This window comes from Bemisia tabaci, chromosome 9, assembly GCF_918797505.1.
Source record: "Bemisia tabaci chromosome 9, PGI_BMITA_v3".
In the NCBI taxonomy this organism is placed as follows: Eukaryota; Metazoa; Arthropoda; class Insecta; order Hemiptera; family Aleyrodidae; genus Bemisia; species Bemisia tabaci.
Genome location: NC_092801.1, coordinates 25,852,190 through 26,140,547, shown reverse-complemented (window position 1 = coordinate 26,140,547; position 288,358 = coordinate 25,852,190). Strand labels below are relative to the sequence as shown.

At 38.3% G+C, this 288,358-nt stretch overlaps 7 protein-coding genes and 1 long non-coding RNA gene across 15 annotated transcripts; 3 read left to right on the top strand and 5 right to left on the bottom strand.

The window, feature by feature from the left end:
- Nucleotides 1-5,057: 5,057 nt before the first annotated feature.
- Nucleotides 5,058-20,508, top strand: wfs1 (wolframin ER transmembrane glycoprotein wfs1). Its single transcript, XM_019052439.2, has 12 exons — nt 5,058-5,271; nt 5,920-6,027; nt 7,181-7,300; nt 8,465-8,561; nt 9,395-9,525; nt 10,723-11,378; nt 12,129-12,294; nt 13,200-13,367; nt 13,810-14,045; nt 14,540-14,809; nt 15,596-15,711; nt 17,121-20,508. Exons 1-12 carry the CDS (start codon nt 5,211-5,213, stop codon nt 17,461-17,463), a joined length of 2,472 nt encoding a protein of 823 aa, XP_018907984.2. The 5' UTR covers nt 5,058-5,210; the 3' UTR covers nt 17,464-20,508.
- A 1,409-nt stretch (nt 20,509-21,917) lies between these two features.
- Pdhb (Pyruvate dehydrogenase E1 beta subunit) lies at nt 21,918-34,238 on the bottom strand. The gene is made up of 8 exons (XM_019052441.2): nt 34,036-34,238; nt 33,879-33,941; nt 32,411-32,617; nt 29,206-29,313; nt 28,101-28,208; nt 26,882-27,062; nt 25,899-26,132; nt 21,918-24,946 (listed from the first exon to the last, which is right to left on the bottom strand). The coding sequence occupies exons 1-8, from the start codon at nt 34,045-34,047 to the stop codon at nt 24,798-24,800; spliced, it is 1,062 nt and encodes a 353-aa protein (XP_018907986.2). The 5' UTR covers nt 34,048-34,238; the 3' UTR covers nt 21,918-24,797.
- A 1,280-nt stretch (nt 34,239-35,518) lies between these two features.
- On the bottom strand, nt 35,519-38,405 carry LOC140225357 (uncharacterized). Its single transcript, XR_011900477.1, has 2 exons — nt 38,004-38,405; nt 35,519-37,182 (listed from the first exon to the last, which is right to left on the bottom strand). It is a non-coding gene; the product is annotated as an uncharacterized lncRNA (long non-coding RNA).
- A 1,017-nt stretch (nt 38,406-39,422) lies between these two features.
- LOC109037664 (protein phosphatase 1 regulatory subunit 21) lies at nt 39,423-48,135 on the top strand. 2 transcript variants are annotated; one of them, XM_019052433.2, is made up of 6 exons: nt 39,423-39,600; nt 40,209-41,418; nt 42,244-42,401; nt 43,111-43,581; nt 44,879-45,106; nt 46,685-48,135. In XM_019052433.2, exons 2-6 carry the CDS (start codon nt 40,209-40,211, stop codon nt 46,703-46,705), a joined length of 2,088 nt encoding a protein of 695 aa, XP_018907978.2. In that variant the 5' UTR covers nt 39,423-39,600; the 3' UTR covers nt 46,706-48,135. The 2 variants fall into 2 exon arrangements, with proteins under 2 accessions (XP_018907978.2, XP_018907979.2); XM_019052434.2 differs by having other exon boundaries at nt 39,424-39,587.
- A 391-nt stretch (nt 48,136-48,526) lies between these two features.
- LOC109037665 (iron-sulfur cluster assembly 2 homolog, mitochondrial) lies at nt 48,527-50,365 on the bottom strand. 3 transcript variants are annotated; one of them, XM_019052438.2, is made up of 3 exons: nt 50,219-50,365; nt 49,334-49,531; nt 48,527-48,848 (listed from the first exon to the last, which is right to left on the bottom strand). In XM_019052438.2, exons 1-3 carry the CDS (start codon nt 50,263-50,265, stop codon nt 48,674-48,676), a joined length of 420 nt encoding a protein of 139 aa, XP_018907983.2. In that variant the 5' UTR covers nt 50,266-50,365; the 3' UTR covers nt 48,527-48,673. The 3 variants fall into 3 exon arrangements, with proteins under 3 accessions (XP_018907983.2, XP_018907980.2, XP_018907982.2); XM_019052435.2 differs by lacking the exon at nt 50,219-50,365 and adding an exon at nt 50,061-50,176; XM_019052437.2 differs by lacking the exon at nt 50,219-50,365 and adding an exon at nt 49,821-50,012.
- Nucleotides 50,366-50,540: 175 nt separating this feature from the next.
- Nucleotides 50,541-81,585, top strand: Pkc98E (Protein kinase C). Of its 3 annotated transcripts, XR_011900537.1 has the most exons (17): nt 50,541-51,097; nt 52,237-52,297; nt 53,566-53,731; nt 54,244-54,275; nt 55,520-55,590; nt 57,184-57,249; nt 57,775-57,919; nt 58,365-58,471; nt 58,893-59,082; nt 61,149-61,285; nt 62,436-62,561; nt 63,254-63,408; nt 64,770-64,908; nt 65,796-65,984; nt 66,823-66,969; nt 68,915-73,158; nt 73,516-81,585. XR_011900537.1 is itself a non-coding variant. In XM_019052431.2 (16 exons), the coding sequence occupies exons 1-16, from the start codon at nt 50,753-50,755 to the stop codon at nt 69,086-69,088; spliced, it is 2,250 nt and encodes a 749-aa protein (XP_018907976.1). In that variant the 5' UTR covers nt 50,541-50,752; the 3' UTR covers nt 69,089-81,585. The 3 variants fall into 3 exon arrangements, 2 of the variants coding, with proteins under 2 accessions (XP_018907976.1, XP_018907977.1); XM_019052431.2 differs by having other exon boundaries at nt 68,915-81,585; XM_019052432.2 differs by lacking the exon at nt 57,184-57,249 and having other exon boundaries at nt 68,915-81,585.
- Nucleotides 81,586-83,767: 2,182 nt separating this feature from the next.
- LOC109037769 (tsukushi) lies at nt 83,768-96,182 on the bottom strand. Of its 2 annotated transcripts, none has more exons than XM_019052599.2 (5): nt 95,699-96,182; nt 92,663-93,154; nt 89,791-90,101; nt 87,057-87,290; nt 83,768-85,116 (listed from the first exon to the last, which is right to left on the bottom strand). In XM_019052599.2, the coding sequence occupies exons 2-5, from the start codon at nt 93,077-93,079 to the stop codon at nt 84,870-84,872; spliced, it is 1,209 nt and encodes a 402-aa protein (XP_018908144.2). In that variant the 5' UTR covers nt 93,080-93,154; nt 95,699-96,182; the 3' UTR covers nt 83,768-84,869. The 2 variants fall into 2 exon arrangements, with proteins under 2 accessions (XP_018908144.2, XP_018908142.2); XM_019052597.2 differs by having other exon boundaries at nt 95,594-96,181.
- Nucleotides 96,183-104,054: 7,872 nt separating this feature from the next.
- sNPF (short neuropeptide F precursor) lies at nt 104,055-282,846 on the bottom strand. Of its 2 annotated transcripts, none has more exons than XM_019052600.2 (5): nt 282,618-282,846; nt 124,820-124,938; nt 111,753-111,901; nt 109,430-109,489; nt 104,055-104,304 (listed from the first exon to the last, which is right to left on the bottom strand). In XM_019052600.2, the coding sequence occupies exons 2-5, from the start codon at nt 124,920-124,922 to the stop codon at nt 104,254-104,256; spliced, it is 363 nt and encodes a 120-aa protein (XP_018908145.1). In that variant the 5' UTR covers nt 124,923-124,938; nt 282,618-282,846; the 3' UTR covers nt 104,055-104,253. The 2 variants fall into 2 exon arrangements, with proteins under 2 accessions (XP_018908145.1, XP_018908146.1); XM_019052601.2 differs by having other exon boundaries at nt 111,753-111,898.
- Between the last annotated feature and the right edge of the window lie 5,512 nt (nt 282,847-288,358).

The following is a 288,358-nucleotide window of genomic DNA, read 5'->3' as shown; positions in this document are numbered from 1 at the left end:
AACCCTTGGTTTCCTCCAATTTGCTTTCATCCGAGTTTCACGCATGTTTCAATTTTGTTTCACGTTGAGTAAACAGTGAAATTGTGTGTCAGCCTGAAAAATGAAAGCAAGGCGGAAGAAAGCAAGGGTGTCACTATAGTAGTGACACCCAAGCGGTATCCAAAGCGGTCCCGCTTTGGATCACGTCATCAACCGGATTTTTCAAAGTTGGATATCTTGGTTAGGTAATATTGAACGAAGAAAGCTTTTGTTCGTACAAATCGTTTTGTATTTAGCTGATCCACAAGAATCAAATGTCAAAACACGATTCTGTAACCAGCGCAACTGACTCATTGAAATTGATCGCTAAAAGGTCAATGTGTTTAGAATCCTTCCCAACAACGAATCTGGGAACTCCAAAAAGTTCACGTAGTAGAGTTTCTTCGGACTTTCAATTTTTAGGATCCGGAATCAATTTTTTAGTTTTTCAAATCCGGTTGATGACGTGATCCAAAGCGGGACCGCTTTGGATACCGCTTGGGTGTCACTACTATAGTGACACCCTTGCTTTCTTCCGCCTTGCTTTCATTTTTCAGGCTGACACACAATTTCACTGTTTACTCAACGTGAAACAAAATTGAAACATGCGTGAAACTCGGATGAAAGCAAATTGGAGGAAACCAAGGGTTTCACTTCCTCGGTGGGTAACGGCATGAATCGAATTTTTCAAAGCACGATATCTCGGTTAACATTGAACTTTCAGAGTTGCTGTTGGAACAGATCCTACTATTTTTAGCTGCTTTACAAGATTCAAGCATCAGAACACGTTTCTGTGACCAGCTCGACTGATCTAAGCAAGAAATTTGTATACCTAAACCATAGCTAATATCCCACGAGAATGCCGATAATCGCCGTTTTATCCCCACTTAAAATCGAGATACATTACATGATGAATCAAGTTTGTTGCGGTTTATCATTCATATCATATCTACCAGCGTAATTTAAGAAAACCGATATCCGCCCCTGCGCCTGCTAAGAAAACCTTTATTTACCGCCAAAAATAGAGGCGCCATGCAGGTAGGTATATTTTTCCAGGGCTTGAAAACAGGCATCTGGAAGTGCCTTTGAGGACGAAAGAGGGAAAAACGCCGCTGTTGCATCGGAAAAGTTTTCCACGTGCACTATGCACTTGGTTGTAGGGAAGGATTCTAAGCCCGCTGATCATTTTGCGATCAATTTTAATTAAATAGTAGAGTTCACCTCTAAGGGAGAAAATTGTAGAAATCGTTCCTAAAATTCCATGAGAATGCTGATTATCGGCAATATATCGTCGTTTAAAAGTGTAATGAATCAAATAAAGAATCAAATTTGTTGCGGTTTCATCCATCTCCGCATCTCATAAAAACTTGAGGAATAGTAATTAGTTCGTTATACATTTTTTCATATTTATCATGTTAACCAGAGTATTTATTTTTTTATTATAGGTATTCACTTCGTCTCAAGAGGGTATGAAAGGATTTTCCAAAATTAACAATTTTCATGAAAATTTTGCGATGAATGATCAAAAAACAGCGAATATTCCAGTTCTGTAGCGCATGAACGCGGGCCGACGCGAGGTTGCACGGCGCATAAGTGGCGAACCTCTACCCGAGCGCGCGACCAAAACCGTCCTCACGCGTTTTCTATTCGTCACAAAAAAAAGGTTTTGGTATCGTTTTGAAGGTCAGAAAATCTTCTATCCACCTCAAGAAAATAAAGGGCTCTAATTGCGTCCAGAAACAAAAAATCAACGGCTGTTAAGATGATCGAAATTGAAAAATTCACGTATTTTTTCATAATATGGCAAATTATTTAAAGGTAAATGTAAAAATGCACATTATTTGAAAAGGTTCTTATAGTAGCTTTCAAACGAGACCAAAAGTTTGAAAATCGAACGAACGGTTGGAGAGATACAGCGCCTTTTACACGTGTGAAGCGCGCCCGTGGCCATGAACGCGGGGTGGAAATCGCGCGCCGCGGCCGATCGCGCGATACTTAAATGGCTCTCGCGGGCTAACTACTCGTAGCACAAAAATGGTTTTGGTATCAAATTAAACGCGAGATCAAGACCCATCTCTTTTACTGGAAAGAAAATATCAATTTTCCCGCTCAGTTAAAAGTTATTTTGCTTTGAAATTTTAGGAATTTTCAAGGAAAAAATTTTTTGTAAAATTTTGGACAAATTGTTGGCCAAATTGAATTTGTTATAATTTATTCATATTTTAGGCCCTTTTAGCTCTCACTTAAAAAAAAGAAAATCAAAATCGGACAATTAGCAACAGAGATATAGCACTTCAAAAAAGCGCTTGGCCGCCATCTTTAACGGCCGCCATCTTGGATCCTGCACGGATTTGAAAGTGGTTCTACGGACAAAAACTTTTATTTTTTCATCTAGTATGACCTCCCGAAGTGGCAATTTCCAATCAAAAAATCGTCGATTTTGATCGTACCCACCGTACTATCTGACTGTAGGAATATGTCACATTTTGTGCGACCGGGGGTTCGAATCTCGCAGGGCAAGGCGGATAAAGAATGGTGGTCGCATTTCGATTTTGGCTGCCATCTTGAAGCGTTGTGACGTCAGGAGGGTACGGGTTTTGCCGTGCAATCCGAGGTTGAGTCGGCCCCCCCGGCCTCGGCCAGCCCATGTACCCGAATGTACCCGATACCGTGTGACGTCCAGAGGGTACGAAATGCGACCACCATTCTTTATCCGCCTTGCTCGCAGGGGACAGTTAATTTTTACTGGTTGTATTGAATGTTTTAGACCAATCATCAAACAATAATTAATACTTGGCAACTTAGGAAGCACATAGGTCCCCTATGATGCGTATTCAGGCATATGTGTAGAGTAAAAATATCATACGTAGGGTGTCCCAAAAGTACCGGGACTGGTTCTGTAACTTCAAAAGTAAGATAGATACAGACATGATTTTGGTCTCATTTTAAAGATCAACTCAATACCTATCGATTAAAACCAAGATCAGCTCAATCGGATAAAAATTGACCGAGTTATGACAATTTGAATTAGTGAGGAAAGTTTACCCCTACGGTTTTTAGGAAGATTGTTCGCTTACCAGGATTCAAAAAGTTAACATTCGTATCCACTTTCCTTCGAATCTTCCATAACTTCCTTTTGCTTTTCAAAGTACCGTCCATAAAACCGGATGCACTTTTTCATGCGCTCTTGCCCCTTATCCAACATTGTTTTCCTGAATTCTTCCTCTGGGATGGCGTTGAAAAAGTTTTGAATTGCATTCTGGATTTCGGTCTTCGATTCGAATCTTCGTCCGCGAAGCTCCTTTTTAAGCGTAGGAAACATCCAAAAATCACATGGAGCCAAGTCAGGGCTGTAAGGGGGATGAGGGATTGTTTCAACTCCATTTTTACTCATAAATTCACGTGTTAAGCTCGATGTGTGAGGCCGCGCTTGTCTTGATGGAGTATCCACGAAGCTTTTAAGTCCGACCGTTTCCGGGAAATGTGCATTCTCGACTCCTTTAGCACTTTGCAATAATACGCACTGTCAACTGTTATGTTTGGTGGTACAAAATGTTGATAAATGACACCTCGAAAATGAAAAAAACACAATAAGCATCACTTTATAGGCCGACTTTTCGATTTACGGCGATGAAGAATCTTCCTTAAAAACCGTAGGCGTAAACTTTCCTCGCTGATTTCAAATTGCCATAACTTGGTCAATTTTTATTTGATTGAGCTGATCTTGGTTTTAATCGATAGGTATTGAGTTGATCTTTAAAATGAAATCAAAATCATGTCTGTATCTATCTTACTTTCGAAGTTACAGAACAAGTCCCGGTGCTTTTGGGACACCTTATGTATACTTTACGCCGAATAAGCGAACCTGAAACTTAAATGCGTTAACTTCGCAGAGTTGCTTGAAGATTGGCTCGATCTTTTTCAAAAACATATGAGATTGGATGAAACAAATCAATCCAATATTTCAGAGGAAGATGGTAGGAAAACTGGTTGGAGGAATAAGGGCTTGTAAAATTCCTCCCCTCCCTGACTTTCTCTTCAATTACGGTCTCTGCATAAACGTATGAATAGCAAAAGAAAAGAAAAGAAAGATAGAAAAAAGAAAGAAAAAAAGAAAGAAAAAAAGAAAGATAGAAAAAACATGCTATGAAAAAAGTAATTTTAGGGTGAATTATTATTCTAGTATTATCTACTATGAATCGTAGGTAGGTACTCGAATGGAAAAACGAAGCCAGCATCAAAATTGTCGAACGGGCTTTTGAAATAATTCACTGCGAAACAATATTTGCTGGCACATCAGACACAAATCCTTGAATAGATAACTATTTAACCACAGAGGATGTTTTCTGGCCTATCTCGAAAATTGAAGGCAAAAAAGCAATGTCTGCAACGCGTCATACTCTATTGAGGATTCCGCCCTTTGGCCGATAATGAAAAAAAAAAAAAAAAAAAAAAAAAAACAGTAAGAGCCCGCAAAATATTGATCTTGACTTTTAATAACGACGTTATAAAATCCTCGCTGTTATGAATTTTTTGGTTTGAAAAAAGTATAAAATAAATAGGAATAAAAAAACGGACAGAGATTGTATTCCCCAAACTTGCGAAAAATTACGATAAAGATGGTTTGAAAATTTCGCTATCGAAAGGAATGAAAAGGTTCCCACTTTACGCGATCGATTAAAGGCTCAATAATAGGGCTTGCGCGAACTCATCAGTTCCATATATGAAACAGAATTTTCTTCAATATACTATCGCATCCTCTTTTAAACGTGGAGTATAGGACTTTTGTCGATGAAAACTTGCTTTAAAAATCAAAAGAAATTGCTTTAAAGGTTAAAATAGTTTGCGCTAAAAGCCCGTCAAATTGAATTTGGCGGGGATATTTTAAATTACCGCCATAATTTTCCCGCGCATTTTTCGCGCCATGATTTTAACCAATAACCGCCCCGTTTCCGGCAGATGGCGTTTCCGGTCAGGTTATCACGCCCACCGTCAATAAAAACATTTGACATTAGTTAGTGATAAGATAACATAACCTCAAAAGTTTACTCACCTCGTTTGCCTCTCAGTTTGGGGCCCCAAAACTGTGAAAGACTCTTTATCATTGGGAACCCTCGTAAGATGTGAACGTTCGAGCATAATCATTAAAAGTTTCTCGCTTTGTGTCATACATCAAAATAGCTCTCAACAGAATGGCCGGTTTTGTTCCCTTGCCCGTCAAAACATCTGCACGAAAGCAATGGACCCTGCATGGTGAGATTTAACCTAAATTCTTCCTTCTACTTTCTGCTCCGATGTAACAGGTATCAGCAACAACCTTTCAAAATCTCTGCTCTTTAAAGTTTCTGGATTTTGAAATTCCGGAATCCGGAGGAGCAACTTTGCATCATGGGGACATTTATGTTCACTGCATGTTCTTCGTCTTTTTATCGAATTGTTGTCATTTTGATTGCGAGTGAAAAATGTAGGTCTGTACTAGCCTAGGGCATTAAAACGGATTTGAATTTTTGAATGCCAATCAGTATTATGTTCCTAATGAACAGGTAAGCAAGGCAGATTGATTAAATACATTGATTTAAGTTAAACCTGAGCGTTGAATGTCACTATCGAATCCTCATTGTGTACATCTGAGTCTTGATACCTTTAAGCACTTTGCTCCAATATCATGAATTGTCATGTTGCACCTGAAGCTCTCTTCTGTAGTTACATCTTTCAGACTGTCAGACGCAATGATTGTAATTGTGAGAAGAGTGCTCTAGCAGGCTGGGTTTTGGAAACTATGTCGGCAAAGCAAAACAAGACCTAGCACTATACTAACCATGCAATGTATCGCAATTCAATGTCTTATGGGGCTGCTTTGAACTTACAATAAACTTTTTCTCTCTAATTTCCTCTTTTCAGATAACCGTCCCGGTGGGAGATTCAAACGTCTTGGAAGTTATTTATCTGAGAATGGATGTCCAGACTCGCAAGTGGACCTCGGGAAACAACTTTTGAAGGAAAATGGTGGTGAGTCAAAAAGAACTGTAATTCTTTTAAGTACCCAAGAGCCGCTTTCACAGTACTCTCTAGCGCTCTGTAACAGCTAGCCGCCAAAGTCCCCCATCCACTCTCAGCCTATCAGGGAGTTGGCATTCCTCATTTCTTGCAAAACCCCCCGTCGATATCTTTGTAATATCCCCTTTGTCTCTTCCATGGAGGAACCCAATTAAGCATCTTCATCGGCGGTCTTTTTTTTGTTATCCTGTTGACATGCTTATACCAGACTAGCTGTTTTGCGATGATGTAGGATACAATGTCACTTTCGACTGCCATGATCTGCCACACTATCATTCCGCACCTGATCTCCTCCAGAAATTGTCCTGTCAACCTCCTCTCTTCCATCTCCATTGCTCCTAGCATATCCTGTGTCGGTTTCTTTGGTTGCCAAACTTCACATCCACACATTAATATATTTTTAACAACCGACAGCATCTGAATTCTTCAAAATTCAGTTTCTGCTTGATGCATTTGTTAACCAACAGTCCCAAATCTAAACAAGAACTTGATGCAACTTGACACTACCGATATAATTCAAAAGTGTCCACGCAAACTGAACCTCAGCTGTTTGTTTGTCACCTTACTCTTTCAGTTTGGAGTTTGGATTGTAGCCGAGTGCGAGAAATAATGTAAAATTTCTTTAAAAAACTTACATTTTATTAACAAATTTAGACCGAAGCTTTTCGAAGCGAACGCTTCATTGTCAGGGTCACAAAATCAATATCACAAAGGCCATAATTTAAATTTCAAACAAGGTAACAGATTTCATTGATGGTAACAATTGATAACAAGCTATTAGATCAAATCACTCTTAATAATCGGTCTTAAGCTTTGGTCTAAATTTGTTAATAAAATGTAAGTTTTTTAAAGAAATTTTACATTATTTCTAGCACTCGGCTACAATCCAAACTCCAATATATTCAGTGCTACTACCTTCAGACATTGCATTACAATGTTCGCTGATTTTTTTTTTTTTCTTTCAGTTTATTCTAATTTTTATCAGTTACCGTTGTATCTGTCATGGTTAATCTTGTTTTATGTTTGCTCCTTTATAAACTTAATGTCTAAGATTTTTTAGTATGCATCAGAGGTTATCATATTAACGTCATTTCATCTACTTCAGATACAGACGGAGATCCTGATGAGAAAGCTCGACTTGGAGTGTACTGGTTGATCAAAGCATCTGAGCAAGGGCATGTTGAAGCCACCGAGCTATTGAAACAATGTTTACAGACAGGAAAAGGTAACCCAGTACTTTTACCTGAATTTTGCTGCTATAAATCTTTCCTCTGTACAGAATGAAGATACTTTATACAAATAACTCAAAAGTCTTCTTCTTTTAATTTACTGGCTTATATTCCAGTTGTGGAACCTACAGCCATCTATAGACAAAATTTCAAACTTGGTACTAATGAAAATGTATGGGTAAGGAAATGATTAGAAGGTAAGGTATTTTGTTTATTCTAGCCATCACCATTTTCACGCTTAGAGACCCTTCTAAGCGACTTCTTATACTGGGGAATATTGGGTCATGGATAACATTCAAAGTGAACATACAGTGGATTTAGGATTTATAATATTTTTTTTTTGGTGTTTTAAGATTTAGGATGATAAGGATATTAACTACGAGTCTAAGGAAGAGGATATCGGATAGTTCATTAAAGCATATAGCCAAGAAATAAGGTTGTTATAGTCTTCCTGTAAATAGTTAAAAACATTCCTAAGCAACCACTATCCGCAGAACTCAAAAGTCTTTATTTCACTTATCAAAGAAAATGAGGAGGCAGGGATGCCGAAAGATCTTAGCCTCTCTATCTCTTAAAGTGGCCTCCCTATTTCAAAAACTCTTTTTACTTCCAGAAGTTGTGAATGATGACCTTTTTCCCTCTTCATTACGTGTTTTGCGAAACATACATGATTCTCACCAGGGTTTTGCAAAGCAGGCAATTCTCACCATGATTTCACAGAAAGTATAGAAGTTTCGGGTTGGTCCTCCTATTTTTAATGCCCGTTGTCCATTTCCATTTTTGCTCACAAGCGATTCGCTATTTGCCGATCGCATGGTTGAGAAGTTTTTACTCCTTGTGAGGGAGGCTCAGCTATTGGTTGAAGAGGCAATTTGTACAGATACCCAATTTCAATTGAATATTGAACAAGAAAAGATTGAAACTGTTTGGTGAGTTTAAAAATGCAGATACATTTTTTGAAGATGGTCTTAATATAGTATTCACAATGAAATTTGAAAAATGTACATCTTGACAAGAGAAGCAGAAGGTTTCTCCCCAAATTTTTTCAAGTAACATCTAGTTTTAGGAGAGCCATAATTTCCATTTTTGCTTCTCTTTAATCAGTTCTTTGACCTAACTTTGTTTTCTGCCATAACCTACAATAATAATTTTCATTTCAGGAATTACGGAACAGAATTATTTAGATGTCAAAGCTTGTCTTGAAATGACCACAGAAGAAAAGGTTGCTCGCACAGCAGCGCGAACCATGTTTGCCTGGTAAGTTCTACGTCTTTAAGTCATTCAAGCCCATCTCTGACATGTGACAGTCTGAAAGAAAAGTCGTCTCATATCCTTTCAAATTAATAACTGAGGTATTGGTTCTTACCACCACTTACAAGATTGTTTTGTAGACACTTTAATGCAAAATACGACAGAAACTGTTGTGAGTAATACACCAGACCTGTGATCCTTTGCAGTTTGCAGTATATATAAATTGTGGTTTTGAAAGAAGGCTACATGGGTTTCTAAGCTAAAATTATCAGATTTTACTTGAAAGTTTTGGATTCACTCTTTCTTGGCTTCAAAAACACGAAACCGCAATGCTATTCATTCTCTTAGGCACCGCAGAGTATTTACTGCCAAAAATTCAAATCATAATATTTCACCCTTACTTCGATAAAAATCGATCTCCTGGAAAAATTACGTTCATGCATCCAGATCCATGTTCTCGTGTGTTGTTATACATGTTCAACAAGTTAGAAGATACTAATATCCGGCCATTTTGCAAAAAGTAGATTACTCGATCAATATCTCGAAATTTTAAGTTGAATTTCCTTCAAAAACATGTCATTTAGTCAACCAAAGATATTCAATGTGTGTATGAGTAGGTATCTAGAAAATATAGAAAATTCTTCCACGGTTCATTTCCTCGTGTATTTTAAAGTATTTGAAAACACTGCAAGAAACTTAAAATTATTAGAAGTAGCAGTTTTTGTCTTCTCACTTAGAATTATTTCACCAAATCTTTTTACATATTCCTTTGCAATCATGTAGTTTTCAATATTTTCGTATTTCTTATAACTTACACTGTAACGTACTGTTGTCACTAGTCTGTCTGCTGGCAAGGATTTTATTACCTCAGAACAACTATCTCAACAAATGGGAAGGCTTGAACTGCCTTCTACCTCCGCATCAAATGGTGGACCAGTTCCCAATGAAGATTCAGAAGAACCTGCACCAGGTAAATGATGCTATTTTCTTATTTTGTCAAAAAGTTTGATCTTATCAGAATCTTTTAAACGTTTATGTGCTTCTTAGATAGACATTTGAAGAAATGCCATATCTTCAGTTAAGTTCCCCAAGCCTCAGAAAGCTCTCCCAAGTACCTGTTCTTGAATATGAGACAATGAACAATGAAACAATAATTTTTAATTCAATGTGATTAAACTAGTCATGTAGAACACTTCATTTTCTTTTAACAGAAGACAAGAGTTCCAGAATTTCTGGCCTCCATATCCTCGTAAATTTAATTCATGTAGATAGATACAAGGCACACAGTTCTTTTAGTAGTTACGATATTTTAAATTTTGTTTACATTAAAAAAAAGAGAGAAAATATCAATTAGGTATTGAATTTTTGACAAGAAGAACGTGCACTTGGTTCACAGAAATTTTCCTGGATTATTTTAGCAACAAGTACTATCCAACAAAAAACAACTTGAAGGTTTCTTGTTGGTCATTGGCGTCCTGAAAAATCCAGGAAAATTCCTGTGGACAAAATCCTCTACTTTTTTTAATGCGCAAGAATTAAAAATCACTCAACAAGCTCATTGCCTCAAGGCATCTATGTGGGAGCCTTTGAATATGGCAACATCTTATGTTTTGGGTTTGTGTCTTTTTCAGAAGACCAACTCTTTTTTTCTTTTCTTCTCTCCCTTCTTTTTTTTTTTTAAAAAAAATGTCATCATTAGTCAAGCAGCAAATACAAGTGTGAAAAATGCAACTTCTATTTTCAAAGCATTCTCTAAGACCTCAAAAATGTGTTGCAAGTCCTAGAAAAATAATTCATTCATCAAGAAATCGTCAGGTGCCCTTGATTTTGATTTCAGAAAGCTGTCATGAATCACTCTGCTGTGCTAGGAAAAAACGTTGTACGAACATTCGAGAGTTGCTAATTTTCTTCCAATAATATGTTTACTTTTGCGGAATTTTATGAATATTCTCTCTTGAAATTTCCATGTAATTTTGATCTGATTGCACCTAAAATTTTCTGAGGAATCTGAAGAGAAATATTCACAAATTTCCGTGAAAATTAATATTTTATTGAAGGAAATTCGGAAGTGTCGGAGGCATTCTTCCTTAGCATGGCAGCACTGCAGTATTTCTTCATCTTAGTCACTGTAAAAACTACGATTCTGAAACGAACTTTTATTTTTCAGACTGGCGGTCACGTCTCGTGAGTGGAGGCGAAAAACTATCTGAAGACATGCTCGTTCTAGCTGCTAGTCACTACGCCCAAGGCGAACTACCTATTGTCCAGCGAGTCCTAACTCTGAAACAGAGTCAAGAAGAAAGTCATCGGCGATGGAATGTTCGTTATCTCAAGCACAGTCTGACGCACCCTCTAGAAGCCCTCGAATCAGCATGTTTCTCGTTCATAGAATACTTCGGCAGATACCAATTTTTCCGAAAACTTTTAAACTTCTCTCTTCTACACGTACAAATCGTCGCAATCCTAGCACTCTACTCCATCATCGGCTACGATGATGTCGTTGCAAAGTTACCGTTAACTCTTTATGCAGTGTCATTTGCTATTTTGATTGTTTCTACCTGTAAAATATTGTTCAGCAAAAGAGACTTCCACCAGTTTCGGCGGTGGTCAAACTTGTTTATTGCGTATTCAAACGAAAACTTATCGCCTCAAGAGGCTGAGTTATTGTACTTAAAGAACAATCTTCGGCCATATATTATATTTTTCCTAGTGTTACTCGTGAATCTAAGCTTATACCCGTTTGTGGCAGATGAACTAAAATTTTACTCGGAACTAACTGTGATATCTTTTTGTGCTACTTTTTTTTCCCTTCAATCATTTTCGGTAAGTATTCTTCAATCTATCCGGATCACCCTAATAAATTAGTTCAGTTAACCCTGATATTGCTTCCAAGGCCAGTACCTACCTGATCAGTAATATGATTGTTTAAGATTTCGTATCATCGTAAAATTCACTCAGAGTTTTTAAAATAAAAAATCTGTATTAAAAAACCTCTTGTACAGTCATTTTAGAAGATCGAGGTCTCTAATATTGTTTCTTTATTTATTGATAAATGTATGGGCTGCAAATCCAATATTATAGCAAAAAAACTATGTAACAATCGATCAGGAATGCCGAATCACAACAGCTCAATCAACTTGACAGGAAAAAAATAAAAATCAGAGACTAACTTAATTTAAACAAATGAATTAAATAAATAAGAGAGAATGATATCTAAGAGATCAGGAGAAAAACAATTCAAGGGTGAAAATATTGACGAATAGCCAGATCTCTCGCAACCCGATCAAACATTAAGAAAAGTTCATTGCCAAATGACATTTAGAACGATTGCTTGGTTTTTTGTAATCAAGACGAAAGGTTAACACAATTTTCAAGAGGGCAAAACTTTTTTTCAAGAACATCATCTCTTCTCTTGGTGCCTGTTTTGCCTCAAATTATGTGTTATTCAAGTAATAAATTGCGCTACCTACCATTAAATGAGAAAATAAATACAAATTTATATTATGGAATAATTGTTTATATAATGGAATTTTCGATCCATCTTTAATCATTATGCTTTTTTGTTCTTCTCAGTTTCGGTCTCAAAGCATCAGCAGTCCAAAATCATTTGACTGGCTAGCTTTGTTCTCGTTTGGTGTGCATGTCTTGGCAAAATACCCGTATGAAACGGACACGGTGGTGAGTCAAGGATGGCGTTATCTGGATGTTCAAGTCCCCACTTTTGCTTCCTATGTTGTCGGTGAGTTTGTGGATTGTCAAATAGTTAGAAGCTATATTTTGGAAGATTTGATCCGTTATGTTAAATTATCATAGCAAATTCTTTACTTATCTCTCTTTAGTGTTTTTGATTTAGCCCAACAGATTCGATCATTATCTCTTGTGGACGAAACCCTTTTATTTGAACCGCATTTTGAACTGTTCTCAAGAAAATCCTTCCAAATGTTTTAATTAGGTCTTGATCAGAATTTTTTAATCTTCAAAATACTGAATTCTTCAACATTTCTCTGAAAATGTTCTTTATGTATACACCCCTTACATGACCACCCTCTCTCCTATTCTGATTTCAAGTTATTCACATTTTTATCTTTGAATACCGCTGTGGAACATCCTACTACTCCATCTTTCACAGGGTGTCTACCATCAGTAAAAACCGAAAATATCTGGAAATTTGATGTCATCAAGAAAAATCTGGAAAATATCAGGAACTAAAGCAGTCATGTAACAGAAAATCTCGAGTGCGTCGAACATTTTTCAACAACGTGAAGTTTAGTATATACAAAAGTGCAACATTTGATTTAATTCATTAAATCCGTTGGTTTGTAAAATCTAACAAGGTTCAATGTATATGTACAAAAAATCAGAAAATCTCACGTAAAATATCAGGAATCATCAGAAGAATATCAGGAATATCCGAAATCAAATTTTGCTAGACTTCCTGTTTCAGATGTAGTATTCACTACTCTAGTGTTGGTCGTTTTCAGTCCATTATGCAGCATGTTTCCCATGGTGCTTAGAATGAAATGCCACATCCCACTCAATTTTCGATTTTTTGGCTCTTCGCCTATGGATGACTAGCCTAGGCCTCATGATGAGACTTCAAATGTTATTCTTGCTGATTTTGTAATTTTTCTTCGTATTTTTCAGGTAATGGTATAGAATTCTGTCTCAATTTCCGTGCCCTTTTTTACTTGCTGATTCCGGCTGTTTTTGTGAGAATGGCTTCCCGTGACAAGTGGAGGGGGATCTATAAATCTTTTATCCCACATTGCGTATCTCTTGCCTGGTGGCAGTTAACCCTTATCCTAGCACAAGGTGAGATTTTTTCTCCTGTTCAATTCTTTTTGCAAAAGTGTCAACTTTTTTCACTGTAGGAATTGATTGAAAACTCTCCTATTAATACTGTCAAATAATAAGTACTAAATTCGTAGGTTTTGATAGCGTGTCTAATAATAAAAGTCTGATGAAAGAAAAGATATGTGTTGTACATCATGTCAATATTTAAATTCAGAACAAAAGGGTAAATTGTACTTTGTCAAACTTGAGATAACACTATTAAGAGGAGATTTCAAGTCGAAATGTAAGAATTTTATGGGGTTTTATTTCTGTCATTTGAATGATTCAAAAGAATATTCTTGCGTTGACTTTAAATGTATTTAACCATTGGCCTTCGCCATGAAAGGCTTTTCATCATTTTTGGGTGTGTCGAAAAATGGACCTTTAACTTTACCTTTATCAGATTTTTTATCATTTTCAGGAGCTACATGGTATGGACTTCTACGATGTACCCTAGCACTGGTTGGTTTCGTTCTCTTCTTGCCATTGGCAACATTTGCCTCAATTCTGCTACCTGTTGTTGCAGCTGGTAAACTTCTGGCAGATTACGATACCTTCATAAGAGTAATCACCACTATAATCGTTGCGTCATCTCCGATCATCCTTTCCATTATTTTCTCCAGGTGGAATGCTGCGCGGTATTTTGTATGGATTCAGGTTGGTACCATGTTACTTTTGTAAGGTACATATTGATGATGAAAGTCCAAAGTTGACACTACAGAATTAGTGTTTTATTTTATTAATGATGTTTCCGGCGCAGCATTTAGGGATGGTAAAAAGGAAAGCAGATTGTGAAGTAAGGAAGTGTCTGCAGTCTTTTCCAGTACTCTCATCCAAATTATTATGCTATTTCTTTCTAGTAATAATTGTTGCTCTCGCTTTCACCAAAATTTGCAACAGACCCAATACACAAGTAGGTTCAAACTTAATTGCATATTACTCTAGTATTATGATGTAAACTCTATGAGTTTCTTTGAGTCCATGAGTTAAAGTCAGACAAAAACATTAGCAACATTGCCTCTAACGCATAATTTTATAAAGGTGTACTTGGTTAAATCACGAGTACTCCATTCTTGCACGAACTCCTTATCAAAACCGTATTAAGGGCTCTATTCATCTATTGAGATTAATTTTTATTTTTTGCCTGACAGTTCATAATGTCCTTGATGGCTGCAATGATCCTCTTTGCAACCTGGGACCAACCACCTGCTACGTCTGTTTCTGCTAAATTGACCACAAAACAGTCACTGTCCTTGGCCGAGTTTCAAGACTACTGCCAACAGGATGGGTCAAGTATTGATGCTAAAGCAAAGTGCTTACAGCTCATCGGCCAATCTGTCACTTGGGACGGGACTGTGCAGTCCGTCAGAATCACTAATGTTGATAATCCTGCATTAAGCATCATCAATAAGTTACCTTTTGTAAGTTTTTTTAGATTCATTTGTATCGAAGAATTAATTTTTTCTTAAATTTTTCATTCATCAACTCAGGGTTGCCACAGTCAGGGAATACCGGGAAAACCTGGGAATGTCAGGCAAAATGACAAAAGTCTTAGGGAAAAAGTGTCAAGTCATCTGCTTTCTAGAATGAGTTTGGCGTTTCAAACAACACATTTTGCATGAAAACCATATCAAATAATGTCTCTTTAACCATCTAGGCATACCCTTAATTGGTCACCAAACCTGGTGTTTTTTATTTAATATTCTGAAAGTACCAGGAGAGTAGAATGTGTCTTGATTTATTGCGTGATTTTGGAACCAAAATACCTACCAAGCCTGCGTTTAAAAAGTCCAAAGACTCCAATGGTCTCACCTCATCAACTGTCAGCTTTTGATTTTTCAGATTTTGATTAGCCTTTTCTTTTCTCAGAAATGATTTTCGAAATTCTTGGTTTTTTAAGACTAGGTATACCACAACCTTGAAAAAAATGTTTGCTGCCGCTCTATTGGAAAAATGCTTGAAATTTAAATATATAAGACCAAGACTGCACAAATGTGAGAAGCAATCAGGGAACCAGCAATTTTTTTTCAAGTTATCTGGCGCTTTATTCATTTAACATTTTTAAAAGAATATGCAGTTCTAGATATTTTTCTATTTTCGTCAAGTATAAGTTGCTGTGCACGAAGTGTATCCGTTCTGATTTCAAAACCAGGTACCTTCCCTTGATATGTATGAGCTCTTTTTTAAATTCTCTTTTTATTTTACAGAGGTTGAGATCATCTGCTGCGTGTCTGTTTGGTGAGAAATTTCCTATGGATGCTTTGAAAAACAATGAACTCGAGGAGAAACTTTCTAATGAATGCCATGTTTCAAACTGGAATAGGTAAGTCATTAGTCATGCAACATTTATTAGTAATAATTGTGAAGCTATTCATTTCTTCAAAGTTTTAACATCGCACTTTATTTCACGGAAAATCATCTATCTGCGAAATAATCTTGCAGTGGCAATAATGCAACTTTGATCTGCGTATTACTTCTGCATAATCTAGTTTTCTTTGAAATTTCGACTAGGTATTTCTGTTATTTTCAAGATTTTCATAGGTGTAGAAATTAGAAATAAGTCTTTTATTGTGCAATTTTTGCTATTTTCTATATCTAACATTTCTGTAATGAAAGCTAATTATTTCAATCTGTAGAATTACTGCATGAGTCTCAGGTGTCTTAAAATATTTGAAGTTACTGGTTTGTACCAAGGTAATGAGGCTGTCGCAAGAAAAAATAATTTAAAAAAGCTCAAAACAGCTTTTTTGATGGAAAAAAAGAGGCTGTTTCCGTACTGCCCTTGATGGAGTCTATTATTTTGAACACAATGAGTCAGTTGCGGTAGCCACAGAATCATGTTATGATTGTTCAAGCTTGCAGATTCCAAATTTCTACATCCAATATTAATGGAGATACCGCTTATTATTACAAAACACGTCGTATGATGTACTCAATCACGGTTGTGTACATCATGGTTTCTCCTACCTTGGTTTCATTAATCAGTACCACACATATTTGCACTGATCGCTTAATGTAAAAAATGGATGCAACCAAGGTGGAAGAAACCATGGCATGCTCTACTGCATTGGATGGCAACTCTCTCCATGTTTTTTCAATGAGTGGTATCTCCATTAACATTGGACGTAGAAACTTGGCGTTTGATCAGATTTTATTATTTCTTGCCAGTCTATAAGCTCAAACTATCAAAACAAAATTCTTTAAGCAGCACAACTGACCCATTGTACTTTTGAGTTAATAGGAATTCTCATTTCCAACCCAAAAGAAACAGGGCAGTACGTCTGATGTACGATCCCATTTTGGTAGCTTATTGGCCATTGCCCGATCAAGTTTTTGCTCGATTTACTTTGAGTAACGGCGCGAGGCAAGCTTTTCCTGGGCCGGACTTTTGGGCTGGAGATTCAGTCTTGGCCATGGAACGCTTCATCTGATGCCTTAAAACTGTGGAGCAATCGAACGGCCGAGGTCTGATGTGTAGCTGGAGGCCTGCAGTCCTACACATGAGTAGTTAAGAGTTGAAGCTCAGTAAAAGTGAAGTTTTAGTGTAGAAGTATAGTGACGAATGTAGCGTGAAGCTGCATTGTAAGCAAGAACTGAGGGTTTCCAGTCTCAATATTTTGTCGCTCCATACTAGTTGTTGTCTCGTTCCTCAGCTCAACCACCCTTACCATCTGAGTAACCCCCCCCCCCACTTAGTACACATGGCCAGATATTAATTTTCTCTGTTTACAGGTACACTCTAAATATCAGCGCTCAAATTTCGATGAACGCTTGGCAACCTCCCACACGCGTGTCTCTCCTCGCCGGCAACGCTTTCTACAACTTCACACGCCTGCTGAAAGAGGGTGATACGATATTGTTCACTGGCATCCTTACTCCGGAGGAGTCCGGTCTCCTGTCGCCAAGTGAACCCAGTCTCCTTCTCCAGGCAATTGGATGCATAACGTGCCATGACACTTCCCTCGATAACCAAACAATTGTCTCGTCAACATCAGTGATCAACTTGAGTAGCCTCTACATGTGCTTGAAGTTCATTTTGAACTTTGTTTTCAATCCGATCGTGATTTTTCGGTAGAGGAATCTTTGCTGATCACACCTCGACCAGTCTAATTTGACAATACTGAACAGATCCTATCCTGTAACTTAATTTTTAAGAAAAACTCGTATTTTTTATTTTGATGGCAGTTCTACATATTTTTTTGTCCCTTTCTTTTTTTTCCTTTGACAGAATGAAGTACTTGAAGATGAGCTTAGACTGTAAATTATGTTACAGAGCAGATGTAATCTGTTTCATCTAGGGAGCTCATCATCTACAGCTGTCGTGTTACCAGAAAAAAGGAAGTTACTCTTCCTGAGGGCAAAATCATGGTCTCGTTTTTAAGCATCATACAACAGTATTTCCTCCTCCCTTTCTCCCTTAATTTAATTATCTTCTACATTATTAAGCCATTAAGTTTATTTTAGTAGTTGATAGTTTTTGAATTTGGTTTTCAGTAATCTATCGAAGATCCAAGAGGACGATTTTTCAAAATCGCAGCAGTTACAAAGAACCTAGGAATTTTAAGTCTGCACTTGTAAATTTATTATTATTTTTGCGTCTTCTTGATGACAGGAGTATGAAATTCATGTTATCATAATTTCTTCAGATACGTTTGAGACTGCGACAAAGAGGCGTTGTTCAAAATATCTCACCATTTTGCTAGGAGTATTTTTTTGTGTACTCTCAATTTTATAGGGGTAATTTTTACTGTAAGCAAATGCAGTCCATCATGTATGAAGTAAAATAGCAGTGGTTTAAAGAAATGCATTTGAATCTTATTTTGCAATAAGGAACTACTGTTCTTGACTGTAAATACGACATATGTGCTATTAGTTCCCCTATGCGGTTATGTGCTTTTACACATAAGTCAAAAGTGGTAGTTCTTAATTGCAATATGTAGTCTATTCGATTATCTAATAATCCAGTGATAATTTGGTATTTGTTAAGCCTACCATCATCTGTCCTACCTTTCATGGTGTGTTTTTTTTATCATTAAAAATTAAATCTACTATCAAAAATACTATTTAAGCCTATGAACCCAATATTTGGTATGTACCAATATTTCTATTACCAGTTTATGCGTGAAATTATCTTAGTTTTTACAAGAATAAAAAGTTGCCTGTCATTCTTCCGAATGATTCTTTATCTTTTACACTTCAGCAGGATTGCTTGACTGTACTATATTGTAAATACAAGTAGACTTTTCGTATGATTAATGTTAATTTATTACTAGAGTTTATGTCCATTAAGGTGGCGGACTTTAGAATGCAGCTGGAGGTGTGTTGGTTTCATTTCCCATTGTAAAGCTCGATGTTAGAATCAATATGACAGAATTTCCACCTCTTTCTGAAAGTCGGCTATCTTATTGGTATGAACGCATTTCAGCTACTTGATAGTTTTTTAACAAATAACTTAAACTTACCATTCTTTTTTTTTTGCCAAGGAATTGTACATACATAGTCAGATAAGTAATTAAAATGAAACTCGAGGTCTTGTCGTAAGATGTTCCTTATTTTTACCATTTATCGTAACTATAGGTGCCCGAATCTCCAGCTGAAGTCTCATGTGAACGAGTGTATGTAGTTTTAAGAAAAAGAATGCTTCCAACTCGAAATCTCAAATGTTTACCTGGTTCTAATATTTTCTCTTTTTTGTGCGGAAAATAATTTATTGCTCATCTTACCTGCTCATAATGATTTCTGTTAACTTTAATTATTATATCGAAATCTTGCACGGTTGAGTTAATATTTTTAGTTCCGACATCAATTTTTCTATTTTTTTTCACTTAATGATTTATGTGCATCTCTGAACTGTAGTCTGCCAAATCGTCTCATTTTTCTCATGAAATGCTGAAAGAGAGAAAGTCACCAAAACTTTTATCAACAATAAAATCACCTTTTTTCCCCCTTTTTTTTTTGTTTTTTTGTTGTAACAAAAATCATAATGGATATCGTCTAGTCTTTTTCAGTGTCAGGAGCCTGTAACTTTTGTTGGCTTGAATCAGTAGATATTGCATTTAAGTATTATCAAAATGTATCGAACTTCATAATAACTAGAAACTAGATTTGATCGATGTTTGCGCAGCTATCGTATTTTCAATCGCTTTTTGTTTTCTGTTTAGGCTGGATATTTTCGTACTACATAGTTCTTTTTATTAATCATTTGCATAATACCAGACAAATCACTTCTATACCTTCAATTTCTGCACCTTGCTTTAAAAATTCAACGTTTTCATGTGTAGCAATAGTGTTTTTAAGACACCAGTCTACTTAGTATTCAGTTTGTAAAAAGTATTTCATGAAAATATGAAGGCGAAAATATTCAACCTTGCTGTGGAATGAAATTTTTTCTGATAGATTTTTTGTTTCCTCTCCTTTTCTCAATTTTTTTAAAGTAATAATTATTTTTAAATCTCTGCAGTTTTTCTGCGTTTAACGAAATAAGTAAACATTTATCTTAAGTTATTTTTGAAATTGTAACAATTTTAGGTGAATGATTCAAGCATCATACTCTAATCTTCCGGTTTAACACAATAATCACTCTTTGTAAATTGTAGACTAATTATTACTTAATGGACTCTAACCAATTTTAGAGATAGAACTGATTAGTTAAGTATCTAAAGGTAAATTTTTCCTAAATTATTTTGCGACAAGCAAGATTTTTTAATCGCTTTGAGAAAAATAAAACCACATGAATCAGGCAAAATTATGACAATTGCCTCATCCAGAAATAGTCTTATCTGACCAGTATTCAAAGTAATAGTGAGGCAATTAAGGGAAGGATTTATTATGAAGAAGTAAATGTCTTTCTGTAATTTTTCCCATAATTAGCACCTACAGCATGTAAGCAGTCTTTTCAAATTTTTGCGTCTTACGTAAAAGAATATTTCTTTTCATCCATATGAACTTGATCACAACCACATTTAAGCTTGTAATTCTTCAATAGTATTTAGGGAATCTGTAATTTTTTCATTTCCTCTACCATTTAATTTCAATTCTTGTGTTGTTATATTCGTTCAGTTCCAAGATTATGTTTTGTGCCAGTTTATTTTTGAACAGTAAACGGTGTTCTATTTTGTAATCCTTAAAGTTCTTTTTTTCATCTCTCCTCTCCTTGTGAAAGTATGTCATTGCTTCACTGACCCTAAAATTTCATCAGACCACTGATGTCCTAAAATCATACTTTAATAATTAGATCTTGCAGATTATCAAAAAGTGATGGGATATGAAAGCATTTTCAGCCAAAATATTTTACGGATGTGCTTATATCTGCTTAGAGAAAGAAGACTGTGCACCCTTAAGCTGAAGAAGTGAGGAGTTATCATCCAAACCCTTCTTGCACAGCAGTTGAGTCCAAGACCCAGCACGACACAAGAACTTATTTTCGTCCTTTTCATTTATTCCTTCAAAAAAAAACCATGTTGAAGGACCCATAAGTAGTGTGCTCCGTAAGGGATTTCAAGATTGCTATCATGTTATTGATCTGAATCAATCGGAGAACCTTACGAGGGAAAATCCCTCTTCCCAGATTCCAAATAAAAAATTTTGTGTCCAATAATTGGCAGCGTTCTTAACTAAGTATTTTAGAAAATTAAAATTAAACTCACTTCATGCAAATTACGAGTAAAAGGGAGCAATGCTTTGAAATCGCTTAACATGATAACACTTTCCGGCAGAGACTAGGAGCAACAGATAGGCTTCACTATTCTTGAGGGAAGTTTCTCTAAGGGCTCAAACGCAGAGCTAGCATCACTTTACAAAGGCAGTCAGGCCAGCTGGAACATCAGGAAGGATTGCAGTGGACCATTTGGATCGCATTTAGCAAAAAAGAACCAGCGCAATTACAGTATTGTAAAAATGTTGCTTCTTCATAATTATCTAAAAAGTCTCCTTGAGTAGCAAATAGTTTTAGCTTCCCACCGAAAAATTGTTACTTTTAAAGGAAAATAACTGAATAAATTTTAATACTGTACATATGTTGATATTTTTTCAAAAAAAGAACAAGTTGCACGATTTTGAAAATACTTTAATTGCTCTGGTTCCTTTCCTAAATGCAATCAATTTTGGCCCTATTAAGGAAAAACTCTAGTGTGTGCATTCAGTTATTGTAAAATTTTTTCTGATAAAATAGGACTTTCCCAGAGGACATGCGAATATTCTCCTTAGAATTTTTCAGTAAATTCAAAATGCAGTTTAATGTAAAAGATCTTAACATTAGAATGTTCATGCAGCGTTTTTCCTTAGCACGGTAGGATTGAAATTTGGGGCAATTTATTGGAACCAATCTGTCTCCTTCAGACAGCTAAAAACGACTGAAAAGGTCAAAGCACTGATGAGCTGGTATTTTGGGTCATTACTTCCGTCCCAGTCAACCTCTGTTACTTTGGATGCGCGGCTTTATGGGAAAAATTTCAATTCCGGTCAAGAAAACCTGGCTGTGGTTCCTGGTCTCTGCTTCCCAGGACATTAAAATGAATTGCTAGTATAGTATTGCTGTGAAAGTTATTTTCAAATTGTAAATTACAAAGGAATGTATACAGCATTGCTCAAAAATTGAGCCATGGAAAACAAAATTATTTTTTCCAAAAGGAATTAATCATTAATTTAACTCTTTTAAGTAGTACATCATTTTTAGCTTGCTGCTATTGAATTCTAAATCCAATTTAAAATCCTCATTTAAAGAGAGAAAGTAAACCTTTAAGAGACTGTAACAATAGAAACAACTCAATGCAGCAAAACAAGTTTCTAGGCAAGACGTTTTTCAAATGAAAGATCAACAGATTCTTTTCAGAATTTCAAATTATTTTTCCTAAAATAAACATGAATCGTGTTTCATAACAATGCTGAAAAATGTAAGAAATAGGAATCTTCTTAAATATCATATTACACAACAATTTTTAATGATTCAAAACTTTTCATGGAAAAACATGATTCCTCTTACAAAATGAAGGTACGCTCATCCACATTTTATAATGAACAAAGAGTTCCATTTTTTGTAACAGTCTTGTTGGAAATTAAAATTTTTTGTTCTCAGCTGGTTTTCGAAACAAAATATTTACGAATGAAATTAGTACGCAAAAAAAAAAGAAAAATCACCAAGTGCCGGTCTTCAATTTTATATGTTTTGTCTACGTTTGGCAAGCTTAGATCTAGACTATAAAAAGAAAAAAACAACTTTCAGTATAATACCAAACTCAACAGCTTTATAGAGCGTACTCTATAATTATGTAACAACTAATGTACAAATATACATTACAACGTAGATGGCAAAGTAAATATTGCTAATTCACCGTTCAAACAAAAACAAGCAAAGCGTAGTATGTATTGAGAATTTGAGAGAATCCTTTGAGAAGTCGAACAAACTCCTTTGAGGGTTTACGACCGCGTTTATAACACTGAGTATAGAACGAAGCATACAATGCTTAGTTAAAGGGAGGAAAAAACAAGAAATATAATTTTCAACTTGCATTATATCATTGTTTCCTGCAGGAAGAAATTTATCTTGCCTGCACTGTTTCACTATTCATACAAACATGCTATTTTTTTGGGCACAAAATTTTCATGTTTTTTCTCGCAAGTGTGAAGAAAAATTGCTGAAGATTTCAAGCAAACTCACGTGACAATTCTCCTATAAAAATAAAATGTCAGTAAAGAATGATAAAAAAGTGCAATCAAGATACGATCCTTTGTGCCGGAGGCAACAATATGAAAAAGTTCCTCCAAATTGAACTATAATGCAGAAACTTTTGGGAGAATCCCAATATACATAAAGAAACATTCTGCGAAAGGTTCTGAATTTGTGCACTTTTTTTGTCCCTACATTCTGAACTCATATTTACTGTTCTTACACCTGCGATGGCACAAAATTATCAATTTTCATGAATTTTTGGATGAAGCATAATTTAGCTTATAGAATCGGACATTCAGACGCAACTACTAACAACAAAAGACAGAACATCAACAGTAAAAGGAACGTCAGCAACTCTAGTTTGAGGATTATTATAGAAGAATTTTGAGCGCTTCTTAAAATTTTGGAAAAAAAGTGTAAAAAAAAAAACAGACAAAACAGAGCATCATATGCCTTACACAAACATTGAATGGTAAATATAAGCAAACCCACTGCGGGATGCATTCAGTTAACACATGTAAACTAAAATTACACCTGAGACTAGGTTGAATAAATTAAGAAACAATAAATTGAATGGGCGAAGTTACGACAAAAATAAAATTTGTGACAATAGTGGTTATAGAAAGCCCTACTTCCAAAATCCATGCTTTGTTGCGAACGGCTCCTACGATCAAAGCTTGTTTCCTTTAATTAGAGATCTAAATATTTTCCACTTTTTTATTGTCGAAAAACAATGAACTGCTTCTTTTAAAGAGCATGATAGGTTGGCATTGGAGGCCTTGCTTGAAGTAAATTTTTTGAAAAATTGCTATCCAATGAAAGCTATCGTCCGAAAGTTACAAAATCGAAAAGCTTATTATCCAGATCCCTACAGTGTGTGCTGCTACGCTTACATAATTTTGAACACTTTTCTATTCTCTTTAAAAGAATACACGAAGGAAAACTCCAATCAATGAATCAGCTGTGTAAGGCATGTATAATGTCTTTATCATTTTGTGTCTAACACAGCTGACCTATTGTTCATTACACAACTGTGACCAGGTTGTGGAAAGGGATGACATATTCCCAGAGAACTTTTTCCTTAACTTTTTGCTAGTACATGGAGGAGGAAAATCTGGAAATTTTTGCCTGAATATGACCCTATAATCTCAAAAATTGAAAGAGATACTGAAGTCTAGTGACAAAAATTCTTAGGTTGTAGAAAAGTAAGGTTTAAGTTTACGAACGTTAAGGAAAATTTTCTCCCAGAAGATACAGCCCCTCTCAGCAGATCCGGTTCAGATATATTAGGCAGTACTAAGTCTTTAATAAGGACTTTGAACTCATTCAAAGAGAAATGAAGCTGCAATATGGTGGAAATCAGTCATCATAAAAAGACATTTGAAGCCTGCCATGAATGAAGAAGATGAGTAAATTTTTTGTGGTTGCAAAAAAAAATTAGTAGGAGATAAGGAGCACTGAGACTTAAAGACCCAGTTAAAATCTATTTTATGGAACTGAAAATTTCGTTTCTGAGGTCCATTTTGTGCGAAGTTTACTTTGAAACAGGTTTTGCGTTAGACCACTGATATCTCAATTTTTCCGGAGACATTACTTACCTCCTCCATTCATTAGAGACTCCAACATTAGGTATTCAGTTATTGCTCTTCCACTTGGTTATTAATTGATAGCAATTTAAAAAGGAGCACGATGCCATTTCATTAACTTAAACTTATTTATGTAAGGTTCCGCGTTCAAGCTCATCATTTCACACTCAAGACCTTTTGGACAACAGTTACAACATCATCTGCTTGCGGAAGGGCAGCAATTTCTAGGCTCTTTGTGTAGGGCATAGGAATATCGGCACCGGTGACTCGGATTAACGGTGAATCTAAATGATAGAAAGCCTCACCTGCAAAGTAAGTAAATGCGTTAATAAAGAGAGGTGGTACAGTCTTGATCTGAGTTGCTTATTGGGCAGTTTAGAAATCTCAAGAATTTAACAGAGGAGAAGATGGGTTCTGATGTTGATCGAAAGATTGAATGGTGCTGGTAGTAAAAATTGCGTATGATGATGTAAAGTAAGCGGTCGTTCATAAAATATGTATCACTCTCAGGGAAGGGGGGATGAAGTGTCGACTGTTATCATTTTGCTTTTACATGTCAGAGAATAGGAACTTATCCTGTGCCGGGATCTAGGATGGGACCTACATAAAAAAATAAAGGATATGAAATTGAGATGTTATGAGACCTTTTTCTTACCGATTTTTGGAAAAATCGGTAAGAAAAGGGTTTCACAACATCTTGATAGATATGATCGATAAAGTTAATAAAATAAGAGATATGAAATTAAACTTCACATATTATAAACGGCCCATGGGCACCGTTGATCATGTAAAATAACTCAAATTGTTAATTAACTTTGACTGTTCAAGATTTTTTACTTTTTTTAAAGGGGGAAAGGATTACTTTTGAGCATATTTGATGAAATTTTGAACAAAAATTTTCTGTCAGTTATGTTTTCTTGAGTGATAAGACTCAACAACCTAGAGCAAAACTTTTGGATCACAGTCACGGTGATAGTCAATGCCATTGAGATCATAGTTTTTGTACTTCATGAGATTTTCTAAAAGTGAGGACAGGAAACACAAACCTGCTAAGCGCATAACTTTTTGTGAAGGAAACTGTGTGACATGCTCTCTTATGCAAAAGAACTAGTGAAAACGCAAATCTCATAGGGACAGCATCGTGAGGGTAACCTCAAAAAATGTGTAGGAGAAAAACTTTCTGCACCCCTGCCATTTAAAAAAAAAAAAAAAAAAAAAAAAACACCATTCAAAATGCCTTTGTGAAGTTACACTTACTTTCCATTATCCTAGCTGAAATTTCTGCTCCGATACCACACTGAGGCCACCCTTGTTCAACGCTAATGATGTGATTCGTTTTCACCACAGATTTCAAAATGGTCTCTTCATCTAGGGGTCGCAGAGATCGTAGATTTATGACTTCAGCTTCAATTCCTTTTCCTGCTAGTGTCTGAGCAGCTTCAAGAGAAGTTTCGACAGCCTTTGAGTGAGCAACAATTGTGATATGTTGACCTTGAAAAGAAGATACAAAGATATTCATCAAGTTATAGTAAATAAGGTTACTGTGTATGTATTGCTTACCATTAGATGTTCCTCTCTCAGACAAAAGAACGTAACTAGGTTTCAACTTTGCAAAATTTTGACTTGCAAATAAGGCTTTTCTTAAAAGACTGTTAGGCATTTCTATTGAAAGATACACACATTTTTTCTTGATCATGCACAGGAATTTAAATAATTTTGAAAAATGGACCGTCTTTCATAAAAAAGTTGAATTGTATGAGTCAAGTTTCAACCTGGGAATGAAGTTACACTCCTTTGCTCAGAAAACGATGAATTATGATATTAAAAGACAAAGTACATTTTTAAATAAGGTCACATGACAAAATATAAACAGAAAAAAATTAAATATAGATAAAAACTGATTCAGATCAATTTTTGGTCTTCGTAGAACATCATATTTTGTTGTCTTTATCAACGTTGAGGTGTCCCAATGCCAAGACAGGGAATTAAAAACAAAGCCAAATGCTAGAAGATTTCTACAAGATGAATGCACAATTATCTGACCACAGGGTATGAGTTATTTTTATGCAAAGATCAGACACATTGAAATGGAATTAAGAAAATTATTCATTAAAAATTGGCTTCAAAATGAATCTAATGGAGAATATTATCTAATACATATTGACAGCCTTCTTGCTTAGAAATCTAATGTCGAAATACTGCTATTCTTCTGCAATTTTTAAGGCTGTGGTTTTATATACCTGGTCTCTCAATTTTAGCTTTGCCGATGGGTAGAACGAAGTCTTTCGATAGAGCTTCGTCAGAAATAGGATATTGTGAACCGTACAAAAGTTCATTTTCTAGGAACACAACAGGATCAGGGTCCCTGATGGCAGCTTTCAATAGGCCTTTACAATCTTCAGAGTTGTAAGGAGAGATGACCTGCAAAGAGAAGAAAATGGTTTAAAAAAACAGAGAGAAAATGAATCTTAAAAAGAGAGTAGTGGAAGAGAGAGTCACAAGGCAAGTATTCTGAAGAAAACAAGCAGAACTTAAAACCCTAAAAAAATGTTTCCTCCTTTCCGCATTTTTTTGGTCATTCCACATTTTGACACTGCTGGCGATGCTCGCAGGCTTGTGATTAGGAATTCACTGCACCTTTGATGAATTGTGGTTTTTTGAAAATGATAAAAGAAAAATATTGGAAAAATGTCTTTGGTTAAACAATATTTGGACGTATTTCTGTCAAACGGAACTAAGCGCCAATTAGAGTTCCTTTCGAGGAATTTAGAATGCCGGATAGCGCGTTCTGTCAAACGGAACTAAGCGCCATGAAAAAGCATTGCGAGTATAGGACGGAATGAGCCCGACGTCCGATTCTGCCACCAATCCAAGCCCCCCTCTACCTTCCTCCTCCGATGGCGCTTAGTTCCGTTTGACAGAAATACGTCCATTTGATGGATATATATAAAAAATACCTTGATTCTCCTTAGGTTTGGGGCAATGGGTCAGTTGCGCTGGTAACAGAATCGTTTTTGGATGCTATATTCTTTTTAGATTGGCTAAAAACAATAAGATCGGGCAAAAAAGCAACTTTAAACGTACAATATTAACGGAGACATCCTTCAGAAAAGTCGAGTTTTTGACGTCATCCACCGCGGTAGTGACACCCTTTGTTTCTTCCACATTACTTTCATCAGTCAGTGTGACATACATTTGCATTGATTACTCAACGTGAAACTCGGATGAAAGCAAGGTGGAAGAAACCAATGGTGTCACTACCGCTGTGGATCTCGTCAAAAACGTGATTTTTCAAAGGGCAATATCTCGGTCAATATTGAACAAAAGGAGTTGCTGTTTGGACAGATGTTATTAGTTTTAGCTAATCTACAAGAATCAAACATCAAAACACAATTCTGCAACCAGCACAACTGATCTATTATACTTAAAGGTAGGTTTATGAGCTGTAGGGTTTTTTACCTTGAGTCCTGGACAATGGCTGTACCATGCACCAAAACACTGGGAATGTTGTGCTGCTACACCAGCTGCTGCACCATTTGGACCACGGAACACAATTGGTACATTAATCTGGAAGCAGAAAGAATAACTTCAATCAAAAAAGAAAAAAAAACCTCTACCTCTCCTCCCTAAATCACTAGTTTTAGGACCTGTTTTCGAGGGACATGCAAGGCACAGCAACTTTGTGAAAATAATTAGATGGTGCACTCTCCTGAATGCGTCAAGGTGGCTAAGCTAGTTGCTATGCTTGCAGTGGCATTTGAACAGCTGATTTTTCAGAAATTTTAACAAACCCTTCATTTTCTGATTTTAGGGTCTTACTGTTGGGCATTTATCGAAAATGCTGAATAAGATGGAGGCTAATGGGTCATTAGCAAGAATTTTCTTTCCAATTCATTTTAAAAGAGAGGAGCCCTTCATTTGTTCTAACATGATGTTTTGACATTTTTTTGACAGATGGAGCATTAAAAAAAGTGGATTAAAAAGGTTTAAAAATCGTCATGACACTCTATGTTTAAGGGTATGCTGCTACTGAATCAATCACAGGTTGTCATCTACCAGCCGTTGACAGACTATGTAATAATAGCTTCTTACTTTTAAAACAAGGTTCAGTCCATAAACGGCAAAAATCCTGTGCTTTTAGATAGGAAATTGCTGCTTACCAGATTCATTTTGATGGTTATGAGAAGCTCTTTTGGAAAGAGAACCACCCTAGGGTTTATGCACAAGACTCAGGCTCATCAAAAATCCAATTTCGATTTTTATAAGATGGCTGTTGAAAATAGCTGCCGAGCGTTTTCCCAACATACAAGAACTCTGAGACAATTTTTCGAATTTGGTTTTTTTTTAACTCGTATTTTAACAGTATAATAATCTCAAGAAGGAATAGCTTTCAAGTTTTTTCAGTTTAAAATTTTTGTGTTGGTCGCCCAAATCGAAATGCCACCATAAATAGATACAAATACACAACAAACAGCTGTGGAAAATGCTGAAGAACTCTTTCCTGGGTTATTTATGCAAAGGTTTTTTCACTGCAATACTAAAAATTAAATTGTTAAATTCATACCAATCCTGCGGACATGTAAAAAGTTTTGGCTGCAGAATTGATGACATGGTCGATAGCTTGCATCGAGAAATTGAAGGTCATGAACTCGCAAATGGGTCTTAGTCCAGCCTAAAATGAGAAATAAAATAACTTGGGTTATTGAATTGAAGAAACACACAAAATAAAAAACAAAAATAAAGATAATAAACATTTAGAAAAAAAGAACAGAAATGTTTGATTTGACTTATTTCTAGACAAGACATATTTTTACTTCTTTCCTCAAAACATCCAACTTCAACTCAAATCCATTTACTTAAAGGGTTGGAAACTGATCAAGAAATGGTTGAAACATGACTGCACTTTACTCCTGGAAAAAGTATGGTGGAACAGTGTTGACTTCACACTATTCCAAGGGGAAAACAAGTTGGATTTTGCAATCGCTAGCGATAGCAATATTCGTCATGGGAACGTTAGCTTCTGGGATATGAAAATGTTAAGGTACAGTTCGTTTGTAGTATCTTCTGAATTGAAGGGGCTATGTAATTTTGTGTTGACATCTCTTTTTTAACATTTTTAATTATTTTCTTTGCATACAAGAAAGCTGTTATGTACCAATTATTTATTTTCGTTGGATTATTTATGGTTTTCGGAAGTTAACGCATTTAAGTTTCAGGTTCGCTTTTTCGGCGTAAAGTGTACATAAGGTGTCCCAAAAGCACCGGGACTTGTTCTGTAACTTCGAAAGTAAGATAGATACAGACATGATCTTGATTTCATTTTAAAGATCAACTCAATACCTATCGATTAAAACCAAGATCAGCTCAATCGGATAAAAATTGACCGAGTTATGGCAATTTGAAATCAGCGAGGAAAGTTTACGCCTACGGTTTTTAAGGAAGATTCTTCATCGCCGTAAATCGAAAAGTCGGCCGATAAAGTGATGCTTATTGTGTTTTTTTTATTTTCGAGGTGTCATTTATCAACATTTTGTACCATCAAACACAACAGTTGACAGTGCGTATTATTGCAAAGTACTAAAGGAGTTGAGAATGCACATTTCCCGGAAACGGTCGGACTTGAAAGCTTCGTGGATACTCCATCAAGACAATGCGCGGCCTCACACATCGAGCTTAACACGTGAATTTATGAGTAAAAATGGAGTTGAAACAATCCCTCATCCCCCTTATAGCCCTGACTTGGCTCCATGTGATTTTTGGATGTTTCCTGCGCTTAAAAAGGAGCTTCGCGGACGAAGATTCGTATCGAAGACAAAAATCCAGAATGCAATTCAAAACTTCTTCAACTCCATCCCAGAGGAAGAATTCAGGAAAACAATGTTGGATAAGTGGCAAGAGCGCATGAAAAAGTGCATCCGGTTTGATGGACGGTACTTTGAAAAGCAAAAGGAAGTTATGGAAGATTCGGAGGAAAGTGGATACGAATATTAACTTTTTGAATCCTGGTAAGCGAAAAATCTTCCTAAAAACCGTAGGGGTAAACTTTCCTCACTAATTTCAAATTGTCATAACTCGGTCAATTTTTATTCGATTGAGCTGATCTTGGTTTTAATCGATAGGTATTGAGTTGATCTTTAAAATGAGACCAAAATCATGTCTGCATCTATCTTACTTTTGAAGTTACAGAACCAGTCCCGGTACTTTTGGGACACCCTACGTATGATATTTTTACTCTACACATATGCCCAAATACGCATCATAAGGGACCTATGTGCTTCCTAAGTTGCCAAGTATTAATTATTGTTAGATTATTGGTCTAAAACATTCAATACAACCAGTAAAAATTAACTGTCCTCTACGAGATTCGAACCCCCGCTCCCACAAAAAGTGACACTCTCCCAGAAGCAGAACGGTGTTGTAGTTAACTGAGCTATCTCACCGCTCGGAAATGGAGGAGAAAAAGAGAACAGTTAAGTGATCTCGGACGCTGAGCGGGGCTTCACAAAAGACGTCCTTGAGATTTCAACGGTTCGGCCACTGGCGTGATAAGAGACAAATGGATCAAGCGCATTACTCTGTGAGACATTGTTTACCTATGCGGTCATGTGTCACAAGGTTCATCTCAGTATGCATTTGCGATCGCGGCAGTAAGCTGAGGCAATATTTCTGTATTCATGGATTAAATCCATCAATCGAGTTCTGATTTTGGCTCATATATCCGTAACGGGTCCTCCAGAGCAATTTTCCACCTTGTACGATGGTTATTATTTCTTTACATCTATGTTTAAAATTTGAGGTGGGATAATGGCGGCTTCTCAAGAGCAACGAGGTAGGCGATCTTTTGCACCAACGAACAGAAAACTGATGGCGAAAAATAGCCAATGAAAACCTCCCAAAAAAAAGAATTTGCCTAAAAACGGAACTTCGTGGTTCTGCGCAGATTTACCAGTCAGACACGACATCTCAAGGTGGAAAAAAACTCGCTGAAAGCGAATTTTAGAAATCAACACAACTTGACGTAGAGACATGATTGGCTAAAAAATACAACGGTTTTTGATACATCGGAAAATCAACCAAAAATCGGAGACTGGGCGAAACGCTCAAGGTCGCAGAGGTATAGGGAATCCCATTGCGAAAGCAACGGAACGATTGTAATATCATGGGGAACTCCGTTCCCATGACAATATGCAGAGAAAAACCAAAAATCAAGATTAGGTAACATTACAAAATGAGCTTGGATAAGTCCAGAGACAAGAGTCTCAAGCAAGATTGAAAGGGGGAGGGGGGATAATTTACAGTTAATTTATTAGCCTGTTACTTAATTGTTAAAACTGCTAACTTTACTTCCTATATTCCTGCACTGATTCAGCTGGCAGTTAGAACTTCCTTGGCCACTCTCATTTTGATTGACTCCTCTAGCTTCAATCTTTCATGCTGTTGAAATTGATGCAAGGAACAACACAAAAGACATAAAGTCACATAACTCAAGGCCTAGATTGATTATATTTGCCAAAATCTGAGTTAAGTAAATGTAAATTTTTCAAAGGGCCTTGGCACTTCTGAGCTTCAGTTACCTGTATCCATCATAACTTCCAACTAGTTTTGGCACCTGTCTTGATTCTGATTAGTTCTAGTTGAAGATGCCTCCTCGTCATGAAAGTGATTTTTTTTAATCTGTGTAAGACTTGGTTACTTACCAAACAAAAATCAAAGCATAGTCGAATAGGAGTCTTACAACCTCTACATTATTAATATCAAAGAAGAATTACCATGGCAGCACCAACTGCGATACCAGCGAAACCAATTTCTGTGATAGGGGTGTCAATGACACGCTTGTCTCCGTACTTCTTCCACAAGCCTCGGGATACTTTGTATGCTCCATCATACTGGGCGACTTCTTCTCCGAGTAAGAAAACTCTCTCATCACGCTCCATTTCCTCATCTAAAGCTGAGTTCAGGGCGTCTCGAACAGTCATCTGAAGCATGAGAGACAAGGAAGTATTATTTGAAATTGAATAGGATTTTTTTCAGAACTGTCATCTTGGTGCACTTATTTTACTTCCAACTAAGTGTGTTGGAAATTTTGTTACGTGAAAAATACCAAAATATTCACTTTTCAGACCCTCTTTTCTTAGGATTGAAATAAGAAAAGTTTGACTTTCACGGCTCATTTCGCTCAGGAGGTCATGAGGAACATCATACAAAAAATATTGAAATTTAGCCGGTGCCAAATTTCTTAATCCTCTTGTGTAGGCATAAATCCTATTGATCAATATGAAACCAGTCCAGTCTCTGGTTTTTTAGTTTTTAAGAAAGTATTATATTTATCGTGAAAGGATAAGATTGAAGAGTCAATGCAATTTAAAATTAGTGTAAAGTGATTGGAGCAATCGCAAACAGGGGTGCTGAAAGTACATCACTGTACGCTTTTACCAGCAAAACGCAAATTTTCCCTTCCCACTGTTACGCTGCGCCGTCTAAGTAGATTCGACAAAAGTTTAGCGTGATTGAAGTAATTTTAACAAAATTCAGCGTAATCAAGTAAATCTGATAAAAATCAGCGTGCCTACTGCCAGAGTAAACACTGTGTTTTGGAGTTTACACCATTCACCCGCAAAATACAGATTGCCAGTTAGTGAACATTCTGCACGCCAAATTGCCAACTCTCGAACTTTATTTTTTGAAAATTTCAGAGATAAATTAACCCATTAAAGGTAGGAGTAGGATGATGTAATTTAAGTTAAAACTTGTTCAAAAAACAATTGATTTCTGATAATTATTTAAAGCAGCAACTGTAATGTAATGAGGTTCCATCGAGCAAAGTTTCAAGTTTTGACTTTAAAATGATGAAATGCGCTCTCAGCACTATCCTAACCTTAAAAATTTCATGATCATGTGGGCAAATTCCCGTAAGCTCGCTAAATTTCAATAGTGTGAGGAAAACCAAACTTTCATAAACTGAGATAGATACTTGAAAAAATGGGTCCAACGATTCAAGTCAATTGGATTACAATAAAATGATTTATAATCATATTTGCCCTTGACTTGACATCCCCGGAGGCACATGTGTTTATACTCGAATGTTGACACCTTCTGTCAAAGTAACTTTGACAGGAGACGACTAACCAAGGAGCCTATGACAAACAACCCAAATTCCAATTACGTTTGGACGATTGGGGGTGGAGTTCTTATCAATTCAACTGATAAGACAAGGAGGAAATGCCGTCCAAAACTTACCAACTGTGCAGGGGCTGTCCGAGAGGTGCTGAAAGACCTCCTTCCCACGAGCAATAAAGACTTCTGAAAAGAGAAAAAACCAAGGAATTAGTGAAGAATAATCGACGAATATTGGAGGAAAAAGGACGGAATTTAAGGAAAATTGTGGGCTACTTACAGGAAGAATCATGGTGCTGCCTCACGAGATACAAGACCCTGCAAATCGAAATCTCGATCAAAAAACACGCGAACGGTCAACTGACGGTCACAAATCTCACGAAACCTGTTTGTTGAGCGATTTTTGCTTGTCAAGGTCCTTCTCCTTCACCAATTGTCGACCTCCGAACGTGGCACAACTCTGCTAAAAGCTCGAAGTTTATTTTTATCACTTATCAGTAGTAAGTTAGTGCTGCCGTTCTCGCTCAGCCCAAGATTCCGTGATTCGGAACTATTTTATTCCGATTATTTTCAAATATTCCGGGAAAAAGTTCCGAGATCGGCCCGGAATTAATTCCGATTCCTGACGCGGGCTTTTCAAATGGTTTACCCGTTTTATAAGACAGCCGCCCCTTAAAATCACTGTCAGGGCGTCATGAATATTAAATAAACAGTTCTCAACTGGTTTGGACGTAATTATGACGCCCTGACAGTGATTTTAAGGGGCGGCTGTCCTATAAAACAGTTAAATCGTTTGAAAAGCCCGCATTAAGGAATGGGAATTAATTGTAATTAATAATTAATTAATTGACATAATTGACCATCTCCCCGGAATGAATTCCCAGTTAGCAAGATCGAGCTCCATCGCGGATTCTAGCGGTGGACGGTGCCAAAGCGGAATCGCTTATCCACATAGAGGAGCGGCAGTGTAGCTAGAGATATTCACCCGTTTGAATGTGGATACCCCTCGTCGGACTCGGAGTCCAGGCGCCGCTACTCGCGGCATCCGGAGCGGCTTTGTAGCACTGACGCAAGCGGCCCACGCGCGGCGTCACGCAGCGCGTTCCTAGCGGCAGTTCTGACTGATAATGAAATTTATTCGGGGTTTTTGTTTCTTTTACAAAACATCGGATCTTCAGGAAATAGATCTATATCTCAAGAGAATATAATTAAATTTTGAGGCTAAAAAGCTCAAAAATAAAATGTCAAAAATACCTCTGAAAGAATTTCACAATCCATGAAATTTTTTCTTGTATATTTTTCACTTTATTCCTCAGTTTTTTAGCTTCAAAATTTCAGAAATCAGGCACTCTAGAGATGTAGATGTACTTCCTGTGGATCCGATTTTTTTAAAAGTAATCCCAAAAGAAAACTTAATTTTTTTAAAAGAAAACTTATAGTAAAGACCTATACTTATAATGTACTTATATCAAAGTGTTTTCGATAGGTACACAAAATACCAAGTCAAAGTTATTAACTAAAGTTATTTTCCATATTACCTCGAAAATCTATTTTTCTAGGAGACAAATTGCCTCTTGGATGAATTCGATATGTCGCTAATAAAACTTTTTATATTGAAATACTAATTATATGTGATTGCAGGAACGTTAACAGAAATTCTCATAATTATTTCCCCTATGGCTAACTAGATTTATTCTCAACAATGTAACAAAGGAGAACATTTAAAGTCAAGAAAAAAAGAAGAAAAGAAAAAAACTCAGATGTATACCAACAAAGATATTTTATTACCATTATATCATTCCAAATAGACTCGTTTCTAAATTTAAGATGTACATTGATGATGTACAAGATGATCTTTTCTCTAGGGCAAACTAGAGATTTAAGAGAAAATTTTATTACCTAGTTCAGTTTTTCCATTAATTAAAAAAGTTGATGTATGGAACACATTGCACAAGTAATAAGCATAATTTGTATGAAAATAAGAAATTCTGGAGACTAGCCATATCTTAAAACATTGGTTTTGATAACTTATTATTCTTCTACAACCCTGTTGATAAGAGTCTCCTCTCGGAATCGGCACTATTAAGTAGATGTAAGAATTATTATCGATAAAATTGGAAAGCTGACGAAAGAACAGTATTAATGACTTTAGCCGTATTTGATGGAGCCTCAACATACGTCCAGAATAGGATGCTGCAAATACTTTCTATCAAATCTCATCGAAGCTGACAATGAATCTTCACCACTTTCTCAAGGAAAATATAACTTTTGCCACTTTATCATCAGATGTCGTTCCAAGGGTATATCCTTCATTCCTCACAAAAACATTGAAAGACATTCAACTCCATATATTGTTGAAAATCCTGACATTGAAGGATGCATGTCATTGAAAATCCTAAAACATGTCGTTAGGAATTCTAGGATGATGAATGACATTAAACGGCGCATGTCATTGGTCATCCTACGATTATGGATGACACATGTCATTGAAAATCCTAGGATAATCAATGACACTGAAAGACACATGTAGCTGGTAGCACAAAGGGAGCATGTTTACCATAGAGAACCCTGCAAAGATGAATGAAGTTTGATGTAGAAAATGTATACTAAGGTATTGATTGATGCGCCACATCTAGTCCGAATAACGCTTACTCCAGTAACTCTTCATTAGTCACCGGTGTAAAGTATCGTGAGATTTTGACTGCGAGACCCTCAGTTTTGGGGGGATGGAGTTACACAATGTCTATAATTTAAGCTTAATAAGTTATAATGATAAATCATGACATTCAGATCCACTTAAATGATGCCGACAAATACAGCTAGATCACTAAAAAGTATGACAGAAAATATTCAAGGCTTTGAACTACATAAAATCAAAATTTTCAGGTAATATACAGCACAAATATGTAACTCAAACTTGAGAGGGCATCAAACTTGCTGAGATGATGTTTCATGATGAGCATCAAAAGAAACTGCTTTCTACAGTTTATCAAAGTCCTTCTGTGTTGAAAGAGTATGCGTTAAGAAATTATATAAAAAAAGACTCACCAAATATAAAGTTCTTCTTTAAAACTTAAATTCAGAACACTTTGGTTTGACCTACTGATTCAGATATTTAGGCATTTCCAACACTGAACTTAAGTACACTTTTCTTCTTCGTTTGAAAAAATTAATATCTGGACAAATCAAACTTTGAAAGTCACTTTTTATGATTATTTAAGTTGCCTACACTAAATCTTCCTTGATATCAATGTTGTTTGAAGCACTAAATGATGAATTTTGAGGTGATTTGATTTTGCTGCTAACTCTCTACCAATGATTGCTCAGATACAGGATGGGCAATCAGATCATAGAATATTAGCCGCTTGGAAATTCCAGAATACTTGGAAATAAATCTGAGTGCAGATGCTCGTCTGGAGTGAGGCCACTGAAAAATAGATGAAGAAAATGACATTACACATTAGCTTCACACCTAATAAACCCAACTTATGTTTAGTTCTTATACATTTACTCTGTAAAAAGAATCAGCGATTGTTATCATTTAAATATTGAATACTTCAGAACTAACGCATAAAAGTTCTGTGAAAATCACCATTTCATTTCCGTTGACTTCTGAGAGACTCCGCAACCCCTTGAGGTATGTTATTGTGAACAAATACTCCACACCTAACAAGGAGCACCCAGCAGGTGAAACCAAAATCAATTACTCATTGAGTTCAGCTTATCTCATCCGAGATAGGTTACAATGGACAAGGACAATTCCAACCCTGAGCACAGATGAAAGTACTTAGCGGAGAAGAAGTGAGATGCAGTCTGAAACTCATTGATTAAGTATATACGTCGACAACTCATAAGCAAGCTCACTGCTCGAGTGCTTACACGAGTCTACAAGATATAAGCCAGTGGTACCTTGCATTAGCCAAGTAAGATTCGAATAGACTACAATCACGAGAATTTTGGCTTATTAAGCTGAATTGTGTTCTTGCCGAATTAGTAATTCAACGTCTGGAGGACAACTGAGGATCAGCTGTCCTGCACTTTCGCAAGGAAATATGTTGAATTCAAACAAACAGAGCATGGTACAAAGTGGTAGGGAGGTTAGCTCTGAAAAGGAAAACTAACTTTCGTCCCTCAGCGAAATAACTAACTAAGAGATAAATACTTCGGCTTTGTTTCTTGCACGAGCGGCAGAATTAAACACCGGTAAAGAAAATGAAAACGCAATAAAAACATGGGGAAAATACTTACTTTAACAAGTGGACTTTACAATCAATTCCATAAGCGCTCACGACTCAAATCACAACAACTTGCCTGTTGAAGGACGCGCGGCGCGCGCATCCAGACTCCTGCATTTCTCCGCAACTCCAAACGCACTACACACGCGGCTAGATGCGCTCGCCTGGACTCGTACCCGACTCATTTTCGTTCAACCGCTAGAGACGGTGGATGAACACCGTCAGAAGCGCGCTTATCAACTCAGTCTCCAATCTGCCGCTAGAGACTGTGGACGGAGACTGTAAGGAGCGCGCTTAGCAATGCCATCTTCAATCTACTGCTACATTTTGTGGATAACGCGAGTATTGGAGCGAGCTCCTGTACGGGCTAATGGATCCAAATGACGGAGCTCAATCTTGCTAACTGGGTTAAAACTCTGCAAATTATTTTAATTTTATATAAATTGAAGATTAAACATTAGAGATGTAAAAATGACACATTTAAATGGATCAGTCCATTTACTTGAAGCTTTCCTTTTTTAGGAACATAGGTTTTCCTCGCTTTACAGGTAGGTACTCTAGGTTTTCCCAGCAGCAAAATATTTGCTGCTTAATAAATTTTCAGAGCACTTTTTTTTTTTCATTTATGCTACATCAACTTTTGAAATTTTTAGCTTTGAACTTGTTTTCTTCAGAGTCACTGCAATGGATGTGTAGTGTGTAGTATAGAGGCGCGACTGACACATCCGTTTAGGAAAGGAATTTTTTGGTTTTAATGCATAAATTGGCTTTTATTTTCTGATAATTTATTTTCTTACTTGAAAATAACAAACAAATATAGAAAAAGGACAAGGAGAAAAATAAGTACGGCTTGGACAAAAATAGACACGAAATCACTGATAATTAACTATTTACTAAAAAAAAAACTACTTGGTAACAAGCACCAAAACATGATGTGAACAGTTGTTCAGTTCATTTCATTATTTTCATATTTTGATTTTCTTTCTTGAGGTTATAGGTTTGGTAGGAAACCGCGGGAAGATGGATACGACACTCGAGAAAATTCTGGAAAACAGAATCCCCATTTCCAAAATGATCATTGCGAGAAAATGTCCAGTTTAATCTCAATACCTCCGATGAAAATATAAACAATTCCTTAAAAAAATGGCTTAAATTCCGGGAAAAATCCGAAAAAAGGCAAAAATTCCAGGAAAAATCCGAAAAAAGGCAAAAACTCCGGGAAAAATCCGAAAAAACGCAAAAATTCCGGGATATTCCGGGAATTACAAAGATTCCGGGAAAAATTCCGAGAAACTTCAAAAGTTCCGAAATTCGGAATTAGTTCCGGGAAACGGCAGCACTGTAAGTTACAATCACTGACGACTGTCAACAGCCATCGAACACCTGCAACGTTGGCGTATTTTGATTACTGATTAAAAGTCCTCCCCCCCCCCCCCCTGCCACCATTCGTTTTATCCCTTCGGTATTCATTTTAGCAATTCGTAAACAAGGTGGCATTTTTACCTGAGGGTTTGTGACTGTGATAAGATTTTCCTTAATTATTTCTTTTTTGCTCAGAAAGTATGCATCATTAGCTTTGATATTCATCATCTGTAATGTAAGTCAGAAGGGTGAGTCGATTTTACACACCTTATCAGTTCAGTGCAACAGCACTCTACCTGGCTGAAAGAAATTTATCTTATCAGCAATAGGAGGAAATTTATGATCTAGCTTTTAAATTAGTCAGCAGGATACGTTGCTTGCTATCACCAGTAACACCCTCCTGTTGATATACCTTTGTTCACGATGGCAGCTTGAGGGTGCTACGTTAGTGTTTTTTAATAGATAAGGGCTGACCTGCGTATACATCCCCGCAGAAGAATTCAATGAACCAAATTCCCCAAAATTGAGAGACCTCGTTTTCTTAGCGCATTATTAGATTATTTTCATTCGAAGTCTACAACCACAGTTCATACTGAAATCAGGCTGTTGCTTTATTAGCTGTGTTTCTAGAACGTTTTGGTGTGGACTCTAGAAACACAGATTTAGTGGTTGAAGTGGAGTGATTTGCATTGCCCCTTTTACTAATACTTTTAGACACTCCATCTCCATCTCCATCTCTAATGGATGATAAGAAAAACATTGTAAAATATTATCAAAGATTGTGGCGTTTGACTTCATTTTAATTTAAATCAACTGAAGACCCAAGTTAACCCTTGAAAATTGTTTTAATTTTCAGATGTCAGAATTTAGCGACTCCTCTGTGAATCGGACATCCCCTATTCCAGGTGGAGATCTCCAGGTCAAATATCAGAGAGTAGCTGCAGAGTACTCAAAAATTCGTGCTCAAGCAACTGTGCTGAAAAAAGCTGTTGTGGAAGAGCAAGGAAAAAATGCTGAGCTTCAAGAACGTCTACGGGAAAAAGAACAGAGCCTACGAAAGACAGATCAAGAAATAGAATCGCTAACATTCCGCAATCAACAGCTTACAAAAAGGGTAGCATTCCTGCAGGATGAGCTTGACAGTTGTCAAAACAAGAAAGTGACCAAGAAGTCGTCCGTTCAGAAGCCAAATGAACAAAGTAGTAGCAATGTCTTGGACCTGGAGTTCAAGAAAATGGTTGAGGAAAATGCTCAGCTGTTGTCGAAGATGTACGACTCGGAAGAAGAGCATAAACAAGAAATCAGCCTGCTCAATGAACAAATAGATAAGTTTCAAAAAGAGATAGATCAGTACAGCAAAGTGAACTCAGTCGCGGAGGAAAAATTCAAAGCAACAATCCTAAAGCTAGAACGTGAAAAGGGTGAATTATATGAAACAATAAAACTTCATGAGCAGCATTTGAAGTCCTTAACTGAAGAACTAGTCAATCTCAATAAATTTAAGCTTGAAACTGTCCCGCACTTGGAGGCTGCGCTTCTGATCATCGCTACTTACTTGCCATTTATTGACACCTCCTCCCCGAAACTAGAATGTAACATCTCTAAAGAGCTAACAGCCAAGAGAGAAGTAGAAAACCTAACGCTTTATTTTACACTATTTTTCTCAAGCTTGAAAAAAAGACTGCATTTACTGCACCCTTCTGTAATGAAAGATGTGCCTGCAAGTGAATTCAACACATCGTTAGCTTGCGATGTGGTGAGTGACCGGTCCACAAACTTGGCAAATTTCCTCTCGCCATTGTTTTTTAAATTTAGCAAACACTCTAAATCGCTTCTTCCATTATTTCTGCAAAGTCTCAGTGAAGAAGAAAAAGCACCGTGGTGCAATCCAGAGCTGCGAAAGATTAACCAGGATTTGTCAAGAGCTGTACTACAACTCATGCAGTTTTTCATGAAAACTTCATCTTTGCTTGAAAGTTGTGTGGGGCAAACAACTATGCAAGAGACAGGTGGCGTTAATGCAGCGTTGATCAGACTCCTCTTTACGGCAACACGGTCCCTTGAAGGTACTTTTTACGTTTAAGACCTCTATTCTCGTCAGAATTGGATCGCATGTAGTGAAATGAAACTAATGCAATTATAGTGTTTTCTGAATCATACAATTTTTTCTTCAACTCAGAAAATACCAAATATATGCACAGTAGGTAATACAATTTAAAGAATTGTTTTCCTTTAAAATCAGCAATTTCGGTAGTTCAACGAACAAAAACTATCGGCTACTCTAGGAATTTTTCAGATAAAGAGGCTCAATTTTTACACCACTGTAATTGCGCCAGTTTCTTTCTACTAATTGCAATCCAATTAAGGCATTTTTAGGTATAATTTATTTTTTCTCATCAAAATTGCATGCCGAATAAGTTAAAGTTGTTTAATTAGTCCTGAACTAGCTTCTAAGTGAGAAATGTTTTATGACTTACATTAAAATAAGTAGGTATTTTAAACTTCCTCAAGGCAAAAAAAAAAAAAAAAAAAAAAAAAAAAAAATATTACTTACTGAGCAATGAGCAAATTCGTTATTGAAAACAAACTTGCACTGAAAGGTAATAAATAGAATTAATTTCACCCTTTCCTTCCTTTTTGACGAGTGCATGGTAATTTTAAAGTTTCTCATGAAAATTTAGCATTCTGAAAATCATGACATCATAGAGAAGCATTAAAAGTAATTTAGTGCCTGATTGAACCAAAGTAGGCCTTGGTTTTTCTAGTAAACCGGAAATTCAGTGCACTCTTAGTCGTTCATTTTATGTAGTAATTATTCCAAAAACCGCAAAAACAGTTATTTTTTCTGATTACTCGATCAATTACTTACCTTTTCTCTCTCATTTTTACAGAAGTCAGATCAACTTTTTCCACGAAAGAAAAAGTGGAGAAGGATATTCTTTTAGACAACAAAATGAACTTCGAACTTTTAAATGTGCAGTCAGATTTACAAACCACAAATATTAATTGTGTTCATTTGCTCGCCAGTTTATCTGCGTCATTACAGTCGGTAAGTCACATAGTGTAGTTTTAATTTTTTTCTGGTTTGTTTTAGGTAATTGAAGATTCTATTTCAGAGTCTGCTACAAGCATGGCACTTTTATAATCGTTTTTCGTCCATGTTGATGTTGTATTCATCAATTTGATTATTTTGACAAGGTTTAAAATTCATCACAATGTCAGCCTCGCTCTGTTAACATGCCAAATGGTCTCTTTATGTACATAAAGTGGCGTAGCAGAAGTCTGTTAATGATATTTTCAGGTCTGTGGGTAACATTATCGGTGAAGTCGTTGATGATATCTTGAGTGAAGCTATTGGTGATAGGTACATTAACTGAAATTCAATGGAGTTGACAAAGCATATAGCTCAATGAAGTTAAGTGAAGTTGTTTGTTGAGATTGTAACTTCAAAGATTTTTGGTAATGATAGTTTCTTAAAACTATAAGTTTTATGTTCAGGTACTTCTCTGCAAAATATTGCAAACCCTCTTTAAGTCTTAATAAATTATGAATTCTCTAGTACCAGTGGAAAAATGAAAAATTGCTTCTAAAAAAACGGAAAATAGTAATACATAGGTATGACGAAGTAAGTTTCTGGTTGGGAGAGGGAGGTTGTACATATTTCAAATCTACCAGCAACAATCTTTTGTTCCAATCTTTCATTCCTCTTTATTCAACCTCCCCACTTGTTAATTTTATCGTGTCATTGATTTTTTCAGTTACTAAGTCTTCTGTTAGAATTGAATTCCTCCGACATTCCAGAAGATCTAGCAACTCAGCTCAAAAACCAACTCAACAACAAAGAAGCGAAATTGGAACTTGAGGCGAATGTTGCTTCTCTGAGAAATGTAGTCAAGACTGAGGATGATGCTGTGTGGAAAACACAGTTGTTGAAGCAATTGGAAGAAGCACAGGGCACCATAGTTGAGCTTGAAAAAGAACTGATAAAATTCAGAAATGAATTCAACATATTGAAGATGAAAGGAGAGCCAGTACCTAGTCCACCTGAACAAGATCCAAAACATTTCTCCGATCCAAATTTGATGGGAAAGATCGATCCACCAATATGCTTACCAGCCGAGGTCGTGGAACGAGAGGAGCAGTTGAAAAAGTACTTCTCCGAACAGATGAACAGCATGGTCGTTAAAAATCAAGAAGCACTTGCCAAAGCTAATAATTTTTCACTTGAGGTAATGGCTACACTCTTTCATCAAGTTCCAGTTTTTATTTTAAGCTGTAAACCATTTAGTTTTCCCAACGTTTCTGTTCTTAAATATTTTTTTAAACTTTGATGATGAAACTGCGCAAATGTGTAACCCAGTTGTGGTGTTTTAAAATCCACGCTCCTATACTAATTGTTAAAAGGAGACTAACGCAACTCTAAAGCTTGAAATTTTCATACCTAGAATATTCTTTACATAGGGAAGAAAAGTCGCAGAAGTTTTGAGTATGTAACTATTTGCTTGTCGTGTAGGAAATAAAGTATGACTGGAAATCTGTAATGTTACAAACTGAGATGCGCATTTCTGCAATATGACTGTCGATTTGTGATTGCTGATGGGTCTAAGAACCCCAGCTTAAAACTTCAAATTGAGTCACATGAGCATTTGGCTCAAAAAACACCTTTAAATGTCTTTTTAAATTGGAATGATGATATTTTGAAATTTTCAGTTTGCAAAATTTACCTCCAAAAAAATTGTGTCACCAGTTTTATCTGCCAGTTGTTGGCCTCTCAAAATTATTGGTCAGAGTAAAATTCCACTCTACAGTTTATTGAACTACATTTAATAGAAGGGAACCAATGGGATTGCTGTGTTTTTTAAATGGTACAACTTCTTGTTTCCTTAAAAAAATTCGTAAGTACGTACAGTGATAAAATTCATGTCATCGGCCTCCTTTAAAATTAACAATTCTTTGGTGGATAAACATAAACTGTTCGCTGTTTTAGGAAATTTTTCAGTTAAAAATGCACAATTTTTACAACACTGTAATTGAATTGGTTTCCCTTTAATAAATGCTCTGCACTCTATAGACACAAAAAATGAGAAAATAGCCTGCAAATTATTCTGTAGGATACTAGAGTCGTTGATTTTGATGTATAATACTCAATTTTTTACGAAACTCAACAAAAACTGTACCTTTGAAACATTAGCATTTAGGAACTGATGTCCCTTTTTCAAAAGACAATATCATTTACGATTGCTCAATCAGTGTACATGACAAATTTAAAACCAAAAACATGCTAAAGCTCTGAATTTTTTATTTTTTGAAAGTGTTCATCTAGATTATTTTTTACCTTTGAACAGTTTCCCCTCTTCCCACAAACAATTGTCCTTTCTTTTTATATTGTTTTTCAAAGTCATTTCAATTTTAACAAAGTATCGCCAATGGAAGAAAATTATTTGCTTGTTTAAAACAACACTCTATTTGGGCAGGTAACATGTCGCAAAGATATTTAGAAAGACTAATTTTTTTATTCTATTTCAGATGCACGCATTACAGAGGCATTTGGAGATAAGCAGCGAAGCGCGGAGAGAGAGCGAAAAGAAATTGAATGAATGTAATGACAAAGTATTAGAGCTCAATGAAAAGCTACAGCTGACAAAGCAGAGTTATGAAACGCAGCTTTCAACAATGTCAGATCATCTGGCAAACCTCAATGACAAGCTTGCAGGACAGACAGACCAGCTAGAGCAGTTTAAAATACAGTTAAACGTAAGTTTTTTTTTTTTTTTTTTTTTTTTTCTCCTGAATGCATGGCAGATTGAAGCTTTTTTCTCCCAATAAAAGGCAGCATTGAAGTGGGCATGTTCTGTCTGCCAAAAATTTTAAGAAAACAATAAAGTATCTACTAAACGGAATGTAATAAAAAAAACGGAACCCAAGGTAACAAGCTGTGGGCTATTAAATGAAATAAAAAAAAAAAAAAAAAAACCGGAATTAAAAAACTCAAACCTACAAAAAATAAAATTAAACCACCGATGCTTTTAGGCTGCCTAATGGCTCTAGGGGGCCCCGAAATGCATTGGTGATTTAATTTTATATTTTGTGAGTTTGAGTTTTTTAATTCCGGTTTTCTTTATTTCAATCAAGTATCTCTCCGAGGGAGTACTTCTCACTGATTTATTGATTGGATTGTGAAAGTAAATTAATTAGGTTTTTTTCCTATACTTTAATGCACATACAGGGTGTTGATAAGACAAAAAAACTGGGGAAATCTAGGGAGAGAGAAGGAGAAAGGAAAAAAATGAAAAAACGGAAGGGTAAGCAGGGAATTTCATGAAAAGCAATTGAATTTTGTTCAATTTTTGCAAGTAAATTATCGCCGAAGAGGTCTCCATTTAAGGCATATTTTAGCTCTGGGTTGGGCAGAGTAGAACTCCAACATGGCAAATTTTGTCCTCGTGATTTTTTAGGAATATGGATGGTATTCGTAACATTGGGTACAACAAAATTCAAGCAGGCAGTCAAATTTAGTTGTGCTAGATGCTTCAGATATGATCAGCATAAAATTAACTTTTGATTGAACAGATTGCTATCATAGAGTTCAATTCCACCTGCAGGTTGATAATTGAATCGCCTTCAAATCATTGAATTTGATTAAATAAGTGTTAAAATCTGTAGATTTACGTTATTGAAGCAAAATGCGTGGGATCAAAGGCAAATTAAATCACAGTCTCAGTTATTCTAGCATTTATGAGTTTCCAAAGGGCACCATTTTTGGGTGTTGAGAGCTCCAAGAAAACCCAAGATGGAGGAGCAAATATAGAACAGCCGCCTCATGGCGATACTCTCTAAGCGAATTTTATTTAAAGTTCCAAACCTCTTTGGGAAGTTCTGTGCTGGTTTGTCTCATCAATCACCAACACCAGTAGACACCGTTGTTACCAGATTCAACCAATCAGATCCGTTGGTTTTCGATAGGTTGAACCTTTTTTAGAACCACCTTGCGAGATGGTACCAAAATCAGTGCGATTCGTAAGTTACCGAATAAGAAGTTCCGAACTTGAGTAGAATGGCAGCTCGGAGGTTCAGGCACACATTTAGTAGGTACCAAACCTCTAAATAAAATTTGCTTTCTTTCTGTAAAGATACTTTAACTCTACATTCGGAAGCTAATGGAAATGGTCAGTTGAGGATTACAATTCACTCAATATCCTTACCCAGTCTAGAGCTTGTCCACTGTCCAGTGTTGTGAAGTTTGTCCACCAATACTTGACTATGGAACTTTTGCATGTGGTTTTTAATAACATTTCTGTCATTTGTTTTACAATGAGTTTCCTTTTTTTTCAGAATGCCAGAAGAAAAAAGTAGCATTTCGTCCTCAGTCCTCAGGAGTCAGTTTCGCAAGCATTTACCTGTGATAAAGGATATTTCCAAGTATGGATCAACTTCGAATTTTTTAATGTATACTGCTAATCGTGATCCGGTTCTAGCAAGTATTATAATTTTCCCAAGTGGGGAAAAAAAGTAGAACTGTCAGAACTATTGTTTCAATTTTTTTCTCTTGTTTTTTTAAGAATGACGTTAGGAAAGTGCATCATCAGGATTTGTTACTGACAAATCAGTGACTAAAGCTTGAAAATTTAGCCTCAAGCGTTCTTTCAACCACTGTCACTCTTGTTTCATAGCTTTATTTTTTTAGCAAATTTTTGAAGGAAGGTTTTCAGGCCATTTTAGAGATTTCTCTAAGTTCCTCTTTCTTAGAATGATTTCATTCCGTTCGCAAGGCAGAGGTGCCTATACGTTTTAAGTATTGTGAAAATTATTTTTATTTTAGCTTTTGTTTTAAAAGCAATTTAATTTTTTATTTTGGTAATTGATAGCTACTTCTGAAAATTTATCCTTCAATTTTTGATGGGCCAGCAATGTTTGGACTTTGTAAGTGTTGGGAAATTGTAACTATTTGCGTTACCTACTTATTTTCCTCAGGAAGCACTCAATGATCCCCACTACTTTTGATTTTTCTATTTTAAACAGGCGGAGTAACAACAAAACCACTCTGAATTTCCTTAACTTTATGATTTTTGCATCATGATTTGGTCTTTTCTCGGGTCTAATTATTCAAGAAGTAAGTAAGTATATAAAAAAATCCACATTTTTTGCAATAAGCGGCCTTCAGACCCATGTATAGACCAGTGTTAGACTCTTAACAGACAGGAAATTTCCAAATATGTGATGCATTATATAAAATATAGATTTTCAATGAGCAAAAAAGCATTAAATTACTGAAATTCAGCTAGGGTTGGCCAAAACACAGCCCGTCTCGATACTCTCCCAATAATTTTTGTTGTTGAGATAATTGACTGTGTATTTGACCCCCTTAAAATCTTACTTTTTGAGAAAAAGTTGAAAACTTTCGCAAAAGATTGCAATTCAAATGCTCTCCTCATCTCGCTGCCACTCCTCAAGTAAAGTTTTAATTACATATTTTCATGCCAAATACATTCATATGATTTTTTTCAATTCAATTCTTTTCAAAGTGTTTGGTTTAAAATAAATGATTATCATTATTTGATATCCTGTTTCCATAGAATGCAAAAACTAAACCAACACCTAACCGAGAGTTAACATTACTAGAAACCCGTGTATTCATGTATCATTGTATTTTTTAAATCATAACATGTAGTTAATAACTTTTCTGTCTCTACACAAAAAAAGACACGCCTATACAGAAACGATATTGTTATTCTGTAATCTGTTATAAACGAATTTGAAATTAAAGAAAAATTTGTTACACTTCATGTATCACTTCTTTTTGCTTATTTTTCAAAACTTATTAACACGAATCAATCTCTAATCCGCCATAAGAGCTTCTTTTTGCAAGCCCTAGTATCGACGCTAAAATTAGAAAGGCTTGTATTTTAATTGCGTTATTACAAAACCTTCGCTCTATTTTTATTTTTCAAAAGAGAACTTATGAGAACAATTATTGACAAACATCTTTTGGTTGCCTAGAAAAAATCATAAAAAATCTCACACGTAATTCACGGCGGTACTCCTACATTAAAGTTTAATGTGCAACAAAACGCAAAATGAAAAAAAAAGAGAAATGCATTGCTCCAGTCTCCGTTGCACCTTTTTAAGGTTTTTTAAAAAAAAAGAAAAAAAAGAGGCTTCAAAAAAGAACAAACATTTTTGGAAAAAACAAGATGATTCTTAAATAAGTAACAAACGGTAGGTATTTACAACTTTTCAGACAAAAATTAAATATTTACAACTAACTACAAGACAAAGATGAGGCGAAAATTCACTCATACAAAATGACTCAAAAACATATTTTCACACTTTTATTGAAAAAGAGGCACCGCAGGAACAGCCTTGGTCTGCCAGAGGGTTGTTAACGATCCTGAATGCCGAGCGAATCAGCTCTACTTGATAGTCTATCGTCGAACCTTTAACGTAGTTCAAAGAAACTTCGTCAATTACAACTGTGGCACCATCTTTTTGAAATATTCTGAAAATTTAGAGAAACAAGTGATAAATTAGCAGGCTTATATGCTTAGCTCAAGAATCCGTACAAATAGGTGATAAGAAGAACCTCTGTCACATTCGGGGTGATCCACAAGCCTTGCACCAATGGCACCAGGTATCGTTCTTGTAACTTCTGAGCAAATTGAGATATATACTTGAAATTTTATGAGTGCTCCTGGGACATTTGGGATCTCCCGAAATGTTGGAAAATAAAGCAATTCTTCTGTGACATAATTGACACTTTCGTAACGATAGTGGCTCTCAAGGGTGAAAAGTATGAAAAAGAACTTTTTGATTCATTCTTCTGAGGTTAACACATTGAGGAAAAAATTTCCTTCATTTCACCGTATGATAAATGATTGCCCTTGACTTTAATTGGTTTTTTAGTTTGATTCTAAGCAAACTTAAGTTGTTTGACACTAGATGAGTTCTGTTGTGAAATTTTCAAATACAGAAGTGCTAACATACCTATCTTCATTTGTAAAATTTTTCGGGTCCTCGAGGTCAAATTTGTACTGGAAACCTGAGCAACCACCTCCTTCAATGATTACTCTGAGAGCACTGCCATCTTTGGCGATTTCTTGTAATCTTTTCACGCAACTATCGCTTATGAGCAATTCAGACTTGGTTTCAGCTTTTGGAGCAACGCTGCTGAGGAATCTCAACCTGAGAAACAAAAAATTTTGGTTATTGGCTTGGTATTTTAAGTTTAAAACTGCAATATTATTATTTCTTAAGACGTTGACTAGTTTCTTTTCAATCTGAAAAATCTGAGCAATAATATTCATTGGTTTTCCTTTACGACATTAAAACCAAAGCGGAGATATTGAAACATCGCAGTTAAGATATATGTCATGCAACTTTCAAGAGCGTTATGTTGCTGAGGTGCAATGCAATTATAGAAATACCATGATGTCCAGGGCATTATTTTAAAAAAAATATTGAGAATACTTGCCGAGTGAACGGCCCATAGACGAGGCGCGAAGTGGGTAATAATGAAAAAATCATGCTGATGGGCAAATTAATAGAATGATGCAATACACAGAAATGATAGGGTAAATTTGGATGACATTCGCAAAGATCGATCGATGAGGGATGATACTGATCTGATGAATCAATAATAATAATTGGACTGTATCACTCATTCACTCAAGGGTAGGTAAGGGGTAAAAAGAGCATGATAATATCTGCTCACAACATTGGTGATAAGAGATTGGCAGGGCAGGTGCTCGGTTTACAGAGGGAAGATAGACCCATAGCGAAACTGTCACTCGAAAATTAGTGAATCAGACCGTGTGTGGTATGAATTTAAGAGCACCTCATTAAAATAATTAAAGTAAGAGATATATTTACCCTGTAAATAGAGATTTGCGCAGAAACATCGCTCTGATAACAGACATGATGTCTGCCACCTCTGGAATGACGAAACATGTAAACAAACTTGGGAAACTCACTTTGAACAATGCCGACCCGATGTTTTTGATTGATGACGACACAAATAGACTTTTAAAAATTCATTCTAATTTTTCATGTCTGCATTAAAAGAATTTTATCCAATTAAAGAAAGTTCACCTTCTAAAAGCGAATATATTGGCAAAAGTTAAGCCGCCTTATCACAACAATTTTGTTCAACAGTTTACCAATTTGGAAATAAAGCTCGTCAACAATGCATTGTGGGTCTTCGTATTCTTGTGTGTATCATTCTCTGCACTGACAGATACTTATCCGAATAACTAGATCGACCTTATTTCAGTAATTTTAGTGATATCCATTCTTTTAGTGCGAATATTTTAAGTCTAGTGCATTTTTCACGTCATGGCAACCCTAGCGTACAAAGTTTTGGTGCTTTCAAGTAATTTTTGCTAAGTGTTTCGGTTAATTTCGCCAATGTTTACTGGAACGGTACGATTAAAAATATGCGAGGCTTGTGGGTTGAGGCCTACAGATTTTCAAAAGCGTCACTCCATCAGCTTTGGGAAGACCGAGGAACAGTTGATCGACCCGTATGTAGCCATCAACGTAGACGAGACCTATTTGGATCGAACCACGATCAAAACCAAAACGTTCGACCCCGTTTGGAATGAGTTATTCGTGCATGAAGTCCACAAAGCCAAGACCATAGGGTTGACAGTGTTCCATGATGCTGCCATCCCACCAGATGATTTCGTCGCCAATTGCGCTATTTCCTTCGCTAAACTCGGAGATATGGTCAAGGAAACTCCTGATTTTTGGGTAGGTTCACTCTATCACCTCTCTCCATCCACCCCTGATAAGTTCCCTCGATCCGAAGCCCCAAGTCCTGACCAAGTTTTGTCTCCGTTAAATCTTTCTCTACCCGAGGAATCATCCACAAACATAAGTAATGTGGGTCACTTTGACTTAAAAAACATGACGTTCTCAATTTCTGTTCTGGATTCCTTATGATCTCTCGCTTCGTGGAGACTGTCGACTGTGTTCTGAAATGTCATCCAATCAGCTGATCAAAGCAATTTTACTTGAATGCACTCTAATGGATCGTAAAGTATTGATATATCAGACTTGTTTTGAATTAATTGTTTACTCACAATTTCGTCATTAAGTTGAATGTCAGGTAACGTACTCTATTTGGAATGTTTTGAGAGGTCTCCGGTAGTTGACCTATTTCTGCTCCTTACTGGGGCAAGTGCATTAGACTTGCGACAAACCTCTCATGCATCTTTTCCTTTACTGAGTAGAGCTTTTTAAGCTTTGATATTTGTCTATTGACTCTTGAACCTTGCCCTAAGTATTACTTTTCACCTCATAGGAAGGCTGTCTCAGTATCTCATGATTACTTCCGCCTTTTGTATCTATCTAATGAGCGCAATGTTTTACTTGCGATTGTTTACAATTACTTATGCCTACCTCAGGCGAATCCTATTATGTGGCGGCAGTAAAACTTGAAAATCTTAAATCTTGCTTCATGGCAATGCAAAATTTCCTTTTAATTTCAAGGGGAAACAGGCATTTTTATTTCTTAATTTCCCGTGATTTTTCTTCCTCTTACTTATGTAAGTTGTGCGTAAAACTTCCTTTAAAAACAAAGACAAAAAGAAAAAAAGTAATGGAGTTTTCAGATTTTTCAATTCCCACCCTCAGTAATGCTATCGTTACAGCTAAAGATTTTCAATGTTTGGTAATCGTTTTTCAAAACAGAGAACACTCAGGATGAAACTTGTGAAGTCATGCAGCAGAAGAAAGATTCAATTTTCAAAAAACCAAAAAATGCATCGGTACAAATATGTAACATCATGCCACAGAGAGTTAAGTTGTTATTGTAATCATGTTGCCAAATCTGCTCTCATGTAAATGGAAAAGAAAGAAAAATATTAAACTTTCTCTTGTATTTTTAGGTTGATCTTGAACCTCATGGTAGGATACATTTGGTTGTGGATCTGCTTCACGAAACGGAAGGTAAGCATCTTGTAAATTTGCTGATGTTTTGTTCTTTTTTTGGTTGTGGGGAAGGGGGGAGGGAAGAGGGTTCATTGCATGTTTCAAATAAAATATCATTCCACTCCAGGTAAGATTAGAAATTAACAAATCTCCTAATACACATAAGTAAGTAATGTGAAATGTAATTCATTTGGTCTCAAGGTGTCTGTAATCCCTAGTAGCACAAAACATACAATTTAGAAAACAGTACATCGTATATAAAACCTCTTAAAAAAGTTGTTAAACAGACCAAAAAAGAAATGCATACTTAATATGGAAAAGAGAAGTAGCAAAATAGACCAAAAGAAATATATATATACATATGCAGAGAGATGCAGTATCTTTTACAAGAACAATGCATAATAATTATGAATTACCTGTTTTTATATCTATGATCATACTTTGTTTACGTAAAATTCTTGAACTCGGACTATTTACAACTTCTTCACAAGATCTTTTACTTACTACAACTTTCAAACTCGTTTGAAATACCAGCTTTACTTTTTCTTTCAGAGTTATTTTATGAGGTCTGCTACCAGGTATTATGAAAGTTAGAAGAAGATTTTAAAGTAATTTGAAAAGTAAGCACAACACAATATCAGCTGTGTGCTCATTCTGTAATTTTTATTTGAGAGGCACTAATTAGACACGAAAATCGATTTGAAAACTCGTTTTGTTCAAGAGAGCACTTGAGATTTTGTCTCATCATCCTCTCTTATGTAGGCACTTCACTCAAGTTCCTCTTTCTTTTTTTTAGCCAAATTACGTACAATAAAATCCGAATCAATCACATGTTATCCTTCATTCGCAAGAGTTGTTCGTTTTGATTCAATGTGTACAGTTTTCCAGTCTCCTCTCAGCTATTATTCAATCTCTTTTCATCTCTTTTAATAAATAAGTACCTAGATAAGAACATAATTTAATGAAGTATCATGTTTGAAATGGATGTCTACTACTGCTGGAAATAATTTTAAAGAGAGCATCATAGTATCTGATTTTTTTCATTTTTCATTTCATGTAGATTTGAAATAGGTAGTCATACAAATTGTCAAGTTCTGCCAATAAGTGAGAAATTATTTTTTTACTAGTTTGTGAAATACATGATCTCCTCTTGTTAGTCGAATTGCAACTAATTAATATCATTGTTACAAGGGCTGTGTCCCAATAAAAATAAAAGACCTGCCTAGTCCTTGTTTTTGCTCTGCTGAGGGAAGTAGCTCCATCTGATTGACGTTTTTCTTTTTCAGAAAATCGAGACCAGCGCAAGCCTAAGGAGTTCAAAGAACGTAATCAAGGCTTCAGGAGAGGTCGTGGTGCCATGCGTAGAAAGGTGCATCAAGTCAACGGCCACAAGTTCATGGCTTTGTTCCTACCCCAACCAACATTCTGCTCTCACTGTCGTTTCTTTATTTGGTATGTATTCCTTCTTTACTGTTCACCCATTCTAAAGTTACCCTAGAATGAATCCGTTACGCCTATGAGATACAAGAAATTGAAAGGACTTTTTAAAAGCATATTGGGCACATCATAAGTCTAAAATCCATTCTGTGATGTACAACTTGAGTAGTCTGTATTACACATTTTCTAGAACCCTTTGTCCAAGCATACTCTTTCCTCAGTCCCTGGTGACCAAGTTTTCCAGGAGTGAGTTACAAAAATATTTTACCTAATCACTGCTCTGCTGAGAAAGCGCATGTCGCATGGGATGTAAAGTTTCAGCTTCCCCTTTTACAAAACCTGTTAGCACTTCTAATAAAACGAGCTCTTTATCATGTCTGTTTTTAAGTGATTGATACTTTCACTTTATGTTTGGCAGTGAACAAGTTAAAAGCTGGTAACTGCTGTTATTTCAACAATTTTTATCGTAAATATAACCATTTTCTGTCTTTATGTTTCTAATTTTTTGTCTGTTTCATTTTTCACAGGGGTATAGGTAAACAAGGTTACCAGTGCCAAGGTGAGTCCAATTCACATTGTCATTTTGAATTTTTTATGAATATTCAATAAACCATGATCTCAGAATCAATTTCCATGATAATTAGGTATAAATTTTTAAATTCAAAGAAGAAAAAAAAATACTAACTATCAGCAAATAATTTTACTTAGGTACCCAAGAAAATCAAGAAGAATATTTTTCCTCTAGATTTTTGACCACTTCACTTTCCATATCAATAAAACAAAAGTCCCAAAATACAATACTGCAATGATAGAAAGCAAATATCAAATGTGAAGTGGCTTTTTCATTCAACTCGCATTTTTCTGTCAGAAAATTATACTTGGGCTTATCACTTAGTACTTTTTATATCTTCCAGAACTCATCCTGAATTTTTTACTGCTCTTTTTCATCCGATTTTTTGCTCATTGAAGGTAACTCTGAAATTGAATCCTCAGACTCATATTCAAGACAGCAGTATCTGTGTTATTTACCTACCTTGGTACATTCCTGAGACATAAATGAACGATTGCATTTAGTTTTTTGAAGGATGGCTTGAAAAAAAGATTATCGTATGAAACAAATAAAAACAAATTGAATAAGACCTCAGCCAACATCTTGTTTCAAAATGTTCTTCGGATGAATCTTCAGCGATTTGTAGTGAGCGATTTCTCCATGCAAGGGCCAGCACTGCCAAGTTATGATTTTTGTGATTATGTTGATAGAGTTTTTTACAGCGTACCATGAGTTCTCAAGTTGGTGCGAGAATTAAGAAGAGTTCTTCCAAAATTGAAATGTCATAAATTGTAGCTAAAACATTTTTCTTCCCATCAAGATCATAATGAATAAGATGTATAATTTCTAAAGATCTGAAACTTGATCTCAAAATAAAAATAGGGTCAGGTGAAATAACCCTGATAGGACCAACACATAGTAATCACTCTCAGCAGTTGCAGATATCCCTTTTACACAGCAATCCATCTCTCTCGCTTTGATAGGTATTCCAAAAACGGAACTGGGATAAATTTTCAAGATTTTACTATTGATTTTACAAATCTCGTTTTTATTTTTACTTATTTTAGACTTGTGCTACTAGAACTTATGAGTCTTAGAATATCTTGAATCTTATGTGTTTTCAAAATAATCGCTTATTTTGGAGCTAGATTTCAGCAGTGCAACATGGTGATTTTTTTTTATGCTGAAGATTCACCGCACACTACACTTAGATTCAAAATAGGGTGCCAATTCAATGTTTTTCTCTTTTACAGTTTGTACTCTAGTAACTCACAAACGTTGTCATGAGTCTGTCCTAACCAAGTGTCCAGGAATGAAAGATGAGGTATGAAGTAATCTCTGAACTTTTTATTTGTGCGCAATGAGAATTTCTCTGTTCTACTTTTCCATCTTTCCTCTCATTTTTATTATTTCTTTATTTTTTTTTCAGTAATGGCTTTTTGTGTGTCAATATTCCTTTTGAAATATGGTCTATACATTTGAACTCACGTCTTTTGCACAAAGACTCGTCAATAGCATTCATCACAGGTGTTTCAGGCATATTAATGGAAGAGTTTGAAAGAGAATGTAGCAAATCAGGGTTGAAAATAGTTTTCAGTTCGAAAGTTCTGAAATGTTACAATTTTACTCAGAATCTCTCTGTTTAGGGAAGTTGCTTGTGTTGCAGACCCTTAGTCCAATAGATTGAAGGACTATTTTGATCACTCGACTCTGCCTTTTTTCATTACATGGGCCATTGCATGAACTACTTTGAGAATGGTTTGAGAAAAAATCTTATTCAAGCAATAGAGAATTTGCACAACATACTTGTATTGGATGTCCTTACAAGGGGAACTTCCCAAGCTGCCGCCTCCAATAGGGCTGAAAAAATTCTAATTGAAGAAGTTATTGATCATTTATTAATTTGTTTTTGGTGATGGAATTGATGTTTTAAGTTCCAACGTCTTAAATGTGATTTGATGTGAAGTGCTGTTGCTGAAAATGTGTAACAATATAAAATTTGATAGTAAAAAGTAGTCACCTTGTCCGGGGACCGAACCCGGGACCGCCCGCTTATGAGGCAAGCGCTCTACCGCAGAGCCACCGCCCGATGTAGGAAGAGTGCTGCTACGCACGGGTCCAATGGATTCATCCGAAGAGTTAGTACAAATTTTCTCAGCCCGATCGGAGGCGGCAGCTTGGGAAGTTTCCGTTGTTTGTGAGCTACGCTTGCATTATTTTTCATAATTTTTCATGTCATGGAGAATTAAAGAAAAATAGATTTAAAATTGAGAAAATGTACCCCCTTGCAACGTCATTAGACAGCATCTCCCATCTAACACATGTATTTTAGCAGATTAGGTCATTTCATCATATCTTCTCCAAGAATTGTTAGATTTAGAGACCAAGGGAATTCTTGTGTTCAGTCCACGCTGTATTTTCCACTTAATTTCGGTCCCCTGTAAACTCTGTCTTATCTTCTAAGTTGGAAAAAAAAGAAGAAAAGAAAAACATGATAATAGTGGAACGCACTTTAGTTAATCAAGCAATCCTCGAGGCAAGCGCAAACAGATTCCATGTCAAAGCATTCTTCATTTTAATAAAATGCATACTTTTACAACCAAAAATGTGATCTTTTGGATGGAACAGATATTAAGAATAATTCTGTTCATAACCTCCACAGGTCATACCTCATAGTGTCAGTATTTATTTATTTCAACATGACGTCTAAAGTCTAATTACTCCATAGATTTTGTATCTTGTCAATACTCTCAGCTCCTGTTTAAAAAAAACGAACCGAGAGGTTAAAAAATTGCTCCTTTGATTTTAAAGCTTCCTGTTCAGTTGTTTTATTTTTCATTTTTGCCTGTTCACCGTTTCTTTGGTTTGTGCCTCTGTTTGTTTCATTTCATTTTTGTTTTTTTGATTTTTTCCCAAGACCCCGAAGATAATTGGAGGGCGAAAATCACTCCATAGGCAATTACCAGAACCCCCTGTCCTTAAGGTTAGAAGAGTTTTAAAGATAATTAACTTGGGGCTATTATTTTCACTGGTGTCGGAGGTGCTGGATCTCTATTTTCACTTTTTTTATGTAAACTCTTACTTTTTTGTTCTGTTTTTGTGCTTTATTTTCCATGCCTAAGTTTTCTTTTTATTTTTGTCTTCTAATTTCGTGTAATACAATTTCTTGCACTTTTAAGCACAGTTCCTGTCAGTGAAATATTATGATGAAATCATCAGTTTTCATTTTACTTCCTTGAAATACGAAATTTTGGCGTTCAGAGTCTATCATTTATAGAGACGCACATAGAAAGCTTTTTCTCCCCTTAGAAATGCTCTCTTGAACTTTTTAATAGACTTTTTCGTTTTGTAACAAATTTTTTCACCCGATAAACGACACGACAAAACCCTGCAAAAATTCCTTGCTACTGCCCCATTATGGCCATCTCTAGGTTTTTGGATCATTCGATCAAATTTGATTGCTTTTTATCATTTTTACCTTTATTTTATAATTTGGGTAATTTTTCAGTCTTCTCAATCAGCGGCCTCCTCCCAGAGATTTGGCGTTAATGTTCCACACATGTTTGAAAGTCATACCTACAAGCTGCTAACATTTTGTGATCATTGTGGTTCGTTGCTCTACGGATTTTATAAGCAAGGACTTCAGTGTACAGGTAATGCTATCTCTCATGTACCTGTAGGTACCATATGCTAAGTTGAAATGATGAGTTGGTCGTTGATAAAAAATAAACCATAACCATAAATCACCTAGGAGAAAAAATGTAAAATATTTTTGAACCTCCTCATGTTGTATTTTAAGGTTTATTTTCTTCCTAGTAGTAGGAGTCTTGGTTAATGAACTTTTGAAGGTTAGAAGTTTTTTGCTTCTTCAGGTTCAAAATGATCTCAATTTCCAATATCAATGATCTCAATTGCTCAATTTCCCGTGCACTAAAAGTCTTGAGCTTCATGTGTGTCAATATTCATTGTTTTTTCAAGGAAGCTCATCAACATCGCTGTTTTGCAAAGAACAGATTTTCCAGAGAGATATATTTGATTGTAGAATTTTCTTTTAATATTATTAGTATTGCTAACATTGTCGTTTTTTTTATTTTTCAGTTTGTAAATTTAACGTTCACCGACGATGTCAAAAAAACGTAGCAAATAACTGTGGTATAAATTCTAAAGAGCTGGCTGAAGCCTTGTCTAATCTTGGAGTTTTAAAGGTAAAGTGTTTTGTTTTTCCAAGAAAGTACCATAAATCTGATTTTAGAAAATTACTTAATCAGTGCATCCCACTGGGGTGACAAGAGTTCTTAAAAACCAGGAATTGTAAGAGTTATTCATCAGGTCAGAGAAAGAAGAGAAAAGTTAGGGAATTTATGAAAAAGACCGGAAATTAGAAAAATCTTGAAACTTGAACTCTGTTAAAGATCAGCAATATCCTCACAATCAAACTGAGTCTCAGTTAGAAAAATAATTGTATAAAAATAGCATTTTACTTGAAATTTTGATGAGAAAATGTATTTCGATACTTAAATTAGCACCTTTTCCAGAGGTCCATTACTCCTTAAATTCTAAATTTGATGCGCTTCCTGCTGTAAATATTTATTACTTACAATTCATCTCCTTTTTTTCTGCCCCTAGGTCTCCGGTGGTGGCGGAGTGGCGAATACTTCTGCCCTGAACTTCCAGGGAGGGGCAAGTGGACCTGCAGGCGCCGGAGCTGTTCCTGTAGGATCATCAAGCTCAGCTGCTTCGGGCGATGGTGAGGCAGGTAGTGATTCTGAACCATTGAAGCCTTCCGACGATAAGAAGAAAGGTGATTCAGACCGAGGTAAAGAAAACTCACATCGATTTTTATTTCCTAATTTTTTTTTTACAAATCATGTCACTAACCCAAGAAGCAGTGATCGAAAAAATAGAGATTTTATCAGGATTATATCGGTGACAATTTATTGCGATATTATCGAATAAAAAATTGCGATTTATGGCAATTAAATTTATATGTATCGCAATTTTTTGTTCGATAAAATTGTGATCAATTTTTTTCCATAAAATCTAAATTAAATCGCCATATATCGCGATTTATGTTTTGATAATATCGTGATAAATTGCCGGGCGATAATACCGCGATTTTATTGCAACAAGATCGAGGATAATCGCTCAGATGTTGATGATCCTAGCAATCTAAACAGATTTTCTCCTGTTCAAATAGAATCATGCATAAACTGAGTGAAGATGCATCGTGAGCAGACATTTTTAAGGATACAATCTTATAATGATCCCAGTTTTCACATTTTTGAGTTTAATAATGAAGTATTTTAACAGTAAAGATATGTTATTAAAAAATAAAGACGTGCACAATTGGACGTATTTCTATCAAACGGACCTAAACGCCATAGGATGAGAAAGGTAGAGGGGGGCTTGGATTGGTGGCGGAATCTGATGTCCGGCTTATTCCGTCCTACACTCGCAATGCTTTTCCATGGCGCTTAGGTCTGTTTGACAGAACGTGCTATCTGACATTCTAAATTCCTCAAAAGGAACTCAAATTGGCGCTTAGTTCCGTTTGATAGAAATACGTCCAATTATAATGCCAGGAACATAGAAGAAGTGAGAAAAATAGGCAGAAAAGAAAGCAAAAAGAATTCCATTATGGCAGAAGGTCAAAAAAATTTCAAGAAATTACCAAAGGAAATCAAAGAAACAGCCAACTGCAAAGTTTTTTGCAAGTCAGTTCCAAAACATTTGATTGTCCAAGTAATTTATTCACCAGGTGGATTCTGAAATAGGTCTCCATCAACATTTTCAATTTATTGTTATATTCTATTGTTATTTCCTATGATTTATGAGAGATCCTGTACAAGCCCTATCTGGGATGTCTATGTGTACAACGAAATGAATAAATAAATAATGTCAATACTCATTTGCGTGCAAATTGATATTGATATTGTGGATGCATTTTCCTGGCTCGACTCTCCAGCATCCTCAACAGGACTCAAACAGTGGCTCTGAGGATGTCAAAGAGTAGAACCAGCAAAACGCGTCCTCAAACTTGATATCAATTTACGTTCACGTAGGTATTCATGTTGGTTTTGAACTTTTCCTTGTGCAGTTCTCCATAATCTGTTTACTGACTAAACTTTTGTCTCCGTAGACCCAGAGTTTCAAGCTACCTGCGGACTTTTCTATTGGGGGTAAAATTGAAAAAAAAATGAAAAATACCCACCATAACCACAGGCAGTTGTAGCCTTTTTAGGCTGGGTCAATAATTTGACTGGAGTAGAATTTTTTTTACTTTGTTCTTATTACACGACAGCTAAGGAAAAGGCAAAAGTTGGACTTGTGTAGAAATCTTATTTTTAGAGCATTTAAATTAGAAACCTCCACTGAATTCGATGACATCAAATCGACATCATTGCTGTAGAAAGTAGCTTTTATCGTGAAGTGGACGTATTTTTGCCAAACGGAACGAAAGATGAGTGAGAAAGATGGGGTGTGCTCTAGAAAGCTACATAAGAAACAATGTTCAATTGTACATGATTCCCTTTAGAGACTTGGAAAAGTGAGATTGCACATTCTGTCAAATGGAACTGTATGCCAACTGAATGCTGCACTCATGAGCCATGGGCATGGAAAAGAGCGTTTTGAACAGGGCTCATGAGTTAATGCCAACCAAGGGCAACAACAAAGATGTCTTCAGTGCTGCTGACGTCACACAATTCCCATTCATTCTCATGTCCCTGGACTAACGAGCACACCCCTTCTTTCCCTTCTATCTCTTGTTCCGTTTGGCAGAAATACGTCCAAATGTAAAGTTCTCTTCATTATCTGTAGCTGTAAATTGAAACAAGTGTTTTATGTCTTATTTTATCTCTTGTTTTTCCTAATAACTTTCAGGTAAAGGTCCAGACAGAGATAGGGAAAAGAAATTTGGCTTGGAAGACTTCCATTTCCTAAAAGTTCTCGGTAAAGGTAGTTTTGGCAAAGTAATGCTAGCAGAGAAGAAAACTAGTGGAGAAGTATTTGCTGTTAAGGTAAGTTTCAACCAATTGTATTCATGTTAATTGCCTTTATTTTACATCCTCTCACTTAATCAATGTGAGACATCAGCGGCTCTTTCTCTGTGCTGTTTAGTTTTTCTAAACATTTGTGAAAACATACTAAAGTCTGTGAACAATTACTGGAAAATGTGAGAAACACATCAATACATACCTGGGGGTATTTTGACCCGAGAATAACGAATTCAACGTTAGATTTTTAAACAAACCCTAATTTTTCAAAATGGCCGCCGATTAAAGTTCAAAATGGTCAACAATTGGCAACCTCGACTTTTTGCCGATAGATTCGCCTCAAACTCGGTGTTTGAGGGTATCTGGGTGGGAAACAAACGAATTCGACGTTATTTCACCGAGTTTCAGGCGAATATATCGGCAAAAAGTCGAGGTTGCCAATTGTTGACCATTTTGAACTTTAATCGGCGGCCATTTTGAAAAATTAGGGTTTGTTTAAAAATCTAACGTTGAATTCGTTATTCTCGGGTCAAAATACCCCCAGATACCGAATTTCAGGTGAATCCATTGGCAAAAAAATCGAGTTTGTCAAATTTTCGGCCTTTTTGAGCCTAAACGGGTCGCCATTTTGAAAAATTAGGGTTTTTTTTGAAAATCTAACGTTAAATTCGTTTTTCTCGTGCCAAAATACCCCCAGATACCGAGTTTCAAGCAAATCCATGTGCAAATAACAGAGGTGCCAATTTTCGGCCATTTGGAACTTTGACCGGCCGCCATTTTGAAACGGTTTGAGATAATGACTTCCGGTTTGCGCGAAAAATTTTCTTTTTTTATGCTCTTTCGAACGAGGTATCACAAAAGGGGTCTTCTCATTTGAAAATTAAAAGTTAGGGTCCGTAACCCCCCCAAAATGGGGCCCCCAAAATTTTGGGGAGGGGTCAAAAAGTAGCTCCCTTTGATCTAGGAACACCCTCCAAGTTTCAAATCTCTACCTCAATTAGGTCAAAAGTTAGAGGGGGGGGAGGGGACTTTACGAACACCCTGTACATATTCTGGAATTTTTATGTTCACATTTCTGATGTTTTGAAAGTATACCTATTTTGAGTAAGTTCTGTTGTCCAGAATGTTGAATGGCAAATCTTATTGAAATTTTCATCTTATTTTTCTGTTACAGGTGCTAAAGAAAGATGTGATAATTCAAGATGAAGATGTAGATTGTACCATGACTGAAAAACGTATTTTGGCATTAGCTGCCAATCATCCGTTCCTGACTGCCCTCCATTCTTGTTTTCAAACAGAGGTAGGTTTTATTTATTTTATAGCTAGCCGCCCACCATCAATTTGCTCCAAGATATCCATTTGAAAAAAGGATCTTTTGAGTCTTGAAAGCTCTTCTAAAGAATTTACTTGTTGAATCCCCTCCCGAGCACATGATTTGCAATTTAAACAAACCTCCATAAAGTTTTGTCAGAAATACAACATAGCGTCTGTGGGCTGATTATTGACATCTGTGGATAATGCTATAGACAAAGTTAAGTCAAAGATAGTCAAAGAAGACACGGGGAGTATGGAACAGTCCTATTTGTTGAAATGGGTGGTTCCCATAGGCTAAGGGAGGAAATTATTGACTAACTAAAGGGTCTTTAGTGGGATGCCATTAGCAAGTCCACTAGATCTACTTTGTCCATTGCCCACCCGCTTCCACCTATAGAATCCCTCCATATCCCTTTTGTCTTCTTTGTCTAAAGCTTTGTCTATTTTTTTCAATAATCGGTCTGCTGCTCTGGCCTAAAATCGAGTTTAAAGCAGACTCAAGGCTTTCAAAACCTTCTAATTACTGGAGGGTCATAATCGCTCTCCTGCAAAATTGTCCTTTTTCTTCTAAGTTTCTATTTCTAGGAATGGTAATCATGGTGATTTTCACAGCTCAAAAATAAGGAACTAAAAATCCCTCATTTCCCCTTTTTTACATGCTCTAATTTTTCTTCTCAGGATCGGCTGTTTTTCGTTATGGAATATGTCAATGGTGGTGATTTAATGTTTCAAATTCAACGGGCCCGCAAGTTTGATGAACCTCGAGCTCGGTTTTACGCAGCAGAAGTTACCTTAGCTTTACAATTTTTACATGGTCATGGCGTAATTTACAGGTAAGAATTCATTCTGTCTAACTTCAAATTAGAAGCGAACCCTTCAAAGAGTCTGTTTCTTGTGAGAGATACAGCCTTGTGAACAATCAGGTACAATGAACCACTAGACAAGGTACGGAATAAAGGATTCTGACACATGTTCCTTAACCAAAATTTCACGCAGAAAACGATTCACGCAATGAAAATGACTGAAACCAATTCCTAACGAAGATATTAACGTTTTTATTTCACATTGGTTACAAGGAATTTGATCTGCCCGCTCACAAGAAACTCAAAGCTCTACTTGAGTCAAATCGCGCACTACAACGATTTCAGCAATCTTCTCAATCAAGCAATGTTCATTTCCCACCATGTGTTTTTCAAACTATAAGCAATTTGCTATAGCTGAGCCAAAGCGTCAAGATTGAGGTTGCCAGATTTTTATATCGCAGAGACTGTTATGATAAACGTTTAGCGTGCGATGTGAATCACGTAGAGCATTGAGTTTTCATGAGTGGGTGGTTTGAATTCACGAATCAAAAATTATTGAATATCTTCGTAAGGAATTGATTTTGGTAATTTTCGTTGTGCGCATTGTGTTCTACTTGAAATTTTGGTTAAGAAGCATTTATCAGAATGCTGAAATTCGTACCTTGTCTAGTGGTTCATTGTGTAAATAGCACAAAGGGCTCATCAAAAAAGTTTGAAATAAACTCCTTTGTGCGTAATCTGTATAGTTTTTAAGATGTTGTTTCGAATTGTCTGTGTTTGCGGGCAGTTTTTTTAGTGGCTGAAAATCAAGTTTTCCCAGAGAGAGACGCAAGCAAAGGTAACCTAAATAAACAATGGTCTTGCAAACTTCTCATCAAGTATGATTTCAATCGTTTTCAAGCATTTGTATCTTTTTCCATTACTTTGTGTCGCAAAAACAGTAGCTTTAATTCAATGAAAAAATTCGAAACAAGGAAAGTTTGTAGCAATTTGCAAGATTATTGGTTTATTTACATTAGATTAAGTCTTCTCACATGTCTCTCTGGGCAAATTTGAATGTTTGCCACTAAGAAAAACTACCTGTAGACGCAGGAAATTTGATAAAGAGTGATACAAGCTATTTAAATTGTTTGCTATGCAGCGGATTTCAGACTTCTCTGATGTGCTCATCACGAGTTTTCAGCAACTTTTTATTTGAAGATAGTCTGTTTACTTGGCTGTGCCCTCTGCCCAAATATAAGTCCAAATCCTCTCGTGCAATTTTTTTTTTCTTTTTTTGTTAGTACATAGCCAAATTTTGAATCACTAGTTCCTAATCTTTGACCAGGCTTTAAAGAGTCTCTCACATGTTGCTTCTATTTTATACCATTCTGTATTTTGATTTTTCACAGGGATCTGAAATTAGACAACATTTTACTGGATAACGAGGGTCATTGTAAGCTAGCTGATTTTGGAATGTGCAAAGAAGGCATCTGTAATGGCGTTTTAACAACCACATTTTGCGGAACGCCCGATTACATAGCTCCTGAAGTGAGTTTAGCTCTTTTCGTTGGCTTCAATGGTTCCTTCTCTCATGATTCTCTGTCATAGATACCTAAATGGGTGACTTTCAACTAATTTGTCTCTAATTTTCAACTGGTTTGCATGATAAATGAACCTGTCAGTGCACATAAACAAAAAAAAGAAAAATTGATTTTATGGGCCAAGGTATGACAAGGTATGAGTTAAAGTACCACATAACATGTTTCTTCATCAAAACTTCATGACGACAACGAATTGTACAATTAGAGCCCGGGGAATCACCTCCTAAACAAGATACAGATGTTCACAATTAATAGTTGTTAAATAGCAAACATGTAAATGACGTCTCATTTGTATGATCCAACTTCCATTTGATCTGTGTTGGAAACACTTGTTAATATTTTGTTCAGGAGTTGGTTTTCGAACTTCCCATGTATGTGAAAAGTTCTCTACTTAAGATTTTGAAGAGGATAAATTTGACAATATCTTCCACTGCAGATCTTGGCTGGTTGCCTATTGTTTTATTAATCCATAGAAAAATCAGCAGAATTCAAAATTCCATCGAAAATGACTGACACAGTGACACCATATCTTACAACAATTTACAATACTGATTTAAATAATTTGGAGTGATTCATATTGACAGTGAAACTACAGAAATGCAAACCACAGTTTGAAGTATTGCAGATTTCCCGTCATAGGTACTGCATTTTACTTTTGAGAAAAGTACTTATAAAGGTGAAAGGAATTTCGTAGCACTGAAACTGAGAAGTATTTTTTTCACACCTAAGTCCTCAATGCAAAGAGTTCTGACTCAGTTAAGAATTTTCAACAACCTTGAAATCTTTATTGACTAAAGATTGTCTTCTAACAATTTTTCATTTATTTTTGTTCAGATATTGCAAGAACTCGAATATGGACCGAGCGTGGACTGGTGGGCGTTGGGTGTCCTCATGTATGAAATGATGGCAGGCCAACCGCCATTTGAAGCTGATAATGAGGATGATTTATTCGATTCAATCCTTCGTGATGATGTTCTGTACCCAGTGTGGTTGTCCAAGGAAGCCATTTCAATTCTTAAAGGGGTATGTAACTCATTTACTACTTATTTGGATCATAACTGAACGGTCTTGATCTCAAAGGGTGTTGCAACAGATAGTATGGAAGGTCAGAGGCCTGACTTAATGCCAAGATATTGAAACAGAGGCCCTTGCTCGCTGGCAACATACGCAACTACTATTTTCTATTGTTTTCCAGTGACTAGTGGCAGGTATGGTGCTGTCGGACCACCTCCTTGCAGGCAATTTTTCATACATCGTCTGTCTGCAACTGTTGCTTAGCTAATGAGTGCAGTAGTATGGGGAATCCCGCTTGCCGCACACTTTCGCACTAACATACGCAACTTTTTGCTTACGGCTTCTTTTCTGTTTCAATTCTTCCTTATCCAGTCGGGCCTCTAACCTTCTACACTCTCTGTGTTGCAATGAAATGTTATCTACTAAATGGCTAAAGATTCTTTCTTATTTTTTGGATCGCCTTTTCTAGATAAAAGATGACCTGATTAGAAATGCAGATACTATAAGAATTTATTCTTTTGGCTCTAATGAAACTTTTATGCCGTACATCATTTTTTCCCTTCTACCATTTTAAGGAGCAGGCCTCTCTAAGTTTAATGAGAAAAATAACAATTTTTAAGTATTCGTAACGCTTATCAATGATCAGATATCAGTTATTAATAATCTAATTCTTTAAAAGCTGTCCTCTGGCAGTAAGATCTCAAATGGCACAGTGGTGGAATAGCAGAAATTCTATCCTGAATTCTAACCGGCCTGAATTTTTAGGTCTTTCAAAATTTTGAAGTCCTCGACTCTTTTTGACTTGTGCTGTCATTAACTTGAATGCCATTTCTGTTTTTTTGTTCAGTTTATGACAAAGAATCCAGCTAAGCGTCTCGGTTGTGTCGCATCTGAAGGAGGTGATGCTGCCATTAGAAATCATCCATTTTTCAAAGATGTTGATTGGGAGGCTCTAGAAAATAGAAACGTTAAACCTCCATTCAAGCCAAAAATTGTAAGTTTAATATTCTTTCACGGTGCACCTTTTTTCTACCTCTGCCGTTTGTAATTTTACAAGGGAATGGTCCCAAATCCACTTCTCAAAAGTGACCATACGTGTTCTTACAGGAGAAGCTAATAGTTAATTTTCTGGTAGCTATTATTCTTTGCTATATCATAGTTGATAACTTTTACCGCAATTTTTCGACGACTCATTGTTGGGACTTAAAGATTTCGCTGGTTTTACTTTTGTTGCAAAGATTGTAAGATGAAAGGAAGCGTTTTATAAAAATTTCGATCATTTTACTAAAAAAAGAAGTGTGTCTTCCTGTATGCACTAAAACATCCAGCTTCTCACCAAGTCAAGGTTTTATTAACTTTATAAGTTTTCTATGTGATAGATCAAGAAATAACGTTTCTTAACTTACAATCATCACAAAGGTATTATATTGTTGAAGGCTCCCGAGAGAGCAATCAAGTTTGCAAGTTTTTTGTTTTTGTTTTTATCCTTGATCAGAGGGCTTTCATGGATGTGCATGATTACCACAATTCAAAGGAAATTTCAGAAGTTGCATTTAGAAAGGACTACTCACAGAATACTAAGAAATTTGGCGCCGGCTAAATTTCGATATTTTTTACATGATGTTGCATATGGCTACTAAGTTTGATTTTAAGAGCTAATCGTGCTCAGAAGGCCATAAGGAATGTCATAATGTCACACAAAAAAAGCCTGTGCCGAATTTCTTTCTATTCCGCACGTAGACTTTTTCACACATGAAACACTATGTACAATTCACATGAAATTACTACGTAGGATAATGCAGCGTGTCTACAGGTCTGAAAAACCAGGTATTGTCGGGGAATTTTATTAAGTTAAGGTAATCAGGGAAAAGTCTAGGAATTTCATGAAAACAACAGGAGAATTAACAAATCTTGGAATTTGAAATCATAAATCATTATACTCTCAAACGTATCCTCAGTCTGATTTGAGGCTCAGTGCTCTGCAATACTGCCTGGAAAATGAGCAGAAAAATAAATTTCTGCAAGGAATTTCAATTTTAATTAACTGAGCACTTACCTACCTGAAGAAGGAAGGTGAAAAGTTCATAATTTTCTATTCGGAGCTTCTATTCTATCCCATTTCTAGCGAAATAAAGTTAATGCCACACCCTGTTTATTTTCAGTTTCATGCGTTAAAATTGACAGTTTAAAAAATCAGTAGACCTGTGCGATTATGGATTTTTCAATTCGATTTTAATCGTGATTACGATTCAAATCCTAATCGGGAAAAAACCGAAAAAGTTAAACAGAGCGCGATAATTTTTTTTTTCTTCTTCTTTTTTGTGACAAAAACGAAGTTATTTTTTGGTTTTCGTGACCATGAACTCGCCAACTATTTAATTTTGTTTTTTATTTGATGCCCTGCCAACCTCTTTAATCAAAAGTATTCGAAGAACCTTTATCATCGACGTGAAATCGCGGCACAAGCCCGATGGGGATATTTTCGCAGGGATTTCACCATTTTTTTTCAGTGCGAGTTTTTACCGCTAGGGGTTAGCAGCGTGCTACCGTAGACGTGAAGCAAATTCAAACAAGTGGCAGAAATTTCAAATTCAAAATGCGGCGCGAAACTGGACATTTCATCAAGTCAAATTAATCGAGTCAATCACAATTAATTTCTCAAACTGATAATGATTACGATGAAAAAAATTAATTGCGATTACGATTAACGTTTGATTAATCGCACAGGTCTAAAGATCAGGGAATTTTCATCATTTTGATCCGCGAAAGCCTGGAAGTCTCAAAATTTTATCTCCTAGGTCTGTAGATACTCTGAAACGTGTATCGTGGTAGCACCCAGTGAGTATTTTACCCTGTCCGGCAGTCCATTTTTAAAATTACGTCACACTCTTGTTTCTTTTGCACTAGAAGTTAATCGTAACAATTTGTTTAACTTTCAGAAAAGTAAGAAAGACGTGCTAAACTTTGATTCTGAATTCACCAAAGAGGAGCCCACATTAACCCCAGTGAAACAAGAAGTGCTCATCTCGATCAACCAAGACGAGTTCCGAGGGTTCTCTTTCGTCAACCCCGACTTCGATCCTGGACGTTTCCATCCTGAATTTTCCAAGTAACTATTTCAACAGACTAGCAGTTGTCATTCTAAAAAAAACAGCTGATCACATCTTACCTCATATTTAGCGCGGCGTAGCAAACATTTTCAAAAGCAGTATTCTAATTTGTCATTCCTCCATTGGTACCTATAGATAGACTGAAAACTTTTGTGTCTCCGATCGCGAACATGGCACCAACTACGTAAGTGCAGTTTAGGTGCAAGTCAGGCAGGAAATTCCATTCAATGCTGACGAAAAAAATTGCGCAACCTAAAAATCGTAGACAATACTGCTGTCATTATCTGCAGTTTTCAGCTGAAGTGTTGTAACTCCATTCTGGCCGTCGAACATTTTTCGTTCATCAAGGTGTTCGGTTTTGATGAGACCTCTACACCTATGTAATTAAAATTTGTATCATTACTTTGCTTCATTAAGGCAAACCTAGAAGTAAAGTTTGTTCGTTTTCGTGCTGTTGAATTTTTAGGTGAGAAAAGATGAAATCTGGAATGCAGTTACGACTCTGCTAAACATGGCACTAATAATCAAATTATCTGTAAGGATTAATTGTCTAGGCGTCATATGCCTAAAATTCAAGCGTCTCTCAGAGACGTAAGTGTAAACATTCAATGATTAAGCAAATGGTCGGTCAGTTGTCTCTTTTTTAGGCTCGTTAGCCGCAATTGAAGAAGTCTCCTCGTGCGGTATGATGGAGAGCATTTTTTAGCAAATCGCTGAAATTACTTTCGTGCCTCAAAGCTTGCTCAAGACGAATCTTCAGAAGAATGGTCATACTATTAAAGTGTTACCTTGAAGTACTGTCTCTGTTCTCTTCAAAGAAAAGCAGGTTTATTCTGCGAAAAGATGCATCAGAGTTGTCTATTTAAAGAAAATAAGAATTGAATGCAAAATACTGCATTCTGCTTTATCAGAATGAATTTATTAAGATGATTGTTGACGTATCTATTCACTGGAGACTAGCCTAATATAACAGGTTTCTAAGCGAGATGAACGGTAGGAACCAGACATAAAACTTTGATTTAGTTTTTAAATTGAGCCAATTTATCAATGCCTCTATGACTTTTAAACTTCTGTGAGGTTTTAGGGTATCTGATAACTTAAATTAAGGCGTTTCCTCACCCAGCGAACATTGTTAAAAAATGCAATCCAACCAGCCGATCAGCAACTCCGTTGCTTTGCTCTTTTCGTCTTGCCAAGTCAGGAGCAACAGCCTTCTACGAAAGGACCTCTGCCTTGTAATTTCTCATTTTTAGGGAATCATTCGCTCCTAGTTGGGGAAGACTTTTCTATAATCCAACCGGAATTATTTGTAAAATAAGCTCGCATATTCTACCTGCTAATGTATCATAAACTTTCTTTCAATACAGCAGTACAAATTATTGTATTATTAGCTGTATAGTTAGCAGCCTAAGCTCTAATGTTCTGTCTCAGCTGTTTTGTACGTTTGTTGTCTTTTCGTAGAACTTGGCGATAGGCTTGAAATAGTTATGTCCAACGGCTTAACTTTGATTAAGCTTTGTTTTCTAGGCTTGATCGTCAGTCGTTGGACCTTCTAAAAGTTGGAACTGTTGATCTAAGTTAAGAAAAATCTACACCGTACTAGAAAAAGTTAAAGCCGTTAAATTTTTCTAGTGCACTCTTGGAATAGCCTCCTTTAATTCAACCAAAAGTAAGTGCTTCGCTGTCTAAGTCTATGCACAATGAAATGTCAGGTTCTGACTCAAACGACCATTTATCTTTACTTAATTTTTATTTGTTTTTCTTTTTTTTTGTTGCTCATCGTTCAAGTTTCATTTAAAGACTTTCTTTGTCCGTAGAAACTTTTAATTACTTAACGCGCACAGTTCAGTTGGGAGCTTAAAGGCAGCTTTACAGTATTAAAGTATGATTTTTATGGGATCAAAGCTTCAAAAGTAGATCCCCCAGAATCCATTGCAATTCGATTTTGGCCAATTTTTGGCTGTATCCGCCGTGTCAGACACTACTTTTTCCTCTGTTTTTTTCGTCTTTACTGCTACAGTATTAAGGTTGTCATCAACAATTTATGCTGAACCAAACATAACATGGTGGATACCTTTGGCATTTAGCAACAATATAAGAAATAAGCCACTGCTATTTATCAGCATCCTATTACAGCCTGGATTTTTGCTGTTGTTTTTACTTATTTATTTTTTTTACTTTGTTTTATATTTTTTCAATCAAGATTTGTCGTTAACGAGCGTGTCAAAGTTAACTTTAATATAAATCAAAACTTTTTAAAAAGATTTGTATCGGCCACAGCAACGCAAGTTGCTTCAATGCTTTCTTCTTTTGTGTTTTTCTTTGCCAAACTCTTTCGATTTTACTTAGGGCATCCACAATTTGATTCTGAAAATGCTGTTATCTTGTCATTGTTTGAAAAGAATATCATTGTTTGAGCAATGATCAAAAGTAAAAGTAACCAAAAATTTAAAGGTTGTAGCCAACTATGCACAAGTTAAGGAACATAAATGGAAAGGGTATTTTGTTACGTGTATATTTCGTTGTTGGTTCATTTTTACGATGTTCATTTGAATGTGAAGGCTTTAGTTCATCCATCAAAAAAATATGTGTTAGGTGAATTTTGTTTTCCATGATACAACTGGCCCAATTTGACAGTAATAGATTCAAAGATTTATTTCATTTATAATCATGGTATCTGTTATTGCATACAAGTTTCTTTTAGCCCAGCTTTTCTCAACATTGGCACAAAAAAAGTGCATACGATTTCAAAGCCCATTTTGCTCAGGAGGTCGGAAGGAACATCATGTAAAATAATATTGAAATATGGCTATCGTCGAATTTCTTGGTATCATGTCTGAATACTTTGACGCTTAAACCAATCTTATCATCACCACTGAATTGCAAACTGCTAAAATCAAAATGTAACTCTATACTGTTCGCAATTAACTCATTTCAAAAGTTGCTGTGGCTCCATTTATTCCTAAAAATTTTCCCTTTCTTTTTCTCTCTTCCCTCATTCTGATAGCATAATAGATCATGGTTAAGATGCATAACAGTCGAACAAATTTGCATTTGAATCTAGTCATTTCAACATTATTAATGTAGGATTTTACTCTTTTACTTTTATGATCTGTGTTTCTGTAATTGTACGATAAATTCAGTAAAGGTTTGATTTTTTATTCGACCATCGGGCATGTCAACAGGGAATTTTTGTATGAAAATCGTGTGCTTTTAAATTCTGTCAGCCCTCTCCCACCGGTTTTTCTGTGGCGTGCACAAACTTAAACTTCTGAAAATCAAAATTTTACTACTCAGGGTATACTCCAACTTTGAAGTATATACTTTCAACAGGTTGCTCTCATGAGAAAACTTATCGAAAATAATTGTATACAGTTTTTAAGCGTGAAAGACGGATACTGCTCGATTAAGCATTTTTGTTAAAAGCCTGAATTATTAAACAGCGGGCTGATTATTGAAATTGATAGATAAAGCGATGAACAAAAAATACAAAGGCAAAATGGAGAGATCTTATTGGTTGAAATGGGTGGCTGTAATAGACCAAAGAGGAACATGATAGACTATTCATAAGATCTCTTGTGGGTTGCCATTCATTAGCCTATTACATACCTCCTTCGTCCACCATTTTGCTTACCCTTTGTCTTCTTTGTCAATTACTTTGTCTATCGCTTCGTCTATCAATTTCAATAATCAGCTTGCAGGTAAAGTAAGCTGTGTTTTGTTATTTTAAGAAACTGAGGTTTTCGATGTGCTCAGTGGTGAATCTAGGTACTTTCTCTTCTGTGCGGAAGGAAATTCTTCAAAATCTTGCACTCTCAGACCACATCAAGTCGAATTAAAGCAAACTTTTACTGAGGTAACCTGTGTGCTGTGCTCAAAAGAACAAAAATTCTCGCATCATTCATGTTTTACCAGAGGAAAAAAAAATCCTGTTTCAATTCCAGTTTTACATCACTATACACAAGTAGGGGTCATTCCTTCATTTGTATTGTCATACATCACTATATAAACCTGTCACACCATACCAAATCTTTCAAACATTTTTACAAAATCTACTCACAATGCAAATCTGGGTGAAAAATCGCGAAAATAAAAAATTTTAAAAATATATATGAATGCCCTAGGTGAAAAAAAGCATATCTGTGATTGCAAAGTTGCAATTTGCTGATCATGTTAAACATTTTTAAAAGAAAATTAACGATTATTCTACTTTGAAATTTTCCCGAATTATCTTCTCTGACTCTGAAATAATCACAAAAAATGTCAAGGGGAAATTTTTGGCTATGATTTATGACACAAAAAGAGACGGCTGAGAGACGGAGCTAGTGACTGGCTTGAAGTACTGTTCGAGGGTTGAAACACAGGTGTATTGGGTTTTTCTAAAGATTTTGGCTTACTGAAGACACTAAAGCTGTAAATAATAGATCAAGCTACTTACCTGACTCTTCCGCTCAGCTGCCACTGTTTGTACCGCAGACTAAAGTTATTTTTGAAAAAAAAAAGGAAACATGATCAGAGATTTTGAAATGTAGCAATCGAGGTACGCATTTTTTACTTTAGCTAGTGACATTCAATATTTTCTGGGCTGACAGCACATGTGCATCAGACAACCGTCTATGACTAAAGAAATCACTCCCATACAAAAAGGTATACTTTTTCGAGCAGAAATGATTTTCTCTCTCAAGTATCTAAAATTTGTGCTAAACATCCACCCATGAATGAGGTCCCCTCAATCATGTGTCCCCTTTACTATCGCTTATTTCGCTCATCACTGAACTTCCTCAGGGTAGTCTCTAGTCAAATCACACTTCTAATGCCCATCCTTTAAGGATTTAGTGCATCCCACTGTAAGCGCACTTATATTTTTCTCTAGTATTTTCTTTTTTATTATCAAAATATTATGTCATTAACGTTGTATTTCAAAGATCAATCCATTCTCAGATCGATAGACAAATTGATTTTCTGCTTGCAAACCCCCTATAGTTTGATAAATGGCCGGGGTGTAATTACTACTTCATTGATATTCCTCCGCAAACCAGTTATATCAACTCGGGTTTTTAAAGATTTTCTTCCGTCAGACAGTATTAGCATAGCTTGTATGTAACATTTTTCATTTCATCTAGGTTTGTCCCGATAAGTTTAACTTAGCTTGCATTTGAAGGAAATCTAAATGTCAGAGTTTAGACTTGATAAGGAGATTCAATTGGCCCATTTTCACAGACACTGAGCCTGTAGCGCACAATAGATACAGCTAACTTTTTGAGTTTTTCTCCTTTACCATCAAAACTCATAATTTTGTTACAATTCATGGCGCATAATCTGTCCAACTCCTTGACAATTACTGCTCCATCAGTAGAGGGTGCATTTCTTTTACTCATCCTTCCTCCCTCTTCTTTTAATGTCATTCTCAAAGAAGCCCTTTAGATAGGTTGTTTTTGTAACCATTCTGTTGCCCCAACAAGTTCCATACATTTTAAACATTTCTTGAGGTGAAGTATCTCTCCAATAGCTGAGGAATTCAGTCTTTCTCCTTACCGTTAGTGTTACTTAATGGGCATTCTAAATGACTGTTCTTGTGATCCATCAATATGAAATTCAAATTTTATTGAGTTTGACTCGTAACTAACCTGATTTTGTTCCTTTCTCAGTATATTACGCCAACTTCATAACATCAGTATTTTATTTTTGGTTGAAGCGGTCATTTGTTTTCCTGACATGAATTCAAAGCTGATCAGACCCTCTCCATCAAAAATTAATATGTTTCTCAATGCCAAGTACTTGTCATGTCTCTGGTATTTTGATGAACAGTAAGCTAGGTTTCAGTATTCTGTCTCTCCTTTTGAAAAATTCTCTCTGTAATCAAATATTTGATGTTCAGTTTCAAAATTTTCGATCTCTCACTTCATTTGGTAGTATTTTTCAAAAAATCCCATGCTCTCCGAGAGAGTGTTCAAGTATTTCATAGTTCTTTCAAAGGGGATAAGTAGACTAAGTTTTTCAAAGTATAACGCGGTGCGTTTCTGTCGAACTAAGCTCGAACTGCAATATTACGCACCATTCAAAAGAGTGTAAATTTTTGGAGGAGCAATTAGTTGTGGACAATATTTTGTTGGAAAGTCCACGAAAAATGAAGAGTCTCTACTCTGCATCACAGCCAATTTATAAAATGGAGCCGTATCAAAAAATAAGGAGCGCTTTCAATCGCCCTCCTCAAGTATCATAGCTGTGTCATCAAATAAATTTTGTACAGAGACCTTAGGGAGGACTGCAGGGTTGCCACAGCCAGGGAATGCCGGGAAATGTTAGGGAATCTTGAAAAGGAAACCTGGAAATGTCAGGGAAGACGACGAAATAGTGAGGGGAAAATTGTCAAGTTTTTACTTGCTTTCTAAAAATGGGTTTGACGTTTCAAGCAACAAATTTTGCCTGAAAACTATTTCTAATCATGTCTTTTTAACCATTTGGCAAATCTTTAATTGTCAGGGAATTTTACCAAAATTTATCAGGGAAATTAAGGAATTGTCAGGGCAATTAATTCTCTAAATTCTGTGGTAACCCTGGAAGTGATGTAATTATCTACAAATTCGTAACTTTAGGTCTTATTGAGACTCGTAATCCTCCGATTTTACTTCTAGACTAATCACCTGCCAATCCCCTCTCGACTTGCTTCCTCGAATTTTCAATGCCTGTCCCAAGTATTTCTTAGACTTGAAATGTCAGATCGTGTCGCTTGCTTGTCTTGTGCAAAACCTTTGAGAGTAAGCTTAAATCATGAAACCATGTTAGTCGTGTCTTTTAATTAATTTATAAACTGATTTATAGTCTTTAGATACTTGTTAAATTTTGAATAAATTTTATAAAATTTAGATATTTTAACCCTTAGAGTAGAACAAGTGTTATCTAATTATGATTCAATGCCAATTTCTAGTCAATGTTTTTTTAGTTTAAAGGAAAAAATTATTTGTTAAGTGTATTTGAATAACTGATTAGTCAGTATTCACCGTCAGTCATTGCTGACTTAGTCACTAATATGTTATTGAAACCTATTGACTTTGCTTCATCTTCCTGTTTTCTGTACCAGGGGGCCATGCCTCCTGACCGCTTTGCGGTCCAACCCCCTGAAACGCTTCGCGCCTCAGGTGTTATGCGTTACTCTTATGATTTTATATTAGAGAGTAAGATTTGACGAGACAGTCGACATTCTAGTATCACCTTTTTTTGATTTGCAAACTTACGACAGTTCGTAAACTGTTGTTGTGATCTGTTCCAATGGAATCAATTTTTACTTCGAAAACATCAAGACCTAAGCTCGATGTAGGCTGAGGAATGAAAAATATTCCTTCACTTCAAAGCTTTTAAACCTAAAGTTAAGCGTTAGATGAGAGTTATGAATTGAATTCTTTTCTTTAACAAATGACAGACTTTTCTCAGCTTCCAAAATCGTTCACAGAAAGAGGGACCTTAGAAGTGAAGAACCTAAAATTTGTTTAATTATATCATTGTAGAGAGGAGTGTTACATGAACACAATTGCTTAAAATATTTTAAACGAAACTAGGGTTCAATGCTTCGAATTTATTCGCAAAAAATCTTAAATTTGTGAAAAAGCGATTTAACATTTTAGTCTGTTATGTCGAGGGCTCCAAGTTGTTCGCCCATAATGCACCTCTAAGCTTTTTTTTGGTACACAAATGAATTCAACTGAGGACTACTTATTATTGCTGGTTAAAAACTCAAATATTACGGCCCGTTAAAAGTTGCTCTCGCAGTAAATCTTCCTCTGTGTGTTCCCAGAGGTCCCTTTTTCCCCGAATAGTCATACATTTTATATTGTCAGACATGATGAGTGGAAAGTTTTTGTAAGGCTGAGGCGCTCCTCAAGTGAACTGGAATTCAACTGGAAATTATGTAATGAACCAAGGAAGTCTCTCATCAAAAAGCATACTACAGACTGTTTTTCAGGGCCCAAATTCTGCTTCTTGATTTTTGTGAGATGCTACCTGTTTGTTAATTTGTAGTAAGCTCTCATGTCAGTTGATTCCGCTAATGTTTAGATTATTCTGCATGATTTGCAAGCAGCTACAATCAGCAAGATTTTGGCTGAGGAGTGTATCTAATTGAATTTAACATGTTGACTGCCATGGCATTTTTTGCCTTCAATTTCGCCACGGCTAGAAAGGAATCTTATCTTGTGTGCTGTGAAGATGGCTAGCCCTTCAGATTTTTCTCTTTTTCTACAAAAAAAAGAGAGATAAATTGAAACGTTAAGTCAGCATTGGTAGTTTCTATTGTGGTAGTCAGTGTGTTAACTGTAGTTGTAAGCGGAAAATTCTTATTTCTGTCTGGATGCTCTAAGCACTGGACTGCAGTCTATTTTGAATCTATAAAACTGTTGGAAGACTGATTTCAATCTGCTAGGCATAGTCCCTGGAATCTTTAAGGTTACTTTATAAAGTAGTACAAGAGCCTCCATTCAATTTAAAAGGGGTGGACAAAAAAATTGAACTTTTTTGAAACCTGTGAACACTAATCGTCCTCTCTCATTAGTTGGATTTGTTAACTGTACCGCTACGTGTACTTTAAAATCTGTTCAATTGTAATCTGAATGAACAGGATTACTAATTCTGCGTAATTGTTCTCATAAGGTTTTCATCACCCTTTGTAATTTTCTCTTCTCTTTACAAATGAATGTCACCTATGTTTTTTATTTTCTTTAATTTTTCAAATGGCCAATGAACTCTTCCGTAAGACTTTCAGTAAGTGTGCCCATTTATACGTGGAGCTTAAAATTATAGAACGCACAGAAAATCCTGCTGGCGGTACTTGTTTATTAAGAAATTGTAAAAACTCCTCATAGAATTAAAAAAAAAGAGGAGTAAATATAGGAGGAGTTTAGTTTTACATTTTAAAAAAAAAAAAAACTGTAAGTTTTTACAAATTGAGAAACTCTTTTTTCAAAAACGGAAGACTTTTATTGGTTTGTATAAGTGAATTTTTCCAAATATTCAAATGAAGAAGATATGTAGTATCCTTCTCAGTATACGTATCATAAAATTTATCAGAGAATTACATAAATTTGCATGTGAAGTTAAATGATTTTGTACTTGAATATCCACTAAATTTCAATGCAAATTATAGTTTATGTTATGTGAAAAATAATATGTAATAATTGTAAACAAATTACGGAAAATTCAATTATTTTTACTCGTAAAAATGAATTGAAAAAGAGTTCTTTTTAAATTTGTAAACATTGACAGTTCCTTTTTAAAGCTAATTCCTCCTCAACTTTATCCTTTTTTCCGCCTTTTATGAAAAGGTGGAAGTCACTACTATTAGGGAAGTTTCTATTTCTATTTGGATTTTTCACAGTTTTGGAAGTTTGTCAAATATAAAACCCATTTCTCTTTTGTTGCGTTGATAGGATCATTGTGAAAAGCTTAAGACTTGGTTAGGGATTAAATACAATAGATCATTTGAATAAATAGTGAACATATAAAACTCGTCATTTCACTCGAAGGCCTCGGCTGATAAAATGCTACAGTGACGGCCTAGCTGCCGATGACTGACCTTCCTCAAGTTTTCATTTTCTTGTGTACTTCTTTTTTGTGTGTGTCCGTGTGTATGTGTTTTGATTGTACGCGTGTGTCAAGATATCTCAGTGAGCTCTCCTGATATTGAATTGTCTTTAAGACTTTTCTTAACAGTTCCTTATTACTGCTTCATCAGTAACCAATATTTTAATCACAACTTCCTCGTCGATTTAAGGACTAGACCTTGCAGTTTTCTGATATTTAGACATTGATAATTATATTTAATTTTTATCTTCATGTTTTCTCCTATTTCTGTTCTGCAACATACCTTCTGATTCAGGTGCATTTGTTTCTCGTCCTTCAGAGCATTATTTAAAGCTGTGATTTGATGTTTCAGACATTAAATCGGACGTTTCGCACTTCGTTGGACTCCTGTGTAATCATTCGTTTTTAACCAAGCAATTTATTTGAATCTACAAATTTAGGCCCCCAAAATAAATTTCAAGTTTGTTTATTTATAATATGTTTTTAGTTGAGGGCACATGGAATTTTATTTTTGACAGGGCGCCATATTAGTAGCTCTCTCATAACTCATTTTTGAAGATCCAGCCTCATTTCACAGTTAACTGTAAATTAATTATCTAAAAATAAGAAGATGGAAGAGATTTCTTTGTCTTTCTTTAATTTTGTGTCTGCTAGTGAGGTGGAATTGGATAAAATTTTGTGAGTTTTTGTTAATTCATCTGTCAGTGTTATATTGTGCCTACCTGTATTAATTTCAAGTTTGGCCTAATAACTCCTAATTAAAATATTCACCGTAAAAAAGTGATTCTCCTGGAGGCAACTCCTGGATGCCTCCAAATTTTTGTTGTTATTATTTTTATTTTGTCTTCTTCGTTTTTGTAATGAGCCTCTAAAAAAGTATGTATACTCTGACTCTAGAATAATTGTTTTTTGAAGATCTCTATTTTCTTTTTCTCCCTTCGTGTATTGTAACTGTCTGTTTGAATCATTGTTCTATTTGCCTACCGATTCTATTCAAGAAGTGATTACGGAGATAGTAGTTACCAGGGAAACCTGGCACAACAATTTCTTGTAAAGCAAAGTTTTACTCCCGAGTATTTTTAGTGACTTTTTGCTGTATTCAGTGAAAAACTAAGTCAATCCACCAATAGCAAATTGTTTTTGCATCATTGATTTCAAATCAAAATCTTGCTCTACAAGTTTTGTTTCGTCCGGTTTTTCCTGATTCTCTGTAATAGTTAAGCTTTTTATTATGATGCATTTATAAGGTACCCGCATTTTGAATGCAAAAAAGGTTTTAACATTGAAAATGTTCTTTTCTAAGTCTTTTAGTTTTTTTAGTACCCTCTAAGTTGATCTTTTCATAATTCAGTGTCCATTTAATATTCAACAAATTTTAGCGTAACTTGTTTTACGGGATTGTAAATAACGCACATATGAACTCTTACATATTATATCAAAAATATGTTAATTATTAAAAAGCGTATTCATTGTTATTTCCATGTTAATTTATTTATATTTTAATAGTCCTCCTTTCAAGGATGTAAATTTTTTAGTGGATTTCAGTGTATGAGTTATTCCAAAAAACAAGGCTCTCAAAATTGACACTGGTGAGCCATGGACCGCAGATAAGCATGCTGATACCTACACCTTTTTTAACATGAATTTCTTGCAGAACATGATTTGCTCATAGAAAATTACTGAAATTAACTCCCACCAAAATATTTAATGTTTCTTGATGTGTGAATCCAAAACTCCCACTCATAAAAACACAATGGTCAACGCGTGTCAAATCGCGCACCAAACCTTTATTTTTATTTTACAAAGCATACGTAAAGCCACCAAAAGGGGCTATGTAATAGTCAGAAGTAATTACACATGGAAAATCACAGACATTTCTAGGGCTAGAAAGATTTAAAAAGTTCAAATATAGTGGAAGAAAAGACAGCAAGTATAGCAAATTAGATGACAGAGACTGAAAGCAGTGAACTATCGACACTTTTAAGAAATGAAAGAACACTAAGCAAATAAGTTAAACAAAGGGGATAAAGTCAGAGAGATCACGAAAGGCTTCAGCCAAAAGAAAGGATTTCCATGTTGCTGCAACAGTCTCTGCGGTTTGAAAATATGGCAACCTCTATTTTAGTACTTTGGCTCAGCTGTTGCTTGCTGTTAACACTTTAAACAACAGATGGAAGAGAGGGAAAATTGCTCGATTGAGAGGCTTGCCAAAACTGTTGTTGGGCGAGTTTTGACTCACGTATGCGTAGAGCATTGCGTCTCTTGTGACCGGGCTATTCCCTGCAACCAACGTAAAACAAAAACGCTAATATCTTAGTTGGACGTATTTCTGTCAAACGAAACTATGCGCATTACCTATGACGTGAGCCCTGTTATGCATATATTCTTATGGGTCTTAGGGCTCATGTCTAAATGTACATGGTTCTGTTTGGCAGAAGTACGTCCAGTTTGGAGTTGATTCTAGTAATTATCAATGCAAGAATCATGTTTTACGTGAAATCCTGGTTAAGAAACATGTATCAGAATGCTTAATTCGTACCTTGTCTACTGGTCCATTCTAAAAAAAGGAAACTCAGTAAATGGATTACTGTCAGCCTCCGAACTGGTTTAACACTTTGAAAACCAAAAAGATTCCGGGATAAAAGAAAATATTACTGAAATAACTCGCATTGTATGGAGATATGACGAAAAATAATATTTTAATGTCTCTTTCAAGTCTATTCCGACGGTGAAACTACCCAGAACACGTATCTCGTTTACCTCTCGTTATTCTACCTCTCCTTCTCTATTGCTAATGATTAATATATATATTATTCTACCTCTCCTTCTCTATTGCTAATGATTAATATATATATTATTCTACCTCTCCTTCTCTATTGCTAATGATTAATATATATATTATTCTACCTCTCCTTCTCTATTGCTAATGATATTGATTGACTTAAGCCCGAGATACGCGAAAAAAGCTCTACGGTTTCAGAGACTTCCCGATTTTTTTCGTTTATAGTCTCTTGCTGGCAGATAGACGACATTTCAAGCAACATGTTCATGAAGCTAACTCAAAACCGTCAAAAATCGAGATACGCACTTCTGCACTCCCTGGTAAAAATTGGCAGTAGCTAGAATGTGTGTTCCAAAATACTATAAACCTAAAGCCGGCTGTAAGATTTCCAATAGCTTCTGTAGCCGGCTGTACAATTTCTTATAACCTTTTATAGCCGATGGCAATTAAGCAACAGCCAGACGATAAAGTTTATGCTGAACGTTACTAAGTACGGATACTAGGACTTCGATAGTTTTTGGACTACCGCTCTCTTTTTGTGCCGTAGTATCTTGATTTATTTTGCGAGGAAAGCTTCGTACTTTTGAAGGATGCCTGTCATTCTTAATATGTTGGAGCGCCTTCAATTTCTTATGATACTGTGCAATACCTCTGGTGTGAAATAGTTGCTTCAGACGCCGTGGCACGCTGCGGCGCGGCTGGCGCCTACAAACCTAACAGGGATACTTCACGCATTGCGCAATGCGTGAAGTATCCCTGTTAGGTTTCTAGGCGCCAGTGCGTCACCGCTCTGCTATATGTTAGGCTGAAATATTTAATCTCGCAGAGTCGGCGGAGTCAGCGTTTTTGAACTCATGATTTTGAAATGTTTGCACACTCTGTATGGACTATTCTCATTTTAATTGATGAAAAAAAAAATATGTTTTAAACGAAAATGTAATGTGTGTTTTGTAAATATTAAGGTAGTTCCATATCAAACTTAATCATTTCCAAAGCACACGAATTTCTACACAATTTCTTGTAGCCTTTATAGCCAATGGCGACAAAGTGTAAAGCCCGGCAATAGGAACGATAGCCCGACTGTATACTTGTTTATAGCTTCGTATAGCATAACTGTATGGTTTGCTCCGCTTTCTACAGCCAGCCATATGATTTTCAATAGCCTTCTTTAGTCGGCTATAAGAACTTCTATGGTATTTTGAAACGCAGCTCCTATCGCCAATTTTTACCAGGGCTTTCACAATTGGTCTATATGGACGAAAAGAACTCAAATTTGTTCATCTTCAAAACTGAAGATAACTAAGGGAAGTTTTCACCCCCGCCCATGGAGAAACTTAGGAGCAATTCTCGATTGCTTCGATTTGAAATTTTCGGTAGGACTTCAAATTCCTGTAGGAAACCTGTTAAAATTTCTATAATCAGCCCGCATATTCGTTAAGTATCTTAATATTCGTAACGACGCCAAAAAACCATGCAGAAAGGGGTGCCATATCGATGGCTGAAGTGCAAAACCGCGTATTTCTATTGCGATGTTTCAAAATGTCCGCTCCTGTTTAATTTTTTTCAAAGAGAGACAGGCCAACGCTTTAACTTGAAATTTGTTCGGAATATTCTGTTAATAGAGAAGAAAATTAAGGAAGTTTTCAAGAAATTAAGTTGACCAGTTTTCTGAAGAGATAATATAGTATGTCAGGAATTCTGCAACGTCTTAAACGGAGATATGCGGTTTCGCACTTTGGCCATTGATTTGAATTTGTGACCACGCAAAAAAAGTCAGCAAGGGGTGTCGGTGTCGTATGCTGCCGTGCTAAGGAAGAACGTCGTATGAACATTCGAGAGTTGCCAAATTTACTTCGATAAAATGTTTATTTTTGAGGGAAAGTTATGAATATTTATCCTTCAAAATTTCAGAATCTTTAGATGAAACTGCGAACAAAGTTATCTGATAAAATTGGGAGGAAAATATTCATAAGTTTAACAGAAAATTCGCGTATGAAAGGAAATTTGGCAACGCCTGAAGGTTTATACGGAGTTTTCTCCAGCACTGCCGTGCTAAAGCAAGAACGCCGTATGAATCTTCAGGCGTTGCCAAATTTCCTTTGATGAAACACGAATTTCCTGGTAAATTTATGAATATTTTTCTTCCATTTTTTCAGATAATTTTGCTCGCAATTTCACCTAGAGTCCCTGACAATATCAAGGAAAAGTATTCATATCTTTTCTCAAAAATAAAAATTTTATTGAAGGAAATTTGGCAACTCTCGAATGTTCATACGGCGTTCTTCCTTAGCACGGCAGTATAGGTGCCTGTGTTGCGTAACACAAAATAAAAAAATCAATAATTTTTATTGTACAAATTACAATATTTAAAATTTCTCAATTCTCAGACTTTCGAGCGACAACTCATCAAAGATTGCCCGATGACTGGTCGAAAATTTTACCAAAAACAGGATTCAATACATCTTTTCGCTCGCGGCCAACCTGGGTCCATTTTCTCAAAAGTTCATCTTTGCATTTTCTACTCCCTTCCGTATAACATGGCAGCGATGTGAAGCAGCCAGTTGGACATCATATAGCCATCAGGGACCACAATTTCCGCCTCAGTTCAGAGATAGTGTATGTAGCATCAGTTTCTCCATGCTCAAAAAAGGGTTTTTATCAAGGAGTCAGAAATTATAGTTCCAAATTGCGAAATGCAGTCCAATTGACTCGTATTGCGTACATCGTCACTTTCCGGCCAAAGTATCAAAAACGCCATGCATCGTTTAATAATTTCAGCCGCCATTTTATTTTTTTATAGAGCAATAAATTGTTGGTTGAATCTGTTTGAAAATCTCACTGAATTTTATCGGCAGCTTAAAGAAAATTCAGTGGAATTTTCGGACAGTTTCGTTGAACAATTTCTCTTTAAAAAAATAAATGGCGGCTGAAATTCTTAAACGCCTTAGTAAAAATGAGTCAGCCTGATGTCAGGCCTGCCGTGCTAAGGAAGAACGCCGTATGAACATTCGAGAGTTGCCAAAATTTCCTTGATGAAACGTGTATTTTTTACGCAATTTAAGTATACTTTTCCTTGAAATTTTCAGTTATTTTAGATTAAATTGCGTACAAAATTGTCTTAAACTTTTGGGGGAAAATATTTACAATTTTCCCAGTAAATGCGGTTTTTTTCGAGGGAAATTCGGCAACGTCTGAAGGCTCATCAGGCGTTTTTCCTAAACGGCAGAGGCTATGTTTCATAAGCTACCCTGGGTCAGACTGATGTCAGACTGCTATCAGACCGATGTCAGACTGATGTCAGCCTGAATCAGTCTGACTCGGGGTAGTTTATGAAACATAGCCTGACGTGAGGCTGACTCACTTTTACAAGAGCGTCGCATGGCGTTCGTGATGCTTTGGCCGGAAGGTGACGACACCCTGTTGCACGGATCAGTAGACGTTATCGGAGCTTTCATTGAGCCTGCTGTAGTGGCGGACGCTGTACTTGGCGGTGTCAACATTGAGCTTGATTCTATTGAGGCGTCGCTTGATCATGTAGACGGCCACCGCTGCGGCGCCGATGAGGATGGTGAGCCACACTCCTGCCAACATCTTGGAGTGCACCGAGTGGAGATGAACTCGGGTCGCCAGGAAATTCGACGATCCCATATTCCGCAGTCCCGGCGGATTCACACAACTGCAACAAAAAATTCCCGCCTATCATTAATCTGCGGACGTATACTTTGTTTACGATGGGCTGTGGGTGACCACTAGATCAACAGGGTTGTCACTGTTAGGGTATACCGGGGAAACCTGGAAATGTCAGGGGAAATGACGGAACTGTCAGTATAAAATTTTAAGTCGCCTTTATTTGATAACTAGCCGTGATTAGCTCGCTCTGCGAGCTGTCACGCCTAGCCGCGGACAGAGGCGGATTGGCCATGGGGGCGGGGAGACGATCGCCTCCTAACAATACGCCCTGAGGGCTCTGGAGGGGCCTCCGTGGAGATTGGTTTTTCGAGTCATCGTTTTTTCCCCGTAATGTTGTAATTTTCGAATCCTTTTCAGTCACCACAAGACCCCAAAATCCTTGAAAATGTGTCACTAAGAAATATAAAAGGCCACCTACAGCTCATGATGCATGATATATAGGGAAATGTAGTGGGCTCCTGGGGTCCCAGACGTGATGAAGGGACCCCCGAAGAATCCTTAGAATGGGTTATTTTGAAGTTCAGATACCTACTCTTGAGTTTGACTCCAAAAAATGCTTAAAATTGCGTTTGAAAAGGGCGAAATATTCACAATTTTCGGGGAGAGGGGCCCCCTGAACAACAGGAGGGGCCCCCAAATGTAGGTCGCCTCCTAATTTTTTTCCTGCGACTCGCTCCGCGAGCCGCCCTTCATAGCTTAAGTTTAATGCAAAGACAACATCTCCGTCTCCATCCTCTTATTCACCGATTTGCACAAAAATCGATGAAGCAGGAGCCGAGAAAGAATTTGAAGCGACGCTCGCCATCTTAGATTTCGAGATTTTGAAATTTTAACAAAAATTTGAGTTTCCCGTCGAAAAATATTCCCTCACTCCGAGCTTTAACGACGCGATTGCTGACGGAGGTAAAAAATCCTTCAAATAAGACGAATACCACTTTAAATACGAAGAAGTATTAAAAATTGTAGCACGTCTAGTTGAAGGCGCTTTACGTCTAGTCGCAGTGCCAGTATGTATGAGGTAGGCAATAGACTAACTAACGGCAACTCACAAGAAATCCTACATATAGTTAGTCCATCATTGTATCTCTTAGTCTATAGGAACCACCCATTTCAACCAAAAGGGTTGCTCCATACTCCCTATGTCTTCTTTGTCCTTGCCTATCAATTTCAATAATCAGCCCACAGAGCTGCACCGAAAAAAAATTACCAAGGTCCGTTGGTACCTTTATCATCTCACTTTTTGTACCAATTATTGGTCATTTCACCAAGACAGACTGGTAAACTTACCTAAAAACCGGTATTTTTACTGTTTTTCTAGGTAAGAATACCACTTTTATTGGTAATCGATTCCCGGTAACTTTGCCATTTTATCTCGGTAATTCTACCATAGTCGATAAAAAATATTGGCGTTTTTACTAAGGTCCAGTAAAATTACCGAGATTGTTCAATAATTTTACCGAGATTTCTCGGTAAAAATACCAATTCCTTAAATGGCAATTTTACCAAGAAAAAACTGGGATTAAATCTGCCGTGCTAATGGAAGAACGCCGTATGAACATTCGAGAGTTGCCAAATTTCCCTTCATAAAACATGAATTTTTGACGACATTTACGCACATTTTTCTTTGAAATCTTCAGATATTTTAGATCAAATTGCGTTCAAAATAGTCTGAAAATTTTGGAAAAAAATATGCACAATTTTCTCAGTAAATTCGGGTTTTATCGAAGGGAACTTGGCAACGCCTGAAGGCTCATACGGCGTTCTTCCTTTGCACGGCAGAAATAGAACCCTGAATTCTTGGTAATTTTACCCTTTTCTCAGTAAATACGCCGGTATTTTTTTTCAGTGTGCCACCGTCAACTCTCAGTCTAAAGAAACCCTACACGTAAATCTCTGTGGGTGAAAAGTGATTGGTGAAAAACGCACCGAAATTCGGGGACGGTGAGGGCGGGTGCCAGATGGAGTCTCCACATCCAGTGGATGCGTCTGTCGCAGCTCCACGGGTTCCCCCGCAAATCCAACCACTGCAATCTCAGTAAGACCGGCTCCAACTTCTTCGGCAAGGTCGTCAGGGCGCAGTGCGAGAGGTCCACCCATCGCAGCTTCCTGTTCCCCCGCGAGAACGTGTCCTCGTCAAGCCTCACCAAATTCCTGCAGCTCCTGCAATCAATTCCAATATATTTACCGAAGTAGCATTGTCATCTACTTTCTAGGTGGTGCTCATCAAGAAAATGTCTACTTTCTAGGTAGAACAATTTTTTGAAAGAAAATAGGTATAAAGTAGATCTAGAAAATAGACACAAGAAAAAAGAAAGAAAATACATTTTTTCCTTGCATTTTCTTAAAAGAATAACATTAAGAAATTGGCTAGAAAATGTACGCTCATAACGCGTTCCGGAGAGTACAAATAGTTATAATTGCGCCTTAGCAATGCGATGGAAGATTGATATTAAATCAGCCTCCACACTGCGGACTGGTCAGTTTCCCTTTACTGCTGTTGCAGTTTTGACCGCAAAGTTTTGGTGTGATCAAGTTATGCTTGTATTTAGTGAAAAGATAATATTTGAGAAGAATTAAAAGTAAACAAGCTCAGGAAGAAATAGAACTAAATAATATGAACTCAATTTAACGATCACCTTAAAAGGCATCGAAAAAGTACTGCATTCTTTCTGCTTTGGAGGTACTGAATTTTTAGTAAATGTCCTGAAGAAGGGCTGCAAAAGTGCTTAAAATTTGCCGGCCAGTGTTTGTTGACGCCCATCTATGTAACGGAAGGTTCCTGATTCGGAAAGTTGTTAGTTTCGAAAACGCCTTCAAATTGGCGTGATACCTTACGCGTTCCGGAGAGTGCGAATAGTTGTATCATTGCGCCTTAGGAATGCGATGAAAGATTGATATTAAATCAGCCTCCACGCTGCGGCCTAGTCAATTTTCCTTTAATGCTGTTGCAGTTTCGACCGCAAAGTTTAAGTGTGATCAAGGTACGCTTGTATTTAGTGAAAAGATAATATTTGAGAAGAATTAAAAGTAAACAAGCTCAGGAAGAAATAGAACTAAATAGTATGAACTCAATTTAACGATCACCTTAAAAGGCATCGAAAAAGTACTGCATTCTTTCTGCTTTGGAGGTACTGAATTTTTAGTAAATGTACCAAAGAAGGGCTGCAAAAGTGCGTAATATTTGCCGGCCAGTGTTTGTTGACGCCTATCTATGCAACGCAATTATCCTGATTCGGAAAGTTGTTAGTTTCGAAAACGCCTTCAAATTGGCGTGATACCTTACGCGTTCCGGAGAGTACAAATAGTTGTATCATTGCGCCTTACCAATGCGATGGAAGATTGATATTAAATCAGACTCCACGCTGCGGCCTGGTCAGTTTTCTTTTACTGCTGTTAGTGCCATGGAAAAGCATTGCGGGTATAGGACGGAACGAGCCCGGCGCCCGTTTCTGCCGCCAATCCAGGCCCCCCTCTACCTTCTTCCCCCTTTGGCACTTATCTTTCCGTTTTATAGAAATACGTCCATTTGAAGAAAGCTACGTGTATTTTTCCTTGAAATGTTCTGATATTTTAGATTATACCGCAAACAAATTCGTCTGCAAAATTTAAAGAAAAATATTCTTAATTTTCCCCGTAAATTCGCTTTTTATCAGAGGAAATTGAGCAACGCCTGACGGTTCATACGACGTTTTTCCTTAGCTAACCACTCGGGCCCATGTTTTCAATTTTTCAGTGCAGTTTGAGATTGACGAGTGGATCACTCTTTTTTACCAGGGATAGTGGCGTGGCGTGCTTCCCGAAATATCGTTTGATTCGTCTTTAAACCTACTGGGAAGGATCGATAAATATGTTCACAACGAACACCTTAATAATCAGTTCTTTACCATAGCTTCAAATGGGAACATATCAATACCTAACCGATCATTAACGCCTCGCTACTGAACAGGACAACATTTTCGGCTCCAGCAAATCGGCAACATCGTCTATTCTCCATTTAAACCTATGGAAATATATCGATTCTTGGAGGGGCCAGGTCCTCCGAAAAGAATGGAGATGTTGCATGCGTGAGGGATTTGCGATTTGACCATCGATTCTTATGTAAAAGTTCGTGAGAAACACGATGGTGCCACTACTGGTTTTCTCTGAAATCATCTCCCAAGCTCAAAAAAGCTCTCAATGTGAGGCCAAAATGGAGGGAATATCCCATATCCCACCCTGCCCTGAGAGTCCACCTCTACATCAAAACAAACTCTCCATGCAAAGATAGGGAGCCAATACAACATTGACAGGGCTGCCACTTCATTTGGGGACTCCAAAACTGAAAACACGGCAACCCTGCTAATGTATTTGCTCCCTATCTTTGCATGGAGAGTTTGTTTTGATGTAGAGGTGGACTTTCAGGGTAGGGTGGGATATCCCCTCCATTTTGGTCTCAACTTGAGAGCTTTCTTTTAGCTTGGGAGTTGATTTTCAGAGAAAACTAGTAGCACCATCGTTTTTCTCGCGAACTTTTACATAAGAATGAATGGTCAAATCGCAAATTCCTCACACATGCAACATCTCCATTGATTATTTGGTATAGGTTTAGATGGAAGAAATCCGGTGTTGCCAAATTGCTGGATCCGCCTCTGGCCCTGGGGAATTATGAAAGTGAACTCACCTGAAGGAGACCTCTTCCAAATTCTCCAGCTCGCCGAAGGTCCGCTTGAGGGTCTCGTTCAAGTTGGGCATGCGATCGAGCTTCAAATAAACCAAGTTGTTGAAAGCGCTGAGCCGCGTCAGTTCCTGGGGCGTCGCCTCCGTGCCCGAGAGGTCCAGATCCCGCACCCCGATCGGGACGTTCTCGATGCAGCGCAGCGGGTTATGAGAGATGAGCAACTTCTCCAGGGCCACCTTCTCCGGGGCTGGTGGAGGTGAGATCGCTCCGATCAGGTTGTTCGAAACGTCCAGGATCTTCAGTCCCGGCACGTTCTGTACGAAATTAAAACTTCCAAGTCACCAACAGAAAAATGGACGGAGTTAAACAGTGGCGTGGCGTGCTTTGCGATATATCGATTGATTTGTCATTTGAACCCATGGAAAAGGATCGATTAACAGGGTGTTCGCAGCGAACACCTTAATAATCGATTATTTACCACGGATTCAAATGGGGAAATATCGATAATCGATCACTCACGCCACGCCACTGGAGTTAAACAGAAAGGAACCAAGCTACATCGGGATCGAACCGAGTAAAAGAGGTTTAAAGTTTGGCTCCTGCATAAGACTCAATGCAAACGATAAACTTCAAGTTCAATTCCTGCAAAATTTGCTCCAACAAAAACTTTGAATTTTTGGCCATAGATAGTAGAGCAGTGGTTGAGTTCAAAACCATTCATAATTCAATTTTTTCCAAAATGTGGGGTGGTTCCTTTCTGCTTAACTCAGTCCACATAAGAAACGAAAAACGGCGGAAACAAGGCTAAAAACATGTGAAAATTATCTCGGGACGTTTCGATGTCTTACGACACCACCACTAACCGCTAAAAAATACAATGAAAATAAAACAGAAATTAAAAAACTGGCTGAATTTCATTCTAACGCCTGGATGCAACTTTTTGAGCTTCGCAGATATCCGTGTTGCATAAGCACAGAGGTTAAGGCGTTTTCACTCTGCAGGCACTCACCGCACTTTACTCGTGGCGTGGCGGGAACGAATTTGCTCCCCATCTTTGCATGGAGAGTTTGTCTGGATGTGGAGGTGGACTCTCAGGATAGTGTGGGATATCCTCTCCATTTTGGCTTCAACTTGAGAGCTAATTTTGAGCTTGGGAGTTAATTTCAGAGAAAACCAGAGGCACCATCGTGTTTCTCGCGAACTTTTATATAAGAATCAACAGTCAAATCGCAAATTCCTCACGCATGCAACATCTCCATTGTCCATAAAGAACTGTTGAATCCCTGAAAGTACACTGGAAAAAAAAAAAAAAAAACACATTGGATCTAGAGTCCAGACTCTTGAAAACATTGACAAGGAAAAGGACTCTTGATTCAATCAGATTTAAAGCTTAAATCAAAAGGAAATTCGCTCAAATTAAGAGGCTTGGTTCTTGGTTTAAGCAAAAATCCGATTGAATCAAGAGTATTTTTTCTCGTCGATGTTTTTAAGAGTCTGGACTCTACATCTAATGGGCCTGTTGCATGCAAGAGATACAGCCGTGCAAATAGACTTTTGAGAGGTTAAATGACACGAAAATTACGATGGTCACATTAAAAAAGTCTGAAATACACTCCTTACTGCGCAATTTGTGTTGTTAGGAACGCGCTTTTTCAAATTTCCCGCGTCTGGGGGCAGTTTTCTAACGGAAATAATTAACGGCAACTCGCGGCTATTTCCGGTCAACTAAAACTGACAACATAACCTAAAAATCGGAGTTCGTGACATCGTGAAATGAAATGTAGAAGGATTGCGTTGGATATTTAAAAGTTGATCGATTTGGTTACCGCATAAAGCGTATATGGACCACTATAAGAGATCACGTTGGGTTTGTAAACAAACTGAAGGAAAAAATAACAACAACAACAATGACTCGGCATCTTCCGGAAATCACCGAGCCCGCCGTTTGCTCGTTTCCGGTGATTAGAAAACTGCCCCCAGACGCGGGAAATTTGAAAAAGCGCGTTCCTAACAACGCAAATTGCGCAGATAAGGAGTGTATTTCAGACTTGTTTAATGTGACCATCGCAAAGACATAAAGACGGAGGGCTAAAAGCAAAAAATGAAGCTTCTTTTCAACCACCTCTACTATTGGCTAGAGGATTGGCGGCGAAATCGGGACAAGTTTGAATTCAAATATAGGGCGGGAACTGAATAAAATAATTGCGGAAACAAAGTATTTTAGGTTGATTTTTGCCCAAATTCAGGTACAAACTCATATTTTTTTAACTCTAGGTTAGTTTCCGTCGGTCGTCGACAGATTAATTTCATTTGGGAGTAACGTTGATCTAGAACTGTAACGGCCTGTTTGAACCTGCAGAACCACCATAAGCAGAAGAAAAACTAACTTTATCTGAGATTACTGCCTGTTACCGAGCAAAAGTAGGTGTATTATGTTAGGACGCAGAACAAACTTTCTTAGTATATTCGTTTTAGGAATTTAAAATACGTTTCGAAGAAGAAATATGCAAAAATCAAGAGGACAAGTTCAAATCAAATTTCCGTTTGCCGCCATGGATTCCCGCGCTCATTTACACACTCACACAAGCGCGCAGCGCCGAACCTAGCTTCACTTTTTCCCCGTGCTTTTAGATACGAGCGCTCCGTCTTTATGTCTTTGGACCATCGTAATTTTCGTGTCATTTAACCTCTTAAAAGTCTATTCGCGCGGCTGTATCTCTTGCATGCAACAGGCCCATTTGTTTTTTTTTTCCAGTGTAATAAAGCTGACGCCAAGAGGCCAGTGGAGGGTCTCTCGTCTCTGCTTCTACCATTGCCAACTTAGCAATGGAGGGTCTCTTGTCTCTGAAATAAAGCGCCCTGGACGGGATCCTACCTGAAGGAAGCCCCAGCTCAGGTGCTCGAGCTTGTTGAAGCTGAGGTCGAGGACTTGGAGGCGGGCGAGGCTGCGGAGGCCGAAGTGGAGGGCCCTCGTGTCGTTGAGCCGGTTCCTGGACAGGATGAGGATGTTGAGGCCCGCGAAGTCCGAGAGGGCCCGCTCGCTCACCACCGAGATCTCGTTGTCGGAGACGTCCAGCATGTAGACGACGCGCTTGAGCCCCGCGTCGTGGCCGCTCACGTTGAGCCTCCGCATGTGCGTGTGCGCGCAGTTCAGGAGCACCTTGTTCTCCTCGTAGGTCTCCGTGAAGCAGCTCGGTGAACCGGTCGCGCTAGTCGTCGACAGGGTGGCCACGCTGAGCCAGGCCAGGAGAATGAGGCGATTCGCGATGGGCATCGTCCTGGAGATCACCATTCATCGCCGGAAATAGGGAAAAATCAGGGAGTTTTCACCAAGGCCAATCATTCCCCTCCTTTCTTTACGCCTCCTCTGAAAATTGAAAATGAAAAAAATATAATAATAAAAAAAAAACTTAGTTTTTCCAGTACGATACTCGATGAGGTCACCCCATGCGTAATACAAATTCCTGAAAAGCTGGAAATAGCTGAAAATTCCGGGGATTCAGGAGATTCCGGGAAAAGTTCCGATTATTTGAAAAGTTCCGAATTCCGGAATTAATTCCGGGAAATGGTAGAACTGAACACAAAAAACACAAACGTTGGCACATGGCATTTGCGCATTGGCATTGGTACATTGGCGGATCTGGCAATTTGGCAACACCGGATTTCCTTCATTCAAACCCATGCTGAATAATCGATTCGTGTGAGAGCACCTGGCCCCTCCAAGAATCGATATATTTCATTATCATTAGGTTTGAATGAAGGAAAGACAATGTCGCCAATTTGCTAGATCCGCCAATGCAATGTGCCAATGCCAATGCGCCAATGCCATGCGCCAATGCCATGCGCCAATGTGTGTGTGTGTTCTGCCATTTCCCGGCCCTGGTAAAAATTGGCGATAGGAGCTGCGTTGCAAAAGACCACAGGAGTTCTTATAGCCGACTGAAGAAGGCGATAGAAAATCAAATAGCTGGCTGTATAGAAAGTGGAAAAAATCATACGGCCGGGCTACACGAAGCGATAAAAAATTATACAGCCGGGCTATAGTTCCTATCGCCGGGCTTTACACTTTTTCGCCTGGCTGTTGCTTTTTCGCCATCGGCTATAAAAGGCTATAAGAAATTGTGTAGAAATTCGTGTGTTTTGTAAATCCTTAAGTTTGTACGGAATCACCTTAATATTTACAAAACGCACATTATATTTTCCTTTACTACATATTTTTTTTCATCAGATAAAATGAGAATAATCCATACAGAGTGTGCAAACATTTCATAGTCATAAGTTGAAAAACGCTGACTCGAGATTAAATAAGAGAGCCTAACTCAAAGCGGAGCGGCGGCGCACTGGCGCCTACAAACCTAACAGGGATACTTCACGCATTGCAAGTATCCCTGTTAGGTTTGTAGGCGCCAATGCGCGTTTCTCGCTGGCTGCCCGCCTGCCGCGCCGCGCCGCGCCGCAGCATACCACGGCGCTTGAAGCAACTATTTCACACCAGAGGTATTGCACAGTATCATAAGAAATTGAAAGCGCTCCAACATATTAGGAATGGCAGGCATCCTTCAAAAGTACGCAGAGCTGCGCGTTCGCGTTGGCTGCCCGCCCGCCGCGCCGCGCCGCAGCGTTCCACGGCGTCTGAAGCAACTATTTCACACCAAAGGTATTGCACAGTATCATAAGAAATTGAAAGCGCTCCAACATATTAGGAATGGCAGGCATCCTTCAAAAGTACAGAGCTTTCCTCGCAAAATAAATCAAGATACTACGGTCCAAAAAGAGAGCGGTAGTCCAAAAACTCACTAAGTTCTAGCATCCGTAATTAGTCCACTTTATCACCAGGCTATTGCTTAATCGCCATCGGCTATAAAAGGCTATAAGAAATTGTGTTGCCGGCTGTAGAAGCTATTGGAAATCGTACAGCCGGCTCTAGGTCCATGGTGTTTTGGAACACAGATTCTACTGCCAATTTTTACCAGGGGGAATTAATTCCGAAATTCCGAACTTTTCAAATAATCGAAACTTTTCCCGCAATCATCTGAATCCCCGGAATTTTCAGCTATTTTCGTAAATTCCTCGGAATTTGCGGTATTTTGCCAATTTGACCATTTATTTGATCAAATTTCGGGACTTTTTGATCAAATTTGACGATCCTTGGAACTAAATCGACCGGGCATATTTCGGAATGTTTCCCCGGAATTTTTCTCGGAACTTTGGCAAATCGGAATATGTTTCCGGAAATCGGAATTAATTCGAAATCTTTTGATATAGTAAAATGGCAGCACTGCGTAGTTCCGTTTGGGAAAATCCGGAAGCCGTACGATTCACATGGCAGAGAAGAAAAAGTTTCAGCACGAAACAGAGGAAGGAATAAGGAAGAAGATAGTACGGTGGGTACGATCACAATGGACGATTTTTTTATTGGAAATTGCCATCGGGAGGTTATACTAGATGTTAAGGTAGTTTTTTTTTTGCCCGTAGAACCACCTTCAAATTCGTGCAGGATCCAAGATGGCGGCCAATCTTTTTTTTTAAGTGCTATATCTTTGTTGCCAATTGTCCGATATTGATGTTCTTTTTTTCAAGTAGAAGCCAAAAGAGTCCATAATAAAAATAAATTATAAAATTTACGACAAAACCAATAGTTTTTCCAAATGGTTTTAAAAAAACCAAAATTTTAAAGTGAAAATTAAAACAATGAGCAAATCACAAACTTGTTATTTTTCGGGAATTGTAGATTATTAGCGAATTTAAATTGATTCTCCTAGGTCTAACGAAGTACGTTAGTAATTTGTCAGTTCATACTACTTACTCCTGAATCTCCGGAAGTAAGGATATAAGCTCAAAAAGCACAAATATACAATTGTTTTTGTAGGTATGGCTCTAATTGGACCCTGCTACATTGAACTCAGCCCACCTTCGATGTAGAATTGTGTAAGGTCACTTATGTTATCTAGAATTCCGTAGGTCATACTGAACACCGCAATGTAATTAATAAATCGTTTTACACTTATCCGTCGAAGGACGCGATTATCATTGGGTTTCGACGCGCACTAAAAAAATCTACCTGGGAGTCTTTTTTTCCACTATGGTTCTACGTGCACATTTCAAAAAAATGCGTTTGACGAGCAAAGCATGTTGGGTCTCTCACACAGCTCTGTTTGTTTGTTTCTTTTTAAAACTAAATTTTTGATCATTACAAGACTGACATTGCAATGAAAAAAAATCACGCGAGTAAGGGAAAAATTACACTGGAATGTTCATTATGAATAAGACGCGAACTGCTCAATATTGTAGGCGTTCGTATGACTGATTCCTCGCCGATTTTTTTTTCGACACCTCAATCAACTACAACAGTTGAGATGGAGACAGAGTACATACTCATGAGTTTCTGCACTCGAGTATACAAAGTTCTGTCGGGATTATTGCCGGGTTTACCCAGACTTATCTTTGTAGTTTCGCCCGTGAAGATAAGTGGGACAAGATAAATACGTTGATCCTCTCAGTGCATGAGAAGAGAACCCACGGCGCGGCGCTTACTGCCGCGCCAGCGGGCCGATTATTGAACTTGATAGACAAAGCTATAGACAAAGAAAACGAAGAAAAAATGGATGGATCCAATTGTGGAAGCGGTTAGAGTACTTATATACGGGAGAGTATTGCCATCTCAATCCTTTTACTGCAGAAAAAGTGTCTCACTCTCTGATTGGTCGGCTATCATGGAGCCCCAAGGTTGGCCCAATGTAAACGAACCCGAGCTCCTCCGCTCCTAGTCTGGCCCAATGTAAACAAACAAGATGGTGACAAAGTTTTACAAAGTTCTAGACGTGATTACGGATGTGATTGAAATTTTTTTTATTATCAACCTCTGAGCTGAGTTCGAATCGAACTTTGATGAGTATTTTTGCCGAAAATTAAACTGTGAGTGAGATTATCATTCATTTCTCAGCCGATAGTACGTGTTCCTCTGGGTTAGGTTTGTTTACATTGGGCCAACTATAGCCTGAAATACTGATGAACCGTAACGTATTAAAGGTGTGGTTCTTTCGATATTTTTCCTCTAAAAAAACCACGCCTTTATTACGTTGAATTTCTTCGTCAAATTTGGTACATAAGGTTTTTAGACTCATGACAACAGAAATGCGACCTCAAAATTCGAAAAAAATGACAAGTAGCTGAAATTATGGAACGAATCAATGCGATATATCGCATGTCGTTTTGACACAAAAAATTGCGTTCGTCAAATCACCTTAACGAGCCTTAAGGGTCTGAAGATGGTGATAATTTAATTCCTTTAATATTTTCCCGAATCCCCATTTTGGGCGCTTCTGGGTACCAGATGCGCCCTTTCCAACCGTTCGACTCCCCCGATGTAACATGTACTATACTACATGCCCTTTTGCCTTATGGGTAATGACGCCATTCTGGTACACCCGGGAAAATTGGATTTTTTTCTGCATCTGGTATTCGTAAAAGTTTTCGTGAAATGTTTTGCTTTTAAGCATAACAATCTCGCACGGACGTATTACCTGGTTAAAGTATTTTAGGGCCTCCTTATGCTTTAAATACTTATATCCGAGGCAGTACTTTCAGATCGATTTGAAAATATTACGAACAGTCACGTGATCTCTTCATTTTAGTGACGTATTACTGTGCTACTTTGTGATTGGTTCATTTTCTTGGCGCAGCATCGACACGTCAGCTGTTTGCGGCATTGAGCGGAAGGTTTAAGGTTATGTCATGGACCAAGAGAATGAATAAGGACCTCCAACTCCAGTTAGCGGAGACATTAGCGCTGCCTGGTCACGCCGTGAATATGGGTCCAGCCCGCGCCGATGTCACCGATGTCACCGCCGGCCGGCCGGTCCCTCTCTTCCCCGCGACCCGCGCTTCCCCTCACCACTGCTGAACTCCTCTTCACGCGGCCCCGCTCCCCCACGACCTGCGCGCCCTACCTCGCGGCGTCGCGACGCCGCTGTCCGCTAGATCGCGTTGACGCACCAGCTTTAGAGGTTCCGCCGCTCTTTCCCGTCGTCTGATTTACAGTGCATCCTTTAGGTTTCTGTCGAATTGTTTGAAAGAATCGATTACGCGAATCGATTCGATTTTTTTCGAAAGATCGATTAATCGATTTAAAATCGTACCTCAAAAATCGATTTTTAAAATCGAATCGAAAAAATCGTTTTTTCCCGCGCACGAGCTAATTTCAGGCTTAGAAATTTTTAAAGTGAAAGAAAGTTCTACTAGTGGCGTTGATTAAATCGGTAGGTAGGATAAAATAAGTAGGTAGTGAAAGTGAAAGTTCAACTAGTTCAAGGAATGTTTGACGTTTGACCGTTTTGACGGTTAAGAAGTTTTGTTTACAGTATTCATTCAAATTTCAAAGAGGTTATGGTCGTTATGGTGCTTGAAGATCTGTTCAGCAATTGCAATTAAACCTAAAAGAATGTATTAGAAAGTTTACCAAACGCTAAATACCTTCCTTCTGGACCCGCGTTTGAACGTAAGTAGGTTTGACGTGACGTTTAAAGAGTAATTTAAACTTTAAACAGAGCGAAAAAGTCTGAACGATTTTTTCGATTTTTTTAAATAGAAAATCGATTGAATCGATAAATCGCCTCTCACAAAATCGATTCAAAAAAATCGATTTTTTCTCGAGAAAAAATCGATTCGTCAGAATCGAATCGAAAAAATCGACATCCCTATCACCACCAGCTCAAATTCATCACAAAGTGCTCACTGCTTGTGGAAAGTTTCAGATCTTCGCGGTCGATCTGATGTTTTGAAGGGTTTAACGGTTAATGAATCCCACTTAAAACTCCATCTTCGTCAGTCTTCGGGTGCATAAGTTGGTAGTAATATGCTTTGCCAAAGAAGCGCCCTCCAACGCTTGGGCGTTGGAACTGCTTGTTTCTATTCTACCCATCTCTCAATCTAAATCATACCACGTCTATCACATAAACCTCCATATCATTTCAATTTGTCTGCTATAGGCCCCACAGAGATATAAGCCATTAACCCAACAGGAAAAAGAAAAAGAGAAAAATAACGGTGGCCGTACCGTGAAGTGAGTGCATGGGATAGATGGGATATGGTATGGAAAATCGATGGCTAAAGTGCGAAACAACGTATCTCCCTTGCGGTATCCCAGAATCTCCGCGTCTTTTTCAAGAGAAGGAGCCTAACTGTTTAGCTTGAAATTCGAAAAGACTGTCCCTCTACCTAGGAGGAAAAATCAGGGACGTTCATAAAAAATTACATCGACTAGTTTTCCAAAGAGAAAATAAAGAATGACAGGAAGTCTGTGACATCGCAAACGGAGGTACATGGTTTCGCATTTTAGTCATCGAAATTTTAAGGCTCATATCTTCGTTGATACGAAACGTAGCCAGTTTAAAAGTCGTTTCATTAATTTTCTCGAAAAAGTTCCTTCAGAAGCACCCCTAAAAGCGAATTGTGCGCTAGCATTTGATACTAGCCTATTACTCTGAGTTTTCAAAACGCCTTCAAATCTTGCTCCTGCAATTTATTCTGCAGGAAATCATAATTTCCAATACGCTCATCAATTCAAGCTCAAGCAGGGGTTCTGAGACTCACTTATGATTGTTAGAGAGTCTGTAAATAAGAATTTTAAAATGTTAGGGTGTAGTATGGAAACTTCGGATATTTTGTGTTAACTACCATCCATTTTCAAAGATGTGTATGGTGGTAATTGGTAAGACTTGGCTTTGTTCCGCCATGAGCAGAGATTCTCTTCCTAGAATCGCCTCAGCTTGTCCTCCAAGAATCGTATGTTTTAACTATGCCTGTAGTTGTCCAGCTTGATAACAACTGCAAAATGTTTTAATTTTTTTTTTTTTTTAATTTTTTTTTTTTTTTTTTTTTTTTTTTTTTGTGCTGTGGAATCGACACAAAAATATCAAAAATTTAAATCCTCCTGTTACTGAATTTACACTTTTTTTGTTGTACCACTCTACATCCAGTAAAAGTATCTCTTCGTAAATCTCAAAATTTTCTTAAAAAGCTAAAATAAAGTGTGAGTGACTGAAATATTTTGGATTTTTTCTTGTGAACTTTTTTGAAAAATAATAGAGCCAACTAGGCAGTGAGATGAGATTTAAGCTTGCACCCATAGAACTGCTGTGAAACTTAGAGGGTGTATTAAAGTTTTTGAAGGTGTTGATGTTTTTCGCCCTCACCAAATTAGCTTCTCAATAGTTAGACATTAACAGCTTAAAATACATATTTTTGTGAAAGAGATGTTAGAGGTTTTAACCAACCATGCTCTCAGTTTCAAATCGTTATTATTATGCAACCTGACGCCCTCTACTGGCTTAAAAATGAAGTAAAAACTCAAAGTTTATCATCACCAATAATATGTAGTGTGTTTCTCATTGGAAATCCGTGTTACAATTTTTTGCTCTGACGTGATAGAATTTGCTTTTTCAACAAGGTAGCATCCGGCTGCAAAAAGGCACTTTATCTCAGGAATAGTCATGTGTTTTTCTTTTTTTTAAAAATACCGATAAATAAAGGCAACTGAAAATAAACGGAAGCAAGTTTTGAAAACTTTATTAAATTTGACGTGCATGGTTTCCACAAAAAAGTCACTGGCGTCGGGTCTTCTCTAACTTTAGAAGAGAACAAATAAACCTGTCATTGTAGGCTGCCTTGCTACAGCTTACAAACAAACTATGTGCTCGGTGTAAATTTTGAGAAAATTGAAGAGAAACTTTGATCATGATTAACGTAGGGGCTAAAATTAGAGTTGCAAGTGCGAAAGGAAAAAGAAAAACGAATACTTCCTTGAAACTAAAATTGAATTCCTCATCATATTACACCTTAATAAGGAAGCGGGACACTGAATGTATTGATGTCCTATCTCAGCTCTGGCTACTGCTGCAGAAACACACTTGTTGTGAAGTAGTTTTGTGAAGTTTTCGATGAATAGAGAATTTGCAGAAGTTTTAAATTTTGTGAATTTCATATTTAAAATGATACAACTAGAAAAACTGAGGACGAGGATATCCTTGGTTTCTAAATTGAGCAATTATTGGAGAAAATATGACAAAATGACCTAATCTGCTGAAATGCATGTGTTTAAATAGAAAATACCACCAGATGACGTCGTAAGGTGGCACATTTTCTCACTTTTAAATCTATTTTTTTCCAATTTCCCATGCCAGAAAAAAAATTATGAAAATTACTGCGAACTCAGCTCATCGAACTACTCTCAGATGAAGCAATAAAATTTTTGTGTGCAAATTCTTTATTACGTTGACTAGTTTTTCAAGGGAACCATGGAGATGACAGGAAGTCGGAAACAGAGATACCTGGTTTCGTACTTCGGTTATCGATGTGTATCAAAGAAACCTTTTATACCTCCATCGAAAACATACAAAGCATCTTACTCCGTCTCTTGTGTGAACAAATCACTACCACTTTGCAAGACACGTATAAACGCAAAGGTCAACTATGCGTTGCACAATCCCTAGATATTTAACGGAAGCAAAAAGCGAATGACAAAACGCTAAGTTTGGAACATTGTCTGTGTCAGCACTGACAGAAAATTTTACCATTGCGGCGGCAATATTGACTTCCTACGTCACTCCGGGGACTGGTGTAGCCAAGTCTTCCTAACTTCGAAATTCAGCGATATTCGCATGGGACAATCGAAAGGAATTATTTCGAATGCCTTGCATGTGGCATTCAGCCGTACTCAGGAAAAGCACAGTATGAACATTCTAGAGTTGCCAAATTTCCTTCAATGACATTTTTATTTTCGAGGAAAGTTACGAATATTTTCCTGAGAAATTGTAAATAACTTCAGGCAAAGTTACGAGCAAGATTATCTGAAAAATTGAAAGACAAATATTTACAAATTCTCCCGAAAATTCGTGTTTTATCGAAGGAAAATTGGCAACGCCGAAGGTTCATACGGCGTTCTTCCCTAGCACGGCAGCATTTTCGATGGATACGGTTAAAAAATGTTTATCTTAACCCTAGCACTTCGAAATTTCCGACTAATTCTTACTTTTCCAAAAGGAAACTAACCTAAATATCTACTAAATATTTTCTGAGGGTATTTTTGAGTGAGTGGAGGAAATTTAAATCTGAGGATTTCAAGAAAAAGATTTGACTAGTTTCCTTCTTAAAAAAATAGAATATGAGCAGAAGTTTGCAATATCGCGATCGAAGATACGTCGAAATCGCAACTTTCGAGTTTTTGGCATTAAGACCGAAGGTTCTAGAAGGTAGTCATTAAAATTATCAAAATACTAAAAAGAGATTTTACACAAAAATAATCTGCAATTCGATCAATCATGGTGCAAAATTTACACAATATAGAACTGAGTACCTAATTTCCATACCCATTTAATAATTATCGTGTGAATGTCACGTATGAAATACGTTCCCTCCTCAAAAGATGATAGGTAGTCAGTATTTGGTAATTAAGTTGCCGTCGGAAACAAAAGCACAATGACTCATTTTTAGTCCTCTTGTTCCCCTCCCCACCAGTCATTTTTTATCACACAAAAACTTGAGCTCATTTTCTAGTACTTTTATCAGATTTTTATTACCTACCTATTCGTCTGATATTCCAAAGGAATTGTTCTGAAAATGTACTTCTGAGATTCTTCATGTACTTGCCTCGTTAAAAAAGAAGAAGAAAAACAGTAAAAACGGAAACAGAAAACGGAACAGAAAGTTCAAAAGATGTCTACTGGTCCGGAAAATCAAGAAATAGTACTCATTTTATGGGGACGTCGGGAAGTACTGAAAAGGTATGGAAATTCCTTAATAAGGTCCGGAATTTTTTGTTCCATGCCACGGGGTTTTTTAAAACAACCTGGAAAATATGCCATCCGTTGCGCGATGATTCTTAGTTCAGTATTTTCCTGCTCAATCGAGATTGTAAAGGAATTTGACCATCAGGCCACCACTGAGCTTAGAATTTCATGGCCACGTCGTTTTTTTTCGCAATTTCCGCGTGAATTTCGTCAAATTTCGAATTTCATCACTTGACGTCACCAAGAAAGTACTGAATTTTTCTGCTTGTGTGATACTGAATTTAAAGGAAAGGCACTGAATAAGTACTGTAAAAGTACTTGCAGGCCAATTTTAGTAGGCACCCTACTCATGCGACTCAAGAGTCCCGATTTGGAAAGTTGGCAGTTGCGAAAACGCCTTCAATTGTGGCGTGATACCTCACGCATTCCGGAGAGTACGAATAGTTGTATCATCGCGCCTTTGCGATACGATGGTGGATCAATATTACATCAGCCTTCACGCTGGGGCTGGCCTTGTCGGTTTTCCTTAGCCACTATTGCAGTTTTGACCGCATAGTTCAAGTGTGCTCAAGCTAGGCTTTGTAATCAGTAAATGAATGATTTTCAGGAAATATATAATTAAACCTTAACAAGCTACGTAATACATTGGTAAAAGGAACACTAATCATCAATCAACTTAAAGGTACCAAAAAGTATTCATATCCCTATATCTCGTTATCCCTCGTTGTAATTACCTATAAAAAGCAATTTTCGAAAACTCTAAAAAAACTTTTGAGCGTTTGTTTCAGGTCTTATAGCCTTTTTGGTAATTTTTTAGAGGAAAATTTAACCATTTGTGGTATTTAATCTTGAAAGAAATTACTACTTTTTAAACAGACTTTTCACATTATTTTTGCACATTTTTAGCGTCGTAATAATAAAGTTAATATTTTCAGAGATTTTTTACACTTTTCTTAACTCAAGTTTTACTTATATTGCACTTTTCGTAAATTTTACTCTCAAAAATACCCATGGGGATTTTCTAAAATGAACTTTTTAACAATTTGTACATGTTGTCTTATTAATATAATTTGCAAGTTTTACCAACAGTTTTGGCTAAATATCTTACCCCCTTTGCCAAGCGAGAATTAGACAACATTCGGATGATTGCCTTGCTAAGGCAGACCGCTGTATGAATCTTCAGGCGTTGCCAAGATTCCTTGGAGAAAAAACAACTTTATTGAGCCACTTATAAATATTTTTCTTCCAATTTTTCAGACATTATTCTTCGCAGTTTAATCTAAAATATCTGAAAGTTTCAAGGAAGTACATGCATAACTTCTTTCAAAAATAAACATTTTATCCCGAGAAATTTGGCAACTCTCGAATGTTCATACGGCGTTCTTCCTTAGGACGGCAGAATACTCTGAAGACTTTCCTCCTTGGCGAGGTAGTGCGATCTTTCTCAAGACTGTGAGGGATCGTGATAAAAAACAGAAGCAATTAAGGTTAAAAATTATATTTATTCAGGACACAAAACGGTAATAACAAGATAAGAGAATGTAAATAAACTTCCAACATCGGGGCGGGGGGTGAAAAAAATGAGAGTGAGAGTGGAACGAAAAGAAAGTACGTTAGCCAGCATTGCGATGAGGGGAAAAAGGTAACCACAGATATGTTTCAGGGTGCAGGAGCGGTCGTTTTAAGTCTCCTTCACGACCTCGGAAAGGAAATGCTGATCGAACCCGTCAATCTGTGAACATAATAGGTCAACAAGTTTTAATCAGAGTATGTTCTTCAAAATAGTAGGTAAATTTTCGTGGTCGATTACCATCACCACCATGGCTTGAAATTGATACACAATATTCTTAACATAGCAAAGTGCAAAATCGCCGACATTTTCAAGAGACAACGATTAATAGGCCTCCTTGCAGATAAAATTAGTTCACGGAAAAAATCATATTGCTGATTTAACAACTAATTTTGTATTTTAAAAAAGTGTCTGCCAAGTTTCAATGTAGATTTTACAATAAAAAAAATGCTAATTTAACCACTTTCGTGGTTAAATGTGCTTACCACTATTTTGCCGTGATAACGAAAAACGCCATATGAGTCTTCAGGCGTTGCCAAATTCCCTCCGGCAAATCAATAATTTTCAGAAAAATGTTTGAATCTCTGTCTACCAATTTCGCAGATTATTTTGCTTGTAATTTGATCTGAAACGTCTGAAAATGTGAAGGAAAAATATTCTTAATTTTCCCAAAGAATAATCATTTTACCGAAGGAAATTTGACAACTCTCAAAAGTTCATACGACGTTCTTCTTTAGCACGGCAGTATTGTAAAATGTACATTTGAAACATGTCGGACATATTTTTTTTTATAAATTAATTGTTAAATCAGCAGTCAATCTTTGTCCACGTTCGACAGGAAGTCTGCAACGCCGCATACCGAGGTACGCATTTATGCAGTTTCACCATCAACATCCGGATCTGACTCCCCCGCAGCTATGAGCTTTCCAAGATTTACTGTGTAATAATGCTCAAACATGTTTTGATCGAATATATGACCTGCGTCAAGGGCTCTCTGCTCCAAACTTAAAGTGGCCAGACATTTGATTCATGAGCTCAGGGTAGACCGCAACTTTTCCGAACGGATACTTCAGCCGCGGCCTCGTCCAAAATTATTCAAACAAGAGCCAGGCTCCCGACTAATTCGCGGTTCTATAATTCTGCCAGCAGGCATTTTATACTTTTACCGAGAGATACTCACGCTGTTGTCATGTCGACGGAGAAGCTACCAAACCACGTATCTCGTTTGCAGTGTTTAAAAATCTTCGATCCCATTTCATTGTATTAAAGAAAAAGAAATCAATATCATTCCTTGAAGTTTTCACGGAGATTTCTTCGGACAGGGAAGGAAAATCACGGGAGTTTTCTAGAATGGAGATGTTGCATGTGTGAGGGATTTGCGATTTGACCATAGATTCTTATGTATAAGTGCGCGAGAAACTCGACGGTGCCACTGTTTTTTCTGAAATCAACTTCCAAGCTCAAAAAAAGCGCTCAAAGTTGAGGGCGCAATGAAGGGGATATTCCTGCTATCCTGAGAGTCCACCTCTACATCAAGACAAACTCCCTATGCAAAGATAGGGAGCAAATACATTGACAGGGCTGCCACTTTATTTGGGGACTCCAAAACTGAAAACACGGCATCACTGCTAATGTATTTGCTCCCTATCTTTGCATGGAGGGTTTGTTTTGATGTAGAGGTGGACTCTCAGGGTAGGGTGGGATATCCCCTCCATTTTGGCCTCAATTTGAGAGCTTTTTTTGAGCTCGGGAGTTGATTTCAGAGAAAACCGGTGGCACCATCGTGCTTCTCGTGAACTTTTACATAAGAATCAACAGTCAAATCGCAAATTCCTCACACATGCAACATCTCCATTAAAGTTGAGTGATTTTACATTCCAAAAATAAAGTATGGCAGGACGTCTGCAACGCCGTAAGCCGAGATACGCCATTCTGCAGTTACACCATCGATACGTCAGCCACGTGATTTAAAGCCCATGGTAAAGTCGATCAGCACGGTGTCACAACGTGCCCTTTCGAATAATCGATTCGGATTGTATAACTGCGAGGTTTCTTTCTCAATCCTAGGCAGCTCGGTGCAACGTAAATATTGAAATAATGTACGCAGTAAAATTGGGATCCTATTACTATGATGCTGCCGTATTTTCACATCATTAGGCCGACCTTAAAATAACCAAGAGATTGACAATCATTGTAAGAAAGGTGGGCGATTTGCGATGCGAAACAAATCGCAACTTATTTCAGGTACATCGCAATAAATTTCAATTTGAAATACTGGGCATGTCTGACTGGTATGATTACTTTCTGCTCAAGAAGCATGCTACCGCTCTGTTAGGGGAATATAGATTCTACGGGGGTAACCCGAGAATATGACTGGTCAAATTAAACTCCTCAGAGTTTCCGTGTCAAAAATTGCACTAGTCATCAATATAACCTAAATTTTAATCATTAACATTTCAAATTTTATAGGAGATAAGTACTAAACCAAGATAAATTGAACTCAAGAATTATAACTAAATAAATGTAATGCTTTTTAATCGAAGAAAGTATTTGAAAATACAGGAACTTAACTAAAATTTTGATCTTAATTATATAGCTATTTAATTAAAGGAAAATGTAAAAGCTGAATTCGCTGATAAAATTAATTGTAATCGTCATATATTACCTACTCTAAAATCTATTCTAAATTAAATAGGTCATACTCTCATTCCAATTTTTGAATGACGGAATTTTAATTAATTTTTTAATTTGTTTGATTAGTGTTTTTTTTTAAATGTATATTAATTAAGATAAAGATCTTATTGATTCATAGTAACAGTATGATTCGCGCATTGTCCCCCTGGGATTAAATCGATCCATCCATCGACCTATCTAATTTCAATAAGAGGAGCCCCTTTTATTAATTAATCAAAAAACAACATGCACAGCACTCTAATACAGTAGCAATGAATTTACTAATCTATCTATTTAATTTCAATAAGAGGAGACCCTTCAATTAACGAATAGACAACATGCATAACACTCTTGTACAATAGCAATAAATACTTTGTAATTTCAATTCATTAAATTTTATGCTACTCGGGAAGTAGGTTTTCTCGCCCCTAAAAAGCACAGAGCTTACCGGAAATTTTGAACGCAGTTGAAAATGAACCGCGTTCAACAGAAAGAAACCAAGCTACATCAGCTATTGCCAAATTTAACCGGGAAATTTAATTTTTTACGTGAGAACGTTTGTGCGGATTCCTTTCAAAATTTCAAGGAATTTGCTTCGTACCCTGGAGAAAATTCACTGAAATTCGCACAAAAATCCGCACAACCGATTTCATGTATAAAATTAAACCGCCGAATTAAATTCATAGAGTACATAGAGTCGTAATGTAAATGGGAGAGCTGGCGCCATGTTCTGCTCGACGAGTTCCGAGCCCGGTGTGCGCCGAGTTCGGGTCACTTTTTCGATACATTTTCGATCCAAAATGGCGGTGTGGAATACATGGTGATTCCTATCTCCTTCGTTGTTGTTGTTGTTGTCATCGGATGGCCGGGTACCCGTGTATCGCAAACAATCGATTATGTATCGAAAAAGTGACCCGGCGTCACACAGGAGTCTCGGAATTCGGGACATGGAAAATGCTTAAAAGTGGCGCCAGCTCTCCCAATTACATTACGACTCTATGTACTCTATGATTAAATTCAGCAATAGCTGATGTAGCTTGGTTCCTATCTTTTAAACGCGGTCCAAACCATGGTTTTGAAGTTTATCTACCGTATAGCACCATAATCTTTAATCCGTCAAGTGGTCCGGTACTTCATCCCGAAATTCACTGGTGACAGCATTGTCCACCTTTCGGTCGTGGTATATCAGCGAGAAAAATCGATGCAATTAGTCATCCGAGCTTCTCATCACTTGCAAAGTAACTCTACCACCCCCATTCCCACCCATTCCCACCCATTCCCACCCATTCCCACCCCTCCCAGACTGACCACGCTCGACAGGAAACTTGGAGCTCATAATGAAGCCCCTTCCCCCTAATTAGCAATTCATTAAAGTTGCCGGCTTGGCCGTTGGCCTCTCGTGAAGGACGCGCTTAATCTTCACACCCCTCGAGCCTACCGACCCGAAAAAAAGCAACGGTGGCGAGGCGTGAATGGTCGATTATCGATATTTCTCCATTTGAAGCAATGGTAAAGAATCGATTATTAAGGTGTTCGTCGTAAACACCCTGTTAATCGATACTTTTCCATATGTTTAAATGGCAAATCAATCGATGTATCGCAAAGCACGCTGCGACAATGTTTCTCACCGCCGAGTGGGACCGAGCCGATGCTGAGAGAAACTTTCAGGAGCTCCGTGAGTGTGTGCGTATAATCTCTGTGTGTGTGCGTATGGTCTTTATTTGTGTGTGTATGTTCTCTGTGTGTGCGTGTTTTCAGCGCGGCGGGCTTAGCTTGTCACCGAGTGAGAATTTTATTTTAAAAGACAACATCATTACGGGAGTAATCCCACGTAATGTAGGTAGTGGCGAAGATGGTGTTAGGGTGGGGGAGAGATGTGGATGATGCAAAAAAAAAAAAAAAAAAAAAAAAAAAAAAAAAAAAAAAAAAAAAAAACCCAGCCGCTCATTCTTTGTTGGGTGCTTTCAGATTTTAGTTTTGACGTGATGGTTTACTCAAGGCATTCAGCCTTTGAAGCACATATGAGGGGGCGTATTCACTCCAGTAATTCTATATCAAAACAGTTCTAGTTACTCCCGTTATCACTCTAATTATTCATTTCTTGTACAGAGAAAAAAATGAATGCCCATACTTTATGCTTCATATTTGTGTCCTCTTTGATTCTGAAGTTCCAAGACAGTTGAATCCTTAATTTCATAAATGGGCTGACTTGACTCCCCCTTCCCCCACTCGGCATTGGGTTTCTTCCAGGAAATTCTCTTCGGTGATTCACAACCCAGTTATTTGTGTCTTCTGAATTTAGTTTTTATTTTTAAGTCTGCACTTTTGTAAAATAAACGATTTAATTAGAATTTTCTCCGATTCTTTTTTTAGATGTGGCGTACAATGGATCAAATGAACCAGAGAGGTCGGACTTGAAATTGTTAACTAAAACTGTACATTTCGCTCTGGGGGGTTGCCTCCCCCCCCCCCCCCCGCCTGACCGCGCTTTGACCGCAGAAATCTCCCCCCCCCCCACTATACTTTGAATAATTTGGTTATATTGACCAACATTATTCAAATTGATTTCACTTACTCTGAAAAAAAGATGACCAATTAAAGAAAAGTTTTATACCTGATCCTTGGGGACAGCTTCACTCCTCTTCCCAAATCTTAGTCGCAATGTCGGCGATTGCTGAAAAAGAGCGATAGTAAATCTTAGTTGCAAATATTTTTCTGAACAGTATAGACTAAAGTATACTGTCAAAAACAACGGAAGTAAGACTAAAGAGACGCGCATCGCGGTTTACGATATTGCAGGTTTCCTGTAATTTTTTATTTTCTGAACGGGAGACCATTCAACGCTAACTCTTGAAAACTTCCCTGTGTTTCTCTCTCTATGAGCTTTTGAATGTTTCAAGCAGTAATATTGATTTTCCATCCTGCTCCGGTAAAATAAAATAGGAACGAAGATTTTGAAACACCGCAAACCAGTGGCGTGACGTGTTTTGCGATGTATCGATTGTTATGCCATTTAAACCTATGGAAAAGGATCGATAAACAGGGTGTTCGCAGCGGACACCTTAATAATCGATTCTTTACCATACGTTTAAATGGCAAAACAATCGATACATTGCAATTCACGCCACGCCACTGCCGCAAACGAGGTACACACCCCTTCAATTTCACCGTTAGTAACTCAGTAAGCTGTGAAGGATCATCCGCAAAATGGAGAATTTGCACGCAATTTTTTTATTGCTTCATCTGAAAGTGCCTAATGAGCTGAGTTCGCAATATTTTTCATAATTTTTTTCTGACATGGGAAATTGGAGAAAAATTGATTTAAATGTGAGAAAATGTGCCGCCTTGTGACGTCATCTGGCGGCATTTCCCATTTAAACACATGTCTTTTAGCAGAATCGGTTATTTTGTCATATCTCCTCTAATAATTGCTCAATTTATGAATCAAGGGTATCTTCGTGTTCAGTTCACTCAGAGGATTCCACTTAAACAGGAAATTCATCAAATTTCAGACCCTTGCAAATTCTCCATTCAAGAATAATCTTTGTCAGGTGGATTCAAGCTTCAAATTCATCATCTAGGCTCTTCACGGCACAATTTTATCACAATGTCAATGCTGCCGTGCTGAGGAAAAACGCCGTAAGAACCTTCAGGCGTTGCCAAATTTCTTTGGATAAAACACGAATTTTCGAGAAAACTTTTGATTATTTTTCCTTTAATTTTTCAGATTATTTTGTTCTCAATTTCACCTGAAGCTCCTGAAAATTTCAAGGAAGAGCATTCATAAATCTCCTTAAAAATACAAATTTTATCGGAGGAAATTCGGCAACTCTTGAATGTTCATACGGCGTCGTTTTTGACACGGCAGAACTGTAGAATTAATATCTTGTTTAGGGGTTGATTTCCAGACTCTCCGTTGCGTGATTAGCAGTGGCGAGGCGTGAATGATCGATTATCGACATTTCCTCATTTGAAGCTTTGGTAAAGAATCGATTATTAAGGCGTTCGTTGCGAACACCCTGTTTATCGATCCATTTTCATATGTTGCAATGATTGATCAATCGATATTTCCCCCGCTGAATTGCCAAACGGCAGACCCGGGCTTCCTCAAATTGAGAAGTGCTAATTGTTAATTGTATAACTATGTCATCTTTTTGTGTACCAAATCATTGTAAAATGTAAATGCTTCGCCAAGGAATGAATAAATATAAAAAACCGATGTATCTAAAAGCACGCTACGCCACTGGTGATTAGTTTTCTCGTGTAACTATGAAGAGAAAATATGTTGCGCAGTACTTCAATTCGAGCCAGAGGTGGATCCAGCAATTTGGCAACACTGTATTTTTTTCGATTTAAACCTGTGTTGTATAATCGATTCTTGTCGGAGCACCTGGCCCCTCCTAGATTCGATACTTTTTCATGCGTTTAAATGAGGAAAAGACAACTTTGCCAAATTTCTGGATCAGTGTTCGAAACTCACAGGCACCAACGCGCCAAATGCGCCTAAAAAATGAAGGCTCTGCGCCAACGTGGCCCCTAAAAACTGCCACCATAAAAATCTGAATTTTCATATCAGGTGATTATTCGACATGTTCAGCACTATAAGTGAGAGCTTTTTCTATTCTTCACGATTTCATCCTTTGTGCTTTTGTCTTCCCCAAGTTACAGCTTCTTACTATTTCTGTTACGAAAACATCTTGCATCTAACTTTTCACTAAATGCGCTGTAATATATAGGCAAAAAGTCAATTTGGCCCCTAAAACATCTTCAATGGCGCCTAAAAATCGGGTTTGATGCGTCACTTGGCTCCTAAAACTCAAAAGTGAGTTTCAAACACTGTTCTGGATCCTCCAATGACCTTATCCAGCAGTTTTTTATCGTATGGTAAGTACAACTAAACTACCGATGTCAAAATTTGAAAAAGTTGGCTAACTCACTTGGAATGAAGACATGTTGGGATCACTCCGTCGACCAAATCTGAGCCTAAGCGAGGGTGTTCGGGCACTTTTTCTTGCCATTCTGTGGTTTTCTGCCAGCTCGTTTAGTGCTTCTTTCTGCATTAGCAATTCGTACAGATCTCGAGCTGCTGAAAAACAATCATTCCGTTTTAGTAAACCATTTAGTCAAATAACCGTTCGGAAGGAAATTCTTACTCTAGTAACAATAGATCGTATTCGATAGTGGTTCGATGTATCGCTTGGTTCAAAACAATAGAACACACCCTCAATCAAAGATTTTAGGATTTAAGTCGGGGAAGATGAAAATGGAAAAATTCCTAACAATTTCACTTTTCAACGCCTTTTTGATTTCATGAAAATAAAAATCAATCACCAATAACCTGTTCCTTCAGTTTACTTAATCGGCTTTTGAGGCTATGTTTTCATGTTGAACCAATCGATATCGATATAGTCTCACCTGTTCGATGTATCGAACACGATCTACCGAAATTGCAAAACTACGTAACACGCTTGTTGCAAGGGTGTGGTGTGCTTTGCGATATATCGATTGATCGGCCATTGAAAACTATAGAAAAGTATCGATAAACAGGGTGTTCGCAGCGAACACCTTAATAATCGATTATTTACCACAGCTTCAAATGGGGAAATATCGATAGATCGAAAAGCATGCCACTCCACTGGCTTGTCAACGTGCAGAATCAAATGACTTTTTGTAGAATTAATACAATTTGATTAAAATGATTGAACTCTGATTATATTCAATAATGTTCTATTCGTTCTCATACGCGAAACTTTCAAACACCGAAAAGTCACCAACTTTGCATTTTTTTTTCGTAATGCAGGGAGACGTTTCGTTGTTTTTCGGACAAAGGAACGTAACTCTATTTCAAGGTTGCAAGATTGACCCAAACCCTCAATTTTTTTACAAGAATGTACCTGTATAAGCTTTGCCAAAAAATTTTCTGCTCTCCGCAAGAGATGAGAATAAAGATCAGTGAAAAGTTCAGATGGGAATTCGAGAAATTCTGCAGGTAAAGATGCAATTTGCCAGGAGAAATTTGGCAACATTGCAATATAATTACGTTCTTTCGTGGGGTACGACAATGGATCACTAGACAAGTTGTGCACTGGTTGGATATTGTGTCCACCGCACCGCGGGTAGTAGGTCTGACATCGAGAAATTACAACGAATAAAACGCGCACCGTGCTGTGCGCGCAATGCGTCGCATATTCCTACAGTCTAATATGCGTTTCAAGCCAACTGACCGACTGCACTGCGTTTGCCGCAATGCGAGAAGTATTCATCCAGTCTTGTAGGCGCTGATATGTGCGTCACGCTGATCGCACGGTTTGGCGCAATGCGTGAAGTATTCCCACGGTCTTGCAGGCACTAATATGCGTTTAACGCCGGCCGCATACCGTGTTTGGCGTGATTATTCTAACTCGCGTTGGAATAGTCGCGGAATCAAATAGTGGGGCTTTAAAGGTCCATGATATGTTGTGACGCCGTGTGAGCATGTCATCGTTGCCTCGTTCCTCCCGGCGAAAAAATTATTTTTTCCAAGAAAAGTTAGGAAAGTTCTCTGCGTTCGTTTTTCTTCCATTTTTAGATTGAATGGACTATTAAACAAGGTACGAACTTAATCGCTCTGACACACGATTTCTCACCAAAATTCCACGCAGAATGCGATTCTTGGATCGAAAATCAGTGAAATCAACTCCTAACTAAGATATTAATGTTTTAATTGTAGATTGGTCACGGGAAATTTGAATTGCCCGGTCACGAGAAACGTAATACTCTACGTTAGTCCAATCGCGTACTACAGCGGTTTCGGCAGCCTTCTCAATCGAGCACTGTTCATTTCTCACCCTGTTTTGTTCAAACTATGCATAAATTCGCCATAACTGAGCCAAAGCGTCAAGATGTTGCCACTTTTCAGTTTTAGAGTCCCCAAATAAAGTGGCAGCCCTGTCAATGTATTTGCTCCCTACCTTTGCATGGAGAGTTTGTCTTGATGTAGAGGTGGACTCTCAAGATAGCGTGGGGTATCCCCTCCATTTTGGCCTCAACTTGAGAGCTTTTTCTGATCTAGGGAGTTGATATCAGAGAAAACCGGTGGCACCATCGTGTTGTTCGCAAACTTTTACATAAGAATCAACAGTCAAATTGCAAATACCTCACACATGCAACATCTCCATTTATGGTCGGCCCCTTAGTCCCCTAGTCACGTATTAAAAAGCCTTACTCCGACTCGGAAAATGACCCATAGGTTCTTTGCGCACTCTTTCATTATCCGCCTCTCGGAGAAGAACTAGAAATCACTTTGAAATCACTTTGATCCCCGCCTGGGCGGGGGGGGGGGGGGGGGGGGGCAGGGAAGGGCGAGAAGACGTGGGCGCGGTGAAGCCAAGAGCGTCGCGAGCTCTGTCGTCGGAATGTCTTCCTGCCCCGCGGCGGATCTCTTTACGAATCATTTAAACTTTCCCTCTCGGATTGATGTATCACCCCCGGATGCCTAATCCCATATCCTGTCAATAAAATCGCCCCCGTTCGTCCAGCAGGCGTTGCCACACTCCGGGTTGTGCCTCGTGTTCCTCGCGTGGATTCCCGGAGAGTTTGCGGCGGTTTGGCAACAGGGGTTCGGAGGAAGCCGACTCTTAAACTTCCTAAGAGCAGCAGGTGTTCGGTGCGAGTTCGCCGGCGAAGCCGACCCTGAAAATAAACTCTGATGAGATGATCGGATTTGTGGGGTTGCTATGATTTTTCACTCTCCGCGCTTCTGAGGGTTTGTGTGCACTGGAAAAAAAACACATTGGATCTAGAGTCCAGACTCTTGAAAACATTGACAAGAAAAAATACTCTTGATTAAGGCGATTCGATGGACGCCATATTTTGTGTCAGAACGGCATGCGATATATCGCATCAATTTGTTCCATATTTTCAGCTACTCGTCATTTTTCTCCTGTTTTGAGATCGCACTTCTGTTGTCAGGAGTCTAAAGCACTCCCTTACAAATTTAAATAAAGAAATTCAACTTAATAAAGGCGTGGTTTTTTCAGAGAGAAAACATCGCATTCGATACTGATATCGAAACTGCACTAGAATGCGATATTTTCTCTCTGAAAAAACCACGCCTTTATTACGTTGAATTCCTTTGTTAAAATTGGTAAGTGAGTGCTTTAGACTCCTGACAACAGAAGTGCGATCTCAAAATAGGAGAAAAATGACGAGGAGCTGAAAATATGGAACTAATTGATGCGATATATCGCATGCCGTTCTGACACAAAATATGGCGTCCATCGAATCACCTTAAATCAGATTTTTGCTTCGATCAAAAGGGAATCCGCTCAAATTAAGAGGCTTGGTTCTTGATTTAAGCAAAAATTCGATTGAATCGAGAGTATTTTTTCTTGTCGATGTTTTTAAGAGTCTGGACTCTCGATCCAATGTGTTTTTTTTTTTTGTTTTTTTTTTCCAGTGTGGATCCAAGCACCACTTGCATGTTTTTGCACTAAAAAAATTTGTTCTGTTCACAGGGCTCCTGCACTTTTTTTGTGACAGTCACAGAAGCTTTCTTCATGAGGACAGAGTACTCTGTTCCCACGACCAAAGCTCGGTTCCCGCAACAGAAAAATTCTGTAAGTATGTAACAAAGAAACTGCAGGAGCCCTGTGAACAGAGGGTTCTGTCGTCTGCACCATCTATTTTTTTCTATGTGGCGCATTTAGAAAACTGTAGTTACGGGCCGTTCAAGTATAACGTAACACCCTTAGGGGGGAGGGGGGTCAAGCCCAGCGTTACGCAGCAAATTTGAGCCGAAGAGGGAAAAAAAACTGTGAAAAAAAAACGTACAAACAATTAAAAACCCCGCTTTACTCGAATAGATCTTTTTAAGAAGTGGAGGGGGGGGGGGTTCTCGGTGCAAGGCTACGTTTTGGGTGCGTTACACGGGGGATGGGGGGTCAAAAAGTTGGGAAATGTGCGTTAAGTAAAAGTAAGTTATAGGCTAATTTCAAATAAACGTTTTCAGAATTTTTGCCCTCAGGAGATGACCTACATCCTCGACTTGACCCACCCCTCCCCCATTGTGGAAATAGGAGTGTATTTCAGATTTGCCCGATTCGCTTATCGTAATTTTTGAGACATTTCCTAAGAGAACTAACTCTCCTTTTTGCTCTATATGAAGTTTACAGCAGGCCCATTTCACGGTTGTTATCTGTTCTCCTTCAGCTGCATCTGCAGCAATTATTGTCGTTATGAATATGTTGTGCGTGCTGAATTCAGCTCATTACATACTTGACTCTTGGAAAGCGTTTTATGTGCGCTGATTCGTTCGTTCTCCGACAGAATGCGCTACTTGGCAACATAAAACGCCTTCAGAGAGTCAAGTATGTAATGAGTTGCAATCAGTACGCACAACATATTCGTAACAACAATTGCTGCAGACGCAATTGAAGGCAAATTAAAAACAGCTGAATAATTCACGGCTTTGGTTTTTAATATTTGGTTTCACGTGTGCCGTGGTACATCCTCAATATGCTCATCGTAATTTTTGAGCCATTTCATTATGAGCAGCATAATTGGACGTATTTCTACCTAACAGACCTATATGAAGGTGAGAAATATGGGGTGTGCTCGTTAGTTCTCTGGCCGTAAGAGTGAATGAGAATAATAAAGCGCCAGTGACGTCAGCGGCAATGAAAAAGCGGGGGAGCCTCGGGGGATCGTCCTCGGGGCGCTTTAACTCATGAGCCCTGTCTACAATGCTCTCTTGCCATGCCCGCGGCTCATATACATCCCGCATTTCATTAGCACATAGGTCTGTTTGATAGAATGTAAAATCCCGCTTTTCCAATTCTTCAAAAGGAATCACGCCCACTTTTACATTGCTTCTTATGCAGCTTTCTAGAGCACACCCCATATTTCTCACCTCCACATAGGTCTGTTTGGTAGAAATACGTCCAATTCTTCCTTTCTGCTCTATTAGAAGTTTGTAACAGGTCCATCATTCTTTAAGTTGCACCTTGTCTAGTGGTACATTATTTAGCTCGTCACCTTTCTGCCAAAGTATCACAGACACCAAGCGACGTTTCAAAATTTCCGCTTCCATTCTGTTACTCTACAGGGAAATTGTTCAACAAAGCTGTCTGAAAAATTTACTGCATTTTCCTTGTGCTGCCGATAAAATTCAGTAAAATTTTCAAACAGATTCAACCAACAATAGAGCATTTGCAGATGTCCGAAATTTGATGAATTTCGTGTTTAAGTGGAGACTGCTGAGTCAACTGAACACGGAGATGCCCCTGGTTCATTTGGATTGAACAATTATTGAAGAAGATATGACAAAATAATGTAATCTGCTATAATACATGTATTTAAATGGGAAACGCCGCCAGATGACGTCACTAGGCGGTGTATTTTCTCACTTTTACTTATACCTTTATAATATTTCCCATAACAGAAAAAAATTAAGAAATTACTGTGAAATCAGCTCTTTAAGCACTTTCGGATGAGGAAATAAAACATTTGCATGCAAATTCTCCGTTCCTCGGTAAAAAAGAAAATGGCGGCGGAAAGTTTGAATCATCACACACTTGATACTTCGGCCGGTAGGTGACGAGCGTATAAGACAAATTTCCAGAAAATAATCTTCCTCAAAATCAGCGATTTTCCGGCTAATCTAACCGAGGTGAGAGTGCCGCGGAAGGAGTGCTGCGCTTTTAATCATGAGCCCCCATAAAACTGGGTCGCGGTTAATTTTCGCGAAGTTCCCGGAAATCCCCGCCTAGTTCCTCGTTTTGCTCCCCGGAAACCACTCGAAAAAGTATCATAACACTAAAAACGCAGAGGCGGAAACACGACGGAAACTCCCGTTTCCGGAGGAAGTTGCTGAGTTTCTGGGCGATTAAAAATTCATCGCGTCTTCAGCGCCAACTGTTCCTCATTAATACTCCGACTAATAGCTAAGGATTTCACACTGGTCGTTGTCGCACCATGCATGCAGCGGCGCGCGGCGGGGCTTATTTTACGATATATCGATTGATCTGTCATTTAATCTATGGAAAAGGATCGACAAACAGGATGTCCGCAACGCTTACCGTAATAATCGATTATTTTCCATAGCTTCAAATGGGGATCGATGGTCGATTATACACGGCGCGTCATTGGAGCGGTGTCATTCGGATAGGAATGGAGAAAATGCATCCCTCACGTAAATCGTGCTTTTTTACCCATTTTTCTAATGACAATCTACAGGGCGCTCCATCAGCAAAAGTTTGTAATAGACCCGTTGCGTTGATATTTCTTGCTCACCGAATTACAAATCCAACCGGAGTTGAACTTTTAATTTGAAGACGGGCATGACCACCAAATTTTCTAAAATTGATCAGCTTTTACGCTTAGTAAAACGATCCGTCGCAAGGTGGGATTTGCCCATCACGCAATTGTGGATATTTTCCGTAAGAAGTTTTTTCAGCGTCGGTTCTCTCTCCAACTCAAGGATTCATTTTTTATCCAGCTTTCAGAACATTTTGTTTCTCCCACAAACTCCACCCGGAGAGAAGTTTAGTTATCCCACACGCGTACAGCAAATCTGACATGATTAAAACGTCAAGAGCAGTCGTAAGAACGCACGCGTGCTATTTTACGGAAAGCTGTAAACTCACATTTTTACGTGAGCCTTGGGAAACATTAAATTATACCACCGACCGGGCTCATCTCAAAGTTTACGTACGTACGTTAGGAAGATTGTGTAGTTGAAGAATACTTTCCACAATAATTGCAGTTACCTCCCGAGCAAGACCGTATTGAAAAAGTTGGACATGATTGTCTTCCCTCATGATTCGCGCTGAAGTGCGGTTGCGGTAACTCGTTTGGCCCCGTGGAACTTTCTTTTCAATCTACTTTCGGAGCTCATTGGCTCGGGTTAAAAGAGCTGCGGGTGGATAAATAACGAAAAAAAAGTTGCTGTTACTCGGGAAAGGTGGGACTGAAACCACGAGTTGAAATACATTTTGCATACATTAAATTTGACGGCTGTAACGGGCGGTTGGAAGACGGTATCCTTCCACACGGTTGCCGATTCTCAGAGTTTCTGGTGCATTTTCACTCTTGTCGGATAATTTGTTTGTTCGCGCCAGTAGCGTGGCGTGCTATGCGATGTGGATTGCATTTTGCAAAAAGGAACCACTAGCATTGCAATGATGCTAAGATTGTGCAATTTCATCCTTTGCAATAAAATTGCGGAAATTGTGAAAAACTATGAAATTTAGATGGTAATTTTTGTCTTAAATTTACAGTTTTTAGCGAGTAAAATAGAAACTTTTAAGGGATAATCGGGTTTTTCCTCCAAGACAAAAGAAGTTGCACAATCTTAGCAACATTGCAATGCTAGTGGTTCATTTTTGCAAAATGCAATCCATGTTTCGATTGACCAGCCGTTTAAGATTGTGAAAAAGAATCGATAAACAGGGTGTTCGCAGCGAACACCTTAATAATCGATCTTTTACCATAGCTGCAAATGGAGAAATATCGATATGTCGCAAAAGACGCCACACCACTGGTTCGCGCGGATGCGCATTGCCGTACCAAGGAAAAACGCCCTATGAGCCTCCAGACGTTGCCAAGTTTCCTTCGATAACGACCAAAATTACTCCGAAATTTGTGAATATTTTTCCCCAAAAATTTCAGACGATTTTTTTCGCAATTTAATCTAATATATCTGATAATTTCCAGGCAAAATGTGCATCAAAAATACATACTCTATCTAGGGAAATTTGGCAACTCTCAAATGCTCATACGGTGTCCTTCCGCAGCATGGCAGCGTACTGCCGTGAAAACGAAGAGAGCCGTAAGTGCAAAAATGAAGTTTTGAGAAAACGGGCTCAGAAGCTTCTGACAAGAACATTTAATTGAAAGAAGCCTCCGTTCTTTGTCAAATTGCCACTAAGCGTCCGGAAGACTCCTAGAAATCGTATGGATGATTAAAAATCGACTGATTTTATTTCCATTACATAAAAAGGGTATTTTTCATTTTCATGCTAGGTTATTGTTAGGCAAGACAGCCGTAAGTGCTATCTTCTGCATGCTTTTCGTGGTTGCGTTTTGGACGCACCACAAACACATTTTCAGGTTAGAAATTGGCAGAAAAGGGCGGCAATTTACGGGAAAGCACTGATTTCATTGCCTCTCATGCCCCTACGGCTGTCCTGAAAAAAACTATGTCATTTTTTGTGCACTTACGGCTTTTTCATACGTCTCGTTTTCATTAAATTAGGATGAATTTTGCTGTTTTAGTTGTCTCAGTAATTTCATTTAAAAGAGTTTAGACGAATTTTGAAGAAAACTCGATTTCGAAAATTTTACACTTACGGCTCTCTTCGCTATCACGGCAGCGTAGTATACCTCCTTTGAGATAGTTTCGACCCTCGACTCGATACCAGTGGCGTGGCGTGCTTTGCGATATATCGATCAATCTACCATTTAAACCTATGGAAAAAATCGATTAACAGGGTGTTCGCAACGAACACCTTACTAATCGATTATTTACCACAGCTTTAAATGGGGAAATATCGATAATCGATCATTCACGCCACGCCACTGCTCGATACAACACGGAGAAAAAAACCTCGTGCGTGGGACCCGAAGTTTAGGTCATGTGGATCTCTGAAATTTTCGGATTGAGCATCTGAACACTTTAGGTCCAGCTGCTTAGGTTCGGATCACACATCTGAAACTTCAGTTCTTACATCTGAAGTACTTCGGATGTGAGAACCGAAGTTTTTCGGATGTGAAAACCGAAGTACTTCAGATGTAAGAACTGAAGTTTCAGATGTGTGATCCAAACCTCAGCAGCTGGACCTAGAGTGTTCAGATGCTCAATCCGAAAACTTATCAGAGATCCATATGACCAAAACTTCGGGTCCCACGCACGAAGTTTTTTTCTCCATGAATGTGTCGAGAACTGAGTTCCTCGCCGAAAAGTGACTGGCGGCCGGCTTGTCCTGAAACTGCTCGATTTTTTTCCATCACTTTGTCCTTAAGGTGATTTGATGGACGCCATATTTTGTATCAGAACGACATGCGATATATCGCAACAATTGGCTCCATTTTTTCAGCTACTCGTCATTTTTCTCCAATTTTGAGATCGCAATTCTGTTGTCAGGGGACTAAAGCACTCACTTACCAATTTTAACAAAACAATTCAACGTAATAAAGGCGTGTTTTTTTTAGAGAGGAAATATCGCATTCGAGTGCAGTTTCGATATCAGTGTCGAATGCGATGTTTTCTCTCTGAAAAAACTGCGCCTTTATTACGTTGAATTTCTTTGTTAAAATTGGTAAGTGAGTGCTTTAGTCTCCTGACAGCAGAATTGCAATCTCAAAATTGGAGAAAAATGACGAGTAGCTGAAAAAATGGAACCAATTGATCCGATATATCGCATGCTGTTCTGACACAAAATATGGCGTCCATCGAATCACCTTAGTAATATTGCCAGTCAAACTTGGCATCCCAATGCATTTAAAATTTCCAGTGGTAAACTTCCGAGTTCAGGTCCCTTACGCTCCATTTCCTCGAAAATGTATCCGTGTAGATCCATTTTAATGGGAGCGTTGTCGCCCATGGCAATACAAACTGAACATATTTATGCTAAAAGCAACTATGTGCATGAGGATTGCGAGTAACATAGCTCCTTTTAGCATAAATACATCCAACCCATAGCCCGCTCCGGTCGAATATGATCACCATCCAAGCTGATCTGATTCCCCGTGGCTTTAAAGTTATTTTATTCGTATGTTCTCAAAGTCACGAGGAAGTTTCGAGCCACAGTTAGGTTATAGCCTCGCGGACTTCAATGTAGCAACTCTGGGCGAAGTTTCGTGAAACAAACAAGTTTTTGACGGGAGATAGGCGGGAAACGAGGGAGCGATCAAAACAAGGAAACAATTGACGGCTGCGAAAGAAAAAATGAAGTGGGAGAGGAATAATAGAGTGCGTTTTTCAGCCTCTTCGATTACTCTCGCTCATTTTAGTTGCGCAACGGAGTTCTTCCGCGTGCATCTTATTTCAGCGTTGGAAAAATCCACCCATTGTTGAACCTGGCTCGTTACTTGAATGAAGAAGGGAAGAGATGGAAAATGAGCGACCAGCTTCGCGAGAGGTGTATGCAAATTAAAATTGAACGTACTTCTGTCAAACAGAACTATAAGCATTCAGACGTGAGCCCTGAGACCCATAGGAATATATGAACTACAAGGTTCTTGTCATGATGCACATAGTTCTGTTTGACAGTAGCGCGTCCAATTGAGGAGCCACAAAGGCGCTCTGATTCTTGAAATGGTATTTAACAGTGAGAATAATTTCGTTGTTTCTTTTACGATGCACGTTACTGCTACACTGATGAAAATATTTGTGTTCCTGTGTTACTTTTGGTTAATGTAGGAAGTGAAACACAAACACGGAAAAAATTGATTGCTGAACCATTCAATTGTTGAAAAAATGCAATGTTTCAAATGTACATTTTACAATGGTGGAAAGCTAATAAAACCACAGGGGTGAGCAAATTAGCATTTTTTTATTGTAAAATCTACATTAAAAAATTGCAGTCATTTTTTTTAACTACAAAATTGTTAAACCAGCAATTTAATTTTTTCCGCGAACCGACACAAACATTGGGTTCGTCAATTTCGCTAAATGTCAAATCAACGGTCCATTTTTGGAACTTGTGATGCTCTGGTCTAGTTCTCATGGCGCTTGTGATAGACTGTTTTCTATTCTTTTAGCAAATTTTTATAAAATAATGGACGACTTATGTTTTTCGAAAAGCTTTTGAGACCTAAATTGTAATTTTTAAACCCGAAAATTGCGGAACCCCTAAAATTAATTCTAGATTACAAATTGTTAACAAAGGCGCCTGTGATACTTTCCGAGGGGTGACGATATTGTCCTCTTCCAGCATTAATCACGCGCAAACGGCAACTCTGCCTTGTTAAGTAAAAACGTCGCATAAGCATTCAAATGTTGCCAAATTTCTTTTTTGAAAACATTAATTTTTGAAGAAAATTATAAATATTTTCCCCTGAGATTTTCAGACTTTTTAGACTAAATTACGAACAAAATCCTCTGAAAAATCGGAGGAAAAATATACACGTAAATGCGTTATTTTTGAAGGAAATTTGGCAACTACTAATGGCACATACGGCGTTTTTACCTAGCACGGCAGAACTGAGGCTACTTCAACAGTAATAATTCTTACACTTTCCCGGTGTTGGTGCCGTTACGAACTAACGCTGAGCGACGGGAAGCAACCCTAATGGGTTTGCTTCAAGGGTCTAGGTTGGATGAAGAGTCTCATAAAATAACGACTTTAATTCAACTGTGAAGGAGTATAGAATTGAATATTCACGTAAAAGAAAACTTCCGCCGACTATTCTGCCTTGATAAGGAAAAACGCAGTATGAACATTCAAGGGTTGCCACATGTTTTCGACCAACATTTTTATTTTTGAGGAGAGTTATGAATATTCTCCCTTGATATTGTCATATAATTTAGATCTGATTACGAACAAAATTCCCTGAAAAATTTGGGGAAAATTATTCACAGATTCCCTTGAAAATGTGTACTGTATCAACGGAAATTTGGCAACATCTGGAAGCTGATACGGCGTTTCTTTACCGCGGCAGTTTTTGACTCAATTCGATTCGCGCGGGAAAACGAGAGCTTTAAGTTGCACTTTTGCCGGGAGCAATCGAGTGATGAAATCATCACCGGGACGAGCTGACTCGCCACGCCTTCAGTTCAAGTCAAAGTTCTAAGAAATTTCCTCGTTAAAATTTATCAGCCTACGCCTTTTTTGCGCAGTGCCAGAAATTAGGGGCAAAAGAAGGAAAGGAAATGAAAATATTTTAAAGCTGCCTTTAATCCAAATGTAATTTTACTCTCTAGGTAAAAATTGATGATGAGGTTACGAACCCACGCATCCTCATTGGAGGCGGATCCAGCAATTTGGAAAGACCGGATTTTCTCCATTTAATTCCATGCTGAATGGTCGATTCTTGTGGGAGCATCTGGTTCCTCCAAGAATCGATATATTTTGGTTTAAATGGAGGAAAGACAATGCTGCCAATTTGCTGGATCCGCCAATGATCCTAATTTTTGACGATAGAGATTTTCTGTTACATTCTACTTTTTTGATAGATACGACCGGTTAACGTGAACGCATAGAACAAAAAAGAATAATATTTGTCCCCTTTGCGAGTATCCTCTGTAAATAATGCACAAAAATATCTCCTTAGATTGCGTTAAAAAATTATGTAACGGCGGAAATATGCATATTTTTATTTTCTCCTCACACGGTTTTTTTGGTTTAATTTATCCTGAATTATTTAAAATAAAATACACCAACAGAATGTACATCCTATCTGTATAGGTGAGAAGAAAATAAAAGAAACAAAATGAAAAGGTGCTGTGTATTCTGAAGAAGGAATAGTAATTATTCATTGGCGGATCCAGTAAATTGGCAACATTGTCTTTCCTCCATTTAAACCTAAGGAAATATATCGATTTTTGGAGGGACCAGGTGTTCCCACAAGAATCGATTATTCAGCATGGGTTTAAATGGAGGAAATCCGGTGTCGCCAAATTGCTGGAGCCGCCTCTGAATTTATTCCTCTCCTCTTCCCCATGCATGTGCTTCTCATTTAGACATCATGCCAATATTGATGGGGGAAAAATTCAGTTAGGATTCATTTTAAGTTTAATTAGTTGTTTACTAGCTCTCGTAAAAAACTTAAGTCAAGAAAACATTTTTCGGTCTGTGAATTTACAGTATAAAAATTCTTTTTTATATTGAGTCACATGGGAAAAACTTTTAAACTTATTTTTCTCAGTTCCAATTTGTGGGCAGCTTTTTTTGCATTCCATTAAATCCGAACTTTCTTTCAAGTTTATCCAGAAAAAAGAAAAATAAGAAAAAATTAATTTGAAATTTCATTGCTTTGTCATAATCCTTAAAAGAAATTTTTGATACTCGTAAAACAATCTTACCATCGTAGTCAGAATAGTAAGGCGTTGCATTGACAAGGTCTTCTAATAAAAGGACTATACAAAAGACTACGCTCCATAGCTTCGCTATTTGCGAATACTTCATGACTACCAATTTCAAACTGAAACAGAAAAATGATCATCAAATGAACATCCACTCTCAAAAGTTTGGTCAAAATAGTGAACTTATAATATAGATCAAAAGTTGGGCTAAAGTCCAACTCACATTTTTGGAAGGTCTTTTGATTTGAATCAGGTAGGCTCCGTATTGAACACGTTGAAAATTTAAAATAGACTAGAGGTACTGCGCAGACTATGCTCCCTCAACGCTTCACGGTCCACCAATGGGTTAGTTACGCTGGTCACAGAATCGTATTTTGATGCATAATTCTTGTAGATTAGCTAAAAATAATAAGGTCTGTTCAAATAGCAACTTGCTACGCTCAATATTAACCGAGATATCGCCCTTTGAAAAGAGGGGTTTTGGACGTCATCCACTGCGGTGGTGACACCTTTGGTTTCTTCCACCTTTCTTTCATCTAAGTTTCACGTGACAAACCAGCGCAAATGTGCGTCTCAAGCCCTGGATACACGATCAAATTCCGAACCAATTCCGATCAAACTAGACATGCTGATGACTGATGTTCACCATCTACCATCAAACTTTGACAGGCCGCACTAATTTGCTCATAGTAAGATTAGAATGGAGTGCCGCCATTCATCATTTCCTGCCACAGGAAACATTTCTGCCAAGGTTTCATTTCAAAATTAAGAAAATTAATGAGTTTAAAACTGATGACTCCCGACACTTTGATGGTAATTGGTTCGGGAATTTTATCGTCTATCGAGACCTACACTGACTGATGAAAGCAAGATGGAAGAAACCAAGGGTGTCACAAACGCGGTGGATGACGTCAAAACCCAGCATTTCAGAGGGCGATATCTCGGTTGTCGAACGTAGAAAGTTGCTGTTTAGACGAATCTTATTATTTTTAGCTGATCTCCAAGAATCAAGCATCGAAACACGATTCTATGACTAGCACAATGGATTCATTCCCCGAAGCGTTTCGCTCCACTGGAATTGTACGTTTCGTGTAACTAATTTGATTTTATAGTATAGAGTAAGATTAGAACCCCATTGAATTAAAGCAAAGCTTTGAGTAATCTCTGAGGTCGCGCACATGAAAAGAAGATTTAGACTATTTTCTCTCGATGGTTGGCAAGCGGGGAGAAAAATCATAGCCTAATACTGAGCGGTTTCATACGAAATCAATCTGAACTCTAAAATTGAATCAACGAATGCAAATTTATGCGAATTTGTGGACATCCCCGCTTCATCCAATTTCCAAGACCAGATTCGCAAGCGAGTCGCGAACAGAATCGCTTTTACCCAAGAAACCAGAACCTCTTAAAACTTCGTTGCCAAACCGCCCCAAAACATAAATTGTGGATGAGGCAAGAATATTTTTTAAGTTCAAAATAAATCAGCTTATCCGAGAAAAAAGATCCCGACTCTTTTCAAGGTTGCAAAATTTACTCGAACAATTCAATTCTTTACAAGAACATAACTGTAAGATTTTTGCACAAAATGTTGCTTATTCATCCGAGTTTCACGCGGAGTAACCTGCATGTGCAAACGTATGTCTTTCTGACAAATGTATGCAAGTTGAAAGAAACCAATAAGGGTGTCACTACCACGGCGGATGACGTCATAAAGCGAATTTTCCAAGCGCGATATCTCGGTCAATATTGAACGTAGAGAGATGCCGCCTGGACAGATGACATTATTTTCAGCTAATCGACAAGAATCAAGAATTAAAACACGAGTCCGTGACCAGTGCAACTGACCCATCGCAAAATGTATGTCATTCACGACTTTGCGTGCAAATCACTCTACATATATGAATTTGACACGCCATTAAAATTTTGATATTTTCAAAATACTATCATTAAAGTTGATGATGGGCCTGTTGCAAACTTTTGCTAGAGCCAAAATAAAAACTGTTACTTATAGATAATGTCTCAAAACTTACAATGAGGGCAAAGTCTGAAATGCACTCCTAACTTGACAATCTGCGTAAGAAATTTGCGTATTTTTGAGCTTCCCGCTTCAAAAAGGTTACTACGGCACATGTGAACATTTCGTTAGAGGAATTGTCCCATTCAATCCCTGCTCAACATGGCCGACGCTTCCCCACGCAAGTTGATGAGAGCACGAGGTCAATCAAGGCGGATATCTATCAATGCGAGAAAAATGTGAATGTAAACACGCCGATTGTTATCAGGTGGTTAGAATCATCGTCCCGTCACATGCGTTTTGGTAGATTGGCGTCGGCTATGTTGAATATTGCGTGGTATCCTTTGTGAGCAGGGTTTGGATGGAATAACTCCTCCAACGAAATGTTCACCTGTGCCGCGGTATCGTTTTTGAAGCGGGAAGCTCAAAAAAACGCAAATTTCTTACGCAAATTGTGAAGTGAGGTGTGCATTTCAGACTTCGCGATTCAGATCAAGGTAGATTTACACAGGTATGGACAAGTTGAAAATTTACCATGAGCCTCAGTACGTGTCACATGACTACGTGACGTATAGGTTAAGGGGCCCGTTTTTTTAATTAAATTACAATCAAATTAACATTCGAACGTTTGTGCGTTTAAACGTTAAAATTAATATCGCATTATCAAAATTGTGCAAAAAATCCCACAAAATTTTGACAAACGATAAACCGAACATAATAAATCAAAATAATCAAAACATACAAAATGGCGGAAATTAAGGGTCCGCTGGAGAGTCAGCATCAGAGGCCAGTTGTTTAGTTCTGTCTAGAGTACCTGTATAGCGAGAGTATGGACAGATGTGAAACTCCGAAAATCCATCAGGCCTTCACCGATGCTTCTGCGAATAAAGTTAGGGCCCAGAAATGCAGCCAACCTATGAATTTCAATTATCCAGAACGATTTACTAATACTATTATTCCGAACCGTCGTTTATTAAGCACGTGTTTGACTCAGTTTTTGCATAAATTTACTCAATTTCGCGGAAGAACGCTCATTTCTGTACATTCTTTGCCATCATGTTTAGAATTGGAATCTGCAGACTGGCAGTGAAATTTTGTGCGTTAGAAGTTGGTTAGAAGGGTGGCTGCACTTTTGGGCCCTCCTCCATGAAGCGATCTGTCCATACTCTCGCTATACAGGTACTCTAGTTCTGTCCATACCTGTGTAAATCTACCTTGATTCAGATCGTCGACGAAAGGATTGTGGAGAAGAATTCAGCGCGGGGAAAAGAGGCGTGACTTAAGCAACGTCCAATGAGCAACTTGCAAGTTTCCGCGAGATTTCGCAAGTATGCAGCGAGTGAGCGTTGAGCGGAGCAGGCGCGGTTTCGTCTGATTTGATCGGAGGATGGGAGTGGGGGAACGGCCGAGCAGTAGGATGGTAGGGGATAGTCAAGAGCGGGGAAAGAGGCGTGGCTTTAGCAACGTCCAATGGGCAGCGTGCAAGCTTCCGCGAGATTGCACAGCTGCGCAGCGAGTGAGCGTTGCGCGGAGCAAGCGCGGTTTCGTCTGATTTGATCGGAGGATGGGAGTGGGGGAACGGCTGAGCAGTAAAATGGTGGACATGAGTTTAGAGTGGGGGAAAGAGGCGTGACTTCAGCAAGGTCCAATGAGCAGCTTGTAGATTTCACAGCTGTGCGTTGAGTGGAGCAAGCGTAGTTTGGCAGAGAGTATGGAAGGTTAGAGCCCCGACGTAGAGATTGAAACAGAAGCGCTCGCTGGCAACGCACGCAACTACCTACTATTTTCTATTGTTTTCCAGGGACTGGCGGCGCACAGTGGATCGAGTCAATTAGAGAGGTCGGACATGAAATTTTTGACTAAAACTGCAAATTTTGCTGTTAATTCCGTCACATTTTAAACTTTAAGGGGTGCTTCTTGGAGAAAATTTCACGAGAAAACCATTGGAGCCACTTTTAGAACGTCAAAGTCTTGTATAAGCACAGTTATAAGCGTTTAAAGTTTCCAAATTTTGTCCGACTTCCGCTATTGACTCGATCCATTGTGCGGCGGGTGTGTTGCTGCCAGACCACCTTCACGTAGGCAATTTCGCACATCGTCCGTCCGCAACTCTCGCTTGGCCAATCAGCGCAGTAGTATGGGAATCCCGCTCACCGCGCACTCTCGCGCCAACGCACGCAACTTCTTGCTCACGGCTCAACTTCTGTTTCAACAATTCCCTATCCAGTCGGACCTCTAGCCTATAGTAGTTTGGTCTGATTTGACAGCAGTATGGAATTAGGGGAACGGGGAGCAGTATGGACTTCTTTGACCAATAGGATTGTAGGAGAGAGTTCACAGCGGGGAAATGATGCGTGCTGCTCGTGATTGGCGGGCCTGCGTAAAAGTAATGGGTCACTAAATCTTGTATTTTTCGCGTCGCGTCGTTATCGATTTCAGATGCGCTCATCGTGATTCTGAAGACACTTTCTACGAGTAACAACCCTTATTTTTGCCCCAGCAACTTGGCAACACCGAATTTTGTACCATTTAAACCTATGGAAATGTATCGATTCTTAGAGGGGCCAGGTGTTCCGACAAGAATCGATTACTTAGCACAGGTTTAAATGGACGAAATCCGGTGTTGCCAAATTGCTGGATCCGCCTCTACCCAGCAAAAGTTAGCAACAGGCCCATTGTGAAGCTACGATAAATTCGTGCCATTGAAAATCATACCTACTATTCTGGTGAGGTTTCCACCGAAGCCCACAAGCTACAATAAACAGGTCATCCCTCCTCTTGGGTCGTGTAACATAATGGAGTGTGTACATTATTCGAATCGCATATGAAATCCCAGTAGGACGTGACACACATACCGTCGCTACTCCGGCGAAAAGGCATATCTGATTTTCGAGTTGAGCCCTATTGTTCATGTAGTTGAATGATTTCCGAAGCTCACGTCGAAATGAGTTACACTCTTACGTCAAATAATCTCTGAATGAAAATGTGACCGTTCCAATACTTGGAATCTGTTTACGTCGTACTGATCAAATTGAAGCCTTTTGCGTCTAAGGCACAGTGCATTAACAAAAAAACTCTCTTGGGTCCAGAATCCAGGCTCTTAAAAAAATCGAGAAGAGAAAATATTCTTGACTCAATCGGATTTTTACTTGAATTGAAAAGAAAACCGCTCAAATTAAGAAACTGGACTCTCAGTACGGGAAAAAATCCGCGTGAATCAGAGGTATATGCTTTTTTTGTCGAGTTAACGCGCTGTGCGCCAGCTAGTACTGGACCCAGCGGCCGGTGTCCCGTGGACCCCGCGCGGCCTTCATGGCCGTAAGACCGGTTAGGAGCCGAGCGTAAGTTACGGGTTTCAGGATCGGAGCCAACCGCTTCCACGGCCGTTGGCAGTGAGGTGAGATTCAGTTTTCGGAAAATGGCGTCACCATCAGATTAAAATTGAGACGGCTACGTGTATATTCGCAGAAAATTATAATATTTTACGTCAATGTTATTCAGTGCGTGAATTTAAAGTTGCCGCCAGCCTTGAACATTTTCGGGAGCGATCGCAGCCACCACTCAGCGTTGTTTATTGAGGTTAGAATCTAGTAAATTGCTTGTCATTGTTGGTCATTGCTCATTACGTGTGTTCGTTTTTCGTTTAATTTTGGAGGTTTTCGATATATTTTCTTGATTCTGTGCGGTGCACGATTGATTCTAAAGTTCTGTGTGATAACGCTTGTCAAATACTTTCGGAAATGCGACGAGAGTTAAGTGAAAATTGTCAGTTTTACCTACACACTGAGCTCATATCCTCTCCTCCTGTAAGTTCGTTTGCAATTCACTTATTTTCCCCCTACTAAGGGAAAGAACTTAAATCCAAGAAAAGCAATCAATTACCTGCCACGCATCTTCCCACAGAGTAAATTACCGCCACACTAAAATACTGATAATGTAGACACAAGAATGTCTATTTACCGATTGCAACTTCATTGTGCCACCTTTGCTTGCTCATAAGATTGGGTTGATTTTTTATTCCATTTCAATCTAATCTCTGGCTTATACTTAAATGTTTTCAATTGAGAGTAGGTAGTATTTCACTCTCCGACATCCAACACCTCCCTTCTCTGTTGCCAAAATAGCTGTCCGCCAGCGGAAGCTATAAGCCAATCTTGCCTGCGTTGATTATCCGATAAGAGCCAGTGCAAACATTGTTGCTGTGAATATCTCTCTGATTCCATATCCCAATTCTAGGGAGCTCAGTGTACTGTAATAGTGGTAAAATTTTGTGTGAATCGCGCTTCAGTTTGCTGAAGGGAAGATCTACAATTTTAACAAGTGTGACAATTTTCGGTGGTATATTTCTTCGCTAATATTTTGTGGAAATTGTATCCGGTAGTTATTGCGGAGAGTTATATCTTGAAGTTTTGTCAACTTTTACTACTGAATTTACACTTTGAAATATTCTCAACCTCATTTTCAAGATTCTGAAGCTTTTCTAGTCGTAAGGAGTAAAAATCTGTAAGTACCTAGACCTACGCCTGTGCTTTTCCTTTGTTAATCATTTGGGTGATTTCCTACTTTGCATTCGTATTTTTTATTGAGGGATGAACCAGGTTTTGTTTTTGACAAATGCTGAATTCTCATTGAGTGAAAGTAATTACATTTATTGAGAACGGGCTGCCAAGTGATAAAAATGATTTTTCAATTTACATTTTTCGCTGCAATGAGTTTTAGCAATTTATCATACCTTGGACAGTCTGTTCTACATTTAAAATAGGTAGCATGAATTTTTGATCTATCTACATTTGTTCCTTCCAGTGCTTCCCCAGTGCTTTATTTATTTCTACGAAGGCTTGCAACATTAAAGTTAGGTTTTTGAAAATTTCTCTTGATATCTCTACACGATGAATAAGCTAACATTCATATGCTGATTTTCTTTCTCAATAAGCATCATCTCTTCTCTAAGATTCATCTCTTTTCTCAAATTGACTTGCTGAACTATCAGCCAAGGAGTTCAAATCTCTCTTGATATCTGAAACATGATCAACAAGCTAACGTTCATATGCTCTTTTTCTTTCTTAGACATTGAATTATCCATCACTTTCCTGAAACTAAATTGTTATGAACTATCAACAAAGAAATATATACCTATTTTAAAAAGAAGGAAAGAAAAAAAATCTTGTTCAGAAATTGACACAAGATAATTCACTCAATGTTTAAAACTTTGCTGGAAAGTTTTTCTTTTCTAAGTATGTACTTTAATGGTGAATTTTCAGCTGTAGTTCCGAAAAAATCCACCACGTCGCGGACAGCGGCGGCGCGCAGAGCTCCGGCCGTCCAGCCCGTAAGTAGCGCCTAGAGCGCAAGCTGCCTATGCCGCTCGAGGCCGCGACTTACGGTTTTCATGTCCGTAGGACTCCGCATCGTCCCCGCACGTAGCAATCCGGCCGTCAGGCGCGTAGGCGAACGGTAGTGCCATATAGCCCATCCAGTCCGTGCTCCAGGTCCGCTGCTTATGGCCTCCACGGCCGGACGAATTTTAAGAGTCTGGATTCCGGATCCAAAAGCCTTTTTCCCCCAGTGTGTGCTTTCTTACATAAAAAAAAAAAACTTGGCAAAATCAATCTCTGAAGGACGCAACTTACTATAATACATACTTACTACATATATGTGCTCTACGACGAATCACTGAAAAAAAAAGATTGGTAGAATTTACCATTCCTTCACGCTGTATTTCACACAGCGTCAACTCAGAGTCAATTTTGCCAGAAAAAAGGTAAACGTTACTAAATACTGGTGCAGGTAACCATTCCTCGGGTAGAATCGGCTTTGAATTCACGCTGTGTAAAATACAGCGTGAAGGGATGGTAAATTCTACCAATCTTTTTTTTTTTCAGTGATCGATTGATCTTTCACTTAAATCAATGAGAAAGGGTCGATCATCAGGATGCTTGCAACAAATACCCAAATAATATTCTTCCTAATAGATTAAAATAAGAAAATATCGATGATCGATAGTTCATGCCGCGTCACTGATTGTATCGGCATAATGAGTGGAAAGAAAAGATTGAAACAAAAATGCACATAAATGAATTTATTAAAAAATTATTAAAATTTCCTTGCGCCAAAATGATTAGTTGCCTATAACGGCAAATGCGTTTCAATTTACGATGCGCTCATCTAGTGAGTCTGAGATTCACCCCTATCTTCACAATCTGCGAAAAATATCGCAGTGTTTTTTAACTTCCCGCTTCAAAGAGAATACAATTTGGTACAGACGTGATGCAACAAAAAGAGGTCACCTCGGTTTCACATTCCACGTGAAACTCAACATGGTCTCCGTCATTTTTCGTAGTTTCTTAATTAAAAACAAAGTTAAACCGTAACAAATGACATTCACACGACATACTCACCACCCTGCTTTTCCTTTTCAAGTTAAACTTAACAGGGAGAGGCATTTGTTTAATTTTCTTCTTTTTTGTGATAAGAGATATTTTACATTGCAGCGGCCTTTCTTAGGTTCCTGTGGAGTTCAAAATAACGGAAAAGACAAAATTGTTTACGCAGGAGAATTAAATTTTAAATATTTTTGTACGTAATTCTTCCCATTATGAGCAATGTATGAAACAAGTATCAAAAAGTCGAAGAACCTATTTAATGTCCCTAGGAGTATGTGCAAACGCGAGCCGTAACGTATGTCAGCGCCTTGATGCAACTATTCGTGTCTAGAGACTGTCCGTGTTGCATATACACTCATTTGAAGGCGTTTGGAGAGTTTCCTAAGACAAGAGCGAGGACAGCTATATGTCGCACTTTTACGCGTTTCCTAAACGGAAATCGGAAGATGTTACTTTCCTCTCTGGATATGATCAGATTCGACGTATTTCTGCTGAACGAAACCAGAGACAGTTGGGAAAGAAAAGGTTTGCTCGTTAGTATCTTGTATCTTGCCGGTTGCACCCGCAAATTATGTGCTCATTCTGTAAATGTCACTGAATGTCAAATGGCAGTTCCGGGGTGTCAACACCTGGTTGACAACGAGTAAATGCGCAAATTTATATTAGGAGACAATATATCGACGGTGCAAGTCGGCAAACACATAACTCGTTTGCGGTGTCTGAAAATCTCCGCCTCTATGTTATTTTTTTTAATGAGAACAAATTGACATAATTCCTTGCTGTTTTTGCAGAATTTTCTTTGCACAGAGAAGAATAATCACGGCAGTTTTAAAGAATTGCCGTTGAGTAGTTTTCTGTTTAAAAAATAAAGTATGACAGGAAGTCTACGACGTCGCAAACCGAGTTATGTGATTGCCGATTTGCACCGTCGATATATATGTTTTTCTCTTTCCAGTTGGGGATGAGGAAATGTCTTTACTTGTAATGAATTATCTTATTGTAGACAAATCTGAATGAACTCGTTAAAAGAAATAATAATAATATTACAAAAAAAAAAAAATCCGTGAATATGACCACCTGAGGGGGGAGAAGGGGGGAGGAGGGGGAGGGGGACTAGTGCTATTCAATTGAGCCCGGTCAAGTTGAGCGGGAGGAGGAAAATCGCGCTTTTCGGATACAAACGGAGTTGCCAACTTTCTCACAAATCCCAGTTCGTAATTTTCGTATTAAGATTACTGCCGTGCTGAGAGAAATTGACGTATGAATATTCAAGTGATGCCAGATTTTTTCTGATAAAAACAATTTTTTCGGCAGATTCGACATTTTTTCCCTTCGTATTTTCAAAGAAATTTGCCTATGAAATTAATATATTCTGATTGAAATTTACAGAAACCTATCCATAACGATTGACTGTCCACGGAAAATAGACCATGGATCATATAGAGAGTAAGTTTTCAGCCGAGTAATTTTTATCCAATTAGATTGAAAAATCGGATTTTGAGAATTTCATAGAGAACTCGCTTGAATTTCACGAAAAAATCAATCGCGAGCAGTGGTTTGGTTTATTTTCTACTGGCATTGGATGTACAGGTACATTATATATTCTGGTTGTTTCCTGCCATGGACCTGACGGATCAGAAATTGATATAGTTTTTTCTCGAAACTACGTTTTATTTCAGCAGCGAACTTCAAATCATCGTAGTTACGGTATTTAAATCTTATTCGAATTTTTATTTTTAAAGCGGCAACCGTGCTAATGTATTTGCTCCCTATCTTTGCATGGAGAGTTTGTCTTGATGTAGAGGTGAACTCTCAGGATAGCGTGGGATATCTCCTCCATTTTGGCCTCAACTTGAGAGCTTTTTTGAGCTTGGGAGTTGATTTCAGAAAATACCAGTGGCACCATCGTGTTTCTCGCGAACTTTTACACAAGAATCAATAGTAAAATCGCAAATTCCTCACACTGCAACATCTCCATTGGTCAATTAAATTATGTTATGAAGACGGTTGTGCGGATTTTCGTGCAAATTTCAGTAAACTGTCCGAATGGCACGGAGCAAAATCCTCAAAATTTTCGAAGGAATCCGCACAAACGTTCTGTGGTAAAAAATTAAATTGTCCAATTAAATTTGGCAACGGCTGATGTGCCTTGGTTCCTTTCCACTAAACGCGGTCCACATGCACTCCCACTTGGCAAAGCTGCATCCGAACGGTCGTGACATAAATTCAAAAAGCGTCACAACAAGCTCCTGTTTGCGCGGCATTCTCAAAGCCAACATCGCTGCCAAATTGTCCCGAAAACCCCCCAATTTCCAAACCAACGTCTTAATAAATCTAGATAGAACGGCAACGGTGTTGACAGCGACAAAGGAGTTATAACTTCGTGTCACACTTACGGATGCCAGGGATGGCGACTTTGGACTCGAAAATTAGAAAGGTTAAAACGAACGGGGAGGGGTCGTGACGGGAGAGGGGGTGGGGCGGAAGGGATGGATTCTGATTTATCGGTGAGAGACGGCAGTCGTGGGTCTTAATCCGTTTTGAGGAGTCGTCTCTCGGCGATTCCGGAGATTCGCCGTCTTGGCTGCGTTTTGACTGTCGGTGAATTAGAAGTTCCAGGGAAATGAGTGACTTGTCAAGGCCGGAATCCGAGGGTTTACTCGAAGCAGGGAGGAAGCTCCGAAAGTCAAATTTCGAGAAAACACGAAAAACTTATTTCATATCTCTAAAAATCTTCATACAGCACTGGCAAAAAAAAACACATTGGATCTAGAGTCCAGACTCTTGAGAACATTGACAAGAAAAAGGACTCTTGATTCAAGAAGATTTAAGCATAAATCAATAGGAAATCCGCTCAAATTAAGAAGCTTGGTTCTTGTTTTAGGCTTAAATCTGATTGAATCAAGAGTATTTTTTCTTGTCAATGTTTTTAAGAGGCTGGACTCTACATCCAATGCGTTTTTTTCCAGTGAGGGTTATTCAAAAGTCACGCACCACTGGCCATAACTTTAGTTCTAATTGGACCGCGTTAAACAGAAAGGAACCAAGCCACATCAGCTATTGCCTAATTTGATTGGGCAATTTAATTTTTTACATGAGAACGGTTCTGCGAATTTTCGTGCAAATTGCAGGGAAAATTCTCATTAGTTTGAAGCAAATTCCTTAAAAATGTCAAAGGAATCCGCACAAACTTCTAATTCAGTGAGCGAGAAATTTCAGCGGAACGGGCCTTTTACAAACTTTTGCTGATGGAGCTTTCTGAAGATTTTCATCAGAAAAATGGCTGAAAACACGCTTTACGAGATGGATGTACTTCCTTAATTCCCATCCAATTAACACTTCAGAAGGTGAGCCGTAAATGGACTGCATTTTGCAATTTGGAACTATAAAATCTGGCCCGTTTTAAAAATAATGTATGTGCCATTAGTTCCCTATGCACATAAGTATTTTTTCAGATGAGCCAGAATTTATAGTTCCATACTGCAAAATGCAGTCCAAATGATCGGCCATCGATCCCTATTTGAAGCTGTGGTAAAAAATCGATCATTAAGGGGCTCGATGCGAACACTCTGTTCATCGATCCTTTTCGATAGGTTAAGTGGCAGATCAATCAATTTATCGCAAAGCACGCCACGCCCCTGGCCACCTCCGCTTTGCGGTTTCTGTCGAAATAGTTTTTCGATGTAATTTAGTTTTGTACAAAGTTGTCGTTGCTGTGAAAGAGGGCACAAAACTCTTTCTCCGAAAAAGCTACTTAAATATACGGGGAATTATCAGGTTCAAAGAGACCAGCTTCAAGTCTCTGAAAATCCCACGTCTTGTTTGACAATTGGACGTATCTCTACCAAACGGCACTATGTGCATTGTGCGTGAGCCCTGTTAAACATATATCCTTAAGCATCTCAGGGCTCATGTCTTGATGCACATAGTTCCGTTCGGCAGAAATACGTTCAATTATGCCATTCATTTGGGGTACCCATCAGTGATTCCACCTCCACCGAGTATCCGAGAATTAGAAATAAACGATTTCTTCGTCAGGGTCACTTCAAAGTGTGATTTGCACTGAAGATGCCACGAAGCCATGTAATTTAAAAAGACGGGTCCTCAGTTTTATCTGCACTCGCGCTAGTTCTTAAAAGTTCCTCTTCACTTTGAGCATCCTACTTATCAACTACCCTCGTGTGAGTGCGGTTGAGAAATGGCTCATCGATTTTAGACTATTCGAGTGGGTTACTAGAAAAAATACAGACATTATGCTCTTCGTATCTTTTCCTTTGCCACGTGGTCAGCCTCTCCACCCGGAATTGCAGGCTCTTGAACTGAAGGGAGTAAATAAGCTTGGGGTAACCTGATGAAGGATATAGGTACCGTTCTTTATTCGAACTGGGTTACAGATATTGAAATAAAAAGTTCCTAATTGAATAAGCTAAGCGGTATTGTATGAAGCCATCTTGATGTCATCTCACTAAACAGTTCTATCATTGCAGCTTTATTTCTAGCAGCCTTAGAGAAGTGTAGATTTACCTGAAATTAAATACCTTTAATCTACAGAATTTTTCCGTATACCTCTTTTCGCCTCCACTTTTATCCCGCAAAACTACTTTAAAGAAGTTATTTTACTATACAAGCCTGTCCAAGTCCATTCATCGCCCGATGGAAGCTGCTATTTACAGTCACCATATGCATTATTGGGCAATCGCTGCGCAAATTGTGTGCAGAAGAGGAATGGACCAATAGACAAAGTGAGAAGTTAAGCATTCTTAATCATAATTCCACTTAAAACACAATTTGCGCAACGAAAATCACTGAAATTAACTCTTAACCAAGGTATCAAAATTTTCATACCGTGTGAATTCAAACATCCCGCCCATGAAAGCACAATGGTCTACGCGAGTCAAATTGCGCTCTGAACGGTACCATAACAGTCTCTGTGGTATGAGAGGATTGCAATCTCGGTGCGTCGTTGCTTCGGTTTAGCTTTTGCACGTTTCTAACACGTTCAGCAACACAGGACGGGAAAGGAACACCGCTTGATTAGAAAACCCGCCAATATTCTTGTGCTGCCCGATTTGACTCGCGTGGAGTATTGTGTATTCGAATTTCTCGTGACCAATGTAAAATAAAAACGTTAATTTCCTAGTTAGAGGTTTCAATAGGTCCCGGGTTCGAATCCCGGTGGTGGCGACAAATTTTCATGGAACTGACGAGTGGATCTGTAAGCAGAATTCGCTCGGCCTTAATCCGTGAAAATTTGTAAGCCCGAGCATGGATGTCTACCAAACTCCCTGATGTCTTCGGACAATAAATAGTGCCTATAGATGGCTGTAGATTCCTAAAGGAATAGAAGCCACTAAACTCTCAATAAAAAAAAAAAAAAAAAAAAAAAAAAAAATAGTTAGAGGTTAACCTTAATAAATTTCAATGCAAGAATCGTGTTCTACGTTAAATTTTGATGAAGAATCATGTATCACAGTGCGTAAGTTCGTACCTTGTTTAATGGTCCATTCAACCTAAGTAAGCAAAACTTCATAGCTTTCCTGACTTATCTCAAAATGTATTATCGGTAGAGACGAGGCAACTGTGGAATGACCATACGACGTCAAAACACAATATGAGCCTTTTAAGACCCATTATTCGATGTCTCGATTATTCTAACGTGAGTTCGAATAATCGCGCCAAACACAGTGCAGCAGCCGTTAAAAGGATATTAGCGCCTGCAAGAATGAATGAATACTTCACGCACTGCGCCGAAGAGTGTGGTCGGCTTGACACGCATATTAGCGCCTACGCCTGGATACTTCTCGCACTGCGCTTACAGCACGGTGCATGCTTTGATAGTTGCAATATCTCGTCACCGTATAATATGTCAGACCTACCACTCGCGATGCAGTGGACTTAATATTAATTCAACCAATGCACAAGACAAGAAACATGTATCAGAATGCTTAAATTCGTACCTTGCCCGGTGGTCCATTTCTTATTACACATGGAACGTCAGTTTTGGGAGATTTTACACGGGTCCAAGAAAACTTTTGCACAAGCAAAAAAAAAAAAAAGGCAATAATGCTGTTAAAAAATATGCATTAGAAAGCTTCTATAAGACTTTCATATATACAAGAGAAACTGATAGAATGAAAAAGAGGGAGGATGATTGAATTAAATGTTAAAGGGGTTGTCACTCAGATCTTAGAAAAACGATTCTGGCGTGCAAAGGAAAACTGCCGTATGTACATTCGAGAGCTGCCAAATTTCCTCCATTGAAATGTCTATTTCTCAGGAGAGTTAGACATATTTTGTCTTGAAACTTTCAGATATGTCAGATCTAATTACGAAGAAAATTCTCTGGAAAAAAGAACGGAAAATATCCATAAGTTTTCCTGAAATTTGTATTTAATTGGACCAGACTTTAATTGCGACTGACGAAGGTTCCATTGCACAGTAGAATTATAAAAAACTAAGCTTGGAAATTGGCATCATTTAAGGCAGAAATACATGGGACAAAGAAACAATGAATACACTTTGGAAAATAACCTGTCCTTCAAATAGATTTAGAGTGTGGCAGAAACGAAGTTATAAACTTCTCCTAGAATGCAATTCTCGTAATAAGTTGTAGGAGGCAGCATTTCACCTTTTACTGTTATAACTTTCTCAATTTTTCAGCAAATGAAAAAATTAATCTTGGTCTCGATTGACGGCTTGGAATTTGACCTTTAAAACTAAACTTAACTGTGTTAACCAGAAAGGAACCAAGCCACGCAGGTTGTTGCCAAATTTAGCTGGGCATTTTATTTTTCTTACAAAAAAACATCGGTGTTAATTCTTTGGAAAATTTTGAGAAATCTACTTCGTACTATGCAGAAAATTTACAGAAATCTGCAGAAATATCCGCACAACCGTTTTCATGTCAAAAATGAAAGTACCCGATTAGATTTGACAATAGCTGATGTAGCTTAGATCCTTTCTGTTCAACGCGGTCCAACAAAGATCAGGTATTTAGCATTGTCAGTTGCAAAATTTCAGCATGAGTCAACTCAGTATGTAGAGTAGACTGAGTAGATATGTCTTGTTTACTTAGGGGCCGTTCAAGTGTTCTACGTAGACTAATTGAGTTTAACGACGATAGAAATATTACTTCAAACTTTAAAAAATCAGTCAACTCGCTGAAATGTATCCCATTGGCGCGTATACAGCGTTTTGGGCCAAGTTTCCGAATTTTTTTTTTAAAAAAAAAAAAAAAAAACTTCGGCGTCTTGTACGGCAGAATGGTCAATTTATATCTAAAGTAGCGTGTTACACGGAAAAAAAATGCTGATTCAACAATTCAATTGCTAAAAACAGTGAGTGCAATGTTTCAACTCAGATTTTACAACAAAAAAATGCTACTTTAACCACATTGTAAACTAATTTAACCACGGGGGTGGTTAAAGTAGCGTTTTTTTGTTGTAAAATCTGCGTTGAAACATTGCACTCACTGTTTTTAGCAATTGAATTGTTGAATCAGCAATTTTTATTTTCCGTGTAGGAATCTGAGCCTGTCTCATGGGGTCTTACAAAGGGGAGGGGGTGTAAACGCCGTAAGAACATTCGGGAGTTGCCAAAGTTGCTCCGATAAAATGTATACTTTTGAGGAGAGTCATGAATATTTTCCCCCACAATTTTCAGACAATTGAGGTATGATTTTGAATAAAATTCTCCGAAAAATTGTACGGGATAAATGCATAGATTCTCCTGAATATCATATTCTATTGAAAGAAATTTGGCAAATCTTGAATGTTCATACGGCGTGTTTCTTCAGCACGACAGCACTGCCGTGGTAAGGATAAACGGCGTATAAACATTCAAGATTACCCGAATTCCCTCAAAGAAAACATGTGTTTTTAACGGAATTTATGCGTATATTTTTCCTTGAAATTTTCAGATTTTTCAGATTAAATTGCGATGGAAGATTTACAAAACATATTTCCAACTTCTCCAATAAATTCGTATTATATCGGAGGAAAATTGGCAACGCCTTACGGTTCTTACGGCGTTCTTCCTCAGCACGACGGTACTCCAGCGGCGTAAACTCTTAATTGGACGTATTTCTGTCAAACGGAACTATGTGCATTATGACGTGAGCCCTGTTATGCATATATTCTTATGAGTCTCAGGGCTCATGTCTTAATGCACATAGTTCCGTTTGACAGAAATACGTCCAATTACGGGTCATTCTTCTCCGGAGCAACGCAACGGTGACGTCGCCCACTCACTTTTATGACTGTCATAAAGTGCGACAACGGCGAGTAATCACTCCCCGACCGCGGCAACAGGAGCCCGTAAAAACAACGTATTTTCAACGGTAACAATACGTTACTTACGTGCTTTTCGCCGAGCACGGCGGAAGTATCCACCGGTAACATTTACTACCACAAGTATGCACCTGGTTTGTTCCGGTCCTCTATTTTACGCGCCTTCGAGTTGCTTTACCTCCGAATGGGTCGTTCACTGTCGAAATCTGCCGTACTAAGGAGGAACGCCGTATGAATATTCGAGAGTTGTCAAATTTCCCCTGATAAAATGTTTATTTTTGAGAAAAGTAATGAATATTTTTCATTGGGATTTTCAGGAACTTTAGAACAAAATTCGAACAAAATTCTCTGAAAAATTGAAAGAAAAAAAATTATAAGTTTACCAGGGAATTCGTATTTTATCAAAGAAAATTTGGCAGCGCCTGGAGGTTCATTCGGCGTTTCTCCTTAGCACTGCAGAACTTCTGTTTTGGTGCGTCGCATCGTAGACTTAATTAGAGGCCTACACTGCCGTACTAAGGAAAAACGCCGTAAGAGCCTTCAAATGGCGCCAAATTTCCTTCAATAAAATACGAATAATAAAGGAAATTTGTGGATATGTCTCTTCCTATTTTTCAGAAAATTTCATTCGTAATCAGATCTAAATCATCTGAAAGTTTCATGAGAAAATATTCATGAATCTCTTTATAAATGAACGTTCTATTCAAGGAAACTTGGCAACTATTGAATGTTTATGTGGCGTTTTTCCTTAGCACGATAGCATAGGCCCAAAACTTACAATCTCAATTCGTCACCTTTAGATGCAAAGTTTCAAAATTTCCTTCGCCATTTTATTTTTTTACAGAGAATGTGTTGGTTGAATCTCTTTGAAAGAAGTAGTGTGCTTGTTAATTCAAAGACCGTAAGAATGAATAAGAATCATAAAGTGCCATTGACGTCAGCGGCCACAAGGCTACCGCACAGTGGGTCGAGTCAATAGGTGAGGTCAGAGAAAATTTAGAAACTTTAAACGTTTATAACTCCGTTTTAACAAAACTTTGAGGTTCTCAAAGTGGTTTCATTGGTTTCCTCGTGAATTTTTCTTCTAGAAACACTATATAAAATTTAAAATGTGACAAAACAAACACAAAAGTTACAGTTTTACTAAAAAATTTCATGTGTCCGACCTGTCTAAATGACTCGATCCACTGTGCGCCGACGCGCGATGCGGCCGCTCGTCAGCGCCTTGCGATGCAACTATTCGTGTCCAGAGACTGTCCGTGTTGCATATACACTCATTTGAAGGCGTTTGCAGATTCTCCCAGGACACGAGCGAAGAGAGCCACATACCGCACTTTAACGTGTTTCCCAAACGGAAATCAGAAAGTGCTCCAGATTTTTTCCCCCAGATATGATCCAATTGGACGTATTTCTGCTAAACGGCAGTATTTCGCAGTCTAAAAAATTGACAAGCGTTTTAATTGATTATAAAAAGAGCATGTGAGTGTATTCTCGTAAATTCTCAGTAATTCTTTACATGCTAGCAAGAAAATTATGACAGTATTTTACGACCTCAGTCTAATTGATTACTCCTTTTTAAAAATTAAAACATCTGTCAAAATCCTGTTTTCGAGATATTGTCGATGACAAATGAGTCCCGCGTTATTTTCAAAAAAGATTCCAGAACGTAGGTACCAGGCACACTGAAAAAAATTGGTAGAATCTACCATTCCTTCACGCTGTATTTCACACAACGTCAATTCAGAGTAAATTCTGCCAGAAGAAAGGTAAGCGTCACTATATACTGGTACAGGTAACCATTCCTCTGGCAGAATCGACTTGGAGATTTGGTAGAATTCACGTTTCCTTTACGTTGTGTGAAATACAGTGTGAAGGAATGGTAAATTCTACTTTTTTTTCAGTGCACCTGGCGGATCAGTCAACCAGAGACGAATCGTAAAAGAAGGGGGTGGCACTCGGTCTGCGATACAAATTGCAGCTCTTGTTTTCTCTTAGGTGTTATCCTACGCACAAAAAGTTCGAGGGTAAATTTTTTTTCTTTTTTTGGTTAAGGAAATGAAAAACGGGAGAAAATTAGGGAACGCGAAGTGCAGTTAGGCTGATTTTAGGTAAAGCCGCTCAGGCACACCCTGGAAAATGAAGAAGAATACTCGGGATGATTTTCGCGGTGGGGATACAGGGCAAGATTTACGAGTTAATTTTTTTTTATGCCGGGGAGTCGATAAAAGTCATTCCCCTCTCCTTCTTCCCAGAATGAGCCCATAAAATCGTGATGCACTGTGATTCAAGACGGTGATTTTTCGCACCGCACTCACTCACTGTAATCCGTCCCACTCCCTACTTATCTTTGTCACATTCAATTCAACGAGGCAGTGATTTCACTTATGCTGATACAAGGTGTCCTTGTAATATTTTGACTCGTCTCAGAGTAGGTCAGCCTCCCGATGATAATGGATAATTATTGATCTTCTCACCATAGCAAACTGAGGATGAACTTTAGCGACTGCAGTTCCTTCGTTTTTGTTTGGATTGGATAGGCTAAAACCTAAAATTATGAAAAACGGATGTGAGGCTTGGGAGCAAAATGAGGAGGAGAAACGAAAGAAAAGTAAACGATGAGTGCGAAAGAAAAACAAGCAGAAAAATCCAACATGAATATGTTGGAAAAGCGTGCCGAATAACTAAAATGTTGGACGCATACCTACTATTTTCACGTCTTTGTTATTTGCATCAATTGGTACTTTTTGCTAAATTTGGGAGAAAATATTGATTCATGAACGTTGAATGTAAATTGATTTTAAAGATTCCGTCCAATTATCTTGATTTTAAGCTGATATGCGGCATTTCGCACGACCGTGATTTGGGCGAACTGCCGTGCATCGAAATCGCGTTGAGTTATCTCTTTGGATTTCGAACTGTAACTTCTCTCCTATTCGGCCGATTTTTACAAATGAGGTCTCTTTTTATTTGTACTTTAACGGAAAGTAAGGAAAAACTCGCTAAATAGACGGAGAACAATTTTTGTGAAAATTTGGTGGATCCTGGCGTCACGGTGAATGGTTAATCGGGCGTGGAAGATAATAGGTTCGACGAGGCGACCCTCTCCTCGCCGTCTTTTATTGCCTTGCTCGAAACCTGACACCCAAAGCTATATCGGGAGATAACTGCAGTGGTTTGAGTGGATTTCTGCAGGGGCCACGGTTAGTACATGGTATAAAGAGTCACGAGGCTCATCACAGATTGCACTTGCAGTGCAAGACGCTCATTGGCTAAACAGTTTTGGCGGGAAAGAAGGTTCTAGAGTTGAGTCCTCCGAGCGTAAGAAAGCTTCTATGAGGTTTTTGTCAAATGAAATAATACGATTTTGACAGGAAAATGTTCTCAAGGGTTCCCAATTAGCAGTTCATTCGGTTTTTTGGTAAGAGACCATCAGGGCTTGACAGTAGAATGGTTCAAAGACAAGAAAACGGGTCCGAGGAAAAAAATATTTGGACGGCCCGTTGAATAGCATTGGTTGATCGGTGTGCTGTACTATGGTACATCCGAGTGATTTCAAAAAGCGAGCCCTACTGGCACGCTTAAAAATGGAGAATGAAAACGAAGAAGCAACCTTATGCCAAATTGAAATAATTACCAGAAAAAGCAAAAGAAAGATTTAAGAAAGACTAAAAAAGAGGTAAAGCAGGAAGAAAAACAATGATATAGTTGCATTGAAACAGAGTAGAGGAAAAAGAAGAAACAGAAGAAAAAATTAAAAGGAAAGGGCGGGGAAGAGAAGGAGAGAGAAATAGTAAAAAACAGCAGTGGCAGTAAAATGCATTTATTTTTAATAGGTATATACCTACGGTAAATTTGACAATTCATTCCAGTGCTAAAAAAGGGGAAAATAGTACTGATAAACTAAAATGGAACCAGTACAGAAAGAGTCTAAAAAGGCAGATAACTAGAAACAGAGAAAAGAATAAGAGATTAAATAATAAAAAAAAAAAAAAAAAAAAACATACGAGAGGACAGGGAAATATGAAAGGAGGGAGAGTAAGAAATGAAGAGGAAGAAGAAGAGAAGTAGAATAAGAAGAAGAAGAGAAGTAGTAGAAGAAGAAGAAGGAGGAGGAGGAGGAGGAGGAAAAGAGGAAAGCGAATGCAAATGACAAGGAAATATAAAATAAAAATAAGAAAGGGAGAAGAAGAATGAGAATAGATGGAGGAGGCTCTTTGGTGTTTCAAGCTTCTCCTCTCTCACTTTTTGAACCCACGCACCGCTAATGCTCCTTACCGCGTAAACCTTAGAGCACAGAAGAGCGAAATCACAAACGCCGCTCAGCGCGCCTGTTTTTTTACTCAAACCTTATTTTACTCAAAAAAGAAACAACTCTTCGGTCCGTTCCTAATTTCACTTTTATGAGGACTGAAAACTTGCCGTTTGTCATAAGCCACGGTGTGACAGAACTCGGGAAACGCGTCAAAGCCACCCCACTTTGTGTTCCTTTTTTCGAGAGCTTCCTTTTTCTTTATTTTCCCCCGCGCTTGATATTTGTTATCTTGATGCTGATTAAGCCCATTACATTTTTATTTTTGATGTAAGAGAATGCCTTTTTGCAGAGCTTCCTTCTAGACGGGCAATTAGACGTCCCAAAAATGGAGATTACTCCTTGGACTTATCTTTTCGCAGCAGATGTGGGAAAAATCAGGGAACAACCTTGTTTTTTACGAGAAGAAAGCATATGGAGCGTCAAAAATATGACGCACTTGCAACTGCCCGTTAATCCAATGCGCAATGGATATATTTTTACACCATAATTTATAAAAAAAGTTTGGTGTATGGTCATCCGTTGAAAAAATGAGTGTCATGAAACGATAAATTTCGACGTTTGCATTCCTGCATGCTGAGGAAGTTGTATGTCATCATTCTAGCAGCCACTCTCAAAAATGTAGACCAGACGAAAGTATGAATGGTTTTACCTTTGGAGCTCAAAGGAAAACAAGCTGCTGGTTCCAACACTACTGTGTTGGAGAGCTCGCCTTTGGGAAACTATTAACAACTATTAATGCTTTTTTCTAAAATTGTATACGTATTAAATGAATCTTTACCCAATTATCAGAGGTTACATGCCGATGCAAAATGTTATGACGTAATTTCATAAGTCAAATTTTTCACATTTCAATAAATAAAGAGAAATAAAGAGAGAGAAATGGAATTATCTTTTATGAATGTGATTTTGCGGCAAATGTTGCAATGGCTATTTTTGCCATCGCATTTTTGTTTCTGGCTTTCATCGTTGATAAGCTTTTTCTTAACTTGTCAACAATGTAATGAAACCATATGATTTAATTTTAATTTTTTTTTTTTTTTTAAATCAAGTCGCCAACTTGAATTAAGGTTATACTTTGTTAAGCTGGCAGTCTGAAATTCTGAATTTTTATCGGCACAGAGTTCAAAGAAACTATAATTGAGCACGGTTCGGAGGAACGTTTCTGCCATAATTCTTACACAATACTTATGGTATACACTAAGAGCGGAAAAGGAACTCACTTGAATTTTAGCGTGGAGCTCGAAAGACCACTTCAAGTCTTTGTATGCGAGTGGCTCAATGGAGCACATCACGCCTTTGTATGTATGCGGTGGCTCAATGGAGCACCTCGCGCACTATAAATAGCACGGAGCTCGAAAGAGCACTTCATGCATCTGTATTTTAAGGTTAAAACGAACTCTAAAGAAACTCAATGCGAGGCTCTAAACGAACTCTCAAGCATTCTTAATGCGAGGCTCAAACGAACTCCCAAGCATTCTTAATGCGAGGGGCTCAAACGAATCCTAAAGCATTCTTAATATGAGGTTTAAACAAACTCTGAAAGGATCCCAATGCGAGTCTCAACCGAGCTCTCAAGCATGCAATTATTTTGAGGTTAATTAACCTTCTATGGTACCAATAACGGCAATCTTAAGGATTATCCATTAATTATGCGCAAATCTCAATCTTAGTCTTAGTAACTTAAAATTAATTGAACAAATTATTAAATCACGTCGAGGTCACCATGTTTTTTATTTTAAGAAATAATAACAATTGCAAGTACAACTGCACACAAAAACTGCATTGAAAAGATAAGAGGATGATAACATACAATTAGGTAATTTGCTATAAAACCATAGCAACATGCTATGATATACTCGGCCACTGGAAAGTGCTGCTCTCTAGTGTAGCAAACGAGGAACAATTAATCCTCAGTTGAATGAGGGAACGGAAATGTTCGACGGAGGAAAACTGTAACCCGCGAAAATTCAACTTTTAGACCTTGAAATCAATGGGATTTTGGCCGTTCCTCCGACGGCAACGAGAACCATCCATTTGTCGCCACGGACACTACCAATGCTAAAAGAAATCGATCGCAAAGAGCTCTCCCGAGTGGGCGAGCTCAAAAAAATAAAAAGAGGGTTTCAAGAAATCACTATTTCAAGTTATTGGTTTTGTTCACAAAATTTCCGATAAAATTGTCCATTCAATAAATTTCTCCTCAAAATGCCCATAGTCCAATGGGCCTGTTGCAAACTTTTGCTAGAGCAAAACTAAGAGTTGTTTCTTATAGATAATGCCTCAAAAATCACGATGAGCGCATCGGCAAACTCTGAAATGCACTCATAACTTCACAATCTGCGTAAGAAATTTGCGGTTTTTTGAGCTTCCCGCTTCAAAAACGATACTACGGCACAGGTGAACATTTTGTAAGAGGAGTCGTTCCATCGTCGGCAATAATCATCATAGCCGACGCCAATCCGCCAAAACACGTTTGATGGGACGAGATAACACCTGAACTGGATTAGACCAGATAACAATCGGTGTGTTAACGTTCATATTTTCCACGCCCGAATTGATTGACCTTGAACTCTCCTTGAATTACGCGCGGAACTGAGTGCAAGCGTCGGCCATGATGAATATCGCCGACGATGGAGCGACTCTTCTAACAAAATGTTCACCTATGCCGTAGTATCGTTTTTGAAGCGGGAAGCTTAAAAAAACGCAAATTTCTTACGCAGATTGTGAAGTTATGAGTGCATTTCAGACTTTGCCGATGCGCTCATCGTGATTTTTGAGGCATTATCTACAAGAAACAACTCTTATTTTTGCTCTAGCAAAAGTTTGCAACATGCCCATTCGTGTAGTAAAAGTTCCTTCGAGGAGGAACTGCTAATCTTACCTATACAGCGTTCAGACATTTTAAGTCTTCAATGTTTCGAAGGATGTATTCACCAACAAAAATATCAAAGGAGAAGGCAAAAGTAGGAAGTTGTATGAGAGCACTTCAATTTTTGTGACAGTGAGGATATTTCAATTGTTCAGAGCTCTCCCTTAAACTTATCTTTTCAGTATTTTGACTCGTAATTTTTTAAGAATCAGCAGGTGAAAATCTTTGAGAGATAATAACCTGGCTGCTTTCGAGTTGTTGGATGTTCTACTTGCAGAGCGATCCCCTAAGGTTTGGCTACTTATTGTTAGCTCAACCAGAGGAACCACCAAAAAAAAATTGGATTGTATGAACCAAAGTTCGGTGTTCCATACCATTCCGACTAATTCGGCTTGTCAAACCAAATTTTTGGTTTATCAAACCGAACTTTCGGTTCGTGAAACCGAACTTCCACTTTAAAATGAACAGACGAACGAAGTTCGGTCATATGAACCGAATGCTCGGTTACACGAACCGAAAGTCCAGTTTGACAAACCGGATAGTTGGAATGATATGGAACTTCGAACGTTCGACTCATAAGACCGAACATTTTTTTTTAGTGACCCCTCCCACCTCCATTTTCCCTCAACTTTACCCCTTTTCAAACCCCTAAGCACCGAACAGATTACAATAAGACTAGTAAACGAAAAGATGGCAATGCTGCGTTTTTAATCGGAGTTGGCGGTCTCTTCGTTCCGCTGCCCGAATTTTCCTTTTCATCCGCCTCCTCTCAAATCGTCCCTCCTCTCGAATTCAACGTGAGCCTTATCCTCCATTCAAGCACATGCTCTCCGCGGTTCATAAGAAAACGGAGATACGCTCTTACGTCAGAGGAGCGACGAAATATAAGTAATGGAAAATTAATTTCCATGCTCTTGATCCTCCTGCCACCGGTTGCTCTTCAAATGGAGTGGTAATGACACCTGTAATTGATCACTTGGTGCGGGACCTTTGGAAATCGTTAGGAGTAATGACGAATGCGCGAGGGAAGATCGAAACATTCGCCATTTACGACATTGAATATTTTATCTTAGAGCGTCAAGCGCAATTGTAATGAATCCACTGCCCGGCCTCGAAGGGGGGGGGGAGAGGTCACGCTAAAATAAGGAAATAAGATATTCAGAATTGCATTGTCGGGAAAAATAAGGGTTTTTATTTCAAAAGGTGTTTATTTATGTAGCGAAAATGGATCGCTAGATGGGCTAGGAAAGTAAGCGCTTCAGCATATGTCTCCTCGTTAAAATTTAACGCTCACACATCGATAACTTTATAAAATAAACTCATAAGGATGATTTCACTTTAAGGGGGAATAGTAGTGTCGCCAGTTTAGTTTTTAGGGTTCTCAAAGATATACAACAAATGACATAAAGAATATTACTTCTGTTGTTGAAACTCTTTCAAAGTTGTGATCCTGCATTAATTCGTGCACAAATATACGAGAAATTTGCGTTACCAACACTTTTAGACCGCAAAAGACGCCGTCAGTTACGTAACTGGCATCCCATTTTACGGTCCAAAAGTTTGAATGATCACAATTTCTTCTAATATTTTGCATAAATCTTATGCAAGTGCACAAATAAGATGATTCCCAATGGCTACTTTGTTCTTTTTCGATTGATTTGTCTCATTGCCTTTAAAATTCTTATAATGTAACTGGCAAAGTTACTATTCCCATTACCGTGATTTCACTTATAAGTACGAGATAAAAGTTTGTACTTTACATTATGGATAGCATAAATTAAAAATTCCCTCTCACGAAAAAAAAAAAAAAAAAAAAAAAAAAAAAAAAAAAAAATATATATTCGATTTAGGCCGAATGGGCCTGTTGCATGCAAGAGATACAGCCGTGCGAATAGACTTTTTAGAGGTTAAATGACACGAAAATTACGATGGTCACATTAAAAAAGTCTGAAATACACTCTTTGCTGCGTAATTTGCGTTGTTATGAACGCGCTTTTTCAAATTTCCCGCGTCTGGGGGCAGTTTTCTATCACCGGAAACGAGCAAACGGCGGGCCCGGTGATTTCCGGAAGATGCCGAGTCGTTTTTGTTGTTATTTTTCCTTCAGTTTGTTTACAAACCCAACGTGATCTCTTATAGTGGTCCATATACGCTTTATGCGGTAACCAAATCGATCAACTTTTAAATATCCAACGCAATCCTTCTACATTTCATTTCACGATATCACGAGCTCCGATTTTCAGGTTATGTTTCAGTTTTAGTTGACCGGAAATAGCCGGGAGTTGCCGTTAATTGTTTCCGTTAGAAAACTGCCCCCAGACGCGGGAAATTTGAAAAAGCGCGTTTCTAACAACGCAAATTGCGCAGTAAGGAGTGTATTTCAGACTTTTTTAATGTGACCATCGTAATTTTCGTGTCATTTAACCTCTAAAAAGTCTATTCGCGCGGCTATATCTCTTGCATGCAACAGGCCCATTAGGCATTAAAATCCATCTTTTAGTTCAGAAAATATGTAGATATTGCCCAGATAAGACAGGAATATTTAGCCAATATTTAAACAATATTGTTTTGGTATTTATGCAAACATTGGGCCAATATTGGTTAAATATTGAGCCAATGTTAAAATCGTACACCATCTTTCCTTTTGGCATAAATACTGTGCCAATACTTTGGCTGAGAATACTGTGCCAGTACTTCAAAGGGAAAGTATTTGGATATCAATATTGAGACAATACTACACCAATATTGAATCAATTTAGGGGTTCGCAGCTAGGGGATGGTGGAAAAGGGTTAATTGTGGAAATAATTTTAGAAACCATGAAAAATAAAAATAATGAAACCACTGGGATGTTATTGAATCGATTTTGCAGATTAGAAATTTTTCATCCACCTTGGGGATTGAACCCGGGACCTACCTAACACTAACCGACGACCCTACCGATTGAGCTTCACTAGACGATGTATTTTAGTGACTTAAAACCGGTATTTAACGTCGAGTTGGACGGGCAACTAGGATATTTTCCATCTGCCTGGATTTGTCCGTGTATTTATTTTACTTTTTACTTTACTATATTTTTTAAATTTATTTTATCGTTTTACTTTGTTTTATTTCCTTGCTGACTCTATTTTTTTCTTCACTCTATTTTTTTTTTTTTTTCAAGCACTTCATTTTTTTTCTTTAATTATTTACTTCTTATTCCTTTACTTTGTTTTGTTTTACTGTAATTTATTTTAATACTTCATCATAATTTTTTTGACTTCAGTTAATTCTTTAAATTCATTCTATTCTTTAACCTCATTTAGTTTTTTCCCTTATACTTTATTTTTTTCTTCATCTCAGTTTTTTTACTTCATCTCCTTGCTCCCTCTAATGTTTTACTTCAGTTTAGTCTTTGACTTCATTTTATCATTAATTTGATTTACTTCATTTTATTTCTCTTCTTTTGTCTCTGTTATTCTATTATTTCCACCATTCTATTATTTTATTTATTTTTTTCTCTTTAAATTTTTCATCGACATTCTGAGATGCATTTTGCATTTGATTGCAGTTTGATGTCTTCCTCATAAAGACTATGCAGGTGCGATTGCCATAATCTCACAGCTGCACAGCTACTAAGTGCAAGTTCTACAGGAGACCAATAAGCACACGAGATCAAGAATTTCTTCTTCAGTTGAATTTAAATGTTTCATTTGAAATTTGAAAAATAAAAAATAAACAACCAGATGTGAATGAATGATAACATTCTCATTCAATGATAATATTCACAACAGTACATGAACTACAAACGAAACAAAAAAAGAAATAAACTGAGATCACGCGCAAATACATTGAAAATGACCTCAAGGAGGTGGAAATTCAACAATTTCTTGGGAGGCAAAAAAATATATATTATATTATATTATATTAAATTTGACAACAACTGCAATAACCTTTATGAATAATAAGGTTGAAAATAATGGATAATTGTTCAGAAAGAACACATTTGAGCTACGTCTTAAATCTAAGCCTTATTATGTTTAATACTTTTCGTTATGGGCAGGCATTTAGTATGATGACTTATACCGATTAGGATATCGAAAATATTTTAAAAATATTTTGAATAGCAGTATTATTGTTTAAAATATTTTCAAAATATTTTGAAAATACTTACCAATGCATTACTGTCTTTTAAAATGTTTTTAAAATATATAATAAATATTTTGAATATAAATATTATATGTACTGATATTTTAAAAATACTCTCACGATATAAATTTTTACAGTATTGAAATACAAATATTTTGAAAATATTTTTATGATGTTTTGGGTAAACATATTATTTTTAAAAATACTAAATGATGATTCTTTAAATATTTTCTAAAAAAATAATTTTGATTATAATATTATCAAAATATTGTCAGTATTGTGTAAATATTGCGACAGTACTGACAATATTTGCCCAATATTGTAAAAATATTATTTTTTTGTTTTTTTTTTTTTGTTTATTAGAGAAAATAGACAACTACATACAAAACGCAATTAAGCCTAATTATACGAGGTTAAATTATAAAGCACACTGATATATGGGGTGGATTTGGGGAGGGCCTTTCCTATCTATGTACAAAGAATATAGGTGCTATATACTAAGATTTGGTTAATGACAAACATATGTTATCGATATTTAAATAATATAATATATACACTTGAGTAAATGGATATTTGTTAGTTATTATTTGTCCCCCCTTCCCCGTAAACAATGAGTGCAAATGAGTAAAAAATTAATGACAAGTCGTTCAGTCACACTTGATTAGACGCATGAATTGCTTGATTGAAAGCATGAAAAAAGAATGCCAAATGGTGTTGAGAATTGGCTAATTACTAACGTCTTTTACTAAAAAATTTTACAAATGTGACTAGATGGAAAAAAAGATAATAAATATAAAACGACTGTCTTTAGGGGCTTATTATTTAGAGAGTACAAAGTATAAAAATTAAATTTGGTTATGATGTCTTTACCTCTTAAAAATTAACATAAATTTTAGAAATTTGGCACCAGTTCAAGAAAGACACTGAAAAGACATTAAATAGATGTTAATTACCTCTGATGTTCGGGCGGAATGCGGAAGTTGGTGCGAGAAGTGGCTGAAAATAGTGATTTGTTGTCACCTGGATACGTAGTAAACCCGGCACTACGAGGGACAGATTCACCCGCAATCACAAAGGGTCACGGGTTCATCAACCCCGCCCACCGCGTCGTCCACGCACCACATGACATACATAAAATAGTCCCTTGGTGTAAAATAAGTAAAAAGTAAAGAAAGAAAAGGGGCAAATACACTTCAAAATGATTTAAAAATGTCTTTTAAAAGAGGAAAAGAGATGTATATGTCTCACTGGAAGATCCGGGAGGCGAGGTTATTACACATTGACGTCGATAACTTGATCTAGTTGGTCCGCCACGCAATCAAACGGTTTTCGCCGCTTGAGACGCCTTAGACCAACTTTGTATTTGTAGACAAGATCAGCCACTTCGCTATTAGGGTGGTTGGAGAGTCTTTGGGCGTACCGCAAGGACAATTTTTGGATAGTTTCAACCACCGAGGGAATGCCGAGGATTCAGTGAATTACGCCATTCTTGACGGAGTCGTCCCAATGAATCCCGGTAAATCCTCGGAGGATGTTGCTTTGTCTATTCGCGCGGCTATATCTCTTGCATGCAACAGGCCCATTAGGCATTAAAATCCATCTTTTAGTTCAGAAAATATGTAGATATTGGTCGAAGACAAATTTTCGTCCTTATGATCGCATGAACTTGCAGTTAGAGTCAATTTTGTCGTGAATGATTGCCAAATATGGACGTATTTATACTAAATGTAACTATGTTTATAAGGGTTTGCGTGCAACATAGTTCCTTTTAGCATAAATAAGTCCATATGGACGTATTTCTGCCAAACGGAACTATGTGCATTATGACGTGAGCCCCGTTATGCATGTATTCTTATGGGTCTCGGGGCTCATGTCTTAATACACATAGTTCCGTTTGGCAGAAATACATCCATATAAGCGTTAGTCTCTCTTCGTTCCTCCATTCCTTCCCTCTTTCGTTGTTCTCTCTTTCCTTCTTTAAATCTTATAGTATTTCAAAAATTAATTATGTGCTTTCTTGGAGCAAATATATAAGATTTGGTTTCAACACCTTGTCTAAGTATCTGACATAAAGATATTCTCAGAAAATAACATCTGCATGATGTAAACTCAACAAGCAATACAACATAATCCTTCGAAAACTTGACTTTTTTGTTCGAGTATTTCGGAGTATTTCACTGTAACTAATAAGAGTCAACAAAGTCTAATCATGTGGAAAATCAGGCGATCGAATCCAGCAAACTTTTTTTCAATGTTTGCTCTTTGAGCCTATTATTTAAACACGAGGAAACTCAAAATTAGGTGTTTGAAATTGTGTCCCACGTAATCCGCAAACACCAAACATAATCATCAATTTAGGCGATTGGGCATTAATTGACAGGAAGGTTATTGATGCATATCAGCCTTAGAGTCCGATGGTACTATACGCTACACTGTTACAACTCGATGATAAAAAAAAACCCTGCTTTATTAAGTCGCATGATTCTGTTGATTAATCCCTTTTTATTAACCGCGTGGCAACGTTTGTTTTCACCCTGGGGACTGTTTTTCGGCTGAATGTAAACGCTAAAATCGTTTTATTTGCACCTCACTGATCAAACACATTCACTCACTTTCGAGGGTGCGGTAATTAAACGTGCATACTTGCTTATCTTTCTGCAACATGAACTAATTGCAACACAAATGACAAATGGTAGCCAGGGAATTCACTCCGACTAACTTTTAACAAATTCACCGCGGATATTTATTCCGCGAACGAGTGAAAGGAACTTTTACGCATAAAATCCATCGAGCCTGTCATTTCATATGAAGTTATATGGGTATATTTAGCCAGAGTCAACCTTTCTAAAGTTCACGTTGCCTCCAGACCTGTTCTAGTGGCCCATTGATAGAACAACTTCTGAAAATCTGCGAGTTTTTGATTATATATAAAGAGAACCGAAAATTGGACGTATTTCTATCAAGCGGAACTAAGCGCCAATTTGAGTTCCTTTTGAGGAATTTAGAATCCCGGATAGCGCGTTCTGTCAAACGGACCTAAGCGCCATGGAAAAGCATTGCGAGTATAGGACGGAATAAGCCAATCCAAGCCCTCCTCTACCTTCCTCACACTATGGCGCTTAGGTCCGTTTGATAGAAATACGTCCAATTATCTTCTTAATAAAAAAAGAAGAAGAAAAATTCAGCTCGTAAGATGGAGTATGATACTTTTTGGTAATAGCAACCAAAATTCACTTCAGGTAGCCAAAGTTTTTTTTAGCCGTAAATAAACTCAGTTTCTTCATTAAGGGTCTCAGATACTTAATCCAGATTCCTCGATATGCTTCGAAGTTTATTTCTTTGTGCACAAGCAAATCCTCCCTTTGATTCTTTTTTGAGCTCGCCCACTCGGGAGAGCTCTTTGCGATCGATTTCTTTTAGCATTGGTAGTGTCCGTGGCGACAAATGGACGGTTCTTGTTGCCGTCGGAGGAACGGCCAAAATCCCATTGATTTCAAGGTCTAAAAGTTGAATTTTCGCGGGTTACAGTTTTCCTCCGTCGAACATTTCCGTTCCCTCATTCAACTGAGGATTAATTGTTCCTCGTTTGCTACACTAGAGAGCAGCACTTTCCAGTGGCCGAGCATATCATAGCATGTTTCTATGGTTTTATAGCAAATAACCTAATTGTATGTTATCATCCTCTTGGCCGTCAGTTATGACTTACCGCTAGCGTACTCTGCTGGAGATCTCAGAATGCTGAGTTTCTCCCCACTCGTTCTTTTTAGCCAATGATCGTTCCCGTGAGGCTTTTTATCCAACTTCAACCAAATACTGTGTCTGCAGACTGTTGTTATTTCACTCAATAAAAAAAAAAAAAATCTTTTCAATGCAGTTTTTGTGTGCAGTTGTACTTGCAATTGTTATTATTTCTTAAAATAAAAAACATGGTGACCTCGACGTGATTTAATAATTTGTTCAATTAATTTTAAGGTACTAAGACTAAGATTGAGATTTGCGCATAATTAATGGATAATCCTTATTGGTACCATAGAAGGTTTGCTTGAGAGCTCGGTTGAGACTCGCATTGGGATCCTTTCAGAGTTTGTTTAAACCTCATATTAAGAATGCTTTAGGATTCGTTTGAGCCCCTCGCATTAAGAATGCTTGGGAGTTCGTTTGAGCCTCGCATTAAGAATGCTTAAGAGTTCGTTTGAGCCTCGCATTGAGTTTCTTTAGAGTTCGTTTTAACCTTAAAATACAGATGCATGAAGTGCTCTTTTGAGCTCCGTGCTATTTATAGTGCGCGAGGTGCTCCATTGAGCCACCGCATACCTACAAAGGCGAGATGTGCTCCATTGAGCCACTCGCATACAAAGGCTTGAAGTGGTCTTTCGAGCTCCACGCTAAAATTCAAGTGAATTCCTTTTCAACTCTTAGTGTATACCATAAGTATTGTGTAAGAATTATGGTAGAAACGTTCCTCCGAACCGTGCTCAATTATAGTTTCTTTGAACTCTGTGCCGATAAAAATTGAGAATTTCAGACTGCCAGCTTAACAAAGTATAACCTTTATTCAAGTTGGCGACTTGATTTAAAAAAAAAATTAAAATTAAATCATATGGTTTCATTGTAATGTGAAAAATTTGTCATATGAAATTACGTCATAACATTTTGCATCGGCATGTAACCTCTGATAATTGGGTAAAGATTCATTTAATACATATACAATTTCAGAAAAAATCATTAATAGTTGTTAATAGTTTCCCAAAGGCGAGCTCTCCAACACAGTAGTGTTGGAACCAGCAGCTTGTTTAACCCCTGAAATACCCTAACTAAAGCAAAAGTCCAGACAATGTCTTTTACAACTTTTTTCTTAGCTCGTAAAAGTGCATCAAGAAGCTTTCCTCACTCGTGTCGAGGAAAAATTTGAAAACGCCTTCAAATGAGTGTATATGCAACCACGGACAGCCTTGGAACACGAATAGTTGCATCAAGGCGCTGACGTACACGTCGCGTCAAGTTCACAGTATATTTTGATAGAAAATACCACACTTCTCGCCCAAATACACAGTATAGCTTCCAACTGTGCATTTATAAATTGTCTCCTCTAAATTTTTCTTCTTTTTTTTAAGGTAAATTTTTATGGACATTTGAAATACTCAGGGAAAAATAACGAAACATGGACCTTTTTTGCGATAAGGATCCATTTATCACGATCCAAATCATTTAGATATAATATTTTTAACATACACGTTGAAAGTTGTAGCGTGCAAGATGTTGTCAAGTGGACCAGTGTGAAAAGAGAGATGTGGTCACAGCGATGGTTGACCGAATGCCTGCAGGGAGATAAGCGAAAATTTGTATGACCGGACAACCCTTGGGATCACCTGGACGACCGCCTAAGAGATGGGCCCGAAACTGGCTCTCCTCTCTTGAGGACGATTGAATATTTTATTGTCGCTTTTATTGATTTGACAAGCCCTTTATATTAACCGTATTGTTTTTATAATATTTATGATTTAATGTGTTCGGTACTTGATGGTCTGATTTACACGGTTACGCCCTATTTGTTTGTAGAAGAAGAAGAGAACAAAAGATAAGAGGAAGAAGAATACGAAGAAAATGCGACAGTGCTTTTTCATTTTTCTAGGGGACAACATCATAACCATTTTTGAGGACACTCCTTATGATTTGAATGTGAACAGAAATTCCGGGATTTTGCTGAGATGATGCAGTAGGACTTCGTCGACGGAAAACGAAACTTTTACGTAAAAAGGCACTTAAATGAGTTCCTGAAAAAACATATTTGTGGACAAATTTTGTTATTTATGTATAATTGGACGTATTTCTATCAAACGAAACTATGTGTTAAGACATGAGCCCTGAGACCCATGAGAATACATGCGTGACAAGGCTCACGTCATAATGCACATAGTTCCGTTTGATAGAAATACGTCCAATTAAAACAAACAAAGTTTTTTTAACATAAATTTCAACATTTAAAATATGTACTTTTCAGGAACCCTATTGAATAGTACATTTAAAAAATACATATTAAATAGTTAAACAATTTTATATTAGAAAATACATATTTTTGGAAAGTGTTTGAAATTTATGTTTCCTTAAAACAAACATAAAGTTTTTTCAACATTTTCAAAATTCTTCCATAAATAAGTATTTTGCCATTTTTTTTTAAGTTTGAACCGTTGTTATTATCGGGACATCATTAATCCTAGCAACGATCGAAATCAAAAAAAAAATCGCTCTTTTTGAAGCAATTGATACATCACGGACAAATGAATTTTCCCTACCCGGCGAGAGTTCTGCTCCAGAAGATTCTCGATGATGTTTTCCGCCCTTCACATGAGACTCACTCTCGCAGTTTTCCAGGAAAAGCGGCGATGATGTGACGAGTTCTGCCGTGCTAAGGAAGAACGCCGCATGAACATTCGAGAGTTGCCAAATTTCCTTCGATAAAATGTTTATTTTTGAGGAGAGTTACGAATATTTTTCCTTGAAATTTTCAGAAACTTTCGATGAAATTGCAAACAACATTATCTGTAAAATTGGAAGAAAAATATTCATAAATTCACCAGGAAATTCGTTTTTAATAAATGGAAATTTGGCAACGCCTGAAGGTTCATTCGGCGTTTTTTCTTATCACGGCGGAGTTACCCGCGCGCGTCACCTGGAGTAGGAGGCGAGTAACGAGCTTCAAAAAGCAATCATACGTGTGTTGTCCGATTTGTTCGCAGAGGTGCTCATTAAAGACTCTGAAAATGATCCAACTATTTTTTACCCTCTCACCTCGATTATTTTGAGACACTTTGAGGCAATAAGTATTTTCAGCACACGAGAGATACAGGCATTCGTGTGAACCTCATCCTAGTGTATGGAGTCCCTTTGTAAAGAGAATACGGAAATTTTAAGGTTCATTCTAAGGTTGACCTTTTTATATTATATCGACGGTGTAAGTCTGCAATCACATATCTCGTTTGTGGTGTCTGAATATCTCCGTATCAATGTCCTTGTTTTAAAGGAGAACAAATTGACATCATTCCTTGAAGTTTTTGCAGAATTTTCTTCGCTCAGAGAAGAAAAATCACGGCAGTTTTAGCGAATTGCTGCTGAGTAGTTTTTCGTTTGAAAAATGAAGTATGATAGGAAAGTCTGCAATGACACATTCAATTGGACGTATTTCTGCTGAACGGAACTATAAACGATTGGAATAGACGGGGTGTGCTCTAGAAAGCTGCATACGGAACAACGTAAGAGTGAGTGTGCTTCCCTTTGAGTAAATATAAAAGCGGGATCTCACATTCTACCAAACGGAACGAAGCGCCAACTATATGCGGCATACATGAGTCGTGGGAATGGCAAAAAAGCGTTGTGAACAGGGCTCATGAGTTTAGGACGCCATTGCCGAGTGTCGTTGTTCCCATCGTCGCCACTGACGTCACTGGCGCTTTATAATTCCCATTCATTTTTACGGTCATCGACTAACAACGAGCACATCCCTTCGTCCTCATCTGTCACTTGTTCCGTTTAGCAGAAATATGTCGAATAGTATCATATCTAGGGAGGAAATCTGGAGCACCTTCCGATTTTCGTTTCGGAAACACGTAATAGTGCGGCAGTACGGCTCTCCTCGCTCGTGTCCCAGGAAAATCTGCAAACGCCTTCAAATGAGCGCATATGCAAAACGGACAGTCTCTGAACACGAACAGTTGGATCAAGGCGCTGACATACGTGACAGTCATTTCGCACTGCCGTGCTAAGGAAAAATGCCGCACGAACATTTGAGAGTTGCCAAATTTCCTCCGATAAAACTTTATTCTTCGGGAAAGCTATGCATATTTTTCCTTGAAATTTTCGGGAACTGAAGTCAAATTGCGAACATAATTACCTGAAAAATTGGAAAAGAGATATCCACAATTTTTTCCGAAAATTCGCGATTTATCAAAAGATATTTGACAATACCTAAAGGCTCATACGGTGTTTTTCTTTGCACAGCAGAGCAAGAGTGCGTCCAATTATTAAGCCATTGCGAAAATGAAGAGTACTGGTAAAAAAGTAGCTTGGATCAAGAGTCCAGACTCTTAAAAACATTCACAAGAAAGAATACTCTTGATTCAAATGGAAATCCGCCTAAATCAAGAGGCTTGGCTCTTCGAGTCAAGGAAAAATCCGATTGAATCAAGAGTATTTTTTCTTGGCGATGTTTTCAAGAGTCTGGACTCTTGATCCAAGCTACTTTTTTTTACCAGTGAGAGGAGGTAAGAGCAACACCTCTCTTAAATTAACTCGACTGTCTACGTTTTCAACATGCAAATAAACAAACTAAAATTCAAGATTCAAGCTTCAAACCGACAACGAAGGATGTAATTACGTGCGCAAAACCGAAGCGAGTAAAATCGGAGAGAAACCCGTGAGATGGTGTCCGGAGCACCACCACCCCACTCACCCTTACCCTAACGTGGGGGGGGGGGGGGGTCGGGTCGGGATAAGGGCTGACGTGCCCTTGCTTCCAATGCAAATAAACGGGTAAGTTAATGAATTTTTTACGTTTCATATTTCCCGACGCACACACATGCTTGTCGGTTGTAAGGGGGTGTGTTTACCTGTGTTACTGTCCGCGCTCTCGCTTGAAAAATTGCGGGGTCCAGGGCGATGTTGCCAAAATATTCGACTCCGGCGTGTATATCTTCCGATGACCAAATCGTCACCTTCCCACCAAAGTATCACAAGCGCCAGGCGAAGTTTCAAAATTTCCGCCGCCATTGTATTTTTGTACAGAAAATTGTGGTCGAATCTGTTTGAAAATTTCACTGAATTTTATAGGCACTACAAAGAAAATTCAGTTAAATTTTCGGACAGCTTCCTTAATCGATTTCTCTGTAAACATGTAAAATAGTGGCGGACATTTTTAAACGTCGCAAAGCGCTTGTAATAGTTTGGCTGGAAGGTGATTATATCTTCGTTAGATCGAAACGTAGGTGTTTAAAAGTCGTTTTGGTTGAGTTTCCTGGTGGTTTCCAGTCGCCGCCATTTTATTTTTTTACAGAGCAATCGCCGGTTGAATTTGTTTGAAAATTTCACCGAATATTATCGGCAGCATAAAGAAAATTCAGTGATATTTTCGTTTCGTTGAACAATGCCTCTGTAAAATAATAAAGTGGCGCTGAAAGTTTTGAAACTTTGTACGATGCTTGTGATACTTTGACCGGAAGGTGACGAAATGTGCTTTGAGGGAATCTCAGTGTCTATTGACAAAATGCACCACTACGTTCCGCTGAAACTCAACAGGTGTCTTTGAGAAGGTGTTTTGGACCACAATACAAGGTAGGAATTAGATCGCTAGGAGATATGTTTTCTTATCAGAATTTCACGTAGGACAAGTTCAAGAAATCGGCTTGTATTTTCTGAGAAAAAGAACTGAGGATTGCCTACATGAAAGAAAGAATGAGGTGGAAATGTTCATTATACATAGTGGAACAAACACTATGCTAATGTCAGAGTCCATATTCAGCACCTTTTATAACCAGAGACCTATTAAAAATTTTTGCCTCTCCATCAAAACCTGCAAGATAGAATGGCTGCACATTTAAATGTATATTTGGACTGAGTTAAGCAGAAAGGAACCAACCCACATTTTGGAAAAAATTGTGTTATGAGTGGTTTTGAACTCAACCACTGCTCTACTATCTACCGCCAAAAATTCAAAGTTTTTGTTGGAGCAAATTTTGCAGAAATTGAACTTTAAGTTTACCTTTTACATTGAGTCTTCTGCAGGAGCCAAACTTTAAACCTCTTTTTCTCGGTTCGATCCCTATGTGGCTTGGTTCCTTTCTATTTAACTCCGTCCATTTAATCGCAAAAAATGTACCTGATTTTGCAACCTCGACGCGCTGAAGGAAAAACGAGAAAGTATCCGTCGCAAGTTAATTTTTCACGAATAACAGCTACAAACTCAACATCACTTCCGCTACAGTGAGCTTAAGTTGGATTAATAAATAGCAAGAATTCTTTGACCTATAGACGTTTTTAAGAATAGGCGCAAATAATGTGTGTAATTGTAAACAATAATTGCTTCGAGTAGTGCTTCCATCTCCCGGAACTGCTACCGAATTTCAGAACTTTTGAGAATCTCCTGAATTTTTCCCGAAACTTTTGAAATTTCCGAATTGTTCCGGATCTTTTGAATTTTCCGGAACTTTCTCGGAGATTTTAAAAAAATCTAAAGAGAATTCCGGAACTTTTGACAGTCATGGAGTGGGAAAAATTAGAAAAAAAAGTTCCTAATCCCAGAACTTTTGATGGACATGAAATGGAAGCACTGGCTTCGAAAGCGTCCTCTCGTGGATAAATAATTTGCAAGGCAATGAAACGATCCAAATTCAATTATTTCCGCTTTCACTCTCTAATCGACTCCTATTCAAATATGTCGTCCTCTTTCTCACATAAGGGCTTATCTTAATTTACACGTTAGCCCTGTTTCACTTATAGAGCCATGCTTTCTGGGGCTCATCAGTGGCGTGGCGTGCTTTGCGATGTATCGATTGTTGTGCCATTTAAACCTACGGAAAAAGATCGATGAACAGGGTGTTCGCGGCGAACACCTTAATAATCGATTCTCTACCATAGGTTCAAATGGCATAACAATCGATATATCGCAATTCACGCCACGCCACTGTGGCTCATGGGGAAATCCAGATACGTCCTGACGTCAGAAGAGCGACGATGTAATGTTACTCTCGAGATTGTTAACAATGCGGAGGGCGCTGTGCCGTGAAATGACGCACAATACCACTTGTATTTTAAAAATACTTCGTGGTAAATAGAGAAACCAAAAAATTGCAGAATGGGTACTGGACGCTGAATTTGCGTCAATTGAAAATAACAGTTCCATTATGCTCATTGTTAAGTTATCAGGACACTCGTAAAGAAAAAGAAAGAAAGTTGTAAGTCATGAAACGCTGTCAAATTTCAGAAGTTCCAGTTGAAGAACCTTGTATTTTAGCCATGACGCATGACGTTTCAATCCATCCGCCAGGGTTTATTTTTTTCGAGAAGAACGATTGATCGAAATTCTTTTGAATTCTTATAACGAAAAAGAAAAAAAAATTCACAAAATCATGGGCCTAAGACTGCAAGTAACTGGATTTTGCAGAAAAATAAAATGGAGGTGGAAATTTTGAAACGTCGCATGGCGCTTGTGATACTTTGGCCGGAAGGTGACCAATTCTGCTTATACGGATAAAAAAAGTCCTAAAACAGTACATATTTCTCAAGGCGACTAAGGTCTCTACCCTGGTCAAAGTTGGCAGTAGAAGCTGTGTTCCAAAATACCATAGACCTACAGCCGGCTGTAAGATTTCTAATAGCTTCTCCAGCCGGCTGTACAATTTCTTATAGCCTTTTATAGCCGATGGCGACTAAGCAACAGCCTGGCGATGTAGTGTATGCTAAACGTTACTAATTACGGATGCTAGGACTTAGTGAGTTTTTGGACTACCGCTCTCTTTTTGGGCTGTAGTATTTTGATTTATTTTGCGGGGAAAGCTCCGTACTTTTGAAGGATGCCTGCCATTCCTAATATGTTGGAGCGCCTTCAATCTCGTATGATACTGTGCAATACCTCTGGTGTGAAATAGTTGCTTCAAGCGCCGTGGTACGCTGCGGCGCGACGCGGCGGGCGGGCAACCAGCGCGAAACGCGCATTGGCGCCTACAAACCTAACGGGGATACTTCACGCATTGCGCAATGCGTGAAGTATCCCTGTTAGGTTTGTAGGCGCCAGTGCGCCGCCGCTCCGCTTTGTGTTAGGCTCTAATATTTAATCTCGTGGAGTCAGCCTTTTTCCACTCATGACTTTGAAATGATTGCACACTCTGTATGGATTATTCTCATTTTAATTGATGAAAAAAAATATGTAGTAAAGGAAAATATAATGTGCGTTTTGTAAATACTAAGGTGATTCCGTACAAACTTAAGGATTTACAAAACACACGAATTTCTACACAATTGCTTATAGCATTTTATAGCCGATGGCGAAAAAGCAACAGCCAGGCGATAGGAACTACAGCCCGACTGTATACTTTTTTATCGCTTTGTGTAGCCCGGCCGTATGATTTTTTCCACTTTCTACAGCCAGCTATATGATTTTCTATCGCCTTTTTCAGTCGGCTATAAGAACTCCTATGGTATTTTGAAACGCAGCTCCTATCGCCAATTTTTACCAGGGTAAGATCTACTGTGCGAACTCATACGAGCGCAGTTCGGACGAATTAGTTCCGCGAACAGGGGGTTCCAGCAACAAGACATAGGTGAGTTATAACAAGTACCTGGAACAAGTTCACCCGAAGTTCCTCGAACCGCTCTTATGTGGACAAGGCCGTTTCCAATGCTCCCGCTGGAGCTGATAATTTTGTACATCTAAAATTTTACGATATGATTTTTTCTAACTTTGATCTCTTGCAGAATGGTTTGAACCTAGCATTATTCTTCCACCTTATTGTCGTTGAATATTATGGGCAGTAAGAGGATAAAACGTAATAAATACAAGACAAATATATTCTTATTAGTTTGAGGGTGTAATGTGGGGGATGTGAGAAACAACAATTTATCGGATCTTCTGTCAGGTTTAAGATGAGCTTATTTTAACCGTTTATAACATCATTTATATTATAAGATATGGCTTGAAACTTTGGCCTAATGTTTTTGAAAGTAATACGCATGAAAAACTGACATTGACATTTTTCACCGTGACCGGGTTTTGTGCCGTGTACGGAAAAATTAAAGTTTCCACCAAGACCGAAGTTTCCATTAAGACCGAGTACATCAGAAAAGAGCCAAATACTTATCGAACTGAAACAAGATCAAGGGGTTCAGGGGTTTAGGATCCGTCCTCCTCCCTTTAGGATGAGAACCTCCCTTCTCTACCGCCCCTCTCCCATTTGGTTCACTCGTAAAAAGTATATCCCATAACTTATATTTTTCCGCAAGAAATATTTTTCCTCCATTCAAAAGTAATGAAAGCAATGAATGTACGATAAGCTCAGTTTAAAACCCAATCCAACTCATTTTCTCCCAAAACAGCAAGATGACGCAATTTCACCTTCGATTTACGTGACGTCATAAAATACTTTTCACTGAGACACGATCCACCCGCATGTGCTATATTCACAGTGTGTAATTATGCTGCCGTGCTAAGGAAAAACTCCGTATGAACATTCGAGAGTTGCCAAATTTCCCTCGATAAAATGTAAATTTTTGAGGGAAGTAATGAATATTTTCCCCTGAAATTTCCGAAAACTTTAGGTAAAATTGCGAACAAAATTATCTGAAAAATTAGAGGAAAATTATTGATAAATTTTTCAAAAAAATTGTGATTTACCAAAGGAAATTTGGCAACGTCTGAAGGTTCATACGGCATTTTTCATAAGCACGGTAGTGTGTGATACACCTAAACATACATTCACTCCTACACTGTATAGGGGCTCCGGTCAAATATAGGAAGTTCCAAGAAAACCAATCCACTTAAGGAACACTTCTCAGTTTGAAGCCTATTTGCCACTAAGACAGCCGCTCAGGAGCCAATACGTAAAACGCTGTAAGCTTTAACGCCTAAAGGTCACAGTCCTGATACTAGCACACGCACAGTCAATCTGGAGGAGTGACTTTAAAAGCCGAAGAGGATAAAATGTGCCTTTCGAAAATAAATCATACTTCACCTTACACCATGCTGAATCCTCTAAGTTTTAAATCACAATTTGTGAAAAATATTCAAGATATTGAACGGATTTACGGTGTTTTTGCTGTAGATGACAGCAGTGGCGTGGCGTGAATTGCGATATATCGATTGTTATGCCATTTAAACCTATGGTAAATAATCGATTATTAAGGTGTTTGCTGTAAAAATTCTGCTTATTGATCCAATAAACATTATTTTATTTAGTAAAACATTAATTTTTGAGGAAAATTATGAGCATTTTCCCTTAAAGTTTCTCCCTACTTCAGATCAATTTTCAAAATTTCTCGCAAATTCGTATTTTATCGAGGGAAATTTGACAAAGACTGAAGGCTCATACGGCGTTCTGCCACACCACGGCAGTATTCCTGTTGCGGTGAAATCACCCACGTTCTGAAAAAGCTCAAAAACTATCAATAAGTTCCAAAATCTACCGGGCCAAATTTTCGCACATCGCAATATTAGCCAACCTTCGAGTAGCCGCTACTGCTTGGGGCGGCACTCATATTCATGTCAAATAGTGAGGCATTCACAGTCCCCACGTATTCAACGTGAATGGAAGCGTCGCAGAGAAGGACTATTAATCATCCGGAATTTTCCCGCCGTTTAACGCGTTGAAACTTTTTCTTCTTCTTTTTTCCAACCCGTGCCATTGCAAACTTCGACGTAATATATAAACGTGAAGCGACTTCAGATGATATTTTCACTCCACCAGGAAAGAGATCACATCCCACGTATTGTTCCCGTTCACTGGTGACGTCACAGAGTGGTCATTGTCAGAGTCAACTGTGAGGGGGTTGCAGCGTTCCATAGGGTGTTACGTCAGAGATGGAATAGAAAAGTGACTTTATAGAAGTGCCGTTGGCTGTTGGCTGTTGGGAAGATACCACTATTCGTCCTCCTGGGAGCTCGGTGTGCCTATTCGAATTATTGAAGGCGTTTTCATGCTGTCAACTCACGCTCAATTCCTATGAACTATCTTGGTAATAAGTAGATTCTCGTTTGAATCAGCGAGAACGAAAACACACCAAGTCGGTAACTCATAAATGCTCAATTTTCATCAAAGAGAGTAGTTTTCATAAAGGCCATTGAAGTCAACGCATCTGTTTCAACTTGGACCTTAAAATTGTCCTTAAGTACCTGTCTATCGGCACCTAAAATCTTTTTCTTGTGCTAACTTCTTCAACTACTGTGCAGTTTTGCGTGTGTCTTGATTATTTTCATTTTTTCGAGTTGGTGTGTTTTCGTTCTCACTGCTTCATTTGAAACTGCGTTTCTCCTTCAATGACTTTTTCGCGCAAAATGTCTAAACTACCATACTTTGGGAAAGCACCGTATGAGCATTCGAACGTTGCTAAGTTCCTCTTAAAAATATTTACTTTCGAAGAAAGTTTTAAATATTTTTCCTTGGAATATTCAGCGTCAACTTTCTAATTACAGACGCTTCCAGCTGTACGCTAGGTTAACCTTGACCTTCCTCATATTTTCGTCGTCAGGAACCCGGTAACCTCTCCTCCTCCCCGTGTTATCGCCTCAGGGCGTCTGACTTACTTATTCATGGACCATCCCTAATACCTTTTGGCTCTCATTTATAGGTATTAATATCGCTAATATACAAGGGACAGATTGCGCCTTTATTGCGATCAGTATTTCGCCTGCAGTTTACAAGATAGGCAATAGTGGGCACACTAAAGCCATTGTGATATCTTCTGAAATCACTGAGAAATTGGCGTTTTGCCAGTAATTGATCAATAGATAGTTTCTAAGATGCTACATGCATATCAACGGTGAGATTACAACCGTTATTGTTTTTTTTTCTTAAATAAAAAAAAAAAAAAAATTGTTTGCTAGATTTCGCTTAATAATGCATTCGTAAACTCCAAAACAAAGTTATTCGTATGAGGACGCGTAATGTTGCATTTGATTAGCCAAATCGATTAGTTTATTTTCGTTATCGACTATTTTCAGCTATAATTCAGATTCTCTTCAATGATGAACGACTGACATGAGCTTTGAGGTGTAATGAGCGCTCTTTTGCTAAAAACTGAAAGTTAGAAACACAATTTAAGTAGAATCTGTCTGATATCTCGATGTTTGCTTACTCATATTATAAATGCTCCCGTGGCGATTTGCAACGGTGCAATGAGAGGTACGCTTTTTTTGAATTTAGCCATTGGTATATAGATCGTATTCCATAGTGGTTCGATGCATCGTTTGGTTCAAGACAATAGGACATAGTATTAGACGAAAATTGTAGAATTTAAGTTGGAAAAGCTAAAAATCTGAAAATTCCATAAAATTTCACTTTTCATTGCCATTTCTTACTGAAAGGAATAAAAAATCTATCACAAAAGACCCGTTCCGTCAGATTTCTAAATTAACTTTTGAGGCTATGTTTACATGTTGAACCAATCGATATCGATACAATCCCACTTGTTTGATGTATCAAACACGATCCATTGTCTCTGTATGTACGTAATCCAAGCATTTTTCATTGTTCCTGTTTCAAATTCATCCTCCGCACATAGCAGTGACGTCACCCTGGCAAACTTTGCGCTGTTGGAATGCAATTACACCGAGAAGCTGAGGGAATTTTCAATGTTCCATGTTGCAAAAGCATGTAGCGTGGCTATGAAAAGCGTATCGCCGGAATCGCCGGACAATGGTTAAAGCCGGCGGCGGTTTTAATAACACCAGACGCAGGGCTGGGATTCGGCCAGGGCGGACGGTACAGATACGGCTGTTTGCTCTCCTTGCGGTCACGCTGGACGAATTTGAACCGAAACCTTGCGGGAAAGATCCCTTGTGACAAGGATGCCCCATCCTCGTCGTCGCCAGGTTAGGTGGCCGATGCTAGTTCTCTGCCGTGATGGCGAAAAGAACAGTAAGTGTCAAATTTCCGAAATCGAGTTCCCTTCAAAATTCGTTTAAACTCTGTTAGATGAAATCACGGAAACAGCTAAAACAGCAACATTCGTCTTAATTGTATGAAAACGAGACACTTGAGATAGCCGGAAGTGCGCAAAAAATAACATAGTTTAAGGCAAGACAGCAGTAAGTGACAATATTCCTCCAGAGAGCCAATAAAAACAGTGTTTTCAAGTAAAGTGCTGCCTTCTTCTACCAATTTCTAACCTGAAAATGCGTTTGTTGTGTGTTCAAAACGCAACCACGAAAGCATGCAGAAGATAGCACTTACGGCTGTCTTGCCTAACATTAACCTAGCACGAAAATGAAAAATATCCTTTTTATGTGATTGAAATAAAATCAGTCGCTACTTCATCATCCAAACGATTTCTAGGAGTCTTTCGGACGATTTGTGGCAATTCGGTAAAGAACGGAGGCTTCTTTCAATAAAATTTACCGGTCAGAAGCTTCTGAGCCCGTTTTCTCAAAACTGCATTTTTGCACTGACGGCTCTTTTCGCTATCGCGGCAGTTTTGCTCACTTGTTGCGCAAATTATATTTTCAGTGTGCGTATTTCCTGAGTTCACCTTCAGTTTCAGGATACGGTGCTCTCTGCCGTGATGGCGAAGAGAGCAGTAAGTGCATTTCTGTTTGAGCCATGATGAGCACATGCTTTTATGAGTCTCGAAGCTCATCTCAGCATGCACTTACTGCTCTCTTCGCTAACTCGGCAGCTCTGCACTGCCATGCCTAGGAAAAGCGTCGTATGTACACTGGAAAAAAACACATTGGATCTAGAGTCCAGACTCTTAAAAACATCGACGAGAAAAAATACTCTTGATTTAATCGGATTTTTGCTTAAATCAAGAACCAAGCCTCTTAATTGGAGCGAATTTCCTTTTGATCTAAGCAAAAATCTGATTGAATCAAGAGTATTTTTTCTTGTCAATGTTTTCAAGAGTCTGGACTCTAAATACAATGTCTTTTTTTTTCCTAGCGTACATTCGAAAGTTGCCAAATTTCGGGGGATAAATCATGTATTTTTGAGGATTATAATGCATGTTTTCTCTTGAATTTTTCAGATGTTGACTTTATACTGCAAACAAATTTGTCTGAAGAATTTGAAGAAGAATATTTTGAAGATTAATTTTTTTTTTTTTGAGGAATTAGTTTCTTCTTTTTTAGGATTAATTTTTCTTCTAAGAAATAAGTTTTGAGGATTTTCATGCATATTTTTTCTTGAAATTTTCAGATGTTTACATTATACTGCAAACAAAATTGTCTAAAAATTTGAAGAAAAATATTTTAAGGATTATTATTTTTCTTTTTCTGAGGAATTCATTTTTTCTAATTGGGGATTATTCTTCTTTTTTAGGAATAAGTGTAGAGGATTTTCATGCATATTTTTTCTTGACATTTTCAGATGTTTGCATTATACCGCAAACAAAGTTGTCTGAAAAATGTGAGGCGATACCTTCATCGTTGGTTTTAAGCCTCTCTTTTTTCCATCAGCAAATATTTCAGCAGAATCATTCAAGAATCTCGTATTTGCGTAACACGAGCCCACGCAACACTACGTTTTTTTTCAGAGAGGCCTTCGTTCATTTTTGTCGGGGTCCCTGAGAGAGCCAAGGAGGAGTTGAAGAGGGGGGAAGGGGGCGTCATGACGTTAAATATTCACTCACGCTCAAATGACTCGCGTGTAATTTTAAAATGAGTTACGTCTGGAGCCGTCGACGCGGCGCGGCGTGGCCGTGGCGAGGCCCACGAGGCTGCGACACCGAGCAAGTGTTTCTTGACAGCCTCGGAAATTAGGAACATTACCCGAGATTCATCGTCTGATCCCAGATCCGAGATACCGCCGTGCGAAGGAAGAACGCCGTATGAGCCTTCAGACGTTGCCAAGTCTCCTCGAGTCAGTTTTTCATTTTTTAAGAAAATTATGAATATGCTGGGAGTGAGGTCTGGCAATTAAAGAAAAGATCCGAGGATATCTTACGGGCAACCGAAATGGACTTTGGCGAAGGTCTGCAGGGATCTCGCGGAGAGAGCGCGTTCATAATGAACGAGTGCGTGAAATAATGGGAGTTGAGGAAGATATTGTGCACGATATCAAAACCAGGCAGCTGGTTTGGTATGGACATGTGCGGAGAATGGCAGATAGTAGGTTGCCCAGAAAGGTATTTGATTGGGTTCCTCCCGGAAGAAGGCGGCGTGGACGTCCAGTAAAAGGTTGGCGAGAGGGAGTGGAGGGGGAGATCAGACGGTGTAATCTGCCCGATGATTTGTGGGAGGATCGATTCCGATGGCGATTTGGAGTCGCAGAACGCTCTAGTGCGCTGAGGTAGCGGCTTGATATGTATGTATGAATATGCTTCCACGACATTTTCAGACACTTAAGATCAGATTACAAACAAAACTACTAGAGAAATTGGCTGAAAAATATTCAAAAACTTTCCTGAAAATCAGTGATTTTCTAGAGGAATTTTGGCAACGCTTGAAGGCTCATACGGCGTTTTTCCTTAGTACGGCAGGATACCGGTCGGCAGGCTCAATCTCCCCGCCCTGCTCTCGAGAGGGCAGTTTTTCCATGCTAAGTAAGAACGTCGTATCAGCAAATAGGCGTTGCCAAATTTCCCTCGACAATTCACGAATCCCCAAGTAAATTCTTTAAAATTTCTCCTTTGGTTTTTTACAGGATTTTGTTCATAATTGGATCTAAAAAGTCTGAAATTTGTCGAGGAAAAATATGCATACATTTTTTCAAAAATAAATATTTTCAAAGGAGAATTTCGGCAACATTCAAATGCTTATATGGTGTTTTTACTTGGCACAGCAGAGTTATGGCCAGGCATGGAGGAAGGACCAGATTCGGTTAAATACAGAAAATGTTTCATTTCTGCGGAGAAAAAAATGAGCTCGGTGGGTGCCCTTCGGTTCAGAGGGCTAAGGGCCGCATTCAAAGTCGTTCCTTTGGCCTTGTCTCGACAGCGCAGGAAAATCTCACGGAAAAAATGGATTGCTGATATAACAATTAAATTGTTATAAAATATACCCGTCATGATTCAAATCGACGGTGAAAGTCGGCAATCACATAACTCGGTTTGCAACGTCGCAGACTTCCTGTCATACTTCATTTTTTTATCGGAAAACAAATCAACGGCATTTCTTTAAAACTGCCGCAATTTTTTCTCTCTGTGCGAAGAAAATTCTGCAAATCCTTCAAGGAATCATGTCCATTTGTTCTCCTTTTAAAAAAAAACATAGTTGCGGAGATTTTCAGACACCGCAAACGAGTTATGTGATTGCCGACTTGCACCGTCGAAATGTACATTTTACAATGATGGGAAATTAATTTAACCACTTAGATGGTTAAATTAGCATTTGTTATTGGAAAATCTACTTTGAAACATGTACAGCTTTTCTTAACTACGAAATTGTTAATCAGCAATTTCATTTTTTCCGTACTGATAGAAGAAAGTTTGTACACAAATTTCGGGGTACATACGCGTAAAAATGGATCCGTTTGAGCCAATCCCTGGTAAAAATTGGCGATAGGAGCTGCGTTTCAAAATACCATAGGAGTTCTTATAGCCGACTGAAGAAGGCGATAGAAAATCATATAGCTGGCTGTAGAATGTGGAAAAAATCATACGGCCGGGCTACACGAAGCGATAAAAAATTATACAGCCGGGCTTTACACTTTATCGCCTGCCTGTTGCTTTTTCGCCATCGGCTATAAAAGGCTATAAGAAATTGTGTAGAAATTCGTGTATTTTGTAAATCCTTAAGTTTGTATGGAATCACCTTAATATTTACAAAACGCACATTATATTTTTCTTTACTACATATTTTTTTCTTCAATTAAAATGAGAATAATTTATACAGAGTGTGCAAACATTTCAAAGTTATGAGTTGAAAAACGCTGACTCCACAAGATAAAATTTTAGAGCCTAACACAAAGCGGAGCGGCGGCACACTGGCGCCTACAAACCTAACAGGGATACTTCACGCATAGCGCAATGCGTGAAGTATCCCTGTTAGGTTTGTAGGCGCCAATGCGGGTTTCGCGCTGGCTGCCCGCCCGCCGCGCTGCGCCGCAGCGTACCACGGCGCTTGAAGCAACTATTTCACACCAGAGGTATTGCACAGTATCATACGAGATTGAAGGCGCTCCAACATATTAGGAGTGGCAGGCATCTTCAAAAGTACGGAGCTTTCCTCGCAAAATAAATCAAGATACTACTGCCCAGAAAGAGAGCGGTAGTCCAAAAACTCACTAAGTCCTAGCATCCGTAATTAGTAACGTTTAGCATACACTTTATCGCCAGGCTGTTGCTTAGTCGCCATCGGCTATAAAAGGCTATAAGAAATTGTGTTGCCGGCAATAGAAGCTATTGGAAATCTTACAGCCGGCTGGTAGGTCTATGGTATTTTGGAACACAGATTCTACTGCCAATTTTTACCAGGGATTTTGCACCCTTGGAATAGAGTTACACTCTTTCCTCTGGAAAAATACGCTTTGCCTCACGTTAGTTCTGAATTAGTTCAATGTGTATCATTCTATTGTCTTTACCAATTATAACTATTCTGACCTCAGTTTAATCTCCCTTCTATCAGACTGAGATCAGAAAACCATCAGGGTGCTGTGCTTCACAAAGTAATCTGTTAAGTCGACCCCACGCAAAAGCTATATTTGACTCTAATTTAGCGAATTTCCAAGTGAATATCAATTCAAATCAATGCAAAGCTAGAATATGAGTACTCAAATTACTATTACGCATATCTAATCCGCCGTTGAACATTGAGAATCCGCATTTTGAAACCCCGCAAACGCACAAGCAGGAGTAAGGCACGCGGATGCATAAATCTAAACCTGCCTACTTATCCTGCGCTCATTTCCCTTTTGTCTTCTCCGTTTCTCTCTGATGGGGCTCATTATCTGACGTAATTTTCATCAATTAATCAATTCTTGGGGCTGGAATTGGTGCTTCTCTCGTCTCATCTCGGCGAGGGCTCTTTTGTTGTCAGTGGCGTGGCGTGCTTTGCGATATATCGATTGTTATGCCACTTAAACCTATGGAAAAGGATCGATAAACAGGGTGTTCGCAGCGAACACCTTAATAATCGATTCTTTCCATAGGTTTAAATGGCATAACAATCGATAAATCGTAATTCACGCCACGCCACTGTTTGTTGTCACCGTTCAAGAAAGTTCTGAGGAGATGTAATCGGCTTCGGCACCGATACCAGTATCTATGGATTGTATTCGGTAGTGGTTCGATGTATCGTTTGATTCAAAACAATACAACATAATCTCAAACAAAAATTTTAGAATTTAAGTTGGAAAAGTTGCAAATGAGAGAATTCCTAACAATTTCACTTCTCTTTGCATTTTTGTATTCATAAAAATAAAAAATCCACCACAAAAGACCTGTTCCCGCACACCGGTAAAAAAAACCTCTTAGACCAATGCCGCATTGCATTGACTTAAGAGTGCAGTTTCTTGTCGCCGGATTTAAGAGTCTTGAACTCTTGTTTCAAGCGGATTTTGCATTGATTCAAGCGGATTTTGCATTGAAACAAGAGTCCAGTCTCTTAAATCCGGCGACAAGAAACTGCACTCTTGAACCAAGAGGTTTCTTTTACCGGTGAGATTTCTAAATTGATTTCTGAGGCTACGTTTACATGTTGAACCAATCTATATCGATGAAATCGCAAATGTTTGATGTATCAAATTTGTTCTATTCTTCCGTATGCAGTAAATAGCACATCGATTGATGCAGTAAATAGTACATTGATTGATTTTCGTTCAAATAGATCAGTTCAGAAGTAAAATACTCTTCTCTTCTTCTTCTTTGGACCACTGCTCAATCCTTGTCTGTCTAGCGATTATTGTATAAGGCACTATGCAAAGAATAATATAGATAAAAATTGAAAAACGGGGATTATGTTTTAGAATACCCATCTTTAGAAAATGTTTCCTCTTTCATGCGCCTGTGCAAATACCGATACTTGTGGAGACTGATAAAAAGGGTAAAATTATTTGAAGCGCGGTTGTGCCACGGTCTTGTGCAAGCATATGAAATGAGTAAACTTATTATTCTGCCAGCGTTTGCACTATCTCCGTATTTTAACATCACAGAACGCAATGAAATATCTTAAAATATTCCCCAATGCTTCCAAACTAATTAGAGCTCATGTTACTCATCCACGGAAAAAGGGAGCATGGGGTTGTTGGATGAAATAGGCATTCTCAATTATTTGTGGTAGTACCCCAAATGATTGTGGCGGTACTTCAATAAATAAGGTTACGAACACAAATGTTGTGGTACCAGCACAACTAATTGGAAATGTCCATATCATCCAACAAATTGAAGTAGTGCCACAATTTTAGGGGATAACTTATCTAGTACTCCTCTCCGTGTCCTCTTTCATGTTATACTATATTCAATTATTAATTAATTTTTTTAAATTTTAATTTAATCTTTTTAAATTTTACAATTGTTATTTTTTTATTTTTTTTTTAAAAAAAAAACCCAAACATGTTCGCTTGTGTGTAATTATTTTAGGAATCCGGAATCCATAAAAACCTATCTTCGATTACAAGTACGCTTGAGATAAGAGCCGCCGAGAGGGTAAATTGATTGTTAGGTTAGGTTAAGTTAGGTAAGGTTAGGTTAGGTTAAATATTTAAGCATAGTAAAATGGTTTAACTCAAATTAAATTATCCAGGTATGAAATAAAAGAAGTTACCTAAGGGATAACATCGCAAAATTTTAGGGATTCTATCCATACAAATAGAAAATTTTGATGTCCGGTATATTTCCCTCTTCTTGCCTCTATGTGACGGGTCTGCTGTGAGTTCTCTTCTCCAAAAGCTATTCATTGGTGGATCTAGCAGGATGGTTTCATTGTTTTCTCTATATTAAATCCATGGAAATAAATCGATCATCAAGGGGGCTTGAAGTTCCTACAATTATCGATTATTATTCAGTACAGATTCAAATGGAATAGTGCCTTTGTTCCCAACCTCCGTGATCTGCCTCTTCGACAAATCCGAGGATCCCAATGTGTTAAAAGTTCACCAATCGCACACATTTCGTCTTTTGGCTTACAAAGGGTAGATCTACATTTTGAGATGAGCCCTAGAAAGCATTGACCTATATGGACGGCAGGGTTCAACACGAAGTGTAGTTACGTCTTAATGTCGTATGTCAGGAGGACGACGATTCTATTGGTGAATGGCCGCGCCGCACTGTGGAACGAGCTATTTGGAGAGTCAACAAATTTTGTCATATTTTAAATTGAAAGGAGTGCTTCTTACAGGAAATTTTTCGAGAAAGGCAATTGAATCACTTTGAACTTGTCTTTGGAAGACGCACTTAACACACTAACACACTTTAACTTTCTCGGAAATTTTGAAAAAATCTAAAGAGAATTCCGGAAATTTTGACGGACATGGAGTGGGAGAAATCAGAACAAAATAGTTCCGAATCCCCCCCCCCCCATTGCAAATGCTCCCATTTCCCGGAACTAGTGCCGAATTTCAGAACTTTTGAGATTTTCCTGAATTTTTCTGAAACTTTTGAAATTCCAGAATTGTTCCGGATCTTTTGCATTTCCCGGAACACTCTCGGAAATTTTGAAAAAATCTAAGAGAATTCCGGAACTTTTGATGGACATGGAGTGGGAGAATTGGATTGCATTTTGCAAAAAGGAACCACTAACATTGCAATGTTGCTAAGAGTGTGCAACTTCTTTTGTCTTGGAGGAAAAACCCGATTAACCTTAACTAGGGGCCTATGGGGCTGCTTCGCAGCCCCTTATTTTTCCTGTACACTTTTCACTTTCACATGTTTTTTTTTTTTTTATTTATTTATTTTCATTTAATTTTCTGTTTTGTCTTTGAATCGGGTCTAATTATTTTTTTGAGAGAATAAATATAACAAATGTTTTCAAAAATTGTAATTTTATTTAGTAAACTTTAAACTAAAATTTTGTTTTAATCTTCATACAAAATTATTTTTTAGGTTTTACATTTGTTTTCAAACTAATTTTAAAGAAGATCTTTTTTTATTTTTTAAATACTTTGCTTTTTTTTCGATTAAATTGTTGATTCTTCTTTTGCCATTTCTGTCCTGCTTTTCTTCCTATATTTCCTACAACTTTGCTCTTCTTCTTTCCTCCTTTTGTCTTTTCTTTTTTTGCTTCTTCTTTTTCTTCTTCAGTAGCTGTTCCTTCTGGTTCTTCTTCTTTTTCTGCTCCTGTTTTAACTTCATCTAATTTTTCCGCTTTTTCTTCTTCGTTTTTTCCATGTTCAGTTTGCTTTCTGGTTCCGGTAATAAACTTACCTATATATGGATCCTTGAACTTTAAAGCAATAAGGTCCATCACCCGGAATATCAATTCGATTTGCAGAGAAAGAGGCAAAAGCAACAGCACTATTATAATTTCTGATATGCTTTATGAAATTTGGAGAATATAAAAATAATGATTTCAAATCGGCATTTGTCCGAATACTCGGTAAAGAAATTAAGCCATTTTGGAATCAGTTATTAAAATGACCATTGGACATTTCACCCTGAAAATGGCGAGCATCACAATGATGACAAATTATATTCATTGAACCGACTGAAAATTTGGTAACAAAATTTTCATCAAAGTTCTGATCATCAATTTTATACTTCCGAAATGAAGAAATGCAACTTTGATTTTCTATACTAATAACAGAGTTAAGTTCTTGCTTCACTAAACGAACATGCAAAGAATTCTGGAAAACGCGACCACGTTTTGAAGGACGACCGCCTCGGTCATTGAAAATTTCACTCATAACAACTGTTAAATTTAAAATTAAAATTAGTAAAAATTATTATTATTTTAACAAAATCTTAACTGAAAAGTTCAATTTTTAAATTAAAAAAAATGAATCAGAAGAAAAAGGATGAAATGAAAATGGAAATTAATAATAAACATATTTATACACATTGAAAAGAAACAGCGTGAAAAGTTCTGATCGGAAATGAGAAAAAAAACGTGGAGGTTATTGACTTAAGGAGGAAAAATTGGCAATAGGAAAAAGATGGAACCAATCATGAAAAACCGTAAAAAAAAAAAAAAAAAACGCGGGAAAAGAAAAATGTAAGTTGATGGCAGTTGAGTGTTGGAAGTAACCTCACTTAATGATGATTGTTGAATGAAAACAGCTGATAAAAAGGCAGCAAACGGTAAAGTAAGATGCGTAGCAACAAAACTTTTCCGAAAAACAAAAAAAAAAAAACCCCACTTCCCCTCATCCAATTTATGAGTTTTTAGGGATTTAAAAATCGGGGACGAACCCCAGAAAATAATTTATAGTTTTCCCGAAGCATTGAGAACAACACCTTTCAAATGAACCAACGCCCCTCGCAATTAGTACAGTGGTTGATTCACAATTTCATTCTATTTTTCAAATTAAATATTAAGATAGTTTCTATTTTACTCGCTAAAAACTGTAAATTTGAGACAAAAATTGTCATCTAAATTTCATAGTTTTTCACGATTTCCGCAATTTTATTGCAAAGGATGACGTTGCACAATCTAGCATCATTGCAATGCTAGTGGTTCCTTTTTGCAGAATGCAATCCAACTGCACTATCGAATACGGTATAGTTTCCACTTTCTGCTCGAGCTCTCCCATTGCTCCGTCCCACTGTGCGCCGGCGCCGGTGGACAAGGGTGAAAAACGGGGAATAAATCGGGCGCGAGTTAATTAGCTGCAACTGGACTTGAAGCAAATTAATCGCCCCCGAAGCCGAGGTAATGGACGCGGCTGCACCCACAAACCTCCGCTCGCAGCCCACAACTCACCCCCTTGTTAGCATCCGCTTCTTCATCGATACCGCCCGCACCACCAGTTTTCCGGCATTCCGCGTTCCCCCGTCGTCGCCGAGCTCTTCCTTTGATGCCGCATCGGGTGTCCCAATCAATCGATGTTGAAAGGAATCAATGGGTCTCTTGCACGAAAGAGTGCGGAACAATTTTTATAATGGGTCCCTTGCACGCGAGAGATGCAGCGAGGTGATTAGACTGACTTACGGCGTAATCACTTCGGACAGGCTAAAAAAGTCTTTTTGACTTTAATTTGGATCCCATTTCGCAAAAAGGAACCGGCGCGTTCACAGTATTTTCAAAATGGTGCAACTTCGCCTTTTCTTTTGAATATACGTAATATAATGTACAGTATTAAAATTTACACAATTTTTTTAATTTTTATAATGGGTCTCTTTCACGCGAGAGATGCAGCGAGGTGATTAGACTGACTTACGGTGAAATCACTTCGGACAGGCTAAAAAAAGTCTTTTTGACTTTAATTTGGATCACATTTCGCAAAGAGGAACCAGCGCGATAGAGAATTTGCACGTGGTGAAATTTTGTTAATTTCATCTTTAAAATGACACTACCAGGAAAACTAAGAGCGAGGGTATCCTTGTTTCTAAAATGAACAATTATTGGAAAAAATATGACAAAATAACCTGACCTGCTGAAGTACATATGGATTATGCATTTTGCAAAATGACCAGAAGAATTGCGATAATGCTAAGATTGTACATTTTCATCCTTTGTAATAGAATTACTGAAACCATGACAAAATATGAAATTTAAATTGTAATTTTGTCTTTAAGTTTACAGTTTTTAGCAAGTAAAATTGAAACCGTTAGTGGATAATCAGGTTTTTCTTCCGAGACAAAAGAAGTTGCACAATCTTAGCAACATTGCAATGATCCTGGTTCCTTTTTGCAAAATGCAATCCAAATGTTTAAATGGAAAATACCGCCAGATGGCGTCATACGGCGGCTTATTTTCTACACTCTCATTAGGCAAATCTATTTTTCTCCAATTTCCCATGCCGGAAAAAAATAATGAAAAATACTGCGAACTCAGCTCATTCGACTCTCTCAGATGAAGCAATACAATTTTTGTGTGCAAATTCTACATTACAGTGTTTTCAAAATGGACCGAGTTTATCAGAAAGGAACCAACCCGCATTTTCGAAAAAATTGAGTTAAGAATGTTTTTGAGATCCACTAGTCATTCATTTTTTCCTCCCAAAATCTGGAAATTGAAGAAATAAATTAGTTTGTAAAAAGAGAGGTTAGAGTTTATGTTCTGCATTGAGCCTTGCAGGGATAAAACTTTAAACCTCTTTTCTCATTTTCAACTTAATGTGGGTTGGTTCCTTTCTGATAAACTTGGTCCGGTGCAACTTCGCATTTTCTTTTAAAAATACAGAATATGCGTGCAATACTAAAATTCACACAATTATTTTCCTTTCAAATAAATTAACCATTTTTTGGTGGGAGGCCAAAACTATTTGCTATTCTGGAAAAATTTCTGTATTATTATGAAGAAGCAACATTTTTACTGTTTCTAAATCCTTAGAAGGGTATGTTTTCTTTTTACGTGGATGAAAGCGACGAAGCTATATTCACATTAACACGACCGAAATCATACGCGAGAAATACTGACGAAAATTTGCGAGAATGTTTGCATATTTAAGTTAGTTCCTTTTACAACTCCCTCTCCCTAAGCTAAAACCGAAGATAAAATATGTTTGGTAGACGCTTGAAATGTGAAAACGTTTGATATGGACTTTGCAAATTTTGTATGAAGGAGTAGCAGATTTATTCATTAAGTTGTCATCGCGATTTTCCTCCAATTTTTCCTCCAATAATCTCTATTTATTTTTCTTTTTTTATGTATGTAACTGACCCATACAAAAAATTTGAATTTTCAAAGAAGAGAAAAACGACTCTCAAATGTATTTTGCATTTAAGATTGTGGCAAAAGCTATTTGACATTTCTGAAAATATGGGACAACACGGTCCGACATACACGTCAGCGCCTTGATGCAACTATTCGTGTCTAGAGACTGTCTGTGTTGCATATACACTCATTTGAAGGCGTTTTCAGATTTTCCCACGACAAGAGCGTAGATCAGTGATACAGAATGTTCAATACAACCTAAATCAACTGCTTGAATGCGTGTCTTGTTTACTATGTTTGAGTATGCTTGATCTCATTATATTTTATCAAAAGAAAACAAACTCACGCCAATGTTTAAAATTTTTACTAGATATTCTTCACAGAGAGAAGAACTATTAGAGAAGTTTAAAAAAACGACGTTACGTATTTTGCAGTTTAGCAACTGAAGTATGCAGACAATTTTGCAAACCAAAATACGATTTCCTGCTCTTTCACTGTCATAATGCTATCTCGAGACTGTTCTGAGCGAAAACACCGCGAAAAGTGGTCGTGCTTGATGTAAAATTCAGATTTATGGAAATTTTTTTAAATTAATGGTCCGTAAAGAGGATCGATCGTCATTTTCCAGTTTGTGAATAATTAACAAATCCTGGAAAAAGTGGATGGTTCCTTTTTAGAGAAATGGAAGTTCAACTGGACAGCCAAGAGTAGTTCTTTTGCGTAGGATTAACGGTATGGCTAACTATACGCCCCTTCAATTCATGATATAGGCTATAACGGGCAAAGCAGATGCTTTTCCAGACATTTCACAAGAATTAGCCTACAACTACATCAGAGGATGCCAAATTTGTAACGTGTAATTTTTTTTTCTAACCGAGCATCTTTCTGCCTCGAAACTTTGCGAGTTTTATTTTATAATCTGGATAAATTCACACAAATTTTCAAAGCGTTATGATGTTCGGTTCTCTATGAGAAAAGAAAAACCGAGAGAAAAGTATGCAGGGCGTAAGCATAAAGAAAGTCTGCAACGTCACAAACCAAGATAAGTGGTCTGCGGGCTGACTATTGAAATCGATAGACAAAGCTATAGACAAAGAAGACATATAGGGAGTATAAAGCGATCGTATTGGTTTAAATGCATGGTTCCTTTCGACAAAGGGAGAAAATGATGGACTAACTATATGGTCTCTCGTGGGTTGCTGTTAGGTAGTCTATTACCCACCGCCTTTGTCTTCTACACGGAAAAAATGATATTGCTGATGTAACAATTTTGTAGTTAAAAAAAAGTGTCCAACATATCTCAACGTATATTTTACAATTAAAAAACAAGCAGGAAGCTCCAACGCATTGGCGTCGGAGAGCGGCTCTGGGGGCAGTAGTTGTAGTCAAGAATGAGGGCCTAGACACATTTTGTCATTGATGTACAATCCGACAACTGTCGATTCATGTTTTGTAACTTAGCAGATTTACGTAGCCGGTGTATAAATGTGTATTGGGCTTTGATATGGCGAATACATGGCATTATCACTTGTTGTATACTTTTAATTTTGAAAGCTCTTTGGAGGTCCGCTTCCTAAAAAATCTCTGGTTGATAAGTCGTTTAGCGAGGCTGCAAAAAATTTGCATTTTTATATCTGAAAGTGTAGGTATTGGTTTTTTGTATAATTGTTTTTTTGGATTGCTGGAAAAGTAACGCATACTTCTATAATTTAGGACTGAGTCAGGGAAATATAAGGTTCGTTAAATAGTAAATATTCCTAGTACCGTGTGACACTATTGTTAACGAAAAGTTTTTGCAACTTGTCAAAGAGGTTGTTGAATGATCTTCGAATAACTTTTGATGAGCTAGAGGTAATGGTTCTATCTGCAGCTCGTGGACTTCTGTACGATATTGTCCAGAATCATCTAAATTTTCAAAAAGTGTCCGCTTGTTCGATACCCAATTTGCTCATTCATGCATACAAGGAGAAGCGCATGAAAGCTTTAGCAGACATTTTGGAGATGAATCAAGAATTAGATGAAGAATTTATGACTTAAATCACGGCACCTTAATCACGGGATGACCTTAATTACGGCAACTATTTATTGTCCATGAGATGCAGATGGTTCCATTTCCCTAGCTCATCAAAAGGTATTCGAAGATCAATTTCATCAGCCACCCGTACGAACCACGTTTCTAGTGACCCGTACTTGCTTCGCACGTATGAAACATACAATCAGAGAAAACAGAATTCATCTTACAATAATCAATAATCAGTAGGACATGAATCGTTGCGATGTATAATACGACATTATAATGCGGCATTACTATTGTAATTCATTTTAATGTTTAGGGGCATTATAAATCATTATTGCCACGTCGGAATGAAATGTTGTAGACTGAATTGAAAAGCATGTTGGCAAAATTTATTATAAAAATAGTATAACATGTAGGTACATAACATAAAGGTAATACAAATTAAATGATTAGAGCGTGTATATTTCATTACATTATAGGTATATTACAATCATTTTTGTCATTGTTGGAAATTTTGATAGTTTGAATTTTGATAGTTGATAGTTGATAGTTTGAGAGTTGAAAATTTGGTTATTTTATTTAGTTAAGGTGATTCGATAGACGCCATATTTTGTGTCAGAATGGCATGCGACTTTTCCATCAATTGGTTCCATTTTTTCATTTACTCATCATTTTTCTCCAATTTTAAGTTTCGCAATTCTGTTTTCAGGAGACTAAAGCACTCACTTATCAATTTGTATATTTATATTGAGTTAAGGGTAGAGACGTATTCCTCACCGGAATTGAGGAATGGAGGTGTTACAGTATGTCCGGCATTAGGTTCCATTTCGACATCAGCGACGATCAACGCTGCGATACTGGAAGCCAGTCTTCCGATATTAAATCCCTAGCGGGGAAGAAAAAAAATGCCTAGATTTCGCTAAAAATCCCTAAATCCCCAGATTTGCTCAAATATACTTAAAAAATCCCTAGATTTTGCAAAAAGCGCCATTTTTTTATGAAGAATCATGATGTCATTCGATGTAGCGATTTGCAATATTTAAATCTGATTGGCTCGTTTGAATTTTGGCGCTCTCTGAAAGCAGTGCTAATCCAGACCAATAAAATGAAAGAATATTAGTTGATTTCTTATTATTAACAGGTTGAATGCAGTTGAATGTCAAGTACATCGAAGGACACAATCGTTTTAATTTCCGGCTTATTTGCGGGGAAAATAGTGTTGCCAAAAAGGCCTACAAAATATAGATGAAAAAATGTTTTCGATTGTCGAAGCTATAATTGAGGTTAAAAAGTTGATTTTTGGTAACTTTACCTCATCAAAAAAAAATCCCTAGATTTCCTGAAAAATCCCTAAATCCCTGGAAATTCCGGAAAATCCCTAAATCTAGGAATAAACCCTTAGACATCGGATGGCTGTTGGAAGCATTAGAGTCAACATTTGAAACGCTGCTGCAGAATTTGCCGGGAGTATAATCGAGTGTTGAAAGTCAGTAGAATTGAACAATGTAATAATTGCTTTCCGAAATAAGCGTTATAATAAAAAAACAACGAATCTGAACTGTTAATACTGGAACACACCTTCTGTAAATGTACCTTGCGAGAGATAAGTAAAAAAATAGATGTACTGGAGGAGAAGTGCTTCTCCACAGAGTTTGAAGAAGGAAAAAAAATGCCCAAATTTACTTACTTCAGCATTTTCGGCAAAATCACTGCAATTTCCGAACCTTTTTCTGGCCAGGGGCCAAAATTAAATGATTATGAAGGGCCACTTAGATGTTGTAGATAAAAATAGGACTGTTGAAAAAGTCGCCGTTTTCAATAAATATGTTCCCGGAATGGAAGAGTTAGGTTAAAAAATTTAGAGTTAAAAAATTCCCATGAGCCGAGTGCCGTAGGTTAAGGGCCCGTTCGCCAAAACTAATCGGAACTGTATGAATGAATTGCTCCTTTTAAAAATCAAAACAATATCGAATTGCGATATATTACACAGTTAAGATAGGGCTATGTCCTGTCGTAAGCGGCGACATACAGTCGATATCATTTCAATAATCGCCCCAATGGCCACGATAGTTGTTAGACGTTTACGGTTTCCCTGGTAACCTTTGTTTGCTATCAGCTGATATCGAGTAAATGACTAGGAAGCTCCAACCCAGTGGTTAAAGCTTCCTTAACCGCGAAAACTTTAAAATTCAAATTTTCAAATTTTGAACGTAAAGTACATTTTTTCCATCACGAGATAAAAGCACAAACAAGTTTTGAATTGTTGACTGTATCACCATGATTCCAAAAATACAATACACAACATAGCATTGACTAACAATAAAACAGTATGCAATAAAATAAAGTCATGACAAGGAACATAGCCGAAAATGGCGCCGATTCCCATCAACCAACGCGCGGTCTCTACAATGTAACATGCTGCATTGATACTCCCCAGCTGGGACCGTCCGGAATAGCAGCTCTAGTGCAAGCACCAGAGCCGCTAATAATTTCACAAGCTATGTGGTTAACTTAGATTCCATTTTTGTAGAATGTACATTTGAAACATGTCGGACATAATTTTTAACAATTTAAATGTTAAATCAGCGATCCGTTCTCCGTGTATTGCAGCCACTCACTTCCACCAATAGGATCCCTCCGTATTTCTTCTGTCTTCTTTGTCTATAGCCTCGCCTATCAATTTCAATAATCGGCCCTCTGGCAGCTTCACTGTCGTCGGTTTAAGGTGATTCGATGGACGCCATGTTTTGTGTCAGAACGGCATGCGATATATCGCATCAATTGGTTCCATTTTTTCAGCTACTCGTCATTTTTCTTCAATTTTGAGATCGCAATTCTGTTGTCAGGAGACTAAAGCACTCATTTACCAATTTTAACAAAGAAAACATCGCATTCGATGCTAATATCGAAACTGCACTCTAATGCGATATTTTCTCTCTCTAAAAAAACCTCGCCCTTATCACGTTGAATTTCTTTGTTAAAATTGGTGAGTGAGTGCTTTAGTCTCCTGACAACAGGATTGCGATCTCAAAATTGGAGAAAAATGACGAGTAGCTGAGAAAATGGAACCAATTGATGCGATATATCGCATGCCGTTCTGGCACAAAATATGGCGTCCATCGAATCACCTTAAGTTCCAATATCTGGCAAAAATGATAATGCACCGGCCCACGCACAGCGGAGCCTTGGCCACGCTGATGAAAAACCACACATATCCTCGGCTTCCCCGGTGCCGGTTACGCGGTTTCCACGCAACACGGCGAGCCCGAAGAGGATGTCTTGAGGGTTTCCTGTACTCCTGACCACCACACCTTCCGGTTGCTTTGCGCTGTTGCCGCACGGTCCCGGTTTTCCGGGGGACTCCGGGTGATTCGGCCGGGTTCCGGGGCCGAGCTGGCTCGGCGCCGCGTTTCAATAATTTAATTAGCCGAATGGGCTTGCCAATAAAATATGACACGCAACGTGGACGGTGGCGTCCGGAAACCGGGGCCGGATCCCACCTTAGGTCCCAGCCACCTTCGTCCGGCGGGGCTTGGAGTATTGACGCCGCGAAAATGGATCACGGAATGAATTATGATGTCTCGGCGCTATTTTTTGGGAGCTCCGGTTTTTGAGAGCTTCGGGAAATGCCTTCAGGACAGCCTTTGCTCTTCTTCTCAAAATTCATTCCGTGATTTCTTTTTAGGGTGTCTAATGTAGAAAATAGACGGCTCTCTTGTACCAAGTTCATCATATGACAAGGGTGGTTTCACGATAATTGGAACAGTTTTGTCGCCGTAACAGATAACACATTTTTCGGCCATAATTTTAGTAGAAATGATAATCACTCTAATTTTTGCGCATTAATCTTAATTGTTACGTATTATAACGCTTTTTTATGATTTATTGCTCTACTTTTCAATTATATTAAGTGAATTCCGAAATTGTGCAGTCTTTTACGCGGTAAAAAGTCAGCGTAACAGACAGCACATTTTCGGCCATTTATATTTTAAAATTGAAAATTAGAACGATAAATCTTTGAAAAGCGTTATAGCTCGTAGGTATAACCCTGTGTAGATTAATGCAACAAAATGCGACTGATTATCATTACTACTAAAAATATGACCGGAAAATGTGTTGTCTGTTACGACGACAAAACTATTCCAGTTATCATGAAACCACCCACAAGTTCTTAATGAAAGTACTCGACATCCCCTTCCTCGGTGTTTCCAAAAATCACGTGACACTGCACTGAAAAAATAATCTCGGTGTATTTATTGAAAAAAGGGTAAAATTACCAAGAATTCAGGGTTCTATTTGATCCCAATTTTTTCTTGGTAAAATTATCATTTATGGAATTGGTAATTTTAGCGAGAAATCTCGGTAAAGAAATTATTGAACTTTCTCGGTAATTTTACTGGACCTTGGTAAAAACGCCAATATTTTTTATCGACTGTGGTAGAATTACCGAGATAAAATGGCAAAGTTACCGGGAATTGATTACCAATAAAAGTAGTATTATTACCTGAAAAAAACAGTAAAAATACCGGTTTTTAGGTAAGCTTACCACTGTCTTTGTAAAATTACCAATAATTGGTAAAATAAATTGAGATGGTAAATTGGTAAAGGTACCAACGGACCTTGGTAAAAACGCCGAGAATTTTTTTTCAGTGTGGAAAGAAAATCGACGGTGAAACTTCCGAACCACGTATCTCGGTTTGCGACGTTTTAGACTTCCTGTCAAATATTATTTTCTAATTGAAAAACTATTCAGCGTCATTTCTTTAAAATTTCCGTGAATTTCCTCCTCTGCGCGAGGAAAATTCTATGGAAAGTTCAAGGAATGACGTTGATTTATTCTCTTTAACAAATTAAAACGAGAGCAGAAATTTTTACGCTCCGAGAACGAGGTACGTGGTCTAGTAGTTTCACCGTCGAAATGCTCTTCGATCCAGAGTTCGGACTCATGAAAAAACGCTCTTAATTAAATCGCATTTTTGCTTGAATCAAAAGGAAATCTCCTTAAATTAAGCGGCTAGGCTAGAATTCAAGCAAAAATGTGCGTGAATTAAGACTATGTCTTTCTTGTTTAATTTGTAAAACCCTGGACTCTGGATCCAAGATATTTCTTTTTTTAGTGTGATGCTTATGTTCATACCGTCAGGACTACAGACGAAACGTCTAATAAAAAAAAAAATATATTTAAATACCTGTATTTTTTTAGTAAATGCCCAAAATTTGCTAATCATGTCCAACTCTTTCAAAATTTAACAAAAGAACAACAGATTATTTCCACAATACAAATGGTATGCTTTTTTGTCGTTATTCGGTCGTAGCAGTAATGTTACGGTTGCTGGGCTCTCAATTCAAACAAAAATCCGCGTGAATCAGGAGTATTTTTTTCTCGTCGATTTTTTCGAGAGTCTGCATGGATTCCGGATCCAAGACACTTATTTTCTAGTGGACTCTTCAATCCGCGAAACATTTCAATTAAAATAACCTGTACCAGATATTTTTCCTGTAGAAGTGACACCACCGGCGCCACAAACCGGGCACATGAAATTATGAATGCACACCGATCAGTCACAGGCAGGGATTTCACAATCCGGAACAAAAGAGTTGATCGCAGCGTCGCGGATCAAACTTTTTGTGCGCCTGGCCTGCATGTCATCCGGATAAAACTTGTTAACGCCTGAATTAAACTGCACTAGGGTTGCCTTTGCGCTCATAGTATCAGTTAGTTGCCTCTCAGGTTTTGTTCAAGTTTGATCCGTGGAGAATATTTCGTTTGGGAGTTACGGTTGACAGTGGATCGAGTCGAAAGGAAAGGTTGGACAAAATTTCGAAATTTTAAAAGCTTATAACTCCGTTTATACGAAATTTGAGGCTCCAAAAGAGGCTTCATTGGTTCCCGCGTAAAATTTACTTTATAGAAGCACCCCTTAAAATTTAAAATGTGACGAAATAAACATCAAAATTTGCAGTTATACTGAACAATTTCATGTCCGACCTTTCTAATTGTCTCGATCCACTGTGCGGCTGAACGAATGGTAACACTTCAAAGTCAACTTAAAATACGCGGGACTGTCTTTATGTTGGCTTGATTTTATTAATTGTTGGGGGCAGTTTGTGCTGGTCGCAGAATCGTATTTTGATGGTTTAAGCTCAGAGTTTAGCAAGAAAGATAAGATCGGTACAAATTCCAAGTCTTACGTCCAAAATTAATGGCGACATCGCTTATCGAAAAACACACCCAATTATGTCATTCTATCACGCTGGTTTCTTTTACCTAAAAATTAGGAAAAAAATACGCAGACTCAGTATCAATGTAGAACGTTTCCTCAAGTCTCAAGTCACTCAGATTTCTGAGAGAGTCGCCTTGAGTACTTTTTAGCGGCGCAGGATTCCCTTGTTCACGAATGAACGACATGGATTCGTAAAGGAATAATTGGACTGCGCTTTGCAATTTGGAACTATAAATTCTGTTCCGGTTTGAAAACAACGTATGTGCCATTAGTTTCCCTATGCACATGAGTGTTTTTCCAGATGAGCCAGAATTTATAGTTCCAAATTGCAAAATGTAGTCCAATTCAGCATTCGAGTAAATTTCTTATTTCACTTATAATTTAGTGGATTCCGAAAGGAATAAGTCAGCATGTGAGTGAATTTACCATTTTTCACGGCAGACCTTCCCGGTCCTAAAGTTATGTTGAATGATTTTGATCGAATTTAACAGAATCACACCTAGTCGCATCAAGCTAGAACCGAGCAAATAATGTTTGAAATCTTATACTCTTCTATACTACCGCGCTATTGGAAAACGTCGTATGAGCCTTCTGACGTTGCCAAATTACCTTGGAAAAATTAAGAAATTTCCGAGATTGTTATATTTTTTCCCTCTGATTATTCCGAGAAATGTCGTCATAATTCGATCGTAAGTGTTCGACAATTTCATGGAAAATAATTAGAAGCTTTCTTCTAAAGGTAGTATTTTTGGCAACATTGGTCTTTGGCAACATTCAAATGATCGTACGGTGCTTTTCCTGAGTACGGTAGTTTAGACATCTTGCGCGAAACTGTCATCGAAGAAGTAACAGTTTCAAATGAGATTCTGCTTTATCACGATAGTTCATAACTTCATACAGGTATTTAACGTGAGGTGACTGTGACAAAAACGCCTTCAATAAATTGAATAGGCACACCGAGCTCCTAGGAGGCCGAATAGTGGTATCACGCGCCCAACAGCAGATTTCTTTACGAATCGTAGTTTGTAAACCGTGCGTATACCAATAGCCTTGGGCATCTAAGGGTTAAGTTTCAATGCAAATAAGTGTTATTGAGAGGAAGCTATCCAAGTTAAAATTTATCGCAATTAGATCTAAATTATCTGAAAATTTCAAGGGAAAATATTCATAACTTTCCTTAAAAAATTAAAATTTTGTCGGAGGAAATTGACAACTCTCCAATGCGCATACGGCGTTTTTCCTTAGCAAGAAGTTCAAGACCACTCAAATTCTAAATTATTCCCAACTCATCCCCCCCCCCCAAATATGACTCGCATTCCTGTTCAGTGTTCTCATTTACCGAAACTACTTCCGATTTCGGAATTTTTGAGATTTTCCTGAATTTTTCCCGAATTTCTAAAATTCCCAAATGCTCCGGATCTTTTGCATTTTCAGGAACTTTCTCAGAACTTTTGAAAAAATCTGAAAGAAATCCCGGAACTTTTGACGGTCATGAAATTGAAGAAGTTGGAACAAAAAAGTTCCGGAGCCCGGAAATTTTGACGGACATGGAATTTTTCCCGGAATTTTTAAAATTCCCAAAGTGTTCCGGATCTTTGCATTTTCAGGAACTTTCTCAGAACTTTTCAAAAAACCTGAAATAAATCCCGGAACTTTCGACGGCCATGGAATTGAAGAAGTTGGAACAAAAAAGTTCCGGAGCCCGGAAATTTTGACGGTCATGGAATTAGAGCACTTTTCCCGTTGTGAGATCGTTCGGCTCCAAGAACTCTAGGGAAGCGAGGGAGGTTGCAGGGTGATGGCGCGAGCGAGGAGTGGGGTCGGGTGGGTTCCGGGAAGGGGTGGGCGATAGATTAGCAGTATTTGGGGGAGAAGTGATAATAGATGAATTTAATATCGGGTGCAGCCCTCCCTGGTTCCTCGGACCGTGAAATCGGTCATCCCACGGCACGCACCGATGGGCGCCACACCTTGACCCCGGTCAGCGCACGGTGGTGAAAACACGGGGATTAGCGCCCCTCCACACGAAATTCCAAAAGTGGTAATGTTTCGTGTCGAAATTGACTTTGGGCTAAACTGAATTAATTTGGAATTGAATTGCTTGGAAAAAGACTCATCTGCCGTTCAAACTAAAGACGCCGTGTCACCATTTAATATCTTCTCAATTTTTTGCCAAAAAATTGCTGTTATACAAAAAAAAACTAACAAATAAGCAACCTTAATTTTGAGTAAATACCATTGGGAGCTCAACCAGAAAGAATAGAACATTTTGCAAATTGGGTTTTTTTTTGTAATATAGAGCAGTGCGTGTTGAAGAAAAATACAAAATTTGGAATGAAGTTACGATGTTTTTGCTGTGAAAGGCAGTCAGGTCTTCAAGATTTCAGAAAAAATCGCCCGGGTTTTTTCCAGTTTGAACGGTCCTTCATTAATTGGGCGTCTTAAAATGGACTTTATTCTGTAATTAGGAACTAAAATTTCTGGCTCAGCCGTAAGAACACCCTTGTGCACAGGGAAATTAATTATACATACGTTGTGTCTTAACTGAGCCAGAAACATCACTTCATCATTGCAAAAGGGTGTCCAAATGATATCAGAGTCCTTAGAAGGATGAGAAAATTAAAGCGGTTCCTAACGTGTACTAGACAAACCGGGGGGGGGGGGGGGAGGGGGGAGGTTGTATCAAGCCAAACCTGAAGTACAGTTCCCAGAAACAATGGAGATGTTGCATGTGTGAGGGATTTGCGATTTGACCATTGATTCGTATGTAAAAGTTCACATAATTTAGTTCACAATTTTACCTAAAGATTCTGAAAATTCAAAGGAAAAACATCCATAACTTTCCTCAAAAATGAACATTTTATTGAGGGAAATTTGGCAACTCTCGAATGTTCATACGGCGGTTTTCCTTAGCACGGTAGTATAGGCCACCCCCTCAACATTACCAAATGCGCCTTCTTCAACAAACTCTCCGCGTATCCGTCATTGAGTTCTTCGTACACTCGATCACCGAAAAATCGTGCTTGTGTCATTTTCAAATAACCTGACGTGCAATTTTTTGGTCTGAAAATTTTACGATTCGAACCACTGTTCTCTATACGCGTTTCTCGCCACGACTTCCGGCCGCATGACGCAGCGACTTCCTGATAGTGATAGTGGCGACTCTCCGCCTGATTAATTGGGTCTACATGCACTTGCCCTAAAACCTGTTACACGGAGGACCAGAGATGCACGCACCCTTTAACTTCAGAGCTGGGCAGATTTACGAATTCCATTCGGATATTGAGATAGAAAAACACTGGAATAGCACTCTGCCGTGCTAAGGAAGAACGCCGTATGAACATTCGAGAGTTGCCAAATTTCCCTTGATGAAAGATGTATTTCTGAGAACACTCATGCATACTTTTCCTTGAAATTTTCAGATATTTTGAATTAAATTGCGTACGAAATTGTCTGAAAATTTCGAAAAAAAAATATTCACAGTTTTCCCAGTAAATCCGGTTTTTATCGAGGGAAATTTGGCAACGTTTGAGGCTCATACGACGTTCTTCCTTAGCACGGCAGTACAAATAGGTCAAAGGAAATCAACACAACACGGAAACAGAGCAAAACGAAAGGTAGCGCGTCGATGACGGCGCAGAAATACAACTATTCGTACTCGATGGATGACCGTGTTGCGTCTGCAAAATTGAAGGCGGATGGCGAGATGCGTGAACCCGCAATATGCTTCGCTCTATGCTGCTAATGAGGTATTGCTCGGATTCGGGAGCAAAGTAAACAAGCGGGAAAGGTCTAATACGTCCGTATTATAGAAACGCTCAATTTTTATCAAACGCTGTATTTTTGACGACATTATTCTTGCACATTTTTCTACGACATTTTCAGATATTTTAGTTTAATTTGCTTACAAAATTGTCTGAAAATTTTGGAAAAAAATATTCACGATTTTTCCAGTAACATAAGTTTTCATCGAAGGAAACTTGGGAACGTCTGAAGGCTCATACGGCGCTCTTCCTTAGCACGGCAGAACAGTACTGCCGTGTTAAGTGTAGAGCTGTAAGTGGCAGTGGCGTGCGCGTGAATTGCGATATATCGATTGTTATGTCATTTAAACCTATGGTAAAGAATCGATTATTAAAGTGTTCGCTGCGAACACCCTGTTTCTCGATCCTTTTCCATAGGTTTAAATGGCATAACAATCGATATATCGCAATTCACGCCACGCCACTGGTAAGTGGAGCCTGAGATGAGCTTTGAGACACATAAGAGCATGCGCTAACCGTGGCTCATACACAAATGTACTTTCTGTTCTCTTTCGTATCTGCGGTAACTCGGTTTTTTCACGCTTCAACTATGCAAATAATTTTGAAGTTAAGAGTAAATTCAAGACCTTGTCGTTGCAATCATCATGTCTTTTGACTCATTATCGGCAAGGAACGAGTCTTATTTTTGCTCTAAAAATTTTCATTTCATTATACTCATTTTATTCCGGATCTTTTCCCTTTTGACTTGAATACTCGGGGTAATAAGAACGGAAGGCCCCCTTTACCAAGAGTCCCTTTATACTGAGAGTTAAGAGAACACCCCCTCACGGAGTCACAAACAGGAATAAAGATTACACAAATTGAACGTTTTTCGTAACCTTTGATCGGCTCATTCTCAAATTCCTTTCTCTGTTCCGTCTCTCATTCCGTTTGTTCCTTGTCGAACCCGTAATTCCTCGGTCCATTCCAGATTATAATCGTTGCAATTGGTGAAAGTGTAATCTTTATTCCCGTTTGTGACACTGCGGAGGCCTAAAATACGGTAACCAATCAGAAATAGATTCACATTGTCTTAACTTTCAGAGTGAAGGGACTCTACCTTTACCTCTCTCTTACGCTAGTGCTTAGACGATGGATGGGTATAAAATAACAAGATTCTGTTCGGTTTAAACCTTCGAATGGAAAATGCCCGAAGTAACCCTATTACCTTACGGCCTGGACCCTCCCTCTCCAGAGAGTGACGGGGGGACAGGGAGAGGGAGAGAGCACGATCGACCGAGACAAGTCTCTCTATTTTTACAGTGAAAATTGGGTTTTTCAACTACCCTGCTTGGCTGAAACGAAAACAAATAGCGACAGGCAGTAATCCAATTTCCCGCCAATCAGCAGTTGAGAGCACAAAAATAGGCGGGTCTATGGTTAGCCTTCAATACACTGAGCTATTTTGGGCACGCTGGTGTATGGCATGTGTGTTAAAAAAAGAGTCGAGCTTTTTATAACAGTAATTATCGATTTTTTTACGCTCCTGCAAGATTTTGCTGTTCGCAATGATACTGATAGACAAATTCTCATTTAAGAAATTAATTATACCGGGACAATTTCAAACTGGAGGACCGATGTGCATGAGGGACCAGGAAACCAATTACGTAGAAATGCATATCGAAGTGAAACTATCAGACCACGCATCTCGTTTGTGGTGTTTAAAAATCTCCGCTTTCATCTTTTTTTTTTTTTTTTTTTTTTTTTTTTTTTTTTTTTTGAATGAGAACAAATCAATATCATTCCTAGAAGTTTTTACAGAGCTTTCTTTGCGAAGAAAAGGGAAATAACGGAGGTTTTCAAAAACTGACGTTGAGAAGTTTTCCATTTAAAAAATAAAGTGCGACAGGAAGTCATTCACGTCGCAAACCAAGATACGTGGTCTAGCAGTTTTACCGTCGATATACGGCATGCGTAGAAAGTCTTCGAATATTACTTTTATACCAAGTTTTCTTCAATCAAACGTCAGATTTCGTCTATTTACCCATTGAATTTTTAAATTCTTTGCATTGTTCTCCGTGTATAAGGAAGGATACAAATTGTTCTTTGGATTGTACTGGAGCCATACTTGCGTATTTAATTGCTGTTGATTTGTAAGGGTGTCAGGTGGTCAAAAAACTCAGGAAAATTATTGTGACATCAGGATCTTTCGCTCTTTTGACACAAGCAATAAAAAAAACAGTGAGCAACAGATCCATTGCTAATATTGCTATGACTAAAGAAAGGGAGCCCTTGCACCACTGCCTGCACCAGAACAGAAAAAAAAATTGAAGTTGCTGTAACATTCTGAATGTGAGAAAAGTATACGAGAACTTACGAAACGCTGAATTAATCGCTACAGCAGTTATATTAGCAACGTCAAGATGTATATATCTAACTGCTGTGGTGGGTAATTCAGAATTTGGTGAGTTCTCGCACACTTTTCCCACATCCAGAATGTTATTATATAAATCATCATCACTTTATTTTCGTGTCAGTTTTTATACGAGAGCTGCAAAATTTGCACCCAATATATTCTTCAAACCAATAAACAGTATTACCCACAGTTACAGTTTTCGTTTTTTGCACTTTTTCCTTTCCGACTTGGATCGTTTTCAAACAAAACGATTCAATTCTCTCCGAGTAAATATTTATGGAATCATCATTAAGAGTCCGTCGGATTGAACAAATGTTGACATGACTCCAAGCGACATCCCGCGGTCCTTCACTGAGAATAAATACTGGTGGCATGGCGTGCTTTACGATACATCGATTGATCTGGCATTTAAACGTATGGAAAAGTATCGATACACAGAGTGTTCGCAATGAACACCTGAATAAATCGATTCTTTACCATGGCTTCAAATGGAGAAATATCGATAATCGATCATTCACGCTTCTCCTTGTATTTAGGGGGTATGGGAGGGTACGAGCGGTAGCAAGTTGACCCCAGTGGCGGGGCGTGAATGATCGATTATATCGATAGTTCCCTGATTGAAGCAATGATAAAGAATCGATTGTTAATGTGTTCGTTGCGAACACTGTTTATCGATCCTTTCCCATAGGTTTAAATGACAGATCAATCGATACATCGTAAAGCATGTCACACCACTAGTTGACGTTAACGGCAACGGAAGTTGACTTACGAACTTGATCGATCTCGATTTTGTCCCGCGTTCTGAAGTATCGTCATTCCCTTTGCTTTAATTTGTCACGCTTTACGAATTTCTTTCAGTGCGGTTTACGAAACCGACTAAATTAATGAATCGTTTATCGAGTGCTCTTAGAAACTTGTTTAAAAAAGGAACAGAAAAGATGAAAAAGATTGAAAGACGCTTCTTTGAGTAGGTCTTCGTCCTCCCAAGGATGTTACACGACAAGTCTAGGGGACGTTCAAGTATTACGTAAGCCGCCAGGGGGGAGGGCAGGGGGTTTTACGAGTGGGATCAGTAGGTCAAATCAGAACTTGGCTTACGGAAGCCTCCCACTTTAAAAAGAGGGAGAAAAATTGATTTTTTCCCAGCAATTTTAGCGGCTCTGGTGCTTGCACTAGAGCTGCTATTCCGGACGGTCCCAGCTGGGGAGTATCAATGCAGCATGTTACATTGTAGAGACCGCGCGTTGGTTGATGGGAATCGGCGCCATTTTCGGCTATGTTCCTTGTCATGACTTTATTTTATTGCATACTGTTTTATTGTTAGTCAATGCTATGTTGTGTATTGTATTTTTGGAATCATGGTGATACAGTCAACAATTCAAAACTTGTTTGTGCTTTTATCTCGTGATGGAAAAAATGTACTTTACGTTCAAAATTTGAAAATTTGAATTTTAAAGTTTTCGCGGTTAAGGAAGCTTTAACCACTGGGTTGGAGCTTCCTATTCATATTACTTGATATCAGCTGATAGCAAACAAAGGTTACCAGGGAAACCGTAAACGTCTAACAACTATCGTGGCCATTGGGGCGATTCGACAGTTTGAATCGTTTTCGTTGATTGAATCGACAGTTGTCGGATTGTACATCAATGACAAAATGTGTCTAGGCCCTCATTCTTGACTACAACTACTGCCCCCAGAGCCGCTCTCCGACGCCAATGCGTTGGAGCTTCCTGCTTGTTTCAGGTTATATGCGTTATTTTTTAAAAAAAAAAATCGGGGGAAGGGGTCAAGCCAGGCTAACGGGCTGACCAAATTCAAAAGGGAGGGGGGTCGAGAGATAGGCTTATAGTGGGGAAGGGAGGGGGTCAAAATGTCGGTCGAAATTTCTCAAATAGTATTTGAACGGTCCCCCATGAAAGCTCTTGCAAACTTAAAAAAAAAAAAAAAAAAAAAAAAAAAAAAACCCGGTAGATAATGAAAACTTTCTTCAGAAAAACTGTTAAAATACGGTATTTATAAGTCTTCAATACGTCCAAAAATTAAGCATAAGTGATTACTTCAATGTAGGTTATTTATTTGCCACACCTTGTAAATGCAGTCTCTCATAGTCATGCTATTGCTTTGTTACCTTTCTTGATTCACATTTTGGACTGAAGGAAAGCTAAAGTTTGTCAGTAATCCACTCAGTGAATATTTTTCCCCAAAGAAAACTACAGGTAATATGTTCTTGTCTCAATCATACTACAGTAAATAATAACGAGGAGCTAAGAAGATGCATTAGGAAGTGAAATGTGTCTTTCACCAAAGTCTTTGGCTCACTGAAACGTCAAAATGTATCCACTTTTTATTAATGAAAATAGTTCCCTTCCAGAGCAACCTCAATGATGTCTCCCGTAGTAAAAATGCCCGAATACTCATATAGAGATCCTCTGTTATTGCGTAGGTTTCTTTCCCCCGGTAAAAATTGGCGATAGGAGCTGCATTTCAAAATACCATAGGAGTTCTTATAGCCGACTGAAGATGGCGATAGAAAACCATATAGCTGGCTGTAGAAAGTGGAAAAAATCATACGGCCGGGCTACACGAAGCGATAAAAAATTATACAGCCGGGCTATAGTTCCTATCGCCGGGCTTTACACTTTATCGCCTGGCTGATGCTTTTTCGCCATCGGCTATCAGGCTATAAGAAATTGTGTAGAAATTCGTGTGCTTTGTAAATCCTTAAGTTTGTACGGAATCACCTTAGTATTTACAAAACGCACATTGTATTTTCCTTTACTATATATTTTTTTTCATCAATTAAAATGAGAATAATCCACACAGAGTGTGCAAACATTTCAAAGTCATGAGTTGAAAAACGCTGACTCCACGAGATAAAATATTAGAGCCTAACACAAAGCGGAGCGGCGACGCACTGGCGCTTACAAACCTAACAGGGATACTTCATGCATTGCGCAACGCGTGAAGTATCCCTGTTAGGTATGTAGGCGCCAATGCGTGTTCCGCGCTCCGCGCTGGCTGCCCGCCTGCCACGGCGCTTGAAGCAACTATTTCACACCAGCGGGGCGATTATTGAAATGATATCGACTCTTTGTCGCCGCTTTGTCGTGTTGCGCCATCGACTAGGGAGCCACTTAGTCGATGGCGCGACACGACAAAGCGGCGACATACAGTCGATATCATTTCAATAATCGCCCCGCAGAGGTTATTGCACAGTATCATACGCAAACGCCTTCAAACCTAACAGGGATACTTCACGCATTGCGCAATGCGTGAAGTATCCCTGTTAGGTTTGAAGGCGCCAATGCGCGTTTCGCGCTGCCCGCCCGCCGCGCCGCGCCGCGGCGTACCACGGCGCTTAAAGCAACTATTTCACACCAGAGGTATTGCACAGTATCATACGAGATTGAAGGCGCTCCAACATATTAGGAATGACAGGCATCCTTCAAAAGTACGGAGCTTTCCTCGCAAAATAAATCAAGATACTACGGCCCAAAAAGAGAGCGGTAGTCCAAAAACTCACTAAGTCCTAGCATCCGTAATTAGTAACGTTTAGCATACACTTTATCGCCAGGCTGTTGCTTAGTCGCCATCGGCTATAAAAGGCTATAAGAAATTGTGTTGCCGGCTGGAGAAGCTATTGGAAATCTTACAGCCGGCAGTAGGTCTATGGTATTTTGGAACACAGATTCTACTGCCAATTTTTACCGGGGTCTTGGTTCTTCTTACGAAGGAATGTACTCAGACAAAGGGTGTCACACGAGGCCGGATAAAAGTTCTGATAGAGACCTAAGGCATTCTCCGGCTTAGAGAATACACTTTTCGTATGGATTGATTTTCTCGTCAGAGTATATCGAAAAGTTCAGACCGAAGTTTCAAGAGTACGAGGTGAGCGAGATAATATCAATGACTCCGTGGAATTTTTTCCTGAAACTTCGCGAGGATATACGTCACGACTTGATTATTCACTCTCTCGGAGACATCGCATCTTGTCGTCGCTTATAGACTCCTAAAAATATCATTTTTCAGGCGGCCTTTATTCATCTCTCGCGGTCTCAAAAATATGTTCCTAATACTGCCGTTCTGAGGAAGAACGCCGTATGAACCTTAAGGCGTTGCTAGATTTCCTCTGATAAAATACGGATTTATTGAGGAAGTTGTAATTTTTTTTTTTTCTAATTTTTCACACTATTTTGTTCGCAATTTTATCTAAAATATCTGAAAATTTAAAGGAAAAATGTGGATAAATTTCGTCAAAAACGCAGGTTTTCTTCGAGGAAATTTGGCAACTCTCAAATGTTCACACGACGTTCTACCTTAGCACGGCAGAATAGAGCACTTGCAATACCTCCGACATCAAAGTAGTTTGCTACGCGAAGTTTTTCTTATAGTTTAAAAGGAGAGTGAGCACAAATAGACCTTCTCTTTAAAAGTATACAAATTATGGTTTTGTCTTATTTCTAACACAACACTTTTACACCAATAAATAGAAGGAGAGAGGAATGATAGAAGATATTCCTTTTTATACTGTTTTCATAACAGATGCTGAACCTCACACGTTTCATTTCCACGGGTGTTGACCTTTAATGATGCTTTCAAGTAATTTTGTTGAATTCATACCGACAGGCAGTGGTGAATTTTCGAAAAACTTGCAGCCATGGGCGAAGAAATTGGACCGCGATTAGCAGAAAAGACCCAAGTCACATCAGGTAATGCCAAATTTAACTGGGCACTATAATGTTTTACAAGAGAGCATTTGTCCCGATTTCTTTGAAAATTTCAAAGAATTTGCCTCGTGCCCGTCAAAAAATTATCTGAAAGCACAAAAATCCGCATAAGCGTTTTAATGTAAAAAATTATATTGCCTTGTTAAATTTTGCGGCAGCTGATTTGGCTTGGTTTCTTTTTGTTTTACGCTGTCCAATGATTCAAGCTAAACGAATAGACATTGAAGTTGGTTTAGGCGAGTCAATCTAAAAGTCCAACATCTTATTTGAGATATTTTTGCTCGTTAGCAAACGAGGGCACGAGCTACAGTCATCATCTGAAACCGTGATGATTGTTGAATTTCTTGTCTTAAAAATTATCCCCACAGTGCGACGAGGATAGAGTATCATTTTGGGTGGCTTATAGGGGTCCAAGGTGTAGAAATACGGTGACACAAATAAAGGCGATGCTCCCACCTTTATGATCTCACACCTCACTAGGCGATTATTTGCATGTTATGGTCGCCGGAGAGAGCATTGTGCCAAATTTCTGAGAAAACTATTGAGATCAGTTTTAAAGAAGTGTATTTTAGGAGCAGTAGGCGCTATATGACTTTTACGATGCATAGGACAACTTCCCTGTAAGTATTTTTCTTTTTCTCACAAAAATTTTATCAAAACCCCACGAGCAAAATCGAGAACAAGTAAGTCTTCCGTTTTTCGGAAAATTTTCTACAGTCATCTGAAAGCCTTTATTCTTATAAGTAATAAATAACTGAACAATTTTACTCTTGGCAGTGAAAAAGGTACTTATTTATTTCACGTTTGACAAAAAAATCATGTGCCATTGTCTGCAGGCTTGCTTGATTAAATTTTTAAAATAAACTCAAAGTTAGAGATTCATTGAAGTTTCATAGTTTTATAGTTAGAGCTTTTTCGACTTAAACCGTAAAAAACACAGCTATTTTTCTGGAAAATGGAAATTTACCGCTCTTTACTTGGGAGCGACTTAAATTTTTGTGCATTCCCTGCTCATATACAACCCTTGCATTTTGCAAGTCAGGTGAATTCTGCAGCCGTTTCGGTCGCATCTTATTTACTCGTAAATTAGATTTTTGAATTCTGGAAGAAACTTAATTTCGAAAGCTTGATCATTACAGCTCTCCTTAATATCACGGGCAGAAGAGTAATTTTTTCTCAATGAATGAAATCGACTTAATCCCGGTGATACCGAGACCTGTCCGTTCGTTCAATCGGGTCCGTTACGTCACATCGGAATCTATCCTCCACGATACATCGGAACTCGTCCGCTCCTTTACATCGTAACCATTACGTTACATCGGAACGGAATCTGTCCGCCACGTTACATCGGAACCGTTACGTTACATCGGAACCTGCCCGTTATGTTACATCGGAATCTGCCAGCTGCGTTACATCGGAACCTGTCCGCTACGTTAAATCGGAACCGATACGTCCACAGCGGAACCTATCCGTTACGTTACATCGGAGCCTGCCCGTTACGTTACATCGGAATCTGCCGCCACGTTACATCGGAACCTGTCCGCTACGTTAAATCGGAATCTGCCCGCCACGTTACATCAGAACCTGTCCATTACGTTACATCGGACCCGTTACGTTACAACCTAACCTAACCTAACCTAACCTATCCGTTACGTTGTATCGGAGCCCGCCCGTTACGTTACATCGGAACCCGCCCGTCACGGTACATCGGAACCGTGACGTCGCAACGCTGCCGAGGACAATAGCGGGCCAAAACGACGACGTTGACGCGGCGAACAGGAGCACAGAAGAGGGGGGTAGAGGGGATCGCGGGGAGGGGGGGGGGTGCGAACCCCGGATTGAGATCGGGATCGAGGCTTGGCCATCATAAAGACAAAGTGTTCATTTATTCCCCCGGAACAACAGCCGGCTAATCCCCCCCCCCTCCGCCGCCCCGCCCACCCGGGAAGCAACAAATGAGCTTTCTCAGTTTCGAGCACCCGCGCCCCCTCGCAACTTTTGAACTTTTGATCCGAAAAAAGCTCCGGTGACAGACGTGACGGACGGGCGTCCTTCCCGCCCAACACGGAATATTTTAAAAATATTGCTGAAATATTGTCAAAAACATTTTAACAATATTTTAACAATATCGAAATAATATTGCTGCAATAGTTTGTTGTCCGCCCCCCTGACAATATTGCAGCAATATTGTCAAGGTAATATTGATAATATATTTTAAAAATATTTACTTGCGATGAGGTTATCATATTCCATATCCGTGTGCGCGCACTCTAGGAGACGTCTTTGGTACTAATTTTCTTTCTAATGTACACATGCGTCCAGGTTGTGGATCGTAGAGTTGTTACTGACCTTAAAATCCGCGCCGTCCTAGTCGGGATTAGAACCCACGCCTCGGGGTGGAGTTGATATCCGAAGTCCAGTACTTTACCACCAGACCAGCCAGGCTTGATGTAGATGGGCCCGTAAATTCAATCTCTTAACTATCGCAGGCCTCTGAGTCCGTAATATGTTTGTTTATTGACGGATTCTTATAATATTTTACCAGAATTTATTATTTATTATTTATTTATTCTTTTTTATTTCATCCTGTAATTTGTGTTTCAAATTCTTTATTAATTGTACTCAACATATTCCTATTCATGTATTACAAATTTTCGTTTTTTTTAACTCTCTCTCATTTTTTTCTTTACCAAATTACTGTTTTTTATAATTGCGTCTTTTTCCAGTTTTAATTATTTGAGCTTTTTCCTAGTTTGAATTTATGTCGATGTATTTATGTTATGTTATTTATTTTTTTCCCTTCTTTTTGTCTTTTCTTCCCCCCCCCCCCTTTCTTTTTTCTAGCGATTGATTTTAGTAAGTTCCGCAAAATAATTGGTAAACAGAGCAAAACCATACGCTAATTTGGCAAACATTTTGAAAATCTAGCAAAAATTTTAGCCATAATAGCATAAACTAGTAATGTTAATTTCGCAAAAGTATAGTTTGCCATTTTCGCACAATAAAATTACCACTTTTGCAAATTGTTTTGTCGTTCTCGCCACGAGGGTGGGCATTTTAGCAAAAAAAGCAAATTGCAGAAATCGCAAACCATTTTTTGCCATTTTAGCAATTAATTTTTAAATATTACAAAAATATTTATAAAATATTTTTAACATAATATTAAACAAATATTTTTAAACTAATATTTCTAAAATAATTTTAAAATATTTTGTAAATATATTTTACAAACTGTTTTAAAAGTAATTACATAAATATATTTTGTAAATATATTTAAAACATTTTTATAAATATATTGTTACAATATTGTCATGAAATATTTTAGCAATATTGTCAACATATTTCTGCAGTGTATTTAAGGAAATATTTACATGACAATATTGTTTCAATATTGACAATATTGCTGCAATATTGCTGCAATATTTCGTGATGGGCGGGTTAGCGCCCGCGCCCCGTCGCACGGTGGAACGAGCTGATAGGAGACGTCGGACGTGAGATTTTTTGCTGAAATTTCAAAGTTTTATGTTTATTTTGTCACAAATCCAATTTTGAAGAGTGTTTCTGAAAGGAAAATTCACGAAAAAACCAATGGAAACACTCTTAATCTTTTTTGTCTCATATTTTCGAAAATAAATGCTTTCAAAGTTTCTAGACTTTGTCCGACTTTTCCTATTGATTCGATCCAGTGTGCGTAGCGCAGGACGAGGACGGATGCGAAAAGGCTGACGTTCGTGTTCCGATTGGACGGTTGTTACTCTTTACAAGCCTCCAAGTGGACTACATTTTGCAGTAAAGACACTATTATCGAATGGAATTGTTGAAAACTTCAGCTAGAGCAAACAGAGTGGTTATTTCTTACAAAAATTGGCTCGTAAATCACGATGAGCGCATTGGGTAGGTCTGAAATTTACTCCTAATTCCAGAACCTCCGCGTTACCTCCGTGCGTCATATATGTTTATAATATTCATGTGTAAAGTGATTTTGTACACTCTATTTCTATATAATTCTGTACATTGCTATACATATCGTGTAAGTCGGCAATCACATAACTCGATTTGCGACGTCGCAGACTTCCTGCTGTCATACTTTATTTTGTCTTCATTTTTTAAACGGAAAACTACTCAACGAAAACCCTTTAAAAGTGCTGTGATTTTTCTTCTCTGTGCAAAGTAAATTCTGCAAATACTTCATGGAATGATGTCAAATTGTTCTCTTTTAAAAAAATAACACAGAGGCTGAGATTTTCAGACACAGCAAACGAGATATGTGATTCCGGACTTGCGCCGTCGATATTTTTATGACGTCAATAGCTGAGGGTCGATTCACTGAAACTAACATAACATTTATACGAATTTGTGACGTGTTGCGTTTGGATTGTACATCGATGGCCTAAAAGCGAATTCGCGCTATCTCCATTGCGGTGTCTCAAAATTTCCGCTCTTATTTCATTTTTTTTGAAGAGGAAAAGGTCAACTTCCAAACTTGATTCTGACGTACAATATTCTCCTAACAGAGAAAACAATTCAAGGAAGTTTTAAGAAAATTACGTCGACTTCTTATTCAAAAACGAAAGAAAGCATGAAGGAAGTCTGCAACGTCGTGAATGGAGCTACGTGGTTTGGCACTTCCTCCATCGCACTGAAAAAAAATTCTTGGCGTTTTTACCAAGGTCCGTTGGTACCTTTACCATCTCACTTTTTTTACCAATTATTGGTAATTTTACCAAGACAGACTGGCAAGCTTACCTAAAAACCGGCATTTTTACTGTTTTTTTCAGGTAAGAATACCACTTTTATTGGTAATCAATTCCCGATAATTTTGCCATTTTATCTCGGTAATTCTACCACAGTCGATATAAATATTGGCGTTTTTACCGGGGTCCAGTAAAATTACCGAGAAAGTCAATAATTTTACCGAGATTTCTCGGTAAAATTACCAATTCCATAAGTGGTAATTTTACCAAAAAAAAAAACTGGGATCACATAGAACCCTGAATTCTTGGTAATTTTACCCTTTCCTTAGTAAATGCACCGAGATGTTTTATTTCAGTGCGATATGCATGAAGTTTTCAGTGTGCGTTCCTTAAAATGCCATGCAAAGATGGCAGTGTATAGCACCTCCGTGAGGATACTTTCTTTAACAAATACTTGCAGAAATTTTGAGGCACTGCCACCAAAATACGTACGAAATACGATCAGACACGCATCATCGAAGCGTGAATTTGTGACACCGCTAATGAGACACTCGGGAGCGCATTTTACCTGATGCGTCAAATCGTCACTCCTCTCACATAAGAACCTATCTCCATTTCCACGTAAGCCATGTTTTACTTCAAGATCCATGCTCTCTGAGGCTCATGCGGGGATCGAGATACGTCCTTTTGTCGGAAGAACGATGGAATGAAGGTGAATGCTGTTCCTGTCACTACCGTGCTAAGTTTGATTACAACTTTTGCGCTGTTCTTTCGAGTGAAGGTCCTCACTTCAAGGCTGAAACAGGAGAAGCGAGAAAGCAAGTTTGCTTTCCTCGAACGAAAATTTTTTAAACCTTCCCCTCACTTTAATTGGAGGGAAATTCCTCAGACATGCACTGAAAAAAAAATCTCAGTGTACTTACTAAGAAAAGGGTAAAATTACCAAGAATTCAGGGTTCTATTTGATCCCAGTTTTTTCTCGGTAAAATTACCATTTATGGAATTGGTCATTTTACCGAGAAATCTCGGTAAAATTATTGAACTTTCTCGGTAATATTACTAAACCTTGGTAAAAACGCCAATATTTTTGATCGACTGCGGTAGAATTACCGAGATAAAATGGCAAAGTTACCGGGAATTGATTACCAATAAAAGTGGTATTCTTACCTAGAAAAAACAGTAAAAATACCGGATTTTAGGTAAGCTTACCAGTCTTTCTTGGTAAAATTACCGATAATTGGTAAAAGAAAGTGAGATGGTAAAGGTACCAACGGACCTTTGTAAAATTGCCGAGAATTTTTTTTTAGTGTGACATCCATTTCTCTCTACTATAAAATCAATTTCGAATTTACAGTTTTATTGGAATTTCTATACGCCTTTTGAAGAAATTTCGTCTTTGAACCTTGAAAACTAATAATTTGCTCTGAAAATTATGTTCAATTGAGTAAAGAGTATCTACACTATTAAAGAAAATAACGGGCTAATATATTGATATGCTGTTCAGTCCGGGCTCAGAGAGCGAAACTTCCGGGTGCTGGGTGCTGGAGCTGTAACTTTGAATTCTCCGGGTGCTTTACCCGGAACTTTCAGCCTCTTAGCCTACAGCGCGGACGGTTTGTCAATATAGCCCGCAAGTACGGCCTCCACGATTGGAGTTTTTTTTTCAGTGTATTTTTAAATCACTTTTCAAGATCAGTACTTACGATAAATTCTACTTGTGTAGAGAATAAAATGACAATATCTTCTTTCGGTAAAATTATTGCATTGTCTCAATAAGGCACTGACCTTCTTTAATAAATTCGGTAATTTCTCTACTTGCGTATGCGTACCAGATTATGATAAATATTCGTATAATGTAGTTTCCATACCTGAAACAGGAAGAACAAAAACAAAAACTTTTTGTTATTAAAGAGTGAGTAAAATGAGTGCATTTGAATGCGCTGTAAATGATAACTATCATCGGACAGCGTTAAATAAATAGAGATAAGTACAAAAGAAGACTTTGCAACACAACAATCAAGATACATAATTTCTTAGTTCAGCGATCTATATGATGTCAAGACGAATACGTTGCGGTTTGAGGTTTGAAAAATGTAGCTTAACAACTATCCAAACTCACACAGATCAAATCTTTTATTCCGAAAGTGATGGAAGTATGTGACCGAAATCTGTCATCAACCCCCACTTAGCAACTTTCTCACAACTTTTTAAGTAGTTTTTATCATCAATTTGACCTTTGGTCGGCCCTGAAGAGCTTTTTTCAAGCAACCAGTGGTAGCTTGCCTTTAAGAAAGTCTCTCTTCTCTTAAATCGACCACATTCCTTTCAAACTTGGTCAGAGCTCTATTTCATATTTATCAGTTTGACGATGTCTAAAACAAATCCTTCCTCACTGAAAAAAAAAAAAAAATCTCGGTGTATTTACTAAGAAAAGGATAAAATTACTGAACGGGAACCGTCAAAACCAAAACCAAAAAGAAATAAATAAATAATAAAAAATAAAGTATGGCTTTCCCTTGGGGGGGGGGGGGGGGGGTTCGACGTCCCTCAACTGAATAAATAAAAAAATAAAAAATTTAGAGAAAAGTGTCAATCAGCGCGAACTAGTTAAGCGCGTCAGCGACGTGCCCAGTCCGTGCCGTGAGCCAAGTTGAGAGTCAGCGCGAACTTTTCAGCGCACCTAAAAGATGTGCCAAGTTCGTGCCGGTAGCTGCTCAATTGACTCAGTGGAGTCAGGAGTCAGGGTAAGTGATGTAACACGGGGTAATGTTTCACACTTTAGATTTATTTGGCGAAGTGACGTACATCAGGTGTACCCACTCTGCGGCAAATAAATAGGATTACTAGACAGGCCAGGAGCCTCGAATTCAAGTGAAGCGCAGGGGGCTCTGAAAACGGGACTAAATCGCAGCGGCAAGAGCGGCCGCTGGGAAGACGGGGTCCTCCACTCGGCGGAGGATGCGCGCGCATCTGGGGCACTGGAGTGGGGATGATGCATCGATGGGTGGCTCTGGCCAAGGAGCCGTCAGGAGACGGAGGGCGAGGGGGGTCTACATAGGAATAAGTCAAATATAGCACCGCAGAAGGGTGAACATACAAAAATGAAACTGAATGGATATCTTATGATTAATGAATAAAATTGTAAATGGCTGAAAGTAGATAAAAACTTAAAATAACATAAGTAGGTCGATTGAAACCCAACAATTACCAAGAATTCAGGGTTCTATTTGATCCCAGTTTTTTCTTGGTAAAATTACCATTCATGCAGGAATTGGTAATTTTACCAAGAATCTCGGTACAATTAATGAACTTTCTCGGGAATTTTACTGGACCTTGGTAAAAACGCCAATATTTTTTATCGACTATAGTAAAATTACCGAGATAAAATGGCAAAGTTACCGAAAATTGATTACCAATAAAAGTGGTATTCTTACCTGAAAAAAACAGTTAAAATACCGGTTTTTAGGCAAGCTAACCAGTCTGTCTTGGTAAAATTACCAACAAGTTGGTTTTTGCAATCGCTAGCGATAGCAATATTCGTCATGGGAACTTTTGTTTCTGGGATATGAAAATGTTAAGGTACAGTTCATTTGTAGTATCTTCAGAATTGAAGGGGCTATGTAATTTTGTGTCGACATCTCTTTTTTAACATTTTTAATTTTTTTTTCTTTGCATACAAGAAAGCTGTTATTTACCAATTATTTATTTTCGTTGGATTATGTATGGTTTTCGGAATTTAACGCATTTAACTTTCAGTTTCGTTTTTTCGGCGTAAAGTATGATATTTTTACTCTACGCATATGCCCGAATACGCATCATAAGTGACCTATGTGCTTCCTAAGTTGCCATTTTTTTCATTCAAATAGATGTAACTGAAATGTTAGATGTGTATTACCTATACTACTTTCATGTCATTGCTTTATTTATTTATTTATTTATTTATCTATTTACTTTTTGCGTAGGTATAAATTGTTATTTTTTTCTGAATTTTGGAGAAAATATTGCTTTAAGAACGTGGAATGTAAATTAATTTTATTGAAAAAAGAAAATACCATCATTAATTTGGGCGAACAGAGAAAATATACATCAATATTTGGGTCAACATCTCCCTGATGATATAAAATTTCTGTATCAAAAAACTTAGCTTTTGTCTTCAGAAATACAATGATTCTAGTCCCAGTCAATTTGTTTTATTGAAAAAACAAAAAAACAAAAAATAAATAAAAAAAACAACTGAAATGTTAGACATACTATTTTCATGTCTTTCTATTTGTATCAATAGGTACTTTTTGCTTAACTTACGAACGTTGAATGCAAATTAACTTTATTGAAAAAAGAAAATAACGTCATTAATTTGGGGGAACATGTGGCTGATTATATGAAGGAGGTATATTCCAGTATTTTTGTTTAACATATTAACTCACGAGAAAATGTTCGTACATTTATCATCTAGTATTAATTATTTTTTGATGATTAGTCTAAAACATTCAATACAACCATTAAAAAGTAACACCCATCATTGGGTATCGAACTCCCGATCGCCTATTGCCCGCACGTACTCAAAAATCTAAGGCGGATTAGTCAAGTAGGCTATAACCGATATGCGTGACATGGAGTAAAAATAGCATACAAAAGACTCGGGCAATGGGCGGGACTTATCACAAGAGACCTTGACGCAGTTGACGCTTTTGGGATATGAGAGAAATCATTAAGCGCATTTCTCTGTGAGACATTCTTTGCCTATGCTTTCATGTGTCACAAGGTTCATCTCACCATGCATTTGCTATCGCGGCAGTAAACTGAGGCAATATTTCTGTATTCATGGATTAAATCCATCAATCGAGTTCTGATTTTGGCTCATATATCCGTAACGGGTCCTCCAGAGCAATTTTCCACCTTGTACGATGGTTATTATTTCTTTATTTCTATTTGTAAAATTTGAGGTGGGATAATGGCGGCTTCTCAAGAGCACCGAGGTAGGCGATCTTTTGCACCAACGAACAGAAAACTGATGGCGAAAAATAACCAATCATAACCTCCCCAAAAAAAAGAATTTGCCTAAAAACGGAACTTCGTGGTTCTGCGCAGATTTACCAGTCAGACACGACATCTCAAGGTGGAAAAAAACTCGCTGAAAGCGAATTTTAGCAATCAACACAACTTGACGTAGAGACATGATTGGCTAAAAAATACAACGGTTTTTGATACATCGGAAAATCCACCAAAAATCGGAGACTGGGCGAAACGCTCAAGGTCGCAGAGGTATAGGGAATCCCATAGCGAAAGCAACGGAACGATTCTAATATCATGGGGAACTCCGTTCCCATGACAATAACTGGTAAAAAAATGAGATGGCAAAGGTACCATCGGACCTTGGTAAAAACGCCGAGAATTTTGGCGCGTATACGTAGTATACCGCCTTTGCGATCGTTTCGAACCCTGCTCGATACAATAACCGAGTCCCTTAGTTCCTTACCGAAAAGTGACTACCGCGAACTTCTGAGATTTTCCGAAGCGTGTAAAAAGTTTATTTATCCATCAATAATTATGATTTAAAGTTGTTTCTCATTCGGGGGCCCTCTAGTTTATGTGCATTGAATACCAAGAGTCTACGTTACTTGTTTTTTTTAAAAAAAGCCTAAGAATGCGACGCGCTGATTTAAAATATGCATATATAAGCAGAAGCAAGCGAACTGATTCGAGGATGGCTAAGCAGACCGGCATTCCTTGAATGAGAATTTCACTCACTCCGTTTTGTTCAAAACATTGCTTTGACAGAGCTCTACACCCCTGTTATGCTTTTCAAAATTTGGTACCCCTGCTCTGATAGTGCAATTTGTGTAAGTGCAATCTGTGATGAGCCTCGAGACTCATTAGACCATTAGCTAAACGTGGCTCATACAGGAATCCACTTACCCCTCTCTTCCCCATGCTCCTGATCACTGCATCGGCGTCAGAGACAAGAGACCCTCCACTAGTAACTTGGCCATGGTGGAAGCTTTTACTTTCGGGACTTCAGCATTCTACTGTTGACTTACCTACATGGTTGATGTTCAACAACGTGTTGGCAGTTTCGTTTTGCAAACAAGCCGAAAATGGCCGACGTTTGGGAAAGTTGTTTGGCTTATGACGTCATCCGAAGCTCACCATCGACCATGTAGGTAAGTCAACAGCCGAAAATAGGGTGATGACTGTTGCTCGCTCATAATTGGACTGCATTTTGCAATTTGGACCTATAAATTCTGCCCCGGTTTAAAAACAACGAATGTGCCATTAGTTTCCCTCTGCACATAGGTGTTTTTTCAGATGAGCCAGAATTTATAGTTCCAAATTGCAAAATGCAGTCCAATTGTCCATAAGGAATTGTTGAAACCCCGAAAGTAAAAGCTTCCACCTGTCGCTAGGAGGCCAGTGGAGGGTCTCTTGTCTCTGATCGGCGTCTCGACGAACAATAGCTAATGACGGTCGCCAAGCGAGGCCGGGATCCTCAGCCCCTTGCCCAATTACTTACGCTTCATTAATCATTTCACCGTCACGCTAGGATTCGTCCAATTTTTAAAAAAAATTGTTTCGCGAGTTTTTAGCAATATTTTCCTTACTCTCCGTTAAAACACGAATTAAAAGAGGTCTCATTCATAAAAATCGGCCAAATAGAATAGAAGTTACAGTATTCAAAATCCGAAGAAATCAACAAAACTTCTCCAAACAAAAAATAAAATGAAGGGGGAAAAAAAGAAATGTATAAATTACAATTTAATATGATTGACCTCAGAATGTGACAAGCAATTCAATTATAAAAAGGAGAAAAAATTGAGTGAAATTACAAAAAATTAGCCTCTTGCAAGGGGCTTCCTTGTATGAGTTTTGACCTGAAGACAAGTAAATCCCGTTATATTATTAAAACGAAATTGACTCCATAGTTTAATGCCTTAGTTTCTTGAATACGATTATTTTAAGCACTCGAAAATTTATACCAGCAATTTTACCCATGGGGTGATATCCTGAGAGCTGATAATATCACGAATTTCTCATAGAGCCCTTCAAAAATGGCTTGCTTTTTGGGCAGCCGATTCGGCCATCAAACCGGGGTTTAAATGGAAGCTGATAATAACACAAAGCTATGAGAAAAATTTTGAGATGAGTATAGGAACGGTTTGTAAATTACGAGGAGAGGCGGGCGTTTTGTTCAGCATATCGATACATAAGTATTTTCACACGTAGAATTTAATTTTCACGTCAGGGAGTCGACATATTTTGATTTTTTCGATTTTATACGGAAAATTTACGGTTTTTCGGGATTGAAATTACTTACAATTGTTTCATGAAAAATGAATGCACTCAAAATGACTATAGCATTTTGACTTTCACATACGTGCACTCACTAAATTGATTGGTAAATTCAAAGAGAGGGTACATCGACCTGGTATATCAAGTTTCTGCGATTTTTTACGGCAAATCGGTAGATTTTCTGGATGTAGATTGCTTACTTTCAATTCATGAATGAATAAAGCATGAACATGGTTGAACTTCTTTGCATGGAAAGACGTTTAAAATAACAAAATCAAGACATATTTAATGTAATTGCATTTATAACAAGTCAATTTCTTTTCAATAATATAACGGGATTTATACTACCGGCGATTTGGGTATTTTAGCCCCAAAATACCCTTAAATCGACTTTCTCTTTCAGGAGTTCGACAGAATTTTTCTTTTCTTTGATTACATTATTCCTTAGTACTTTTCTTCAAGAATCTGATAAGATTTTGGCCGAGGCAGATCAAAAAACTTAAACTCGTTCGAATGGCTAGGCTTTTACATTCACGATACATGGTCTCGTCAAGGTGCGTCGTTGACCTCGCAGTGTTGGATCGTGAATTCTCTTGTTGTCCTGCTTGCCTATTTTGCAATCTCTGTAAATGAAAACTAAAGGGGTTGATATGTGCGAGTTAATGACGCGCCTTATCAACACATCGTGTTGGAATTCACTGCTTTCACAGAAAATCCGGCAACTTAACGCAAAACTTATCACAACTTTTTCACCCTCATGCATGGTATGTGTCGTCGAAGATTCGCAGTCAACACAGACTTTAACAAGAGAAGTTACTGAGAAAGTATAAGCCTCTACCGAACTGAGTCTCATCCTTGCGTATGAAAGCGTTAAACTTCGCGCCCTCACAGTCGAAGTTGCAATAGTATGCTACCGTATAAGGGGACAATGTTGTATGAGCACACGGATGTGTTGTCAATTTTTTTCGAATAAAACGCAAATTTTATAAAAAAAACGTGGGAACTTGTTTTGACTTGTCTTACTTGAGCAGACGAATTATGTGTTTTTTTTTTTTCCTTTTTTCTTTCTCTCTTTTCATTGACTCACATATTCTGGCCTTCTTTGGTGGTCTATACTTCGTATACCACAATTTTTTTCGCAACAGAGCAATAATCTTGATTGGAGAGAAATTTTGAAATTCAAATCAATTTAGAAAATATAGTGATGACTATAAATTCGAAAAATGCATATCTCCTTCGTAATGCTTGAAAACTCCTGATTTATCAAGAAATGAATAAAGAAAAAAATATACACAGTAAACCTCGGAGTACCCGAACTCATTTTCCGAGAAAATTCCTCACTTTCACTCATAATTAGAGAAGAACAGCAGCTAAAATCTTGCAGCTGGCCGTGCTCTAGATTATTCAGGAAGATTATGGAAGATTATTCGGAATATTTCAAAAGGGTAAATACCAAACAAACTTTTTATAAGTATACTAAATGTTTGTATTCTAATTTTGTATACTAATGTATGAAATTAAAGTAGTTTGCATAAATTTCATTGACTTTCTATTCATTTTACGAAAAAAGTAATTGGCCCCAGCCCACCCGAGCTTTCTATTATCTGAACTGGCCGACCGCCACACTAGTTCAGATAATCCGAGGTTTACCTACTGTATAAAAAATATCTTCTCCAATTTTTTTTCGATCTTAATGAATTAATGAATGAAAAAAAATTACTGAAGAATTTGAAAAATAACTTTTGATTTCTTGTTCAGTAAAAATAGATACATAAAATACGAGTGGAGATTTGTCAAATGCAGTCAGAGTTGCGCATTTGTTCCCTCCCACCATCAATTTATATTTCTGCAATGAGCGCATGTCAAGACCTTTCGCACGTTGAGGACGAGGCCATGTTTTTTAGTCTGAAAAGTTCTTGCCCCCCCCCCCCCCCGAACAATTTCCCCGAGATTCTACGCATCTCTCACTCTCCCTTTCCCATCCCTTATTTCTCACACCAGGTCTCCTCCTACCCATTGATCCTCTAATTTGAAATTTCCTCAGGCCTGATGCCAAAACAACGGAAGAAAACGAGAGAAAAAGTGCAAAAGCACGCATCTTACACTCGAGATCGGAACTTAGGAACAAGTATTCTCTCCGAGGAAACCGGGCGAAAAAGAATCGTTCTTGGAACTGGATCCTGGCGCACAAAGAAGCGCGTATTAAGAGTTAAAACGTCGAGATGGGTGATCCGAATTTCCTTTCTAGTCACGTTTTTCATAATTTTCTTACCTACCTTGTTCGAGGCCTCCAAAGGAGAAACTCTTTATTAGCTCGTGATGCAGCTAATGTGTTTTTTTTTTCGAGAAGAGAGGAAGAGCAACGCCGTGATGTTAAACGGATTTAATGGGTTCAGTGCGATGCTCAGAGATTCAATTGCATCGAAAACAGCGCTTCCCGATTTTTGGAGGAAAGATTACTAGCGTTTACTGCGTTGGAATAAAAAAAAATCATACAGATTTAATTTCATTTATTAAGAAATGCCTTTTTTGGGGGGTGTGAGCCGCACTACGCGGTTTTAAAATTACCAAGGAAACACCCAAATCCGTAGAAACATTTTGCCTATAATAATAAAACTTCACAACAAAAATTTGGAAGAAATTTGGAAGAGCTTAGTGAAACTTTTGAAACTCTTATGGCTGTGATGCATTGATGCAAGCTATTTGGAGGGGTTAATAAATATTGGTCTCGTCTAAAAATGGATCTAATGCCTTTTAATTCTCGATCCTATATGAGGCCTTATATGTAACAATGGCGGATGTGAAAAATTACCGTTTAGAAACACGCTTAAAAAACTGTTTTGTTCAAACAAAAAATCAATATGTTTGGCTCTGGCATAATGTAGAGGTCTCGAAGATCACATCTTAAGTACTTTCTCAAAATTTTCTCGAAGCCAAACCAGTTTTTTGAATGTGTCTCGAAAAGGTAATGTTTTACATCCGCTATTGTTACAGATAAGTCCTCATATGCATCGGTTCAAAATTCCATAATCCCCAATTACCGTACTCCACTGAAATTTTAGCTTGAATATGGAGACTGCGCAGCTAAAATATTTACATTGACTGAATCACAAAGACATTTATCATGAATAAGGCTTCTCCCCGAGGAAACCACGCGAAAAAAAGTCGTCTCGGAACTGGACCGTGAAGAACAAACAAGTGCGGATTGAGAATTAGAACGTCGAGAATCGATATTTTTTCGAGAGAGATTTTTATGAGTAGCAACAGATACTTTGTAGGCGTACTGAGAGCCTGTTTCAGCAATGACATCACACCCTTAAAATAGCCAATCGAACGTTGATCCCACGATCAGACTCTATTAATACCTACACATGTAAATGTGGTTTTGGTTCGCTCAGTGTTGCCACATAGTTAATGTTGATGTTGTTAACTCCACTCTTTCACCAGGAACACGTGATTATAGACTGCTCTGCCCTTAGGGATCTCCGATCATAGATTTACTCACCAACAGTCAAAAGGAATACAAACCCACTAACATGCGATGAAGCCAATGTCACAACCAAGCTTCTGAAACTCTCAGCCTCCCTTAATTGAAAAATCTACATTTTTGTATATACACCCATTTTCCAAATTCTTTGTAAAGACGTTAATAGCCTAGGATGCTGAATGTCTATGAATGAAATAACTAACTAAAAAAAAACCTTCACCAGAATTCGGTCACAATGAATGACATGAATCAATAAATTCAGGGTCCCTGAATTGATCATTTTTCCTAAGGAAAACGAGAAATTCCTTCATTTAAAATAAAATTATTTACCTCGAAAATTGTGTTTACAACAAAAAATTGTTCTTACATTCCATAAACGTTATTTATCAATTTTTTCATGGAATGCAATCATTTGAAAAAATTACAAATGCTATCCATGTTCCTTGGAGAAATTTCTTCATTTAAAAAGAAATATTTACCTCGAAAATTTTCTTTAAAGCAAAGAATTATTCTTACATTCCATGAAAGTTTTTTAGCAATTTTTTTCATGGAATGCAATCATTTGAAAAAATTCCAAATGCCATCCATGCTACTTGAAGTGCACACGAGTTCCGCAGTTGTGGACACGCTTCTATCCGAATGTCAAGACTGTCCCACCGCGCACACATCGCGGAAATGACTTCGAAACTCCGACCGCAGACTTTTTTCCCCTCGAAACCGGGACCGAATCCACGCTTTGCGGGCTCCAAAAATCTACCCATCTGACAGTTCCGAGCGTCAGTGCAAATTGAGTTGCCGCTAATTCGGTTACCCTCCGCTCCCTCCCGATGTCGTGTTGACCAGGGGCTCCAACCAGGAATTTTCACGCGTAGGAATTAATTCAATGACCCTGCCCCCCACCGATCTGACCCTGTCCTGAGCTGCCCGCTTGCAGGTCAGTATCTCCTGTCTGTTTCGTCCGAGAAGACTCCCTTCGCTAAACCGTCCGGCGTCCTGCGGTTCCCGTCTCAGATTAAGATCTGACAAATGCAGGCGTTTCGGGGTTTGATGCGTCGTCGCCACTTGATAGTTCAGCGGTGACACGGTCGGCTTTCGATACATCGATTGATCTGCCATTTAAACCTACGAAAAAGTATCGATAAACAGGATGTTCGCGAAAAATCGATTCTTTACCGTAGCCGCAAATGGGGCCTCAAATCGATCGTTCACGCCTTGCCACTGAAGTCCGGTCCGACAATTTGGTCGTTGCGAACTTTAAGAATTGTTCCTGGAATAAAATACACGGTCTCACCGGGGAGTCTATATAAAACGTCTCCTGTCGTTTGAATTGGAAGTTGACCGTTGTCTATCAGGGAAAGAAAATGAACGCGGAAGCCAACTTTTTAGCAGAACTTTTTTTTCAAGTTCGGTTAAACGATTTAGCTATTGCGAACTTTAGGGATTCTTCCGAAAGTAAAATCGCCGAATCTCCCTTGGGAGTCTCAAAAAAATGTCTCCCGCAGTGGCGAGGCGTGAATGAATGATTTTATCGATAAATCCCCGTTTGAAGCTCTGGCAAAGAATCGATTATGAAGGTGTTCGTTGCGAACACCCTGTTTATCGATACTTTTCCATAGGTTTGAATGGCAGACCAGTCGATATATCGCAAAGCAGGTCTTTGGAATAGAAATTCGACCGTCGCCTTAAGAAAAACAACCATAATCTAACAACATGTAAATCGAAACGAAGCTATCAGGTGCGTATTTTGTCGAGTTGGGTGAAAAAATCTAATATTGAGATCTCAACGAAAAACAATTCCTCGTTCCCCAGTCGAAAGAGAGTAACGACAATTCAACTTAGCTGAATTCCCTTCCGCAGATTGTATGTTTATTGGAGAAACTTTGAAAATTTCCAATTCCACTGATTTTGTTTTTTTCCTGCGCGCAAAAATGATTCAATTTTCTGACAATAATTGATGAGTGGAATTCTTGCAGATAATTCTGTTCTTTAAGGCATGTTTTCATAGAGTTAAATTTTAACGTCTAGGATACGACGCAGTGTCTTATTTAAAAAGTTTCGAGTACTATCCCTGGTAAAAATTGGCGATAAGAGCTGCGTTTCAAAATAGCATAGGAGTTCTTATAGCCGACGAAAGAAGGAATATTGAAAATCGTATAGCTGGCTGTAGAAAGCGGAGCAAATCATATAGCAGGGCTATACGGAGCTATAAAAAAGTAAGACGTTGTGTAGAAATTCGTGTGCTTTGGAAATAATTAAGTTTGAAAAATTACCTTACTGAACTACCTTAATATCTACAAAGCACACATTATATTTTCCTTTAAAACATATTTTTTTTTTTTTTTTTCATCAAGTAAAATGAGAATAATCCATACAGAGTGTGAAAGAATTTCAAAATCATGAGTTGAAAAACGCTGACTTAGCGAGATTAAATATTAGATCTTAACACAAAGCGGAGCGGTGACGCACTGGCGCCTACAAACCTAGCAGGGATACTTCACGCATTGCGCAATGCGTGAAGTATCCCTGTTAGGTTTGTAGGCGCCAATGCGCGCTCTCGCGCTCTCTGCTTGCCCGCCGCGCCGCGCCGCAGCGTGCCACGGCGTCTGAAGCAACTATTTCACACCAGATGTATTGCACAGTATCAAAGAAATTGAAGGCGCTCCAACATATTAAGAATGACAGGCATCCTTCAAAATTACGGAGCTTTCTTCGCAAAATAAATCAAGATACTGTGGCACAAAGAGAGAGCGGTAGTCCAAAAACTAACTAAGTCCTAGTATCCGTATTTAATAACGTTTAGGATAAACTTCATCGTCTGGCTGTTGCTTAATCGCCATCGGCTATAAAAGGCTGTAAGAAATTATACAGCCGGCTACAGAAGCTATTGGAAATCTTACAGCCGGCTGTAGGTCTATGGTATTTTGGAACACAGATTCTACTTCCAATTTTTATCAGGGATAGTTTGGTTTTTTTTTTCGCATGTAAGGTGACAAGTTGCGCTACAGACCGTCAATTCGCCGCCTGGCTGACAAAAGGGCGTAACTACATATGGATATGAGCCCGGAGAGGCATTGACTTTTATAGACGGCAGGGTTCATTGCAGATCGTATTTACGCCATTATGTCAGGAAGGGGACGAATTTTACGAAATGGTCGAGACAAATTGAACTGCATTTTGAAATTAGGAAGTATACAATTTCTGGCTCAGTTTAGATACAACGCGTGTGCCGTCAGTTCTCCTATCAACATACGTGTTTTTTAAACATGAGCTAGGAATTGCAGTTCCTCGTCGCAAAATGCAATGCGTGAAGTTTACTTCGCAAAAATCCGCGTCGTGCGTCAGAATGCTCGCTTACGCTGCAGTTCATCTCTGCCGTGCTGAAGAAAATTGTCGTATAAGCATTTGAACGTTGCCAAATTGCCTCTCGGAAAATATTTATTTCTGAGGACCGTTATGCATGTTTTTCCTTGAAATGGAGATGTTCCATGTGTGAGGAATTGGCGATTTGACTGTTGATTCTTATGTAAAAGTTCGTGAGAAACACGATGGTGCCACTGGTTTTCTCTGAAATCAACTCCCAAGCTCAAAAAAGCTCTCAAGTTGAGGCCAAAATGGAGGGGATATCCCACGCTATCCTGAGAGTCCACCTCTACATCAAGACAAACTCTCCATGCAAAGATAGGGAGCAAATACATTGACAGGGCTGCCACTTTATTTAGGGACTCCAAAACTGAAAACACGGCATCACTGCTAATGTATTTGCTCCCTATCTTCGCATGGAGAGTTTGTCTTGATGTAGATGTGGACTCTCAGGATAGCGTGGGATATCCCCTCCATTTTGGCCTCGACTTGAGAGCATTTTTTCAGCTTGGAAGTTGATTTCAGAGCAAACCAGTGGCACCATCTTGTTTTTCGCGAACTTTTACATAAAAATAATCAGTCAAATCGCAAATTCCTCACACGTGCAACATTAGCAACATCTCCATTATCAGAAACTTTACATCAAATCACGAGCAAAATTATTAAAAAAATTCGATGAAAAAAGTTTACAAATATTCTAGAAAATTTTAGATTTTTGAAGGAGATTTTGCAACGCTTGAAGACTCATACGGTGTTTTTTTTAGCACGGCACATCGCAACAAGTCTCGTTGGCGCGCAACGCGCGACGTTTTGCACGACGTGCAATTGCTGCCGATAACAGGAGCCGGGGGGTGGAATCAGGGAGTGGGGTGGATGGGAGGGGAGGGTTAATGAATAGCGGACGGGTGGGGGAGGAGGCGTCAGCACGTGGAATGGGGAGAAGTATGTGAGCCGTGCGAAACGTCATCAAGTCGTCGCATCGCGCCGCACAGTGGATCGAGTCAATCGGAGAGGTCGACTTAACATTTTTGAAATAAACCACGAATTTTGATGTTTATTTCGTCACATTTTCCATTTCAAGGGGTGCTTTTGGAAGAAAATTTTTCGAGAAAACCGATGGAGCCACATTGAGAACTTCAAAGGTTCGTTTACTGCCGTGCCAAGGAAAAACACCGTATGAACATTCGAGAGTTGCCAAATTTTATTCAGTTAAATGTTTATTATTGAGGAAAGTTATGAAGGTTTTTCCTTGAAATTTTCAAGGATTTTAGGTGAAAGTTCGAGCAAAATTTTCTAAAAAATTGGAAGGAAGATATTCATGAGTTCACCAGGAAATTCGTGTTTTATCGAGGCAAAGAGCTTGATGCAAAAACGGCTTTTTTCGCCCCCCTCTGGAATTTCTTCAGACTTTGTCTATTGATTACTCATACTTGAGCGCTTCTTTTCCCAAATTTTCAGACCCCCAAAAAATTTTTGGGGGGGGGGGAGCTAGGACGGGTGGAAGTCAAAACCTGTGAACCTCGATATCTCTCGAAGGAAGAAAGATATCGAGGTCCGGTTTGGACGAAAAATCGTCTAAAATTGCATACTTTAGGATTCTAAAGGTCAAAATCCCGAAATCACATTTTTAAGTCAACATATGTGCTTTTTTCCAGTTTTTAGGTCTAGAAAATTTCTTTTAAACGAAAAATTTGCAAAGATCTCAATTTTTTATTTGAACCAAAACCAGTTTTTTAAATTGTTCGTCTTTTTCCGCATCCAACGAGTGGTCCAATAAGCTGGGGAACCAAACGGTTCCGGAGTTATGATCGATTGAAGTTTCCGCTCAACGCGCGCAGACCGATTTTCGCGCGCAAAAAAGTCGGATTTGACTGTTATTAGATCAGTTTGAATGTTCAAACTAATCAAAATGCATTATTAGGGACTCTTGAGGGTCGCTGAGTTCAGAAATTACAGATACTTCCAAATAATTCACGTTTTTAAAATTACAGCTCCGTAGCGCTATTTTAGAGGCCCACTGAGCGCCGACCGGCCGCTCAGTGGTCCTGTGCGGAGCTGTAATTTTAAAAACGTGAATTATTTGGAAGTATCTGTAATTTCTGAACTCAGCGACCCTCAAGAGTCCCTAATAATGCATTTTGATTAGTTTGAACATTCAAACTGATCTAATAACAGTCAAATCCGACTTTTTTGCGCGCGAAAATCGGTCTGCGCGCGTTGAGCGGAAACTTCAATCGATCATAACTCCGGAACCGTTTGGTTCCCCAGCTTATTGGACCACTCGTTGGATGCGGAAAAAGACGAACAATTTAAAAAACTGGTTTTGGTTCAAATAAAAAATTGAGATCTTTGCAAATTTTTCGTTTAAAAGAAATTTTCTAGACCTAAAAACTGGAAAAAAAGCACTTATGTTGACTTAAAAATGTGATTTCGGGATTTTGACCTTTAGAATCCTAAAGTATGCAATTTTAGACGATTTTTCGTCCAAACCGGACCTCGATATCTTTCTTCGTTCGAGAGATATCGAGGTTCACAGGTTTTGACTTCCACCCGTCCTAGCTCCCCCCCCCCCCCAAAAATTTTTTGGGGGTCTGAAAATTTGGGAAAAGAAGCGCTCAAGTATGAGTAATCAATAGACAAAGTCTGAAGAAATTCCAGAGGGGGGCGAAAAAAGCCGTTTTTGCATCAAGCTCTTTGGCAACGCCTGAAGGTTCATACGGCGTTTTTCCTTAGTACGGCAGAATAAGCGTTTAAAGTTTCCAAATTTTGTCCGACCTCTCGTATTGACTCGATCTACTGTGCGCCGATGCGAATGGGTCACTAAACCATAAATGAATTTTGACTTGCGGATATAGTTTTCTGAAGGAAAAGGATGCGTATAACACGATGCGAACATTAAAAACGCGAACAAGTGACTCAATTACCGAGAAATGCGCAGTTCAAATCGCTCAACCTGTACGCAAATTTAAAACGCCCCGGTTTCGCGCCGCACCGAATGATGTCATCCGGCACCAATCAGAGGCGGGCACGGGTTTCACGACGTCCGTCAAATGTCTATTTACTCTTCGTGTATGAGAACAAAACTGAAGTCGAAATTGTATCTTTTGAATTCAAGACTAGAATCTCATTCATATGTTAGCTGTAATATACAAGCACCAACTCCACATTGAAATACGTTTTATTTTAACAAACATCAGAGGAAAATGAGAGAAGATTGGGATATGACTACCGCAGTACATCAACCGTGTCAGTTTTCCGCCAGTCGGGTGCGTTTGAAATGTCTTGCAGTTTTTAGATTTTTCAAAAGCGGTTTTCTCCGCGACTTTCGCTCCATGAAAATGCGGAAAAAACACCACGTTATCTTTCTCACATAGTACTTTCAGAATATTCAATAAAATAAACAAGGTTTAGTGACCCATTGTGGTACGCTTCAAACGCAGCATTTACTGGGGTGATATACAATTGGATTGAGTTAAACCCCACTAGATCAAACCCTTGAGTTAAATCCATAGTCAGGTGGACTTGGGTCCTTTAGATCCGATTTAACGTAATGAGGCAGAATTTAACGCATACTTCCCAAGAGGAAGATCTCGGGTCCAAAGCATCGAAGCGAGGAAGGGAACAGAGTTGCCAAAGAATTTAGAGAATGAAATACCCTGACATTTTGCTGATTTCTCCGACGCATTTTGGTGAAATTCCCTGATAGTTTAAGATTTGCCAGATGGTGAAAAAGGCATTCTTAGAAATAGTTTTCAGGTAAATTTGTTGTTCGAAACGTCAAACCTCTTCTAGAAAGCAAATAAAGGTGACCTAAGGATTTATCCCTGACATTTTCGTCATTTTCCCTGACATTTTTCGGTATTTCCCGACTGTGGCAACCCTGAGAGAAGGAGAGAAGGGGAAAAAGAAGATGAGAAAAAAGACGAGGAAAAATAAAAGCTTGTTCTGATCCTACCTTTTTTCTGTTTTATATGCGTCTTATTCTTTCCTTTCTTCTGTTTCCTCTGATTTTTCTGTTTCTCTATTTGTTTCTCTATCTTCTATTTTACCTCTCTTTGCTCTTCTGTCCCTTCTTCTTTCCATTTTGACCGTGAATTATTAAAAAGAGTTTCGCGACCCGCAATTTAAAGTGCGATTAAATTATACATGAATATTTAAATAGTTCAAAGATATAGTCTCTTAAGGTTGCCACAATGATTTCGATCAGTGCTGCCATTACCCGGAATTCGCATTCCAAAATTCGGAACTTTTCAAATAATCGGATCTTTTCCCGGAATCTTCTAAGTCCCCAGAATGTTCAGCTTTTTTCGAAAGTTCCTCAATATATGCGGTTTTTCGCCAGTTTGACCATTTAATTGATCAAATTTACAGACTTTTTTTTATCAAATTTGACGATCTTTGGAACTAAATCCGGGCGTGTTTCTGAATTTTTCTCCGGAATTTTTGAAAACATCGAAATTTTCCTCGGAAATTAGGCCAATCGGAATGTTTCCGGAATTCAGAATTTTTTCGGAATCTTTTGATGAAATAGAATGGCAGCACTGATTTCGATAGTCTGTGCCGCAGTTTTTCTAGTTTGAAATTATAGTGCAGATTTGTTGGTCGCTACGTTCGACCATGTTTTTGAAGAGAACAGAACGCGATAGTGACACTTGACGGGCACATTAATTAGTTCTCTCGATCGAGTCACCACAGATTTAAAAATATTTTTTCGTGGTTGTATTGCGAAGGATATCGATGGTCATGTGTCAGTGGAATTACTTATCTCCGTCTGCGACGTTGCAGACTTATTGTCATACTTTTTAGTTTCCTTGAAAAACTAGTCAATGTATGATAATTCAACGAAAACTTCCTTGATTTTAAGCGTGCCAGTAGGGCTCGCTTTTTGAAATCACTCGGATGTACCATAGTACAGCACACCGATCAACCAATGCTATTCAACGGGCCGTCCAAATATTGTTTTCCTCGGACCCGTTTTCTTGTCTTTGAACCATTATACTGTCAAGCCCTGATGGTCTCTTACCAAAAAACCGAATGAACTGCTAATTGGGAACCCTTGAGAACATTTTCCTGTCAAAACCGTATTATTTCATTTGACAAAAACCTCATAGAAGCTTTCTTACGCTCGGAGGACTCAACTCTAGAACCTTCTTTCCCGCCAAAACTGTTTAGCCAATGAGCGTCTTGCACTGCAAGTGCAATCTGTGATGAGCCTCGTGGCTCTTTATACCATGTACTAACCGTGGCCCCTGCAGAAATCCACTCAAACCACTGCAGTTATCTCCCGATATAGCTTTGGGTGTCAGGTTTCGAGTAAGGCAATAAAAGACGGCGAGGAGAGGGTCGCCTCGTCGAACCTATTATCTTCCACGCCCGATTAACCATTCACCGTGACGCCAGGATCCACCAAATTTTCACAAAAATTGTTTTCCGTCTATTTAGCGAGTTTTTCCTTACTTTCCGTTAAAGTACAAATAAAAAGAGACCTCATTTGTAAAAATCGGCCGAATAGGAGAGAAGTTACAGTTCGAAATCCAAAGAGATTAACTCAACGCGATTTCGATGCACGGCAGTTCGCCCAAATCACGGTCGTGCGAAATGCCGCATATCAGCTTAAAATCAAGATAATTGGACGGAATCTTTAAAATCAATTTACATTCAACGTTCATGAATCAATATTTTCTCCCAAATTTAGCAAAAAGTACCAATTGATGCAAATAACAAAGACGTGAAAATAGTAGGTATGTGTCCAACATTTTAGTTATTCGGCACGCTTTTCCATCATATTCATGTTGGATTTTTCTGTTTGTTCTTCTTCTATCAGATGAATATTCTGTAAACGTTTCAAGCTATACAGTTGGCTCGTTTCTACTCGAAAAAATCTAAAAATTTTAAAGAATTGCCGTTGAGTGGTTTGCCGTTTAAAAAATAAAGTATGACAAGAAGTCTGCGACGTCGCAAACCGAGTTATATGATTGCCGACTTACACCGTCGAAATGCGATTTGGAAAATAATCGGTTCAATGTTCGACTTGACTTATCGATACCAGTTGTGCTTGCCTTTAAATATGTTTGAATACTGTTCTTTTTTTAAAATTAGTCCAACGTATGTATCTGAACGCCGACTTTTCCCCATTAACAGAGGCACCGTTTTTGCGTGGGAGGTAACATCCTCGAATTCACCGAAGTTAATATTTCACGAAGTTCCTGCTGCATTAACTACCTCAGAGCTTCATCGAGGGCACAACACAGGAGACCGAGTCTACCAGTCTGGAATTCGCTGCACTTGCAAAGGACTTCTCTTCAATTGAACTGTATTATTCAGGATTAGCCACTTCAACTCCCACATAAAGTAATTCGGGAAGCTCCCATCAAAAATTTCATGCGAATATAATTGGGTTTAATGTTAAGCTGCTCCCGGCTCATAGCAATCTCAATTGCAAGGAGGTGAAGTCTGATTGCCTGTTGCTTGCATTTCTCCTTGCGAGCTTAGAAGTTTACTTTTCCCATAAAGTCAGACACACATACACGCAACTAGATTATAAAGCTTCGAGACTAAGGTTAAAGTAAAGGGAACTTATCGCAAAGTGGCAGATAAACGGCATAAAACACACATTTTAGTGTTTGATGAAAGTTCTGATGTGAACAAAAATTGATTTCCACGTGGACGTATTTCTATGAAACGAAACCATGTGCATTAAAACATGAGCCCTGATACCTATAAGAATATGTGCATAACAAGGCTCACGTCATAATGCACGTAGTTCCATTTGACAGAAATACGTCCAATTTTAACTTTAGCACCCATGAAACTCCTCCTTCATGCCTTCATAAGAGTTGAAATTTAATTATTTACCTTTTTGGGAGGAGGAGATTTCCTTGGTGGCAGAAGAAGGCACGTGTGATAATCTATCCGATTACGTGACCTTGCTTCTCCAATTTTAACTGGCACTTCAAATCATCGGAGTTGTTTTTGAGCGTTTGAATACGACTTGAATACGAGCATTGATATACCCTTATTTGATTGGCTCCAGCCATACTGCTTGAATCAAATGGATTGATGTATAATCATAATCAGTCTGACTTTTATTAATAATGTTCCTCACTTCTCTCTTGGTTCTAATTTACACGCAGGAAATCAGAAATCACTTACAATCAGAAAAAATCACGTTTAACAGAAATACGTCCATATGACAACTTTTGAAGGCTCATTTGGACATATTTCTATCAAACGAAACTATGTATACATTATAAGACATGAGCCCTGATACCCATAAGAATATATGCATAACAGGGCTCACAGTTCCGTTTAACAGAAATACGTCCATATGGCAACTTCCGAAGGCTCATATGGAAGTATTTCCATCGAACGAAACTATGTGCATTATAAGACATGAGCCCTGATACCCCTAAGAATACATACATAACAGGTCTCACGTCATAATGCACATAGTTCCGTTTGATAGAAATGCGTCCATATGCCATTCTTCCTTAACACGGCAGTTTCATACTGAAAAAAAATTCTCGGCGTTTTTACCAAAGTCCGTTGGTACCTTTACCATCTCACTTTTTTTTACCAATTATTGGTAATTTTACCAAGACAGACTGGTAAGCTTACCTAAAAACCGGTATTTTTACTGTTTTTTCAGGTACGAATACCACTTTTATTGGTAATCAATTCCCGGTAACTTTGCCGTTTTATCTCGGTAATTCTACCACAGTCGATAAAAAATATTGGCGTTTTTACCAAGGTCCAGAAAATTTACCGAGAAAGTTCAATAATTTTACCGAGATTTCCCGGTAAAATTACCAATTCCATAAATGGTAATTTTACCAAGACAAAACTGGGATCAAATAGAACCCTGAATTCTTGGTAATTTCACCCTTTTCTTAGTAAATACACCGAGATTTTTCTTTTCAGTGTTGACTCGCCCGCATTGACGTAACATTTCCTCAAGTACCTGACTCCCGCCACGCGGAGATCACGAAGCCAAGAGGGCAGGAGGCTAACGGGAAAAGTCGGGAATAGAACGACGACGGAGGGATCTGTCAATTGACGCAACAGGCATCCCGGAATGTCTGCAAGGGACAGGGGGATAACGGTCCGATCGGACTACGAATCAGAGGAAATTATCCCAATGAAAATCTACGGGAAAACTCCCGCGGCGGGCGGCGAGGTGGGAGGCGGTAGGTGGCCCATAACTTCCTACATTCGATTCAATTCGTTTCGGGGATCAGGGCTTTTGATTTTAATCTCTTAACATCAGTGGCGCGGCGCGACTTGCGATATATCGATTGTTATGCCATTTAAACGTATGGAAAAGGATCGATTATTAAGGTGTTCGCTGCGAACACCCTGTTTATCGATCCTTTTCTATAGATTTAAATGGCATAACAATCGATATATCGCAATTCACGCCACGCCACTGCTTAACATCCTCGACCGCCCTCCCAGGGACAACCCTTAAACTCGCTTGATGTCACGTTGTAAACATGCCTAGCATGTGACTGTAATCGTGTCCCCGGATTTGGATTGCCGTTTTTAATTGTCCGCTCTGCGTTGCGTGGAAGACTGAAATAACATCTTCGTTTATTGTGTTCGTAAATACACCGAAAAAAAGTGAAGTTGATTCGACATTCTGAGTGTTTCCGGATTTGGATTGCCGTTTATAATTGTCTGGTCTATGTTGCGTAGAAGACTAAAATAACCTCTTACTTGGACCGCGTTAAACAGAAAGGAACCAAGCCACATCAGTTAAGTCCAAATTTAATCGGCTTATTAAATTTTTTACATGAAAACAGTTGTGCGGATTTTCGTGCAAATTTCAGTGAATTTTTTCCATAGTACGAAGCAAATTCCTTAACATTTTCAAGGGGATCCGCACAAACGTTTTCTCGTAAACAATTAAATTGCCCAGTTTTAATTGGCAATAGCTGATGTGGCTCGGTTCCTACTGTTAAACGCGGTCCAGTTATTTATTTATTTTTGTAATCGTAAATACACCGAAAACAAGGGAAGTTGATTCTGAGTTTAAAAAAGTTTGCGAGAACTTATAAAATGCTGAATCGGTAAGTTGCGCTTGTCACATTATCGTGTTTTGATGCATTATTCTTGCAGATCAACTGAAAATAATAAGATCCGTTTAAACAGCAACTTTCTACGCTGAATATTAACTGAGATATCGCACCTTGAAAAACTCGATTAATGACGTCATCCCCGCGCTAGTATACATACCGTGTTATGCAATACCGCTGTGGATGTCATCAAAAACCCGACTTTTCAAAGGAGGATACCCCAGTTAAAAGTCTACATGGAAAGTTGCTGTTTGGACAGATATTCTTATTTTTGGACAATGTACAATAATCAAGTATCAAAACACGATTTTGTCACCAGCGCAACTGGCCCATTACTCGCCACAGCATTTAATTTTACATCTCCTTGAAACGAACTGCCTTTTTTTGCTGTCCCTTGAATAATACTGCGAGACTTCTTAAATGTATCAAGAAATCCTGAAGAAAAATGGGCAAATAGAAGGCAATCACCCCTAAAAAGGCCAAGAAGGTTAACTCGTCACGGTATGTTACCCAACAAGAATGATTTTTTTTTCAGGGATGTGTATGCAGGAATATTGCATCACCTCCTAAGATCATCATTCCATCGATCTTGTGTTCTGAACTAGATGCGGCAAGACAGTCTCGATATCTCAACTTGGCAGATTTGAAAACGCCTTCAATTGAGGCGTGATACCTCCCGCATTCCGGAGAGTTCGAATAGTTGTATCATTGCGCCTTACCAACGCGACGGAAGATCAACATTGAAGAAGCCTCCACACTGGTCGTGTTGGTTGTTCCTTGTGTTCACTAGTGTAAACTAGTGGCAAGAAGTAAAACGAAATGATGGGAACTCCAATCAACAATTTAAGGCTTTGTCTACTCGAGCTGCGAGTTCGAGGAACTTCGGGCGAACTTATTCCTGGAACCTCCAGTTCGTGGAAATAGTTCTTCCGAATTTCGCGTGGATGGACAAAGCCTAATGCAAGAAAGAAAAGTGAAAAATGGATATAAAAAGCTTAAAAAGAAGAAAAACATATCCAGGACGTTTCTCACAAATTACACGCTCATTCTAGACGGGAACAAAAGCTACAAACAAAAATCTGAAACAAAGATGTGCGTGCAGAAATGTTGCATTAACTCTCGTCTTTCCGTCGATCTTTTGCTCGGAACTAGATGTGGCAAGACAGTCCCAAAATTGAAACTTGGCAATTTGAAAACGCCTTCAATTGTGGCGTGATACCTCCCGCATTCCGGAGAGTACGAATAGTTGTATCATTGCGCCTTTCCATCGCGACTGAAGAATATCATCGAATAAGCCTCCACGCTGGTCGTGTTGGTTTCTCTTTGTCATTGTTGCAGTCGTAACCCCATAGTTAAAGTGTGATCAAGTTAGGATTGTAATAAGCGTTGCAATTATCATTCAGAGGATTAAAAATGAACAAATGGCAAGAAATAAAACGAAATAATGGGAACTCCAATCAACAATATAATGCTCTGTCCACACGAGCAGGGTTCAAGGAACTTCGGAACTTCTTTCTTTCTTCTTTTTTTCAGGCGAATGGGGGGAGGCGCATGCTCCCTTTTCGCCCCCTCCCCTCCCCCCATTGGATCCGTTAATGGAAGGAAAGCAAAATATGGCGATAGGCGATTCGCAGCATTTATGCGGAAAAAAAACTAGGTATAAAAGTAGTTAATCAAAAGGAACATTTTCAGATGCAAATACTTTGCACATAGGGTAGTTTCTTTTACTTTAACTATTTTTCACATAGTTGCATTTATGATGCGTATACATGTCCAATTATAAAGTAATAAAAATAACACGCATGCTATATTAAAATTGTTAGGCTCTCCTTAAAATTGCCGTATGGCAATTTTAGATGTACGTCAGTTTCGGGCGCGTGATTTTAACAATTTTGCAATCTGGATTGAGTATATTATTACAGAGCTATCAAAGAGGCAGAATAATGTCCCACTACTGTTAGACGTTGAAGAACGGTCCACTAGCTGGCCCGCCTCGTTGGAATCGTACATTTTACAATCGCACGTGCCTTTGCGTCGATCTTGCGTCAAGTTAAGCTGAGCTTTTAATCACCTTGCGTTGTGTATGCTTCCTACTCCTGTGTATGTGGCACAGTTTTCTGCCGTGCCGAGGGAAAATGCAGTATGAGCAACGGATGTTGCCAAATTTTCCCCGATAATGTTTTTTTTTCGACAGAAAAGATAAATATTGTCATGGGAACGGAGTTCCCCATGATATTACAATCGTTCCGTTGCTTTCGCTATGGGATTCCCTATACCTCTGCGACCTTGAGCGTTTCGCCCAGTCTCCGATTTTTGGTGGATTTTCCGATGTATCAAAAACCGTTGTATTTTTTAGCCAATCATGTCTCTACGTCAAGTTGTGTTGATTGTTAAAATTCGCTTTCAGCGAGTTTTTTTCCACCTTGAGATGTCGTGTCTGACTGGTAAATCTGCGCAGAACCACGAAGTTCCGTTTTTAGGCAAATTCTTTTTTTGGGGAGGTTCTGATTGGTTATTTTTCGCCATCAGTTTTCTGTTCGTTGGTGCAAAAGATCGCCTACCTCGGTGCTCTTGAGAAGCCGCCATTATCCCACCTCAAATTTTACAAATAGAAATAAAGAAATAATAACCATCGTACAAGGTGGAAAATTGCTCTGGAGGACCCGTTACGGATATATGAGCCAAAATCGGAACTCGATTGATGGATTTAATCCATGAATACAGAAATATTGCCTCAGCTTACTGCCGCGATCGCAAATGCATGGTGTGATGAACCTTGTGACATATGACAGCATAGGTAAACAATGTCTCACAGAGTAATACGGTTAATCCGTTGTCTCTCATGACGCCAGTGGCCGAACTGCCGAAATCTCAAGGTCGTCTTTTGTGAAGCCCCGCTCAGCGTCCGAGATCACTTAACTGTTCTCTTTTTCTCCAGCATCATCCGTGCGGTGAGATAGCTCAGTTAGCTACGCCACTGTTCTGATTTTGGGAGAGCGTCACTTTTTGTGCGAGCGGGGGTTCGAATCTCGTAGGGGACAGCTAATTTTTACTGGTTGTATTGAATGTTTTAGACCAATCATCTGACAATAATTAATACTTGGCAACTTAGGAAGCACATAGGTCCCTTACGATGCGTATTCGGGCATATGTGTAGAGTAAAAATATCATACGTAGGGTGTCTCAAAAGTACCGGGACTGGTTCTGTAACTTCAAAAGTAAGATAGATACAGACATCATTTTGGTTTCATTTTAAAGATCAACTCAATACCTATCGATTAAAACCAAGATCAGCTCAATCGAATAAAAATTGACCGAGTTATGACAATTTAAAATTAGTGAGGAAAGTTTACCCCTACGGTTTTTAGGAAGATTTTTCGCTTACCAGGATTCAAAAAGTAAATATTCGTATCCACTTTCCTCCGAATCTTCCATAACTTCCTTTTGCTTTTCAAAGTACCGTCCATCAAACCGGATGCACTTTTTCATGCGCTCTTGCCACTTATCCAACATTGTTTTCCTGAATTCTTCCTCTGGGATGGAGTTGAAAAAGTTTTGAATTGCATTCTGGATTTCGGTCTTCGATACGAATCTTCGTCCGCGAAGCTCCTTTTTAAGCGTAGGAAACATCCAAAAATCACATGGAGCCAAGTCAGGGCTATAAGGGGGATGAGGGATTGTTTCAACTCCATTTTTACTCATAAATTCACGTGTTAAGCTCGATGTGTGAGGCCGCGCATTGTCTTGATGGAGTATCCACGAAGCTTTCAAGTCCGACCGTTTCCGGGAAATGTGCATTCTCAACTCCTTTAGTACTTTGCAATAATACGCACTGTCAACTGTTGTGTTTGATGGTACAAAATGTTGATAAATGACACCTCGAAAATAAAAAAACACAATAAGCATCACTTTATCGGCCGACTTTTCGATTTACGGCGATGAAGAATCTTCCTTAAAAACCGTAGGCGTAAACTTTCCTCGCTGATTTCAAATTGCCATAACTCAGTCAATTTTTATCCGATTGAGCTGATCTTGGTTTTAATCGATGGGTATTGAGTTGATCTTTAAAATGAGATCAAGATCATGTTTGTATCTATCTTACTTTCGAAGTTACAGAACAAGTTTTTTGGGATACCTTATGTATACTTTACGCCGAAAAAGCGAACCTGAAACTTAAATGCGTTAACTTCCTAAAACCATATATAATCCAACGAAAATAAATAATTGGTACATAACAGCTTTCTTGTATGCAAAGAAAATAATTAAAAATGTTAAAAAAGAGATGTCAACACAAAATTACATAGCCCCTTCAATTCAGAAGATACTACAAACGAACTGTACCTTAACATTTTCATATCCCAGAAGCTAACGTTCCCATGACGAATATTGCCATCGCTAGCGATTGCAAAATCCAATTTGTTTTCCCTTTAAATCTGATACTTTGCATGAATCCAGGTTTGAGAGACTCGGGTAGGAAACGGGGAAAAGGAGAAACGAAGACTGAAGAGAAAGAAGTAGAAGAGAGAGAGAGAAGCAGAACAGCAGAAATGAGAAAAGGAGATAGAACGAGTTAAGTACTAGAGAGAGAAGATGGGGAGGAAGAAGGAGAGGCGAGTGAAAAGAGGAAAAGGAGGAAGAATAAGGAGATGAAGAAAAAGAAAAAAGAAACAATAGGAAGGAGATATGGCGAAGAGAAAGAAGGAAAAAGGAAGAATAGAAGTAATAGAGAGAAGAGAAAGAAGAGAAAGAAAGAGAAAGAAGAGAAAGGAGTGAAAGAAGAGAAAGAAAACAAGAAGAAGAAGACGAGAAAAAAGATGTAGAAAAGGAAGAAAATGACGAGCAAAAAGAAGAAGAGGCAGTAGAAAGCTTCAAGAGGAGTAAAAATGACTGATTATGGAAAGAAGATGAAAAGAAGAAGAGAAGGAGGAAGATAATTTTTTGTCTTTTCTCTCTCTCTTTACTTCCTTTCTTTCCACTTCTTATTTCTTCCCTCCTCTTTCTTTCTTCTTCTTCTTCTTCTTCTTCTTCCTCTGCATCGTCTTACAATTAGTTTTAGTCTCCTAAATTGGAGGACGAAGACTTGGGTCGAGAAAATCTAAGGTCGTCGGACTAGGGCTGATTTGAAAACAAAATTATCTGAAAAATTCAAGAATCGTAATAAATTCTCATGTTTCCCTAAAAACTCACATTTCAACAAATGAGATTTCGCAACACCGGAGGGTTCATACACCGTTTTTCCCGAGCATTGTGGGGGTGGAGAATTGGTGGCGCGTGCGTTCGAACTCACTATAGCTTCATCCGTTGACAAAGCGGTCCCGGTTTCTCCGTGAAGAGTTAATTTTTGTTTGTGTAATTTTCGGGGATTAAAGTGATTATCGATTTACTGAGGGATCTGTGAGGATTCTGGGAACATTCGTACTGTAGTCGTGACGCAGTATTGGGAACCCTGGCATCAAACGAGATTAACGTTACAAACGTATAATGTGTCACACGGGGACTTGGTTTCAAGAGGCCTTCGATCCCGGAGAAAATCTGTTCAGAAGGACATTTTTGTGAAAAAGTGGGTCAAAATTTTCGGGATTCGAAAATTAGATACAGGTAAAAATACGGCACGGTGTTAAGAAATGAGTTTTGGCGCGCTTATTGCGATTGCCGAGAGCTAGGTGACTCGATTTGTATTCGAGTCTTATTATAAATTCTGGGTTATTCAAGGCCGTCTTTGTCACGGGAACGGTTTTTAATTTTATTGTCCGTAGACATCAAGAGATGGGCACATTCATGCTTGAGACTTTTCAAATTTTCAGGGATTAAAATCTTGCTTTGCAGATCCACCCGTCATCTCTTTGAGAATTTGACACCATTACCGGAATTCGAACCCGGAACCTATTGACCTAGAGTCAGATGCGGTGACCGATGGGCCGATCTGGCCGTCTAATTATTGTTTAGATTTTCTATGTGTAAATTAGAACCAAGAGAGAAGTGAGGAACATGAATAATAAAAGTCAGACTGATTATGATTAAATCAATCCGTTTGATTCAAGCAGTTTGACCGCAGCCAATCAGATAAGGGTATCTGTGCTTGTATTCAAATCGTATTCAAGTCGTATTCAAATGCTCAAATACCTACAACTCCGATGATTTGATGTGTCAGTTGAAATTGGAGAAGCAAGGTCGCGTAATCGGATAGAGATTATCCTTTGTGCCTTCTTCTACCACCAAGGAAATCTCCTCCTTCCAAAAAGGTAAATAATTAAATTTCTCCTCTTATGAAGGCATAACGGAGGAGCTTCATGGGTGCTAAAGTTAAAATTGGACGTATTTCTGTCAAACGGAACTATATGCATTGTGACATGAGCCCTGTCATGCATATGTTCTTATGGGTCTCAGGGCTCAAGTCTTAACGCACATAGTTCCGTTTGAAAGAAATACGTCCAATTCATCATTGTCTTCGTGAGATTCTCACCTGTCAAGAGGTATCCTGAAAGTAGGCAACCTTGCAAGGACTAATCTTTCATCGACTGACGACCCTTTGCTGATCTGCCGTCACTCAGGGCTTCACTCAATTCCACCCCCGAAAAGAAGGGTGCGAGTGTTACGGTGCATCCCCCTTCGGCCGCTGGTCCCTATCGCACAGGGAGTCAAAAATAAGGAATATTTGAGTTGGTTGAATTGGATCCAATGTAATTTTTACACAATTTTAGTATTTTTTTCTCAGCAACAAGTACGTTACTCAGAGCCTTGAAATATTTCAGGAATTTTGAAATAGTTGTTTATAAGTACCTAATCGGCACCAGAAGTATTATGTTTTGTGAACTTGGATTGGAATTTTCGTAAGATTAAGAATGCTGAATAATCTGACAAAATGTTAAGCTCTTTAGTTGTCAAGTAGGTGCAATAATCAATGATGCAATGCTACAATACTCAGCAATCAATGCTAATATCAGTCGAGGAAGATATTTCTTTATCCTCAATGGGTCCTCAATGGGTGAGTTTAGGGTAATCGCCGTTTCCGACACAAGACATGTGCATTTCATAACGCCTTGATACGACTATTCGAACCTGACGGATGTCCGTGTTGCATATATGAAAAATTGAAGGCGTTTTTGTTGGCCCTCAGCAAAAGAACAGCACAGCATACCTGAATCGGTTTGTGTCTTTATGTACTCTGCGCAAGGCCTCTACAATGATTTAAACTCGATCTTTTTAGACTCGCTTCTGCCCATATTCATCATTTTAGCGTATATTGCGTCTCTCTAATGAGAGGAGTTATTTCAGTAACGGAGAGGAACCCTAAAATGGACATGTTGCATGTGTGAGGGATTTGACCATTGACTCTTATGTAAAAGTTCGCGAGAAACACGATGGTGCATCTGGTTTTCTCTGAAATCATATCCCAAGCTCAAAAAAAGCTCTCTAAGTGAGGCCAAAATGGAGGGGATATCCCACCCTACCCTAAGAGTCCACACATCACAAAACAAACTCTCCATACATAGATAGGGAGCAAATACATTAGCAGGGTTGCCACTTAATTTGGGGACTCCAAAACTGAAAACACGGCAACCCTGCTAATGTATTTGCTCCCTAATATTTGCATGGATTAATTTTGCCGTGTCCGTAATGAGAGAATTCGCCAGGTGATGAAGGTTGAGAAAGATATCGTGCACGACGTCATGTCCAGGCAGTTATGCTGGTATGGACATGTGCAAAGAATGTCGGAGGAGAGGTTGCCCAAACAAGTTTTGGATTGGGTACCACCTGGGAAGAGGCGACGGGGACGTCCCGTAAAGGGTTGGCGGCAGGGCGTTGACAAAGAGATGTTGCGGTGTCAGTTGCCCGATAACCTCTGGGAAGACAGGCATATGTGGCGCTTGGGTGTCGTAGAACGCCAGAGTGCGTTATGAAGCGACTTTATATATATATATATTTGCATGGAGAGTTTGTCTTGATGTAGAGGTGGACTCTCAGGATAGCATGGGGTATCCCCTCCATTTTGGCCTCAACCTTGAGAGCTTTTTTTGAGCTTGGGAGATGATTTCAGAGAAATCCAGTGGCACTATCGTGTTTCTCGCCAACTTTTACGTAAAAATCATCAGTGAAATCGCAAATTCCTCACACATGCAATATCTCCATTGTGTGACAGAAAAATCGCTTCATTTCGGAAGAAGTGAGAGCACTGTGCGGAGCGGTCGTCGGAGTCAAATCTTTTTTCTATTGCCCCTTAACTTCCCATTGCGCGTCATATTTTCTCCGAGTGTCGAGCGCTTTAATTTTATGTCCTCCAGAACGACTACAATCCTTCCGCCCCAGCCCACGCCTCGGGTCGACCAACCTTACGACTTCTCTTTTCGTCCGGTGTTCGGTGAACTGCGCCGCTCGGCGGTGGTGACGCTGAGGATAATTGCCCGGCCACTCCGGGTCCCAGATGTTCCCCCTCGTTATCACCCCGATCCAGAGTTGGAACGCCGCTCTCCGCCCCTCTCCTCCCCGGGTCAGTCGAAATTAAGGGATTTCTTGCATTTCGTGTATGAATTCTCTCTGACTTCGGGAATATTTCATAATCACCGATGTTTGTTTAAGAAAATTAATAAATAAAACAAATGAAAACTATAATTATTCGAATGAAAAAATTCGTCATGGCATTTTAAGACACCCAGAAAGTTTGCAATTCCAATTTTGTTTTGTTTTTGTTTGCTTTTGCTTGTTTTTTTGTTCGCTTCCCTTGGGGGGAAAGGAAGTATTGTCATTCAAAAAACAAAACAAAAAACAAAAAACAAAAAACCAAAAAAAATTGGAATTTCATAATTTCCGGGCGTTTTAAAATGCCATCACGAATTTTTCCATTCGAATACTTACAGTTTTCATTTGTTGTATTTTTTTTAAACAAGCATCGATGATTATGAGGCAACCAAATAATAATACAGCTGCTGGCCGATTGTAAATCACAATTTTGAAAACAAATCGCGCCTCGCTCCATGCTAAGGAAGAATGTTTACAAACATTCAAATGCTACAGAATTCCCTCCCTCCCCCCAAAAAAAAAGAAAATAATAACAAACATATTTAAACATATTTTGCCCTAGTATTTTTCCTTTAAATATAGAAATACTTTCGATCCAATTGCGAATACATTCCTCCAATTGCGGAAATAATATCCACAAATTTTCTAGAGTATCAGTCTTATATCAAGGGAAATTTTGCAACGTCTAGAAGTGCCGTTCTTCCTTAGCACGGCAGCTCTGTCGTGCAAAGGAAGAACGCCGTATGAACATTCGAGAGTTGCCAAATTTCATTCGGTAAAATGTTTATTTTTGAGGAAAGTTATGAATGTTTTTCCTTGGAATTTTTAGGAACTTTATAGGTGAAATTTGGAACGAAATTATCTGAAGAATTGGAGGGAAAATATTTATAAGTTGACCAAGAAATTCGTGTTTTATCAAGGGAAATTTGGCAACGCCTGAAGGCTCATACGGCGTTCTTCCTGAGCACGGCAGAGCTCGTCCGAACACCATTCCGAGGAACAAATAAGAAGAAAAATTTTTCCATTAACACGATAACAAGGGAACGGTTTCGATATGCCATTAGTCGATCGTTTTTCTCGATCGAGTTTAATCTGATTACTTTGAGGAACGGGCAGTGGAGGGAAGTTGCGCCTCCCTGACTGATCCAAGTGAATTTCGTAAACCATGGGGCTTCGCTTGACGCCATGAATAAAAAATCACTCACCCATCAAAGCGCGCGCATTAATTTTTAACGCAAACCGCCGTCTCTCCCCCGATCACCTTAAATTGCTGAACGATATTTTCTCCCGAGACAATACTTTTTTGTCGCATAGGCAAGGCCGCAATCGGAGATAATATTTTAGAATGTTCCCCTGGCCGATACGTGGCTCCTAGCTCTCAAACCCTTTTTACCCTCACCGTTATAGGGAAGAGAGTCGTAAGTGCAAATATGATATTTTGAGAAAGTTTACATTTAAGTATCCTACACTGAAAAAAAAAATATCGGTGTATTTACTAAGAAAAGGGTAAAATTACCAAGAATTCAGGGTTCTATTTGATCCCAGTTTTTTCTTGGTAAAATTACCATTTATGGAATTGGTAATTTAGCCGAGAATTCTCGGTAAAATTATTGAACTTTCTCGGTAATTTTACTGGACCTTGATAAAAACGCCAATATTTTTTATTCACTGTGGTAGAATTACCGAGATAAAATGGCAGAGTTACCGGGATTTGATTACCAATAAAAGTGGTATTCTTACCTGAAAAAACAGTAAAAATACCGGTTTTTAGGTAAGTTTACCAGTCTGTCTTGGTGAAATTACCAATAATTGGTGAAAAAAGTGAGATGGTCAAGGTACCAACGGACCTTGGTAAAAACGCCGAGAATTTTTTTTCAGTGTAGCTCTCAAACCCTTTTTACCCTCGCCGTTATAGGGAAGAGAGCCGCAGGTGCATATATGATATTTTGAGAAAGTTTACATTTAAATATCCTAGCTAGACACGGAGCCATAAAACCAGCGGGAAAAAGAAAAACTTATCGGACGGCAGTGAAGTCAGTGGAAATGGTTAATAATTACGCAAGAAACACGACACAGCCAAGTATCCAAGAAGCCAAGAAGGTTGATACATCACGGTGTGTGACCCAAAGAGAATGATTTTTTTTTTCAGGGATGTGTATGCAGGAATATTGCATTACCTCCTAGGATCATCATTCCATCGATCTTGTATTCTGAACTAGATGCGGCACGACAGTCTCGATATCGCAACTTGGCAGATTTGAAAACGCCTTCAATTGAGGCGTGATACCTCCCGCATTCCGGAGAGTACGAATAGTTGTATTATTGCGCCTTACCGACCTCGCCTCTTAAACTTATCAGACGGCAGTGAAATCAGTGGCAATGATTAATATTTACGCAAGAGACACGACACAGCCAAGTATACAGTATCTCTAAAGATGAAATTGAACGAAAATTGGATTAGGAATCATCCGAAGGATCTGTGGAGCGGAAAGGGTGGATAATGAAGATTGGAGAGCTCGAAACAAGATGGAAATTGACCAAATCATGGAACGTCATGATACTGTCAGATTCATCAGAGCCATTCGAATCAAATGGTTTGGCCATGTCGGAAGAATGGATAAGAGCAATATGTCAAAGCAATTTTTAAAAATTAGAGTTACGGTGCTACGAAAAAGAGGGAGATCACGATTAAGAAGGTCTGAAAGTGAGAAAAAGACTTTAAAAATATGAGTATACGAAGATGAAGGCAGAGACTCATCAAAATTTGGATGCTTCGATTTGAGAAAACTGTCGGTTTATTACAGGAATTTATTTTAGAATTGTAGATTTTTACATTCTCCAGGGTTTAATTTTTATAAAAAAAACATTAGAAGTATTTTAATAAGCTGATACTCATGCCCAATTTAAATCTATTTTCCGTCATCTTGATAATTACCTGTGGCAGCCTTAGCACTATGGTATATCAGTTGCGGGTTGAGAGCATAAATTGCTTCGTTGAAATCAAACGCTTTCTTTCATGATGGTAACATTGGCGACCACATCTAAAATTTTAGACCTACCTCCCCAGGCTCAAGAGTAGAAAATCATAAAACCTCCGAACTAAGTCATCGATGATTTTACCTCATAGCTTCCATTCGATCCTGTCTATCAAGTTTAAATATATTACCAATCTACTCGCATGAATTCTACTTAATTAGACACAAAATCAAGTTCACAATAGATCGTATTCGATACTTCAAACAGGTGAGATTGTATCGATATCAATTGGTTCTATGAGTAAATATGGCCTCAAAAGTGAATTTAGAAACCTAATGTAACGGGTCATTTGTGATCGAATTTTTATCCTTTCGAGTATCAAATAGCAATGAAAAGTGACATTTTTAGGAATTTTATCATTTTCAGCTTTTCCATATTAAATCCAAAAATTTTTGTTCAAGGTTATGTTCTACTTTTTAAACCAAACGAAACACCAAACCACTATCGAATACGATCTATCAGTTTCACAAGTTCAACGTACTTAGGTCTTAGAGCCTTAAATTTTTAAGTAAAATAAAGATAAATTTAGACCAGAGTGAAAAATTAAACAGTGAAGAGTGGAAAGGGCACTTTTATAGTTTTTATGCGTCAAGTTTTAATTTTTTATCACAAGACCTCTGAGCTGTGGGAGATTCCAAGAACAATCGCGCTTTCTCTTGAATTTTTAATCTCAACGTGCGAAAATTTTGCGAGGAGTTGCGGGAAGGGGTATTTTCGCAGGAGGCGAATGTCCGTAATTATTCAAAGCAGAGACTCCTTTTAATGTCAAGATATAGTCAGATGGAAAGCAATTTCGTCCGTTTTTTTTTTTTTTTTTTTATTTTTTTTTTTTTTACGGACGAGAGTCAGATTAGACACTTGTTGAGAACGTTTTTACTCTCAAGTAATCAAGATTGGCTCCTCCAAAGGCAATGATTTGTAAAAATTATAAATAAATTATAGCCCGAATAACAATTCTTATAAAAGTATCTGAGAGAAAGGAATCAGCTAACACTTTTGGAAAATTGAGATCTTAGTCATTTTGGGTGAAATTTATTTCCAGGAATGCGAAAAAAATTAAATACAATAACATAATTGGACTGAGTTAAGCAGAAAGGAACCAACCCACATTTTGGAAAAAATTGAGTTATGAGTGGTTTTGAACTCAACCACTGCTCTACTATCTATCGCCAAAAATTCTAGGTTTTTGTTGGAGAACATTTTGCAGAAATTGAACTTGAAGTTTATCTTTAACATTGAGTCTTATGCAGGAGCCAAACTTTAAACCTCATTTTCTCGCTTCGATCCCGATGTGGCTTGGTTCCTTTCTGTTTAACTCCGTCCAATTGAACTGAACAATTATTTTTTTATTTTGAGCTATCCGTGTACGTGTCGAAGGCAAAAAGTCAAGTCAGGCGTTTTGAAAAAATGCCCAGGAAGATAGTCAAAAATTCTTACTAAGATTGAAATTTTGGTTTTTACCCTAATTTTAGACCAAATAATTCATTGATCCAGTAAGAATTCACTGCAAAAATATGCGGCATACAATAGTATTTTGTACAAATTTATGATCCTGAATGCACATTATTTTATCATGCAATTTTCAGCACGTCATAAAACATAGAATTTTTAAAATTTTAACATTTAAATGTACTAAAGGCGTGTAAAAAGGAGGGAACAAGGAGAATTCGCGGATTTGAAGAGTTATTTTCCCAAAATATTGAAAACCTGTGATTCTATCTAAAATCTATATCTTGTGGATCTGCTTTTTGTAATTTGAACAATATTATTTCAGTAATCGTCGAAGGAAAGTGAAATTCTCGGTGGTGACCGGTGGCGCTATCTCTAATCTTGAATAATCCCTAATCGAACCCTGGACTCACCTTAAGGTATCATGGCTACAGAATTTTCATTCATTCTTTTTCAATATGTAATAGATATATTCACCAACGCCATGTTTAAATCATCCATAAAAGCACCTACTGAGCACGGCGTCTAAATCCGATTGCTTCTCAGAATACGCTGACGCAAATAAATTTGGCAACAGATAAGTGGGTCCTGCTTGTGGCATGAGTATTCCCTTTTTGGTTAGAGATTTGTTTACAGTCTAATAGTTCCAAGAGTATAATTACTTGCAGCTTTTGAAGCACAGTTAAAGTTTCAACATGTGCCGCAGGTTAAATGCACTTTCTACGTTTCGTTTCTCACAGAGCTCGAGGTGGGTGTTTTTAGTGGACTTTCAATAGACAAAGTGCAATTAACGCGGAGCCAGAATACTCTGATTATAGTCTCGATATATTACACCTATTTTTTTTCTTTGGAAACTTCAATTGCCGTGGGAGTAGAAGTTTAGTGAAGGGCTGCGGTAAATACTTGCGTACCACCGGTACGTGTTTTCATGAAAAAACATCGTATAAAATAATTAAATTCTATCTGTATGTTGAAATTGGCATCGAGCCAATTTTGACAATTAATTTAGTTCAAGTTTCACAATATTTCGATTAATTTGATTCTAAAGAACTCTTAATAATAACTCTAAATGACTTTAATTGAATCCAAATTGAATCAGTGAGAACCAAAAAACATTGTCTCGGTACATCGAAAATGCTCACTTTTCATTAAAGAGAGTCAGTTTTCAAAAAGGTCGTTGAAGTTGGAGCATCTGTTACAGCTTGGACATTTAAAGTGACCTTAAGTACTTGTCTTTCGGCGCCAAAATTATTTTTCTCATACTAACTTCTTCAACCACTGTGTAGTTTTGTGTGAGTCTGGATTATTTTCATTTTTTCGAGTTGGCGTGTTTTCGTTCTCACTGATTTTAGTTGCTGTAACTGCCCCTATACCGAGGACTCATTTGATCCGATTTACGAGTCAATCGACTTGAATCTTCGACGCAGAAAAATAATTTTTTTCTATTTATTAATTTTTTTTAGGTGAACAAAGGGACGCACTTTGAACGTTTCAATGCTAGGAAGGAATACGTCTATACACATTAATTTAAAAGTGACTATGGACCACGCCAACCCCTTGAGCATAGTTCTTTATGCTTTAATTAATATTATTTGTCGTAAAAGCAAAAAAATTGAAGTTGGTTTCGACAAAAGAGCCGCTCTTAACAACCGGGTTTTACTTCCTCTTCATAACACTCGAATCATCCGGGGCAAAAATATGCTCCGCAGTGAAATTTATTCCGGATTTCCGGATGTATTTTCAGAAATTTCTTACGGTATAGCCGTTTATGTGACTTATTGTTGGATCTCCGACAATCCCTCCTCACAACAACTCATCCTAACCCAGAGACATATTAAACTTTCCCTCAAAAATAAAACAGAGACAAACTTGTTTGACGGGTAAGCTGGGAATGTCTGCTAAGTCCAGACCCTCGATAATTCGTCGTCTTCCGGACGAAGGGACGTAACTCAATTCGAAGGTTGCCAAATTAACACAGACGATTAATTTTGTTTACAAAATTGTACCTGTAAAATTTTTGTCCATAATGGTTCACTAGACCATGAAATAATTTTGACGCGTGAATACATTTTTGGGAGGTAAATGACGCGTAGAACGGTACATACTTAAAAAACTCGAAAAAGTAACTCAGAAACTGAGAAATACGCAGTTCAAAAAGTGCAATAATTTAGCAAATTCAAAACGCTTTCGTTTTGAGCAAGGCATCTTCAATGTTAATCTTCCGTCGCGTTGGTAAGGCGCAATGATACAACTATTCGTACTCTCCGGAATGCGGGAGGTATCACGCGACAATTGAAGGCGTTTTCAAATCTGCTAAGTTTCTGTATCAGGACTTTAGATTAGCGGTTGTCGTCAGATCGATAGTATGATGGATCTGGTATCGGCATAAATCAGAGGCCAGTTCAGGCCTCTTCGACTTCTGTCAAATGCTTTTCTACGTCTCCCTGTGATAACAATAGGAAAGTCAAAACTATCTCTTCAGAATCAAAGAATCCAACCTCATTATTGTTCTTTATATAGTTAACAAACGACAATTCCATGGTAAAATAAGTTTTATTTTGACGAAAATTAGCGGAAAGCGAGAGGAGAAAGAGATTTGACTGCCGTAGTACTTCACTGCCATCATTTTCTCGCTTTTGAAATCCTTCATAGTTTTTGGACTTTTGTGAAGCGGGTTTCTCCGGTAATTTTGTTTGAAAAAACAGTAGGAAATCGCCTCACCTTGAAATATTAGAATATCGAATAAAAATACAAGCTTTAGTGACCCATCTTGCCAATTTTTGCATGAGATCTGAAGGAAAATCAGTAAAATATTTAACGAGGAATGCCCAAGATTCTTGTGGTTAGTATGCAAGTTGCGAGGGGAAATTTAACAACATTGAAATTGATTTACGCTCTCTCGTGGAGGAAACGACAAATTGTTGCACACGCCGAGCACCGCACAGTGGATCGAGTCAATGAGAGAGGTCGGACAAAATTTGGGATCTTTAAAAGCTTATAACTCCGTTCACGCAAAATTTTGAGGTCTGAAAAGTGGTTTCATTGGTTTCCTCGTGTAATTATCTTTCAGGAACACCCCTTTAAATTTAAAATGTGACGAAATAAACATCAAAATTTGCAGTTTTAGTTAAGAATTTCATGTCTTACCTCGCTGATTAACTCGATCCACTGTACCCCGCGGCTATGCTCAGACTTGCGTCCGCCCGAGCCGTCCTTTTTCAGGGAGTATATCTCAAGCGCCAATAGAGTTTTGACAGTTAGTTGTCGGACTTCTCAAAATTGTTTTGAATTTTTCATGAAACTCTCATCCCAATATGGCGAATGAAGTTCATGCAAAGCAAGAATTTAACCTCTCTGAGAAGTATGAAACCCAAAGAAATCCAACTGAGCAAAGTGTTGAAATTGTTTTTATAGACTCAACTTTATGCAAAGCAAGAATTTAACTTCTCTGAGAAGTATGAAATCGAGAGAGATCTAAAACGGCAAAGTGTTGAAATTGTTTTAAAAGACCACCTCTTTGAAAAAAACAGTTGAGCGTTTCTCTAATACGGTCGTATTAAACCTTTCCCGCTTGTTTTTTTTTTCTTCCGAATCCGAGCAACACCTCATTAGCAGCATAGAGCGAGGCATTGCGGGTTCACGCATCTTGCCATAGCGCCTTCAATCTTGCAGACGCAACACGGACATTCATCAAGTACGATTAGTTGTATCTCTGCGCTGTCATCGTCGCGCTCCCTTTTTTTGCTGTTTCCGTGTCGTATTGATTCGGCAACGTCTGAGCCTTCAGACGTTGCCAAATTTCCTTCGATAAAAACCGAATTTATGGGAAAATTGTGAATATTTGTTTTCGAAAATGTCAGACACTTTTGTACGCAGTTTAATCTAAAATATCTAAAAACTGTAGGGAAAAATATGCATGAATTTCGTCAAAAATACGTATTTTATCAAGGAGGATTCGACAACTCTCGAATTTTTATACGGCGTTCTTCCTTAGCAAGGCAGTGTAGTGGTAGTGCTTTAAGGACTACTTAGGCAACACAGCCAAATATAGAGGTGACGTAATCGGACCTTGTTTTTTAAACTTTTCACCCGAATCTTAACGACACCTCACCGGCAGCACAGAGCGAAATATTGCTAGTTCACGCATCATGCCATCGTGCTTTCAATTTTATGGATTCAACATGGACATTTATTGAGGACGAATATTTTTGAAATTCGAAAAAAATAAGGGAAAGTTTGCTCAAAATATGATTAGGTGTGTCCAAATCGATAATCATTTTGGAAAAAAAGAGGCACAAAAGAGAAGAAACAGTAGAAACATGTACCTCAAACGCCTTACGGGCGCACGTCTGAGAAATACAATTTTGGCATGAGTTGCATTGTGTCAGAGATTATTCTTTAACTTCGCTTGAGCAAAAAGAAGAGTAATTTCATATGCAAAATGGCTCAAAAACACGATGAGCACGTCCAAAAAGGCTGGAATACATCCTTATCTTTACAATCTTCGTAAGAAATAAGTGTCTTTTTAAGCTCTCCTCTTCCAAAACTATACTCGCGCACAGGTGAACATTTTGTAAGAGAGTCGATCCATCCAACTCTTCTACATTAGAATGCTACGCAATATTCAATATGGCCGACGCCAAACCGCCAAAACAAACGTGACGAGACGGGGCCATATCAACCGGCGTGTTCATATTTACATTTTCTTTGCGTTGATAAAGAACATGGTGCTTCTTCACGATTTGCGAGCGGAAACGGCAGCCATTGTGAATATTGTGTAGCATCCTAATGCAAAAGGGTTGAAAGGAACAACTCCTCTTACGAAATGTCCACCTGTGCCATGGTTACATTTTTGAAGAGGGAACCTTTAAAAATTGCCTATTTCGCATGCAGATTGTGAAGGTATGAGTTTCTTTCTGACGTCCGATTCGTTCATCATGATTTTTGAGAAATTTCCTGAGTGAATCAATCTTCTTTTTGCTCTATATGAAGTTCGCAACTGGCTCATCGCACGGCTGTTTTCAATTTGCCTTCAGCTGCGTCTGCAGCAATTGTTGTTACGAGTATGTTGTGCGTGCTGATTTCAGTTCATTACATACTTGACTCTCTGAAGGCGTTTTATTTGCCCAAGTAGCGCACTCTGTTGGAGAACGAATGAATTAGCGCACATAAAATGCCTTCAAAGAGTCGAGTATGTAATGAGCTGAAATCAGCGCGGACAACGCACTCGTAATAACAATTGCTGCAGACGCAATTGAAGGCAAATTGAAAACTACTAAATAATTCACAAACATATGAAAAACATTTTAGCACTCATAGTAATTTTCGAGCCATTTGGCAGTGCCACTATTTCCCGGAACTAATCCCGAATTTTTTGGAACTATTTCAATCTCTCGGAGTCTTATAATCCAGGAATATCCAGCTGTTTTCGGAATTTTCCCGGAATTTCAGGGGTTTTCATAAGTTTGATGGATTCCGGTTTCCGGTTTGAATTCCGGACGTATCCTGGAATTTTTCTCGGAACTTTTGGAAATCGGTATTTTTTCCCGGAGCCCCGGAATTTATGGCAAAATTAAATGGCAGCACTACCATTTGGTGTTAAAAATAACTCCTCTAGCTGAAGTTTGCAACAAGCTTTTTCTTAGAAAAGGAGAGAATTAAAAATTACTAAAGACGTTCATTAAAATGAAAAAAAAAAAAAGAATCGAGAGCGACTCAGGTTTGTGGGGGAGTTCCATTACTTTGCCAAAGTAGCCGGAGGGCCAAATAATTCGGAAAATAAAATCGACCGAATTCAGGCATATTTGACGTTTCCGATGTGATTGCGGGCAGAGATGGAAAATTTCATGAAATTTATTCGAGTGAAATTTCATGCGTGAAATTTATTGAAACTTTTGGGGATGCCTTTAGGAGGCTAAGAAATGCCTAGAAACAGTGATTCTAAATTTTGAAATTTTTCACCCAAGCCTAAAAAATTCGCGCGTTGCAAATGTTTTCGTTTAGTTTAGAGGTTAGGTTTCGGTTCTTCTCTCTAAACTCCCTCCGGCACGAAGTGTCTTCACCAGCCCTTCCTCACACTTCACGTCAATTTGGGGCACGGCAACTCGCCCCGCCCCGCCTCGCGTCCAATTTTTCCTGATCCCGCGGCCGGGAAAGAGCGGGGGAAAAGCAATTTGACAGTAATTGAAGACTGATAGAAATACGGGGAGTCCAGGAATGTCCCGACCGGCGAGGTCTTTGCGGTCGGGCCCGCGTCCCTAGGGAGCCCGTCAGTTGCGGTCGGAGAGCGCCTCCTCTCTCTTTATCCCTTTGAAGACCGCCATCAAGCAGAAACAACGCAACTCCGACGTACAACCCGCGTACATGGGTGGTTTTTGATTAGGACAGCATCACAGAAGGGCCGCGGTACGTGATGACCGCTCGTCTAAACCGCGGTAGAAAAAAACGCGTACATCCAATGGAGAGCCTATGGTGGTATGTGGTTTTTGCTTAGTGGGAGCGTGGGAGAGAGACGTAAGACGCTCGGAACTGGTGTATGTTCGTGGTCGGGAGGTGTGAAATACGGGTACGCCTGGTGGAGCCCTCTTGCGGCCGAGATACGGAACTATGGGTTTGTTATGCATCGCCATGCGTTACGAGCTCGACATTGTTGCCAGATGGATGTGCAGTTGTTACGAAACATTTGTGTTAAATGCTTGGTGCACTGCCATGCTAAGCAAGAACGCCGTAAATCCATCAAGATTTTCCCGCGTTTTTTGGAACTTAACACTTTGTAAAATAAAAACTGTTTTACCCATGCACCTCAGATTTTCAAGGCAAGTTCTTGATATTATTTGCGACAGAATTCTGTAAAAACATCGTCCCAAGATACACAAGTTTTTCTGCTGCGATACATTGTTTCCAAAAAATATAAAATGGCGTTTATGGCGTTTTTCCGTTGCACGGTAGTACAGGGGAAGGAACTTAATGGTTCGTCCCGGTTTCTGGCGTGACAGAACTAGCAGGTGCGAAATATTGCGTCAATTAATGGGAAAAACTTTGCTAGATTTTGAATATTTAGCGCAAAAAAAAGAAGGAAAAAAAAGCACGACAGCCCTTGCGCTTGAGCCTAAAGATTTATTCTTAACCTTGAGATTGGGAAATCTCAGAGTTTTCAAAGCACGATTATTTTTGAAAAATCCCCAAATTCAATAGAGTAATGACTTCCGCACTGATTTTGAGGGTTTTCTTTTTTCAAAACGAGTCCCTGCTTTCATTTTTCTGAATTTTGCCAATTTTATGGTGGAGAGTGATTTTTTAGGTTCACGCAGAGGCTATCGTTCTTCTTTTGACAAAATATCCAAAATCTCTTTGAGCTTATTTTGAGACCTCACTGAAGAAAAAAATATCACAATCCCAACTATATTCCTGCTGAATACTGCTAATTTTGGCGGCAGATGTAGGAGAATAGTTGCATCAGCTAGAGATATGGTTGATCCAACCACACTTTCGGCAGACTCAACTGTACCTCTGACTGGCGCAATAATTACTCTTATATCTGGCGCCATGATGAGCAGGAATATACTGCCGTACTAAGCAAGAACGGCGTAAATCCATCAAGATTTTTCCTCGTTTTTTGGAACTCAACACTTTATTACATTAAAACTGTTTTACCCAAGCGCCTCAATTTTTCAAGCTAAGTTCTTGATAGTATTTGCAAAAGAACGCTATAAAAACATTGTCCCAAGGTATACAAGTTTTTCTGCTATGATACGTTGTTTCCAAAACATGTAAAATGGCGTTTACGGCGTTTTTGCGTTGCACGGCAGTATAGTTGGAATTGTGACACTTTTTTTCAGTGAACGTCTCAAAATAAGCTCAAAGAGGTTTTGGATATTCAGCCAAAAGAGGAACGCAATAATCAGCCAGGAGTATAGTTGGATTTCTGATATTTTTTTCCCGTGTAGAGTGGAATTTCGATCCATTACTGAGAGACAATAATTTGTGTGATTTGGATTGCATTTCGCAAAAAGGAACCAGGAGAATCGCCGTTTTGCTAAGATTGTGCAACTTCACCCTCCCCATAAGACTACTGTAATCGTGCAAGAATATGACATTTACGTGGACATTTTACTGTCTGAAATTTACATGTTTTATCGTGTAAAATAGAAAATTTTTATAGATGATCAGGTTTTTCTACCAAGGCAAAACAAGTTACACAATCTTAGCAACATTGCAATGCTTTTGGTTCCTTTTTGCAAAATGCAATCCATTTGATACCTAGAAAGACACATTTTCACCGACCATCCGACACCCTGTAGGCGATGTGATAACGCAACATGCGCCGCGGAAAAAACAAAATAGCGTATAAAGAAAAAAGCTGACGTGAAGCGAGCACGTATTATCCGGTTTCGGGCACGCTTCGAGACTCACGGTGGGCGTAGAGAGACATATAGTTGGTGAAAAATCAACACGTCTTGCCTCAGGGTCGAGTCCTTGAAGGTGGGCCTAAAAACAGTGGGTTTGCGTCTGACCTCAAGAATGGCAAGTGAGATTTCGCGACAACGGGTCGATTATAAAATCGATGAATCGATCGATAGATCCCTATATTCTAGCAATGCTACATATCGATTAAGTTCATTCGATAACGAGTCAACTGTCGGGGCGCTGGAGGACGGTTGTCTTTGAAGTTTGGGGTGGATATTTGTCGCTGTGTTATCCATTCTTAAGGACCCCTCGTTTACTGTAATAAACGACTCCTTTTAGGAAGGCTAAATCTTCATCTATAGGTTGGTATAGAGTCCCTTTATACTGAGAGTCAAGACAATGTGAATCCATTTCTGATTGGTTCCCGTATTTTAGGCCTCCACAGTGTCACAAACGGGAATAAAGATTACATTTTCACCGATTGCAAAGATTACAATCTGGAATGGACCGGGGAATTACGGGTTCAGCAAGGAACAAACGGAATGAGAGAAGGAACGGAGAAAGGAATTTGAGAATAGGCCAATCAAAGATTACAAAAAACGTTCAATTTGTGTAATCTTTATTCCCATTTGTGACTCCATGCGGGGGTGTTGTCTTGACTCTCAGTATAAAGGGACTCTAGCTTGGTGCACCGCACTATTTACAACGACTTGCCTTATACTTGGGCGGCTTTAAACCCAGAATCAGCCTAATTGTATTCCGTGTCAGGAGACTAAGCGAACCAGTTTGGAAATCTCTAGGATAATACCTTTAAAGTGAGGAAAACCGATGTTACCGCATTACATTAATTGAGAATTTTAGGTGTCTGATATATTTTCAGGCATGTTAAATGATAGAATTTTGAATCGTGAATTGAATCGAAATTGATGGAAATTTGAGCGTGTAACCAGCACATTTTGTATGCAGATGACGACGTAATAAAAGGAAAATCAGCCGACGATTGTTGCGACTTACTCACGCTTTTAACCGATTACGGGGAGAAGAGTCTTGTTACACAACGTTTACGTAAACCGCTCGTCTGCTTGCATTTCCTTCCGCAGTTGCTGTCACTAAAAATAACGAATGCACCTGTTTTTAGAAAGACATGAAAATAGTATGTCTAACATTTCAGTTGTTTTTTTTTTATTTATTTTTTGTTTTTTTTGTTTTTTCAATAAAACAAATTGACTTGGACTAGAATCAGTGTATCTCTGAAGACAAAAGCTAAGTTTTTTGATACAGAAATACTGATATATTCATCCGTTATATAATCAGGGAGATGTTGACCCAAATATTGATGTATATTTTCTCTGTTCGCCCAAATTAATGATGGTATTTTCTTTTTTTCAAAAATAAATAAAGCAATGACATGAAAGTAGTACAGTGCACATCGAACATTTTAGTTACATCTATTTGAATGAAAAAACGGCAACTTAGGAGGCACATAGGTCACTTATGATGCGTATTCGGGCATATGTGTAGAGTAAAAATATCATACTTTACGCCGAAAAAACGAAACTGAAAGTTAAATGCGCCAACTTCCAAAAACCATACATAATCCAACGAAAATAAATAATTGGTAAATAACAGCTTTCTTGTATGCAAAGAAAAAAAATTAAAAATGTTAAAAAAGAGATGTCGACACAAAATTACATAGCCCCTTCAATTCTGAAGATACTACAAACGAACTGTACCTATCTTAAAATTTTCATATCCCAGAAGCAAAAGTTCCCATGACGAATATTGCTATCGCTAGCGATTGCAAAAACCAACTTGTCTTTCTTTTTATTTTTATCTCCAAGTGTCGTTACACTCTTTCGTCGGCCAAACAACGAAATGAGATAACCCGCGTTATTTCCAGTGGCGTGGCGTGAATGATCGATTATATCTCGCCATTTGAAACTATGGTGAAGAATCGATTACTAAGGTGCTCGCTGCGAACACCCTGATAATCGATCTTTTTTCATAGGTTTGAGTGGCGTATCGATCGATATATCGCAAAGCACGCCACGTCACTGTATTCCGTCGTATGCAAGTAATAAAGTTGCCGGAAGAGTCAGTTATTTCCGATGAGACGCACAGTAGGTCGAGACAATGGGAGAAGTCGGACAAAATTTGGAAACTTCAAAAGCTTATAACTCCGTTTAAACGAAACTTTGCGGTCCTGAAAGTAGTTCTATCGGGTTTCTCGTGAAATTCTCTGCCAGAACCACTCCTTAAAATTTAAAATGTGACGAATTAAACATGAAAATTTGCAGTTTTAGTCAAAATTTCATGGCCAACCTTTCCGAAACAGTTAACCGTCGCACAGTGGATTGAATCAACAGGAGAGGTCGGACAAAATTTGGAAACTTTAAACGCTTATAACTCCGTCTATACGAAACTTTGAAGTTCTTAAAGAGGTTTCATTGGTTTTCCCGAGAAATTTTCATCTGGAACCACCTCTAAAAGTTTAAAATGTGACGAAATCAACATCAAAATTTGCAGTTTTAGTCAACATTTCGTGTCCAACCTTTCTAGTTAACTCGATCCACTGTGTGACATACCATTCCTACGTAAAATTTTCCGAGAAACGGGATGGTCTCAGCAGCATTTACCGGAAACAACGATTAAGCCCAAACAAGTTCTTAAAGTCAAGGCCGCCGCCGCAATGAGAAAGAAGGTTGACTCTCTCGTAGAATAAAAGCCCTCCCCCACTTACTTAACAGTAAAACTCGTTATTCAAAGAGAGGGCCGGAGGATTAATAGAAAAATGCATCTATTTGGAGACTTTACTTGAATCCTGCGCGCAGTCGAATGTTGCCAAAGTTTCGTATCTACGATAGAACTCCCAAACCACGTAACTCGTTTCCGGTGTTAATAATCTCCACTTCTTTTTTAATCTTTCAAAGAAGAACAAAGCAACATCATTCCTAGAAACTTTTCCAGATTTCGCTTTGCACGAAGAAGAGATGGATTGCATTTAGCAAAAAGGAACCAGTGCGATTACAGTGTTTTCAAAATTGTGCAACTTCTCCTTTTCTTTCTAAAGTATACCTAACATGTGTACAATGTTAAAATCCACACACATTTTTTTATTTAAAATCACCAAATTTTTGGTGAGCAGCCAAACATATTTGCTATTTTGGGACATATAATTATGAAGAAGCAACATTTTTACAACACTGTAATCACGCTGGTTCCTTTTTGCTAAGTGCAATCCAAATATTGGAATTTATAAGAACCGACGCTGAGGGGTCGTCCATTTAAAAACTGAAATATGCAGGAGGTCTGCAACATTGTAAATCTAGGTACGTGGGACGGGAGTTTTACCGGCGCATGGTGTTTTGTGTTTCTCATTCTGAAAGAACCTATGCTTCCAGGCATTTTTATTTGACAATTTTCCTTTAATGTTAATGTTAATAATAGGGTAAGGAACCCTGGAAGTAATGTCCGGAGAGATGGTGCGGGAGAGAACATCAGTACAGCAGGAAAGATATCAAATCTCACTTAAGCAGTACGACTTGTATGTGTGTTTATAAGGGATGCATCAAGATCAAAAATAAAACTGTAAAACATGTTGTGCATATAACTGTATAATGAGGCTAATTCCACTTAAATCCATCTTTTTGGTAGTTTTGCCATTGAGTTACTGCCGTGAACCTAGGAGAACAGTAAGAGCGAACATCCCATCGCTTTGATACCACTATTCAGGCTCAGTAAATATGCGTGTTGCATACTCACAGAATTTAAGGCGGACTCACCTTTCAGACGTCCTCGCGGGAAGATCAAAGCTCAGAGAGCTATGGTAGCCAATTTCTATGTAAGGTTCAGAGGTTCTTAAGAAGACGAGATGTAACTGCGTAAATGTAATCCAGAAAATTTTGTCTGGTTGATTAATCCGGAGCAATTTTAAATACACATGAAATACTTCAGAGAAAAAATATTCTTAACCTTTTTGCTTCAATTAATTTAGTAAATCAAACTTCAAGTGTAACGTTATTACAAATGTTAACGCATAAACGCAAATCATCAGAACAAAAGAAAATGTGGGGTGATCAAATATAAAGTTTTGAGACTGTAGAACACAGAGGGTCAGAGAGGCAAATTTTATCGAAAAAATCCTCTTTTTAACATAAAATTGAAATAATATTCAAAGAGTCTAACCACCTATCTGCACAGAGAAGTTAAGGACACTTGTGTTTTTATATGTGCACCTAAATAATCAGACATTGATTCCGTGATGGAGTACAAGTTAGTGTTAACGTAGCAACTGTTTGCCCTCCGCAATGGCAACCTTGGAAGGGAATCCAACTTCATCTCCGCAGAGAGTGCCGACTGAATTCAAGCAAGTGGAATTTCATATAACCACGCGTAACATCGGCATTTGTTATTCGAGCACGAGTATTATTGAAAAAATGATTCCTTTGTACGCGCAGCAGGCAATATTCTCTTATATATCCGTTCTTGCTTCTATGAAATCCTATAGATTCAGCAACAGGAAAAGTACCGATGGGTTCATTCCACGAAGGAGATATAGCTAAAGGAATGCACTTTCTACTGAGAAAATCATATGAAAATCTTTCCGGACGCATAAAAAATTCTTAATCTACTCTTCATCGCGCAATTTGAGTATTTTTGGCAGAAGTTAGTCGGTGGCGACCAGGTTTGCCCAAAAAAAGACGCAAGAAAACCTACCGTACATGACCAAACATTCTTGCAAACTTTTTCATGGAAAAAAAAACTGTCAGGGGTTGTCCCCAAAAATTGTTATATTACCCAAATTTATTAGATTATATGGACATTTCCAATTAATTTTGGTAGCACCGCAACTCAAGTTGGGGTAGTATCGCAACATTTGGGTTAGTAACCTAATTTATCGGGGTATTACCACAATTAATTGGGAATGTCCATCGCATCCAACATTTGGGACTTAACCCCTACCTCTTTTTCTCCCGTTTTCTCGCGTCAGGTTCCAGTTGTTTTCAAACATTTTATGCTATATATTTTTTGGTTTTGGAAAAAACGTAAACTTTGAAGCAATTGAACTCGCCCATAAGAAAGTTTGTAATCGCAAGTGAGAGGTTCCTTATTTAAGTTAAAGTTTCTAGCGTCTCTCTTTAATCAAAACCTATTGCCGGCCGCACAAAGGCATGTCGACGGTATAAGTTCGCAATCACGTATCTCGTTTGCGGTGTTTGAAAATCTCCGCTACTATTTTACATTTTTTTAGAGGAGAACAAATCGACATCATTCCATGAAGTTTTCGCAGAATTTTCTTGGCACTCTGAGAAGATAAATCACGGCAGTTTTTAAGAATTGCCGTTGAGTAGTTTTTCAAGTAAAAAATAAAGTATGGCAAGAAGTCTGCGACGTCGCAAACTGAGATACGTGGTTGCAGACCCACACCGTCGATGTGCAGCAAAGTACGGTGCACTGAAAAAAAAAAAAAATCTCGGTGTATTTACTAAGAAAAGAGTAAATTTACCAAGAATTCCGGGTTCTATTTGATCCCAGTTTTTCCTTGGTAAAATTACCATTTATGGAATTGGTAATTTTACTGGACCTTGGTAAAAACGCCAATATTTTTTATCGACTGTGGTAGGATTACCGAGATAAAATGGCAAAGTTACCGGGAATTGATTACCAATAAAAGTGGTATTCTTACCTGAAAAAACAGTAAAAATACCGGTTTTTAGGCAAGCTTACCAGTCTGTCTTGGTAAAGTCACCAATAATTGGTAAAAAAAAGTGAGATGGTAAAGGTACCGACGTACCTTGGTAAAAAGGCCATGAATTTTTTTTCAGTGTAATTGTGCGGCAAGGAGTAAATATCAGACAGTTTTTATGTGCTCATCGTAATTTTTGCGCAAAGAAAACAAGCAGTTCCAACGCCAAAGCGTTGGAGGGCGCTTCTTTAACACTGCGCATGCGAGGAACGTTTTCATACGGCCAAGCGAGAGTATTGCGGACGGACGATGTATAACAAATTGCCTACGTGAAGGTGGTCCGGCAGCAACATACCCGCCGCTAGTCTCTGGAAAACAATAGAAAATAGTAGTTGCGTACGTTGCCAGCGAGCGCGCTGCGAGCGCATCTGTTTCAATTACCTAGCATCGAGTCGGGCCTCTAACTTTCTGGTTCTCTCTGACATAACCTTAAACCTTCAACCCAGAGCCGCAAACAGCTGACGCTTGACGATGCTGCGCCGAGAAAATGAACCAATCACAAAATAGCACAGTAATACGTCACTAAAATGAAGAGATCACGTGACTGTTCGTGATTTTTTCGAATCAATCTGAAACTACAACCTCGAATATGAGGCATTTAAGCATAACGAAGCCCCAAAATAGTTTAACCAGGTAATACGTCCGTGCGAGATTGTTATGCTTAAAAGCAAAACATTTCACGAAAACTTTTACGAATACCAGATGCAGAAAAAAATCAAATTTTCCCGGGTGTACCAGAATGGCGTCATTACCCATAAGGCAAAACGGTATGTAGTATAGTACATGTTACATCGGGGGAGTCGAACGGCTGGAAAGGGCGCATCTGGTACCCAGAAGCGCCCAACAGAAAATCCACTCATTTGACTGTCTCTCTTGTGTGACGCAGACCCATTGTGTCATTGGAAATGAAGCTCTGGAGACATAAATAACAGCTGCGCTATGTTTTTCGAGTGGAATATTTGTCAATTTTGCAATAGAGGTTTGAAATGTCATCAACAATTGAATCGTGTCTGAGTTAATGCTCCCTAAAACGTTCCCCTCGGCGCGGTTCGAAAAACAGAAGAGGAAACTCCTGTAAATGTCGATCAGGCAGGAGTCAGCACATGCAAATTTTACCTCTTCGAATGTGACGGACGAGACGCAATTCGCGTTTCCTGTGTAGTGTCTTCAGTTAGGGCAAAAAATGCTCCTCTCGGTGAACTAGTGGTGCCTTATGTAAACATTCCGAAAAATTTGACCCGCAGAAGGAACACATTTTGTTAAAAGATCTGCTGTATTTCGATGATCGATAGTCTTCGCACGAGAATATTATATTACACCGAAAAAAAAAAAAAAATTGGTAGAATTTACCATTCCTTCACGCTTTATTTCACACAGCGTGAATTCAAAGTCGATCCTGCCAGAGGAATGGTTACCTGTACCAGTATATAGTAACATTTACCTTCTTTCTGGCAGAATTGACCCTGAATTAACGCTAGGTGAAAGCGTTAATGAATGGTAAATTCTACCTGAACCGAATAAACCTGTATATTTGCCTCAGCTAAAGGCTCTTAGATTTTTCCTGTGCACGATAAGTATCTTGATTTATTTTGCGAGGAAAGATCTGTACTTTTAAAGGATGCCTGTCATTCTTCATACTATCAATTTCGTATAATAATGTGCGACACCTCTGTTGTGAAATAGTTGCTTCAAGCGCCGCCGCACGGCGGGCGGGCGGTCAGCGCAAAACGCGCATTGGCTCCTACAAACCTAAGTGGATACTTCAAGCATTGTGCAATGCGTGAAGTATCCACTTAGGTTTGTAGGCGCAAGTGAGCCTCTCACGCTGGCAGCACGCCGCTCCGCTCCGTTAAGCTTTAATATTTATACTCGCATAGTCAGCATTTTTTAACTCATGATTTTGAAATGTTTGCGCACTCTGCATTGATTATTCTGATTAAAATTGATGGGGAAAAAACATGTATCAATTTATCAAAGGAGAATAATAATATAATGTGTGTTTTTTAAGTATTGATGGTTCCGTGTCAAATTCAATGATTTCCAAAGCACTTTAATTTTTTATTGTGCCGCATCGAGGTGTACGTGCAACCAAACGCTCAAAATTTGACATATTTGGCTCTAAAAGATCGTTGTACAAATGGGTTAAAACTAAAGATTGCGAGCTTCTTGGTTCTTTTTTCTCTTATATTCATTTTTGCAGTTTCTGTCGGCACAACTGCGGCTCATTGAGATTAATGTCGCTTGGAAAATGTTTTACAAATATTTGTCACGTTTTAAAAGTATAAATGTTTTCAAAATGAAGTAATAATTTCGTAAAGAAAAAATTTAAAAAAAAAATAAAAAAAGTACCTATACATATATAAGGTATATTGTACATCGAATATTTTAAGGATGGAAATAAAACCAAATATTAACCAATGACAATTTAAAAAGATTATTCAAAAGGAGAAAGTAATCACATTTCATTTAAAAAATGAGCAACCATAACAACACCTCCTTCTCTCTCAATTTGTCATTTCCATATTGTCAATAGAATTTTACATACCGAATAAAATATAACGTTTGGACCAAGTCACTGTTGCTTATTTTACGTGTGGGCGTTAAGTACTGGACAAAAAAGGTGCGCGGACAAAAAATTGTTGATAAAATGTCCTGAAACCCTTCATATATCATGTACATCTCTGGTATATAGAGGTAGGAAGTGTTACGTCATGGTGTTAGTGAAGGAAAGGTTGTAAATCCGGAATTAAATGCAGCACCTACGGAACAGAATGTATTAGTTTAAAAAAACATCTATATTTACAAATGCTTGAAATTTTTCCATGAGACAGTTTTATGACAGTGGAGGAGTACAAACAGTTGCTCTACTTAATAGGGGCGTTCAAGCATGAAAAAACGCCTGCAATATAAAAGGTAGGCATCAAGCACAGTAATACATTACGTATAGTGGATCTTCCTTATTTTGAAAGGAGCGCTCGAGTATGTCGATGGCTATGACCATCGATGATATTGCAATTTCTCACCTGCTGACCTGTGTCCAAGCGCGAATTGCATAAAAAAAATGGCACTGCATAATTGCATAAAATCATATGAACATTTCTCAATATTGGTCCTCGTCTCTTTCTTGTCACTGGAAGTCTCCCTAGCAGCTCTCTCGGTAATTCTCCTTTCAAATTTGGTATTTGAATTTTTAAGTCTCATGACAACAGAAGTGCGATATAAAATTTGAAAAAAATGACAAGTTGCTGAAATTATGGAACGAAACGATGCGATATATCGCACGTCACCCTGACACAAAAAATGTCGTCCGTCGAATCACCTTTAAGAAGGTCATTTTCACCGAGTTCTCATTCTGGAAGCAACAGAAATTTGTAACGGACATGCTCAACTGACAACAGCGCCGCACCAGGGATCATTGTGTTGCATCGTTTTTAATGCTGAGGGCGCCACTCAAATTGATATCTAATCATCACGAAGTTTGATCCCTGGCGTGCATTCAAATATTCCCCTCCCCCCTTTCCAATTGCGTCTCATCACCCTGCCGCGAACTGTGATTCCCAACAGATGGAATGGTGCACATTCGGTAATGCAGTTTTGATCTTTTTTAAATATCTTCGGATCCTCGCGGAATTTCCGCCACGGGCATCAATTTTTGCGCAGGGTTGTCGGTTCGGGGAGGGAGACCGTCATTTTGGCCCTGATTGTTGGCATTTCATGCGATCAAATTAAAAATAAAAGAAAATAAGTAATGGCAACATAGGATGAAAATCCGTCAACCTAAACATTGCACCTTGTAGTTCCACCTCAGATGTCTCCCTATTTTCCTTCTTTGTGTATACGGAATCTTTAAAGACATGCGGAAAACTCCAACCACCTACAGTTGTATATTTTCAGATAGACTGTCCAAACCTTATGCTGAAAGTGAAGTATAGTCGATCAAAATTAATTCAGATTTTTGCAAAATTATTTTGAAAAATTATTTAGATCCTTCTTCAAATGAAGAGGAAGATGAAGAAGAGAACAAAAGAAGAAGAAACCTCCTTAGGAATTGAAAGTTTTCAAATAGTGGGCCAAAATTTAGACGTATGAACAAACTCTCGACAGGCATCGGAAATTGAACGATTGGACTACATTTTGCGATTAGGAACCACAATTTCTGGCTTATCCGTAGAACTACTTCTTTGTGCAGGGAAACTAATGGTACATACGTTGTTTCCAAACTGAGCCAGAAATTGTAGTCCCAAATTGCAAAATGGAGTCCGATTGGATTACATTTTGCAATAAGGAATCACTATCTCTGGCTCTCCCACAAAAGCACATATCTGCATAGGAAAACCAATGGCATGTATGTTGTTTCTAAAATAGGCCAGAAATAATGGTCCCAAATTGCAAAATTCATTCAAACTCATCCCCTCCACATTAGTTACGTCCTCTAAAAAAATCACATTCAGGTATTTCAGCTCTAGTGGCAGATGTGAGAATCATAAGTCCATACGTCCGCAAGGAATTCATAGTGGTGAAATAAGTTTAAGATCATAAAATCTTTAAGTGATTCTCATTTTTTGAGTATCCAAAAACCATCGTATTTTTTTTTATTTGAATTTTTGGGTCCAATTATGCAATAATTTTTTAAATCTCCATTTTAGAAAAGCATATCCATCTTTTCAGGAAAAAATGGTTTTTGAGATAATCCAAAGCTTGAGAAAGGGCACTCTTCCAGTTTTGATGCAGTTTTAATTGATTCTTATTTTTTGAGTATCCGAAAACCATCGTATTTTTTTATTCGAATTTTTGGGTCCAATGGACCACTAGACAAGGTACGAATTAAAGGATTCTGATACATGTTTCTTAACCAAAATTTCACGCAAAACACGATTCGCGCAACGAAAATGACTGAAACCAACTCCTAAGGAAGATATTAACGTTTTTATTTCACATTGGTCACGAAGAATTTGAACTGCCCGCTGACAAGAAACTCAAAGCTCTACGTGAGTCAAATCGCGCAATAGAACGGTTTCAGCAAACTTCTCAATCGAGCAATGTTCATTTCCACCATGTGTTGTTCAAACTATAAGCAATTAACTATAGCTGAGCCAAAGCGTCAAGATTGAGGTTGCCAGATTTTTATATCGCAGAGACTGTCATGATAAACGTTTAGCGCGCGATGTGAATCATGTAGACCATTGAGTTTTTCATGAGCGGGTGGTTTGAATTCACGCATCAAAATTATTGAATATCTTCGTAAGGAGTTGATTTCGGTAATTTTCATTGTGCGCATCGTGTTCTACGTGAAATTTTGGTTAAGAGGCATGTATCAGAATGCTTAAATTCGTACCTTGTCTAGTGGTCCATTCTGCAATAATATTTTAAATCTCCTTCAGATGAACATATTCATCTTTTCAGGAAAAAATGGTTTTTGAGATAAAAGCTTGAAAAAGGGCACTCGTGCAGTTTTGACCCCACCTGGCTCAAATGCGCACGTCCTCATTACGTCCCCCCAAAAAGGTGCATACCAGTTCGCCTTCAATTCATATAAGATAGGCAAAGGTGGGCGCTCTTAAGCGGCAATAGTGGTATCGGCTATCCGCTTTTAATCACGGTATTTATGAAGTTAGCTCTCAAGTGACAAATTGCGAATCTCTAAGGCCCACGACAGAGTGAGTTTCTTCGGAGAAGAGGATTTTTCAGGCGTGTTTTTGCCACGTCGCGTGCGGAGCTTTTGGCAGACGTGGAGCTTTTGGCAGACGTGTCCCCGACGTCTCGCAACCCGGGCTTTCCGAGAAAGGAAGTCTCCCATCGTAAAAGGTCGCGTTCGGCGTTTCCTGAGACGTCAGTCATTCCTCGGGGTGAAGAACCGGTGATTTTACCGTTTACGGCTCCTGTTAGAGATGAGTTAAGATCTAGAGCGTAGTTCCTTTGTATTGTTTACAAAGTTTCTTTATTACAAAGTTACAAAACGAGTGTTTTCCATCTAATTCATACTGCAGTATAACAGTGGCGTGGCGTGCTTTGCGATATATCGATTGTTATGTCATTTAAACCTATGGTAGAGAATCGATTATTAAAGGTGTTCGCTGCGAACACCCTGTCTATCGATCCTTTTTCATAGGTTTAAATGGCATAACAATCGATAATTCGCAAAGCACGCCACGCCGCGCCACTGCAGTATAAATATATGGCTCTCTCGCATGAACTCGTTTTGTCCGGGGATATATGAAAGTATCAAAATATGGACTAGTGCCAATTCGTTTCTGCATCGGGTGTTAGAAATATATCACAATCAAAACGAAGAGTTTAAGCACCAAAATATATCAGTCCGGATACAATTATGTCGAAATACTTGAGGGGCTTACAGGACAAGGCGCATAAGTTCAGTTTTTGAAAAAAAAAAAACGAGATTCTAATGATTTCAAGTAAAAGTAGTCTTACAGCATACTCTGTAAAAAATTCGCCCCCCGCCCCCCCCCAATTCTAATTTTTAAGCATCAAACAGTCAGTTTGAACTTTCTTTCCTCCATAAGGATCCATGTAATTTCAAAGCGTCAAACACGTATTCTTCGATAAAGCAAAAACTGCACTCATACGCCTTGTCCTCTAAACCACTTAATTACAGATTAAGATGATACCAGAGCCAAAATGATCTATTCACACTGCGATGTGGTAAAATTTTTCTCGAAAATGCTCTCAATTACTCTAAGACGATTGTAAATTGTCTCTCAAATGTTTTATAAAAATTCCAAATTTTGCGTGAAATTAAAGTGGACGTAGAGACAGGGGAAAAACAATAAAAGATAGAAAAACTGTTAATAAGGGACCAGAAGAAATTAAGAGGGGAAGAAGAGAGAGGAAAACATTATTCGGACTAAATGTAGAGCTCCCGTCTAACTTACTACGATTTCAATGTCCTCGTCAAAAACAACTTTCCGAACAGCATATGTATTACTTTGATTATTTTAGGACGGAGACACCTCCAAGACTATACTACTGAAATTAGTCAGTACTAGGCATAGTGATTTTAAATCACCTGGAGGCTGAGAAAAGTTTATAACAGATTCTGGAGAATAAAATATTCTACTGTGTTTCACTTAAACTTCACCCTATGCTTAAGGCTCGTATCCGCGAAAAAAAGAAAGGTGCCGAGAGACCTTTTTACACGGCGATATTTTTCAATAAAAGAGAGTGTAAATTCTGGTAGGGTATACTGCCGTGCTAGGAAAGAACGCCGCACAAGCATTTCAACAATGTCAAATTTCCTACTGTAGAAAGTCTCTTTTTGAGAAAAGTTATGATATGTTCCCCTTAAATTTTCAGACACTTTAGATTAAATCGCTTATAAAATTTGCCGAAAAATTTGAAGAAAAATATTGACATATTTCTCCGAAAATTTATATTTTATCTAAGGAAATTTGGCAACGTCTAAAGGCTCTTAAGACGTTTTTCCTAATACGGTAGGGTAGATACAGAACGCGAGGCGCGAGTACATATTTGTCACGTTTTACGTCTAGACGCACACATACTTGAGGTTGAGGGTTGTCCATAAATTACCTAACGTTTGAAGGGGTGTGTGGGTTACGCTGGAATTGAAGGTACTGAGTGGAGGAATACGTAACACATTTTGTAACGGAATCCTCCGTCCTTTCTCGAAAATGAATGAATGAACAAATCCTGAAAGGTCAAGCTATTTTTTGCTCTGACCCTCTCTTCTTCTGCTGCACTGAAACATATTGATTCATCCTTGCGAATAATGTAGACATATTGACCTTGAAGCTATAAGGACATGGATCTCGATTGCAGTTCTTAAAAAATCCCGTCTCTCCATCAGTTTTTAAAATAGAGTCTAGACTAACAGAGCCCCTTGCCTCGTTAAGAAGGTTGAAGAAGAATGAAGAATGTATCGTATGATACTGAAATGAAACATTGGAGAAAGTATGTGATCACTTTAATAGACCTTATCTTCGAAGGTCACCTGTAATAAAATAACCGATTTCAAAAATCGAGTTATTGATTGTTAGTATAATGCTGCCGTGCTAAGGAAGAACGCCATATGAGCCTTCAGACGTAGCCGAGTTTCCTTCGATAGAGACCGAAATTACTGGGAAATATGCGAATATTTTTATCCAAAATTTTCAGTTAATTTAGTTCAATATTTCAGCTAAAGTTCCTGAAAATTTCAAGAAAAATTATTCATAACATTCACTAATAATGAACATTTTATCGAAGGAAATTTGGCGACTCTCGCATGTTCATACGGCGTTTTTCCCCAGCACGGCAGAATGGGCCGCACGGTCTCTACGCGCAATGTACGGATTGAAGCACTGTACAACATATTTCCTCTCTTCCAAATTGCACGAAGAATACAAATTACACAACGGGAACTCGGCCAAATAATTCCTAAACACGATTTGAATGTTCAAAATCAACGTTCATGAATCGCAAAAAGAGGCATGACGTCATTTGTATAGTCTAACTTCCACTTGAGTTGTGTTCGAAATACTTGTTATCAACTCTTCCAGAAGTCGATAACCTAGTTATTTGTTGCATGAATCGTTTTTGACGCAACATTCTGAATAAAAAAGAAATGACGTTTATTTATAGTTCAGACCTTATAAAATGGTTCATTATGATCAATTTATTGTTACAAACCTTCGTTGGTAAAACACGTATTTGACTTAGTTTTTACTGTATAACGCTCGCTCATTCATGAACATTTTTGGCCATCTGAGTTGGACATTGGAATCTGAATTTTTTTTAAAATTCCAAATTATATCTATTTGTTTATATGCTACATGATGAGAATAGAGAGAGCTAAGTCCTTGCACAAGGGTCTGTTTAATTACATTCTAAGTAAGGAAAAAGTCCCTAATTTATTACATGTTGTAGGTCCCCTATGATAGCCCAGAATGAAAGTTTTACTTAAGCTTATTGTTGATCGTGTCATCGGGCCCTTGATCTTATTGCGTAATCTGAAGAATGACAGTGACATTTTTTGTGTAATAAAGTTGGCTGCCCTTTTGGACCCTATAAGCTCCGCATTTCGACATATCCGCACTCTCTTTTTACTGCCGTGCTAAAGAAAAACGCCGTATGAACCTTCAGGCGTTGCCAAATTTTCATTAATTTAACCCGAATTTCCTGGTAAACACATGAATATTTTTCTTCGAATTTTCCAGATAATGTTGTTTGCAATTTCACCTAAAGTTCCTGAAAATTTCTAGGAAAAATGTTCTTAACTTTCCTCAAAAATAAACATTTATTGAAGGAAATTTGGCAACTATCGAATGTTCATACGGCGTTCTTCCTTAGCTCGGCAGTATGGAGGTTCTCTAATTCGCGCGGGAGCCAGTGGCGTGGCATGCTTTGTGATATACCGATTGATCTCCCATTTAAACCTGTGTATAAGGATCGATTATCAGGGTGTTCGCAACGAACACCTTAATAATCGATTCTTTACCATAGCTTCAAATGGCGAAATACCGATATATATGTCGAAGCACGCCACGCCACCGGCGGGAGCATCTTATTCCGTAGTCATAAGTAGGAAAGAGACACATAAAAAACATTCATATTTTATCTCGCAATATTTACGCGTTCCTAATGATAACGTTCTTAAGAATACGTTCAATGCCGTGCGAATGACGTGAAACAGGAGTCGTGTCTGCTTCCCTGTTGAATCAATACTATCGATACTTGTTTGAAGTCACATGGCAAAAAAGTTTGGTTCATCGCTCTTGTTGAAAGTATGTGTTGGGAAAACTCCTAAAGAGGCTCCAAGTTAAGCTGATCAATCTTTTTGTTTACATTAGGGTACGTGATTTCCTCCCACGTGATTACCGGTGTCGTTCAGCGGCGAGGCGTGAATGATCGATTATCGATATTTTCCCATTTGAAGCTATGGTGAAGAATCGATTATTAAGGTGTTCGTTGCGGACACCCTGTTCATCGATCCTTTCCCATAGGTTTATGCGGCAGATCAAGCGATTATATCGCGAAGTACGCCACGCCACAGATGTCGTTTACGTGTGAGTGCGATAGCTCCAGCTTTTAAAGCCAAGTTTCCACCTCTGCGGAATGTCAATGACACCACCCATGATTTCCAGCATTGAAACGGGGTGCACTTTTTCTCGTGGTTAAAATGTAACATGCTTGTCATTGTCATTTTGATCACACAGACTATTTGGACTACATGCAAATCGGTACTACAAATTCTGGCTCAGTTTAGAAACAACACATGCACCATTAGTTCCCCTGTGCACTTCAGTGTTTTTACGGATCCGACAGAAATTGTAGTCCCTAACTGCAAAATGAAAATGCAAAAAACAAACTTAGTAAAACTTCGTTTTTAGCTTCATTTTTGCTACACAAACTAATCGTTTGTGTAACACTACTTTTAACATATTCGAGAACTATTTTGATTTTTCGAACAGTTAATTCCTAAAAATAATTTTGAAATATGTTTAAATAATGCCATAAAATTTAGTCTTAATATTCACAAAAATTGTTTTAAAAATATTGGAAAAATATGTTTACTCCAATTTTACATCGCCAAGATAATATTTTTGGTGGCGACCGACAGCTAAGGTTATCGTGCACTTTGCAATTCAACTGATCTGAATCTGAAATGGAATTAAGGGGTTTCTCCTTTTCACCCGACCTGGAGAGAGATTTTACGCAGGGACTTCTCAAGGCAGTGCTTCTACCTCTAGAAAGTTCAAATCAACAAAAAACCTCATTTCGAAAAAAAAGTGTACTTCACACGGCTTTTCAAACCGCTCACTCATTAATATTTTGACAACTGGTAATATCTGAAAATTTTGTCGAAACAAAAACGTCTGATTCCTGAGATTTTTTCATTCACGGCACAGTGGATTGAGTCAATGGGAGAGGTCGGACAAAATTTGGAAACTTTAAACGCTTAAAACTCCGTTTATACACAACTTTGAGGTACTTCAAGTGGTTCCGTTGGTTTTCTCGTGAAATTTTCTTTTGGTGGCACCCCTTAAAATTTGACAAATTAAACATCTAAATTTGCAGTTTGAGTCAAAAATTGCATGCCCGACCTCTCTGATCGACTCGATCCTCTGTGCCACTGCCAGATGGTCTCTACGCCCCAAATAGTCCAAGAGCCAGACGACTTTGAGTGACAAACTCGGGATACATGTTTTGACCCCCTAAATCGATAGCCTTGCATACACTGAAACGGAAAATTTTTGTCTGCCGCCCTCTAGCCTGTGCCATCACCCTCATCTAGGCCCTCAAAGTGGTCCAAAAAACACCATCTGGTGACAAACTCCTGACGCTCGGCAGACAAGTCTATTATTAAAGATCATACCCAGGGTGACTAGAAAAACTTTGTCTGCCGCCCTCTAGCCTGTGCCATCACCCTCATCTAGGCCCTCAAAGTGGTCCAAAAAACACCATCTGGTGACAAACTCCTGACGCTCGGCAGACAAGTCTATTATTAAAGATCATACCCAGGGTGACTAGAAAAACTTTGTCTGCCACCCTCTAGCCTGTGCCATCACCCTCATCTAGGCCCTCAAAGTGGTCCAAAAAACACCATCTGGTGACAAACTCCTGACGTCTAGTGCGGTTGCGGATGTACTCCTGTGTGCAGCTTGTGTAATAAAGTTTGAATGATACATCATTCTCTTCTTTTTTTCGTGTAGAATCCGATTTTCGATGTTGTCAAGTCCAAAAATGATGCTGGTGCCCCCAATTCAAGATGGCGCCCAAAATGGCCGCCCCGGGGGTCAAAATTCCAAAATTTGAGAATATTGTCGAGTTTGGTATCCATTTATATGTAATTTTGGTCGTAAAATTCATATCTGGTGTCAAAAAATCATTTCAACCCCTTAGGGACCGTCAAATCCAAGATGGCGGCCAAAATTTCAACTTTAATGATAATTACCCAAGATGCACCTTTCACTGTCGAATGACGTGTCTTCATTCATGTTAATTAGGTCAGAAAACCTAAAAGGGAGGTCTACAATGCCACTGCACCCTATGGAGGGCCAGGGTTCACCCCCTCCTACCCCCAATATGGCCGCCGCGGAGGGCATAAATAGTGACATTCTCTCAGAACGTCATAGTAGGTGTCGATTCCTATGTAATTTGAGGCGTAAATTCCAAATTTCAAGTCATAAATCGCAAATGTGAGACTTGCAATGGCTTATACCCTATATGGGGCCAGGGGAACCCCCTCAACCCCCTCTTCTTTCTAATATGGCTGCCATGGGGGGCATAAATAGTGAAATTCTCTCAGGACGTCATGTGAGGTGTCGATTCTTATGTAAGTAGAGGCTTAGATTCCGAATTCCAAGTTGAAAATCGCAAATTAGAGGTCTGGAATGCCATTTCACCCTACGCGGGGCCAGGAGCAGCCCCCTACCCTCTTCAAAACGGCCGCCGGGGGGACATAGTTGCAGTGAAATTCTCTCAAAGCGGCAAGTGAGGTGTCGATTCTCATGTAAGTTGAGGCGTTGATTCCGAATTCTAAGTCGGAAATTGCAAATTGGTGGTCTGGAATGCCATTAGAGATCTGGTGCTCATATGTTCGTTTCCATGGATGGCGGCTTGTGCAGCATTTATGTTGCGAAACTCATGACTTTCACACGCTCATAACCGTCATAAATAGCTGTAGTTTGTACAGGAAAAACTTTATTAAAAAAAATATCCGATGAAATTGGGACCATATACATTTTCAGATCCCAGAAATCGTCCAGAATTAAGAAAACACATAACTTCCAAGGGAAATTATGAACTTGATTTATCGACGTTTTTCACCCTGAAATGTCCGCTATTCCAACATTCGCCCACATAGGAACAGTGAAATTCTCTCAAAGCGGCATAGTAGGTGTCGATTTGTTTTTAATCTGAGGCGTGGATTTCGAATCACAAGTCAAAACATGTAAATACCCCATAGTGACGAAAATACTTAAATATGGCAACCGCTTTGGCCTACATTTTGGACTAAAAATGCTGCTTGGGTTCATTTTTGTCGAAAGAGCTGGAAATGAATTGGTGATTTCAATGGTAATTGACAAATTTCACGCGTATTCTTTTTCTATGTACGCAAAGGACTCAGATGGGCGTCTGTTTTTTTCATTTTTAAAAATTCCCACAAAAATATAATTTTTTTGCCGACGAAGTATGTATCTGCATTCAGAGTTCCTATGTTATTGTTTATGAACGCACTCAGTTTAATTGCAATTAAAACAACTGGACAATTGAGTGCTTTTTGTAGCGCAGGGTTTCGTCTCCTAGTAGAAGCGACACCTACAGTTTCCTGCGTTATCTGCAAAAAAACGCACGCTCCTGCTAGAAGAAAATCGATTAAAAAAAGAACCATCTATTATCCATTTATCTAATAATGAAGAACCAGAAACCAATATGAATCCTCTGTGTACATTTGAAAAAGAACACCGGTGAAATATGTCGATCACCATTAAATTATCCGATTCATTTCCAGCTCTTTCGACATAACTGAACCCAACCCAAGATGCATTCTTTATTCCAAGATGAAGGCTGGAGCGATTGCCATGCTTATGTATTTTTGTCACTTTGAGATATTGACGATTTCTGACTTAAAATTCGGAATCTACGCCTCAACTTACATGAGAATCGACACCTCACATGCCGCTTTGAGAGAATTTCACTGCAACTATGTCCCCCCGGCGGCCGTTTTGAAGAGGGTAGGGGGCTGCTCCTGGCCCCGCGTAGGGTGAAATGGCATTCCAGACCTCTAATTTGCGATTTCCGACTTGGAATTCGGAATCTACGCCTCTATTTACATTAGAATCGACACCTCACATGCCGCTTTGAGAGAATTTCACTGCAACTATGCCCCCCCGGCGACCGTTTTGAAGAGGGTAGGGGGCTGCTCCTGGCCCCGCGTAGGGTGAAATGGCATTCCAGACCTCTAATTTGCGATTTTCAACTTGGAATTCGGAATCTAAGCCTCTACTTACATAAGAATCGACACCTCACATGACGTCCTGAGAGAATTTCACTATTTATGCCCCCCATGGCAGCCATATTAGAAAGAAGAGGGGGTTGAGGGGGTTCCCCTGGCCCCATATAGGGTATAAGCCATTGCAAGTCTCACATTTGCGATTTATGACTTGAAATTTGGAATTTACGCCTCAAATTACATAGGAATCGACACCTACTATGACGTTCTGAGAGAATGTCACTATTTATGCCCTCCGCGGCGGCCATATTGGGGGTAGGAGGGGGTGAACCCTGGCCCTCCATAGGGTGCAGTGGCATTGTAGACCTCCCTTTTAGGTTTTCTGACCTAATTAACATGAATGAAGACACGTCATTCGACAGTGAAAGGTGCATCTTGGGTAATTATCATTAAAGTTGAAATTTTGGCCGCCATCTTGGATTTGACGGTCCCTAAGGGGTTGAAATGATTTTTTGACACCAGATATGAATTTTACGACCAAAATTACATATAAATGGATACCAAACTCGACAATATTCTCAAATTTTGGAATTTTGACCCCCGGGGCGGCCATTTTGGGCGCCATCTTGAATTGGGGGCACCAGCATCATTTTTGGACTTGACAACATCGAAAATCGGATTCTACACGAAAAAAAGAAGAGAATGATGTATCATTCAAACTTTATTACACAAGCTGCACACAGGAGTACATCCGCAACCGCACTAGACGTCAGGAGTTTGTCACCAGATGGTGTTTTTTGGACCACTTTGAGGGCCTAGCTGAGGGTGATGGCACAGGCTAGAGGGTGGCAGACAAAGTTTTTCTAGTCACCCTGGGTATGATCTTTAATAATAGACTTGTCTGCCGAGCGTCAGGAGTTTGTCACCAGATGGTGTTTTTTGGACCACTTTGAGGGCCTAGATGAGGGTGATGGCACAGGCTAGAGGGCGGCAGACAAAGTTTTTCTAGTCACCCTGGGTATGATCTTTAATAATAGACTTGTCTGCCGAGCGTCAGGAGTGTGTCACCAGATGGTGTTTTTTGGACCACTTTGAGGGCCTAGATGAGGGTGATGGCACAGGCTAGAGGGCGGCAGACAAAAATTTTCCGTTTCAGTGTATGCAAGGCTATCGATTTAGGGGGTCAAAACATGTATCCCGAGTTTGTCACTCAAAGTCGTCTGGCTCTTGGACTAAAAGTGGATCGAGTCAGTGGGAGAGGTATCGGACAAAATTTTGAAACTTTAAAAGCTTATAACTCCTTTCATACAAGACTTTGAACTTTCAAAATGGCTCCATTGTTTTCCTCATAAAATATTCTTTCAGGAACACCCCTTAAAATCTAAAATTTGACAAATAAAACATCAAAATTCGCTGTTTTAGTCAAAAATTTCATGTCTGACCACTCTGATTGACTCGATCCACCTTGTGTCCCTTTATACTGAGAGTCAAGACAACATCCCCTCATGGAGTCACAAATGGGAATAAAAATTACAGAAATTGAACGTTTTTCATAATCATCGATCGACCCATTCTCAAATTCCTTTCTCGATTCCTTCTCTCATTCCGTTTGTTTCTTGCCGAACCCGTAATTCCCTGGTCCATTCCAGATTATAAGCTTTGCAATCGGTGAAAATGTAATCTTTATTCCCGTTTGTGACACTGCGAAGGCCTAAAATACGGGAACCAATCAGAAACGGATTCACATTGTCTGACTCTCAGTACAAAGGGACTCTAGATCCACCATGCGTGGCTTCGACTTTCAAAATCACACGCGGCAACCTGTCGCCAGGTCTTGAACCTCATTTTTCTCCGGGAGCCGAACGCCTCATTTCGCGGTAGCATATCCCGCGCCGCATTGAGTTATCCTTAAACGAACCCCATAAGATGTCGAGGGCGCAAGGGGGGGGGGGGGCGCTTGAGAGCGGGAGGGGGTTTACGTGTGGGGGGTGGGGGGAGAGGGTTTAATCAAGGCACTCGGCCGTTCAAAAAGCGGTTTTGGGGCGGATAATCTCGGGTGCCGCGCGGCGCCTCCCGTTACGGTTATCTCGGTATGTATTCATTAAACCTGTTGCCACTCAATGTGATGTTACGGCTGATTGCCCCCAACTCCGCCCCCCCCCCCCCCCCCCGGCCCGAATCTGGGCCGGGGTGATTCTTCGACCCCCCTGACCTGTACCTGTATGCTGCGGCTGGGTGTTAAAGTGAAAATGCTCTGGGGGTGAAGGGAACGCGCTTTCGCGTAGAGTGCAAAATCTGATGCCAAAATCAGATTCGGGCGTATTTGCCCCAAACGGAACTAAAGACGAGTGGAAAAGATGGGGTCTGTTTTAGAAACCCAAGTAGCACTGTGCAACGGAAATATTGAAATTTAATTCCAATTTGATTTCAATAAATTGTAATTTTTTTTTACCATTAAATTGCAATATTTTTACATCATTTAGTCGAATTATGCCGATTTTAAACAATCGACAACATGAGCTCCATATGTCAGAAAGGTAGACGATATGCGATGCACTGAAAAATTGCAACTTATTTCAATTTCATCGCACTAAGTTTAAATAAATGTTGCCCCTTCAAATAGGAGCCAAGCAACAGGCACAGCACTCAATGGAATTGCAATATTTTGACCATGCAATTGCTACTTACTGCAATCTGTGCTACTTGCGGAGCTGAATAAGCAACAATCTAAATCAATCGGTAAATTCAGTTTCTATCGGATGAAATTTGGCAACGTCTCAAGGCTTATAAGACATTCTTCCTTAGCACGCCAGTATTAGTGCCTGAACGTGTTTTACATCCAATTTTGATGAGAGCATGTCCCGTGATGCTTACTTCACCAGCAATGCGAGTCAGGTATTCTCAAAAATCTCTGTACAGTCTGTCGTTAGTCTTTCTACTCATAACATCCATTAATTTTTTCAGACAAAAATGCATTGATTAATCAGCTTTAATAGTTGATTAGGTCTGTCAAAAATTGAAAAAAAAGTCAAGAACTAATTATCGGCCCCCATGTATAGCTACGAACTTGGGTGAAATTTTTTTGTAAATGCTGCTTTTCGCCTATATAAAGGTTGATTAAATTGTAAAACTGGTATGTCTGCAGCTCTGATATTTTTTTTAACTTGTCAGATATTCTCTTTCATCGAAACATAAAGGTGAGCAACTGTTATCAAACCTTAGAAAAGTCTAATAATTGTTAGGTTTTTGTTTTTTTGCCCTTTCATGTGTGCGGGAGTTTTGCGAGGGTTTCCTCATCATGACCAGCATATTATAAAAGAAGTTCAGAGGAAGCGAAATCAATGAAAAAACAATTTTTCAGGTGAGTTAGGATAGCGTGGGATGGCAAGAGGTCATTAATGCAGGCAACAGACCCGATAAATCGACGTTTGATTGTTTACAGTCCGATTCTCTTATGCAATCAATTAGTGTTGAAACAGCAAAAAATGAAAAGGAAAGTAATTGTATTGTTTATAATGGCTGCACTGTGAAGGTTCATGCCATTAGTTGTTCATCCTAATATACCGAATTGCCCCTGCGTTGTTTTACATGCAGTTTTTACTAGTATATTTATTTTTGTGGATACTTAACATTCTGGGTTTTAAATATTTTCACGATAATCCACAAATCTCCAAACCAAAACAGAGATCAGAATTAAATCTATAAGAGTCTTTTTTAATTTTTTTGAAATGTTTTATTTTAGATATCTACCAAGCCTCATTTAAATACAAAGGAAAATTATCTGATATCTTTGTCAAAAATGTTGGAAAATAAACGATTCACACGCCAGAATTTTCGTAACTTTAGGCGCTTCTACAATTTTTGTTTTCAGAAAAGAGTTCTGTTTTTTTTTTTTTTTTTTTAAACAAAACTATTCGCGTTGTCTTTGAGATACTTTTAAAGATTATTAAAAATATACGTTGGACATTCTTTTTCATCCAAATCCAAATTTCTCTCTAATTTTCCCTCTGGTCAATATATTCCTTAACCAATTGAAAATAAAACTAAAAAATAAAGCCTATTATAGTCTAAAAGAATTTTCCGAAGAACCTGTATGGTCAATTTTGTTTAAATTGTTGCATAAATTGTAAATCTGACTTGTGCCAGAGCTTGTTAGTTAATATAGGCTGTGTGCATCAATAAATTCTATCTATCTATCTATCTATCTATCTATCTATCTAATAGAATCTTGCCTTGCTGTTAAGCGGCGGCTCATTTATGTGTTTTTTCCGGCGGTTGAAAAAGGGAATGTGAAACCCGAAACGTCCCGTCAAATTACTTTTATTTACAGCCTGTACCCCGTGTTCCCCTCATTGCATTTTTATCTATCTATCTGTTTATCTATCTATCTATCTATCGATCTATCTATCTATCTATCTATCTATCTATCTATCTATTTATCTATCTATCTATCTATCTATCTATCTATCTATCTATCTATCTATCTATCTATCTATCCATCTATCTATCTATCTATCCATCTATCCATCTATCCATCTATCTATCTATCTATCTATCTATCTATCTATCTATCTATCTATCTATCTATCCATCTATCCATCTATCCATCTATCCATCTATCCATCTATCCATCTATCCATCTATCCATCTATCCATCTATCCATCTATCCATCTATCCATCTATCCATCTATCCATCTATCCATCTATCCATCTATCCATCTATCCATCTATCCATCTATCCATCTATCCATCTATCCATCTATCCATCTATCCATCTATCCATCTATCCATCTATCCATCTATCTATCTATCTATCTATCTATCTATCTATCTATCTATCTATCTATCTATCTATCTATCTTTCTATCTATCTATCTATCTATCTATCTATCTATCTATCTATCTATCTATCTATCTATCTGGGAGGAAGGGATGTAATTTTGGGGGGAGGGAGGGGCTATATTTACACCTCTTGTATCCCCCTACCGGGTTTCACATTTGAGTACTTATTTCACCGTAACCTTCTTTAGGGCATTGAACACTTCGAGAATGCCGCGTTCTCGGAAAAAATCGACGCTGTGACATTTCTCTTCAAGAGCACTCGAGCGTAGAACAAAGCGTGCGTTGGGTACTCTGTGATGGATGGACAAAAGACGAATTTGTCGGGCGCTTCTGCTCGAGCGTAACAATGCACATTCTCAAGTAATATGACTCAATAATCTCGATGAGTTCAGCTGTAAAAAGTCTGAAATTTCCTTCACAATCGGAGTGAAGAATTTGAGAAATTTTGAGTTTTCCGTTTTAAAAAGTATCGCACGGGAATGACATCATATATATAAGCTCCGAGACCTCCTAAATTTGCGTATCTGGTAACGCTTAGTTCCAGGGTTCTACCGGGCCGATTTTCATGATTTTGCGGCTATCGACAGGCAATTGCCTCTAGATGAGCCCGCTTTATCTAGATTTTGAAAATATGGCCCAGGTTTTTGGGCAATTGTCACTGCGCACTAAAGAAATAAACAGGTTCAGTGGGCAAATTTTGAAAATCTCAAATGGACCGCGTTAAACAAAAAGGAACCAAGCCACATCAGCTACTGCCAAATGTAACCGGGCAATTTAATTTTTTACGAGAGAACGTTTTTGTGGATCCTCTTAAACAATTTAAGGAATTTGCTTCGTACAAAGGAGGACTGAAATTTACACGAAAATCCGTACAATTCTCATGTAAAAATTTAAAGTGCCCGCGTTAAATTCGGCAATATCTGATGCTGCTTGGTTCCTGTCTACTGGACGCAGTCCAATTGTTCATTTTAGAAACCGAGGCTATTTTTATGCTCAGAGCACTCAAAGGTTTCATCTTAACAAGATTCAGACACCTGCAAATTCTCCATCGCACATATTTTGCATATAACTTATGAAATTGGACATTGTCACTGAGCATCAAAGAAATGAACAGGTGCAGCAGGAGGCAAAAGGACCGTATTGAGCATGGAAGAACCAAGCCACATCAACTGTTGCCAAATTTAATCGGGCGATTTACTTTTTTACATGACAACGGTTGAGCGGATTTTTGTGCAAATTTCAGTGAATTTTCTTCATAGTACTAAGCAAATTCCTCAAAATTTTCTAAGGAATCCGCACAAAAGTTCTCTTGTTAATAATTAAATTGCACTGTTAAATTTGGCAATAGCTGATGTGGCTTGGTTCCTTTCTGCTTAACGCTGTCCAACTGCTGAAGAAAGAAACACGGCCCCGAGTTGATGATTCTGAGTTCGTGGTTTCTGGGTCGAATCGGTACTTCTGAAATTTTGCAGCGTGCGAATATTGTAACTCGGCAGTGATCTAGATTCACGCCGGGGCATACAGGATGCAGCAAATTCCTCGGTCGGTCTTTCATCCGCGGCCAAGAAGTTACGGCCCCAGGAGTTTCATGCACGCTCATGAAACATCCGATACCCCCGTTCCACGTGTTTCACTTTATTAGCAAGCGCCGCGCCGGCGATACCATAATTCTCGGGAAAAATTAACGTAGCCGCGCACAGTGAAGCTAGTACCTGTAGGGAGAATACGGATAAGTCGGTAATTTTGAGGTTAGGTCACGTAGCTTCTAGGGCCCAAAAGGGCAGCCAACCTATGAGTTCAAATTATCCCGAGTGATTTATTATTACAATTGTTACGACCCGTCCTTCCTCAAAAATTAACATTTTACCGGAGAAAATTTGGCAACTCTCGAGTGTTCATGCGGCGTTTCTCCTTAACACGGCTGAGGGAAGCTGTTTTTGAAAACTTATTTTTTCTTTTTTTTTTTTTTTTTTTTTAAAAAAAAAGAGATAAAAGATTCAAGTCTTGAAAATAGACTACTCAGATAAATATATGGTCTAAGCTAGAAAAAAGTTGCATCATGTTTTCGTTTTAAAATCCTACGTAGAAAACGATCCATGCAACGCGAAAAGTTCGGAAATCGGCTCTTGAAAGAATTAATAAGTGTTTCTAACACAAATAATACAAATGATACCATTTGTATTTTCTTTAACAGTAACTAATGCTTCTTGTAAACACTTGTATCTTATTTAGGAGTTGAGTTTGAACCGTCCTTTCATATGATTCGTTTTCCTCTTAAAATGTTGAAGAGGTAACATGTGTGTATGGTACATTGGGTCTCATTGAATACCATATCTACAGGCTCATTCTGCCGTGCTATGGAAGAACGCCGTATGAACATTCGACAGTTGCCTTTCCTTCGAAAAAAGTTTTTGCCAAAAAATTTGTGACAAAATGTATGCTTATCTTTCCTTGACACTTTCAGACATTTAGATTAAATTACGTAAAACAATGTGTGAAAATTTTGGGAACAAATATTCACAATTTTCTCAGTAAATTCGATTTTTATTGGAAGAAATTTGGCAACGTCTGAAGGTTCATACGGCGTTTTTCCTTAGCACGGCAGTACAAATAGGTCAAAGGGAATCAACACGACACGGAGACAGAGCCAAAAAAAGGAAACGCGTTGATGACGGCGCAGAAATACAACTATTCGTACTTGATGGATGACCGTGTTGCGTCTGCAAAATTGAAGGCACTATGGCGAGATGCATGAACCCGCAATGCTTCGCTGTATCCTGCCAATGAGGTCTTGCTCAGATTCGGGAGAAAAATAATCAAGCGGGGAAGGCCTAATACGTCCGTATTAGAAGTCGGGCCCATTTCTTTAGAAATATTTTTTTTTAAATTTCTGTGCGTATGTCAGCAAACCTCCTGCCAAAATCATCCGCCTAAAGTCTCCCAAAGATCAATGAATAAAGTGAGCAGGTATGCCAAAGTGTTATAATTACTTCAACATAAAATTAGGCCGATCGAAAGCACGGCCTTTTACCTCTTGAGAGTCTCCCCGTAAAATAAATGTAAACTGCCTATTTAATTAAATAAAAAGAAGAGGCAGTCAAGGAGGGGCAGGAGTTTTAATTATCCGTCAAAATTACCCCGTCTTATCGATTTAACTCTCGTTTAGCGGAGGTGTGAGAATTGGGCAAGTTTAATTCACGGTGCAGTGTTGACGTCTTGGAAGATCAGAATGGGGTGTTGAAGTAGGTTTGAGAAGGGTGAATACTACCGTCCTAATGATGAACGCCGTATGAGCCTACAGACGTTGCCAAATTTCCTCAGAAAATCACGAATTTTCGAGAAAATTTAGTTCTATTATTCCTCTGATTTTTCTGAGAATTGTTTTTGTAATTGGATCTAAATTATCTGAAAATTTCAAGAGAAAATATCCAAAACTCTCCTTAAAAATACAAATTTGATTAGAGCAAATTCGGCAACTTTCGAGTGCGTATAAAGCGTTTTTCCATAGCACACTGAAAAAAGATTCTCGGCGTTTTTACCAAGGTCCGTTCGTACCTTTACCATCTCACTTTTTTTTACGAATTATTGGTAATTTTACCAAGACAGACTGGTGAGCTTACCTAAAACCCGGTATTTTTACTGTTTTTTTTTCAGATAAGAATACCACTTTTATTGGTAATCAATTCCCGGTAACTTTGCCATTTTATCTCGGTTATTCTACACTGAAAAAAATAGTTCTGTTCACAGGGCTCCTGCACTTCTTTTGTAACAGTCACAGAGGCTTCTGTCATGAGGGCAGAGTACTCTGTTCCCACAATCGAAGTTCTGTTCTGTAAACAGAAAAATTCTGTAAGTGTGACAAAGAAAAGTTAAAATCCGTATTTTATCAGGTGAAATTTGGCAACGCCTGAAGACTCATACGGCGCTCTTCTTTGGCACTTTAGTATAACGGTACACCACGTAATTTTTACACACAGGTGCTTTTCCTTTGCATTGAAAGGGTGAGAAATAATTTCATTGAGTCAGTGACGGAAATTAAAAAGCGCACATAGCGAAACTTGTTATTTTAACAGGTTTGACCCGAGCACGAAAGGCTTCGTTGCTACTATTTGTAATGGTATTTTGCGTGATTAAAGATATCCAGTTTTTGTGAGGGAAATTTTCCCAAGAGTTTTAAACTTTGTTAAACATGTAAAAATTGACTTTAACGTAATTAAGTGTCCAGTAAATATTTTCTTTGAATCGAGATAAAAGGTATATTCCTAGAAATCCTCACACATTGATCTTCAAAAGGCAATACGCTTTTTTTGCAAGATTGCGGCCACTGTGCAGTCGCTTTTTATCTTCATTAAGAATTGAAGGCATGTCTGGATTCAAACAGTTATAGACAGGTTTGTACGGGTAAAACAGGAAATATGAAATATTGAAAATTTCCGTGAAATATTTCATGAATTTTTACAAAGTTGTGAGAAATATGAAACATATTATCAGGAGCTGGGTCTGCAACACGCAGTAAAACTCTAAAAAGCAAAGACCAGTCGCCTTTCATATAACGTCGCATCTAATTTCGAAGAATATTTTTCATTTTTCATCATATTTTTCTGAAATTTCAAGATTTTATTTTTCATGAAAAATTGCAACCCTCGACATAGATTCATTAGATCCATTTTTAATGGTTCGCTCTAAAGTTCACTTGTGTCAAACAGTTCTTCAGTGAGTTTGCGCCTGTATTTGTCATGATAAATAAATACTAAATTGACCCTCTCGTCTCTCTGTGCCCCCACTGTTTTGTTCGAAAAACTGTTCGAACTCATAAAGTTGCACGTAAGATTGTGCGGTACCGTCTTCGCAGAAGCACGGTTTCATTTCATCAATTACAGTGTCAAAAGTCGAAAATGAAAAGGGAGGGCATTTATGACACGCGGAAGCGTTCGCTTCTTCCGATCCGAGCACCTTAAATTTAACGATCACTTTCCCAAAAGCTCGCTGCAATCCATCATCATTTCCATTTCAACTTTCTGCTGCCCCGCAGGAAAACTCAATTTAACGAGCTATATCAGACGCGCACAGAAATCCCTCACTCATGATACCGCGAATGCGAAACCGCCTCGTTTTGATATCATACGTCGAGAATTTTGGAAGAAACGTTAAAATCTTAGAAACACTCTCATCTCTGTCTATGGCCAGTGTGCAAAAATGATAGCTATCTACATACATTGGTTTTCAAGTTACAGCTTCAGTCTACGTACTTTTTGAACAGCCTTTGTAATAATGAGTCATTTTAAGAACCGAAATATTCGGTAAATGGCAACGTAGAGTTGCTGTGATGGTTTGCCTGTGAAGATTAAGCGTTAAGAAATATGGGAATGTGGGAATAATTACTTTGAGTGAAAGGAATACCAAATTTATGAGTGCGTTGTTGTTAAAGAAATGCATGTTGATTACAGTAAGAAGGACAACAATGAGATTTTGATTTTTAAATGAAAATAATTTTAGATTCATAATGAGAATGCATACAACAGGGCTGGCTGCACAAGCAAGATTGAGAAACAATCAAAAGTCTTTCCATGAGGGGAAAATTTGAACGTGTTACATCCCTGTTTCGAAGGCACGCCAAAAATGTGGCTTTTGTCGAGATTATTTCTGTAGGCTTAAATCGCACAAGCAAGAGAGGGCGGCCAAACGTGAATTTCAAAATTTGTGTGAGTTTTTCTTCATCAAGGAAAGCAATACAATTGAACATTCAACTGAGTACTTTTCATTTTGATTATTAACAAGGAAATACTTTTGGAGGACAAAATAAGAGAAACCACATAAATAACCCAATTCTCGAAGATATTGAAAATTCTTTGAAGCTCATTAAATTGTTTACCCTCATTTAATTTCGTAGGCATTTTATAAATACAATTCCAAAATATTCACGCATATTGCGCAGACGGAATCTGTAAAACTTTCGTTTCAAAGAAAGTGACGAAAAAGAAGGAAGTTATTAAAGTATTTTCCCATTCCTAGCAGTTGTAGTAACCTACAAACTTAATTTTTGAATGAAATATTAAGATTCATTTGGAACAATTTAAGGGGTATCAATAGCCATCTTAAGTTAGAGTGAAATTGCGAACTGGAGGTACTACGAATCATTTAAAATACTACCTCAATATTATTTAACTTGTTATTTGCCTTTCTCCGTTCTTAATGCACCGACCACAGTCTTTCTTTCAACGATGCTTTATTGATTGCTGGTGGGCTTCCTTTTGTTTTTTCCCCTTTTATAACGCACATAGTAAGGCCAACCTTTTTTATAAAAGATCAGTGTGCCGCTGTTCCGATAAAAGTATTAATTAATGCAATTAAAGACAATGCAGCTGATACTTGTTAACGTAGCAAGGGAAGCCATTTTCTCAATTAGAGCGCGAATCCTGGCTCACTTAGATTGGAACCTACATTCCTCCCCAACGAATAAAATTCCCCCCAAAAATCGGATTTTACTGTATTGAGATCAATCAATCTGCATCACTTATTCACTCTATTACAATTCTTGAGTATACTCGCAACTGACGAAAAATCTGTCTCAGATCGTGCTGGATAAGCAGAGCTCATCTGAATACCTTAATGCAAAATCAGAGATGAGATAATGATTTTATCCTTAATTTTCTGCATCCACATATTAAACTTCTTGAAAACTGGTTCCTTACTCCACCGTGCTGAGTAAGAACGCAGTATGAGTTTTCAGACAACGCCATATTTCCTCCACTAAGAAAGAAACTCTCTGTAAACACTGTCAATATTTTTCCTTAAAATTTTTCGGCCGATTTTTTTTTCGCAATTTAATCTAATATATTTGAAAATTCCTATTAAAGTATGCATAAATTCCCATAAAAATTCGCTGGAAAAAAGTATCTTCACGGAAAAAAAAAATGCTGATTCAACAATTCAATTGCTAATAACAGTGAGTGCAATGTTTCAACGCAGATTTTACAACAAAAAAATGCTACTTCAACCACATTGTAAACTGATTTAACCACGGGGGTGGTTAAAGTAGCATTTTTTGGTTGTAAAATCTGCGTTGAAACATTGGACTCACTGTTTTTAGCAATTGAATTGTTGAATCAGCAATTTTTTTTCCGTGTTGCATCCAGAGCCCAGGCTCTTGAAAAAATTGACAAGATAAAATACCCTTGATTCTATCGTATTTTTGCTTGAATTAAAAGGAAATACGCTTAAATCAAGATGCTTTGCTCTCAATTCAAGCAAAAATCCGATCGGATCAAGATCAATTTTTCTTGTCAAATTCTTAATCGTTTTTGGACTCAGGATTCAAAAAACTATTTTTCCAGTGTATTTTTGAGGAATTCCATGCATATTTTTCATTGAAACTTGCGAATACATTAGATTAAATTGCAAACGAAATTGTCTGAAAAATTACAAAAAAAAAATACCAAGAGTATTTGCAGAGAATTTCTTTCTTACTATTGGAAATATGGAGTAATGGCTCATACGACGCTCTTCCAAAGTGCTTGTTTTATCTGGTAATAAACCAGCAACTCTTAAATGGACTGCATTTTGCAATTTGGAACTATAAATTCTGGCACATCTGAAAAAACACTTATGTGCATAGGGAAACTAATGGCTCATACGTTGTTTTTAAACCGGGCTAAAATTTATAGTTCCTAATTGCAAAATTCAGTCCAAATGTTCATTCAACGTTCTTCCTTAGTCCGGTAGTCGCACAGTAGAACGAGTCTGTGGAAGAGGTCGGACATGACATTGTCAAATATTGTACAATTTTACGTTTATCTTGTTACAGTTTTGATTCTAAGAGGTGTTTTTCACAGAAAATTTTACGAGAAAACTAATGTAACTTTTCAAAACATCAAAATTCCTTATTACTGAAAATTTACACTTTCAAGCTCTTAAATCAAGTTCGACCTCTCCGTTGACTCAATCCACTGTGAGTCGGTGCTTTGGAAAAAAAAACACATTGGATCTAGAGTCCAGACTCTTGAAAACATTGACAAGAAAAAGGACTCTTGATTCAATCAGATTTAAGCTTGAATCAAAAGGAAATTCGCTCGAATTCAGAGGCTTGGTTCTTGATTTAAGCAAAAATCCGATTGAATCAAAAGGAAATTCGCTCAAATTCAGAGGCTTGGTTCTTGATTTAAGCAAAAATCCGATTGAATCAAGAGTATTTTTTTCTTGTCGATGTTTTTAAGAGTCTGGACTCTAGATCCAATGTGTTTTTTTTTCCAGCGAGTCAAAAATTGATAGCCGAAAATCCAGAAAAAAATATATACATAAAATCTCCCTAAAATAGAATACTTCAAATTAATTTTCCATTTTATTCATTCGTAAAAAGCTTATTTTAGCTTAACCCTGATTGAATCAAGAGTCCTTTTTCTTGTCAATGTTTTCAAGAGTCTGAACTCTAGATCCAATGTGTTTTTTTTCCAGTGTGGTAAAACCAATGTGAATCACTCATCCACTCACCTTGATCAGAGCCGAAGAGAGAGGATAAGAGCCCCGGCGTCGAGCAGCAACGAGCAAGGGTCGCGCACGGGTTCGGAGGGGTCCAGAGAGATGCGCCGAGCGTGCGGTGCGGTTCGGTGCGGTGTGGCGTGCGAGCAGCGAGAGCCGAAAAACACGGACACGGATACTCGGGAGTTCGGACGGGGCAGGGCGGATCGTCAGTGACTCATCGGAAATGAAGGGCCGTACGTGCAATAATCCCTTATAACGAGCTGCACCCGCCGGGCGCCGCGCCGCGGCCCGCGAGTTTGCGCGCGAAAAAAAAACAGAGCGGGAAGGAGGAGAGGAGAGGACCTGTTGCTGGATCGGGGGGTGTCACCGCTAATCGGCGCCCGAAGATGACGAGGATGATAGCGTGGGTGCGAGGGTGAGAGGTGCGTCCGGGTGGATTGGCTTAGGGTTGGAATGACTTCGTTGGGCGCATTGGCGAGGGATGATTCTACGCGCGGCGGGCTGATTTTTGGAATTGATAGACGAATGATTGGATTGCATTTCGCAAAAAGGAACCACTAGCATTGCAATGTTGCTAAGATTGTGCAACTTCTTTTGTCTTGGAGGAAAAACCCGATTATCCCTTAATAGTTTCTATTTTACTCGCTAAAAACTGTGAATTTAAGACAAACATTACCATCTAAATTTCATAGAGTTTCTCAATTTCCGCAATTTTATTGCAAAGGATGAAGTTGCACAATCTTAGCATCATTGAAATACTAGTGGTTCCTTTTTGCAAAATGCAATCCGATTCTTCATAGTCGTTCTTCAAATAGCTCCGCCCCGGAGGAGGCACAATATCGTTACCTCTCAGCCAAAGTATGACAAGCGCCATGCGACGTTTCAAAATTTTATCATCTGTATCAACAATTATTTCGACCCGACCTTTTTTATTAAATCTCCCTCATTAGATCATTTTCTCACATAATACGATGATGGTCCGTCAGGGGAAGAGTGCCGGAAATAATCGGACATAGCTACGGCTGCCTGAGGGAGAAAAGGGAAATTAAGGTCAAAAAGAGTAATAAATGGCTTCAAATTAATTACTGTAACTAAACAAATGATCTAATGAGGGATATTATAGTTTAGACGCTGGAAGAGCGTTCATTCGACCATGTCGTGAATGTTATTATTTTGTTTATCTTTGTATAATCACTTCACAAAAAGTACAAAATCCAATTTTTGCAAGTACTGTTATTGCAACGATTAATCTCAATATAATCATTCTGACTGTGTGGTAAATATGAACCTTTTTATTGATTGGCAAGAAGTTGTTATTCTACATTCCATTGCCTTGTTAAAAATTAGTCTTTTTATTCGAAATCTGCATGATGGTATAGTTCCCAAATACGCCTTCCACGAATCAAATAAAACGAACGGACGAATGCTTACCCAAAGTACAGCGTCGAGGGTCCAGGTCATCTCACGTAGGATGAACCCTTCGGAGAGGTCACAAGGCTGATAAAAGGTGACCGAAGCTGAGTAGATCCAACAAAACTGCAGTCACTTACTTTACTAACGTCTTTTTTATCGAAAAAGTCACGGCAGATTCTAAAATTTTCGTATTGGTTTACCCACATGAAGTAAGTAGTAAAAACTTGCAACGTCGCAAATTGAGGTATGAATGTATTTTACCTCGCCGCGCCGTTGGCGATGAAAAAATATTTAATTGGACATATTTCTGCCACACAGAACTATGTGCATCAAGACATTAGCCCTGAGGCCCATGAGAATATGTGCATAACAGGGCTCACGCCATAAAGCACATAGTTTTGTTTGATAGAAATACGTCCAATTCCACACGCGCTATGAGGATAATTTCAACAGCACGGGAAATCCACTGCCATCAAGTCTAACCGACACTGTGGTAGGCGCTCTGAGCAACTATTCCACCTCGGAGGTATTGCACAGTATCAGACGCAAATGAAGGCGCTTAAACGTATGCATCACTCACTAGTGACGAATTGACGATTACCACTGCGGAGAGTCCTGCAGATCTCACGCATTATCTCTATTGATGCAAACTCCCTTTTTTACAGTGCTAAGCTCAACACATCGCAAGGATGCCCATGTTCAACATTTGTGTTGATATAGCAAGTGAGTTCTGTCGACAAAAATACTTGATGATCGTGATTATTGTTATTGTTAGAATTGCAGTGAGGTACATATTGGAGAACAGATTTTGTCAGCATTCTGGCGTTAAAAACTTACATCAATTTGTTTTTTTTTTTTTTTTTTGCTTTTTTTTCTATTTTCTTTTTTTTCATTTTGTAAGAGAACCGAGTGAGACAATCACGCAAACTTTGCAATGGCTTCCTCAGGACAAAAAGAGACAACTGTCGGCAAAGCTATCCAAAAAGTTACTCTTTTGTTTGAAAAATATAGATTTATGAAAGGAAATATCACTAAGTTTGATAGCAACATTCGAACTTTATAGGATCAGGATCATGTAACTATTTACGCTTGATCGAGACTTACTTCTCTCACTAAGTGCACAGTTACGATACAATGCATTATTTTTTAATGAAGTTGTCCTTCTTAAATTTCAGAAGGAATCATTTTCGTACCAGGGCGAGGGAAAAATATTTTTTCTCAGGACCTGAACTGCTAAACAATACTCATTAGTTTGTACACGCAAGTGCGCCTTCATTTTAATCCGATACCGTGCAACACCTCAGTACCGCAAAAGTTGCACGAAGTGCCGTGATCGATTTGCCTCGATGGTTCCATTCTCGTAGAAAAAAGCATACTCTAGGGCATATTCGGTCGTACTTCTGCCAAACGGAGCTATGTGCATGAATAAATGAGCCCTGAGACCCATAAGGATATATCGACGGTGTAAGTCGGGAATCACAAAACTCGATTTGCGACGTCGCAGACTTCCTGTCATACTTTATTTTTTAAACGGAAAACTACTTGACAGCAATTCTTTGAAACTGCCGTGATTTTTCTTCTCTGTGCGAAGAAAATTCTGTAAAACCTTCGAGGTGTTACGTCAATTTGTTTTCCTTTAAAATAATAACTTAGAGGCGGAGATTTTCAGACACCACAAACGAGTTATGTGATTGCGGACTTACACCGTCGATATGCATAACAGGGCTCACGTCATAATGCGTATACTTCCGTCAGAAATTCATCCATTTAAGACCACTTTTCTTCACCAATTATGATTCGAAAGCCTGATTCACCTTAATGAAACGACCTACTTGATAGTTTTTAACAGTTCTTTGTGCAGGAAAACGAAGCAAGGTAACATTAAGTAGTCATCAAGAAGGTAAGTAGGTTGAGTGGTTTCGCTTTCGAGAGGAAAAAAGTTTCCCCCTGTTGTTAAGAAACTTGCGGAAGAAATCTCTTTTTTTCTCAATGTTTGTGTTTATGGTGTGTGCGACGATTCTTTTGATAATATCTGCTGCTTTGTCGAGTCAAAATAAAGAATCTCTACAGTACTTTGAAGAATTAGTTTGGTTGGTTGGTATATACGTTCATTTGGTGCTTATAACATTTGAGCCATTAACACCTTAGAGGAGAGATTAAAATAGTATAGTACAGAATTTAACAATTTAAAAAGTAGGGATCACAAAAGGGCAGAACACAAAATTAAAAGATAGGACAAGGAAGGAATACATTACATTTGGAGATAAATTCGTTTGAAAAATAGAGGGATTTCATGAAAAAACTTTGAAAGGATGGTATGGAGATCAGGAAGTGGAGGGAAAATTTTGGATCTTAATTCTTGATAGGTATGGCAAGTTATTAAAACATGTGTAACTGAGAGGGGCATATAACAAAAGATGCAGGTTTCTTAATAGCATTATTTTGTACGTTATCACGCTGAACTTGCATTCTGGTTCGTAGGAGGCAATTATGACACTGTGATCAGCACGCTGGTCTTTCAATAATTTATTCGTCACCTTCCAGCCAAATTATCACGAACGTCATGCGACGTATAAAAAACTCCGCCGCCGTTTTATATTTTCACAGAGAAATTGTTGGTTAAATCTGGTTTAAAATTTTCACTGAATTTTAGCGGCAGCAAAAAGAAAATTCAGTGAAATAATCGAACAGCTTCGTTGAACAATTTCTCTGTAAAAGAAAAATTGCAACGGAAAAGTTTAAAAGTCGCATGGCGCTTGTCATACTTTGACCGGATGGTGACAATATATTAAATAGTCATAGAATTTCAAAATTACAAGAGATACGATTTCTTCTATTCATAAAAATGAAGGGATTGAGGAAAATTATATTGCAGGATGCAGCCCTTTACGTTGAAAACGGCCCCACATAGCACCCCTTGTTAGTGAACTTGCGAAAAGATAGCATCTCGTTGATATCGAAGATAATCCCAAAGTGTTGTGGGTGTTGTTGTTAGCGTTACAGGAGTTACAAGAAGCACAGAAACTTATGGGACATGAATGCATTTCCGAATTATTCAAGCTGGTTGGGAGGCGCATGAGAGAATTTGGTTCCGGGGGCATAGACGTGGGAATTATTTGATAAAGGAAGGCTTCGAAATTTTCTTTCGATTGAATAGTTGTTTGGCTGTTAGACTTTGTTATCGACTTTGATATGTTAAGAATGTATTCAGTTTTATTTTGGCTCAAACCAGCTAAATTGTCTTTTTTCTCAACCGGAAAAGCTTATTATTGACGTTTCTTGTCTGTATACTGAAAAAGAAGATTGGTAGAATTTACCATTCCTTCACGCTGTATTACACACAGCGTCAATTTAGAGTCAATTCTGCCAGAAGGAAGGTCAACGTTACTATATACTGGTACAGGTAACCATACCTCTGACAGAATTGACTTGGAGATTGGTAGAATTTACCATTCCTTGAGAAATGGTAAATTCTACCAATCTTTTTTTCCAGTGTAGCATGTTTTAACTTGTCGCTCGAGGCACATTAGTGTTACATTTTTCGTCGTTCCTCTGACGACGTAAGGGCGTGTCTCTTTTTCGCATGAGCCCCAAAAAGCATGGAGTCTTATGTACAACAAGGATCATGTGAAAATCGAGATACTCCATTGCGACTGAGGAGCGACGTTTTTAGATCAAATGATGTATGATGATGCTCGATGATATTCGTCACCCTCCGGCCAAATTACCACAAGCGCCATGCGACGTTTGAAAATCTCCGCCGCCATTTTATTTTTTACGGAAAAATTGTTGGTTGAATCTGTTTAACAATTTCACTGAATTTTAGCGGCAGCAAAAAGAGAAAAGCCTGCGCATTGTTGAGTATTGCGTAGCGTAGCATCCCGATGGGTTGGATGGAACGACTCCTTTTACGAAATGTTTACCTGTGTCATAGTATCGTTTTTGAGGAGATGAACGCATATTTCTCACGGAAATTGTGAAGTTAGGAGTGTATTTTAGACTCTCCTGATGCGCTCATCGTGATTATTGAGTAATTTTCTGTAAGAGACAACTCTTGCACTGGAAAAAAAAGTCGCTTGGATCCAGAGTTCAAACTCTTAAAAACATTGACAAGGAAAAATACTCTTGATTCAATCGGATGTTTGCTTTTAGATCGAGAACCAAGCTTCTTAATTTAAGCGGATCTCCTTTTGATTCAAGCAAAAAAGCGATTGAATCAAAATTATTTTTTCTTGTCGTTGATTTTAGGAGTCTGGACTCTAGATCCAAGCGATTTTTTTCTCCAATATGTGCTCTAGATGAAGTTTGCATCAGGTTCATTGAAGTTGTAAGAGATT

Excerpts from the sequence above, each read along its gene's own strand:
- Pkc98E (XM_019052431.2), top strand. The coding sequence starts at position 50,753 with ATGTTTACTGGAACGGTACGATTAAAAATATGCGAGGCTTGTGGGTTG. Across the intron at positions 55,591-57,183 it reads GTCCAGGAATGAAAGATGAG|ACCCCGAAGATAATTGGAGG; the intron begins GTATGAAGTAAT and ends TTTTTTCCCAAG. Across the intron at positions 57,920-58,364 it reads GCAAGGACTTCAGTGTACAG|TTTGTAAATTTAACGTTCAC; the intron begins GTAATGCTATCT and ends TTTATTTTTCAG.
- Pdhb (XM_019052441.2), bottom strand. Across the intron at positions 27,063-28,100 it reads GCCATTGTCCAGGACTCAAG|GTCATCTCTCCTTACAACTC; the intron begins GTAAAAAACCCT and ends TTCTCTTTGCAG. Across the intron at positions 26,133-26,881 it reads AGCTAAAATTGAGAGACCAG|GTCAACATATCACAATTGTT; the intron begins GTATATAAAACC and ends CTTCTTTTCAAG.
- LOC109037665 (XM_019052435.2), bottom strand. The coding sequence starts at position 50,122 with ATGGGTCTATCTTCCCTCTGTAAACCGAGCACCTGCCCTGCCAATCTC. Across the intron at positions 49,532-50,060 it reads AATCTCTTATCACCAATGTT|GTTGAGATTCCTCAGCAGCG; the intron begins GTGAGCAGATAT and ends TTTGTTTCTCAG. Across the intron at positions 48,849-49,333 it reads AATTTTACAAATGAAGATAG|AATATTTCAAAAAGATGGTG; the intron begins GTATGTTAGCAC and ends CTAAATTTTCAG.
- LOC109037769 (XM_019052599.2), bottom strand. The coding sequence starts at position 93,079 with ATGGTGATCTCCAGGACGATGCCCATCGCGAATCGCCTCATTCTCCTG. Across the intron at positions 90,102-92,662 it reads TGAGCTGGGGCTTCCTTCAG|AACGTGCCGGGACTGAAGAT; the intron begins GTAGGATCCCGT and ends AATTTCGTACAG. Across the intron at positions 87,291-89,790 it reads TTGGAAGAGGTCTCCTTCAG|GAGCTGCAGGAATTTGGTGA; the intron begins GTGAGTTCACTT and ends AATTGATTGCAG.
- sNPF (XM_019052600.2), bottom strand. The coding sequence starts at position 124,922 with ATGAAGTATTCGCAAATAGCGAAGCTATGGAGCGTAGTCTTTTGTATA. Across the intron at positions 109,490-111,752 it reads CCAACATGTCTTCATTCCAA|CAATCGCCGACATTGCGACT; the intron begins GTGAGTTAGCCA and ends GCTCTTTTTCAG. Across the intron at positions 104,305-109,429 it reads AAGCTGTCCCCAAGGATCAG|ATTGACGGGTTCGATCAGCA; the intron begins GTATAAAACTTT and ends TTATGTTCACAG.
- wfs1 (XM_019052439.2), top strand. The coding sequence starts at position 5,211 with ATGGCCGGTTTTGTTCCCTTGCCCGTCAAAACATCTGCACGAAAGCAA. Across the intron at positions 7,301-8,464 it reads ATGTTTACAGACAGGAAAAG|GAATTACGGAACAGAATTAT; the intron begins GTAACCCAGTAC and ends TTTTCATTTCAG. Across the intron at positions 8,562-9,394 it reads GCGCGAACCATGTTTGCCTG|TCTGTCTGCTGGCAAGGATT; the intron begins GTAAGTTCTACG and ends TGTTGTCACTAG.
- LOC109037664 (XM_019052433.2), top strand. The coding sequence starts at position 40,209 with ATGTCAGAATTTAGCGACTCCTCTGTGAATCGGACATCCCCTATTCCA. Across the intron at positions 41,419-42,243 it reads GGCAACACGGTCCCTTGAAG|AAGTCAGATCAACTTTTTCC; the intron begins GTACTTTTTACG and ends TCATTTTTACAG. Across the intron at positions 42,402-43,110 it reads TATCTGCGTCATTACAGTCG|TTACTAAGTCTTCTGTTAGA; the intron begins GTAAGTCACATA and ends TGATTTTTTCAG.